Here is a 240,016-nt window from a genome sequence, read left to right on the forward strand (position 1 = left end):
CCTTCTAGTTCTAAAAATTAGATATGCAGAATAAATGTGAATTTGCTCTTTTTTTTTCAGCTTTCTAAATTCCTTACAGAGGAAATCTGTGCAGTGCTTCTATTTAAAATGTCCATTTGTATTCTGGGATTCAAATTAAGTCTTGATGTAAAAATGTGCTAAATTTGAATCTGAAGACTTTAATACATTTGCCACTGATAAAAATGTAAAATGATTGAGGCAATTATCTCATTAATAGATTTGTATTAAGAGGCTAAGAAGGATATTCTTCTTAGCTTCCTTTACTATCAGAAGCAATGACTTATGAATTAATGATGTTCAACATCAGGAAGAGAGGATCTCAGAGCTTCAGGTGGAACCTTCAATTCTGATCCACTTTCACCTACAGATATTCTGCTTGTCTGGTTTCAGTTTGAATTACTTTTTTTTTACTTGGACAGGTTTTAGTCTGCAGCATTTTCCTCTTCAAGTAGTAGCTTTCTGCAAAATTAAGTTTCTCTTGGAAGCGTGCAGCTAAATATTGACAACCAAAAATGTAATTCGAAGTACTACCAGTACAAGTACTTTGTTTTTTTCATTTTTATTTTCAGAAAGCTATGCGGCAAGAAATTGGAATGTTGTATTGCAAAGCTGGATTACATCCAATCATCGCGACAACCGTTGAATTTTGTTAAATCAACTCGAGCATAAAACTCATACCACAGAAATGCATTTGATCTCTTTTAGCAAAACAAGGTATTAGCTTAGGCTCTTCTGTTTTTACGGCAGTTTTATGCAAATCACACATCCAGATCAAATGCTCTTTACCTGGACGCGTTAAATGTAAACAAGTAACGGCAGAAGAAACGAGTGTCGGCGCCCTGTGCTGGCTGCCGGGCGTCTACACCTCCAACAGAGCTCTGATGTCATCGATCCGAGACGTTTTCCTGTCGGTACCGGCTGAGCCGAACGCCTTCTCCACCAAGTCCTGCTTCTTCTTCTGGATCTTCACCATGTTCTCCTCCACCGAGTCCTTCACAATGAACTGCAGGAGCAGACGTGCTAATTAGCTAAATAAAACCATTCGCGCGCAGCGAGAATTAAACAAAGGGGTGAAAAGCACAGTGACGCTGCTGCGCAAACATCCATTCGTTGATGGAGTTCTGACCTTGGTGACGACGACGTTTCTCTCCTGGCCTAAACGGTGGCAGCGATCAATGCACTGCTCTTCGGTAGCCGGGTTCCAGGCCTGAAACGGACAAAGGCGGCAGATTAAAAGAAAAACAATCCTGTTATGGTTGGATTTCTCTGTTTGGATCTGCATGATTCCCTTTTAGTTTACTTAACTTGGTAAATCTCCAGCCATGCTGATAGAAATCACCCTCACTTCATTTATTTATTAGATAAAAAAAAGTCACACTGCAGTCTTATGACCAGTAGTCCTGTCTTACAGCCTTTTGTAACTATCTTTCTTTCTTTCTTTCTTTGTTTCTTTTCTCAGAAAGATTTACTGAAATCAAAATGCACGAGGCGTTTCTAGGTCTGAATCCATGTGTCTGCTGCAGGAAGGTGTGCTCTTACGGGATCCATGAGGAAAACACGAGACGCCGCGGTCAGGTTCAGCCCCACCCCTCCAGCTTTCAGCGACAGAAGCATGATTCTGGGGCTGTCCGTCGCAGAGCTCTGAAACTCCTGGATGATCCGAGTTCTCTTCTTCTGGCTCATCGTGCCGTCCAGACGCACGAAGCTGAAACCGTGCTCTCTGGCGAAGGGGAAAGAGCGAATGAAAAGCCTGCTGCGGTGGTAAACCGAGTGACGGGTGCTCTGCGCTTACCTGAGCGGGGTCTGAAGGACGGTGAGGAAGCGCGTGAACTGAGAGACGACCAGACACTTGAGGCCGACGTCCTCGGACCGCAGCCGGAGCAGGTTTCCCATCAGCGCCTGAACCTGCAGACACAAAAGAGGAAACGCATCGACTTTTCAGAAACTGTCGATATTTGCTTATCTGATGTATCTAAAATGGCGTTTAAAAAAAAAATTCACTCGTCTACATTTACCCAGGAGAGACAATTACAGTATTGCTTTTATAGGTTTATTTTAATCTATCTGATGTTTTCTTACTTATTTCTTATAAATATTTTCAGAGGTGGGTAGAGCAGCCAAAAGTTTTACTCGAGTAAGAGTAGCACTACTTCATCGTATTTTTAACCAAGTAAAAGTAAAAAGCAGCTGTCTAAGAAACTACTCAAGTTAGAGTAAAAATGTATGGACATAATTATGGCCGTGTGGGAATACTGCAGAGAACCAGAATCTCTCCTTCAGCTTCGATGTATTGCTCTTACCTTTGAGCTCGTCCTCCACCTGTCAGACTCCACGCTTTTCTCATCTTCCATCTCCTCTGGAGGAAACTCCACCAGCTCACTGGTCTTGATTTCGCTTCGACAGAGAGGACACCGGGCCTTCTGTCGCAAAATCCCACCAAGCAAGATAAAAAGAAAAAAATGCGAGTTAACATTTGGCATCTAGTGGCGGGTTTACCAGAAGAAATCTTCTCCTCCCCCCCAACGCTTGACGGCGAGTACCTGCTCGCTGTTGATGACTTGTGCGATGCACGGCCGGCAGTAAACGTGGGCGCAGTGAGTGATGACGGGCATTCGGATGGAGTCCAGACACACGGAGCACTCCTCGTCCGAGCCACTGGCCAACACCAGACGCATTTTCTCCATCAGCCGCTGCCGCAGCTCCGCTGGAGTGTCTGCGGAGGCTGAGTGGTGGGGAAAAAAACCCAACAAAATCCTAAATCAGAGTGTTTCCAGAAACCTTTTGACCTCTGAGTGACATCACGGAGAGCCCACCTAAATCTGCAGCGATTTTCCCGATCAGATCAGGGTGGCAGCAGTATTGCCTCAGCCGCATCAAGATGACGAGAACGTCGGCGTAATTCTTCAACACGGACCCTTCGGCTACATATCTGCAAAGTGCAAACACGCATACCAACACATAGCAGGCGATGTAGACTGAACGCTAAAAATCAACTTTAGTACCCAGTTAAATATCATATGAAAAGCTACTCTTTGCTAATTTTCCAGCTGTTTTGAAATCGCATCTCCACGTCCGAGTCATCACCTGCCGATGGTGCGTCTCCCCTCGTTGCGGGCCAGCTCATACTCTTCCCTCTCCTGCGCGCTGAGCTCCACCTGCTCCACGTAAACCGTCTTCGTGGGCAGCGACACCAGGCGGCGCCCGTTTACCTCGCTGTTCTTGGTCCGCCTCAGGGTGATGCACTTCACCAGGGTCTGGAGGTTCCTACGAAGACATAATCAACACCTTCATATGCCTGAGTCGAGACGGCACAATGAGACATCCCTGGTAAAGCTTTAGAGCTAGGATAATTTTAGGGGAAATAAATGGTAGTCAAGGTTCCTACACATTTTAGAATCACCAAATTTTAGAGGTAGTCAATTTGTGACCGCGAGATTTAAATAGAAAACCTGCAGAATATTCAGAAGGATGGACAGATGAAAGGAAAAACAGGCCAACTGATTGGTGGACATAAATATCACTTATATTTGTATCTTAAAAAAAAATAATTGCAAAATTCTGGTATTTATCATGCAGGTAGTGAGATACAAAAAAAGCCTGATAATACAAATGTTTTTCCATACCATATGGAAAACTTAAACCAAATCTCCTTTCGAAGACACAAAGCAACGCTGCGTAACAAGAATCAGCAAACTGCTGCATCACAACCAAAAAAGGACATAAAAACATTTCCACTGAATCCATCTGATTAAACTGCTCCCTCTAGTGTATTTTTGGCAGAAGTACGTCGGTGCGCTTTGACGTGGGCCACTCACTGCAGGCCGGCTCGGTCTCCTTGTATGACCGGCCTCTGGATCACCCGGTTCCACCACTCTCTCACATCGAAGGGCTTCATCCGCAGGAAGGCAAGCAGCATCCACAAGTCCTTCACGCTGTTCTGGATGGGAGTGCCTGGAAAGAAAAAACAAAAAATAAAAACCAACAAACATGTTCTGTTACAAAAACCTTTAATCGTAGCAAAATTATTGAGCATTTCTTTCTTATTTCCAGACTGCATCCAGGTGTCACCGTACCTGAAAGAATCCAGCGTCTCTGAGCTTTCAGTTCGAGCACGGCCTTGCTCATCTGTGCGTTTGGGTTTCTGATGACGTGCCCTTCGTCCAGAACCACCCTGAGCCAGTTGATCCCATGTAAAGGACTCGTATTCTGAAAGGAAACAAGTAATATTTGCTATCGACCAATCAAAACCTACACTTGAACCTTACTTCTGAGACTTAAAACACTTTAATAATAGTTTTCTTCCTTTCTTCGTGCATTTTATGGTTTTTGACGGTTCGCATCGACCCGTCACAACTCACCCCAAAGTCGGACGAGAGGACGTTGTAGGTGGTGATCACCACGTCCTGAGAGGACAGAAAGGTCTTGCTCCTGTTGCGCTCAGAACCGTAGTACAGGTAGACGTTGGGCTTCACATCGGACCGGAGGTGCTGCTCGAACTGGTCCTGCACAGAGAAATAAAACACGGAGATGATTGAACTGGATTTTTCTTTAAGGGTGTCAGCGCAAAAAGGGGTTGAATACAAATGCACAGCACAGTTTTCAGATTATGATTCTTTTACTTCAACCTGATCACTATGTACTAATCTGCAAGGGTCTGTTGCGTGAAATGTCATTAAAATGCACTGCAGCTTGTTAATGACGCGTAAAAAAAATCTAAAAAAAAGAAAAAAGAAAAAGAAAAGTACAAAGTTGTGTTTACTTACCAGCCAGTTGCTGAGCACAGAGAGAGGACAGACGATGAGAGTGGCCTTCGCTGATAAGCCATCTGTGCTTTCAGAGGTAGACACCTCCACCCCTGCGTGTACAAAATGGCCGACATCGATAACAATTTTCACGTTTTCTTTCGACTGAATCCAAGCACGGAGTTGAGAGGAGGAAGAAACAACCACCACGGGTTGAACTCACTCTGTTTAAGTTTGCTTTTCTCTGCTGCCTTCTTCTTCTTCTTTGGCGTGGTTTCCGACGTCGCGCAACTCAAGGCAGCAGCAAAGCCCAGGTCTTCAAGTAACGCCGGACCCTCTGTGCAAACGGTAATAATGTTTTAGATAGAAGGAATGCCACATTCATCGACTTGTAGATTTCCTCATCAACCGCCCTCGTCGCTTCAAGCAAATTTAAGGGAGTCTGAACCTTTGCTGGGTTTGCGTTTAGTGGGTTTGTGCTTCTCTTTGCTGGTGCCTGCATGAAGGACGGGCAAGAAAGAAAAAAATAAACCCATTAAAAGGAAGGAAAACAAATAGAAAAGTTGAATACAGATAGTTAGACGGAAAATGAGCAGATTGTAAATTGGTTCTTACTTTTCTGAGGCTCATCTTCCTCCAGCACCACGTCTGCTGCGTCGATCAAATCCTCCTTTGGACTGAACCACATTTTTAAAAACCGAGTCTGAGTTAGCAGAAGCTGAGAAATTACGCGCTGGTGAGTTCGAACGAAAAAGCTGAAACTACAAAGTGAAACGGAAATGAACAAAACAAATGGAAAAGCATGCTTACGTGGCGGAGCAGTGGGAACTTTCTCCTGCTGAATTAACTGCACTGCTGCTCCCTGAAATAAAAACATTCTATTTTTTATTTATCTCTAGGTGTAAAAGAGATGACCAGTCGCCTTCCAGTACCTTGCAGTTTAAAGCCTTCCAGAGTCTTATTCTTAGCTTTGGTAGGTGAAAATGGCCCGTCCTGCATACACAAAGGCAAACCTGCTATAATCATTGACTCTACCTGAATAAAGTGAGGTGGCGATACAACGTGGCAGCTTACACATCTCTCCACAGGCAAGGGCTTCCCTTTGTGGAAGTTGGTAAGGATCAGAGCGATGGTTGTCAGAGTTTTACCCTGAAACAGAACAAAATAATCACCTAGAACGATAAATAAATCATGCACATGTGCATTAGGCCTCGTCGCTCACCAGCCCCATGTCATCAGCCAGTATTCCCCCCCGAACTCTCTCTGGTATCTCTTTGGCGGAGAAACACGTGAGGCTGTTGTAGTACAGGTCGCCTCGCTTCTCCCAGAACGGCGGCAGCACGTCTTTATTTTCCCGAGCGCACATCCAGGACAGCGCTTGCTTCTGGTGAGGCAGCAGCGGCGTGGCCACAGACTGCAGACACATACAGCCAGCCATGTGTCCACAGACGAACTCACAGTACCTCTTCTCTCTCTCTCTTATTTTTTTTTTTCCAACTACTCCTGTGCAGCAGTGTTGCACTCAGCCCCATTTACTCGAATCCCCTTCAGATCAAAAGTTGCCATACCTGATAAATCACATCCCCCTGTGCGAAGTCAGAACAAGTTAACTGCATCCGTTACAGTTTTCTGAACAGTCACTGATCTTTAAAAAGCCCGACCTGCCAAACCCGATTTGGGCCGTTTCAGGTTGTTTTTTAATATCCGACACCGTCACTTGTTATAAGGACACGATTAACCTCCAATACGACGATCGTATGTTATTGAAAAGCACTAAACAATACCGGAGAATCAATGCAAAATTGTTTTAGTTGCACATATTACAAACAAACTAAACTTGCAGAACAGGTTAATCTGCATTTAAGCCTCTTAAAAATAAACAGCACAGCTGTCTTTTAAGGTTACAAAACTACAGGTCAACAAAAGAACTTAAAATATCAATAAAGTGTCCTGAGATTTAGGTTTCACATGCAAGTATCAGCCAGTTACCAAAAACTAAAGAAATCTGGGCCGGTCGATCGGTGCAAGATACCTTTGCAACATTTTGTAGATGTTAAAGTGATGTAAATCATGCAGAGAGGAAAAAAATTTAAAACTTCTAAAAAAAAAATAAAAAAAAAAAAATCAAGGAATACAACATTCATAAAGTTAAGCAGATTTTGCTGAATACGACAATAATCCTCCATGTTATGCAATAGTGCAGGGCAGCTTTAAACAACACAACTCACCTCAGCTGCTTCTTTCTCCCCATCTTTGCTCTCCATCAAATCCTCAAATAAGTTATCGAAGGCATTCTTTAACTGGAAGACAAAAAGAAATACGAAATGCTACTAAAGGGCAAGATCAGATCTTTCCTGATCTTGCCCTTTAAGCTTCTGTCAAGCGTATAACTCTAATTTCATCACCTCCTCTGCAGTCAGTGGGATGGTCACGCCTTTCTTGAAGGAAAACGAGGAACCCGAGCTGCCAAAAGATCTCCCCTTTACGCCTGAAATTGTAAGCGGTCGGGTCAACGACGCTCACCAGAAGTCAGCGTACAGAAGACGAGATCCGAGAGGAGAGCGCGTACCTCCGTCCGCGTCCAGTCTGAACCCTCGAATCGCCATGTGCTTCACCACGGCATCCCTGTTCTCCTCGCTCCCCAAGAACGACAGTGTGACCGGCATGGAGAAGGTGTTGTTGGTCCCTGAGTAAACCACCCTGACAACGACATGCACATTCAGCTTAAACTGACTGACCATCTTTGACTAAAGTCATTCTGCCAATCACAACTCACCCCTCTACTTTAGCCAAGCTGTTGTCCATAACATGCGCCATGGCTGCAGCCAGCTCCTTCCTGATGTGTCCCACCTGTCTGCCCAACACGTTAGTGACCATCACCGCGTTCTTGTCGTACGGATTGTGAGGCTCCCGTACTAAGCCCACCATCTCCCCTCGGTTCACCTGTCCACAGAGCAAAGCGTTAATTCATTTGTTTAAGAAAATCATTTACTTTCTCTTCACTAGAGAAAGAAAAAATCTGGAGATTTGATCCAGATTGTTTTTTAACGCAAAGGTTCATCATATTTTTAATGGGAAATATGTATGGTGAGGTAAACAGCCTGTTCTTTAACTTTCTTCTTCTTCCTTTCTTATCCAACTGCATATTCCTGAGAACATATGAAAAGGTTATTTCAAATCAAATTTTGATTTAACAAACAACTTCTTGGAAATTTTGACAACACTCCAACTAAATAATGTGGTCTAGTACCTATTGAGATGCCCCTGTAAAAACAGACACAGGAAGCAGTCATACTTAGAAAACTCCTTCAATCTGCAGAGTTCCACAAGGGTCAGGTATGGGCCCAATATTATTTTAATTTTACATTCTTCCACTAGAATTATTCTGCCCTTTTCTTAAATCTCTTATCACATCTATGCAAAAGATATCATTTAATCATTACAACAGAGGTGTAATGATTAAAGAACCGATGCTCACCACACCAGTGTAATATCTGAGCCCGACCACGGTGCCCCTCAGCTGGCCAAACAACACGCTGCCATCTGCATCCGGCTCCTGGGAGGCAGCAGCCCTGATGGCCTGGGACAGAGTCTCTGCAGCGGACTCAGAGCCGTCTGAGAAGAGGTCCACATCGGTGAATCTGTCTCTTCCAAACTTCCACCAGCTGGAAAACATGCCTGCTGCACATAAAAGAGAACAAAACGCATTAAAAATGTGTCTGAATGAGGACAGAGCGGATAAAGTCACAACTTTCACTCAGCCTAGTAATTCAGTCAGCCACTCTGTCCCAACAATGTCTCTTCAACAACTTCGTCACATCTCAGCTAGCTTCTACGCTGAGTAACATTAGCAAGACAATATTAAACGAACAACACTTCATTTAAGCGCTGCATTAATGTTGCAGTTTTAACAGCAATTTCAGCGAGTTTTATTCATACTTTCAGTTCCCTCGCCGAGTTTTCAAAAATCAGGAGATCAGCGCTGTTGATGTTTGAGTTGTAATTCACTTGCAGTATAAACTGGATGTTATAAAGAAGTACTTCCGGTGTAGACTTTCAAAATAAACACTCTGTAGTCGAGTTGATTTTTCAGCTGATCCAAACTGCGGCTGGCGGAGATAGATTTCTATTTGCTTCGACATTGGATTTATCACATGTTTTGTTATCGATCAGGCAGAGACTTTGAATATTTCAGAAGGAAGTCCAAGTCTATGGCAGCATTGATTACAGTAAATAAATAGTACGTTGTTTAATATAGACAGCATGTGTGAGTAGAAATAAATTTGATTTTTGTATTGTCTTAACAAATCAGTAGACGTATTTACATAAAAATTAACAATTTAGTTTAAGAAAATAAAAAAATACACTTTATATTTAAAGCACTTCTACATTGCTGTCAAACTAAACATTTAAAACATATTTATATTTTGATGATGTGATATTTATGCTAAATTGAGGGAAGTCATGTTATCGTCAGAATCCTTTTAATTGTGAAAATATTTTCCACATATTTTTTCTTCCCGTGGTTGTTCCCGCGAACAAAATTTTGAGTGCTACGGAAGCCGCGAGGTAATGAGTTGCCAGTGTGCGCCTGCGCCGTTTCGCTTCCTCTCAGCCCGGTTCCTCCCCAGACTGAGCAACAGAAAAGGGGGAAAAAACTCAGCTGGGAGCTCCCGGCGAAACACACACAACTCGGGAGCAGTGTGTCAGAAGACGGTATTACTTTTTGTTTTTGCTTTGCTCATGTTGGAATATTTTATTTCAGCATTTTAGCTTCATAATTGAACTTTATTTAAACTAAAACTAGGGTGGGACTGGACGGAGATACGAGTGTTTAGCCTCATTGAATTGAATGCCTACTTCTCAGGCCGACTGGTGCGGGTATGTAAAATCTATCCCCTTCTTGTCATTTGTTGTTTCTGCAACACTGCAGAGAGAGTATTTTTGTTTTCTAATATGAAGGTATTTATTCCATACATATAAAACAAAACGAAACAAAGCTTAGTAGAGCATCCAGGGCTGTCAATGTGAGTCTGACGTCAGTAATTGCACACAACCCAGCCTCGTTTTAATTAAAACAACCCAAAAAGTTTCTCTTCATTTTACAATGCGAAGATAATTTTCTTAAGACAAATTTGTGTTATGTGACTTTCCAAGTGTAGTACCATGTAACGTGTAAATATGTTATACAGTGTAATGTTACCATTGGGGAGTACCACGTTACTCTTTCTACAGTGACAGTGCTGCTCTTGGACTGTACTAGAGGCAAAAGAAGAGTAACAATGCTACACTTGGACAATCTAATAATTGAACAATGTAATCACTCAATAAGATCAGAAATATCAAACCTGAAGTAAATAGAATTGAAGTTTACTATTATTTTAAGAATAACAGGCATACGTTGTTCATCTCTCTATTGAAATAATAGTAAACTATTCATGTGTGATTTCATGTCATTCATACTTCTGATCTTAACAAAAAGAAACTGGAGCTAGGTGGGACCTGCTGCCAACATAGTAATGCATCATGCCTAAATCTGTATCTGTGATTTTTCCTTTTAGACTTTTAGCCCTAACCAGTGATCTGCTCAACAAACCAAAATAGCGTACACACCTTGACTGTGTGTCCCGAAGTCACGTTTCTACCTGCTTCACACTCCCTGATTGTCAGATTTATGATTTTTCAGCCCTCAAAATATTGACAGAGGGATGAGGCAGCTGTTTGAATAACAGGATAAGGTATGCAGCTGCACTCTGAGTTTATGCTTCACTTGTAACCAGAGCAGTGCGGTGAAAAGCATTGACAAAGTTCACGTGAACCCTACACCGCACCGTATGCTTTATTATCTGGCCATGAGGATGAGGTGGTTTTGTGCTCGTTAATTAGCGAGGGTGGAAGTGAGCAGTGTGTCAGCTCCAGGACTCCTTTCAGGAAGTCCTCCTCTGAATATCCTTTTATAGAAGTCGAACACAAAAGGCTTGTTGTCCACTTCCTGTAAACAGCTTGGCGGCTGTGTTTGCAGCTCTCTGGTTGGTCGGCCCGGATCCTGTGACTCTCTGGGGCTCGGGGGAGTTCCAGGATGAGGAAGTGGGCTTCCCTTGACGGCTGCCAGGCACGGGGAATAGAAAGTACTCTAGATGCACAGAGAGGGTGGAAAATAGGGAACAGAAATTATGAAAGGGCAGAGGGATGTAACTGATTGTGAGGCACACGCACGAAAAGAGCTTCTGTAAACTGAGAACAGACGGGGAATGGAGCCAGAGGTTTTACTGGCTGTCGAGAATTGAGAGTAAAGATGAAACAATCAAAAGCCTTGGATGTGCAAATGCCAGAGTTTAAAAAAAAATGTTAACATGAATGGAGCTGAAATTTTGACTCGATTTGCAAAAAGCACACCAACCATGTTTGCTTTTTGTATGAATGTCTTTTATCAACTTCTATTTTAAACACTAAGTTGATAACATCACCAAGTTAGTTCTCCAAATGTTATTTTTTATAAAATTGTAAATACTATGACTTCTGGTTTGTTTGAAGTCTTACAATAGTTATATTACAAGATGTGACACTGTCACGTGTGTCCCATTTTTTAATGTCCGACCGTTCATTCGTCCGTCTGTCATCTTCCACTGACTCAGTCGGTTCTGGTACACTGACTGCATCACCGTAAACGCAGTACCAATTGACCTCCCTACCTCCTGCTCCATTTTTCCCATCTTTAACATTTATTAATGTGTATTTACTCAACATGCAGAGTCAAAGATTTTAGATATTTTATATTTAAATACCCCAAAACATTAGCTATCGCAAACCCTTGAATCAAACTCTCGCCCACGCTCTTGTTAGAAGATAGATGTGAATAGTTTTTGAAATGTTAAATGTATTTCTTACACGGCTGATCATTACATCTATTGTTTCTAGTTTTCCACTACTAGGCTAGCAGACATAATACCAGAAATAATTTCATCAAATTTCCCACAATCTCTCAGTTTTTCTCAAAGATCAGGAAGTCTCTCAGATCAGCCTCTTGTTTTTTTAAAAAGGTCACACTTGATAGTTGAATTGGTGACATATGCTTTTAAAACAGACAAGCAAAGTCTGATTAACACTTGCAAAATGATCAAATATTGCAAGGAAACTAACCAATGAGATTACAGGATGAAACCAAAGCAAAAACAAGGAAAGATTGTAAAACAAAAAAGGCTCCAGAAATGTATTGAAAATAGACAGTAGATATAAACAATAAGCATGAAAATCAATTGCAAGGATGAAAGCGAAATACAAAGAGAATAATCATAAAGATAAGCTAATATTATGAACAAAGCAGTTTGATAGCAAGAGTTGAAATGCTGCAACCAGTTTAGAGGAAATAGAGAAAAGTGTGAGCACTTTGTAAGAGTATCATGGGCTGAAAGTAGAAATATGTCTCCTTTGTTGATAAAAGCAAATCATATTAAGAAAAAGAACGTTAAACCTAAATTTTCTGACATGATGCAGGTATTAAAACAGTCGTAGAACCTCACGCTGCTTGAGTCTGCACCTGTCCGTCCTTATAAAAGTCTCGTTACTTAACTCTCCGACCCTACCTGGAAGCTATATAAAAATCTTCAGCTGCTCATTATGGAGCCTCACTTGACTTGAGGAATGTGTGTTTCGAGCTGTTTCTGTGATGGACAGACATGCATGAGGCTACAGTGTGTGGTGTGTGTGTGTTTTGGTAAGGCAAAGTGTGAACACACCCTCCTCCAAAAAAATCGCCGCAGCCCTGCAGCTATGGAATTCCGACTCAGGAATAACATGTCCCAACCTGGCCGCCTGCACCCAACAATCAGCGCCCCACGCACTCGTACGGCCACTGGAGGCTCACGTTAGGTCTTTCAACTGGGTATAATTTTATCTTGCCTGGACAAGAAGGTGCTTGCCCCCGTGTAAGTAAGCCGAGGAATGAAGCAGCCTGCAAAGACCTGCCCTGATTGGGGTGAAAAAGAGAGGAAGAGTGGAAGCGAGAGAGCAAAGTAAGTATACGAGTGTTGAAGAAAGAAGTGCGCACATTCAACTGGGACACAACGCTTCATTCATTGTTTGCTATATCCTCTGTAGGACACAGAGGAGGCTGCAAACAGGTGAGTGCTTGACGGCTTAGACCATAAACGGAGCAAACTGAGTGAGTCGTTTTGTGCAAGAGGTCTGTGGTGGGTTTAGATGATCTACAATGGAAAAGGTATTTATAGGCAGCTGATTTAGTCTTGCTGCTCAGGATAAAGACCAGGACACGAGTTCAGCCAACTGGTTCTGAAATGTCTCAGAGAACAAATCAATGTATTCCTGAACAGAAATTATTTCTGAAGTTTTTTTTCAGCTTGTGAATTATTTCCCCAAGTTGTTCCACGTGCAACTGATCGATTGTGCATGCTGTTTATCGTTGTAAAGAATTGAGTCTAGATTCAGACAGAGTGGTAGAGTTTGGTTTCGTATAAAACATCTGAAGTGGGTGAGGTGTGCAAAGAACCTGCAGAAGGAGGTTTTGTGTGTGGAGTAGAGGTCATACCCACCCGAGCAACGTTTGTCACTTTTGTTCCTTTGCGAGCTCTGTCATTGGCGGTCAGACGCATGAAGTAAGGAAACCTTTGTTTGCTTCCTGTTTCCTGTCTGTGATGTCACCCGGAGTGCAGCTTGTAGCTCACACTTGATCGAACCGCTTGCTCTGCAAGACTGGATGAGGTGCTTTTGAGGTTGTTTTTTTTTTTTTTTTAAGCGTGTGCGTCTGAGTGGATGAGGTTGCCTGCAATCTCAGTTTTTACCATATTAGGGTAGCAGAGGGAAGTCAATCATGGCTCCCAAAGGACTTTTACACTCATACTGTGTGCATTAGTTTTATCAGTACTGGCAAATGTAAAATTGCTTGGAAAATCTGTATGAAAATTTTAATTAGATTTAACTCTGTCAGCTAAAGTGCATTGTGGTGTTTCAACCGAATCACCACTCAGTCATCTGAACAAAAGCAAAAGATATATGAACTAAACATTGACCAAAAGTTTCTTGTATTGATGAAATTATTATTCATCACCAATGGTGAACGTTTTAGTTTGCAGATGGGATAAAAAAAACTCCTCCCCAAATTTGCCTTTCAGTTTTTAGAAAGATACTTGGAAAAAAATCTGCACTGCAGAAGCTTTTAAGGGGCCATATTAGGTAAAAATCCTTTTGTTTTTTTTTTGAAGGTTTACATCATGTTATAATGTTATTTCCTCATCAAAACATACCTGGAGTGTTGCTTTGCTTCCTTCGTGCATGTGGTCTTGGTTGCCATGGGAGATTAAATGCGCCTGGGTTCACCAAGCGCCCTCTTCGAGACACTGCTCCTCTTCGGAGCTGCAATTTCCAAGTTTCCGAGCTTTCGCCTCACAGAGCAGCCCTACCCTGCGACTCCCCCACTCAGCTCCTTCAGACTAGCCAGCAACAATTGGCAAACACCTGGTGGAAGTGCACATCTGCTGAGCACATCATACGAGCTACTTTTCAATGAAACGCTGGTAAAAACGTTGTTAAAGGGTTAATAGAGGAGCAACGTTGATGACTTCCTGAAGGCGAAGGCCAATTTCAAGGCGTTAAATCGCTTCTTTTAAATCATATTTGATTTCACATTAACTGAAGGCCACATAGTTACTTGATTGCGCTATAAAATTGTTCTATGTGGCTGGAAAACGCATAATACTGTCCCTTTAATATTTTTGCAGGCCTGTTCCCCAGTACGCAGCCACACATTTTCTGTTCCCACTTAAGCCTTGCAGAGTCTACCTGTCTGCAGCCGTCAATTAGTGGTGTGTGAAGTAAGCTCTCAACAGGTTGCTATGTAAGGACTCTGGAAACACAGAGACACACAACTTTGTTCAAACTCACTCAGACGCAGTTAAGATTGGCTAATTGACGTACATGTATTTTGGAAACCAGAGTGCCTGAAAACCAATCCACCCACATAGAGAACATCTTAAAGCAGAAACTACTGAGCCAGTCTTCAGGAAAATCAAACGGGAATGAAAAAAGCCCCGGCCCCTTCCTCACCTGACTAAAGCGATACCGATAGCTTGTGGGTTTCTATTAAACATGACACTTTGGAGGAAGGTGTGAGTGCAGCTTTTTTAGCAGCAGCAGCCGGTTGGTTGCGGTTGCTGTCCATAAATGAAAGCTGTGAATGACCAGATCAAGAAACTTCAACACATAATAGATAGAAAGTTCAAGAACATTAGTGGATTTTTTGAAAAATGTTCTAATCTTAGTGCTGCAATCACCCTCCCACTCCTGTTGCTGCACAGTCAGATGACTGAATAAAGGGTTCGCCACTTTTCAAAGACAAATTGACCTGTTTGAAAATGTTTCTAAAGGATAGTTATAGTGTGATGACTAAAGGACTGCTGCTTGTCTGGAGTGATATAAAAACTAAATGTCACAACTACAGCTGACTTTTCGCTGGTGCTTATATTATATTTTCGAAAAAGTAAATCAATGCTATTGATTTGTTAATCTAACTGTATTGATTAATATATGTCAGCATTTGGATTAATTGTTTTCTTTTTTTCAAATAAGAGTAATAAAACCATGCTGTACATTTAGCTTTAAACTGAATAAAGCTGTGGTCATTTTACTAAATGTTATATTGTGAGAACCTCATATTGGGGGCTTGTAGCTACAGAGGTAAACTTTTATTTTACATGAGCGTTCACACCACTTCACTGTCTGACACTCTTCTGCACACACTCCCCTCTCTCTCGCTCGCTCGCTTTCTCGCTCGCTCTCTCTCTCTTGCCTTCTTTCCTTCCTCATTCATTTGCGACTTCGAACGAGACTCGGCACGCTACTTTATTCACTCAGCGTTGCTTCCTGCTCACACTCTGCTCCCTTCATACCAGCTTTCACCTCCATTTACAGCATGGACGGACTGGATAAATCTCTGTGAGTTCTCGCCTTTGATTTCTGTCTGTTTTTACTGGTTTGCAGCTGTCTTTCTGTAGCAGTGGGGGCTGGTGTGCAACAGTTGGCTTTAGCATTGTGAAACATGACCGAAAAACAGGAAGCTGTGAGCTCTGGGGTTTTTTTTCTCTCTTTTTTTGACGCTCAGTGAGCCTTTTGCATGGATCCTACATTTGTTGCTTCTCTTTCTGACGCTGCAGGTTGTACGTAGGTGTAGATGTGTGACAGCGGAGTGTGTGAGGACAAGCCCCCCGCTCCCCCTGTCAGGATGAGTAGCCAAGGAGGAGGAGCCAAGGACCCCCAGTCGGCCAATCACAACTCTCGGCCGCTGCCTTCTGCCCCAGAAGAGAAGAAGGCCAGGAACAAAATCATCTCCATGTTTGATAAAGGTCAGATTATCGCAGCATATCTCCATGCATTAAAGACTTTATGTAACAGTTAGTTAAAAGGTGGAAGAGGGGGTGAAGAATGACCTCTGACCTCATCCCTGCAGGATCTAAGAAGAAGGATAAGGACAAAGACAGGCCTGAAATCTCTTCCCCGTCAGACTTTGAACACACCATCCATGTTGGTTTTGATTCTGTCACTGGTGAATTCACTGTAAGTGTTTTATGGCTCATTACAATAACATGCAAATGTATTCACACCCCTTGGACTGTTTCTCAGTTTACTTTATTACAACCACAAACTTCAACATATTTTTATTAGGAACCTATAGAAACTTTGTCTTTGAAAGGAAGGAAAAAAGACAGTTTTGTGTGACAAAGTTAAAGCGAGGGAAGCTTAATATCGACACAATTTAACAGCACTCTTTTTCTGGGGATGAACAAAAGATTCACCCCATTCTTGTTCATGGGAAAACTCTGGATTTTTCACACAAAAATGACATTTTCCCCTCAATGTGAATGCAGAGTGTCTTTGTTTACACACCTTCAGGCGATAGGAAGTTCATCAAGTAGCACATTTACGGGACATTTTTGAAGTGTTTGTGGAGAGCCATATTGGTGAAGTGGGTTCCTGTTGCTGCCTTTGGCATTACCTTATATTTAGAATAATATATAAACTTAAAGCTCAAGCGCAGCAGTCAAAACTAACAGATTAAACTGAAAGGAGGCCGAGGAAAGATGCGTAGCGAATCTGTCAAAACTTTTCAAAAAATAAAAATCTAAAAAGTGTGGCTTGCTTTTTGATTAACATCTCCTTACTCTGGTATCCTTTCACCAAATCCACTTCTACCAACACCTTCAGCAGACGTCTGGTTAGCACAACCTATTTGTTTGTAAGTTAATGGGGGAAGTTGGTATGGCAAAAATATCATCAAAATTTTAGTACAGTCTCTCCTTGTAAAAGCGCAACTATTACAGTGAAATCTTAACCCAGAATTTAGGTAAAAATACATTTTGAAGTTTAGAATAAGCACACGTGAACCATCCATTGTCCTGAGCTAGCAGCTACAGGATCTTTACTATTTGCAGAGCATAAATGATCATTGATATGAAAGGATACAATTATTTTAAGAAGTAATCCTTTGATCAAAACCATCCACTTAAGTGTGTAACTAAGTCCTCTCCGACCTGCGTTACCATGGTGATTCTGCAGTGTTGTTATGACTTTGTCTATAATTTATTTGTGGATGCAGGAAATAAAAGCTGTAAAATAGGAACCGTTTGGTTTCTTGTTCTGTGATATATTTTGGATTTCATTGTGACATTATTGGCATTAAGTCTGATTTAAATGCTCATGTTCTCCTTTAGTATCAACTCAGTTGTGGTTCTGGTTCTGTCTCATGCTTAACCTCACTCTTCTGTCTCACTTTGATTATAAAGCTTAATGTTTATTTTTCATAGTATAGTTCCTTTATTTATGTGACTTATGAACTTCTTAATTTATGTGATGAATAATTAGTTTTATTTAGCTCCTCTTCTTCTTATTTTTTTCCCAACAAGATGGTCACACAAAAGCAAGTTAAAGTTAGATTACTTTCGTTTTCAGTGATTTAACCGTTTCCACACCCCCAGTCAACATCTAATCTCTTAAAATCAGCCTTGTGTGTTACAGATATTGTCATTAATTTCCGTGTAAATGTGAACTGCAGCTGCAATTTCGCTTTTGAAATTTTTGAAAATTTGTGGCCAGTCAGTTTTACAGTCAGTTTTTGTAAAAAAAAAAAAAAAAAGATATTTGTATAATTATGTAAAAACTACTACTATTACTGCATTTAAAAAAAAAGAAACATTATGCTCTCCTTTTTTAAAACATTAAGCAAAATGTTCAGAACATTGCTGTGGTATGTTGTGACACAGAGGCCCAATTTCTCTCAGCCACATTTTAAAATGGGAAAGACTGGAGAACATGCCGTTTAACTATGGCAGACATGTGTTTGTTTCATAAATCACAAAGTGGTTTAACTCATCTAAATTTATCCATCTGCAGCTGGATCAGGCAAAACCTTGAGAAAAAAGACAACAAAATTTAAAACAAAAACTACTAAAATTATATATTTTAAACAGAAAAGCAACTATTATTACTGCTACTGTAGCATAATTCAACATATTGATTGTTGTAGTGAACATAAGATTATATACAGCTTTTTTCTTTGAGATGATATTTGTTGTAAATCGATGCTACATAAATAAACTGAACTGAATATTTATGTTATTTTGATTTTGATCAAAAATGAGAAACAGAGGCTCGTCATACTTTAATCTTGGTTTCACTGTGGTGCTCTTAAGTTTTTATCTTAAAAGGTTGTTTTTTTTTTTTTAACATTTGAGCAACTTTAAAGGTTTAAAGTGTATCTCTAAGGGGAGATGGAGTCAAGATTGCAGAGAACTTGATCTCTTCTTGATAACGTCTCAGGGGAAGTCCCTTGAATTTCCTGCTAGAATTGAGACCGGCCTTATTTAGATCTAAACTTTATGATTTAGTCTTAAACTTTAAAAACTTAAAGTTAAATCGGCCTCATAACCCATCACGTTATGTAACTGATCACTTGTGATTCGGAGTCGTGGGCTGTTTTATCGCTGTGTTACGATGTGTTTTTATCTTTAAAGAGGAGGCACAGATCAGTAAACGCTTTGCCTCCATGTTTGCGTGTGCAGGGAATGCCGGAGCAGTGGGCCCGGCTCCTTCAGAACTCCAACATCAGTCCGTCGGAGCAGAAACAGAACCCACAGGCGGTCCTCGACGTTCTCAAGTTCTACGACTCCACCAGCGGAAAACAGAAGTACATGGATGTTCCTACTTCAGGTCAGTTTCCCATCTTTACAGCAAACAACTTGCAGACTAGTTTTGTAGCTGTGCTTTAAACTTTTCTTCCCCCCTCCCCCTTTTCCCTCCTTCAGGTAAAGATTCTCAGTTGGTAAGTAGCATTTTTCATTAATTTAACAAAGTAATTCATTTTCCCTGAGCTTCATTTTGTTTTGTTTGTATTTTGTTACTGTTGCAGCCGGGCAAGAAAGATATGACTACTTCTCCGTTAGCCAGAGACGGCGACGACGACGAGGACGACGATACACCGCCTCCAGTCGTGGCGCCACGGCCAGCGCACACAAAATCCGTGAGCATGATTTGGTTATAGATGATCCTACTTTTATGATTATTAACCTGAAATAACTAGAACTTGGTCCCACAATTCACAGTTCCTTTAAAACGACGTAAATCTACTTTTTCCTGCTTGTTTTTTTAAAGATGTACACAAGGCCGGCCCAAGAAACGGAAAGTCCCAAGGCAGCTGACCAACAGAAAGCGAAGGGAGGCAAGATGACTGATGAAGAAATAATGGAAAAGCTAAGTAAGTTTAACACACACACACACACACACACACACACACACACACACACACACACACACACACACACACACACACACACACACACACACACACACACACACACACACACACACACACTTAAAATTCAGACATATTAAAAAAAAACACCTGCATCTGTTTCTGCCTACTTACTACCTTTTTTGTCTTTGTGACATTTTAGGAAGTATCGTCAGTGTCGGAGACCCTAAAAAGAAATATACTCGCTACGAAAAGATCGGCCAGGGGTGAGTCAGGATTTAAGCTGAAAACACACAAAGAAAATGTCAAAACTTTGAAAGAAGATGTCTATCAAAGAGGAAGTCATACACAGTTTCAGACGGAGAGTTACATAAACTCATCTAACGCATAAATATCATGTTATTTTTGGCTTTTTAGCAATGAATTTGAGCTGCTCTTATTCCAGGATATAAAGACTAGAATTCAATTTATTTAGCATGTTCAGGAGGAACACAAGAACAAATACTCAAGCCTGTTATGAACTTGAGATCGCTAAAACAGTAGAGCCACTTTAATGCAGACGGAGAAGGTCGTTTGTAATCCCCCTACTCAAAATTCACAGCTGCTCACACCAACAATTTGTAGTCAGACGTGACAAAAATTGGACTATTTGGTCACAATAAGAAGAAGTTAGTAGTTTTTCCTTGAATCAACAGCTGGATGGTTTGAAACGTCAACAGAAGTGACAGTTGCAGCAGAATGATAATTAAAAATGCACATCAACACCTGCTGGGAATGGAAAACGCAGGCTAACATTATCTGAGGATTTATGGACAAAACTCAGGACTGTGACAGTAAGTCCTAGAGGTATGTTTGAGCAGTTTAACTTTGTTCAAACATACCTCTAGAGTCACACTAGAAGATGTTGATGGCTACAGAAAATGTGTAGCTTTCCTGCATCCTTATCATCTCAGTTTTACTGAGAGTGTATGTACTTATTTGAGCATGAAATATATTTTCTATTTTACTGAATGAAAGATAGCCCACAATAAATTCAAACCTGTGCACCTATACTTTAATTAATTAATTAATTAATTAATTAATTAATTAATTAATTAATTAAGGTTGGATAGTCTGTCCTCATTGAAAATACAGCTCAAATGATTCATCAAAAGGTCAAAATTGACAGCATTGATATCTATGATGAGTAGATTTAAACCTCTGACTGGATCTGTACGCCAAATGAGACAAAACCAACTGGAGACTTTTGACTTACACTTTGATTTCTTTTTCTTTCAGGGCCTCTGGTACAGTTTACACAGCCATAGATGTTGCTACAGGACAAGAGGTTAGCTTGTCCAATCTTATCTCGGCCCAAACAAAAACTTTCTTGATTTTCTCCTCTGCTTCTGATTCTTTATTTGACTTTTTCAAGGAGCAACTCTGTAAAAAGAAACGTTGGGATCAGCAATTGTCTGATTTGAAACCAGACGCCGAACGCTAATCTACTAACGTTTACTAAACGCTGTGATTTGCAGGTGGCCATCAAGCAGATCAACCTGCAGAAGCAGCCAAAGAAAGAGCTTATCATCAATGAAATCCTGGTCATGAAAGAGCTGAAGAACCCCAACATTGTCAACTTCGTAGACAGGTAACACTTGCTATGAAGTGTGAGTGAACACGGAGCGCTCGGTTTGCAGCACCAAGCTTTGCTTTGACTTTCTGTGCAGTTTCCTGGTCGGGGACGAGCTTTACGTGGTGATGGAGTATCTGGCCGGCGGCTCTCTAACGGACGTTGTGACGGAGACGTGCATGGACGAGGCTCAGATCGCTGCCGTCTGCAGAGAGGTAACGCTCGACGCGCACCGATAAGAGAACCTGCATGAAACTTGTCAAAACAGGGGTAATTTAGATGGCAGAAAACAGGCTCACATGCTTATCTGGGAAGTTTTACTCCTGCACTGCATTTTTCAGATTGTTTTGAGAGACGCTGCTCTGCAAAAGTACTCATAACCACTTTTTTTTTCATGTTACAACCACAAACCTCAATGTGACCTATTGTGATTTTTTTCTTTTTGTGATTTATGGTTTAAAATTTTTTTTAATTTTTTTTATATATATATATACAAACCTAAAAAGTGCGGTGTGCATTTGAATTGAACCCCTCTTACTCCAGTTGACGTATCATTAGCCACAAGACAGATAAGGGAGAAAACAAGCATGTGGAAGAAGGTGCTCTGGACTGATGAGAAAATCAATTTCTTTGCCCTGCCTGCAAAATGCCAGGGATAGCTTACACTAAAACTGCCTGAAGGCAAAAGTTTAGATAGATTTATTCATGTTTGAGTGGACCAGTCAAAGTCCACAGTTAAGATTCTGTGGCAAGAATCTTAACTGTGGATATCATCCATTCCATATGAGTGAGTTTTGCCATTTTTCACTAGTAGATGTGCAGAATTGTTAAAAAAGTACCCAAAACTTCCAGTTCTCAATATGCACCACCTTGTGTTGGCCTATCTATTGCATAAAATCCTCCCAAAAAACACTGAACGTTCTAGTTGTAACATCACAAAATATGGGGAAATTCAAGTGGTGTTGATACTTTTGCAAGGCGCTGCGTTTGTAAGCGCTGTACGTTTGGCAACTCGCTTCATTTCCTCACTCTTTCTCTGCTCAGGTCCTTCAGGCTTTGGAGTTTCTTCACGCCAACCAGGTCATCCACAGAGACATCAAGAGCGACAACGTACTTCTCGGGATGGACGGATCAGTCAAACTCAGTAAGGAAGGATCTGTTCATCCGCAGTCGCAGACTGAAAAGCTCATTTATGTCGAGTACAATCAGACATCCCCGTCATAAATCCGTGGACCTCAACTCACTTTTTTGTGTTTCTGCAGCCGACTTCGGCTTTTGCGCTCAGATCACCCCGGAGCAGAGCAAGCGCAGCACCATGGTGGGAACGCCGTACTGGATGGCTCCAGAGGTGGTGACCAGGAAGGCTTACGGACCCAAAGTGGACATTTGGTCTCTGGGGATCATGGCCATAGAAATGGTGGAGGGGGAGCCTCCATATCTCAATGAGAATCCTCTCAGGGTGGGTGCAGACCACAAGGACAAATAATCAGTCGGTTCTTCAAGATTAAACTTTCTATTTACCTGTCAGTGTGTGTAAGCATTTAAAAAGCTCCACAGCATGTTCCTGCCACTACAATCAATTATGTGTAAATGCAGAGTCAAAATATTTGCATTCTTTACAAGATGCTGATACTCGAGGAGATATCTCTGAAATGAATGATTGGATATAATTCACAGTTAATGAACCCAAATCATCAATGCTTTTAGGATTTTTTCTTTAGTTTTTCTTCTTATCACAGAGACTTTTCCACATCTGCTAAATCTAAGAACTTTTCTCTTGCGCCCCCATGTGGCTGACAGTTGAGTGCGTGAGTTTAATGGCTCAACATAAAAAAAAAAGACGTAAAGCTTCCAGCATGGACTTAGTCATTTCTGTTAACATCTGGAGCATAAATGTCAATTATAAATAGAAAGTATTTTTAGAAGTTTTAGTTGGATAATCTGGTATAAATGTAAAAATGCACTGTTAAAAAAAATATAATGTTATATTTTCTAAGCGCTCCTTTGCTCTTTTCTCCAGGCGTTGTATCTAATCGCCACCAATGGGACTCCTGAGCTGCAGAACCCAGAGAAGTTGACTCCCATCTTCAGGTCCTTCCTGTCCAGCTCTCTGGAGATGGACGTGGAAAAACGAGGGTCCGGCAAAGAGTTGCTGCAGGTAAAACAAAAGTTCTTTATTTTAGTCGTCTTTAATGCTCGCGACAGTTTAATACTATGCATTTCAGGTATGTAGGAGAATCCGTTCTTATGGTTTTTAGCCTCTTTATAAAAAAATAAAGTGTGGTTTTCTCCAACCACAGGAACTCGATGAGGAGCAATAAATCTCATTTGCTTAATTCAAAGACATGACATGAGTCAGGATGTTTGTGGCAGACTGTTAACGTTGTTTATGTTTAACCAGTTCCTGAACTGAATGGCAAATAAAATAGTGTTTAGTGATTTCACATTGGCATATCAGGCTGTTAAAAGTGCGTTCTCCTGCAAATATTGCCTCCTAATTGTTTATTTGTGACATAAAATTGAATATGTACTGTAGATTAATTAGAAATTAGTCCAAGACGACATCTTTAACAAGATTTCAGTCTGAACTGATAAATATAAAAATGACTTTTAGCAGGAGAAACTCACCAAATCTTGAAAACTGAACAGTTTGAGTATATATTATCATTATTTCATATGAGTTAATCGCTTGCATCCATTTCTCTAGCATCCCTTCCTGAAGCAGGCGAAACCTCTGTCCAGTCTAACTCCTCTCATCCTGGCAGCCAAGGAGGCAATGAAGAGCAATCGCTAACCCTCCGCCTTGATTTCAGAGACTTTAAAACAAATACGGACCACCAACTGTCTCCCAGCGGTCCATGTGTGTGGTCATGAGAAGTCTACCGATGTTTTGTTTTTCCAGTCGTCATAAAATGCTGCTCCACTTTCCTCGTGTTTCTGGACTGATGATCTACTAATTTCCCATTTGTGCCTTGCTCCGAAGCCGCGCGAAGCCAAAGGAAGTTCCCTGTTAGTTGCCTTGTGTTTCTTGAAGCATGTCCAAAATACAACATCGGTTCGGCTTGAGAGACATATTAAGAATTTCATCGTACAAATGGAGCGCTACTAAAATCCACTTAATTATGCAGGACAAGTTTGATCCAAGACAGTGTTTATTGGGGAACATTCAGAATTCTGTTATTTGGTCCCTCCAGCTACTTTTGGTGGTGATCCGTGGTTACATGATGAGATCTGAATGAAATTTTAAACATCTGCTGTGCTGGGGCCCAGAATGGGACAGTGTTCTCTTTGTGCAGTGGAAAAAACCACGTCAGTGTCCTTCCTGTAACCCTAAATGTCAGTACAACTGAGTAATTCCATTACTTTATGCGGACACAATCTATGCAATCTCATCTGAATGCAGGTTATTTTTTAAAAACAGTTTTTTAATTATTATTATTCTGCAAAGCCTTAAAGCCAAATGTGTTTCTTAGTATGATTGTTCTTCTGCATGTTTATCTTCTTTGCTGTTCATCACCTGATATTTGTACAACACAATTATCATCTGTAGTATATTAAATGTTACACTGGAGGAGTTTTTTTATATATATATTGTCTGTATATTATGTAATGTCTTGTATTTTTAACAACTGATAATATATATTGTTCTAGCTAACAGCATGGGACAGTTTTAAATTGATATTCAGGAAATCTGTGTTCTGGTTCAGTTCAATTCAGAAGTACGCTACTGACCCCAAAGAGAAATTAAATGTTGTTGTAACTCGTATTAATTCAAGATTCTTTAAAGATTTATTGTAGATGGTGAGAAGGACTTCATGTAGCAGTCTGTATAACAGTGAATTTGGAGGAGCCTCTGACTGAAGACACTCTGTTTATCGACGTTATTCGCCTATACCGTACTTTAAATTTTCAATTTATCAGAGAACCAATTGGAAAATCAATAATCCAACTATGTTTCACATCTATGACCAAAAGGTAGAATTTTGTGATTCATGAATTAAGCAACGTTTGGCCATAAATAAAATCCCAAGAGTTGTTAAATTATTAATAAACTTGGAACTGAAGGGATTTGTGTCTCATTAATTAATTAATCTCAGAACTGGACCTTATGCAAAAAGACAGATGAAGTCATGATATGTTGAAATAGAGGCAGAGTGAGAATATGATTCAATTTAAAGAGTAATGTACGCGCTGTAAATAGCAGACACAGTAGATCTAGACAGGAATGTTTAGGGAGTAAATGTCTGGAATCTGATTTTCAGTCATTACAGATTTAAGAGGACATCTGCTACATAAAATGTAATCTGCATATAAATGCATTCCACCATATGCAGATGACACAAGCATTTATCTTCCAAAAGAGGTTGAGTTGTACCCGTATTGTCTCCTGTCAGTAAGACTGAAGCATGAACGGAGTCGAGCTTGTTAAGCTTGAATGAAGACACAGCAGACATGTTAATCTTTGGAACCAGTTATATTAGAATCATGTGTTACTGAAACTTGAAGAAAAAGAAAGGAAATAATGTTTTTCACTAACTTTCATACACATCAATAATGAATAAACCTACAATGTGAAGGTATTGTGTCTCTAGGATATTTTTGATTACTCTGTAAGGACTGAGGTCTGATCTTAATGCATCAGACCAACATATTTGTGGTTAAGGGTAGGAATAGGAAGGCATTTACTTGTAATTGCTAAGTGCAGGGTCAGAAACAAATGAACTGATTTACTAACAATGTCCTGATACTGTTAGGAAACCAAACATGAATGTGTTTTCTTAGTGATGTTGGAAGAATCTCACTCACCTTTATCAATTGAATTTTCACAATGGCCTCTACTGCTAATCTGACCAGCCCTTCATGATCAAAATGGTTCAAAAGGCAGCAGCTCACCTTTTAACAGAAACATGCAAGAGAGAGCTGGCTTTACATCACTAACTTCCTGATGCAATTTAGAGGAAAGCAGCATTTTTATTTTTAATTTAATTAAGTGTATTCCTTAGCAAAGCTTATGGTCCCTAAAGAGTGATTTTATATATAAATGCTTCTTATTTTAATCGTGCTCCCTTCATTTCAACACAAGAGGGCAGCATCTGTCTGCTGTCTGTTGCAGAAACTGATGCTTCTCATTCGGTTCCAGCTGTGCTGCTCTGCATTCATCCATGTAGTAATTTGAATATCTGCTGCACTTCCCTGAACATCAGGCTTTATTAAAGCACATTATTTTATCCTACTGCATACATCCACAATGAAGATGGCTCTGATTTTGCTGCCTATGCTGGCAATCCAGTTTCAAGGTGAGCAAGGAAATTGGGGGAAGATGCATTTAATGATGTTCTGCATTTAAGGTTTTCATTGAATAAAATTTTATTTAACATAATTGGCAGCAAATCCCTCTGTGACTCAGACTCCAGCAGTGAAGTCAGCTGCGTTGGGGGAGACGGTCTCTCTGGGCTGCTCAGCCAGTGCAGGAGTTGATGATGATCTGAGTTGGTACCAGCAGAAACCTGGACAGCCTCCCAAACTGTTATTTTATAAAATCACCAGGCGTCAATCTGATACTCCCAGTCATTTCAGCAGCAGTGGATCAGAGCCTCAGTTCACTCTGACAATCAGTGGAGTTCAGGCTGAAGATGCTGGAGATTATTACTGTATGGGTGAATACCCAGGCCTGTGCACACAGTGTTGCAAAGTTGTAAAAAAAATTCCCTCAGATCCGACATCTGGGCGGAAGGAGACTGACGTGATGCTCCACTGCTTGCAGAAACAGTCTCACACACACATACAAACACACACACAGAGCTTTGACTTAAAGGAATGGGAAATAAACCTCTTTCATGAACTAAAAATTCACATTTACCTGTAATTCCCTTTTGCATCTAAAATTTCACTAAAAAAACAACCCCAAAACAAGAAAAGAGAAAAAAACACAATATATTTTTATTTGATTTTACCCACCAAAAAATACTAAAAGATGGTCAAGAGTCAAGACGAGAGAGTGTAGATTTTGTTCTGTATGTGGTTTTTATGCAGACAGTTGTATTAATAAACAAGCAACAACTTTATCCAGATATGGTGGTAAAGATAAAGCTTCAGGTCTTATTTAACATGACTCACAGCAACAAGTTAATGTTCTGTTCATTTTATTTAATGCATCAATTATTTTCTTCATCCCGCAAAAAAATAACATATTGATATTCATTAGAAGTAGAAATATGAAAAAAGACATTGCTTCACATCCATTTTTACTAGAAATATGCATCTTGTAATCATTATTAAGAATGTATAAATAATTTTAAATAGATACAAAAGTTAACTGATATGATCAAAAAAGTGCATTTTGGCATTTTAACAACAATGAAAGAGGATCAATATAGGAAGTTTATAAATAAATTTAGCACATTTTACAGAAAACTAAAAACAACATGATGGGATTGTGAAGAGTTTTTAACCTTCAACCAACTTTGGCTTTTAGCCAAAGAAACAATAAAAATCTGCAACAGATACAGTATCCAGTTGGATACATTATTTTTAATATAAGTGGTTAAAAAATGCAAAAACTCAGTTAAATTACTTTTAAAAGTACTTATGCCTCAGTTCTGGTCACAAGATCTTTGACTTTGTCTGGTCCTGAGAGCAGAGAGATGATTTCCATAGAGTGGAGGCTTTGCATGGTCAGCTGATCCTCCAGTGAACTGAGAAGGTTTATAGTCCTGTGAGTTAAACACTGCAGGACTCAGATCTGTCAGTCAAACTGATTACATATTGCATAAAGTGTCAGGATAAATTAATATCATCAACATGTCTGATGTCATTTTCCCTGAACTATAACAGGAACAATCACTGTGGGACTTTATTTATTTAATGCAACATATTTCACTCAGTGAGAAACATCTGATACTAAAACTAAAGTTGGAACACCATTTTTTTAAAGCAGTTAATATTTAAATAAAAGATGTTGATGAAATCTTTAATATTCAATAAAATTTTCATCTTGAATAATTTATGTCAGAAATTGTCTGTTCTCACCTGAACAATCCAGAGCCGACATGATTAGCTGCAGAGATCTATACATTTTGTAATAAATATATATTTCAATTATTTCATAAAGAGTATAAAGAAACTGTCTGCTTTTATTTCCCATGTTGATAAATGACCTTAATGACCATTATTTAAAGTGCCACTCTTGATAAAATCAACTTTCTTCTTCTTTGTCATGACAGTAATGAAACTCTCTCCATTATAATGTATCAGAGCAAGCTTTATTAAAACACACAGCAAATTAATCCCACTCACATCCAGCTGCTGAGCTTCACACATTAGTCTAAGTTGTTGAACATTTCTCAGCAGTTTAGTTTAACACAGTCACACAAGCTTTAGTTTGTCTTCATCCAGACTCCTGTTGCTGAGAGCAGCAGGTGTTTCTCCTGCTCCTCCCCCACTAAGAGCTCCTGCTCTGGGCCTCAGTCAGCCTCTCTGGCCCTCACACTGGCTCCTCCGGATGCTCTGGACCTGGCTGCGGCCCTGATGGACCACCCTGCAGGAGTACAGCTCTCCTTTCATCCACTTCTCCTGGCTCAGGCTTAAGGTGCCGCTGCTGCCGTAGCGTCCGCTCTTCTCCTCCTCCGAGCTGCTCAGGACCCCCTCTGTCGCCGCCGTGCCGTCCACCTCCCAGCTCACCTGGGCTCCCTGAGGAGAGTAGCCGCTCAGCAGGCAGAGCAGCGTGGCCGAGCCCCCAGAGAGCTGCTCAGAGGAGGGGGGCAGCAGAGAGACCGAGGGTGGGACTGCGGGGCCGGCTGGAGGGGAGAGGAGCAGATCAACGTCTGCTGGTCAGGACACACACAGATCATAGTGGATATAATATAATAACACTGAGGAGACGGATGGTTTAGAGGCTGGATTCATTCATCCATGTTTACTTCACTTTCAGCTTTTTATTCAAATCTTCCAGATAAAAACACATCAGAGCTGAAATGTTCTGACCTCAGGAATAAAAAGAGCAACATGACGTAAAATATTAATGTAAATAAAAAAACATTTTACTGTAAATATGTTGGTTCTGTAAAGATTTGATTCATGAAAACAAAATGTCTGAACACAGTTAAAGATTTTCCATCTGCTTGTTTCACTTCCTCTTTACTGCATCAAACTAACAGACTGGAAACTTTTAAAGCACAAAATAAAGTTTATATTTTTATGTTATTTATTCCTTTTTTTCAAGCATTGGCAACAGATTTTAATGCATTCACATTTTTTATATTAAGGATATATTTGTGATTTCAGATTTAGGGGCCATCACTAAAGTCTAAAAACAATATCACTTATTTAATTAAAAAATACAGAACTGATGTAATGTTTCTTTTTAAATAATCCCATAATGTGGTAAACAGAATAAAATACATGAAAATGCATTATATATGAACTGATGACCTAATGGTAACCTCTTACGTATTTTGACAAATGTCACAACAAATGAAAAAAAACACATACAAATCTCACCAAAATAATAACGTTTGATCACATAAAGAGTAAAACTTAAGTTTGATTAATAAAAATTAAATGGTGATACTCACAGTGAATGATGAGTTTGGTTCCTCAACCAAAAGTCCACCACAGTGATACAAACTCATTGAGAGGCCGTACAAAAACCTCCTGCACTTTCAACAAACGATTTTCCACTAAAGAAATAAAATTTCTGCTGCTGCAAAGTCATAAAAACACTTTCTGTAGAAGCTCAGATTCAATTATATAAAACAAAACAAACTAAGCTATTTGATAGATTTATGGAAAATATCTAACATCTAAAGTATCTAATAGTATTGAGATTTCGGTAAAACTTACAAAGATCAATATATCTACCTCCAAGATTGAAGAGAAACATATATTCCATTGGTATAAAATTTGAAGTATTATTTTTAATTTGATCTTCTTCTATTTTAATACAGTCATCAGAGTTTTAAGTCCAGTATCTATTAGTGTTGGTTCAGTGTCTCTGTTTGTCTGGTCCTGAGAGCAGAGAGATGATTTCCATAGAGTGGAGGCTTTGCATGGTCAGCTGATCCTCCAGTGAACTGAGAAGGTTTATAGTCCTGTGAGTTCAACACTGCAGGACTCAGATCTGTCAGTCAAGCCAGCAGAAGCAACAAGCACCATGACCCTCATCACCATCCTCATCTGGACGCTGACCTGCTGCTGCTGCTTTACAGGTCACACCTGTTTCATTAGTTTTCTCCCACAAAAACTTTTAAATAATTTGAACATGTTTATTATTGTATTTTAAATTGCAAATTTTTCCTTAATTGCTGGAAGTTTGTTTTGTATTTTTTAATTGTTAATAATTTTTCTTTACAGGATCCAACAGTCAAGTAACTTTGACTCAGCCTGCCTTAGTGACATCTTCTCCTGGGTTTACAGTCACTGTGACCTGTGACACAAACCCAAGAGTATACAAATGGCCGAATGATGATTTTGAAATATTCTGGTTTCAACAAAAACCTGGAAACAGTCCAAAGTTGGTCATAAAACGGGGGAGAAATGCTACAAGTGAGTTTTCCTCTCGATTCTCTGGCAGAGGAGATGGAGCAAAAGCTGAGATGACCATCAGTGGGGTTCAGGCTGAAGATGCAGCAGTTTATTACTGTAAAAGTCTCCATGTAGTAAATAGTGCCTTTGTGTTCACACAGTGATTAGTAGCCGTACAAAAACCTCCCTCAGTCAAACTGCAGACACTCTGAGCTGTTAGAGCAGAAACTGAACAGACTCTGATCCAGACCACTGAACACAGAGACGACTGGAAACTCAAGTCTAACTCAAGGAGATTAAAATGTAAGAAAACAATATGATAACATAAAAACAGAAAGTAAAGAAAACAGTTTGACCCAGACAAGTAATTTTGACTGGCACAGTAAATAAATCTGGAAATATTTTTACATTTAAAGAAAACTTCCTTTGTTCACTGATACAGATCAACACATTTTCTACCTCCAGTCATTCCAGTAGAGACTTGCTCCCTCTGTTTTATGTCTTGATCCTGTAAATATATCACTATTTCTATTTATCTTCAGAGTGGCTGTAAGACTCTTGATGGTTTAAAACCTTTTTCTTTTGACGTCTGCACAAATAAACATGTGAGTTATTGTTTTGGGTTGTTATCCTTTCACCGATTTTCCTCTAAAATCCAAAAAACCAATCAGCAAATATTAAAGTCAGTTTATATTTTACTTCCTCTTTAATTTTATCTTTCTATTTTGTGCTCTGGAATGCAAAAGTTATAAATTAAAAATAAGTGACAATCCCGTCATCTTTTTATTAACAATTCACGTTTTTAATCATTTTATTAAAACATTAAGGTCACTTTCTAAAACTAACTTTTGTAAATCAAGTCGTTGCAAATGTCTGGATTATGATAAGCAAGAAAATATCCAGGAAAGTAGAAACACAAAGTTAGACATGTTTATTCTAATCAAATATCATTTCTACACTAGAATGGCCGATCAATTACAAGAGTATCATCCAAAAATATAAACCTTAAAACTTAAGCTGTAATGTGGTGGAACCTGGTGACTTTTGAAGAAAATAATGAGAATCTATTTAATTTAGTGGTTATTGAAGAACATCAATGAAGTGAAATTGATCAGCTGTTCAATAAACAAAATTTATAATATTCTTCAGAATGTGTGTTCAGGTTTGTTTGTTTTTTTACATTTATTATCAACATTAATTACAAATATGATTTAAAAGAAGAATATAAAATGGTTCTGCATCCTATAGTGTAAAATTAAATTATAAATAATAAACACATTTTTAAAAAACAAATCCAAATAGATTAAAGTCACTTTGATAACCTTAACATAGCAAGAAAGAAACATAATGAGGATCATTGTAACATGAATACAGGTTACAATTCAAAGATTTAAACCTTATATTGGTGATAAACCTGGTTGAAAACATCAGTTGCTTTTTGAAGTAAAATGATGAGAATCTATTGAGTGATTATTGAAGAACATCAATGAAGTGAATTTGATGAACTGTTAAAAAAAACAAATAGTGAACAAAATAATTTTCTTATACATTCAATGTCAACATTAAATAAAAGTGTAATTTAAAAGTAAATATATAAAAGTATATATATATATATATATATATATATATATATATAAATATATAAAGTATATATATATATATATATATATATATATATATATATATATATATATATATATATATATATATATCAGAATGGTTCTGCATATTGATTCTAAATAGTAAAAATTTAAAATATAAATAATAAACACAAAACAACATTTTTTAATCACAGATCCAAATAGATCAAAGTCACTTTGATAACCTTAACATACCAAGAAGAAACATAATGAGGATCAATGTAACATGAATACAGGTAACATTACAAAGATTTAAACCTTATATTGCTCTATGTATGGATCTATTTTATGTCAAACATTTGGTGTTTTTGTGTGTTTTAGTTTATAACAACACATCACATTTAGGGGAAAAAGAAACATTATAAAAGTGACAACATGAACAACCAATAAATCCATTATTTGATCTTCAGTTAAACTAAAAACTGAATATTGTCAGTAGATGAAGTGTTGGCTGAATCATCTCTATGTTTCCTGTTTCATCTCAGCAGGTGTGGATTTGCATGATCTGGATGCATCGCTGCTCCTCAAGCTTTAAGTTCTTCTGCTGCAGAAAGTCCAAAGTGTGTTTGAGCTCCGACACTGAAACCTGCATCAGGATGACGTCTCCAGTAGCTCTGATGGTTGTGTTGGGTTTTCTCACTCAGGGTCAGACTGACTTTTAAATGTAGCTATCAAGTTTTGTTTGAACTCGTACTTATTATTGTTTTCCTTTAACGTTGCTCATTTCTCTTTTCAGCATCATCTGCCAATAATTTTCTGACTCAGTCTGAACCATCAAAGTCAGTCAGTGTTGGAGCGACTGTGACCATCAGCGCCACAGGAAGTTCAAATATTGGTTCTGATCTCAGTTGGTACCTGCAGAAACCTGGACAGCCTCCTAAACTTCTGATATACAGAGTTTCAAATTTGTTCTCAGGAACTCCATCTAGATTCAGCGCCAGTAGATCTGGTTCTGATTACACTTTAACCATCAGTGGTTTTCAGGCTGAAGATGCTGGAGATTATTACTGTATGGGTGTCCATAGTGCTGATGCGTTAACACAGTGATTTATAGTCGTACAAAAACCTCCTTCAGTCTGACTGAAGGCTGCAGGTGCAGAGAAATGATGAGAACTGGTTCAGTGAACACATCACAGAAGTTACCAAGTAAAACCACCAAATATCTGAGGCTGAAATCACCAACTATAGATTAATTAATAAACACAGATGTTGAAAGTAGTTTGATAAATATGGATTATTAATAAGTTTTCTGATGTTTTGCCTCACAAAAACTAAAGAGTCTTCAGTTTTTATCTAAAGGCTTTTTCATGTGCAGGTTTCTAAAATGTTTAATAAACTTTAAAGAAATGAAGATGAGACGACGTTTGATCAAGAACATGAACGTTGAAACACAACAATAAACACAAAGACAGTGATTGACATGAATCTGCACTTTTATTGAAACAATCCATTTACTCCAAGTTACATGAGAGAACATAAGGAAGACGAATGAAGCATGAAAAGTAATGTTTGTGAATAAAACATGACACCATGATGGTTCCAGCCATGAAGCTGCAGCTCTACTCTGAGCAACGGTCAGGCTCCAGGGTTTGAGTGACAGGACTCTGTCCACTCTGATTGGCCTCACAGCTCACTGAGCCCGCCTTCCTCCACTGGTCTGCAGGGAGGCTCAGGGTGCTGCTCCAGCTGTAGCGGCCGTCCACCCCCAGCACCTCCAGGCTGCTGGACACCCCTGAGGACCTGCTGCTGCCCCCCACCTTCCAGCCCAGCCTCCAGGTGGAGGGGAAGCCCCCGCTGGCCAGACACACCAGTGTGACACTGCTCTGCTGCTGCTGCTCTTTGGAGGGGGGGAGGACGGTCAGGGTGGGCTGAAACACACCCACTGGAGGAGAGAGGGGGAGAAAAGACGCAGCCATGAGAACCAAGGCTGCTGAAGACGCCTTAGAGCTTCACTCTTCATCACTACTCATCACATCTTCATCACACCAGACTCTGAATAACCAATCGCTGAGATGATTTGCTCATGGTTAAACTGAGAGACCAAACATTCAAGTGGAAACAGTTCAAACGTCGACATCTGTTTCTTTCGCTTCCTTTAAACTACATGGAAAACAAATGAACCATGAACATAAAGCTGCTCTGAGTTTACTCTCTAAATATTAGTGCAGTTTGACACCAATTCAGGTTAAAGTTTGAAAATGAAGAAATTATCACAAACATGTTTAATTAACAGGTACAAATGACCCAGAAAAGACAAAAAACAAACAAACAGTGAAAATAAGTAAAATTTTGGTTTTGAGGTTAGAAAAATTAAACCTTAAGTTATCCAAAGCATTGATAAAATAACTTTGAACTGTACATTTTATTGTTTCTGTTGATAAGTTTTACTGGTTGTTTGTTTTAAAATTTTCACAGTTGTGGAGCGACACAAACTTCTGTGAAGCTCAGTCATAAACTTCAACATTTACAGTTTTAAATCAAATAAAATGAACAAACTTTGCTGGAAAATGAATGAGTAAAGTTAAAAAACTGAAATTCTTTTCATCTTCCAACACAGAAAAACTTTCTGGTACTTACAGTCAACGATGAGTTTGGTTCCTCCACCAAAAGTGTACCACAGTGATACAAACTCATTGAGAGGCCGTACAAAAACCTCCTGCACTGTCAGGAGACATTTAGCTGCTGAAATTATGTTTTTAAAGTGATTAAAAATCCCAGTTTAAACTGTATTTAATCTGCAAATCATTCAACATTAATTCAGCTTTAAATTGCTTCATAATTTAGGAGAATATTTTTGGTTTATCACCAATGAAAAGTAAAATTTACTTTCTCTCCTATACTGCATCGCAACATTGTTTAACTTTGCAGCTTCTTTTATGTTTACATGGTTATAACTGTTTTTCAGTATAATTTATTTAATAAAAACCTTTAAAAAACATCAACTTACATTGATATATATTATATATTTACCTGTAAATTTTAGAGAAAAGAGAATTTTAATTTTAATCCAAGAAGTGAAAATCCTTCATGTTGTTTCTTTTTATTTTCTTCTCTTCCAACAAGATGATGAGAGTTTAAATCCAGTATCTATTAATGTTGGTTCAGTGTCTCTGTTTGTCTGGTGCTGAGAGCAGAGAGATGATTTCCATAGAGTGGAGGCTTTGCATGGTCAGCTGATCCTCCAGTGAACTGAGAAGGTTTATAGTCCTGTGAGTTCAACACTGCAGGACTCAGATCTGTCAGTCAAGCCAGCAGAAGCAACAAGCACCATGACCCTCATCACCATCCTCATCTGGACGCTGACCTGCTGCTGCTGCTTTACAGGTCACACCTTTTTCTCTATATTTTTTCCCCAAAAAGACTTTTAAATAATTTGAACATTATTATTATTTTATTTTAAATTACAAATTTTCCCTTAAGTGCTGGAAGTTTGTTTTGTATTTTTTAATTGTTAATAATTTTTTTTTACAGGATCCAATAGTGAAATAACTGTGACTCAGCCTGCCTTAGTGACATATTCTCCTGGATCTACAGTCACTGTGACCTGTGACACAAACCCAAGTGTATACAAATGGTCAGATGGTGACTTTAGAACGTACTGGTATCAACAAAAACCTGGAAACAGTCCAAAGTTGGTGATAAACCTGGGGAAAAATCCTACAAGTGAGTTTTCCTCTCGATTCTCTGGCAGAGGAGATGGAGCAAAAGCTGAGATGACCATCAGTGGAGTTGAGGCTCAAGATGCAGCAGTTTATTACTGTAAAAGTATCCATGTAGTAAATAGTGCCTTTGTGTTCACACAGTGATTAGTAGCCGTACAAAAACCTCCCTCAGTCAAACTGCAGACACTCTGAGCTGTTAGAGCAGAAACTAAACAGACTCTGATCCAGACCACTGAACACAGAGACGACTGGAAACTCAAGTCTAACTCAAGGAGATTAAAATGTAAGAAAACAATATGATAACATAAAAACAGAAAGTAAAGAAAACATTTTGACCCAGACAAGTAATTTTGACTGGCACACTAAATAAATCTGGAAATATTTTTACATTTAAAGAAAACTTCCTTTGTTCACTGATACAGATCAACACATTTTCTACCTCCAGTCATTCCAGTAGAGACTTGCTCCCTCTGTTTTATGTCTTGATCCAGTAAATATGTCTCTATTTATCTTCAGAGCAGCTGTAAGACTCTTGATGGTTTAAAACCTTTTTCTTTTGACGTCTGCACAAATAAACATGTGAGTTATTGTTTTGGGTTGTTATCCTTTCACCGATTTTCCTCTAAAATCCAAAAAACCAATCAGCAAATATTAAGGTCCGTTTATATTTTACTTCCTCTTTAATTTTATCTTTCTATTTTGTGCTCTGGAATGCAAAAGTTGTAAATTAAAAATAAGTGACAATCCCGTCTTCTTTTTATTAACAATTCACGTTTTTAATCATTTTATTAAAACATTAAGGTCACTTTCTAAAGTGTCTCTAACTTTTGTAAATCAAGTCGTTGCAAAATGTCTGGATTATGATAAGCAAGAAAATATCCAGGAAAGTAGAAACACAAAGTTAGACATGTTTATTCTAATCAAATATCATTTCTACACTAGAATGGCCGATCAATTACAAGAGTATCATCCAAAAATATAAACCTTAAAACTTAAGCTGTAATGTGGTTGAACCTGGTGACTTTTGAAGAAAATAATGAGAATCTATTTAATTTAGTGGTTATTGAAGAACATCAATGAAGTGAAATTGATCAGCTGTTCAATAAACAAAATTTATAATATTCTTCAGAATGTGTGTTCAGGTTTGTTTGTTTTTTTACATTTATTATCAACATTAATTACAAATATGATTTAAAAGAAGAATATAAAATGGTTCTGCATCCTATAGTGTAAAATTAAATTATAAATAATAAACACATTTTTAAAAAACAAATCCAAATAGATTAAAGTCACTTTGATAACCTTAACATAGCAAGAAAGAAACATAATGAGGATCATTGTAACATGAATACAGGTTACAATTCAAAGATTTAAACCTTATATTGCTCTATGTATGAATCTATTTTATGTCAAACATTTGGTGTTTTTGTGTGTTTTAGTTTATAACAACACATCACATTTAGGGGAAAAAGAAACATTATAAACGTGACAACATGAAGAATCAATAAATCCATTATTTGATCTTCAGTTAAACTAAAAACTGAATATTGTCAGTAGATGAAGTGTTGGCTGAATCATCTCTGTGTTTCCTGTTTCATCTCAGCAGGTGTGGATTTGCATGATCTGGATGCATCGCTGCTCCTCAAGCTTTAAGTTCTTCTGCTGCAGAAAGTCCAAAGTGTGTTTGAGCTCCGACACTGAAACCTGCATCAGGATGACGTCTCCACTAGCTCTGATGGTTGTGTTGGGTTTTCTCACTCAGGGTCAGACTGACTTTTAAATGTAGCTATCAAGTTTTGTTTGAACTCGTACTTATTATTGTTTTCCTTTAACGTTGCTCATTTCTCTTTTCAGCATCATCTGCCAATAATTTTCTGACTCAGTCTGAACCATCAAAGTCAGTCAGTGTTGGAGCGACTGTGACCATCAGCGCCACAGGAAGTTCAAATATTGGTCCTGATCTCAGTTGGTACCTGCAGAAACCTGGACAGCCTCCTAAACTTCTGATATACAGAGTTTCAAATTTGTTCTCCGGAACTCCATCTAGATTCAGCGGCAGTAGATCTGGTTCTAATTACACTTTAACCATCAGTGGTTTTCAGGCTGAAGATGCTGGAGATTATTACTGTATGGGTGTCCATAGTGCTGATGCGTTAACACAGTGATTTATAGTCGTACAAAAACCTCCTTCAGTCTGACTGAAGGCTGCAGGTGCAGAGAAATTATGAGAACTGGTTCAGTGAACACATCACAGAAGTTACCAAGTAAAACCACCAAATATCTGAGGCTGAAATCACCAACTATAGATTAATTAATAAACACAGATGTTGAAATTAGTTTGATAAATATGAATTATTATGTTTTCTGATGTTTTGCCTCACAAAAACTAAAGAGTCTTTAGTTTTTATCTAAAGGCTTTTACATGTGCAGGTTCCTAAAATGTTTAATAAACTTTAAAGAAATGAAGATGAGACGACGTTTGATCAAGAACATGAACGTTGAAACACAACAATAAACACAAAGACAATGATTGACATAAATCTGCACTTTTATTGAAACAATCCATTTACTCCAAGTTACATGAGAGAACATAAGGAAGACGAATGAAGCATGAAAAGTAATGTTTGTGAATAAAACATGACACCATGATGGTTCCAGCCATGAAGCTGCAGCTCTACTCTGAGCAGCGGTCAGGCTCCAGGGTTTGAGTGACAGGACTCTGTCCACTCTGATTGGCCTCACAGCTCACTGAGCCCGCCTTCCTCCACTGGTCGGCAGGGAGGCTCAGGGTGCTGCTCCAGCTGTAGCGGCCGTCCCCCCCCAGCACCTCCAGGCTGCTGGACACCCCTGAGGACCTGCTGCTGCCCCCCACCTTCCAGCCCAGCCTCCAGGTGGAGGGGAAGCCCCCGCTGGCCAGACACACCAGTGTGACACTGCTCTGCTGCTGCTGCTCTTTGGAGGGGGGGAGGACGGTCAGGGTGGGCTGAAACACACCCACTGGAGGAGAGAGGGGGAGAAAAGATGCAGCCATGAGAACCAAGGCTGCTGAAGACGCCTTAGAGCTTCACTCTTCATCACTACTCATCACATCTTCATCACACCAGACTGAATAACCAATCGCTGAGATGATTTTCTCATGGTTAAACTGAGAGACCAAACATTCAAGTGGAAACAGTTCAAACGTCGACATCTGTTTCTTTCGCTTCCTTTAAACTACATGGAAAACAAATGAACCATGAACACAAAGCTGCTCTGAGTTTACTCTCTAAATATTAGTGCAGTTTGACACCAATTCAGGTTAAAGTTTGAAAATGAAGAAATTATCACAAACATGGTTAATTAACAGGTACAAATGACCCAGAAGAAATAGAAGAAAAATGTTAGTTATGATGGCAGAAAAATTAAAACTTAAGTTATCCAAAGCATTGATAAAATAACTTTGAACTGTACATTTTATTGTTTCTCTTGATAAGTTTTACTGGTTGTTTGTTTTAGACTTTTCACAGTTGTGGAGCGACACAAACTTCTGAGAAGCTCAGTCATTAACATCCACGTTTACATTTTTAAATCAAATAAAATTAACAAACTTTGCTGGAAAATGAATGAGTAAAGTTAAAAAAAAATTATTCTGCTATTTTTCTGACAAAGAAAAACTTTCTGGTACTTACAGTCAACGATGAGTTTGGTTCCTCCACCAAAAGTCCACCACAGTGATACAAACTCATTGAGAGGCCGTACAAAAACCTCCTGCACTGACAGGAGACATCTAGCTGCTGAAATTATGTTTTTAACGTGATTAAAAATCCCAGTTTAAAATGGATTTAATCTGCAAATCATCCAACATTAATTCAGCTCTAAATTGTTTCATAATTTAGGAGAAGATTTTTTGTTAATCACCAATGAGAGTCAAAAGTTTCTTCCCATCCTGTGCAACAACAATTCAGCTTCTATTATATTTAATTGCTAAAACCATTTTTCAATGCAAAAGCCATTTTTAAAAATATCAACTTACATTGATATATTATATATTTACCTATGAGTTTTAGAAGAATATTGCAATTATCCTTGTATATCCAAGAGAAATTAAATTTAATCCAAGAAGTGAAAATCCTTCATGTTGTTTATTTTTATTTTCTTCTCTTCCAATAAGATGATGAGAGTTTAAATCCAGTATCTATTAATGTTGGTTCAGTGTCTCTGTTTGTCTGGTGCTGAGAGCAGAGAGATGATTTCCATAGAGTGGAGGCTTTGCATGGTCAGCTGATCCTCCAGTGAACTGAGAAGGTTTATAGTCCTGTGAGTTCAACACTGCAGGACTCAGATCTGTCAGTCAAGCCAGCAGAAGCAACAAGCACCATGACCCTCATCACCATCCTCATCTGGACGCTGACCTGCTGCTGCTGCTTTACAGGTTCATTCACTCAGCAACATTTCTAACATGATGTTCTGCCTTTTCTCTCCTTTCTTTCTGCTGACAAATGAAGGATTTGTTTTTGTCTGCAGGATGCAGAGCTCAGATCACTGTGACTCAACCTGCAGTGGAGACGGTTCCACCAGGATCCACTGTCACTATCAGGTGTACAACAAATCAGGATGTTTACACAACGGACTTTTTTGAATGTATGTCCTGGTATCAGCAGAAACCAGGACAGCCTCCAAAGCTCCTCATATATTGGGTGGATACTCTTGAATCAGGAACTCCAACTCGGTTTAGTGGCAGTGGAAGCGGCTCTGACTTCACTTTGACCATCAGTGGAGTTGAGGCTGAAGATGCAGCAGTTTATTACTGTCAGAGTGTCCATGAAGTAAATAGTGCCTTTGTGTTCACACAGTGATTAGTAGCCGTACAAAAACCTCCCTCATTCAAACTGCAGACACACAGAAACTGACTGCAGCTGCTGAGGAGGAACAGACTCTGATACAGACCACTGCACCTCATTTAATAACCACATGGTTTTAAACTTAATAATTAACACATGTTGCTGCCATGTTGCAGAAGTTAATTAGCTTTATGTTAACTTTGGCCATATTTATGAGTACCTTGTGTTCATTTATATTCTGTAAGCTCTCCATTTTTCAAATGAATTAATCTCAAATAGAAAAAGAGAAAGGCACCAATGGAAGTAAGTCAAACAATGTAACATAATAAAATTACAAAATCAACACAATAACTGAAATAAATATGTTAAATCCCTTCAAATGTCTGAATTAACCTGACCACTCAAATGAAACACAAGATAACATCTTAACATTTCATTAATAAAATCTGCTCAAAAATAACTAAATAACTTCTTTATTTTTATACTTTAGATGAAACAGTTTAATTTTCTTTAAAAACTCAGAACTAAACACGATGTTTAAAACAAATAAAAAAAATAAACAACTGTTACTTCAATAAATAATGTTTTTATTGAATCTCGGAGTATTATGTTAATTAGTATGTTTTCAGTTTTTTGGTATTTCATGGAGACTTAAAGACCTTCAAGCAAAAATCCACCAAGTATTCATGAATGAAAGCAAACTAAAACATTTATTTGAAACTTTATTGTTCAAATGAGCAAACAAACGTTCCTATCCATACAATAGTTAATAATAATCAGATGAAAATATGCAGCAGGATGGCCTATAAAAATATCAGACAATGATGATTTAATGTAGTGATTAAGGGTGATTTTTAGATTTTCACTTGAGGTTGTCAAATAAGAAAATGGTGATAATTATAAAAAATTGTCTAAACATAAAACATCATCTCCCTGATGAAATCAGAACATCATCATCAATAAATGACCACAACCCTGTTTTAAAGTGAGAAATGCAAATTACCTAATAATAAAAAGACTGTAATAATAATTAAGATTTCAAGTAAAATTTAGGTTTGATTTTAAACTAGAATATCTAAAATGTACTGAGTTTAGCAATACATTTTATTGTTAGAAAATATAAAAAATTAACATGTTCTGAGATCTGAACCGTTTATATTCCTGAAGCAAACATCATTTTTCAGCTTAGATATGTTGTTGCAATAATGTAACACAAATTCTGGTGTAACCGTCTCCACTGTCACTATCAGATGTACAACAAATCAGGATGTTTTCAATGGAGATTTTATGCACATGGTATCAGCAAAAACCAGGACAACCTCCAAAGCTTCTCATATAGGAGGTGGATAGTCTTCATTCAGGAACTCCAGCTCGGTTTAGTGGCAGTGGAAGCGGCTCTGACTTCACTTTGACCATCAGTGGAGTTGAGGCTGAAGATGCAGCAGTTTATTACTGTCAGAGTCTCTATGTAGTAAATGGTGCCTTTGTGTTCACACAGGGATTAGTAGCTGTACAAAAACCTCCCTCATTCAAACTGCAGACACTCTGAGCTGTAAGAGCAGAAACTGACTGCAGCTGCTGAGGAGGAACAGACTCTGATACAAACCTCCGCACCTCATTATTTTAGAGCTTTGATCATTTATCAAGCATCAATTAGAACAACACAGGAACAATTTTAACCACTGCAGTGTTTCTCTAAGGCTCTCTCAATTCTTTAGGTCAGCAAACATATAAGGCATTAATTTGTCTCTTTGTCATCCATTCATTATCGTACACGCTTCTCCCTACTGTTGTTGCAGGGCGCGCTGGTTCCTTTCTCTAGCAGACAACGGGCGAGAGACGGGGTACACCCTGGACAGGTCGCCAGTACATCGCAGGGGAACCCAGAGACAGACAGAACAAACAACGATGCACAGACACACTCACATCTAGGGAGAATTTAGGTGTGACATGACAGTATTTTTCTTTTTCTTTTATTTTTTCTTTTTTGGACTGTGGGAGAGAACCATCCACAGGGAGAACATGCAAACTCCATGCATTCCATACCCCGGGCTGGGAACTGAGCCCAGGCCCTTCCTGCTGCAACCCAACAGTGCAACCAGCTGAGCACTGTGCAGCCCTCTTTTGTTATTATTGTTCACTTATTCCTCAAGAGGGCGCTATTGGTTAAACAGTGGAGTCAATGGTATCATGTTCAGGGAAATTATAAAAGTGCAAAAAAGAAGAAGAAAAAAAAGAGAGGAAACCATTTCCATTTTTCATATGAACGTGAACAAACCGGAAGCGTCACCTGTCAGTGAACTGACTTCACCTCTTTTATTAACTCTGGAAAAACTAATGCCCAAGCTGATGGGCTGGGTTTAAATTAAACCAGGCGGAGTTTTCCGCATTTCAGGGGAAGGATTTTTTTTTATTTTATTAGTTGCAGGAAAGGAAGTTTCCACGGATTGACAGCACCATCAAAGTGTCCACTCCCTCTCAGTAGCAAGTGTTTTCTCTGTGCTGTAGTTATCTTCCTGTCATCCTCACATCGGCAGGTCACGTCTATCGATGGTCGGTGACCAGAGAGATTCAAAATGTGTGATTGGAGAGGAAGCCGGCTTAAAACAATATTTCAGCTGATGTGTCAACTTCTGTGGGTAAGATGTTCTCTTTTCAGTCTTTCTTGCTTAAAGGTATTACCTACTACCCCTGCCTTTATACTTTCAGCTATCATTTCACTGATTTCCTTTTCTCCAGCTATTTGTCCCTATAGTGAAACTAAACACGAAATAATAGAGACTCACTTCTTTGGTTCTTACTATTTATACTCGCTTAATGCACTCACAGCTTTCTCGCTTGACTCTTTTGTCATGTGACGCATCATGTGAGCGCAACGTGGGGTGAACTGTTTATACACGGTTTCAGTTCATGTGGGAAGGATACATTCACATTGAGTCTGCCCTGTTTTCAACATCAACAAAAAAGCAATGATGTTACATCCACAAACCTACACGCTTTTTATTGGGATTTTATGTGATAGTGACACAAAGAAGTGCAGTGTAAGAAAACTGTTATGAAGGAGATGTGATATTTTACTTTCCTCATTGTCTCACATGAAATCAGACTAAAAACCAGTGGTCTGCAAACTTTTTGCCACTTGGGCAAAATTGCCAGGTTGAAAACATTTCATTTTACTAAATTAAACATCTTAACATTCCTAAGACAAGGACCTAAGTGATTTTTGCTATAAGTGTTATTTATTTATTTTTTTCCCCCAAGTCATCTTTTGGCAAAAATAGAGGTGGTGATTTTTCTTTCTTTTTGCTAAAATATTTCTTTATTAAATGAAAATAATAAAGTTAACCCTAATGGACAAATACAACCAGGCAAAAACATTGTTATATTTCAGAGAGTCTAGTTAAGTGTCTGGTTTCATTTGTACATGTTAAAAAAATTCTGCAAATAAAAATCTGGGGGAAAAAGCAGTTTGTATTTGTATTCAGTCCTCCTGAGATAATTCTGGAGCCACCCTTCCTGTCAGTTGCAGTAGCACATCTTTCCCTGTGAACCTTCACAGGGAAAGCGCGAGCTGAGACTGATGTCTCAGCTCGCGCTGAGTCACGCTGGCTCGAGGCATTCTATTAAACTCGTATTTCAATATCCAAAACTCAGATTTGGGGAATGCCCCACCAGTCCTCTCAACTGATCTGAGCTTTTTGCATTTTGATCACCTGTTTAGATTTGCTTTTGAATCATTAAAACTGAAACACTGACCTACATGTTGATGTGTTACGATGGCACTTGACAAAATGTAACATTTACTGGTTTACTGATCTTTTATGGCTTTGTATTTTTCTGTTTTTATGATGCAAAGCACTTTGAACTGCCTTGTTGCTGAAATGTGCTACACAAATAAACTTGACTGATTTGATTGCTTCTCTTAATGTTCTCCTTGCCCGTCTTGTCACTTTATGTTGTTTGGTTTGCTGTTGTACCAGGCTCTCTCTCTGCTTTGTGCGATGAGTAACTCATTAGATGCTCAAAGTTTAATGTTTCGTCTTAAAACCTAACTCTGCCGTAGCCCGTGTTCATGATGGCTTTTGTTCACTCGTGTTGCTGTGAAAAATCTGGGAAGCCTTCAAAGGACAGATGTATTTATATTAAGACCGCCATGATATGCGTGTTTGAAGGTGGACGCAAATGCAGAGAGGCAGAGGCGGCGAATAGATTTTATATCTTAATGAGAAAAATGATGAAAAACTTACAAAAACAACACAGGGAGCCAGAGCAGAACAAAAATCCAAGGAAAAAGCAAACAGGGAGGAGATGGGTAAAATAAGAGGGTATAACAGGATGGACCAGCAAAGAGTGAGAGGAGAAGAGGTGTTTAAGTTCTGGGAGAGTGAATGTGCAACAATGGACCTGGACTGATTGGCTAAATGACTGCAGGTGTGAGGAGAGAGACAGAGAAAGTGACACAGCGGGCGAGGGAGAGGGGACTGGGAAATAAATGTAACACTAAAGAATGAGTAGCTTTAGGGAACATAGTTAAACTAAAGCACAAAAAATAAACAATCTAAAATCACAAAAGACTGACAAAGTAAAACAGAAACAAGGCTGGTCTAATCAAAGGAAAAGTCTAAGGAAGACTGAATGATAAACCTCAAAACAACTCAGGATCCTAACGTAGATAAATAACAATTTGGTTAAATTACTGATTCCAATCATTTCTGCTTGAAGTCGTCAGAGTAATGGGGGCTGGATAAAATCTCACACCTCACTTTATCAGATTTTTTGTTTTGGTAAGAGATTTTGAAGACATTTCTTTTCTTCTATTTGATAACAAAGCACCACTCTGTCTACCTAATGTATCTTAATCAGATTCATAATAAGTTCATGGTCATAATGTGATAAAAATATTAAAAGGTTAACAATTAACAATTTAATATTATGTTTGTGAATGTTGGAGAAAGCTTATTTTTACTGGATAAGGTAATCCAAAGTGCTTTACAGGAAATGAAAGAGAAAACTTGAAATTACAAAACTTTAAGCATTAGAAAGCATAGGATCAAAAGAAGCAAATGTTGAAATGCAAATTTTAGTGACTGCCTTGTTTCCCAACAAAAGAGATTTTATGGGACTATATAGACGTCAACATTTCACTCAATCTACAGCATGAAAACTGGTCGTGTATGGAAACAACTGGAAGAGCTTATAGCTTGTAAAGATATCCCCCAAAACATTTAATTATGATACAACATTCTTCTTTTTTTTTCCTTTGCAAGGTTGTGGGGATGGTTATGGCCATGAGCGGCGTCTCCCTCCTGATGAAGTACAGACACTACAGCTTGTTTTTTTCTCAGACCTACATCCTCCTCCCGGTAGTCTTCACGATCTGCAGCGCAGCGTTCTTGCTCTTCACCGGCTTCCTCGGTACGTGGCTGAGCCTCAGAGACTCCCGCTGTCTGCAAGGACTGGTGAGGTTTATCCCCGCCACCGTGGGTAAATGCATGTCTGCGTCGTACTGAGACATTTTCTTCTCCAGTTTGTTTATCTGCTGGTTGTGATATTTTGCGTGGGAAGCACGGCCTCTGCGCTGGCCTACGTCCAGTCCAGAAAGGTACTCCACCTGCACAAATGTTCGTCCTTTTTGACGCGTCTTGACCTGAAGGTGCTAGCTCAATTGTTCTCTTGTTTAGTTGGATTCCGACACAGCGTCTCTCAGCGAGGTGTTTCAGAAATACACAGGCAGCAGTCAGGACAGAAACTCTCGGATTGTTGATATAACTCAAGAGGAGGTGAGGCTCTTAAGTTGTCAGAAAAAAAGAAGTAAAATCCATTATGCTTCCCTAACGTTGGATTAGGATTTTAAATGATTTTCTGTTCAGAAATATAATAGCACCATTCCAGCCATCAGCAAAGGGAGCCATCATAATCACAACCTTTATTGAAAAGTTTCTACTAACTTAATGAACTGATTTACATCAGCTCCACTGTTGCGGGGTCAGAAACTACACTGACTGGCTGGACAGCTCTTGGCTCAATAAAACCGGTGGAGATGCGGTTCCTCGCAGCTGCTGCAACACCACGTTCCTCTTATGTAAAGGCAGTCTGCACCAGCCATGGCAGCTTTACCATCAGGTAGATAAAACTGCATCAATCATGCAGGCCATAAAAGCCACTTTCTCACTTGTATTTATATAACTTTCGTACTGAATGTGTCTTTTTTCTTTTTCCCAGGGTTGTCAGGTGAAGCTGGAGATGGCTTTTCAGTTCATCCTAAGGTTTATCATGTGGACGTCCCTCCTGGGGTTTCTGACTGAGGTGTGTGCAAAGCATTTAATAACAGTCTTTAAGCTTTTATCTGTGTATGTAATTTGACATATATACGTACTGACAATCTGTAAATGAGTCTCTTACATCACCGTGGATGAGTTGTGGCACGCTGTCCTTTGCAGGATGATTTTAATTCAGTCATGACAGAAGGATTCTTAAGCATGAACAGCTTGTTTATGCTCATATCACAGGCTCTCAATCATATTTGTGTCCAGAGTTTGAGTAAACTGCTCAAAAACCGTCAGTTTTTGTTGCTTTTTTTTTTTTTTTTTAAGTTATTCAGAAGTGGACTCGCTGATGTTTCAGCAGTTTCAGATTTAAGAAGGTCAAAGACTTTGTTTCTCACCTATTCTCAGATGTCTTCTATTGAGGCTTGATGTAATATTTTGAGAGGTTTCTGCCTACTTCATGTTGTCAGACAGATTATAAGAAAGAGGCTTGTTCGTTTTTACATGTCAGGTAGTATAATGAGGCCTGGGGTGTAGCTTGATCCAAAAATTCATGATTTAACAAGTAAAGCAATTATATTTTTACATATAGGGCAATTTTGGTTCAAATAGTTTTTTTCTTCCCTAATTAAAGGAATCCATCCATCCATCTTCTTACACCCTTGTCCCTTGGTGGGGTGCTGGTGCCCATCTCCAGCTAACATTCTGGGCGAGAGGCGGGGTCACCCTGGACAGGTCACCAGTCTGTTGCAGGGCAACACAGAAACACACAGGACAAACAACCATGCACACACACACTCACACCTAGGGGCAATTTAGACAGACCAATTAACCTGACAGTCATGTTTTTGGACTGTGGGAGGAAACCAAAGTACCTGGAGAAAACCCACGCATGCACAGGGAGAACATGCAAACTCCATGCAGAAAGACCGGGGCCGGGAATCGAACCCAGAACCTTCTTGCTGCAAGGCAACAGCTCTACCAACTGTGCCACTGTGCAGCCCAATTAAAGGAATCATCGTCCGAAATTTTCTTTTTGTTCAATCTGTCTATCTTTGATTTCAAAATGGGTGAAGCTCAAACATTCACATGTGCAAGAGAAAAGAAATCTGTAAGGGAGAAAAGACTTTGACCGTGATGTTTTTTTTTTTATCATCTAACTGCATCTCAAGTGACAAAAGAGTTTCCACAAGATGATGTCAGTTTATTACCTGTATAGTGTCTGAAGGTGAAAGAACAGTTGTATCTTTGGTAATAAACTCAAGTATGTAATGGCGTCATCTACCTAGCCTCTGATATTTACATCACCTTCTGATACATCTTAGTGTGTGCAAGGATAACATTTGCACTCATCATGAACTTTTAGGGTTTATATGATGCTTTTTTTTCAATGTGGAATTATTATACAACTGCAAACTTTGATGATTAAAAACACGCCAAACAAAAAGTAGGAGACATGCAGGATCACAAAAAGAACACCCGAAGAATTTCATTTTCTCTTTCGGGAACAACCCTGAGGCATAGTGCAATTTACCCCTTATTATTTCGTTATAGTTTTTATTTTCTGTAATGATTTATATTTGGGCAGATAACTAAACCTTGCTTTCCCTTTTTCTATTATGCAGGTGGTTTTGCTTTACATGACGGCACAGATGATAACAATGGAAGAACGTTTTAAATATCAAGCACTGAGTAACACCTAGACAAATATGAAATAAATTTTCAATTCAATTCAAAAATGCATCCTTCTCTAAAGGAAAATTAAACTGCCAAACAGTAGTGGTCTCACCACTGTTTCAGGAATTAAATATTATTGCAATCAAAATCACATGGATCATTTTACATCAAAAAGATTAATTATCTTGCTGTGGATCCATTGTTTGGGTCTGGGTAAATGTATGTGTTTTTTTTAAATGACCTAATGCTGATATTTGACTTGTGAATGATGAATAAATATAACCGAACAAACCTAATTAGCTTTTTGTTGCACTGTGTCCACTTTGTGCTCTTGTTGTTTATAGATGTCTATTTTTGCATAATGCACACTGTCATCCACCCACCATTGAAGTGCTATAGGATGCATTTTATTCACTTATTTATTTAAAGTTGTACCGTTTTTAAAACTGAAAATGAAGTTGTACTTCATACCCAGCACTCTTTATAGCGTTTTACAAAAGAAAACAGGGTTTGTTAATTGTTTCATTTTTCCAAGCATTATAACTGTTTCCAGTAGATGTAAATATATTCGCAATGTTTTTTTTGTTTTGTTTTTGTAATTTGTAATGAACACATAAAAAAAATCAAATTTTCTGGTGGGGATTTTAAATTAGTTTAGATTTGATTTGAGATTCTGGAGGCCGGCCAAGTTAGGACCATGCCGAGTGTGTCCTGCAGAGGCGTCGCGTCGTCACGTCCTCCTTCCTCTCATTCTTCTCGACGTGAGGCCGACTTGAAGGGAACGTTCTCGAGAAGGAATAGAAATAGGAGCGGGGAGTACAAACTGCAAGTACCCCATACAGCTGGTAAGAATTTGCAATGTTCATTTTAATTTTTATGGAAACGCGTTACTGGTCTATTCCTAGGTTTGGGGTTTCGCAAAGGTTATAAAACGCGAGTGAGCGCCATGCTGGTTTTTGGGCCCAGGGAGCCGACGGCTAGCGGTGTTAGCATCCGAGGCCTGTTAGCAGGCCGCTGGGGTTTCGGCGCCGCGACAGACGAACGTTAACAACACGCTCTCTAAAATGGGGATACGGTGCTTCGAGTTAACCTAGCAAATCTCTGTCAGATAGACACGTTTCCTCTAATATTTGCAGTGTTTGTGGTCATTATTGCAATTGAAATTACAAATTCTAATTATTTTAGTTTCAGTGTAATCTCACTGCAAAGCCTTTTATCTTTCTGAGCGGGAACGAACGCATGCAGCTTACTAGCATGCTAGTCAGTAATTCATTGTAATGCTACTCAGGCCTCTGCGCATTACTGAGTCGAAGAAAACGGCATTGGCTAGGAACATAAAAACGGCAAATTCATTAGTTTGTTGGCGCTTTTGTAAAGTTGCAGAGAATAAAAAACACATCTTGCTACTGGCCAGTTTGGAAACTGTTGGTCTTAAAGGATGTTGCTTTACACCATGGCAACGGCATAGTTATTAAGACAACCAATTCAATTTTGCATTAAAGTCGGACCAGAACTGGTTTTGGAAATCTAGCATAAATGTTTGTTTTGGAATAATGCGATTAATTGGCATAGTAATGTTATCAAAGCCCAGTGCTCCAATAAATCTGCGTGTTTTTCCTCCAGAATTTTGGTTTTTAAACTTCCATCTAACATATTTTCCAATTGTAAGACCATTATATCGCCTACAGTCTAATCTTATGGTAGATATTGGCGTTATCCACCGTAAGATATGCCATATGATATACCTTGTGTAGCCTAGGTTGGTTTGTATCAAATAGGTTTATTTTTGGTGATTAGCAGGTATTTGGTGGGGGGAAATTTTCAGAATATGTGGTTGATTTTGTTTAGTGTGTTTTTTAAATTTATTTCTTAAAATTGTACTTAAATATAGTTTTGTGTAAGCAAAACTTGCAACCTCAAGTTCAGTTATGTTTAAAAAAAGCGAATTACACATATATGTTTAGGTATGTTTACATTGTTGGCCTATTCTGTAAACCACTACCTGTAGCACGAAATAAACATCTGTCACTGTATCACAACAAACTTTGCGTTTCCATAAATGTTATCTTAAACACCTAGGTACTTAATTATCTATCTCTCACTTATTGCGTCACGTCAGAACTTTAAAGGTGGTCAAGTAAGAAATAACTAATAAAAAGCTACTTTTTCAAGAAAGCCTTATTGTGATGGAAGTAATTGCATCCCTTTTCTAGTAGTTGGAAAGACATGATACCTGGGGTCTGTATTGGTGTTGATATTTACTTTTTCACCAATTTATTGCAATCCATATTGTTAGATATTATCACATATTGAATCTTTTCTAATATTGTGTAAGCCTAATTCCCGGATCATAATTTGTTTATAGATTGCATCTTACTTGATTTACTAATGGATGATTATTGTCTCTGTTTGAATTTCTACCCGTTTTTCTACCCAGCAGCCTTCATTTAACCAAACCTACGAATACCTGCACACACACCTTTTAGTCGCTGTGTATTTAACCATTTTGTTGTAGCTTGATAATTAATGGACATTAATCATAAATTATTAATCATTGGTTTTTATGAAACAAAACCTCTGATTAAGACCGCACTATATTAGGAAATTATGATGAAGTAAATGACCAGTAACTGTTGAAATGTTCAGAGTGCTGAAAACTCTCATAGTGTTACACCTTTCACATGTTCATCTAAATCCATGTCCAGTTAAGTTTTTGAAGGCGTGTTTAATTCTGAACATTGAGAAAGCCTTCAGTGGATTGTTTGGACTCACTTTTCTTTGCCTTTTCTGTGTTTTTTACGGCTTCGATTTAAATATTATTTCATAGTGGTTTTGGAGTGTAATAGTTGGCCTTTAATTAGAAAAACCCAACTACACAGCACCACAGTGACTGCAATGATGTTATAGTAAAAATGAAGGAGGGCGTTCTACTTCAATGAAGTGTTTTTTTGTTGTTTTTTTTTAAGCAAAGATTAATACATGAATCCTTGGTCAGAGTTTCCCCAAGTGTATTATAAGCCTGGCGGGCCACCAGGCTTTACTTGTGCCCCCTGCAGGCTTAGCATTGCTTATTTATTTAAGTCTTTTTTAAAAATGTTTAAATTTTTTGAGACTTTATAGTTGGTGTTGAGGCGTTAATCTTTCAATACCACGGGATTATCAAGTGATATTTTCAAATTTCCTGTCAACTTTAAAAAAAAATTTAACTCGAAAACACACCGGCCCACCTGAGGAATGACTGCCCTAGCACCCATCCACCAGGCTTAGCAAGTTTTCTGGGGGAACCTTGCTTGGTTGTGTCATTACTTTGGCCCATCATAAAATGGTTATATGAATGAGACTCGTTCAGTCCTTGACTTAACAATCATCCTACAGAGTTTGTGATCTTTTCAGTTAATTTTTTTAGCTTCCTTTCACTCTTCATCTTATTTCATTACCATCCTTTTACCAAACAAGCCACATCTTCACAATCCACATCATGTTCAAACATTGATAGGAATTGCTCCACAATTAAGATTTTGGTTATTTCCAGTTGAGTCTAATTGAAATGAACTATTGCATTTACTAGTCGTTGTAGAACAACTTCTCAAAACCACCATTTTATTTTCAATCAATAACCGATGAGCAGGTTTCTAGTTATCAGAATATTTTCCGTGTTGTGTGCTGTCCTTTCTAGTGTAGCCCAACATGTTTTGTGGCTGACTTTTGTCTTGTTTTCGCTCAGCCTCAGGAGCAGTGAAGTGTCTTCATGGCAGTTCGTCGAGGACACAATAAGTACTTTAAAGTGAGTATTAATCCCCTGCTCCCATTGCAAGCAGTGTAGTAGTCCTTAACCTGTTTGCGAAATATATATATTAAAAAAAAAGTCAAGTGCAAATTGCAGTCGCTGATTTCTAACCCAGCAGAGACTTTTTGCAATTTTGCGTCTACTTATTTCGTGAAAGTGGGTCTATTTTATGGTAAATGTGAAGCGCGCGCACACACACACACACACACACACACACACACACACACACACACACACACACACACACACACACACACACACACACACACACACACACAGCTCCTCCCTCCTTCACTGGTTTGATACAGGACTTTCTTTCATGCTGTGCGTCTCGCTCACTGGAATACACAATCACAGTCCCTTAGTGGTTTGAATGGTCCTCAGTCAGGTTGACTCAGATTAGTTTCCATTTCAGACTTGATTTTAATTCAGCTGGCAGCAGCTGACTTGAAATCCAATTTGAAAACATCATTTTAGAAAAAAGCAGTAGGAACTTTTTGATCTGTTGCCATTCCCTTTCAGTCCTGCTGTTTGCTTTTTATAGATCCCAGATAAACTTTCCAAACTATATTTGACCGATTTAGTAAAGAAAGAAAAATGGGAACAGTGTTGTGCTGTCATTGTGACTAGAGGAACAGCTATTCTGGTAACACGAAGTAATCTCGAGTTGGACCGCTTCCTTCCTGTGACTTTACAGAAAACTGAACATTTTCCACCTTGTACAGCACAAATTTTATTTTATTTATTTAATTCTTGTCTGCTTTGGTAAGTGTCTACAGAGAGACCCACTTAATCTAGTTCAGTGCCTGAGTAATTCAATGTAAAGATGCTTTATTAAAATTGATTTCAATCAATCAATCAAATGTGACTTGTATAGCACATTTCCCATTTCAATGCGTCTTTGTTCTTTTTGTATTATCCAAACAAAACACTGTTTATTTCCTGCCTCTTATTGGGATGTCAATATAAAGACTGGATAAAAGTAATAAAGTTTGGTTAAATTCACTCAGAAAAACAGTAAGAAGTTGATTTCTTTTTTTCTTTTTTTTTTTGTACTGATTGTCAGATTTTTATGTTGAATACAATTAAAAATATTGAAACAAGTTACATTAAATCAATAATTTAATTGCTTATAGTACAGCAACATATACTCCCATGCGTCTGGCCTTTTGCGATTTTTCATTTTGTGCACAAAGTGACTTGGATGATGATGATAGGTTTTATATATGTTGTTCCCTAATACAAAATCATACAATCATCAGGAGCAACAAGGCAGATAAAAAATTGTAAGGGTGCCATGCATGTATCTTTAAGACAAAGGTTTTACTGACATTTACACAAGCATAGATTGTTATTATCGTAAGTGTCGCATAAATGATCAAAAGCATTCAACTCTTTGCTATTTGTCTATTTCAGATTGATATCATTTAAAAATATTCTCTTAAGGAAATTTCTATTTGAAGTGAATACATTTTCAAACCAACTTATATCAATTTCTTGTGTTAAATTGTGTGTGTGATTGATCTGTTCTTTTGTCTTAAAACCTGCATATTGTCACAATACAGAAAAAAATATATACACGTATAATGTATTTCTCAATTCCCCGTTCTGTCTACCCCCGTGTGCTTATCATGGTTTGTTTTTGGTGCCAACTGGCTGACTTGCAGGACGTGTATGAGATGTCGAACGGTTATGAAGATCACATGGGAGGGGATGAGGCGAAGGATGCAAAGACTAACCTGATAGTGAACTACCTGCCTCAGAGCATGACTCAAGATGAGCTGCGAAGCCTCTTCAACAGCATTGGAGAGGTCGAGTCGGCCAAGCTGGTGCGAGACAAAATGGCAGGTAGGCAGAACTGTGAAGAAGAAACACACATGTAACAAACAAGCCAGGGATAAACCATAGAGTATGTAGACTTGACAACAAAAACAAAAACTTTTTATTTGTCAAAGGAAGCCCACAAGACATCATGTGACTCCTAAAGGCCTAATCTCGACCTCGTAAACCTGACAAACCAATCAATGACGTTACATGGGTTACACTCACTTCTTATAGTCAATGGTTTAGACTTTATTTGACCAAAAGTCCTAATTAGCTATGTCAGATTTCTATTTTGAGTGTTTAGGACCTTTTCTTTGTAGATGACCTTATCTTTGTGAGGTTTAGTTCCCGACCTCTTTCCTGGGTTCTCTTTCCTTGCTTGTTCTCTGTTCTTTTAAACTGTTTCAGATTTACTCCCTGCTTAATTTGCTTGTAGTTTTTGACCCACCGTAAGAGTTTTGCTATTGGAAGGAATCCAATTCTCTCTTAACGTTTGACGGTCTGTTTGCTTTGCACACCATGCAATGTTTAAGATTTGTTTTGGTTTTTGATATTTGTTTGCAGATTATTTTGAACTATACAACGTTTTTTTGTTTTATTTTATTGTTTTCCTTTTTTTTTCTCTAGGCCACAGTTTAGGGTACGGATTTGTTAACTATCTTAACCCTAGTGATGCAGAAAGAGCTATCAGTACTCTGAATGGACTAAGGCTACAGTCCAAAACTATCAAGGTAACGTGCAATAAGGTGTTCTACAATTCTCAAAGCAAGGATGTTATTTTCATTTCACTCTCCTGTGGTTCCTGTGCTGTCCGCTAACTAGCTAGTACATGTCAGCCTGACGAAGGGATTGTGACGTCACAACTCACTCGCTTCCCTTTCTGACATGTCTGATTTTGACTGGCCTTTTTATGTATATTTTTTTAACGTTTTAACATATTTATTTTTTGTAGTTATTTAAAAGTTGGATTTCTTTGATTATGGTGCTGTAATTTTTGGTCTGAGCGACAATATGGGAAATCAGAGGCAGAAAAAACTTATTTTTATCAAGTTACTTTAATTTCTTTTTTCGGATATAATATGTTTGTTTTTTTTACGTATCTCTAGTGAAGTTAATATTTTAAAACACTTTAGATAATCGCCAAAGTGTTTTGGTCAAATTTTGCCTCTTTTGGTAAATTTCTTTTAAATTTCGTTCATATCCCACCCAAAATTTAGGCTGATTTAGTATTTATTCCTTCTGCCAGGTTTCATATGCACGGCCCAGCTCTGACACAATAAAGGATGCAAACTTGTATATCAGCGGTCTGCCCAAGGCCATGACTCAGAAGGATGTGGAAGAAATGTTTTCCCGCTTCGGGCGTATCATAAATTCCAGAGTACTTGTTGATCAGGCTTCAGGTACGACAGGTGAATGACTTCCTTGCTTCTCAAAAATTTGGAAACATTTATTCTTTTCCACAAGCCCAAGCCTCCACAGCGCGGGCCTTTTCACGCCGAAGTGTGCTTCTGATGCTGTAACGATTTGCTCCGTTGTTCCCAGGTGTGTCCCGCGGCGTGGCTTTTATCCGGTTTGATAAGCGAGCCGAGGCCGAAGAAGCCGTCAAGAGCCTGAACGGCCAGAAACCGCCTGGCGCCGCCGAGCCGATCACGGTGAAGTTTGCGGCCAACCCGAACCAGGTGAAGAACACACAGCTCATCTCTCAGCTCTACCACAATCAGTCGCGGCGCTTCGGGGGGCCGCTCCACCACCAGGCACAGCGGTTTAGGTGAGAAACATTGGAAATATTTAAATAAAATTCATACTGATGTGGTAAAGATTGCCTAGTCTAGTGCTGGAATAAAGTTCTGCAGCCATATGTTATTACATTACAACTTAACATTTGAGTGTTTCATTGTGACTTTATGTGATCAAATAAAATCACACATTTTGCTGTTTAAGATCTGAAAAGTGTGGCATGCATTTTAACGTTGAGATTACCTCACCTGCAGCTACAGATTAAATTTTAGTGTCTGATGGAGCCTCTTAAGACTGAATGTTGTAATCCAGTCTTGGCTCTATTTTACACTTTTTTTAAAAAGTATTTTCCCTTCCACTCTGACCCCACATCATGATGATGCCACTACCATGTTTTATGGGTGGGCAAGCAGCATTCAGAGTTGCACATACTGTTTTTATAGGATGGCAAAAATCTCAGTTTTTTTCTTATCAGAAAAGTTTTAATATTTCTTCCAATGTACAATTGTCTTACTTTCCATTGATCCAATAAACAAAATCCAGTTAATTAATCAATTGTCAAGTTACAAAGTGTAAGCCATTCTCAGAGTATTCCTAAGTGTATGCAAATCCTTGCGGTTGCCAGGTTTTCTCCTATGGGCGTTGACCACATGGGGGGCATGGGAGGCGTGAACGTTCCCGGGAACAACTCCTCCGGCTGGTGCATCTTCATCTACAACCTGGGCCAGGACGCAGACGAGAGCATCCTGTGGCAGATGTTCGGCCCTTTCGGCGCAGTCACAAATGTCAAGGTGATCCGTGACTTCAACACCAACAAGTGCAAGGGCTTCGGCTTCGTTACCATGACAAACTACGAGGAGGCGGCCATGGCCATCACCAGCCTGAACGGGTACCGGCTCGGAGATAAGATACTGCAAGTGTCCTTTAAGACTAGCAAGGGCCACAAGTAGAGTGATTTGGACAATGGGTGTAGAGGGGTGCAGTAAACGTGCTGTGTCAGGATTTTTTTTTTTCTTCTCTCTCTCTCTCTCTCTCTCTCTCTCTCTCTCTCTCTCTCTCTCTCCGTAGAAAGGTAAATTTAAATGCCAAAAGCTGGCATATTTTTGGTTTAATCATATTCAGAGTAAACTGAGAATTTCGGTCTTCTGCACCTTTGTACTTGTCTAAAAACAGTGTCTATTTTTTTTTCTTGTCTCTGTTGTTTTTCCAGTATCATTCTACTCTTTTTGGAGGGTATTATTATTATTGTCACTCACTTTCAGTTTATTTTGAGTGCGTAAAGACGTAATCCCACAGATAGACTTTTGAAATTGTTCTCTGAAGCTAAAATACTGTTATGTTATATGTGTTGCATGATTCTCATTTAGGAAAGCATGAGGACGACAGAGGGCTCATTACTGGGCAAAGATGATTTAAACAGGAAACCTGCGAGTTGTTTAAGGCAAAGACAATTCAGTGGTTAATATAGAGCTAAAAAAAACAATCTGATCTGTTCACGTAGAAACGGATGCCTTAAATTGTCATAAATCGAAAACCGATCTGTTTGGCGTAAAAGAGCAAAGCACTTTTAACCAGTTATTTGAAGTTGCTCTGGTTACCGACCTTTTTGATGCTAACGTAAAATATTAGTTCAGCCTCTGACCAACATTTTAACTAAGAGGAGCTTAGAAGCAAACATCCTTTTTGCTTTGGTACCCCTAAAAGTGTATTTTATTCTTTGTTGTATTACATGAGTCTTGTTTAAAAAAATAAATAAATAAATAAAAATACAATAAATAAGACTAAAAACGGACCAAAGCCAGAGATCTAACAAATCAAGATTTTTCTAGTGTGATTTAGTAAATTAATATTTTGGATAAATCTTTTTCGAAGCGGTACTGACGTCTCTGATGCTTGCTGACATCAACCCCCTGTTCAGTTCTCCTGTTTTCTTTTTGTTTGTTTCCTTTTCAGTTATTTTCTTTTGTTTTAGTTACTTTTCTTTGTAGAGAGCTACATTTTTGTTTCACTATAACTTACAAAGGAGAGCTCATCTTAAATTTGTAGGAAAAATTAATGGCCTTTGTTAATTTAGGTTTGCTTTTGTTTGTTTCTTTGATTTTTGATTGTTTCATTATAACTATTAAACCATTAAATTTTCTTTCGTTTTGCTGAACATTTTGTTTGGTTTGTTTCTTTTATTTATTTGAACATTTATTTTGAGTTTTGTTGTTGTTTTCCTTTTTCTTTTTTTCCAGAGCAGCGATTCTTCAGTGGGGGAAAAAAAAAAAAACGTCCCAACGTTTTCTGATCATTTTGAACGACATGGCAACAAGATCACATTAAAATATTCAAAATTAAGTGGACCAAAACCAATTCAGACAATTTTGGGGAAATGTTCAGACTACATAGACATTTCAAGAGGAAAGTGAGTTTCTGGTACATAAGAAATAATAATAATAAAAAAATTAAGCCTCTGTCAGGCAGGATTAGAAAATCTAGTCTATATTAGATGCAAGAATCATCTCCAAGAATCTTAGAGTGATGCACATTGAATATTTTCTAGGCTGATTCATTGTGGTTAGGTAAAGTGACAAGTTTTATTTCATGAAAATATTTTAATGATATGTGAAAATCTGCTCATATGTGAGCAGATGTTGCTTTTATCGAGTGAGGTTTGAATTGTGTTTAATGTTTCTGCTTACGTCAAATGATTTAGGAACGCTCTTGGCGTAAAAAAGTTCAGCATGACTTTGTTTTATTGAAGTTTAACAGAAACTGGCCCAAGAGACGTTTGGTTTATATTTAAAGCCACTTTTTAAATCCAACACTTAATTGAATTCAAATAGTAAGTTTCCACCCTATTTTAGGTAATTTGATTTATAAAATTCATATAAATTCTTAAAAATAAGACATTTTGCTTCCTAATATTCATATTTATGTCACCGTCCTTACCTCTGTGCAATATTTTAAGGCTTGCTTAAAGCAGGCGATAGTCTTGAACTTCTTTTTTTACAGGTTCTGTTTTTTACTGACATGTTAGTGCTTTTGTTCTTTTCTTTCTGCAGTCTTGTTTGATATGTATGAAATGTTGAGGTTTGTTTCAGAGGCAGTTGAAACATTCTGCAGTCTGCCTTAATTTATATGATAAAATAGTGTAAAATACAGGAAGTGGCATTTATTTATTTGAGTGTACGCCATTATACTTGATACATATTCTAGTGTTTTTAATGGGTTATTGACTTGTTCTTTTTGTTATGAACATGTTTAACACTATGTTCAAGTTCATTAATGTCTGCTAACTTTGATTAACTTCATTAAATGTGGGAAAATTACAGAATTACTAAAATTAAATGTCTTCAGAAGCCTACTGTGAATTTTGTTTAGTGGTTGTTGAACATCTGTAGCATTTTGTCATAGGTTAAAAATGCCATGTTTAAATGTTTTTTTTAATTTAACAATCTGTTTACCTAAGTTATTGAAGCTATTCAAGAACATTTTTTAAAAATCTAAACCAATCTTTATTATTATTTATTTTGGTAAAATAAGAGAAATCAAAAGGGAAAAGTCTGAATAGTAAAGTTTAATAACAGCAAGCATTGTGTGTTTTGTATCTGATCTGTAAAATGTCCTGAAAATAGCATATGCACAATAACTACAGTGCATTACTGAAGGGTAATACTACCTGGAGGATAACACAGAGAACCTCTAGAAAAATTAAATGTGAGAAAAACAAAATCTTCTCTTGGAGTATTGCAGAATTTTATTACAAAACAAACACAGATCTCAAAGTACACGTATAAAAACAGAAATGATTCTGTACATTCAACATTCAAATCAACTTTTCTGCATTGATTTTGATAGTTTTTTTGTTGTTTTTTTTAAACATACAATGTCTTAACTTCCTGTTTAGTTTTCTAAACGGTTTCTATTAACATTCAAGTCTTCCCATTTATTAGCTTCATATTAAGGCAGCTTAAAACCTTACAATCAAACTCGGAGTCAACTTTATAAGGACTGTTTGTATCTGCTTGTCACCACAGGTCGATCGGTATTCACTCGTATCACATCTGGTTTATTCGTACTTCAGGTTCACATTATATGCTCCCCTCATCCAGTGTATACAGTAAAGGAAGTTTTCTTAACTCATCATGGCACTGGCAAAATATACGTTAATTAAGCCACTCCGCCTTGACCCCTCGGTTTGCTATGAAGATATACTGTATTCCCTCCCAGAACTAAGCTCCCTGTGCTTCAAGTATGTCCTCTGGAGATGAATGAATCTCATGAATCCCTTTCAGTTCCCTCAGTAACACGGAGGGCTCAGACTTGGCAGAGATTGTAGCAGGGCACGGGCCTCTCCAGCACGTTGTCCCCATCCACCTCGAACACGTAGTCGCAGCGGTGTGCGATCAGAGGCGCATCGGACATGGCCACGCTCTGATTGCCAAACGAGATCACGGTGTCTCTCTGGAGGGAAGAAGACAGCGGTATAATAGTTAGTGAGGTCGACTTTTCTTTTTAGTCAAGATCTACAGAGGAGTTCAGGCTGGTCATAATAATGAACAGAAACAAATCTTACCCTTTCCTTACTGACAGAAGAACCAGCAGAAGAATTGGCTGCAGCAGCTGCTGCTTTGTCAAAGTCCTTTTTGCACAAGTGCGCCATAATCCCAGCTGCTAACGCGTCACCCAGAACGTTGATCATCGTCCGAAACCGATCGCTGCAACGCCAAGCGAGAAAAACCTTCACTCGCTGCCCAAGATGCCACCACCTGCTTCTTTTTTTTTCTTAAATGTTAGGTCAGACTTACAGAACCCAGTCGATAGCCACGATCAGGGAGATGTCCGCAGGCGGTAACCCCACAGAGGTCAGGACTATCACCATGGTAACTAAGCCTGCTTGAGGTATGCCAGCTGCCCCGATGCTAGCTGCTGTTGCTGTAATACTGATGCAGTGGACAACAAAAAAGACAGATGGAAGATGTTAGTTGGTTCTAAACAGAACACCTGGCAGGACTGTATCCTCAGTGTCCATCCTCACCTAATGGTTACCAGCTGGCCAAAGTCCAAGTCGTACTCATTGACCTGAGCGATAAATATGGCTGCCACGGCCTCGTACAAGGCCGTCCCGTCCATGTTGATGGTGGCTCCCACCGGCAGGACGAAGCGGGCGATCTGCCGGTCCACCCCGCAGTTCTCCAGGAGACACTTCATTGTGATCGGCAGCGTGGCTGAACTACAGAGAAATACGGCCAGTCGCGAATTAGGTGAGTTTTGTCAAACTGAACTTCTTCAATTTTAAGAATGAATCAACGACTCTCGCACCTGGACGAAGTCGCCAGAGCAATGACGAGGGCTTGCAACAGGCCTCGGATGTACGCAAAGGGGTTTTTGCGGGTGAAGAAGTAGTAGAAGAGAGGCAGCAGGATGAGGCCGTGCACGAACAGACCAGCCAGGACGGTGATGAAGTACATGCCCAGTTTCTCTCCCAGGTGGGCTGGGTCGTGCATGTCCAGGATCTTTCCTGCGACCAGGAACACGATGCCAAAGGGGAAGTACCTGCAAAGGGAAGAGAGGAAACCTTGTTTTCATTTTATTGATCAACCTAAACACAAGAAAGAATCTACCGATTACAAAGCAATTAAATGTTGATTAAATGCCAAGTCCCCTCTGGTATTGTAGAGAACATCCCCTCCTTTTGATGGTGCATCTTTTTATCATCTAAATTTTTATGTTTTCTCAGACAGTGCCCTTACCAATACATAATGGCGCAGAGCAAAAGTATGATACAGCGCTCTTGTTTTTTTTGCTTTCTTCTATTGTTTTGAAGACCACAAACTACATAATTGTACTTGTGTAATTATGTAAAAAAAAATAAAAACTTGCGCTTGTTCATGCTCAATATTTCTTTATTAGTCTTCTATTTTTTTTAAAGTCCCTAAAAATCTTACTGGGAATATAGGTCACAAAGTAGCATTTTGAAAAGTCATTAGCTTCTCCACACCTTTATTTCTTCATTATTGTCATAAACTGACTGTAACAGTTCACTAGGGGTAAAATTAAGCTTTATCTCCCCCTGCTGGACATATAGTAAATTGTATTCTGCCATGGCTTCACGTTAGAGTTTAAAAATGGAGCTGAAAAAATGTAGTGAAAAATTAAATGCAACACACAACTAACCAATGAATTGTGTCTAACACTATTTCACTGATGCAGATTCAAATGCATATTTTTTTGTGACCGTGATTAAAACGGCTCATTTGTCAAATGGACTCCACATTTGGACATTTTTGTCTTATTAGGCTACTTCATGCTGACACATCTTCACTTTTTTTTTTCCAGACATACACCCTCTTTGTATTTCCTCAGATTATATTTCCCTGATTTTAAAATGGGGTTGATGCTCTGAAACAATGATGTGACAAAAACAGAAACACATTTTGCAAGAACCCTTTTCAAATCACCGATAGTTCAGCACAACAACCTTTCTGAGGGAAATACCAAAATGTCAGCGAAGACGAGAGTCCCTGGGACGTTGCCTGGAAATAATTTAGGATGATTTTGCAATGTGAACAAAATATATAAATCCATCAGTACCATTTTAATCCCAGCACACCAAAGTATTTAGCCTTTTTGCTACTTAAATACCACAGCATCGTCTGCAAAAAGTATCATCAAGAAAGGTTTTCCTCCAAAAGCAGATACTTAAAGCAGTGGATTACCAAGTTTGCCTTGAAACAATCTGACCAAGCCGACCTCAACCTCACGGAACACTTCTGGGATTAACTGCGACACAGACTGAACCGAACCTTTTCATCCAGCAGAGGTGGCTGACCTCGCTAATGCTCCTGCGGCCGCTGCCAGATCTCAGAAGAGCAGAGGCTGTAATAGCAGATTAATGCTCGTGGCTTTGGAATTAGATGCTCGTAATCACACATGGCTGTGGTGCACAGGTGGATGTGATGTTCTGCATTGAGGGTTGGGGGTAGGGAGGGGGGGATCTCTGCTGGCCACAATGCCAACCACATCCAGTTAGGTGAATTGAAACCAATCTTGTTTCTAGAAGTTCGTCTTCGCCATTGTCGCATTTCTAGCAGGATTACGTGTGAAGCCATGAGGACTGCTCAGACATCTCTGCTCACCATTCAGCCATTTCTTTGATAAGATTTATTTCTCAACCTAATCTGGCTCCGCCATGTGATCGGCGGGATGTTTTTAGATGCATTAGATTGCCAGTAATGGCTCTTTTTTAAGAGAATGCATGCGAGTGAAAGTACAAACTCACCACATGGCCGCATTAATGATCTTCATCACGCACTCGTTTATGCACTGGCACACGTTGACCAGCGGCAATCCACGTTCGCCCATCTTCCCCAGCAGCAGACCTGAGATCAGACACAACGAAGATTCATTTGTTTCAGTCAGCAGATGTTTCTACTGTTTCACGAGTGTATAAACACATTTTCAGGTTTTCTTTTATGCTGAAAGGCAGAATTTTTTATTAGTCTCTTCAAATTCAGAAGTTTGTATAAATCAAGACTGAGATGCTCTTAAACAGTTTGAGATATCCCAGATGATGATGTCATGCTCAGTAAGCTACTTAAAGGTAAAATCGCACGATTTAACTTTGATGTGGCCACACGTGTGAATCTTAAGGCGGCACCTCAAACACACTGTGACATCGTGGGAAAATAAAAGGAAGAGCGTTGTGGATCTCCAAAAAGTCAGGACCATTTCCAAAAGCCCCAAAAAAACCACATTTATCTGTTCAATTAAGTCCCATTAAAGACACAATGAGAATGTTCAAAAGAGGAACTCAACAGTTCCTCAAACTGTTGAGGAAGATTCACTCTCTGTACCACATATGGTACATATGGTGTAAAGATGCTGACTGAAGATGGTGAAATAGTCATTATCCTCAGGGAAGCCAGTCTTTCACTCACACTGGATAAAAGTTCACTCAGCAGAGAAGAAGCCATTATGCCAAAAGCAACACAACAGGGTACAGAGGAGGCAGCATCATGTGTAGGTGATTTACTGCAGCAGGAAATTTCATAAGTTGCATCGCAAGGACAGAACGTCATGCTAGAGTACTGAAACAGCATCAGGAAAATACACTTTGTGTGCAAAGTGGATCCTTCAAATGGACAATGTCTCCAATCAAATCAAGAATAGAGTCAATGACAGCAGCTGCCTGGCTAAAACTCCAGAAACGAAGCCTGTGGAGATCACTTAAAAGGCAATTCGACAACTAATAAAACCTCTGTAAAACTCTTTTCTTGTTCTTCTGTTTACTAAATAGTGGGACAGTGAGGAAGTAACAGAGAAGATATCAAACGGTTACAAAGAAATGCTACAAAACAACATATTTCGAGTAAGATTACATTTATAAGTTACGCCATTGTTTCTGATCTCTTTTTTCCTCCTTTATTTTGGTTTTAGTTTGGAGGTGAATCTCTTACCCATGGTAGCTGAGAAGATGACAATCCCCAACACGTTCATGCCTTTGCTCGTACTGGGAACGATTTTATACTTGATGTCGGGCGCGGGAGTGATCTCCAGGAAAACAGGGTGGCCGAGTCGGGGGTTGTGATAATCAGGCATGACGTAGACAAAGTTGGCCTGAGACTCTTTCTCGTTGGAGCTCTGCACACTTGGCACCAGGTCCGTCCGGTACTGAAACAAAAATAAAATTTAAGATTTAAACTGGTCGCCATCATCTGGCATTAGTTTTTAAGGTGTTCTGTGTTTTTTTTTGCCTCTCACCTGCTGAAATGTAGCTTCAATTAGATTTGATGGGATCATGTTCCTGGAGAAGACAACAAACATAAAACCACAGGTTAAAACACTGCAGAAATATTTTTTAGTACACTTGCAAAATAAGATTAAAAAAATAAAAATTCCTGGCAAAACATATGAGTCTGTTGCATTTTCTTTTCTGTGTGTGTGAGATTAAGATTATGAATCTTACATTAGAAATGCACGTTAATGGCTTAAACGATTGTTTTGTTTTTTTCAGGTTTTGTAATTATAAAAGCCATCTGCATATTCTGTTTGCAGATGTAAACATTCATATGAAAAACACATTTCTTCATTAAACTACAATGTACCATAAATATTAAAAGAAAGTAAAAAAGACACAGACTTGGCAGAAGTGGCATCCTGCTCCTCAAAGTCAAGTTTTTGTGGATTAATATTTTGCTTCAATTACAGCAAGTTTTTGACTGGGCCAGTCTAGCACATAAATATGCTATGCTAGGCTAGGCTAGGCTAGGCTATGCATTTGCTTTTCCAAACCGCTCCATTAACAGTGTGTTTAGATTATTGTCTTGCCGGAAGGTGAAAAGGTTAGTTAGGTTATGAACTATGTGTTCAACGTGTTTCACCATTCATAGTTTTACATTTAAAAAGTTTTATTTTGATCCTATTAGCATATTTTCCCTACAAATCTTGTGGCTACCTGCAATCCTGATTCTTTGTATTTATACTTAGATTAATTTAGTCACATGTGAACTCTTGTTTTTTTTCCTGACGACAGCAGAACAAAGGATCCACTTAAATTACCCCAAACAGCAGTAAGAGGTTTACAGGTCGAGGCAGCAGCCTGTCTTGGGACTGCATTTATTTATACAGCAGGCGTCAGAGGGCCCTGCAGCTACGTCATCAGACACGTAACATGGCTGAAAAGTACAAACCGCACATCTCTGCAGTATAATTAGTTTTAAGACGAGGGTATTAGTCGCGCCGGGCCTGGAGAGCCGGGCCGTAAGCCGGAGCACGCTGTGACTTCTTTCTCCCGTAGTGAAGCTGCACAAAGAGCTTCTGGGAAGCTTCAGGCTTAGCAGATCACAAATAATTGCCGTATTTTTAGACCCAACTGCAGCGTAGAAGTGATGCTGCAGTTATTCTTCAGGAATTATGTCTCACTCCTTTAATGACACTGTGCTAAAACGGTCACTTAACCAAGATATTTTACTGGATTTTCATTTAATTTCAATTCAAATGTGCCACCATGCTGTTTAGTCGTAGGCTACCATCTTTGAAGGAGGCGCTCGCAGTTGCTTTAGGGGAAATCCCATTCTCTGCTTTCCTTTAACATTTCGGTTCTGTAAACTGTAATGGAAGGTGAGTTTGAGTCATGTTCTGGTTTCTCCCTGTGCATGCATGGCTTCTCTCTGGGTACTCCAGCTTCCTATGACAACTCAAAAACTTGAATGCTAGCTTAACCTGTGTGCAGGTTATTTTTCTTGTGTGTTTCTGTTCATTAACATTTTCACATTTTCTTGCATTATGGCCAAAAGAATCACTGTACCTACTGCATTTACAGAAGTGCAGTTAAAAAAAATGCATGGTTTGAATCTTCTGAATTTTGAATTGTCAAGTCTGGTCACAGATTATCAATTGTATTTAGGCTTGGACTTTGACTAGGTCACTCTAACACACAAAGATATTCTGGTTTAAAATCTTCCAATGCAGCTCTGGCTGAGTGTTTTGAACTCCTCACCTGTCTGGATGCTTTTGCATCCTTCTACAGTTTTCTTTTTACTTTTTACAGTGATTGTATATCATCTATCTTCCCGTGAAAACTGACCATCTTGTCCCTGCTCAGGAAACAAGGTTCAAGCCACGCTTCAAGACGTTAAAGTGTTATTTTTCGGAGTAGTTAGTTGTCTTCATGCCTTATTTTTCCAACTTTAAATCGGTATTCATGAGAATGCTTTTTAAACCAAGGTTTTGTTTTTGAACTTCATTCACAAGGATCGTATTTTTCAAGTTCATACAGTAATAAAATAATAGCCTTCCCATCGACAGATTTTCTCTGCTTCTCTGATTAATGCTCTCTGAAAAATGTTAGCAGTAAAAGGTTAGTAGTTGTTGGCGTATTTTTAATTTTTTCATGGGTGGGATGACTAATTTGTGTGTTTTTGTAGCTTAATTTTGATTTAAACAAATCCACGCTGTGTCGCTCTGTCATCGTGATGCTGTTTATTCACTAATGTTTTCTAAGAAACATCAGAGACACAAAACAGTTGGATTTTTTGTAAAAAAAGAAAAGAGAAATGGAATGGAATGGAAGTGGAAACCATTCCACTTCATACTGGAGCAGTACGCTGTGCTCCATTGCATTATCCCAGTTCAATATATCGCTATTTTAATGTGATTAAACACTTAAGTAATTGAGTAACGAGTCATTTTGCAAAGCATTAGGATCACTGCCTACTTGAACAAAGTTGTAAAACTTTTCTAACTACTAATTTGCGCTCGTATCCTGCTCACAAAGCAACGTCGGTTCATTTCTGAGCAGTTTTTTTTCTTTTGAACGTGTGAGCGCTGACCTGATGAGGTCAAGCAGAGCGTCGGCGGAGGTCATGACGGGGCCCGTGCTTCCATGGTGACTGTCTTTCTCTTGCCCCGTCCCCGGGTGAATGATCAGCACCAGGACGATCCCCACAATCACGGCGATGAAGGTTGTCCACAGGTAGTACGTTATCGTCAGGACACCCAGGCGGCCGCTGGCCTTCGTGTCCATGGCCGACAGGCCAGACATGAGACTGGATGGGAGATTAGAAGCCATAAGATCAAACTTGTCACGTTCTTTTAGCTTTAACTACTTTCTAGTTGTCAACTTTTTTTTTTTTTTAGCTATTTGGGCTGAAGATTTTCTCTCATGCTGTCCGTTTGAAGCTCAACCGTTAAATCAGTTGTGTTCGGTTCATAATTGACAGATTTAACTTTGTGAACATTTTTAAGCTAAAATCAAGATTGCTATCTGTTATTACCAACAATGAAAGACTGCAGGTGTAATTTCGGCAGCCAAAATACCACAATAATAATAACTTTTCAGACAATATTGACCAACAACTTTATCTCACGTAGGTTTGGTCCAACGCATTTAACAGGTTCTTACCTGGAAGTGATGAGAGGCAGAATTAACATCTTCAACATCCTCATCAATAATTCTCCAGGGAAAGAGAAATAGATCTTTGCCTGCAAACAAGTCAGACAGAGTTAGGTAAATAAAGCTCATAATAATTGCATTTTGGAGATTTTTTTTTTATTTTTATGTATTCGGTCCAACCTGGCTGTCTTCTATAGAAGAAGATATATGATCATTAGAAATTAAAACTGAACTGCAGAGTGATTGTGAAACCTCTTTGCAAAATAGATGATTCGGACAATTGTAGACATATGGATAGTGGTAATTGTGTTTTTATGATGCGACGCACCTTGAACTACCTTGTAGCTCAAATGTGCCGTGTAAAAAAACTTGATTGATTCATCAATAGCTCCCAAGCGCTTCAGCTAGCGAGCTAACCCAAAATCAGTTGAACAGATGTTCAATAACTAAGCATCATCAACAGCAAATACAAGTTTTTATCTGTCTGTGTAATATTTATAATCTGAACATTTTTACCATAATCTTATTTGTTTTAATGTCTGAAGAGGATTTCTACACTCTACTATCCTCTACAAATTGATCTAAGTGAATAGTCACTCAATAAAGACCTATTGCAAGGGCGATTTGGCTTTGCATTGATTCTTATGTAATTATTTGTTCAGTCAGTAAGCTTCCTTCAGCCTGAAGGATTTCCTTGCAGAACCATTCTGGTGTTGCGTCAATAAGTCAGTTCCTGTCCAAAAGCATTAAGCTCCTAAGAATACCTCACCTTACCGTGACCAGCAGTTCAGAACAAGAAATACTGCACAAACCGAGCAATGAATATCTGCTTAGTTTGTGCAGATAAAATTAATTTCCAGTTGTATATCAGGTAAATAACTTAACAACAAAAATAATTACATTAAAGAACAACTAAGTCAGCATCAATGGGAAAATGAAACCATCTCTTTAAAACTGATATTAAGCAGAAAAAAACAGATTTAATACTCACCCATTATTTGAAATAATAGTGATGAAACTAAACCAAATTATTTGAGAAGTTTAAGATCAGAAATTCTTCTGGATCACTGATTGTGAGTTAATGACAGACATATATTTATATAATTTTATGTTTTATAGTAATTATAGACATTTAAACTGTCTCTGTGTGTTTTGAGATCTGACCTGACCTTCTTGTTGCCTGTTGCGCTCACTTGCATAACTGACTTTCACTAATGCCTCAGCACAGTTTTACAGGCGCTTGTGCTCTTCTTTCACACATTTCACAATCTAACAGAGTACTTTTATTTAAAATCTGATACTTCTTTGCTTCTTGGTGCTGATTTCACCTTTTCTCTTCCCCGTTCGTACCTGCGTGGAGAGGTTGAACGTCCTCAGGGCAAATCCAAGAACGCAGCCGGTGATGACGGCGAACACGGACAGAGTCAGCAGCCCGTTCCTTTTACAGTAGTCCTTCACGTACTCCCTGACTTTCACAGACACCACGCGTTTAAACATCTTCTTCCACGTCTCCATCCCTGCTTCAGGGTCGGTCCTCAGCCCAGCCGTGGGCCCCCCGCCCCGCTTAGAGTCCACTGACGGCCGAAGGCTCTCCGAGGGCCTCACGGTGTCTGAGTGTGTCCCAACAGGAAAGTGAGTCAGGGGACAGAATGTGAACCTGACCTGATGCGGGTCCCGCTAAGCACTGAGGAGCTCATCCAGTCTGAGGGAGGAAGTGTCGACAGACTGATTCCCGGTAAAGCATCGGCTAAAAGGATTATCCCTATCTCTCTCTAATAGAGGCTCCTTCACAGCCACAGAGGCTTACTGGAGAGGTTAAAGGAAAGACAACAGCACCAATTAGTGCCCCCATTCATAGCCCATTGCAGATTACTGGTACCCACCTCCAAGCCTTCCCATTCATGAAACCAGAGCCCAACTCTATGATGCCTTTGATATCTTCAAGAAAACCCAACGTTTCACTTACATTAGCGTGACTTACTAATATTTTTAAGCTTCAGAAATTACATTTATATCAATAATACACGTCGATATTTAATGAATGATTACATATATCTGGAATTGACCTACAGAAAATGAAGAAATGCGTGTTTTTCTACATCTCTGTTATTATAAAGTAGGATCGAGAGTGACGTCCAAATGCCGCAACCGCAGCTTGTCTTTGTTCTCCCAGTTGTTGGTCTATTTCTGTGACCTGTTTGCATGACTTCTTAACTCTGCAGTCAATCGACGTCTACTGACGTCTCTGGCTGCGCGCTGATCCAAGCAGGGATGCCAACATCAGCCTGTCCTGCCAAACAATGGCCGTCCACGTCAACTGTGAACAATCCAATAAAAGCTAATCTGTGCTTTGGAGGAACATGACATGGTACAAACCAGAAAGATGTCCTTTAAATACATCAGTACTTTGTTGGAAAACGTACCAGATCTACTGCCGCTGAATCTAGATGGAGTTCCTGAGAACAAACTTGAAACTCTGTATATCAGAAGTTTAGGAGGCTGTCCAGGTTTCTGCAGGTACCAACTGAGATCAGGACCAATATTTGAACTTCCTGTGGCGCTGATGGTCACAGTCGCTCCAACACTGACTGACTTTGATGGTTCAGACTGAGTCAGAAAATTATTGGCAGATGATGCTGAAAAGAGAAATGAGCAATGTTAAAGGAAAACAATAATAAGTACGAGTTCAAACAAAACTTGATAGCTACATTTAAAAGTCAGTCTGACCCTGAGTGAGAAAACCCAACACAACCATCAGAGCTAGTGGAGACGTCATCCTGATGCAGGTTTCAGTGTCGGAGCTCAAACACACTTTGGACTTTCTGCAGCAGAAGAACTTAAAGCTTGAGGAGCAACGATGCATCCAGATCATGCAAATCCACACCTGCTGAGATGAAACAGGAAACACAGAGATGATTCAGCCAACACTTCATCTACTGACAATATTGAGTTTTTATTTCAACTGAAGATCAAATAATGGATTTATTGATTCTTCATGTTGTCACGTTTATAATGTTTCTTTTTCCCCTAAATGTGATGTGTTGTTATAAACTAAAACACATAAAATCAGCAAATACTTGATGTAAAATAGATCCATACATAGAGCAATATAAGGTTTAAATCTTTGAATTGTAACCTGTATTCATGTTACAATGATCCTCATTATGTTTCTTTCTGGTATGTTAAGATTATCAAAGTGACTTTGATCTATTTGGATTTGTTTTTTAAAAATGTGTTTATTATTTATAATTTAATTTTACACTATAGGATGCAGAACCATTTTATATTCTTCTTTAAATCATATTTGTAATTAATGTTGATAATAAATGTAAAAAAACAAACAAACCTGAACACACATTCTGAAGAATATTATAAATGTTGTTTATTGAACAGCTGATCAATTTCACTTCATTGATGTTCTTCAATAACCACTAAATTAAATAGATTCTCATTATTTTCTTCAAAAGTCACCAGGTTCAACCACATTACAGCTTAAGTTTTAAAGTTAATATTTTTGGATGATACTCTTGTAATAGATCGGCCATTCTAGTGTAGAAATGATATTTAATTAGAATAAACATGTCTAACTTTGTGTTTCTACATTCCTGGATATTTTCTTGCTTATCATAATCCAGACATTTTGCAACGACTTGATTTACAAAAGTTAGAGACACTTTAGAAAGTGACCTTAATGTATTAATAAAATGATTAAAAACGTGAATTGTTAATAAAAAGAAGACGGGATTGTCACTTATTTTTAATTTACAACTTTTGCATTCCAGAGCACAAAATAGAAAGATAAAATTAAAGAAGTAAAATAAAAACTGACTTTAACATTTGATGATTGGTTTTGAGGAACTTAGAGGAAAATAGGTGAAAGGATAACAACCCAAAACAATAACTCACGTTTATTTGTGAGGACGTCACGAGAAAAAGGTTTTAAACCATCAGAGTCTTACAGCTGCTCTGAAGATAAATAGAAATAGTGATATATTTACTGGACCAAGACATAAAACAGAGGGAGCAAGTCTCTGGAATGACTGGAGGTAGAAAATGTGTTGATCTGTATCAGTGAAAAAAGGAAGTTTTCTTTAAATCTAAAAATATTTCCAGATTTATTTACTTATGTACTTCTACAGGTGCAGGAAAGATCAAAATCAAGTTAAGACCACTTTCCTCTTTTGAAGCGACTTCAACGGCCCCCTGTAGAAGACCAAGCTACAGTGTGTCTCTTGATGTGAGAAAGAATGGCATTGATCATTTTCCAACATGGGAAGCCCAACAGAGACTCAAACACTGCTCTGGAAATCACTTTTCACACATCTACTGTAAAGTGTTTAACGTACATCTTTGCCTGAACAAGGAGAGAAACTCTTTTCGTGCCTACCACGATGTGAAATAAATGGCTGTAAAAAGTTGTTGGTGGAAAAGAAACTAAGAGAAAAAATTGCTAGTGTGTTCCATACTTTCTGAATATAGGCAACATTTGTTTTTGCATCTAAAAATCACATTGTTGTGAGCCAAAAGTTCTAAGAAAAGCCTGGCGTATCAAATGTGCTACAAAAAATGTAGCAAAGTAAATGAGATGGCAAAAATAGTTTTTTTTTAATTTTGCTTCAAGGCGTCATGAAGATCCTAGTTCTAAAAAAATAGAATTATCTGACTATTTTTTGATGGGTCGGGCTTTATAGGGTTAATATTTGGTTGTTAGAGGTGAAAGGATGAAAACCCAAAACTCATATTTTTATTTGTTCAGACGTCATGGGATAAAACAGAAGAAATGCTTTTTAAAACATTTCTCATTTTATAAAATGAGAAAAGTACAGCTGCTCTGAAGATAAATAGAGATAATGATACATTTACTGGATGAAGAGATAAAACAGAGGGAGCAAATCTGGTCACTGGAATGACTGGAGGTAGAAAATGTGTTGATCTGTATCAGTGAAGAAAGTAAGTTTTCTTTAAATGTAAAAATATTTCCAGATTTATTTACTGTGCCAGCAAAAAAATGTTTGTCAGTCAATATATTTTCTTTTACTTTCAGTAATTATGTCTTTATATCTTCTTACATTTTAATCTGTTTAGATATGTTAGAGTTTCTCTGCGTTCAGTGGTCTGGATCAGAGTCTGTTCAGTTTCTGCTCTAACAGCTCAGAGTGTCTGCAGTTTGATTGAGGGAGGTTTTTGTACGGCTACTAATCATTGTGTGAACACATTGGCACTATTTACTTCATGGAGACTTTTACAGTAATAAACTGCTGCATCTTCAGTCTCAACTCCTCTGATGGTCAAAGAGAAGTCTGTGTCTTTTCCACTGCCACTAAACCGAGCTGGAGTTCCTGACTGGCGTAAGCTGACAGAGTGTATCAGGAGCTTTGGAGGCTGTCCTGGTTTCTGCTGATACCAGAACATACATTGACCATTACTACATGATGCTACACTTGGGTTTGTCTGACAGTTCAGTCTGACAGTGGATCCTGGTGGAACCGTCTCCACTGCAGGTTGAGTCACAGTGATCTGAGCTTTGCATCCTGCAGACAAAAACAAATCCTTCATTTGTCAGCAGAAAGAAAGGAGAGAAAAGGCAGAACATCATGTTAGAAATGTTGCTGAGTGAATGAACCTGTAAAGCAGCAGCAGCAGGTCAGCGTCCAGATGAGGATGGTGATGAGGGTCATGGTGCTTGTTGCTTCTGCTGGCTTGACTGACAGATCTGAGTCCTGCAGTGTTGAACTCACAGGACTATAAACCTTCTCAGTTCACTGGAGGATCAGCTGACCATGCAAAGCCTCCACTCTATGGAAATCATCTCTCTGCTCTCAGCACCAGACAAACAGAGACACTGAACCAACACTAATAGATACTGGATTTAAACTCTCATCATCTTGTTGGAAGAGAAGAGAATAAAACAGAAACAACATGAAGGATTTTCACTTCTTGGATTAAAATTTAATTTCTCTTGGATATACAAGGATAATTGTAATATTCTACTAAAATTTATAGGTAAATATATAATATATCAATGTAATTTGATGCTTTTTAAAGGTTTTTATGAATTAAATTATACTGAAAAACTGTTTTAACCATGTAAACTTAATAGAAGCTGCAATGTTAAACAATGTTGCGATGCAGTAGAGGAGAGAAAGTAACTTTTACTTTTCATTGGTAATAAAATAAAAATATTCTCCTAAATTATGAAGCAATTTAAATCTGAATTAATGTTAAATGATTTGCAGATTAAATACAGTTTAAACTGGGATTTTTAATCACTTTAAAAACATAATTTCAGCAGCTAAATGTCTCCTGACAGTGCAGGAGGTTTTTGTACGGCCTCTCAATGAGTTTGTATCACTGTGGTACACTTTTGGTGGAGGAACCAAACTCATCGTTCACTGTAAGTATCACCATTTAATTTGATATAAATCAAAATTAATTTCTACTCTTTATGTGATCAAACGTATTTTTGTTAGCATTTTATATGTTGTTTGTTTTTTGTTTGACTTTGTTACCATTAAGTAAAATATTTTATATGTAATAAATTGTAATGTATTTTATTCTGTTTACCACATTATGTGATTATTTTAAAAGAAACATTACATTAGTTCTGTATTTTTTAATTAAATAGTGATATATTCTTTTCAGACTTTAGCCAAGGTTGCTAATTCTGAAACCACAAATATATATTTAAATTAAAAAAAATTATTGCATTAAAATTTGTTGCCAGTGCTTGTAAAAAACAAATAAATAAAATGTAAAAATATAAACTTTATTTTGAGCTTTAAAAGTTTCCAGTCTGATAGTTTGATGCAGTACAGAGGAAGTGAAACAAACAGATGGAAAATCTTTAACTGTGTTCAGACATTTTGTTTTCATGAACCACATCTTTACAGAACCAACATATTTACAGTAAAATGTTGTTTTATTCACATTAATATTTCATGTCATGTTGCTCCTTTTATTCCTGAGGTCAGAACATTTCAGCTCTGATGTGTTTTTATCTGGAAGATTTGAATAAAAAGCTGAAAGTGAAGTAAACATGGATGAATGAATCCAGCCTCTAAACCATCCGTCTCCTCAGTGTTATTATATTATATCCACTATGATCTGTGTGTGTCCTGACCAGCAGACGTTGATCTGCTCCTCGTGTCTCTGCTCTCCCCTCCAGCCGGCCCCGCGGTCCCACCCTCGGTCTCTCTGCTGCCCCCCTCCTCTGAGCAGCTCTCTGGGGGCTCGGCCACGCTGCTCTGCCTGCTGAGCGGCTACTCTCCTCAGGGAGCCCAGGTGAGCTGGGAGGTGGACGGCACGGCGGTGACAGAGGGGGTCCTGAGCAGCTCGGAGGAGGAGAAGAGCGGACGCTACGGCAGCAGCAGCACCTTAAGCCTGAGCCAGGAGAAGTGGATGAAAGGAGAGCTGTACTCCTGCAGGGTGGTCCATCAGGGCCGCAGCCAGGTCCAGAGCATCCGGAGGAGCCAGTGTGAGGGCCAGAGAGGCTGACTGAGGCCCAGAACAGGAGCTCTTAGTGGGGGAGCAGCAGGAGAAACACCTGCTGCTCTCAGCAACAGGAGTCTGGATGAAGACAAACTAAAGCTTGTGTGATGCAAAACTAAACTGCTGAGAAATGTTCAACAACTTAGACTAATGTGTGAAGCTCAGCAGCTGGATGTGAGTGGGATTCATTTGCTGTGTGTTTTAATAAAGCTTGCTCTGATACATTATAATGGAGAGAGTTTCATTACTGTCATGACAAAGAAGAAGAAAGTTGATTTCATCAAGAGTGGCACTTTAAATAATGGTCATTAAGGTCATTTATCAACATGGGAAATAAAAGCAGACAGTTTCTTTATACTCTTTATGAAATATTTAAAAAATATATATTTATTACAAAATGTATAGATCTCTGCAGCTACGAAAATCATGTCGGCTCTGGATTGTTCAGGTGAGAACAGACAATTTCTGACATAAACTATTCAAGATGAAAGTTTTATTGAATATTAAAAATGTCATCAACATCTGTTGTTTAAATAAGAATTGCTGTCAAATAATGGTGTTTGACTTTAATTTTAGTATCAGATGTTTCTCACTGAGTGAAATATGTTTCATTAAATGAATAAAGTCACACAGTGATTGTTCCTGTTATTATTCAGGGAAAATTACATCAGACATGTTGATGATATTAATTTATCCTGACACTTTATGCAATATGTAATCAGTTTGATTACTGATGTTTAATAAATGTTTTGTTCACCTCAAACTCTATGCTATACTAAATAGTGTTTTCATAGCAATCAAATATATTAAATTTTCTGAGACTTCACTCTCATGAGATGTAAAATAATTTCTGATGAACATAAGACATGTTAATGTGACATATTTTACTCTGAGTTTATTTAAAACTCACTTTAATGTTGATCTTTATTTTCAGTAAATAAATACTTTGTTAGTTTCTTCCATTAGCACTACAGAGTGAACTTCACTGGACCGTAGATCCATGTTCCCGTCTGCAGCAGAAACTCACAGCTGCTGCACAATCTGTGGTCTGACTGAAGGAGGTTTTTGTACGACTTTAAATCACTGTGTGAACACCGTGGCACCATTTACTGCATGTACTCCCATACAGTAATAATCTCCAACATCATCAGCCTGAACTCCACTGATTGTCAGAGTGAACTGAGGCTCTGATCCACTGCTGCTGAAATGACTGGGAGTATCAGTTTGACGGCTGGTGATTTTATAAAATAACAGTTTGGGAGGCTGTCCAGGTTTCTGCTGGTACCAACTCAGATCATCATCAACTCCTGCACTGGCTGAGCAGCTCAGAGAGACCGTCTCCCCCAACGCAGCTGACTTCACTGCTGGAGTCTGAGTCACAGAGGGATTACCATCTGATCCTGCAGGATGGAAACAGTAGGAAACATGTGACTGTCTTTCATCTGAGAACAAGTGAAAACAGAAGCTGGTCGTTCCTCACCTTGCAGCTGGAGCAGCAGCGTGATCAACAGTGGACTCAGAAACATCATGGCTGAGGAAAATCTGACCGTCAGACTGCAGAGGAGCTTCTCTGAGTTTCACTTTAAACTGATCCAGGAGCAGCGAAGCGCAACAATCATTCAAAGCAGCAAACAGTCAAACAGACACCTGCTGTGAGAGGAGATGAAAGGTGAGTCAGATGCAAAATAGGAGGATTCAATATTTATTTATTATTTCAGCACATTTTGTAGTTTTACAAATTATTTTATCTCATTGCATAAACAAAATAAATTATGTCCATCCTCAACTAAAGGAAAAAAGTTTTGGATCACTGTTCATTTGAAAAGGTTTGCAGTTTTATTCAAGTTTGATGATTTAATTGAGATTTAGGTGTGACACAGTTTGCTTTTGAGCGAAAGTCACTGGATAAATGTAGTTCAGTTCACTAAGAAATAAAAAGAAATGCAACAGCCTTGCTTATTAAAAGATTAAAATATGTTCCTAACATGTAAAAAGGTGTTTTGGTAATATTGTCGCAGTAAGGAAACATTCAAGGGTCCACTAAAGGCCCCTGAACCTCCCTTTGGACACCCTCTCTTACCTTGTCAGTGATAGTTTATTTTTCATGAAACATTTAAATCAATGTTGATGCTTTCTTTTACCAGAACACATTTACAAGAAAACAGTCGTTTTCCTGGTGAAACCTGAGAGGAAACCAATAAACTGTGCAGATAAATTCAAACTCATTTACATTTTAAACTTGGTGCTGGAAACATAATGAGAATATTGATGTTTCATTTGATTTGACTTCCAAATTAAAATCATGCTGGTAATAGAAAACTAAAAAGAGATATATTGTGTTTTCTGACACAAATGAACACAGACACATATGCATTCATAATGGACTCTTTTTGTGATTGTAAGAAACCTTTCATATCAAACACAAAATATTAATTGTAGTTAACAAGACACAGCGTGATGGACCATGAGTCTGACTAAAACTAAATGGATGACAGACAAATTCTGGGGTTTGTGTCTGCTTAAGCTCAAATAAGCAACTTCACGTTCAAAAACAAGCCCAAAAGCGCAACCAGCGATTCATTAAATTTGCAAGCGACTTTAGGAAGAAAAAAGAACAAAACAAAAAAACTAAAGCCGCTTATAATAATCGGCTTGGCAACCGAAACACTGTCACATAGAAACGGTGGTCGCTCCCAAGAGGAAATGATATTACTAAGGAAAATAGTAACGCAAAGTGATTTCAACAAGTAATTGTAGTCCGACTATTGGATTTGAAAAAGCAATCCGCTGGATTAAAATTTAATGAAAAAAGTGGTCATACGTGAGTCATCCTCACTGGCTGCAGCTAGCATGTCATGTCATGAATGCTAAGGCTAGTTAACCTAGCCACCAATGACGGTAGATACAACTACCGTAATGCAAGTTGTTTCTGCACTTAGCAGCAAATACATTAGATTGATTTACAACACTAAGCTCAATTGTTTGCTGAAAGAACATGGAAGATGTCGAGGAATATTTTAGCAAAGAGCATCCATCCTAATTTTTTTTATCAGTTTGAACCTATGAGATCATAAAGGCGTTATTGTGTTCCTCTGGTAACTAAGAACATCGATTAGAAGTCATTTATCGATAGTACAATAATTATTCTTAACCAAAATAATAACATTTAAATGTAGTATTCTAAGTAATACTACAGGTATTGCTCGATGCACAAATTGTTGATATTGTTCAGTGATATTTTTATTGTCATGCCACAGGACACCAGGGGGCTCCACCAAGGGGCTCCCCAACGTGCCCCAGGCCTGGCTCCAGAGTGGGACCTCATGTACAACCACTGTTCCAGTGGTTGTATTCATCATAAGGGATCTTTGGGCTGCACTTGGTCTGGTTCCTACCTTAGGACCCGTCTGCATCGGATGGCCGTACCAGAGGCATGAAGCCCCGACAGCATAACTCCTAGGATCAGTGGGACGCTCAAACCAACAACCACAATGGACCTTACCACAGGGTCCGCCTTTCATTGGCTAATGCCCATTTTACGTCACAGCGCAGCTATCACGTGCCTTACCGTCTCACAAACTCATGCTAATGTACATTGTGGACTACCAGACCGACAGAAAGTTTTTGCGTCTGGACTCGAAAAAAAAAAAAGATTTTCCGTCAGTGGGGTATCTGCACAAGCGATGTCAGGTATCCTGATCGTGTTTGTGGAACTAAAATTCACAGATTTCCAAAATCTGAAACGGAAAGCCTTGCTTGGATCAAAGCTTGTGCACGACCACTTTTGCAGCTCGACCGTCATAGTATCAATAAGAACCAATTGTCTGCTGGCGTAAGTATTTTTGCTTTGCTTTCTTTGTGTTTGGCGAATGAAAAAAATAAAGTCAATAATAAACACATCCATTATGAAAACCTTTTAGCCAAGTACAGCATAATGGCAGTACCGATACAACAACTGAAGCCTGTCTGTTACACAGCCTTACGTTAGCTGAACAGATCAATATGCAATGTGTACCGTATCTGACATACATTAAAGATTTTATTTAACCTGAAAAGGCTTTTTACTAAACTGTAATCGTGTTATCCACGCTAGCACGGAGTACCGTGTATAAGTCCTAGGCACATTTGAACCCTCAAAACCATGAATGCCCGACTTACCCAGCCTTGCAAGAACAATAGCCATCAGTGATCTTGTCCACGGCTATATTTATGCTGAGGGTGTGAGAATCTGTTGTTTTTCTCATCGACCGGTAGCATTTAGCTGTGACGCGCACAATGTTGGAGGCATCGCATGGCTCAAACACCTTGATATGAACTTGTTGGTTCCCCTGTCCATTGTCGTGGCTGATATTTTGTGAAAATCCGGCAGAAATGCTAAACTAATCGACTCAGAAATAATCTGAAGAGAACGAAAAATTCCATGGTTAGACATTGGAGCTAAGCTGTTAATGAGAGACATGAAGTCACGTGGGACTTTCGAGGGGCGTTTCTGGGCGGAGCTTGGTAAGGTCCATTAGACCTGATTTTGATATCTTCCCTCTTTTGTTTCTTTTTTTGACTTCTTCTTGAACCCCAGAGTGTTACATATTTTTTTCCAAATTGAAAATTTTGATTTTTTTCTTTTTACCATCTGTGGTTTCAGTATCTTTATTGTCCAAATCCTTCAGGACGATTTTTCCTGCGGTCTCGGTCTCTTCGGGTTCCGGATCCGTGGAACAACCTGGTAAAGATTCTCCTAAGAGGTCCTTCTCTGAAGAAACCTCTTGTCTTGAATCTTTAACCATGTCGACTTTGCTCTTTGAATCTTCCTCCTTCTCTTTGAAAATGGTGGTGTGGTTTTTATCCTCTTTCTGAGCTCTCAGAGTATCTTGCAGCAGTAGATCCTCTCTTGCTTTTTCCAACTCCTCTTTTACCCAACTTATTTCCTGCTGGTATTTTTCGGCTTGTCGTTTTAGCGCAGTGACATTGGTTTCATACCGACTGTTTAGCTCTAGGTACAAACCTTTAACTTTCTCGAACTCAGCCTGGGCACAACTTTCCTTCTGCAGGATTTTGATTTCTTTCATAGTGTTTTCTTGGAGGACATTCGTTGCTCTCAGGTTGTTGAGAATCGCCATGTCCTCCTCTGAGGAAATGATCAGACATTTTCTCCAAAATATAATCGCTAAAATCGTCGATTGGTAAAGTACCTGAACGGTCGATTCGAAAGAGCTTTGCGCACGTCTGAACTAGTCAGTCATATTGCAAGCAATGAAAAATATGCAGAATTGTGTTACATACAATTCTGCCACTAAATATTAATGTGTGTTAATAAAGGAATTTTTTTTATTTGATTGCAAGAAACATTTCATATCAAACAGAAAATATCAATTGTAGTTAATGGTAAAGAGTTACTGCAGAGCTTCAGGCCTTGCTGAGGTTTCATCTCTGTGTTCAGTGGTCTGGATCAGAGTCTGTTCAGTTTCTGCTCTAACAGCTCAGAGTGTCTGCAGTTTGACTGAGGGAGGTTTTTGTACGGCTACTAATCACTGTGTGAACATGTTGCCACTATTTACTTCATGGCGACTCTTACAGTAATAAACTGCTGCATCTTCAGTTTCAACTCCTCTGATGGTCAAAGTGAAGTCAGAGCCGCTTCCACTGCCACTAAACCGAGCTGGAGTTCCTGATTGAAGCTTTTTTACATAATAAATTAGATTCGTTGGAGGCTGTCCTGGTTTCTGCTGATACCAGAACATACCCTCGTCACCATCAAGCCATCTATAAACAGCAGGATTTGTTGTACACCTGATAGTGACAGTGGATCCTGGTGGAACCGTCTCCACTGCCGGTTGAGTCACAGTGATCTGAGCTCTGCATCCTGCAGACAAAAACAAATCCTTCATTTGTCAGCAGAAAGAAAGGAGAGAAAAGGCAGAACATCATGTTAGAAATGTTGCTGAGTGAATGAACCTGTAAAGCAGCAGCAGGTCAGCGTCCAGATGAGGATGGTGATGAGGGTCATGGTGCTTGTTGCTTCTGCTGGCTTGACTGACAGATCTGAGTCCTGCAGTGTTGAACTCACAGGACTATAAACCTTCTCAGTTCACTGGAGGATCAGCTGACCATGCAAAGCCTCCACTCTATGGAAATCATCTCTCTGCTCTCAGGACTCTTGTGACAGATTTTTATGCAATATATAGTACTTTATTAAATAACACAAACCACAAAGAAATATGTTAAAATCAACGTTGGTTTTAATTGATTTTTCACCTCTGGTCCCGTTACCATCACTCTACTATTTTGTACAGCTCTTAACAGCTCTGTGAACACTATACCATTGTTGCCGAGTTCATTTCATCTCTATTATTGATGATGAAGCTCTCAGAGTGCTGCTGATCAGTCTCTGGCGCATTGAGTACATTTAAAGCTAGCATGTAGCTTTAAACTCTTAAAGTTTCATCTTCAGATAACCTCTATACAAGATAAGACTCTATCAGAAGGCAGAACTCAGTCAAGCAGTGATGCATTAAATTCATGCAAACTGGTTTTTCAGCACCTGTCCATATGAAACTGAGACAGTCATAGTTAGTAAAGAAAATATTTCAACTCCCTGAGGACCGAGCCAGTTCATCTGGAAACACGCAACTCTGCTTCTTATGCAATTCCCTTACAACAGAGCAAGTTTCCAAAACCTGAGCTGCGATGCTCTCTGCTGGCAGTCTACCTGAAACACTGTTTTATTGATATTCGTTTATCAATAAACGAATATTTCTTTAATTCAGAAATCAGAATTTCTGAATTAAAGTCCTGTAAAACTGTTTAAATTTAGCACATTTGAGCTAATTGATCTTTCTTGAAAAGCCAATAAAGTATCCAAAAAAAGTTTATTTTGTTTAAAAAAACATTTTAAATGTAATATATGGAAGAAAGCAATTGTTTTCATGTTTTTAAAAGAAAAAGTGATTTATCTTTAGGATAAATTTGATATAAATGACTCGATTAGAGCTAAAAAGAAAAAAAGATGTTACGGGTCTCATTGAATCGGACAACTGGTTTCTGTCAGCAATCAAGAAACTGAGTATGAAGAGTTAAAAGAGATGATGAGGGGCGTCCAGGGAATATTTGATTTGAAATTGATCAAATATTAAAATTACTCAGGTGATTTTTCTGTCCAAGGAAATTTTAACTTGGAACAATAATGGCTTTAAAATGCTGTGTTGTCATCATAACTTGTAAATAATCCTACAATTTATAAAAACTAAAAAATAGCATTTACCTAAAATGTTTCTTCTGTTTTTAATTCTTTGAAACACTTAAATGTTTCAAATCATCAAACAAATTATGATATCCGACAAAGATAACGCCAGTAAATACAAAATTCTGGTTTTAAATGAATTGTAAGTTTTTTTGTTTGTTTGTTTGTTTGTTTGTTTGTTTTTTAGAAAGGAAAACAGAAAAGCTAATTCAAACTCACCTAGGCCTATGTAAAAAAAAAAAAAAAAAAAGTAAGTCTACCTAAAGCAAATGTGTTGTTCCGCTCTTAGCAGCAACTACCATCAAACATGTCTTGAAAGTTGCCAATAAGTTAAGGAATTTTTTTCCCACTCCTGGCAGTGATCTTGCTGGTTCCCTTAGTTCACTGGTACCTGCTGCAAAACCCAAGTGTAGCTGAGATAAAGGTCAAACCGGTGGCAGGATGTCCTCCTTTAGTTTTTACGCTAGTGAGCAAAATTCGCGGTTTAATAGTTGCACAACAATTGAAGTTCTACTTTGTCTCGTTTTGGTTTGTCCAAAACGTGTACACCCAGTCCTCCCTGGACACCCTGGACTGGCTATCTGCCCAGGGTGTACTCTGCTTCCCCCTCACCACTGACTCAGAGAGGCCGACTGCACAAGAGATGGACGGCTGCACTTCCAAAGGTGAGTTTATTTTTTATAAATTGTGATACACTGCCACCTGCTGACGGATCACCATCAACACTTTGTTTGTATTGGCAATTTCCAAATTATGTCAGAAAAACGTATGAACCCTAAACCCACCTCTCAATCCCAATGTATTTTCTTAATAAGAGTCTGAATGTTTTAATGCAGGCAAATCACAACGTCTCTGTAAAACCTTTTCAAAGTGTAGCAAAAAGTACATTTTGACCCTTGTTTGCATACAGATCCAAGTGCTAGCTAGCATGCAATTAGCTAGCTAACCACAAACCCAATAAGTTTGGTTTAGAGATAGGGTTGCCACCTTTCAGAAATAAAAATAAGGGATGTTCCCCACGGCGCGTTGTCCTACTCATGGGGGGGGCGTCTGCTGCAGTGACAAACATTATTTTATGGCGGTGTTTTTTGTTTTTAAAAAGTGATCCATAGAGCAATTGTTCATGCATAGAGGTCGGTTAGAGTACCCCAAAACTGTACTCCAATCAGAGTAGCATAACTTAAACACGTTTAATTAAGCAAGTGTAAAAAGTATTTGGTAAACTACTCAAGTACTGAGTAACTGATTATAACACCTGATTGAATATTCAAAATGTGTCCTCAGACAGCCAAAAGTATAAAAGTTATCTCAACATTCTGGTATTTTAGTAAGTGTTTTTTGAAACAAAAAAAAAAAACTAGCAATATTTCATCATTTGATATATTAAATGAGCCAAAGAGCCACATCTGTCTCCAGAGATCCAGGTTGAAGATTCCTGGCAGATGGGAAGTGTGATCCTATACACCAGCTAAAAGTGCAGCATTAGAATATTTAATTCATTGTTAAAGTAAAATTGTGAAGGTTAAAAAAAATCCATCACTGAGTATTAACATAAGACATTTATTGAGTATAATTTCTTAGGTGCCCCGTTGACCCCCATCTATAACCGCCCCTGGGCTGCATGTCTGTGTCTGGTGGATTAATAATACATTAAATGACCACTGAACACTGAATTCATAAAATATATCAGCATTTCAAAATTAAGCATACAGAAAGCATTAACAAACCTTTTAAAGTAGGAAATATCAATGCCTATTTGTACAATTTGTTCTTTAAATGAGCATTAGTATTATTTTGACTGATATTATTAATAAGCAAATAATCAAATCAATATGGCCGACTAAAAGCACAATAAAAAACTTAATCAATAATAAAATGTTCTACCATATCAGCCTCAGGAGATGATTGAGGGATGAAGAGCTGCTGATTTCTGGTTCTTTAGGCTCTAACGCGTCTACATTTCCTCTCCTGATCCATCCTGTCACGCTGCCACGATGGACACATTTTTTAAAATTGTCTTTATTCATCCTCACAAACATTATTCCCACTGACGTATGTATCTTTACGAGAGATTTTGCTTCTAAGGACGGTGGAGAATCGGATCAAGGACGTTTTACAAAGACCCGGGTTGATAGCACCTTAGTGTCCGTTTCTAGGCAACCGTGCCAACAGTGTCGGTCCGTAACGTTCTGGGGTCCTTTAGCTCCCGCCACCAATGTTTTATTTTGGTCATTATTGTTGCACTTAATGTTGATATGTGTGTGATAGGCGTGTGTATCGGACATTTATAGAAATACGGAATGAATCGCGTCCCCTATCGGTTCATTACGGGACGCAACATTTAACAGCCAAATACGGGACGATTCCGTATTTTACGGGACGGGTGGCAACCCTATTTAGAGACGAAGAGCCAATAAAACTGAAAGACGTAATAAAATGAGATTAAATAGTTTCATTGTTCAACAAGTGAGTGTGTCAGGGTTTGGTAAAAAAAAAAAAAGACAAATGTTTCCAAATACCATGGCTTCCAGCTTATGCACTGAATCATAACTGATTTATTATTCCAGAGAAATGTTTGGCTTTTTAATCATGTCTGAATGCATTAGAAACTGTCATTCAGTTGTCAGTCTAAAAGAAAAAGAAGAATCTTTAACAGTGTTGTCACACTATACAGTGGTTATGGCCCAGCTTTGGGGAAATAACCTAAAACTGTATTAGACAAGAAGAAAACCTCTTGTCAGCCATTTTTGAAAATGTCAAATCCATTTAATACAAGACTTAGTCTGTGAAAAATTGAGCAAATCACCATTTCACCATTGAAAAAAAAAATCACATCCCAGATGAGCTCCTGTGCTAACAAAAAATAGTTAAAAACACAAACATCTTTTAAAGAAGAGAATAAAAGATGGATGTAACTCTAGCAATGGGACAAAGTAAATAAATAAAAAATCCAGAAATTATACAAATACACAAAATAAATGTTATTTTCCTGCATGAAAAAAAAACACTATTTAATTTTCTGCTCCTCAGTTCAGAACAGTTCGTTATTTACATTACATACACTGATAAGGTTAGAGACATAAAAAAACACAGCTTCTCATATAAACATTGAAATGTTTGCCACCCCCTGAGAGAATGGTGCCCTGGGCAGAGAGTCCAGGGCACCATTATTAATAAATGTTGAGTTTTGTTAAATTTATTCATGTTTTTGCCCTAACCCTAACCCTGTGTCTTAGACAATGAGTTTATCTCTAATCTATCTTAGACGGCTTGCTTTATTAAATAATTCATCACCTCTGCGTGATGGGGCCGACGGCATCCCGCAGGGTTAATTATCTACCTTCGGAGAAAAAAACCGTTGGATTTCATCAACTGATACGCTGAACGTTACTGGGAGCTGCGTTCTGATTGGTCAGCGGGGCGATTTCAAACTCCGCCTCCTCTGCGTCCTCGCAACACTCTGGGGAGCCAGCGGGCGGTTGGCATTTTTCTGCCACTTTCCGAGCAAGTTAACAAACGAAGGTCAGTAAAAACACTTTCTTTTCTTGCTTTAGAAAGTGTCAAGTGTCGGTCCTGGTGACATTTGTTTCGTTTGCTGCGTTGTGCACAGGCTCGAGGAAAGGCAAAAATGGCTCAGCTGAAGGATCGCTTTGTGTCGCTGCTCCACGAGAAAAACTTTGTCACGGACCAGTTGGCGGTGCTGGAACGAAAAACTGGGGTGAAGAGGGAACATATCACTTTGGGTACGTTTTCCTACTGAAGAAAACTGACGCCTGAGCTTTACCGACGCCTTTATGAGCAAATGTTGAGCTTTCATCGAACGTCGACCAGAACCAAGAACATGTAAATGAGTTTGCTTTTCGAACAGCACTGCCCAGTAAAGGCCACTGTTATCTAATTCAGCTGATAATTCGCCTCTCCAGCTGCAACAGGCGGCCGACACTAGTGACTAACTTGCTTTATTGCCCCCCCCCCCTTTTTATTCCAAAGTTCAATCTTTCAATCATATAATTATGCTTCTAAAACCTTTCAATATAAATATTGCATTTAAACTACTGGTAATGTCCCTAATGCACTACCAGCTGGCCGCAGGGGTATTTTTATCCGTCCTAAAATACCAACTGCAGGGCAGAAATGGAAGGGGATATCCTGGGATGACATTCAGGTACAAGCTCCTCCACCCATTAGCTTTCTGGGAGTTGCGTTTTGACAGAGCTCCATTGAATCAATATGCACAGCAGAAGTCAATATATTATGCCGACACCATAGTCGAGTTCTTTGTCTGCAGCTGCAGGAAACGTGTCAACCAGCGTGACCTACATTCAGAGCCACCATTTTTATTCAAATATTATCAAATAAGGTGGGAGTTCACAAAAAAAAAAGTGCACAGGTATGAATTCAGATAGCCAGATTTGAAGTCCTAGCTAATCTGAATTGTAGAGGTTGCATGTGAGGTGAAATTGCATTATTTCCTACAGGTCTAAAGCATGTTGGCAAATTTAGTTTTGTAATTGTACAAGCTGGAGCAACACCCCTTTTAGGATAGTAAAGTTTTCAAGAGGCTGCACATAAAATTGCTTCCTAATTACCTCGTCTGTTGGCAATGATCTGTTTTTGAAAGCTAGATTGGGCACATAAAAGTATTTTTGCCATCTTAAGATCTGTATCGGTGCGCTCACCACATGGCATGTGTGCGCATGTAGCCACAAAGAAACAGGAAGTGAGAATCAGACCGCACTCCAACTGAATCACTTTGTTGGTTATCGGAGCTGCTTTTTGTTGCCTAATAACAAAGAACCAAGTCATATGCTGTTCAAAACCAGCTATTTGTTGCATTTTTGTGTTGAATATGTCTAGACCAAGCTTTACAGTTAAAATAAAGAGTTTCTAAACATCCATTTGTGCCACATTTAAAGTACTTCTGTGTTATCAGAACTAAAATGTTTAATAATGTTTTGAGCTACAGGAATCTGTCACTTTTAAGTTGTGAACATCCTTTTTTAGGATTGACAGAGTTTAAATGGACCTGGATTAGATCTGATGAGATCAGGCTGCCAGCTGCATTTTTTATCACTTCATTTTCACACTTTGCTCTCAGGCAACAAATGCTATTTCCATTAAGTAAATGTCTGTAAAGGCTTGGAGATTATCAATTACTGCTGCCAGATGAGAGATGATAAACTGTTGCTCTTATATAAAGCAAACCATTATGATAAACATGGCATTAATATTTAAACGCCGCATTTAGGGCAAGATTTCACTGCATATTTAAAATGACGTTGGATGATTGTTGCTAGAGTTCAGGAAACTGTTATAGTACAATTGTTTTGTGATCATATAACACAATTTTAAGAGGATTTTTTTTGTCAGTTTAGTTGCTAAATGGCAGATTTATATTGTGACTGAACAACGGTAAAATACCTTTTAGGAAGTCTTCTGTGACATGCATGCTAAGCTAGACCCACAGTGCTACGCTCCATCAGGCTTGATGGATTTTTTTTTATTTCACATTCCTTACCTTTTCATCTATTTCAGATTATATTCAGTCCTTCATGGCCTTTTTACTCTATCTTGGTGGATCTAGTATTCCAGCATTCCAGGAATTTGTTACTGATAAAGATATAAATTCACATGAGTTTCTTCCACAGCTCTCACCTAACTGGTTTATAAAACAATCATCATTGTACTCTCGGCTTGTCACTAACCTTTGTTTAGAAAAGGATAAAATACAGCTGAGTGGCACTGTGTTTTGTCCTGCTAGCAGAAATGCCTCATTGGCTTCCCTGTTGAGCTGTGAGATCTTTCACTCGATACACTGGGAATACTTTGGACTTATGACATGGACACTGATAAGGACGGATGTCTTCTTAGCTTCTGTCCTGCTATAGTATTTTCCCCTTTATCATGTCCAATCAGAAGAAAAATATATTAGAAAGCAGTGAAGCATTGCTTCTTCACTTTAGTAATTAGAGGTGTGAAGGTGAATGTACGGAGAGTCTTCTCTACTGAGTCTGCAGCCAAATGTTTGACTGTTGGTACCCTTTGTTTTCCAACTTCATGTTTTTATAGCTTGTTTCAAACAGTCATTTTGGGGTTGGGCCTTTTTTGTTGTTGTTCTGCTGAGCTCCAAATTTCTCCTTCGTTTAAGATCTTGATCTAAATTTAAGGTTTAATGAAAGATGTACCAATTTATGTGCCCAATATCTGATCTACAAGTTTTTGTAAAGCTTTGACCACTCGACAAATTTGAGCCACATCCAAATTCTGAGATCCATAATCGAGACTGTTCAGAATATGCCTTGATACCGTAATTTCCGGACTATTGCACACACCTGAATGAAAGCAAATCGACACACCGTAAACCACACCCACTAACCTTGGAAGGAAAAATACAGCAGTCCAGTTCACCATTTTAAACATCAGTGTCTATCTTCTAGAGCAAGAGTGTTTCTCAAAGTCCCACTAATAACTTAATTGTTTTGTTCAGATACACATAAAGAACTGCAGGACCCTGTAGTTTTTCAACATACTTGCTTAACTCAATAATTTCTGCAAGGCTGCCATTACTGCCAAGTCCAGGACTTTCCATTCCAGGCAAAGTTAGAAAAGTCAGAGCAATAAAATGGAGCTGCCTTGCTTGACTGCAGACGCATTCCTTCCCGGTTATCTGCTAAAAACGGCTCGGAGTAAAACTCAGTCCTTTGCCCAATTTGATGAAATGCCTCAAAGCTGGCACAAATTACTTTTTGTTAGACTTTGCATTTCTAAAACAGTGAGTGAACCAAAAGTACAAAAAGGCAAAAGAGAAGCATGCTAAAAAAAATTATACCAGCCCCCTGACGTCTCTGCGAGAAAAATGTTTATATGACGAATGGAGATGGCATTTGCTGTGAATCGATGCCGTATGAATAAATTGAGGTAAAGTCCAACTGAATTGACTCATTCCACATGGCTGTGCAAATGTTTCAGCTTTTTCTCATTAACATCAACAAAAATAATAAATAAAAACTCCAGCTGCTTTTGTTTCACTGAACAAATCTGTTTGGTTCCTGCAGACTTTGTTTGGTTAGCTGACTTTCCAGCCTTCGTTTTGGGTTTCATCTTTTATCACAAAGAGATGTTCATCCTGGCATTTGTGTAGGTATTTGTTTATGAACTGCAACAAACAAATGAGATGTAAAGAGCAGCCAATCGGATCGGATCAATTCATAACTAGGAGGCTGTGTCTCATGTTTATGGCTCGAGCCATAAACATGAGATTTGTGGTGTTTTTTTTTTTTTGTTTCTTTTTTTTTAATAGACCAGGCAGTTTTAGTTCTAGATTTATTTAGAAGTATCAAAATAAAAGCATCGTTTTAAATCATAACAATCGCAAACATAAGATGAGGCGCCATTGGAGAAACCAGCCAGTTATGGTAGAGAAGTGTCTCGGAGGTTTTAATATGTAATTGTACTTTTAATGACAGTTTTAGCTCGACGTTTATATTTTGACACAAGGTTTTATGTTTGAATATGTCACTGTGGTATGAGCCCATAGTCAGATGTTTAATTTTGCATGCTGCATTATAGAGACATGAAACTATAAAGCAGTCCAGAAGCACACAGCATTTTCTGCTAAAATGATTAGAATTTGAATTGCTGATTAAAAATAATAAACGTGACTTTTAAAAGCCCACTGCCTTGAAATTTTCGTCAAACACGGATTGCTTACATTTTGTATGCAGAGTCGGACATTGGCGAGTTTTGAAAAGAGCGATAGACTTTTTTTGTTTTGTGTTTTGGCCTTAGTTCGGTCCTGGTTTCTGTTGGTCTCCTGTCTCGTGATGATACTTTTCACAGTCTTTGTATTATAACTGGATATCCTCTCCCCCCTCATGCCCCGCCCTATGCTCTCATCTTTCTCTTTAGCAGTTGCTTTCGGTTTCATCGTGCTCTACCTCCTGTTTGGATACGGAGCCTCGCTGCTCTGCAACCTGATTGGATTCATCTACCCAGCATATTTCTCGTACGTATACCGTCCGCTTCATGTTCGTGTCAGAGCGGCGCACGACTAGCTTTTACAGATTCTTCTCTTTATAAATAAAGCCCGTCCAAATGTTGTCCTTGTCTTAATGTTTGGTTGTAAAACAGACCTTTCCTGTTTGGCTCACATTGCATCTGTGCACAGTGTTTATATCTGAAAGAACTGTAAGAAATGCATGACTTGTTGACTTTTTAATTCCATTTTCATGAATTCATGTTTTGTATGCCAATAATGTATTCAGCCTGTTTGTCGAGTTTCGCTGCAGTCGACGCCCACATCTGAGACACATGATAGTACTCAAAATCCCAAAGGTCAAAGTGTTAGAAGCAACCAAATGACTAGAAATGTAAGGATACATTCAACTTACAACAAAACTATAGCACTTCCTGACAATAGACCAGCTGGATTTACAGCTGAAAGTGTAACTTTATATTTTCATTTGCAACACTTCACTAAGCTTTTCACCATATAAATCTAGTGGGTTTGTATAAAAAGTACCACATACCGGGTTAGAAGCATCTCCCTATTTTCCTCCTGTTTCCTCAGCATCAAGGCCATTGAGAGCACCAACAAGGACGACGACACCCAGTGGCTCACCTACTGGGTTGTTTATGGCGTTTTCAGCATTGTCGAGGCCTTCTCCGACATCTTCCTCTCCTGGTTCCCATTTTACTATGCTGGGAAAGTAAGTCGATGCATGTCGAGTCTCTCACATAAAACGCACACGTGGATTTGTGAGCTGCGCTCTGAGGTCACAACCTTTGTTCTGTTAGAAAGTGTGAAGCATTAGCCATTTTTGAGCCCTTATTGTTGGGGGCGGGGGGTCTAATTTCTGGAATCAATAAACAGAGAGATGCTATATTCTGAACAGACGATAAAGAATGCAATTTAATAAACCTTAAGGGTAAGCAAACCCTTGGACACATGTTCCAGCAGCATTTTTTTTTTATGTGAGAAATTCAGGGTTATATTCCGTTTTTACAGTACAGAGTAACGCTTTACTTTTAGCTCTTGAGCTCATTGAAAGGATTATTTTGCAGAACTCCTTTTAATTTTCACAGATTAAAGGTAATTCTTTCTTGTTCTGGAATTTCTAAGACTGCTAATCCCATGTCGCCATGGAAACTAACTTTGAAAACATCATTTGGAGGTGTGTGGGATTGTATAATTAAAATATTCTGATTTATATGGTCGTGTTCTAATTTATCAATTCCTTGAAATAAGTAAATAATTGATTCTTATCTACCTTCATCTCTGAGAGAACAGCTTCAGGACTTTCTACAAAGTTCAAAACTTTAGTAGAAACGTTCACTAACTTCCTGAATATACAAGTCTGAAAGTCTTCTGTTGAGGTTGGTGGAGAAGACACCAAGTACAAAGTTTGCAAACACTGCCCTCTTGTGGATAGTTTGTATAAAATCACTTTTAGGAACTAAATCTGTTGTGGGGGAGGATACAAAAAGCAGACGGAGGGAAGGCTACGGTTTATCTGAGATCTGTTCTGCCGTCTCCACAGTGTACGTTCCTGATCTGGTGTATGTCTCCGGTGACGTGGAACGGCTCCGACATGTTGTACACGCGGGTGATCCGGACTTACTTCCTGAAACACCAGAACGTCATGGACAACATAGTCAGTGATCTAGGTTCCAAGGCCAAGGACCTCAAGGACACCGTGACAAAGGAGGGTGAGTTACTAATGGAGTTACCACGTCTCGATAAATTATAATGCCATCAACGATGATTTTCTTTAATAGTTGTTATATAGAGCTTTACACAGTGGGTTTGTCTGTTAAGATTGTTATAAACAGAACCCATATTTCAGTTTCTCAGAAAATTATATTAAGACCAATAAAAAGACATTTGACCCCTTTCCAGCGAACATTCATTGATGGCAGAGTAAACCACAGGAAGAAGCTTCCTGTTCAGAGTACTCTATCCAAGCCTATTAATAGAAACTTGAGTGGAAGGAAAACGATTTAAAGCAGAAACGATAACCACAGTTTAAGACGGAAGAAAAGCCTGTTTGAGAGTTTTTGGGAGATTGATGAAGTCTGAAGGAGGAAAAGGGGACATGACCGTTTCTCAGTGGTCCAACGTCCTCTTTTCCAGTTAAAGAGCATTTTACATTTCATTTGGAAATCAAACTACCAGTTTCTGGAGGAACAGTGGAGAGGCTCAAAATCCAAGTTGCTCGAGGTCCATTGTAAAGTTTCCACAGTCGGTGACGATTCGAGGAGCCGTGGTGGTCCACTGTGTCTTTATCAAGTCCAACAGCAACGCAGCCATCTTGTGGAAACTTTTTAGAGCTTCATGCCTCGCCCTGCTGACCACTTTTATGATGCGGATTTCATTTTTCTGCAGAACTTGGCACCTGGTCCATCAGCCATAAAGACCCATACCTGGTTTAATGACCATGGTGTCACTGCTTGATTGGCCAGCAAACTTGCCTTGCCTGACCCGAACCCCAAAGAGAATCTATGGCGTGTCGAGAGGAAAATGGAGAGACCAGAGACAGAAATGTGGACGACCTGAAAGTTGCTGTTACACCGAGTTGGGCTTCCTTAACATCACAGAGGCAGATCACCTCCATGCCACGCTGCATTAATGCAGTAGATTATTCAAAAGGGAACAGACCTAACATTATATATATACTAAACAGCAGGGGAATCATATAGGGGGTAAACGTTGGGACAATTCCAAGGCCCCCCCAACAAAATACTTTTATCCATCCATCCATCCATCCATTTTCTTTCCAACCTTGTCCCTATAGTGGGGTCGGGAGGGTTGCTCGTAAAATACTTTTATTTATACATAGAAATGGGTTTCCTGTCGGTAACAAATTATTCCTATTGTGTTTTCTTTTTTAATATTGTTTTTAGTTGTAAACATTAAATGTTACCCCTCCCAGACCAAAAAACACACATCCATTCAAGTTTGCACTGAACTCTACCCTGGATCTGCATGACATGGCTCGATCCTGCGTAGCACGCTTGACGGTGTTCAGCAGCAGTTAGTAGAAGATGAGAACGATTGTGGTAAATATGCTGCCTAGAAAAATAATAGTCAGGTTTTCAAAAAAGGGAGAGAGGGAAAAAAACCATGCCAATTTGTAACCCAGTTTTTCTCCGAGAGGTGGGTAGACTGAGATTATCAACCATGAAGCATAGTTAGCTTAGCTACAGACTAGTGTTTGTCTCCATTTCACCAGCATTTAATACATGAAGGAAAAAAATAACATCCATATATTTCACTTGTTGTAACTTTTACCACACTTAACAACAGATGAGTCAGTCAGCAGCAGCTCTAACCACCATACCAGCATAAACCCTCTTCTTTCCCCTGTGAAGAATTTGAACACTGTTCAGTGACAAGCTAGTTAGCATCATTCCAGGGAATCTGTAGGGATTTCTTTGTCTCTTTGCTCTATTTACAATTCCACAACAAAAACAACATATTTATTACTGACAGAAATTCAAACAATATTTATAAAATGATAATAAAAAAACAGCCTCCTGTCCGAACTGGAGCCAGTCCGGACAGTCTTACCTTAGCTTGCACTTAAATTGCAGATATTGGCTGCCACGGTTAAGTGAAATTAAATCTGCAGTATGTAACTTTTAATATTTATTTTATTTTATTTTTTTACATATTTGTTAAAACTGTTAACTCTCAATATGTTGTGACTGAATTGTACGAGACTTAATCTGTGAGAAATTTTATTTCCTCTGCCTTTTCCCAGGGCTATCTAGAAACAACCAATCAGAGGCAGGAGGTGGGTTTTAGCGCTGTCAATCACAATCTCATGTGGCTGCTCTCCCCTTGCTCTGTGCTATGCTGCAGCTAGCATATCCTGTTTTGAATGCTCAGTTTAGTTAGCATAGCTACCAATGACAGCAGGTAAACAGTTTTCCTGCTAAATGTGCTAATCTGCCATTAGCACATTTAGCAGTGAGTGAATGAAGTTGATTGACAGCACTATGACCCTCCTCCTGGTTCTGATTGGTTGTTTTTGATACGAATGGTGCATTTCTGCAGATGGCAACAGTAGCCCTGGACGGAAGTGGAGGAAATCAATCTTTTAACAGATTATCTTTTTCATAGCACACTGTCATGAAGTGGTGACAACTTTAACAAATATGGGGGGAAAAAACATATTTTTATTGAAGTTTTATGAACAAAATACAAGAAATAGCTTTTCTTTTTTTAGAAGTCTCGATTGCTTTATATATATTTTGCACTTTGCCTGTGAGTGTTGCAGTTGGGGAGAGACCTTTTAGTAAGCCAAACCTAATTTAAAAAATAAGCAACCTATTTGCACACAGCATGCTGACTGCATGTAAAATTCACTAGCAGTAAATACTGTTCTAGCATCACTATTGGACCAAAGAGGTTTTGGAATTGTGACGCTTTTGATGGGTCAGACACTCAAATTGTACCAGCGGCTGCACGGGGGGCTGGATGGGGACCAATTTAACTTTTTTTGTCATGGGGCCCAAAACGCCTGGCGGTGCCCCTGTAGCACAGTACCTTGACCTACTTTCCAGTAGGCTGACATTTTATATTTTTATATATATACATTTCTTTTATATTGGTCTTGTGTAAAGTTCTGATTTTCTGAAACTGAATTTCTTTGTTTTTTTACATATAAGATGTAATCCATAATAATGAAAAAGAAGAAAAATAAACTCTTGGGGGTGGGGGAAGAACCAGTGACTTTTTTTTTATTATTATTGAATAAGGAAATGTTAATGAAATGTTGACTTATTTACATGTATGTTTTTATGTGTATACTTTACGCTGTAACATGTGACACAGTGGACTGTAATCTCTTGCAATTTTTTCTTTTTGTTCTAGCTGTCCAAGCTTTCAGCCATGACAAGGATAAGTGAGAAGCACAGCAGAAAACCTGAGTGTGTGTGAGTGTGTGTGAACATCAACCTTTTTCCGTGGTCCTCTTGTGAAGATGGCTGACTAACTGCCCTGCTCTTCATGGAGTCCGTGCCTTTCCTCCTGTGAAAACAAATAAAATATTGCGCATCAACATCAGTTTACTGCTATCGGTACGTTGAAGACGGTCAATGAAGCTGTGACCTTTTTTTTTGTGATCTGTTATGAAGACGTTTATTGAAGAATAATTTGTTTTATTTGCGGGTAGCTGTGATTATAATCATTTTTTGGGCAGAAGACTAATAAATTACATTACATTCAAGCTCGGAATTAAAGTAGATCTACATTCGTGTTGAGGTTTGATTAGGAAATAAACCCAGAGGTAAATCGACACCGTCTCAGGAACTTTTGAAGATCTTCTCTGCTTGTTGGTGTAAAGGCTCATTGCCCTAAAATATATTTATAGACCGCCTTCTGTTGCGTTGATAATCATGTTATCTGTCTCCTTTCTCTCCTTCATGTGCCAGACTGATCTCGGTCTGAGATATTGGGAACATTTCCAAGCTCTGACATTAACTGGAAACCTTGTTTTTTAAAATGTCTTAATTTATTTTCTCTCGATGATTTAAAGAAATAAAACTGGAACACCGATGAGCTGAAACTCTGTCTGCGTGTGGTTTTACTTTCGCACTCTGTCTGTACCACACTGTGTGTAATTTGGACCTAATAAAATCCCATTTCACAAAGTTCATGCTCTGCTGCTTTCCTGTAATCGTTTTTCTTTTTTTAAAGCAGTGGTGGGTGTTGGGTATTCCACTCTTTCCCCACCCCTGTCGGTGTTTTTCCCTCATGTTGCTGTGGGAAATCTAGTATCCTATCATTCAGTCCACCTAACTGCCCATGCAATCATTTCTGCTTTGCCCTGCGTTCATGGTTGAGGGGCCTCAAAAGAAAGACCGTTTGTGTTTGTGCGCTGGGTGTAACATGTTGAGAAACGGTGGACGGTCGGTCGGTCGGCACCAGAGGGAATGCGGGGCACCCATCTGGAAGTTGTTTCTGTGAGGATGTCTTTGTGTTTGGTGTGTTTGCTTTCAGTCTCGTAATTGATTTAGTGGAGGGGGAAAAAAATACCCAGAAACGAATACTTACTTGGTAATCTGTATGACGCTATCTGGGAAAACAAGGAATTTGAAATATTTCCCAGTTTTTTGCAGAAACATTGAGATTGTGAATAACGTTTTGTACTTCCAGAAATCAAGCACCTCAATCTGTTTATGCACTCGTTCATCCGTTTCCATATCCAGCTGTCAGTCTGGCCATCCATTTGTCTATCCATCGATGCATCGGGTTCCCCTTCTCGCCGACAGAGGGAGACAAACTCAATGCGGAGTAGGTGCAGAGCTGGTGAGTCATACATGGAGGCTGTTCCGTCCACCCGGCAGACCAGAGAACCGGGCCTGGGAGGAAAGGTCCGTGGCCTTGTTTCAGCACCAGAGAGACTATAGGAAACATTTAAATCTGTCTGATGGCAGGAGGGAGATTCCGGACACGCCAGGGCAAATTGGATTCTGGATGCGTTTGAGCGTCGTCACTGAGCCGACAGCTCACTTCCTGGTACATCGTGTTTGGATCTGTCATCACATCATTAATTCTTTCCACTGCGTGTTTTCTCGCCTTATTAATATGTATAATGTGCTGCATTCATGAAGTCCTTGAGCCTTCCGAGGAGATGAATAGGTGTCGCTATCCATGGTGCTGATCTGCTTTCACGGCAGTTTTGTGGATATATTTAATCTATATATATATATTTTCTTTTCATTCAGTTCTAATCACATTTTCATACAATAAACACTTCCTTTCACCGTTTTGATCTAAAAGGTTTCTACTCGATTTCTAAAATTTCTTACACCAGAGAAACTTTCTTGAGTGCTAATGGTCCTTTTTCAAGACGCAACATTGAGTTTGAATAAGATGGATTTGATTAAAATGCACACCAGTGGTCCAGCAGAACCTAACTTCCACAGTATTTACAGCGTTGTCCAGGAACAGTTGGACCAGCATCACCAACCAGATCAGTCACTGTTTTAGATTACATTTACAAGGTGAACAACAGAATGATATGGATCGATGCTGTAGTGTAATATTGCACTCTGAAAAGATCATATATAAATCTAATCCATTTCCAATTGATTGAAGATAACGGGGTGTTTCTATAGCGTCAGACCTACTACTTGTACAATATCAGTAGTTATGAATAAATTTGAAATACACCAAAATACTTAAAGCAGTCTACAAGAAATCTTTAAAATGGGTGTTTCGAGTAGAGAATGACTCAAGTGAACATAATTGTTGCGTTGTGTTCACAGATGGTTGTGTTTTGGCTTCATGTAGTCCGGTCAGGACCAGAACATGCCGACATCATAACTAAAAGACGCGAAGCAGTTCTCAGGGACTGAATAGTATTTAAATGACTTGCAGGAAAGATCCGTGTTTAAATTTACACAGTAAATGTTTTGAGTTTTTAAAGAAAAGTACAGATGTAAGTCAAACAACGAAATATACTTTTCAATTGAAAGATAATTATGATTAAATTTCCTTTTATTTTTGAAAAAGTGTATTTGGCCATTTTTTTTTTTTTTTTTTTTTTTTACTTTTTTTTTTTCCAATACATTTTGGTGATGATCTCCGAGCTTTGGACATTTTCCTTTATCTTTAACTCTCTACAGATTCTCAAAGTCGAACCTCTCCATCATCTTCATATTACATCCAGTCAGGTGAAATATATTAGTAGAAAATATCTTAAAAACACTTTAAATCTAAATCTGCAACGAATATGAATGAATCCTCTGCTTGACTGCCTTTTTTTTTTTGCCTACAGACAAGGGAGCGGGGATAGCACCTCCCTCGTCCTATCTGCTGGAGAAAGAGAGAGGGGGGCAGAGAGACTGAGATTGCTTGTGCGTGCTCCTCCGTGTGTGCGTGAGTGTGTGTGAGAGAAGAGAGTGCGAGTGTGTCGGCGGTGCTGGGAATCGGACGACATGAGCTCTACATGAGTCGTGTAAAAAAACGCTTTAAGACGCTCTCGGCGTTTGAGTTTGACCCCTCCGAACCGAGGACGAGCCTGAAGCTGAGCCGTGCGCATTAAAGATTCATCACGACCAGGTATGCGAGCCGCTCGCTCTTCGCCGCCTTTTTTTTTTGTTGTTGTTGTTTTTTACTCGCAGATATTAGATGTTTAGTATTTGGTGGCTGTTGTAGCCGCGGTGTTTTTCTGCTCGCTGTTTGGTTTGTGCGCACCAGGACTCCCGCGGCTCTCCTCCGATGTATTCACGCCGTCGCCGTCGTTTTTTTTTTTTTTTTTTTTTGTCTCCTCCACATTGACGTCCTACCACGAGTCGGAAATCTCGATCGTGTTCATTCTATAGCCGCCGCTGCCCATATGCCCGCACAGCCATATTGGAGGGGAGAGGAGTGCGAGGGATGGCGGGGGGTGGGAGGTGGGGAGGGGGGGGGGGTTAGGAACGACACACTAGTCAGGTTTATTTCATGGCTTTGAGAAGTAAAGTGAGGCAGAGGAGGGTGGGGTGGGGGGTGGGGGGCTTCTGCGACTTCCAAATGATGCACCGCTGCGAGATGGCGATCCTCTGGTATTTATGAATGAACCGAGCAGAGTAGGGTGGTCTGTAATGGCGTTGCGCACCAATCTGCGGACTGACGGCAAGCCCTCTTCTGCCACCCTTTCCTGTCTACAGCCCCGGCGAAAGATGCACGACGACTTGCACGACTATACACTAAATATGACGCTGACGTGACGCATAAAGTCGTCCTTTTTTGTGTGCGCGCGCGCGTGTGTGTGTGTGTGTGTGTGTGTGTGTGTGTGTGTGTGTGTGTGTGTGTGTGTGTGTGTGTGTGTGTGTGTGTGTGTGTGTGTGTGTGGCAAAATGTCACGGTTAATCCTCCATCTGGATCTGGGCTTTTTAAAGTGTCTCCTCCTCCTCCGATAGTCGATGCGCTGTTTGTTTTCGGTGCCGTGACTGAAGAGGAGAGCCGTCGGGACATGTAGAATGAAATTATGAATCATTTAGGGTCTCTCTCTCTCTCTCTCTCTCTCTCTCTCTCTCTCTCTCTCTCTCTCTCTCTCTCTCTCACTCACTTTATGTGTGCGCATATATGTGACTCAACTTCCTGTAAGCGACGCCAGTCGTGTAGATCCATACATGAAGAGGAGACTTATGGCAGTAAATCCCGGGAGTGAAGCTTTGCAGAGTGTGGTGGAGAGCACAGTGCGGAGATGCAGACTCTGTTTAACGTGTCGGAGGATAAGTGATGGGACAGTGTTTTAGGTCTGCGCGCGCGCGCGCGCGTGTGTGTGTGTGTGTGTGTGTGTGTGTGTGTGTGTGTGTGTGTGTGTGTGTGTGTGTGTGTGTGTGTGTGTGTGTGTGGAATAGTCACGGCACAGTTGCATAACAACATACACCTCTACTGCTAAGGCTGCATGAAGAAATGACTCAATACATGGTAACAGGCCAGACGATGCTGCTGCAGATGGGATTGGTTGTGGGCTGATTTTAGGTGATGATGTTATTTGGATCTTTTCTACAGTTGTATGACGCTGATATAAGGTGGTACATACTGTCACATCAGTGCTTTATGCTTTGAACTTTTTTATTATTATTATTTTTAATTTATTTTTTTGCTAGGGTAGGTCATAATCAAGAACTTGTTTTTTATACATTTTATTTCAGGGATGTCCAAAGTGTGGCCCGTTGAACAATTGTGTGTGGCCTCCGGCTGGGAGTTGGTGCAGATTTGGCCCTCCTGTGGACACGCTTGTAATTTTTTTAACATGAGAATTACAATGAGAAATGGAATCCTATATATACTATAGATCGTGCTTCCAGAGAAGCACAATATATTTTTATTTTTACTGTAATTTCATCGTAAGTAGGGCAATAAACACCAGCGACGTCTTACTAAAATAATAATAATAAAAACATTAATTCATTAATTCTTCTATTGACGTTTCTCTCCTTTTTTTTTGCTGGGAATAGATTCAAAATTTTCTAGACCAAATAAGCCGAAACAAATTACCTCCAAATATGGAAACTGTCCACCTTTTGTTGAGAAATGCCTCTTTGTTTCATTAAAAAAATATACTGATTCTGGGCCAGGATGCAAAAACGTTTGGACACGACGATTTTATTAGGATTCAATGTGACAAACCAGCTCAAAGCAGTGCAAAATTATTAAACAGCAGGAAAATGATACACGGCTTTTAAAACAACTGTGCAAATGAAAATCTGCATCTGCACCCCTTGAATCTGATACCCAAAATGAAATCTAACAGAAGTCACCCATTGTGTTCAGTGTGACATCAGCTGTTTTGTAACGTACTCTCTGGTCTGCGGAGAGATTATTTGAGAACAAACTGCATCAAAGAATGCAGCAGACAGGACAGGGATGAGATGGTGGAGCATCACTGAGTCAACCATTAGTTGAGGACACTGCAAATCTGTAAATAAGAAATCTGTGTGTAAGGGGAGAAGGAGCTTGGGACCAAAGGTTATAGTTTTTAGCCTAGTTGCTATGTGGAGGCAGTGGTGGCAGCATCATGCTGTGGGGATGCATCTTTTTGGTCAGAGTCGATGTGAAGTGGGATGGAGGTAAACACAGAACAATCCTGGAAGAAAACCTGTTAGAAGGTGAAAATAACCTGAAAATATTTGAAATCTGGTGGATAACTAAAGACATAACAAAATAATAAAATATAATAAAAGATGCCTCTACAAAAGCACTTACTAAGAAGAGCTTTAAACTTTTTGTGAAGTGCAAAAAAAAAAAGTTAAAACTTCGCATTGTTTCCCTTTGTTTGACAGCTAAAATGAACTGTTTGTATTTACTGGTCGCCTGCGAGCTAAATTAAATATATTAAAGTTTGTGTACTGTGATTCTGCCAGATAAAAGCTGAAACATGACACATGAGAGTCCAGTTCCTGGGTTTCTGATGCAAAAAATCCTTTCCTTTCTAAGGTAAAAGAAAAATATCCACAACTTGCCTTAGAAGTATGTTTATGTTCATCCAAAATCCAGGAACTGGTCTCTCGCATGTCATGCTTTATCAGTGGACTGGTACAAACCGCTGTTCAAACTGTCTCAAACTGTAAATCTGACCATTTAAAATGCTACAGCCATCGTTGCTTTATACTTTAAACTTCAAATTGTTTATGATAATACTACAAATAATAGTAATTTAAAACATATGTCCATGTTTTTAGTGGTCCAGGGGTACCAGATGAAATGAAGTTCTACCATGACCATCCATGTATCCTGCAAAAAATACTGTAGAAATATCAATAGGTTTTCCTTCCACATGATTTTGTGGAGGATTTTCTTGCATGAGAAATTACAAACCCTCAAATTTGTAATTTGACTCCCATCCACACCATTGTCTAATTTTCTGATCCAGCACTTTCCACTTGTGAAATATAAGTATTTTAAACATCTTAATAAAAAATGAAAAAATAGTTGTACTAACTGGCTTGTATTTGGACTGGGAGCTGTGGGATTACCTTTTCCTGACCTTATTCAACCTTACAGAGATCAACTGGCTTTCTGTTATCCACTGATCTTTGTTTAGCAGATCAATAGGATCAATCCAGACCTTCAAACCTGCTCTTCATCCGGCACTCCAGGGGTGTTTCCCAAGCACCCACCAGCAGCGTTGCTGGTGCCAGAGCCTCAAGAGTACGCAGTCTTGGACTTGCATAGGAAAACGATGCAAAACAACTATTTTAAAAAAGCCCAAGTGAATAAATCAAGCATATTTTGCCGTCGCTGTTAAACAGACCTCTGTGTGCGTCCCAGACGATGGGCTGAGGGATTAACAGGGTCATATTGAGAGAGCAGAAGGAGCAGCCCGGGGATCCCGAGGTATCACTAATACTCCAAACTAATACACACTCTGACACCAACTACTGCCGCACCGAACCAGCATGACTGAGGTTACAGCATTCCAGGTATCAATCTGTCAAACGTTTCCTAGTAAAGTTTAATACAGAAGGCCCAAAGGAGCCGTATGCCTCCAGTTTTATTTAGAGAAGAGCAAGTCAGAGCAGAAATCTGACAGATAAGGTGAAAATTGCATGTATTTTCAGTTTTCAGCTAAAGATTGACATAAACAGCCATCCAGCGCACATTTAAGAGAGGGAAACCTGACACCTTATGTGATGCTGTAGCAAATTACTGGTCAGATCTTCGGTAATCAGTCACTTTACTGACTGTTTCCGTGTCAGAAAGTTTTGGATCCAGATGGCCCATAACCCAAAGACTGTTGGTAACTTAATTCCTGGGAATTGGGTCAACTCCAAGCAGTGCAGCGTAGGTTAAGCTCAGTAATTAGCTCCTAAGCCAACAGCGCTTCAGTGTCTTATATCGTGAGGCGGATATGCTCCACAAAAATGTCAGACTTTACAGTGGATTGACACAGACTAAAGCCAGGGTCTTGCTCATAATTTTCATCTGGCTTCACATCAATTGAGTCATTTCGGTAATGCAATGCGGTGCTTGTTATGTAATGCGGTGAGTAACTCTGTGTTTAGTGTAGAACGGAACAGAAATATCGTTTTACTGTCCCACATTTTCGGGAACTTTCTCTGCAACGGCAGCGAAGAAAGTAGGTTCACACGAGAGTACAGAGGAAGGTATTGTATGCTTTTCAACGCACGTCAACATAAATACTGTTGTGGAAAAAATAGTGCACTCCAGTGAAAAGGAAGGTGCATTTGAGTTCATTAAAAAACATACAAAGACAGGCTATTTACAACAAGTGACCATGAAAACAGCAGAACAGCAGAGATGTGCAGATGGCAGCAAAAATCAGCTTTCCTGTACGTTTTCTGGGATGCAGCGATTTAAAAGCTAGATGGCATTTAACACAAGTGTATTTATAACCGTGCTGAATGCGCTTTGACAAGGTTTATATGCGGAAGAACATGTTGGCTGTGCTCTGCTCGTCTAGACAGCGTGTTGGTGGCTGAAAACGGTAAGACTGGTGCGGAAGCCAGATGGCACAGGTGCCATTTTAACCGGAGATGGTAGGAGTGTCACATAAATCTGCACCCTTTGAATGAGTTTTGAGAGGGAATGGCTGCCCCCTGGTGGTGGGCAAAGTGTAAGCACTGTAAGAAAACATGGTTGACGATACCGAGGTTCGCGTCTGATCAGAGCTTCCTGTTTGCAGCCTGTTGTGTTGTGTAATACTACTCCACGCCATTAGGTGGAGCGGCTGACAAGAAAGAATGAGAAACGGTAGGAAGAGTAAGAGATGATAGAAAAGTATAACGGCATGGTGCTCGTTCAGATAGTTATACTTGATGTACTACGTTAAATAAATGCACCGAGTTATTCGAGAACATGTTTTGTTTCCATTATACAGGCGAAAACATTAAGAAAACTTTTCCTAATGGGGAGTAGACTGTGTTCAGTACACAACACCTTCGATGTCTTTCGTCCTTGTCCATTTAAAAATGGAGGTTTTTAAGACACTGCTTGAATTTGTCCTTTCTAGAAGGTTTATTGAAAATATTTTCAGTAAGGTGTTGGTTTAAAACAACAACTAATAGAATTAATGGCTAGAAAAGAACATGAAAAAGCAAATTATCATTACAGCTGTACCAGGCCTCTATGTGACCATGTTATAGAGTCAGTAAAATATGGGAGAAATAATAAAGGACATGTAGATTATCTACTCAAATATAGTGTTTTTTTGGTAGAGGGCCAAAGGAGTGTCTTGTCCGAGGCACGATTCACTGTCTGAAACTTTCTGCTTGTATTACGGCTCAGTTTACATGTATTTAAATGGCCTGAAGCTCTTTCAGTTTTGAGAAACTTTCTACATTGTTCCTCAGAAAGAAAGAAAGACGACAGTCACGGCTATCCAACGTAGCTCCACATAAGAAAAACAACAACAACAAATGTCCTTTTTACATCTGCAGAGTAACTGAAAATGGAGAAAAACGTGTCTATTGTTGTTGCAGGAAACATAAAAAAAAATACATATTTTCACACGTATAAACCTAATTTTAAAGTCAATACAAATGATAAGCGAGCGAGAGCAGTGAGGCGTGACTGCGTCTAAAATCTAAATGTATTTTATGAATCTCCACAGACCGTTCAAACCAAATAAAAAAAAGCCCTGAGTCTTAAAATTACCAAGCTAAAAAATGCTGATTGCAATCGAATGCACCAACACACACGCACGCACACACACACACACGCACGCACACACACACACACGCACACACACACACTTGAAGAATAAAAACCGAGCCAGTCTGAACAGGGAACAGGGAGTTCGCTGCTTCACTGCACAGATGCACACAGATCAAAACTTTTTGCAGCTTTTGGACATTGTGCCGAACAATTTCTTCTCTAGACACACACACACACATGCACACACACAACCAGAAGAGGACCTAACGTTTCAGCTGATAATCTGTTGATCCTGTAAAACACTCATCACCAAATAGCCATGTATCCACAGCATTCCAGTATGAGCGCCCTGATTAAAACCCTTTCACTGACAGAAACCGTGGGACCGCTTTGTGGGTGTCTATTTAATCGCGCTCTTGATCTGTTGAATGGCATTGTGTTTGATGTTGGTTAATGCGCCTCTTTCATGCTGCGGTGGAACTGGCTCTTCTGAGGCAAATTATGTGCATATTTTATTTTATTTATTTATTTTTGCCAAAGGTGACATTTCTTTGCGCTCTCTGTAAAGTAAATCAGAGAAGCCTGAACTGCAGCTGCAGTGAAGAGGGACCCGCTCGCTCTGTGCCAATGTTATCCACTAATGGAGTCTGGCTGCGCTGCCACAGATGCATTTTAAAGCGTACCATTAATTCATTAGGGAACTGCAGTCCTCTCGTTTCAAATAAAACAAGAGGAGAGGAGGCGAAATGCGGCGAGACGGCTCGAGTCGGGGAGGAGCGCCATCAATCTCGGCGGCTCCATGTCAAGGACAAACGGTGAACGAGTGGAAGTACAGTATGTGTGTCACCCGCCAGGACGCACCTGTGTGTGTGTGTGTGTGTGTGTGTGTGTGTGTGTGTGTGTGCGTGTGTGTGTGTGTGTGTGTGTGCAGCTATGGCTGCTGACGGAGGAGAAGAGAGGTGGCTAATTTTAGCTCAGGTGAGAGAGGAGGGTAGGAGAGCGGAGGATGGTTTTGATGAGCTGAAGCTGAAGTCTGTGGCTCAAAATAAAACGGAGAGGCAGGATGACGGACCGCCGGGGCCTGGAGAAGCGCGCCTTCATCGATTAAAACCCCGAGTTCATTGATCCAACAGCATGGAGACCAGGGGGGAGGGAGAGCAAAGGATGGGATAAGCAAGAGGATGCTCAGGTAGCAGGAGAAAGACGAGGATGCAAAAGGAACATGTGAACATTTTTGAGATCCACAGCTGGGCGAGGCGAGGCGAGGCGTTCAAGTGTAAAGTAATTCAGTCGGCTTCATGAGAAAGCAAAGACACTATAATGAAAACAAGAATGGCATTTAAACGTAATAGAATTTAAGCATCATGTAAAATGTAAAGTTGAGTGAAAATACCGACCCAGATTTCTTACATTTTTGTTCATTACATTGTGTTTTTTATAAGTCTGAAAACAAGGATGCTTGTTTTCAGACAAGCATCCTTGTCTGAAAATAGCTATGTAGTTCTACTGAGTAGAACTACATAGCTACTCAGTTGTGTGTTTCCTAAAGCCTCTGTCTAGTTTTATAGTAAAAAAAAATCTCGATTATAGTGGAATTTATACTTTCATATTCACTGTTTTATTGCCACTGTTAAAGCATGAGCAAGTAAGTTTGACTTTTTTTTTGTCTCTGCTGAGTGTAAGGGATGTGACTTTAACCACGGATGAATTCGCTGTAGCTTTTATCACCTAAAGCTAAGGGAAGGTAATTTTATTTATGTAGCACATTTTCAGCAGCAGCAAGGCAATTCAAAGTGTTTTACATGAGTTAGGAGGAAATACAACAAAACAACAAACCAAAGGATCTTTCCTTGAACTGGTTTACCTGTCCATGACAAGAGACAACACACTTAGACACAGTCACACGAGTAATTTACTGTAACCCAGTTAAGCCAACATGCAGGTTTTAGGATGGTGATGAAAAGCCAAGATAGATTTATCAACAAAAGCTGATCTGACTTTAGTCGTGTCCTGATTTTTGACTGAGAGACTACATCAATATTTCTTAATTAATAGTACTCTAAGCCTTATTTTTTTTCCCTTTTAGGAAGTTGTTTGAGTTTGTTAGTACCATTTCATTTTTACTAAATGAAATACCTGAAAATACAACATTAGAAAATCTAGCAAAATTATAACAATGCACACGTTCTTCAAGAGTGCTTCAAAGACGAAGATGATCCTAATTTATTACATTCTTTTGAATTTCCTGTCTCTTCATTTTATGAAAAATGGGAATCAGTTTGTCTGGTGTGCAGGATGCCAAATACGACTGCTGCGTCACACACTTCCTCAAAAGTCATTGATCTTAATTCAACCGTAAATAATAAATCTGGTTTTTTTTATATAAATGTAGGAAGATTTGAAACTGTTTTGAGACAACTATTGTCATTATTTTATATTATATTTAAGTTTATAAAATATTCAGTGAGACCGATCAACTTTGATCTCTCCCAGCAAAGTCAGGCACCAGACTTTGAGACATAATATAATTTAATGTAGCTGATAACCTCTTCAGTCATATTCATTTCTCATTGCTCAGACTCGTCGTATGTGTGTGTGTGTGTGTGTGTGTGTGTGTGTGTGCGTGTGTGTGTGTGTGTGTTCCTGTTTGACATAAAGCAGAGCAGACCCAGCAGCTCGCAGCGCGATACATTAGTCTGACTGAAGGCCTCGTCGAATCCAAGAGTTTGAGGGAACACGCAGACGATCATCGTTCCTGGCAGCGTTGCCTGTTTACTCAGATTTGCGTCAGAGCGATGTTGCAGACAAGTAAGCGGCATCGGGCAGCACACACTCCCATTAGCACGGCCGTAAAGACAATCTGCCAAGATTTACAGGAAAAACGCTTTGATCAAGCAGAAGCCCAGGAAGGTTAAGGATTAGTCAGAACTGATTCTGGCAGGAGATTCAATCAAAACAAGTTTTTATCACCAACTTAGGAAAACAAGACTTCTTATTCGTGACCAGAGAACAGAGAACACAAATATGTGGAGGCCACAGTCTCTCCTGTGAATTAATCTGTGCTTAAGTTTTCATTGTAGTTGCCGCGCCACCTGTATCCAGAGAAAGAGAGAGAGAGAGAGAGAGAGAGAGAGAGAGAGAGAGAGAGAGAGAGAGAGAGAGAGAGAGAGAGAGAGAGAGAGAAGGAGTCTGTTTAAAGCTCAAGAGGCGCCCGCAGATTCTCCATTTATTTTGAACTCCTTTTACTGATATCATTTAGAATCCAGCAATCCAATTACAGATGCCCTGCACATCAATTGTTGGTTCCTGCGGTGCAAGCATGACAGAAATCCACTTATTTCATATTATATTGATGCCAATTTGCAGTTTTATTACAGCAGAAGGTAGCAGAGCCGCATAATCACATCCGAGGGAGTTTCTTATTGCGAGACCTAAAGGCGAGTGTTGAACTGCCGAAGATGAACGATGGCACATTCAGGCGGAGGAGGCGCACAACAAATACAAGGACTCACGAAGATCGCCACAGACTGCGTGTGAGGAGGTGGTTCGTGTGGAGCAGGTTAAACTTGCGGCTGGTGTCATTTCACAGCTTTTCTTTTTTTTTTTTAAACCTGAAATCTCTCTTACTGGATGAAGAAGCTTGTTTATTTCTTGACTCACAACATATTTTTGCACAGATAATAATCAGTGGCTAAACAAAGAACTAAAGCGACACTAACAGTATGTCACCAGCAGGTAAACAGCGTCACTTCATCATCGGTTGGTAGATTGCTTCACTAGTTAGTTATTTGTTTGCTTTTCTTGTTTTTTGGTTAGTTATTTGCTCATTTGCTAGTCTATATACTTGGTTACTTATTTGCTTTAGCTGATAACTTTTCGGATAGTTGCTTATTTCTTTGTTTTAAACTGCTGCTGGCTTTTCTCTTTAGCTGACTGCTTGCTTTGTTTGTTGCTACTTGTTTTAACCAATCTGATTGGTTGGTTAGTTATTTCTTCTGTAGGATGCTTGTTTGATTGGCTGCTTTTTTCTTTGGCAGATTGGTTGACTTGGTTGGTTGTTTGGTTTACTGGTTGGTTAGTTGGTGTGACTTTGGTTGAGGTTCCAGAATTACGCCTTTCAGGACGAGTATTTTCCTTTATTATTCTTTACTGATGCACATTTACGTGTCTGTCTGTGCTCCACAAGTAACTCCATCAATTTTTGAGTTAGGTAGGCACACAAACAAAAGTACACAAAATCTGCACTTAAGAAAAATGACAGAACTGTGAATGTTGGACAAGATTCTCCGAAGGATATCGAAGAAGTTACTTTGAACTTTGAGCAAAATGTAGAAAACTGAAAATTATTATTGTAAATCTCCCTGTGTAATTATAGGGAATTAAGAAATTCCCTATACGCATTTTTTTTTGTTTTTTGGAAAGCCTATTCCAGGAATATTTAAGTCCACTATTTGCTGATTACATATTTTGTTCCAGACAGGAAATGGGGAAAAAAAAAAAATCTATCGGGTGTTTGAGTTCCGGTTCATAGATATTTGTAAGTACTACAGTTGTATGATTGAAGTTAAAAATATTCTAAAAACTGCTAACAACATTGATAAGTTTGTCATAAGTAAATAAAAATCAAGTGAGATTCTCTTCCATCCGCTTCATTACGTTGTCCTTCTCCTCCCTTTGCCGTTTCAGGTGCAGCACTGTCTTAAGCCTGCAGAGGCAGAATGCCGGAGCAGAGCAACGACTACCGTGTGGTGGTGTTCGGCGCGGGGGGCGTGGGGAAGAGCTCTCTGGTCCTGCGCTTCGTTAAGGGCACGTTCAGGGACACCTACATCCCCACGGTGGAGGACACCTACCGGCAAGTGATCAGCTGCGATAAAAGCGTGTGCACCCTGCAGATCACAGACACCACGGGCAGCCACCAGTTCCCAGCCATGCAGCGCCTCTCCATCTCCAAGGGCCACGCCTTCATCCTGGTCTACTCCATCACAAGCAAACAGTCTCTGGAGGAGCTGAAACCCATTTATCAACAGGTGTGTGTCTGTTTATGAAAGGCCTTCTTCTCTGAGTATATACACAACAACAAGGAATGACTCTAAATCTGAAGTTAATATTGATAGAGATGCGTTTTGGTTAATAATGTGTGAATGACGCTCTGTGACTTACCGGTAACTAGCTTTCCAAGAATATTCAGTCTACAAGACAAGGCAATCGTGGAAGAAAGTTTGTCAGAGAGCAACAATTGAGGTGTTTAGATGGACTCATAATCGTGTTTTAGAATGGTCCAGTTCAAGTCCACAAGTTCTCTGTTCATTGTGACCCATTTTGAGCCGTGACACAAAGCAGAATGAATAAAGTTTGCATCCTGTAAATGTGCATATTTCAAAACACTGGCAGATGTAACTATAAATACAAAATACTCGTTTAAAATTTTATGTTAAAAAAAGCAAATTGAAAGCAAATATGTACCGCTGTTTCATGAAACCCCAACAAAATGGCAGCCAGCGCCTGGAAATTCAAAACAGGAACCTTCCATGCTCACTTTTCTTCTCTTCTGCAGATTTTGGCCATAAAAGGCAATGTGGAGGCCATCCCCATCATGCTGGTGGGCAACAAGAGCGACGAAACCCATCGTGAAGTGGAGACCAAGGACGGGGAGGACCAGGCCAACCGCTGGAAGTGCGCCTTCATGGAGACGTCGGCCAAGACCAACCACAACGTCACGGAGCTCTTCCAGGAGCTGCTCAACCTGGACAAGAAGAGGAACATGAGCCTGAACATCGACGGCAAGCGCTCCGGGAAACAGTCCCGCGCAGAGAGACTGAAGGGCAAATGCAGCGTGATGTAGATCGAGGAAGAGGAGAGGAGACAGAAGGAGAGGGAAGGGGACAGAGGGGAGGATATGCTGATCGGGAGAGATAAATGAGAAGGACAGGACAAAGGAGAGACTCTCTGTCTATCCAATCAAAGCAAAAATGTTGCGATGGCAATGGGAATCTTATTATCCACATCCTCCATTTGTTTGAGTTGGGATTTCAGAACCACGGCAGCGCACCGGAAAGAAGCAGCTCTTTAGAAGTGTTTGTCTGAGTGGGTGGAGGTGAGACAGCGGCGCAGCGTCCAGGAACCGTGGAGAAGACGAGCGAGGAAACGGAACCGTGGAGGCTGCGGAGGTTTGCGTGCATCCAAACATCGGAGCCGTCTTTGAAGCAGAATAAAGGTCCCCGATCCATCCAATAATATTGCTCATCATATCATGAGTTCAAATCATTTATCTTTTCATCTGGCCTCTTTGTGTGCGCTTCTCCCAACATCTTTAGAAATAACCGGTTTTTACTTTCCTTGGGATCAGTCATCTCCTGAAATTGGGTCCATTATGCTAATAACTGCGGGAATCACACATCTGAGACTGCCAGCATGAGCAGCACTCAGCCGGACATCCAACCCAGGCAGGTCCCGGAGCCACAGCACTGGGCTCCGGTGTATATAACCACGGGGGTGTGTAAATATCGTCCATCTAGCCTAAACATCTTTAGCCTCAACTAATCACTCAGTCACAGAAGAGGAGCAACTCAAGTCTGACAGTGTTAACGATTCACTTCATCGTTCCTCCTCAGAGATGGAGAGGGGGGTGTGTAGGGGGGGGGATTATGATTCATTTCTCTTCTGGTCTTGTAAAAAAACAACAACAACTTAGCAACAAAACCTCTGAAAATCATCACCGTAAACGAGGAGGTATCTAGCTTGTACACTGATACACGCAACAATCCTTTTAAAACGTTCATAAAGTGTAGAATAACCGAAGAGGAGGAAGGCGAGCCGGAGGACGAAGAAGGAGAAACGAGGCTGCCTTGTTTTACCAGGACGAATAATCGATGCTGAGATGGAGAGACGAAGGGAAGAGGTCAAGGATATCAGCTCGCTTTGACACTTTTCACGTGAAAGTTTCTCTTTATGCCTTTTTTTTCCTAGTCTGTTTGCTTTGTAATGATCTTTAAGAATCATGCTAAATGGGAAGGAAATCCTTGCATTTAAAGCACACTGAAGGAGGGAGAAAAACAGGAGGTTATGAGAAAACACGGTCCACTTGGAGAACTGCTAGTCCTGCTTCTATTTTTGCTGGTTTGATTATAAATACACAGCAGACAAATCTGAACCTCTGGTAAAGATACAGTAAAAGTAACTGAGGTGTGGAGACTAAGATGTTGTGTCTGTGAAACCATTCCTGACTTGATTTGACTAAATGTTGTGAATCCTTATCCTGCTAAAAAATGCCACATTTTTATTTAAAACAAAAAATCAAAGAGTTTCATAGTGTGTCTATTCTTAGAGGCTTTGCGGGGACGAGGAACAAGCCCCCAGGATCACAACTCCTCTGTCATATCCGTCTTCTGTTTCAGGATTGATGAGACACTTTTGTTCATTTTCTCACCTGATCAATGAACCAAACAGTCCAAACACAGTTTATCAGCCTCCATGTGTTCATGACGATGCGGAGGATCTGTGACCTTAAAGTGCCGCAGATTCAGTTTGTTTTAGAAGATTTTACAGATTCCTCAGTCTGTAGATTTAGACATATTGCTGTTTTCCAGCATCATTTGCTAAAATCGCCTCTTACCTTTGAAAGAAACTGGCCTCTGAGACAGGAAGTCGTGGATTACTAGCTAAACACTCTTGGACACGCTGAGCATTTTGGGGTAAAAACACTTAATTTCCTCAGCATGGAATTTTCTTCCTACTCAATAAATTCATTTAAACTAAATATTTTTCAGTATAAGACAATCCTACTACAATAAAACATAATCTTGACAAAGAAATGACAAGAAAACTGATCTCTTGTCATGTCCTATTTTTACTCCGCTGTACGGGCTGTAGCCCAGGGTAGCATTAGTGGGGGGGAGGGGGGGTTGACACACAAAAGTAGTTCTTCCCAAGTGGAAAATTTACATTTTTTAACACCTGCACTGTATTGTAGGTTTGGAACGGCAGAAGTATTTTTCCTTGTAAAGAGTTACCAAAAAAAAAAAAAGTAAAGAGAACATTTAAAAAAATAAAAATAAAAAATGAATCAGATTAGCTACTGGAATAAAAGATGAATTTATTCTAAGGCTCTTTACATATCTTTACCAGAGATTTGTCTGCCATTTGTGTATCACCATCCATTTATCCTCAAACAGGAAGCAGGAGACGGGATAAACACACACGCATGTGGGAATCATGCATGCAGCCGTCAGTAGAGAGAAAACATGCGTATGGCTCCGACAGTCACTGTTTACTAACTACATGGAGACAAATAGGGCTCATTCTGCTTAAATGCCCTCGCATTGCACTTTATATCACACACAGATATATTTAGTTTCCCATGTTGTTCCTCCTAATAGCTCGACTGTAAGTCCAAAGTGCATAAGACAGAAATACACACACACACACACACACACACACCCTTTGCATGCAGGCGCTCTTAATGTTGTACACAGGACAGCCAAAAAGCACAATACTTTTTACCAACATATCTTTATGTGCATTTTTTTAAATTATTTATTATTTATTTTGTTGAAAGTATCTTTTGTCCTCTCTGTGTAATGTCATCAATGGTTGCTCTCAGTCCCATTGTCTTGTTTTTCCGGTACATTAGCACAACGAAGTCGTGGTTCTGCTGAGCAACAGGGTATCGGCCGGCTGTGTTTGCAGAGCGTAATCTGAGCTGGGTGAGCCACATCATTTGTTCACTTTCTCTCCATTTTCTCAGGTTAGGCTCTTGGCAACAATTAGAGTGGAGGATAATCTGCTTGTGTACTTTTTAAACCCAAAGACAAAGATGGCAACCCATTTTAACTGTGTTCCCTCCTCTTTGGAGAGAAGCAAAACAACAACAACAAAAAACTAAAAGCTAAAAAAAAAAAAAAGCACAGCAACTGTTCCTCATCCACCGCTTGTGTTTGTGCGCAGCGTTATCAAAGATCGGGCATTTCAGGGGGAGCGTTTTACTTGAAGACCTGCTTAAGTGGAATGACCCAAAACATGCTCCGGACACGTAGCTATAATAAATACGCATGAAAAGCACTTCAAGTAAGACGCCACCCGTGTAAAGAAACGTTTTAACACTGTCTTTCTGGAAGGAGACTCTTTGTAAGCAGGAAGTCATTGTAGTTGCAATGTACTGTAATTTTCCATCCAATAATATTGCTCATCATATCATCTGGCTATTGATGCATCAGCTCTACAGATTTATCAGTTAGATCCAAATGTGAATATGTAACTAAAGATTTCACTTCATGGCTATTACTACTTATTATTATTAATATTATTTTTTATTTTATTTGTTTTCTGAATGTATTTGTTGTTATTGCTGTGTTGTACTTTGCACTAACGTGAGGTCCTCTGAAACTCCACAATTACCTTGTAAACGTACCCTTTACATGTTAGAGGCCAGGGATGCTTTATTGATTTTTTTTAAAAACACATATATTTAAATATATATCTAAAAAAAAATACACTTGATTTTAATTATGTATTCAATATCTTAATTTTGACTTGTAAAAAATTTTTTTGATGCCAGATAGATGGGGTGCAGCCGACAGGGCATGTGGTTATCTGAATATATAAAACCAGAATAAACAAAAAGACCTGCAGTGATTTTTCAGGCCCACCTCCGACGGCTGATCTAATCTAACAGCGGCACACGCTGCATAAAAAAACAAAACAAACAAAAAAACAGCTCGACACGCCTGGTTGCTTTACGCAAATGCCAGATTGCGTGCGCATGTTTGTGCAATCTGCTGTTCTGCTGACGTTAACAGGAGACTGGCATTGCACTCGTCCCTGCATGGAATATGATACAGCGGGGAAGGAGAGGGGAACAATGAGGCAGCATGTGAGAGCTGGATGGACCGCAAAGCAGGGGAGCAAAGGGAGGCAGCCGGGCTATAAATAGAAGCGGCGTGCAAATCTGAAATTCAACTGTGCTCACCGTGGGTTTGCTTGAACTCCCGCGTGTGGAGAAGCAAACAAAAGTGGCGTTCGTGCGGAGCATCCGTGGACGGAATCAGCCCCCGGTCCAATTAGGGCTTCCCTCATCTCATTTATCTGTTCATATGTCTGTGTGTAGCAGTGAAAAGCATCCGTGAATGTGCACTAGTCTCATTTTTCTTTTGCATTTGCACACTTTAGCCTGCATGAGTTGTTCAAGTGCACACCTGTGATCGCTGTTCTAACTGATGACGTGTTAGGCTTAGCTTACCGCCTGCTGTTTCTGCATGGGACTTCCGGTGCAACACAAGTTCACCCACACGGACACACAGGAAGTTTGGTCCTGGTTCAAAACGTCGTCTCCCATCAGTAGGAATAATCTTTGGAAATAAATGCAAGCAAACCAGTTTTGTATCATCGTTATACTTTATGCCACTGTTCTGGCTTTCAAAAGGCTTAAATTTGACTTATTGGACCTGAGCATTTAAATTAGATTGTTAAAGGCTTGGAATTTTTTATTTTTATTTTTTTTTTACCTTAGATATGGTAATATCTAAAAATATCTTACACAATAGGAATGAATAAAAGGTTTGAGATGTTTTTCAAATGCGTCAAATCTGTCAATGTAAAAATAAAGGAAGATCACTAAACAGTCAAGGAGTCTAGAGAGAGATTTCCTCTTTACATCCTAACAGTTAGCTAAATATTTTTAAAGACAACAAACTCTGTTTTATGGACCACAGGGTAGTTCTGTTTGAAAGCAAGGCTGAAGTTTGTTCATGTAAGATGAGGTTCGAGAAATAAAATAAAAATCCAACTACAGGAAAGCACAGTGGAGGTTCCATCATGCGACAGGATATTTGAAAAGCGATTGAATTAACTCAAATCTATTTGTTGTAGTTTCACAATGTAAACAAAGACATACAACAGTAAAAAAAGGAGGCGCATTTAGATTAGATCTTCAGTAGATTTGTGTGAAAAACTATAAATTCCAAAAACCCACGGCAAATCGATCAATAAAATTGTATGAAGTTACTGTAGCAGTGTGGTGGTTTTGACTTTGATATTGTGGGACCAAGAATGCTGCAATGTTCAGAGTCCTCCTTCTGCACTCTTTCTGAAATTATCTTTTAACTTTTGACCAGAATTAAAAAAAAACAGGTGCAAAGAAGCAAACACACAAACTTTCGCACTACTGGAAACATTTTCTTTTTCACTTTATTTTTATTTTTTGCATTATTTCCTCGCTTTGCCCAACATGCCCTGTTCATAAAAATCTGCCTGAAACAGGAACTCGTCTCGCGCTCGTTCCACTCGTTTTGTGTGTTTGTGATAAAAAAATGACCCTGCTCAAATCGGATTGTAGATAGCTGTAAATAACGTAACAACAATATAATATTTCTAAGACGGGAGAGGAGAGTGATGTGATTTTTTTTTATTTGAATGGGAAAGCGGAGCCACCTGACTTTTCTTTTTGCTGTCCAATCAGGGATTTAACTCTTTACCTTTAAAAAGAAAACAAATCTACAAACACATAAAATGTTCAATGGGGATGAAGAGATTACACACAGCAGCTAATAGTAATAGATTTCATGATTTTAAAGAGTAAACACTGAGCAATCTTGTGAAGTTTATTTCATGGTTTTGATTAAATAAAATTTAGTACAATATTCTTATGCTTTTCTTTACTAACAATTTGAGCATTGTCATTAGTGGCAAACAGATACTCATGCAAGAATAGTTAGTAAATCACGTCACAGGGTCATTTCTGCTCCTGAGAGGTTCAAAAACGTTCACATGTGGTCTCCTAAAGCAGCGCGGAAATGTTTGACTGCGGTAAAAAAAAAAAAAAAAAACGTTTCGTTGGATCCCCTCTCTTCCAAGAATAGCCAGTTTCTAGCCCTGTTCAGCCGGTTTTTCAGACTACAAACCACAGAGATTTAAAAAAAAAAAGAAGAAGTACGTCCACCGACCCCTGCTGACCTCTCCGTGACCTTATCGGATCGGGTCGGCTGCTTGCGGGCTGCTTTGGGTGAGGCACACCGACGTTGCGGTTCAGGTGGTTTGTTAGCATCCTGTCGCTCTTCGTTCCTGCATGGTCCCTATTGGTGTTCCAGCCAGCATGAGAACAAAGACACAAACTGTGAAAAACATCTTTGTAATTTTAGCAACAACAAAAAAAAAGAATCTTTTATCAGCAATTTTGGGTTTAATTTAGGCAAACTGTTCATTTCTTTTTAGCACTTTTTGCTTTTGTAATGATTTTTTTTACTTTCCTGTTTTTGAAACTTTTTTTCATTCAGCCAGTTTTAATGTATAGATATTTATTCTAGCAATAGTCTTCCTATTAAGATATACTGTGCTGATGCATCCTCTGAATAATGGAAACTAGCATATATAAATAATTATATAAATAAATATAAATATATATATAGATATATATATATATATATATATACAGATGACAATAATCAAATCTGCAAAATGATTTTCATAATAAAATTTGAACTGAGCAGTGTATACTGTTGTTATTTTATTGTTATTTTAAACCTCGATCTGTTTTATTGGATCTTTTTTTTTTTCGGGGGGAGACAGACCAACACATTGATCCGTCAGTGGGGGAAAAAAATGACACTACGACACCAACCTACTAAGTCAAGGTGAACAAATCCCCAAAGAAGCTGCCAAGGGGCCTGTGGTAACTCTGGAGGAGCTGCAGAGATCTGCTGCTCAGGTCAGAGACTGCAACCTGTGTATTCTGGCAGCATTCTAGCAATATGGAAAAGTTCCAAAACAAGTCAGTTGTTGAGGAACGTCATGCGAAGCTGAACTTCCAGTTTGCTACTAGAAGGAAACACAGTAAACATATGGAAGAAGTTGCCGTGTCCAGATGAGATCAAAACTGTCCCACAAAACTTTGTGTCCTGTAAAGACCCAGTTATCTGACAGCTCAGGAGACAACCTGCACTGCTCAACCTACTTCGCCGGTACTCTGTTTTACTCTTTGCAAAGTTTTCCTGTGACGCGCCACATTTTCATCTTTTTGAAATTGATTTTCATTGCACTTTTGATTTCTTAATTTATTCAGGCGTTTTTAATTTACTTATTTATTTGAATTTGCATGTTAACATTTTGACTAGCAAAAAGCTCTCATTTAAGCAGAACTATAATGTTTTTTTATTTATTATGCAAAACTGCCACACACTTGAGAACGATTCTGACACATTTTTGTGAGAACTTCTGTAAAAAAAAAAGGTCAAATCTGTGTGAGCTTCAGTTACTTTGCAAAGAGAAAGAAATAGGCTGACATTCCAGTCTCTAGATTTACACACAGCTGTAGGTGAACCAAACATGGCTCCAGACCCCAGGATGGGTGTAAACGCACACACCACTTTTCAGATTTGTATTATTAAACGTCACGTTCTGTAGTTTTCAAAGCAGAATTGAAAACCTTGTACGCTTCACATTTTAGCACAGCTTGTCTCGTCCTGTGGCGTAAAATCTCAACAATACGCTGCTGTTTGCTCATGGAACATGACGGAGCGTGGAAAACCAGAAGGCGTGTGAATCATTTCACAGGTCGTCGCACGAAGACGTCTCAGATAACCTCCGTTAACTGCCTGACGCACTGTCAGAAAGTCACACAGAGGTGCCGGCCCCTCGGTCTCCCTGTTCCTCATCTACTCACACTTCTTAGCTCTCTGACATCTGCCAGGGGGATGCTGTCCCCAGCACGGTCGCCATGGTGACGGTGTGACGTTGACGTGGACGTGGCCTCCGCCTGGAGTGACTCCGGTGGAGACAGAGATGCCTTTTGACAGCTAGAGGTTTTCAAGCCTTCTGCTGCTGCTGGGGTGTCCAACAAAGACTTTACACCTTCAGGCTAAAACCACAACCCCCCCCACTTACTCCCGATCCCCACCTCCCATTTCCGGTTGGACCCTAATTAGCTAACCATCGTCTCCACACGTGCTGCTGTGGTTCATAGACCTAATATATGAGTAGACGCATCATGGACCGCTCACGCCTATTGTTGCTGACGAGATTTAGGGCGGCCATCTTGGAGCGGTCCACCACTCCACTCAGCATTATGTGTTCAGCAGGCACAATGACGTATCAGTGCATTTAATTGATCATAACACACTTTTTTGTTACTGGAAACCATATTCAAACATCTATCAAAGCTACATTTATAAACAATTGTATTTTTTAAGTATGTTTTTAATACGTAGTTCAGCATATTTAAATATGCTTAGTGGCTATAACAATAGAATAGGAATGGAATATTCTGATATTGATATGCAGTATGATGAGCATATTTCAAAGCACACAGCCGTTCATAATTTATTTAATAAATTATTTAGTAATATCAGTGCATATTTATATAACTATACAAACACAAATAAATAATGATTAATACTGAATAATATATAGTATGTATGTATGTATGTATGTATGTATGTATGTATGTATAATAAAATTTTAACTGAGCAGTGTATACTGTTGTTATTTTATTATTTTAAACCTTGATATATATATATATATATATATATATAATTTTTTTTTTTTTCCAGCCGACGAGTTCTAGCTTCAGAGATTCAGCAGCTGAGATTGACTCCAAAATCCAATGTGAGATTCATCCGTGCTGCAGTGAATCTGTCTCTCTTTATAGATATCTCCCTCTTCTTCCTCACATCGTGTCTTTAGGAAACCTTCAAACCAAAAACGGAAGATTTGGGATGTATCTTACTTTTGACAGAGTGAAAGAATTACATATAAATAATAGTCTTTACCATGTGTACACTTTGCTGGTGAATGTTATAACACATACTATAAGTTTTATAATATATGTTACATTGTTTCATTTCTAGGCTGCACAGTGGCGCAGTTGGTAGAGCTGTTGCCTTGCAGCCAGAAGGCTCTGGGTTCGATTCCCGGCCCCGGTCTTTCTGCATGGAGTTTGCATGTTCTCCCTGTGCATGCGTGGGTTTTCTCCAGGTACTCCGGTTTCCTCCCACAGTCCAAAAACATGACTGTCAGGTTAATTGATCTGTCTAAATTAACCCCTAGGTGTGAGTGTGTGTGTGCATGGTTGTTTGTCCTGTGTGTCTCTGTGTTGCCCAGCGACAGACTGGCGACCTGTCCAGGGTGACCCCGCCTCTCGCCCGGAACGTTAGCTGGAGATGGGCACCAGCACCCCTCACGACCCCACTGTGGGACAAGGGTGTAAGAAAATGGATGGATGTTTCATTTCTAATGTAGGCTCTTGTGTCAGATAATCTAAGTCAATTTTAGAGAATAATAAAAATTTTTTAGATTTACGGAATCTGTTAGCCTTCATAGTGGGGCTGAACCCAGTATTACACCAAGCGCTATAGCTAATAGCTGGTATCTCGCCGGTGGATATATTTACAGTAAATTAAAATTCTAATCACAAAATATACACAGGAATATGTCCATCTTACTTGTGAAATGCTGTTTGTGGAGCCCTCACATCAATAGTCCATCGATCCGAACAACAATATCCCTCAATACTAAGGCATCTTCTGCTGTTTTGATTAAGCAAAGTAGGAGGGACGACCGCTCCAAGATGGCCGCCGTATTTCTTGCGCCGGAGCAGCCAATGCGGGGTCTACTCTTATATTATGTCAATGCTGTGGTTGCACACGCACTAAGACACATGTTTATCCAATTAGGTCAATGCTGCGCCTGCAAAAAATAAAATAAAAAAATATGGGGGTGGATGCTACTTCTGTCATGATGACTCATGGGCTTCCACTGCTCACTTCTTTCTAACCAACCATGGGTGTCGCTCAGAACAACAAGGGTGGGGTCAGTGGGAGTAAAATGGAAACCAAAAGAGACTACGCATGTTAGCTTAAACTAGTGGCAAAAGGCTGTTTCTGTCTGCCTTTCAGAACAAGCAAAGGAACAAGAAGTCTGTGTTTGAAAGCAGGATCCAACCCGCATCCCTGCTCGGCTCAGAGAAAGGTTTGTATTCAGCCAACGCTAGCGGTAGATGGAGCCGCGTCTTCATCTGTGAGGAGGAGTGGAGCTGTGTGTGCGTGTGCGCGCGCAGAGCCAATGAGCAAGAAGCCCTCTCCTCTTCCACCTCCTCCCCCACTGAGTCGTGGAAGCTAGAGAAGTTGGTAAATGGCGCCATCGCGTGGTGTAAAATGGCGCTGCACTGTAGAGAAATACAGTTGTTTTTACAGTACAAGTAAACCAGGTCCAGATGGAGTGGGCGTGGCTAAGAGTCCCACTGTCACCGTTTTAGATTCTGATGCTTAATGTGAAAATTAAAGGCAAAGACAAGAGTGTTCCTGCACAGAGAAGACGGCCGGTTTAATGGGTTTAATGGCGTGGTTACATACATAATATGTCACTGAGCACAATTCAGTAAGAGAAACTGTGAGTGAAGCTTTTATTTTTTTTTTTGTGTGTAGAAATATTGTTTACAGAGTATAAGACCAGGTTCCTGCGCCTGGAAGTGTACGGAATTTGGTTTCAGTGTTGTGCTTGATCCGTTCTCCCATCTCTCCTTCCATTTTTCCGTTCTTTCTTTTCTTTCATTCTATCTTTCTTCCTCGCGTTTCTCATCTAAATCGTATAAACTTCTGAACCAACGAGTTCATAATAATACACAGAAAGAAGAGTTAGGAAACACGTGTCGGTCCCCCAAAATAAGATGGCATTTTTTTTTAATGGCTGCTGGGGGATTGGAAATAGTATAAGTAGCATTTGTGGAGAAAAATAACAATAACCACTGTTAAATTTGGTACATATTCTTTCATATTTCCCTGCGTGTTTATTGATAAGAATATAATTGGGAAATTACAAAATAAGCCCCACTGCTAGAAGGATTATGGTTGTCGCTCCGTTTGATGATGTTTTACCAACACCTGGGTTAAAGCTGCTTATCGGAGGGGGAGGGAAAGAGAGAGAGAGAGACAGAGAGAGAGAGAGAGAGAGGGGGGGGTGATGGTGGGAGGGGGGAGGTAGAGGAGTGGACAGACACTGTAGCGGTGGGGGAGGCGTTTGGCTCGGTGGAGACGAGGAGCGAGCGAGCGGATCTGGCCCTTTAAATCACCAATCCAGCGCATTCGGAGGTGAGTTTGGTGATATTCGGCTATTTTCCTCCCTTCCTGTCTTATAATAACACTGTGCGCTTTCTGCGAACCCCCCCGGATTCTTGTCACCGAGGTTCGGCTGCAGCAGCAGGAGAGGGGGGCTCCATCGGTGTCACGAATCCGGATCCCCCCCCTTCACACACACACACACACACACACACACACACACACACACACACACACACACACACACGCACGCACAGACACACACACACCTCCCCAACCCCTTTTTTTTTTTTTTTTTGTAGCCGGCAGAGAGGGTGGGGAGGACCGGGGACAGGGTCAGTGGAAGATTTCTTACAGCCTGGGGGGCTTTGGACCCTCTGAGGAAGCGCAAGCAGCAGACGCTGGATCTTATTTGTCGAAGTAGGCCCGCGTATTTTGCATTATAGCGGAACATATTTTTTTGGCGTGCGCTCCGGTCTTGTGTGGTCGCTGGACGGGTTTCTAGCGGTCTGCTGGAGCATGTCACCACCCCACTGCCACGGCTGGCGATCGTGGGGGGAGGGGGGTGGGGTGCGTGGAGGGTGTAGAGGGGGTGGACGTGTGGGGGGCGGGGGGGGTCTTCTTGCAAAGCTCCAAGCGATCTTGTCTGGTCTTCACATGAGGAGGAGACGGGGGTGGAGGAGAGGGGAGATAATCTTTCGCTTTGATGTGTGCACAAGGTCTGGGTGCCTGTGCGTACAGGCGTGTGCATGCTTGGTGTGCGTATGCGTGTGTATGTGTGTGTGTCTTTAGTGCGTGGATAGCCACGGGAGAGAGGACACGCTGTTCTATCCATCAAAATACCCGCATTGTGTTTTCACACGGCGGAGCAGCGAGCGGGGCCTGTAGAGCAGAGGACATGCAGGCCCGATCAGCGCCAGGCAGCTGCTGGGGATCAATAAGGGGCTGATGCGGGGGGCTGATGCGGGGGTTCTGCGCGTCCTGAGAGCCGCCGTGGGCTCCGCTGGCTGCCTGGCTGGCTGCTGATAGCGGGGCCTGTCCAGATCTGGCGGGGCTGTGTTTTACTGCTCGGGTATTTCGTTGGGATGCTGTGTTGATGTTCGTGTATTCCTCTAATGTTTTGGAGCGGAGATGGATGTGACTTAAGTGGGAGTGAAGAGGGGGTGGGGGGGATTTATTTAAGCTCCCAGAAAGTTTTAAAAATCAACAGGCTGCACATATTATAACAGCAAACCTTTGGGTTTTTTTTGTCTACCTTAATGCTGGTAAGCTTCCATTGAGACAGAGACTTATTGTCATTAGAGAAAACAAAACATTAGCAAGAGGTACACACTATATATGCACCAAAGGAACACTAAATCTGATCAAAGTGTGTGCAGAGAGACAGCAGTTGCCCTTTTTGAGTAATGTAGGAAGCCATGCAGTGCAAGTGAAGCTGTTATTGATTTGTACATGAAAATAGCTTCTTTATTAGGTGCACCTATTCCGTTTCTTGACACCACAACTATCGTTTTTTAGTTCTCACTCGGCAGCATCGATACATACAGTGGTGAAGATAACTTGCTGAAGTTTAAACTGAGCACAGATGAGTTGCTGTGAACATTTTTCAAAAAACAACCACGTTTTAACTGGGTAATCGCAGAAGGTTGTCACTCGGTTGGGCTACAGCAGCAGACGACCACACCGATTACCTCATACATGTTACGGGAAACTGAAGCTGCCTTTTGTCAAGGCTCAAACATTCCTCAAATATCCCTTTAAGCCTGGTCTTCTCAAAATATCAAGCTGAGGACGACAAAAGTACAACTTCGCTAAAGTAATGTGGAAGATACCATTGTCCTGATGTGGCAAGAAATACAGAAAAAGCTGTTTATTATCATCAGCCAACAGTAAATCAGATGTAAACAAAAGCGAGCAAAAGCTACTTTATCTTAATTTATTTAATGTAGTTTGGCTGATTTGGGAATCTCTTTCCAACCAAAAAACAAGAATTATTCCTAAAATTTATAGGCAACCCCCAACCCTCCCCCCACCCAAAAAACCCCCAACTGCTTTCATATTTAAAGAACAAGAGGAAATATCTTTTTTTACTATTACTAAGTGTTTATTTCTTTCTGTCTCTTACACTTGCACACTCAGCCGCTCACACAGGAGCCCTAATTACAGACACGGTTCTCTGATCTGCTCCACGGTTGTGGTAATTAAAGCAGGACTCTCCTCCTGAGAGCTCGGGCGACAGACAGAGCTGCACGCCGAGGCGCTGGGCGGCGCAGGGCTGAGCTCCCTGGTAGCGCCGTAGGTGAGGCGCGAGGTGTGGTCGTGATCACAAGTGACTGACAATGAGGCGTTCTCGTTGAGCTCGAAGCTGGGCTAACAAAAGATGCCAGAAAGTTTGTGAAAGCGTCTTGGGAACGATGTGCACAAAAGAGCAAACGGTTCACCTGGTTTTCACTTTTACTCCTTCAACGTTCTCACATTTTGTCACGTTGCAATAACAACTGTCAGTTTACTGTATTCATGTATAAATGTGATAGACCAACACAAAAGTAGTGGCTAGTTTGGATCTGAAAAGTGTGGCGGATGTTTCTTGTCAGTCTTTTTAAAAACCAGGTTTCACAGCAATAATTATGGCTAATATGTTGTTTTGGGGTGTTTCTTACAAAATAACTCAGATTGTCAGATTGGAGGAAGAGCATCCATGAAAACAAGTCAGAGACAGAAATCCTCAAAATGATTTAGATCTGTAGTTTGACTGAACCATTGCCAGCACATGATGGTGATGTTGATTGTTGTTTTGCTGGATATTTGCAATCGCTGTCCTGCTGGATGGCGTACTGACTGTGCTCCACCCGTCTTTTCGTCGGCAGTTTGTTCAGCCAGTGAATCTGTTCATCTTTATCATGTTGCCTCTTTTTTATAGTTGGTTGTCTGTAGCTACAGACGTGATTTGCAGAGGATTCCATCATTTTCTCCACACCTCATTGTGATTTGCTGCAACTTAGAGTGAAATGTGATGCCAGTAAGTCGCATTTGTCATTAAAGTAAAGTACCGTTCAGTTCAACACACTGTAGCATTTTGCATGTGGGGAAAAGAAAAACTCCTGTCTCATCTTGCCAAAGCACTTCTTTCACGTGTTTGCTTTGTCATCTTATTGCAAACTGCAAAGCAACTTTCAGCAATGGAGGCATTGCTGCCCTAATGATTGCCTTTATATAAAGATTAGTCATCTTGTCCTAAACTGTGGATCTCTGCAGCTCCTCCAGAGGCACCATTTTATTTGGAGGGAGTTTCATAACCTGAACTTGTCTTCAACTTTTTATATCAATATTAAATCACACCCCGTTGACAGTTTAGGACCATTTACTGCTTGGTTGATTTGTGAAAGCAACATGTTGCACTTTTATTTGATGGTGTCAGAGTAAGAGATTTGTACTAAAAATAATTTTAAAATAAACGTGCATCAATTTTCTTTACCTTGATAATTGCTCAATACTCTACTAAAGTACTCTTGTGTAACATAAGGTTAAAAAAAAAAGAAAATAAATTTAAATTTATGGTTGTAACATGGCAAAATGTGGAAAACGTTCAGAAGTGGGAGTACTTTTACATGCCGAATATGGAATAATTATTGATTATTGGTGATTAGAGTTGTCGGACTGTAAAAAAAGCATCAAACGTTTGTATAACTTGCTTTTTCTTCTGCACAGAGAGAAGCCAATGTAAACTCAGCTGCCTCCCAGCTCTGTTCTCATTACACGCCTACTGTTGTCCTGCCGCACCTGCTTTCCCTCAGCTCGTCCCCTCCGTCCTCTCGCATTAGTGTTCAGAGAGAGCCCTGTCTGCACACCGCCGGTCAGGTAAGGCTCCGTTTGTAGAGGCTAATGTGTCATGATCCATGTTCTCGGGAGTACGGAGTCAGCAAAACAACTTGGAGTTGATTTGTTGTTGTTGTTGTTGTTGTTGTTGTGTGATCCTAGAGGCAGGAAAAGCATTCCTGTCTCAGACATTACGAACATAAATGTGGACCTGTTTCCCTTTGAACCCCCGGGGTCCCTCCGCGTTTATTTTGCATGTTCTGTGTTGCGTATCCACAGGTTTCTCTGTCGACATTTGTGTGGCAATGCCACGTTGAAACCTCTATGTGGTGCTGTGGCTCCACAACTAATGTTGTTCAACATTTACAATAGAAAGGCAAATCGATAAAAATCTGTCAAGGGTATGAAAGCAGGGCTCCTGGAAAATTATAGATTCACAGAACAACTTTAAGAGCCATTTGCTTTGAGACAAATAAGGTAGGGCATGACGACAGCTTCCTTTTGAAGGCCTCTCTTTCTTCTTCTTCTTCTCCCTGCAGTTTTCTCCTGTGTTGGTGTCTTCTGATGGATGAATATGTCCACTACTAATAATATCGCCCAGGCCAGGAAACTGGTGGAGCAGCTGAGGATCGAGGCAGGAATTGAACGCATTAAGGTGATAATATTGGTCATCTACTTTGTGTGTGGATCATATATTTCCTCTCTCGTATTCCTATTTTTTTTGTTTGTTTGTTTTATGCGGCACCACTTTAATTGAGGTTCAATGTTAAAGCTTAGTTGTGTTTTTTCACGCTATACTTTTTTTTGTTAATAAAGTATAGATTTCCATGAAATGCTAAGCTTGAGTAAAATCTGCGAATAAGACGAGGGGAAAAAAACTCTCTTTCTTTCTTTTCATTTTTATGCCACCCAGCTGTTCCTCCATTTATAAAATCCATTCATTAAACTAAATAATGACAAAACTGTCAAAATGATAAAGTTTATTTTTGGTTCAAACGATTTATCTGACACCCTAACCAGCAGTCTACATAACTGTTGACCTTTGTTATTACCTTTTTAAAAGTTGGGAGATTACTGATTAAGAACGTTATCCTGAAAAGTAATGATTTAGTAAGTTCTGCCTTCATTACTTCACAGTTAGATTACAGAAGCTACTAGCATTCTAAATGCTGCTGTCGTACATCACTCTAATCCCAGTGACTTTTCACTGGTTTAAATTCAAAATTCCTAAATGGGCACAACCCCTTATATATATTTCTGAATTTCAAAATTACTTTAAAAGTTTTTTCCTTCATTTTTTCAAGATTTAGTCAGAGACTAAAAGGAGAAAAAGTGCTGTAGTTGCCAACCCACCTCTATGGAGGCAGATCCCACTTCATACTAAATATTCTCCTTTCTCTCCTCTGTTTAGGTCTCAGATTAAATCTTTCCCAAATTATTGGTTTTGCTTCTTGTGATCTGATTTTTATGTTGCTTGTTTTGTTGTTGTTTTTTTTGGTGATTGCTTTTCTTACTGGTTGAAGCTTGATTTTATTTTTCAAGTGTTTCTCTTTTAATTCCTAAAGATAATTGTAGTTAAATATGTAATTATGTGGTGTCATCAGAGGAATGCACTTCTTTTTAGAAAGTTAAATATTATCTTGATAAATACATGATTTAAACAAAATAACAAACCAGATAGAAACAAAATATCACGACAGGCTCTAGAGGTGATAAAACGAGTCTTGAAGCTTTAATTTTGTTCATCATTTGTATTTCTTCTTTCCCTCACTCTAGTCGTTTTTCTGTCCTCTCCCTCTGTTTTTTTCTGAACCCCTCTTCCTGTCCGTCCCCCCAGGTGTCTAAAGCGGCGGCGGACCTGATGAGTTACTGTGAGCAGCACGCTCGAAGCGACCCCCTGCTGGTTGGCGTGCCCACCTCTGAAAACCCTTTCAAGGACAAAAAGCCTTGCATCATCCTATAGCTTCACACGTGCTTTTTTTTGCCCTCACACACGCACGCACACACACACACACGCATACGCACACACACACACACACGCATACGCACACACACACACACAAGGCTCACACATAAAAGTTGACTTTTGCAATCAAAATAGGTCCCCACCCATCCTCAGACGCCAAGAAACCCCAGCTGGCGTTTGGGGGTTACACACACAGTCGCTCCAAATTTAGCCACTCAGAAACAGTGCCACAATCCAGAACCACCACTAGGGGGCAGGTATCTTGTCCTCAGAGCTTCTGAGATGAGTTAAGCATAGAGTATGGTCCAAGGTGCTTCGGTATTATTCCCATATGCTGGTGAATTAACAACCGCTTAACTTGAAAAGGGATTTCTGACATTTAGCAATTGGTAGGAAGCCCGTTTCTTTTCCGAGGCGTTGGATAAATGATGGGCAGCTGCTGCACAGGCAGGCAGTGGGAAGAAGCATGTGGGCAACACAAATAAGTGGTGGGCGCAAGGCCAACTGTGCCAAACACGACCCAGTGTCGCATCAAAAAGCTCAATAAACGCTTAATTTTCTGCGGGAACTTTAAGATAAAAAAAAAGAAAAGAAGACAATCCGAGAGCGTTGTCTTTAGCTAGAGTCTTTGCTTTGGTCAGACCACAGCATGTTCCCTCTCGAATCCGTATCAACAGACCTCTTCTCCTCCTGCGGCCTCTCTGCGGCTGCCTCCAGCCTTTTTTTGGCCAAGCCTCCAGCTGTGCCAACCTGTACAAAAAAAAAAAAACCCTGTCTCTAAATGCTGATCCGCTGTCGCTGGTTCCGCTGCGGCTCGAGACAGCTGCTGCCGTTGGTTCAGAGTCGATGTCTTAGCCGACCTCAGATCTGGACCAACTAGAGGAACTCAGCGAACAGCTCAACAAAGAACTCAAGCTATTAACCGTGAACGTTTACTGCTTTTTTTGTTTTGTTTTTTTTCTTAAGAGATACTTGTTTGTGAACTCAATGTATGTTTAGGTATTTTGTTGAAGCATTGCTTAACATTTAAGACAATACTGTACTATTTTTTGTTGTTGTTGTTGTTTTACCTTAACGGAAAGGAGGCGTTACCAATGGCCGACCTGGTTTGGATCAGGGGTCTCACCTCATAAGGTCGTAGAGTCTCTACTGTACATCAAACCTTCGTGTGCTTTACTTTAAGTGGGAGCGAGGCCACAGACTGTCCACTTTGGAGAATCCATCTTCTACAACGGAGAAAGTTTAAACTTCAACATTTTCTGTGTGTTCAGCTCATATTTGTTGTTACATGTAAAGATACATGTAGGGAGTATTTTAGAAAGATGGAGATGTACGTTGATTGAATAATCTGATGCCTGCAGTGACTTCAAATCCGGTCTAAACAGTAGGATAAATTCATTTAACGTGAGTTCACCACAATCCAGAGACCAGCTCTTGGATTCCCCCTTTCTGTGTCCTCTGCTCCTCCACCACGCTCCTCCAATCTAACAAAACCAAACTTGATTGTAAAACCTGAAAACGAAGAGGGAAGAGAATGGCATTAAGAGAAACAAACTAAGTGTAAAAACTTTCTTTCAGACGTGCAGAAGTGATAAGTTGAAGAGTTGCTGTCTTGGCTTTTTTACTTTTTATGTTACCTTCTTTCTATGGAGTCCATGAAAGCCGATCAGTTGAGTATTATTACCCTGTACAGTGTTTGTAAGATACAGAATTTAAACACAGAACTACCCCCGTCTGTGGATGTTGGAATTTTTAACACTGCTTCCCTCTCGTCCGTCAGCGATCATGTCTGTCTTCTCATTTTTCCTTCAGTTTTTGAAGGCTTGCGTTAGCGGAGGTTGGTTTTAGCTATAGCTAAAAACGCAGCAGTCAGGATTTTAACAAAAAAAAAAATGTTGCGAGGTTAAAGATGGAGTCTGTAAGAGGGATTAATCAACATCAGACCTCATTGCAGTGGCCAAAAAAACCAACCTCCTGAGCCTTCCTTTAATATCAACGCTGCCATTTTTGTTTTGTCTTAAGTGGCGCATTTTTGGGGCAACAAGCAACACAAATGTCGTACATCTATAATTTCAGAGGAGTGATACTAAACCGGACTTGAAGCAAATTTAAGCAAAGCTTTTCAAAAACAGTGGTTTGATTTGCACGGCATTATGATTTTAGTCGAGAGTAGGACGCAGTTACAGAGCATGATTGACTTAATTGTTGCTCCTCTTTTGTGGTTCCCATGTGACCCAGTTGTGACGCTGACTTTTGAAGGTTATGAGAGGTTCTTCTGGTCCATGCTTCCTCATGGTCTTGTATTTTTTTACATCAGTGTTGCACAGATCAGCATTTAAAACAGACCATGCTGAAAGGAGCCAGATTGTGTCGGATTATGTTTGTGTATTTGTGTGTTTTTGAACGCTAAAATCACCAGTTAGCCTAATTTTACATCTTTTTGTAAAAGACCTTGCTTATTCTGCCTTTGGATTTTATTCAGAACAAAGAGAGCAGGCAGTTTCAAAAGGATAAGACTGCAGGTTGGGGGTGTGTGGCATATAGCATGCATATGTGTGTGGGGGAAAGGATGTGGTCTGGTGGTGTCTAATTTAGCGGAGACGGAGTTGGGAAAAGACTTGTACTTGTTTGCATTTGTAGGAAAATTTCAAAGAATATTAGAGCACAGTGCCTCTTGTCCTGTCGTAAAACATGGCAGTGTTACAACCCTGTGGTCCTGCAGTTCTAGGTCAGGGTTAGTCTGGCCAGCGGAAAGGTCATGTAGCTTTAGCTAGCACATGTGATATTTTGGTGCTTCCGCTTTGTTACATTTTCAAGGATTTCATCTAGAAACACTTTGACTCTTCAGTATCCTAATTTATTACAGGTTCCAATAGGGTTGCAATGTTTTTGCTATCCAATCAGAAGCAAAATACACTGAGAATAGTCTTGTAAAATATACACAATTTGACATATCATAATCCTATTCTCTGTAAAACAGCGAGAAATCATTTTTTTAAAATGTTCTCATTGTTTTCAACAATATGTTTGCTACTTTAAACTGATTCAAGCAGTCTTTTGTCCTCTTTCTGCTGCAGTGATTCACAACTACATGGCCAATCGAAACCATCAACAGCGTGAAAAGGCAAAAATTTTGCTTTACACTTCGCACCTGGCATGCTTAACAAAGATAAGAGTGCTTAAGTGCTGTTGAATCTGTTTTATTGCCATCTGGTGATCTGAAAATAGCATTGCAGGTAGCAGTCAATAAACGGAAATGAAGTAAGGTACAACCCAATTTTGTCCTTTATTCTGGATGTCCCAGTAAATTTGGCAATGCTAGCTGCCCCGCAAATAATTACATTATTTGTAGTAGTTAGCATAGCAATTGTTGTCAAATCCCCCTTGTTTTCCAGATTAACTCCCAGACAAATCAAACAGAATTAGGATGTTTGACATCCACTTATTTTTTAAGGTGTGCTTACTTTAGCTGGAGAGAGGAGGAAAAAAATGCCGCAAGTTAAAATTGTTGTGAAATTCACATACCTAGCATATTCCACCGGTCAAATTAGCTTGTCTTCAACTAATTTGAAACATCATCAGTCAATGAAGTCCAAAAGGACATATCAACAAAGAATAAACCAATAATTTCAGAATATTTTTTATAAAATATAAGTTTGAGGCTAATGTTGACAGTTTGTCTCTTAGCTTAAAAAGTGGAAACTGCTGTAACAAAACGCACCATTCAGTATTTCTGTTGCTCATTATTTAAATAAAGTGTTTTACTTGGCTTCAACTTTTCTGTTCAAGAAAATGTATAAGCTTTAGAAAGCTTGTGGGCTGCTTTTTCTATTGCAAGTTTACCGTTTTTGATTTGTTTTTGGTCTGAAAGCTATCTTCAACCTATGCGTTATTAAAAGATTTTTTGAAACCTTTTAATATGACAAGCAGAAAGGACATAGCTGTAGTAAAATAAACATAGTGTACTCTATTTGGACAGAAAATGAATCTGATTATAAAAATGTCCAATTATTAATTAAAAATCATTTTTAATTCAGCAGTGTTAATGCTTAGAAGAACGATTACACTGTAATGCTAAACAAATTGTGATATTTTACTATACATATATGCCTAATAATAACAGATGTGTGATTGTTTTTTTGTTTGTTTTTTTAAATACATGGATGTGGGGAAGGAGGATAAAACTTGGGTCTATTAAAGAATAAAATGAGCATGCATATCATACCACTACGCACACTGTTGCCCTAAAAATGTCTGACAAATTTTATTTTTTTACATTCTTATTATATTTTTTCTCAATCATTCCATCTCTTCCTGGGCTACAATCAAAGACGGCCGGCCTGAATTGCTGATTTTGCCGACAGTTTGTCTGATTGATTAGTTGTTAGTTTGCCTTATAGTGGCGTATATTGTGTTAATGCTGGTTGTGGAGTTATCAGATCAACAGAACGAACAGTCCTAAAGCGGAGCATGTGGCTCACGTTGCCAATTCAAAAAGTGAGCTCAACAAAAAATTCATTTTCGGCCCCAGTGAGGCGAGTCTGAGGCTCTTCGCTGGTGGACTGTCATATCAAGCATCACTCAGTTGGCTTGGAGTCCCATCTGAGACTCATCTTTGTGTTCTGATCTCCTGTGTATGCATACAGTATATGTATCCTTTTTGCCTTGATTGATTCTGGAAAAAAAAAAAATCTATTTTTTGTAACTGTTCTCTGATGTGCCATAACTCATGTTTTCTTGCACACTGTTAATATTTTGTGGATATTGCTGTTAAAAAAAAACTATTGAGAAGTAGATAACATTAATAAAAAGATGATATAACACAACCTGTCACTGGACTCCATTGTGTTGACAGCTGCTGAAAGTTCCCATTTCACCTATTGAATCCAGCCCATCATGTTTTGTTTTCTTGTTTTATTCTGTCAGCAAAGCTTTTTTTTGTTTGTTTTGTTTTTATTTCCTGCAGACTGCGTTGATTTATAAAGCACATGCACACACATGCTCACTAGTTTAATAAGTACATGGTGTGCAGAGCAGAGATGGAATCACAATGTACCAAGCATAAATAGCAAGTCTCTCAGCTAGACCTTTGCATCGTGTTCTTAGTCCTCCTTTAATCTCTAGAAGCCCTCGCTCCACAGTCACAGCTTTACTCAAAATTTCAAACAATTCTTCTCCTGTGGGCCACGAGATTTGGGCTGTGGGGTGAATCATAGCCTGTTAAAAGTCCGCCGCCGCCCGTTATGCCTCTGAGCAGCAGAGTGTAAACAAACGTGTGGTCCATGTGCCTGGGTGTTCCCCTTCTGGCCGAGTGGTGGACAGACATGTGACAGCACAGAAAGAAGCAGAGTAAAGCAGAGGGCACACAATGGAGATACAGTTTACCACGCAAATGTGCGCGCAGCCTTGAATTGCAAGAAGTTAAAAGTATGTAACAAAACAAGGACAATCAGAGAAACGAAGGTTTGACAGGGAGGCTTTTATCTTCTCCAAACTTCCTGTAGGGACAGTCAGTCTGCATCAGCTGGCTTTGCCTGTTTCTTTCAGCGTAGTTTCAGGCTCCACCCTGGTGTTATTCCGGTTGACTTACGTTCACTACAAAAGTAATAGTCAACAAAGACTTTGACCTAGCAGCGCATGCATTTTTCCATGACTTCGGTGCCACCGTAAACAGCTGTTGTGTAACTCGGCAGCTTTCATGATGCACGCTTGACTTTTCTTAAGCATTTTTAGTAGGAGTCTTCTCACCCTACGATGGACTGGCAACTTGTCCATCGTGTGGCCCACCTATCGCCCAATGACTGCTGGATGGATGGATGGACGGATGGATGGAAGGAAATCTTCAACGAATCCAATAATTTATTGACTTATTGCACAAAAGAATAGACCAAGAACAAAGGGTACAAACAATAAATTAAACTTTTCATACTGTTATAAAATAGGCAACATTTGTAAAGGCACATTACATTATGGTCCTGATCAGATCATTCTGTATCCCCCTGAGGTTTGAATTCAGAACAAAGAAAAAAATCATCATCAGGTCCTGAGACCTTTTATTGTTTGTTTGCTTGTTATTGTTTTTTTTCTTTTTTTGCTGTTTCTTTGTTCTGCAAAGCCAGCCAGATCCTTCTAACAGAGCAGTTTCAGTTTCCATAGCGATCACTCCTCCACAGGTTCAGCTGCTCTCTGCAAAAACGCACCGACAGCACACCCAGGCGTTTCTAAAGAAAGACATTGTGCGTGCATACCATGTTTTCACGCACACCCTTTCTACGCAGAGACTCTCCCAACTCTGAACACTTAGGAATGTTGGCTATACAGTAGTTTCACTATTACAACATTTCAGTCCAGATAGCAAACATAAAAATCTTCCAGGTATGAACTGGGTGTGGACAAGACACAGTCTGCTGCAACCCTCAGTGATTAATTTAAAAAAAACGGTCCTTGAACATTGTGAGAGCTAAAACCGAAGCCCAAAATAGGTGCATAAGATTGTTTTCCTGATGGAGAAGAAACTATCAGTCAATCTAGTTTTCTTTCTTCACGTCTTGCAGAAATGTCCAACTGTTTTACAGCAACTTCCTGAATGTTTTCGGCTCGTCCTGCCTTCAGTCTGGGTCCTAGGATTGAGTCCACTCAAGACTATAGCAGCTTGACCATCGAGTTCCTTCATTTCTTTTGCATTTCTACCCAAAAACTCCAGAGTGTCTAGGAATATTCCCTTCAGCGTTCCTGCAGAACCAGCTCAGGAACCCACTGGTCTAGGCGTCGACTCTCTTGGCAGTAAGTCCCAACTTCCTGTAGCCTGCAGTGGTCTACCTGAAGATTCTGCAAGGAAAATAAAAGAAAATAAATGATTAGCACGATCATGTATTAAGGAGAATTCGATATGAAGATGGCAAGACATATTTACAGTGGAGCGAAAAGCATCAGGCTTTCAGTTCATAAATAGTTTCTGTTTAGGGAATGGACTGCCATGAGATTCTCAAGGTACAGCTGAACTATACCTTGAGAATTACCACAAGGTTCTATGCAAATCAAATGTGTAGGAACTTTCTTTTCGGTGCATAGCAACAAGTGGGGGAGGGGTAGTGCTGCTCCTTTCTGGATTTTAACATATAGAATGCACCTTGATACCCATAACCAGGAAGTCGCTCGTCGTAGCAAACCCACCGTGACCAGCATGCAGTGGAGGTCTCCGCTCTCCTCCTGGTTTCGGTTGGCGTCCACTCCGCCCAGAAGCTGCCACAACCTCTGAACCCCAGAGACCCGCAGGATGTTGATGCCGCTGTCGCAGCAGAAGGACTGCAGCAGCGTGAAGTGGATCTGCAGCGCCACGTCCTCCTCATCGTCGGCCGCCAGAACGCACAGGACCACGCTGTCCGGATCTCTGGGGGAACCGAGGGAAACATTAGAGAGGGAGGAAGAACAACAAACACCTTGTAAGCCGCACGTTTGCAGCTGTCAGACTGGGGCAATGTTGGTGTCTGGAAAGCGAGCAGAGCAAATACAGCCGAGAAACACGATAATGCCCCGACTTAAGCCATAATTAATGGTTTCTACTCACGCATTAAGGAGCTTTGCTGATTCATAGATGCCAACAGTGAGGCAGTGCTGTTTCTGGGCAGTTACAAGCAACTCCTCCAGTGCCAGGCTTGCAGACTGCATCCTGAGGATTGGGACAGAACAATTACTCATTAGAACACAGAAAGAGACAAAAAGAACTTCAAAAATTGTCCCGTAAAAATGCTGAGAGGCTATGATAGAAGTAAAACAAATGCATTAGCCATGCAATTAATGCAGCAAGGATCTATGCATTAAAAGAAATAGCATTTTTACTTTACTGTAAAGTATTTGTGCAGCATGCATGCATAAAATAAACCCAATCACTCCTTATTGTGGAGTATTAACATTGTCCATTGCGGTACTGAGGTGCTTTTGGTTTCATTTCTATAGAATCTGCAGCCCTGGCGAACAGCATAAGAAATATCTACAGAGTCAAAGGACGTAAGACATTCCTGTCCAGAACAGGACGTCCCTGCAAACATAACGTACAGATCGTTTCCAAACATTGCAAATAAAATCTGACCTGTTCTCTACGGAGGCGAAACTTTCCTCGGGAATCATGTTTGCAAATCAGAAAATAACCCCAGCTTGGTGAAAGTGTTAATAGTCCAAGTAGTTTGAGAGAGTAAGATCTCTGCGGGAGGGCTCGCAACGCAGCGTTTGTGGTGGTTGGCAAGGTTGCACAACGCGTCTTATACTCTGGATCAGAGGAGGGCGGCACCGAAACTCTTCGGCTTCTCCCATTGGCAGAAGCCGAAGCGACGTCTCACGGAGACGCCTGGGTTTTATTTTTTGTTGTTAAACCTGCGGGTGGTTGTAAAGAACTTTGAAGGAGAAAAGAAAAAAGACTGCTGTGTTATTCTGACGTTGTCTCGAGTCGACGTTACGCACGAGAAAACATGTGATCACGAAGACGTCTGTAAAAAGAATAGAAGTAAACAATCGAGAGCAATTGTGCAACATAAAGCCCCCTCACATTTTCCATAACAAAGATGTTCCGAAACATTTCATGTGAAATTATGACTGACACCTACTGGCTGAGAAAAGTAAGCAACTCTCTGCCGATTTCTAATCACAGTAACCATAGTGAACATGCGTGTATTTTTCACAAAATAAAATTAAATGCAAGTTAAAAATTAAAATTAAATTACTGCAAAAATGTGTACTTAGAACAAAGTCTAAATAGGAGGGGGTTAGGGTTGGGTGTGCGTGGATTATTTATTCTGTGACAGCATGTAGAGCAAAGCTTCTGGATGACGCGCTCCAGTGGAATGTGTTTTATTGGACTTTGTAATTGTGCGTAAAGAAATTGACACTGGTTCAGCTCATGTCCTTTACAGTTTATTTATATGGCAGCAACATAAAATGACACCTCAAGGTGCTTTGCTAGACAAATACATCTAATCCAGTCTAGGTCCAGAAATAAGGAACCATAGGATTCAGTAGATATGAGTTTTCAAAGCCAGTCCACACCACATTGTATTGACTTTTCAGCAATCCCTCCTCACCCCAAGCACAGCTGTCAATCAGAAACCTCCTGATAGGTAACAGCATTACGCAATCCACACTTTTCCACAGTACAGTAACATGTGTAACTGTGTAGCTCAAACAATCTTAGGCTCGTCACTTTGTGACACAACTCGGCGGGGATCGATGGATCTGTAGAGCTCCGGTCCATTGCTTCCATCCTGATCATCTGTGATCTGGTTTTCAAAGTAACTGTCTGCATAGTTGAGCATTTGCTCCAAGACCATAAACAGCAGTATGTCGGTGTTCTGATCCAGTTCCAGCTCCTCGCTGTAGTTCTTCACCGGCAGCACATAGGACAAAGGGATGCCCAAGGAATCACTCAACTGGCGGGCCTGAAACGACATTTATAGATCTCCTTCATATTACAAGATGTTTTCCTGAAATAAGGTAATATCGGCTTAAAATGTCACCTTCTTCTGGACGTAAACACTGCGATAGACATTTTTCAAGTCCTTTGCCACTAGTGGACAGGCTTCATCCACTTTGGTCATCAGCAAAATCTGAGGGATTCCTGGCAGGAAACAAGATTAAGAGAGCATTGTGACGATCGCTAGGGTATACTTTTTATGCTTTTGTAGATTGACTACAAGAAATCAGAGCTTCATCCTGGAAATGCTGGAGGAAATTTGTGTAAGCAAACGCATCCCGTTAGTGACACCTAATGCATGATATGGTGCCGTACAAAATAATTAATCCTCCTTGAACTTTTCCCCATTTTCTCAAGATAGAATGAAGAAGATCAACACAAATTATTATGTAGTGGAAGGTCAGGACTGAACGGTTTTTAATTTTGTTGCAAATAACAATCTGAAACTCACAATCCTGGAAGAAAAGTAAAGACTTGAGACATTGGCTGAGGGTCATTTTCCATCTTGAGCCTGGACATATGCCCAGAGTTAAAGTAGGATGGGTTAGATCCAGCATGTTGATGTTTTAAAATGGCCCAGTCACAGTCCTGACCTATATCCAACTGATTGAAAGTGACTTTCCATTCAATCCAAGTGAGTCTGAGTTAATTTGCATTTTGCACTTCATGGATATGCAATAGTTTGTGTTGGTCCAACACATAAAATCCTGATAAAATACTTGGGGTTCTAACGTGACAAAGTGGAGGTACGACAACATTTTTAAAGCACCATGTAACTATAGCAACATAAGGTGAATACTTTGAAACGCTCTTCAGCATAACATTTTCCCACTAACCAAGTTGGTTGGCCCTCTTCCGAATGACAGTGAGCTTGTCCAGCATTTTCTGGCTGAGAAGTGACACCTTGCAGGTGTCGATGACGTACGCCACGCAGTGGATCGTGTCGTTCAGAGTTACGTGTTTCTGATAGCCTGGAGAATCTTCTAGGATTGACGAACAGCTGCTAAACTGAAGAGAGCAAACAAATGATTTGCTATGATTCATTACTCCACATCTAAATGGATGACATAACGTGACGCTAAAGTATGCGCGTGCTTGAAGAACCTGGTAGCGGTCCTTCATGTGCCCCTTGAAGATGCTGACTATGTCGTCAACGTTCAAGCCGGAGTCAGCGTTTTCCTCCAGCCCCATTGTGTCACAGAGGATCAGAGGAAGAGTCCCACCACGTCTTCCTGCCTTAATGGTGTAGGCGCGATACTGCAGGAGATATAAGAAATATATAAATTGGTGGTCAGTTAAAAATAAGTCAAATCTAATCATATCACCACCATCAGCTGTAAGTTACAGGAAGTGTAACAGATCTGTGTTTCCCAGTGAATCCTGCACATTTCTTCCTTTGAATCTGATCAGAAAATCTAGCAGTGAATGTTTTGCTGGTACCTGAGTGGTCACGCTCGCCCCTGCTGTGCCAGTGATGGCTTGGCATGTCATGTTGCCCCGAAATGCGGAGTTGATGGAGTTAAAAAAGCTCGACTTGCCGGCCCCAACAGGGCCCACCAGCAGCACGCGGGCTTGATTGACGGCTTTGATTTCAGGCAGATAGTTCTGGATACTTGTCATCAGTTGTTGCTTTCTTCTGCAAAAGAAGCAACATAAAAAAAAAATTTAAAAAAGAGAACCAAATAGTCAAGATCATGATCACTATAGATTTAAAATAGCAAAAACACTCTGCACGTTTCTCAGTCAGTTATTATATTTACCACATCAAGGTCTGTTTTCTAACAAATTCACGAAATAAAAAGAAGCACCAATATTTACAAATCAGTCTTTTCTTTTCCAGAAGTGCTTAAAAACGCTCTACCTAAAAATGCTGTTGCAAAAATTATGGTGAGAAAACTTCTCGGCACAATTCAGCATGGATTTGAAAATGTAACTTTTACATATTTTACAAATTTTCTTTTAAGAGTTTCTACATAAAGACATGTTGTCTTTGGTTACGTACTCAGACGACCACTGGATGTTTCTCCAAGGCTTCTCCAGGAGATCTCCTAGACCTGGTGTAATAAAAAAATATACATATTTAAACCGGTGTTTATTCTTTAGACTAGATTACATGCACATGTGTAATCTAGTCTAATTGTCGATCTCAGATGAGTCAGTCATCGGAGATCCATTGTATTTTCATTAAAGAAAGTTCTTTCACAAACCTTCAACCCGATACACCTCTAACTCTGTCAGTGCCAAGTCATTCCCATGCAACTCTGCTTCCTGGAAGTTGAAGCAGTCGCCTGGATTGGATTGCACTGCAGGCTTGTCCTCGTGCAAGAAAACCAAGGCACCAAAGTTTGGACCGGGGCCTCCATCTGTGAAGGCATGCTTCCCACTGATACTCCCCACTCTGAGTGGCTTGTTTCTCTCAGCACTGATGCTGTAAAGGAAAGCCTCCCTGTCACTGACGGCCTGTCCACTCTGGGCGTAGTCCTTGGACGTGTAAGCCCCAAAGACAAACCCTGCAGCGTTGAAGGCCACAATGACTGTGGGCCCCTGCCGGTCACAGCGGCCATGGAAGGCGGCTGCAGTGAAGCCGTGGATGCTGGCCTTGTACAAGAGGTGGAGTCGGGCGTGGCTGAAGAGAGACAGCAGATCATTCTCCTGACGTTTGGACAGACTGGATGTGACTGCAGACATGATGGAGGACAGGCTGGACAAAGAGTGAGAGAAGAGCGAGCTGCGGTCAAGTGTTACTCAAAGAGATTTACAACTTTGCATGTAAAGAAGTTGACAGATAAACAACAAATATAGTTTCTTACAGAAGCGTCTGTCTGTCTGTCTGTCTGTCTGTCTGTCTGTCTGTCTGTCTGTCTGTCTGTCTGTCTGTCTGTCTGCCTGCCTGCCTGTCTGCCTGCCTGCCTGCCTGCCTGCCTGCCTGCCTGCCTGCCTGCCTGCCTGCCTGCCTGCCTGCCTGCCTGCCTGCCTCTCTCTCTATCTCTCTATCTCTCCATCTATCTATCTATCTATCTATCTATCTATCTATCTATCTATCTATCTATCTATCTATCTATCTATCTATCTATCTATCTATCTATCTATCTATCTATCTATCTATCTATCTATCTATCTATCTATCTATCTATCTATCTATCTATCTATCTATCTATCTATCTATCTATCTGCACTCGTAAAACCTGTTTGTGAGCTTCTACGTTAAGTTTATGTCGTTAAACACAAACTAAAGTAAATAAAATCAACTTCACTTCTGAAAGAAAAGAAGCTCTTTTGATTCAAGTAGTGAACTGGTTTTACTTTCAGTATTACTTTAAAAATAGTTAAGAGCTATCAAAGATAAAATAAACATTTCCCTCCTGCCTTATGCTCTTTAACATGGACAAAACATTTCCTCATTTGCAAATACGCATGATGAGTTAAAAAGAAACCACATCATTTGAAAGAGTATAAAACTTAGATGAATGCTGGATGAATTGCCTCCACACATGGCTGGAAATATTAAGCTATTTGTTGATCAACATGGTGGTTTACATTACACACACAAACTTTATCTAAATACAGTTTTTCTTAAAGGAAACTTTAGAAAACTTACCTGTAGGAAAGATTTAATGGTAAACCACAGTGAGCTGCTGTGCGTTCCTCTGTCAAGATTTTTACTTTCACTTTTTATATGAGACAATGTGCTTTATATATGAGACTGTGAGGCTGTAAAATACACCAACACTAAAGTCGATTATGAAACACAAGAGATTTTATGAGAGCTTTCCAAGTAAACCTCAGTATTTGTAGTTTTTCTCAGTTGCTTTGGTGCATTTCTCAAATCACTTTTGACATTTACAAAACAGCAAATGTATTTCTCAAAACAATTCATACAAACTGCAAAACAGCCTGGATTACAAAATCCAGTTTCTTTATTGAAATCCTTAGTTAATCTCTCAAAAGAAAAATATGTGTCATTGTTAGTGAATCAGAATGACGAGTCCTTCTTTCACTCCACATGGATAAGAATCAAATTGCTTAGTTATGTTGTCAATACTACAGTGTTGCTCTGGAGGGACATTCTGTTGTAAACTATTATTTTTGCATGTTTTATACTTATACAATGAAGTTATGTTTAAATGTTGTGGCGGTCGAGACAATTCAACAGAGACCTGTGTCACACACTTTGATCAACATGACAAAAGCATTTGAAAACGTAGGAAAAAGCAGAGAAACATTTGCAACCTGTTAAAAGAAATAAGAAAAAGCTTTTATGACGTGCACAAGTGACACAAGGATTTGAAGATTGAACAAGTTTGAATTTGCACCAAAGCGACTGAGAAAAACAGAAACACCTGCTGATCCTCATCGCTCAAACGTTTGCATTTACATGATTCTCAAGACACATTTTGATTGAGCATATTTTTTGTTTTATTCTTGCATTCCTACTAATGTTACAACCAAAATCCTTGCTGACATTGTTTTTTGTCGTCTACTTACAATCAGAGTTGTTTTTTATAATTCATAAGATAATTTTACACATCCCCACGGTGCTTTGCTCTTTTTATTCATGAATATCATGAAAAAAGAAAAACATAAATTAAGTGTTTTACATATGCAGGACATACAAGAACATGGCTAAGAAGAAACTCAAATATTTGTTTTTGAGATCTTGTTCGTACAAAGTTTGTAAGGACTTTGTGTTTAATTACAATATCATTTGATAAAACACATTCAGAGATACAGATGCATAATTCATAAATTATTACAATCTTAGGATGATTTCTTTTCATTGCATCTACATTTGTAGAAAAAACAAACAAACAAAAAAAAAACCTGACAGATCATTTAGAGAAACTTGATAAAAAATGTGATGCTTCTATGCATTTGGTGGCAGCATTTTGTTTTATAGGCAAAAATGACCTGTCTTTGTGATTCTTCATGCTTTGGTATTTAGAAACTCATAATGTCACATGCATATTTGTGCAAAAATAAAGGCAAAATAGCCACATAAAGTACAGTAAACCACATCTCACAATAACGTCCATGGATTTACAGACTAGGGTGTAAGGATTTTCAGAAGAGAAGAACTTAAACATAAAAGGTCAAATGAAATCCAGCACAAATCTTATGGGTAGGAGTGAATATCCACACACACAAACACGCAATAACTGCGTTATACTGGACTTATGTTGTTGAGGTTTGTACTAAAGTTGGATATTTTTAACTAAACATTGGGCCGAACATAGACTAAAAGGAGGTGCGTAATTCTTAACAGGCAGTCTTTCGACATCTACCGTGACATGATCAAACTTCGCCAGAAGGATTGAAATACGGATTGAAATACGAAATGGTAAGATTGTAATAAATGTTGTACAATTATGTTAGTGTCAGTTTATAATAATCTTAGTTGATGCTGCAGAATATGTTTGTTGAATTTTAGCCTTTTATCTGCTAGTTAGACTTCACAGGCTAGCTAGTGCTAGCCCAGGCTAATGCTAAGCATAGGTTAGTGCTAGCCCAGGCTAATGCTAGCTATGCTCAACATTCGAATTGGTCGTGACGTCAATGTTATCAGTGTTACATTTGTAATACAATTTAACTTTCGTCACACATCTTATCAGACTTTTGGGATTTTGTTGTTGCTTTCGTCCAATATATTGCGATGCAGAATTGAATTAAAATTAGAAAATTAATTTAATCCAGGACAACACTGGATATTTTCTTTGTGAACTTTCCATATTCTGTTCCTCCCACCATTTACAAGCATTAAGTTAACTTGCTAATTCATTGTCCTCCAAATCACCCAAAACCCATAAAACATCCATTTTGGCCAATATTTGACCTAAGATTGTTAAAATAACCAAAATAACCTAAAATAAGATGGGTTGTTTTTACACAGCTGGTTTTAGATTACAAGTCTCAGGGAAATAAAAGTGTCTTCTCCTGATGAAGCTGGTATGTTGCAAGTGTATGTTTGCAAATTCAAGAAATGCTAATGCAATAGTATGCTGGTGCCTATACATTTTGAATAATTTTGTCTGAAAGGAATTGTTCAGTAATTGAGAGCATGTAACCATGTCACAACTACTTCACAAGAAAACAGTGAAACAGTGAACACTGTTTTAATTTTCCTGAGCAGTTGTTTCAAATTATATGGTTTATGTAAAGTTTGACAACAAAATAATAATATGTATGTATGCAGACATGTGTGAAGGGCTAACCAGAGACCTGCCTAATAAATAAAAGTATTATGAATAGCATTTTCCATTTGATCACAATCATTCCTTCAGTTCTATTTCCAGAATTACTTTCACCACATCTGCTCTTATTTACAGCCTACGAAGCTCCTACTATCACCATTACACACGTGTGATTCGGCACTGTGCAAAATATACGTTCTAAAACATAATGCATGACAATTTCCTATTTACACTTGCAATTTATCAGTTGTATAATTTTTGGTGATTGTAGGAATTTTTACTGAAATACAATTGTTGGACAATTCTTGATTTTACAATTGTGGCAGCGCTGTTTAATCAGTAAAATCATCTAACCCCTTGGATTAAGGTATTGATACTGGCTGGTGTGTGACCCCGGGGGTCAGAAAGGTGTTTATCGGAGTCTGGTTCCTTCTGAATGCGATCTCAGTAAAAAGGCAGCAGTGACAAAACACTTTTAAAAGCGGCTACAACACAGCACAGCCCATCTGACGTCTGCTTACAGCGCTCACAACAAACACCTGGACACAAGCTATACATCTGAACTCCTTGAAGATTAAATGTTCGCTTTCAACGTACAATGCAAATTGTTAAGTCCCTTTTGAATGTATCTGAATTGGGTGGATTCATTTCTTTTTGGTGGATTCGGATGCTGCAAACTGTAAAGCAGGTTTCCATATTGTAATCTACAGCAACAGCTTTCATGAGACCGTCTGTGTGCGCAGAGCAACATGCATCCTTTGCAGTAAGTTTAGTCTCCTCTCCTGTTTTGAGCAGGGTCATTGGTCAAAATAAGCTTTTTTTCTCAGTTTTCAGCTGCAACAAGAAGCCCATAAAGTGGATATTTACCACTTACATGCAAAGAAGAGGGTGGGGTATATTCCCATAACATCTGTTTCTATTTCTACCAATCCCCCCGCCCCCAGTCCTCACGTTTTTAATTGAAATTTCAATCCATCAGCTGTCTCGTATTCTGCATCTCAGAATTCGATCTTGCAGGCAGGAAAAGTTTCTTCCTGCATGGCGACCGTGCTGTTTGATCCCAGCACACTGATGTTCAGCTCCCGCTGCCTGTCCAGGGTTTGCTGGTACCACTCCTGCATCGACACCGACTCAAAGGTAGGGATCACCGTCACCTAGGCACAAAGAGACGGAGAACGTCTCCCTAGTGGCTTCTCTGACTAAGAGAAAGCCGTGTTAATTTTTAAAGTTGTTTTTACCTGCATGATTTCTGGCCAGGATCCCTTGCCGTCCAGCAGAGCATCCAGAGTTTGTCTCATCAGTTCCTCTCGCTCCGGACTGTTTCCGCTGATGATGTAGCAGGAGGAGCGGATGCACCTGAAGAAGTCCACAGTGACTGTGGGAGAGGAGGCTCCAGATGGAATATAAGTTAAGTCCACATAAATACTGACTTCACCAGCAGAGGGAGCCTTAGAACCTGACAGGAGGGAGAAGAGAAAACAGAAGTTCAGAATATTTTTACAGAAGAAGGTCAGAATATTTTTCCAATCCGTTATCTTGGTCACGTTGTGGTATAAAAGAGGCGTCCTGTTCAGAATGACATACTAGGAGCTGGTGATGATTTTGCTGGTGCCGAGCGAGTGCTGGAGGAAAGCGTTCGAGCGCTGGAGAGATTCCCTTTGGTGGCTCCACTTTGGCTCCCTGTTTTGATTTTCCCTGAGCCTGGTTTTTGGGGGGCATCGATAATCTGGCAACAAAAAGGTTATCGGTGAAATTATCTCCCTAAGAGAAACCAACTTTGATTATGGGTATTCCTGATGTTTCCAGGAAATCATGTCAAAGTGATGTACATTTTAAAAGTTTAACACCCTGCTGATGAAGACAGAAAGCTTGGTCAAAGATCATACGGAGTGTTTTGCAAAAATATTCAAACCCATTGAAGATTTTGTCACATCCAAGCCACAAATCCTCAGCAATCTTACTGTAATTTTATCTAAAAGATCAACATGAAATAGTGCATAATACAGAAATCAAGGGAAAACGATACATGATTTAAATTTGGCACAGATTTTTCAGCTCCTTTACTGTGATTCTTCTAAATAAAATACAATGCAAGCAGGTCAGAAAATAAAGTCCACTTGGGTGTAATTTAATCTCAGTTTAAGAATGACAAGAAGTGGCTTTTATTGAAAGAAAGGCACTATGTGTGAAGGAAAACCAGCGCTGTATGAAGGATTGCGACCTGCGATGGGGATCCTTTCTGCAGGGACAGGGAAGCTGGTCAGAGTTGATGAAGGTAAATACAGGTGAGTCTAAGAAGAAAACCCTTTAGAACCTGTGCAATAATTGACATTGGAATTGGGGCTCACCTTCCAGAAGCATAAGAATCAGTCAAATGTCAGAATGACCCTGTCAAAGTTCATTTCTAAATCCAATTGGGAATCTGTTGCAAGACTTGGAACTTGATGCCAAAAATTAAAATTTCTAGGAGTGCTAATCTGGTGGATGTAAATGGTTCTATGAAGTCTCGACTAAGACAGGCTGATTACATATGAACACCATGCTTTTCTCAGTTATACCATTCATTGTTTGCCCTCTACATTTTGTTCTTCTATCATAAATAATCTCAATGAAATACACTAATATTTGTGGTAGTAATGTGACAAAAAATTATTAGAAGGTATGAATATTTTTATGAGACACTCTGAAATATCTAAAACCAGGAGACTCGTGTAGATACTCAACTTTGTCCAATAAATTTTCTACTTTGCTAACACACTCACCCCTGGAAACTTCTTTCCCCGGGTTGTCGTGTTTTTTGCTCTCTTCCCGTGAGCTTCAGAGTCAGACTGAGGAACTGGCATGGAGGTGTCAGGATGGGGAGGCAGCGGTGGACTGTCTCTGAGAGGGGCTGGCAGGGGGTCCGAGGGCAAAGTCTGACTCATGTCGTGGTTACAGGGGGAGTTGGACGGGTCACTACATGAATCATCAGAGTCCGAATCCAAAACTCCATCTGCTGTGGTGGACGGGCAGTCCTCTGTGCAGACGGGGGCATTTGACTCACTGGGTGACCTGTCCTTTGGGTTGTTATTGTTGTTGCCGTGGTGATTTGGGCCACTGACTTCTCTGGAGGCCTCACTGGTGCCTGAGCTTGAGTCGGGGGGTTTGAAATGCTTGAACTCACAAGGAGAAACCAAACAAAGGTCCACGTCATGAGCCGATGCCTCAAAATGGAGAGTGTTCGGTGCAGCGGGTCGCCCCATCTCTGAACCCTGACCCGAAGATCTGGGAGGCTTATTCATTGGCAAAGACATTCCCACATAATACCCTCCATTAGAGTGGGAGAGATAAACGCCATCATCTCCTTCTCTCTGGCTTCCAGCGCTTGGTCCCTGCTCGAAGGACATTGACAAAGATTCATCTACTTCTGTTGACTGAGGCGAGCTCACCTCTGCAGGTAATGAGTGTGTGGTGGTGGTGGTTGTGGCTACAGACGGTGAGGGATCCGAAGAACCCTCTTTACATGTGCCCAAAGAAAGAAAACTTAGATGCTTCTCTTTGCGGTTTTCAGTAGCACTTTTGGTCTTGCAAACCTCCTCCTCGCTTTGGCCAGATGACCCAATTGCCTCATGAGCATCAGCTGAATGGAGGGCCTGAAGTCGGCTCAGCGTGGCTCTGTTGCACCACACGTCGTCTGGGGACAGGCAGTAGGGAGTGTGGCCCGCACTGTTAGGACGTGAGTCAGGGGACACTGGCTCAACTGTCTCCTCTTCAGGACTGTTGGGGGCCTGGTTTTCCGGAGAGGAGCGCGAGGGAGGGGAGTGCTTCAAAGCCCCATCCAGCAGTGTGTACTCAGTTGGGGTTGTGTCCTGCTGGACTGTGTGATCATTTTTGTAAGATTTGTTCAGAGGAGATGGGAATCCTGCAACCTTTGCAGGTTTAATAGGTTTGACAGACTCATCTGCATGGTTTCGGTGGCTGTCTGCTTCTGCTTTGCCACTCCTCCCAGGGATATTTTGCACTAAACTGTCACCACCCTCTACTTTTGTTATTTCCAAACCACCTGCTGCTTCCTGTATAAACCTTTCACCAGCCTTATTGCATGCACCTTCACAAAAGGCTGCAGTTTCCAATTGGGCTACTTCCAGTTCGCTTTCCTCCTTGAGCTTGAGAAAATCAGCCGTCATATCCTCCGGGGTGGACATCTTGGAGCCGCACTGCTTCTCCTCAGCTTCAGTCTCCTTCTTGTGATCTCGATCATCAGTACCAGAGCAATCTGGCTCTGGGATTTTTGACAAAGACCCTCGTTTTTGTTCTGTTACGTTATTATTTGCATGAACTTTCTTGTCATTGTTTGCTTCATTTGCTGATGACTTTTGATTTTTTTTCTCTCCTGCTTTGTCATTTCTTGCGTCCTTTTTTGGTTTCGTTTTATTGTCCTTCTTGGTTTTTGAAGGGGCTCCTTCTCTTTTTATCTGCTCAGTCCTTTTAACACTGTTCTCCTCTTTGTTGCCAGTCTTCTCCTCTTTCTTTCCATCTTTCCCTAACCCTTTCTTTAAAGTATTCTTCTCTGATAGTGATGGTTTACGTTTTATCCCCGCCTCCTTGGTTTTAGCTTTATCAGTATCTTTAGTTCCACTTAACGTCTTTATCTTTTCTTTCACTAATGAATCCTTTCCTTCTTCCTTCTTCTTGGCTGTTCCCTCTTTCCCTATTGACCGGCCACTGTCCAGGCTCTCTGTCCTCTTGGCCTTCCTGTCCTCCCCCTGTCTTTCGAGGTCTCCGGTTGTTACTGTTGGCTTCTGAAGGAAGTCCAATCCTTTGAGCTTTTCCAGCCCCTGGAGCAGTTTTGCCTGTGGTGTTGCGCCGGGGAAGAGCACTCTGACCACCTTCTCTTGAGGACACGCTGGATGCCACACGAGCAGGGCAGAGACCGAGACCAGCGCAGTGAGAGGGAGACTCTGTGACTGTGACGAAACTCCGTCAGGCCAGTTCTGTATGAACGTCTCATATTCCTGGCTGCTCTTGCCTGGTGTGAGGATGTACAAATCCAGCTGTCCCACTCCCATCTTTTGAAACAAGGTGAGCGGCTTCATGGGGACTCCTTGTGGTCGAAACAGCGGTTGTGGCCTGATGTCTAACTTCTTCAAGAGCTGTAAAGTCATGGCGGCCTGCTGTGTACTCTTCAGCACATTGTCTGCAACTTAAAGGAAAAGATTGACAACTATTTTACTTTCTGTTGTTAAGAAAGACTCTGTAGTTTGCTCATTTACAGAACTCACGAGAATGTTGTTCCGCCTGCAGCCTGCTGGGGGCGTTGAAGAAAACAACTCCTAGCTCTGGAGAGATGAGCCTCTTTGACAAGTCATCTGTGCAAACAGAAATGAAAACATTCAAATATGGATGATGCAACGCAGCATGTACAGTTCAAGTTATAAGGTTACATACAATTATTATTGGCATAAATGTTTTATTCATTTCCTTAGCACAAAAAGTGCTAAGGAACATTTTATGTAACATTAGTGGTACATATGTGAGCTCGCATATATACTTATGAAATTGTGTGAATTATAAAAATTGCACAACACATTCAAACTTGTGCACTTAATTCTTGTTTTCAAGATAAAAGCAAATCTCTGTGCATCAGTTTCTTGCAATGTACTTTAACCCTGAAAATGAGAAGGCTCTCGTACCTTTGACATCATGGCTCAGCTCCTTCTCAGCCACCTTCCTTTCTAGGAAGGAGACGGCACCGGGGAGGTTCTCTGTGCCCACGTGGGTCAACAGAACCGCATCGACTCTGTCCAGGTGGCGGACCAGCTTCCAGAAACAGGCCTGAGAGTCCGAGCCTCCGTCCACCAGCATGGTGAACCCGTTAACCGCGAAGAAAGCGCAGTCGCCGTGCCCGGCGGGGAACACGTAGCAGCAAGGGCGGGACAGCTTGAGGAACCCCACGGTGGTGGGAGGTGGTAGCAGGTCGAAGGCGGATGCGGGGCAGATGGTGCCAGAGATGAGCGATGTGAATTCCCCCAGAGACTCCATGGCGGGCAGCACCTCCACGGGGTTGATTCGCAGCGCCAGGGGACCCTGCAGGGGTTGGTTTTCCAGGAGGATCTTTCTCCAGTGTCCGATGTTGGGACAACTGAGGGTCAAATTGATCTTGGTAGGGCAGGAAGTGGAGCTCTCTTGATCTGGGAACTGAAGAAAGACTGCTCTTTAGTGTAAATGCAAGGTTTCTTTTTGAAAAAAAAAAAGTAAAATCAAATAAATCACAACAAGAGCTGCCCAAATTTGATCAGTTTCTTGCAATGAAATGCTTTTCTTTAGTTCACACCAATCTACAATCAGCATCTTGAGGAGCTTAAATCATGAACTTTGTATTAGAAAAAACTATTAGAAATACACAAATCTGCACCCATGCTTTAAATCAAAAAATAGTGTAAGTTTATAGAGTTTTGTTCCTTAAAAGATGATATATTTAGCCAATAAAGAAAACAATTATTTAACAAATATAAACAAAGAATAAAAAACTATTCACCTCATGCAAAGAATGTCAGGAAAATTAACAAGATACAAATATTTGGTTTATTTTTCCCTTTGCTATGTTTAATTTCTGATCCTCCTTTTCAAAGAAAAAAAAGCAGTTTGGCAGGTAAACTATTGTAAATTACATCTTAAGTCCCCTAAGTGAAAAATTTAGGAATAATCCGGAGGAAACGTGACGCTGCACCTGCTCTGTTATTAATCGTCTGAGGTGGTCAGGAGAAAAGTGTCCTCTGTGAAACAGCAGCTCTCCGCTTTCCTCCACGCTCAGACCAGCCAAGATCAGCAGCTTATGAGCAGACTCTCTGGACAGCAGGGCGAACACCTGAAACGGAGAGGGGAACAAATCTGGTGATTTTGCCAAGTCACTCAGAAATAAAGCCAGAAGACATTGTCGAAAGAGTGCATGTTAAGGAGATCAATATGTCTTTAGCAGAAAGATGTTTATCATATACTCGTACATACTGTATGTAAAGTTGATTGAGCTTTTCTGCAACAAACACTCCAGGTCAGTTTAGTGTGAAACAAAGGTTAAATATCTAGACGATTTGTTTCCGTTCTAAAGACCTTGGGAACCGAATCCACATGCTCGTTTCAAAACGCATCAGGCAGAAATGGATCCACATGTCATTCACTGGTTATCCTTCATAACGTAAAGAGTCCTGCTCCGTTTCAGACCCTGAGCTTTCAATCGAAATAGGACTTTTTTTTTTTTACCTCTGAATGAGCCAGTTCCTGAGATGGACTGATCAGCACTTGTGTGTCCAACACTTTGGTACAGTGGCGAAGACACTTTTGCCCTGGAGAGGCAGAGAGAGAGCAAGAGCAAACAAAAAAGGACACAGAGAGAGAAACACGAGAGTCAGAGCGCTGGGAAACACGCTGATAGATCTGAGCAGGGAGCCGGAAAAAAGAAAAAAAAAGTCAAAGAGAAAGTGAAGTGTGATAATCAGACGGGCGAAGGAAGAGGACGAGAACAGCTGAGTCAGATGTCTGTCTGAGGACGGCGTGCCAGCAGTGGAAATCCAGTCTGAAGGGAACTGGCTCAGACTCTGAAGTCTGAGTTTGGCACGAAAATCCTGGCTTTATTGGGAACATGTCCCCGTTTTGATCTTGTGCGACCGTAATGTTTTATGGCACTGTCTGGATAAACAGACATGTGCAGGAGATTTGAAGTCATCAGTGTTTTGTTTCTAAGCAGTCGGGTCTTGTGTGATCATTTAACGTGTTCTTGATCAGTAAATGTTCTTTCTTTTGATTCTTTAAAAGTCTTCACTCATCTCCAGTCCAGAAGACGTCTGTTTCCACATCAGAGGAAAGTCATTCTTGTTTTCACTGCACTGTTCTGTACATTTTTAATGGGTCATAAATCATTGCTGTAAATCAGGAGACAAGCCAAAGTTTCATTTACATAAAGTAAAAACAACTTTACAATTTGCAAAAGAAAAAAAAAATCCTCACAAATAAAATTTGTAAACCTTAAAATTTGGCGCAGAGCAGATGATCTAAGTAAGGAAGATGCCATTTTTGGACTTTTCCTGTTTCTGTTGGACATCCTTTCCACATGTCCTCTAAATCTGCTGAAAATAGTTTTGTTTGGGTCAGCTACTTCTCTTTTTTAAAAGTTAGCCTCCATACTTTCTTTGCAGAATACACTGCAGACCAGGCAGTGTGTGTTTCTTTACTAGCTTCTCTATGGAAAATAACGTCATACCTGTGAATCTCTGGTTTATTTTGCATTTTTTTCCATAAATTTACTAATAAAAGGAAACAGTTTATATCTTGTAACAACATGCCTAAGCATACATTTTAACTTGGTCTTTGCAGTTCTCTTGCACATAAGCATGACTCCGGCTCATCTCCGGAGTGTAAACAAAGCTAAAGAAGCATTTCCACCAGCCTTTATTCCAGAGCAACAAAGCTGCTGGATTCAGCTACATATTTACAGTAAACGCATGAGAGCCTTATTGATCCTCTCATCCAACGTTTGGCAAGATAGCCAATAAACGCATTTCCAACAATGCAATCCTTGCACTTTCCGTTTGATGCATTTTTCCCGAAGACGAGCGCAACTCTGGAAAAACAAAAGTCTATTCACGACTCCGTCTGCTGCAAGCAATCAGCTGTTCACGACTGCTCTTAAACCCAAACACAGACAGCAACGCGAGTTTGCACAACCAGTTGCAGGTTCCTGTTGTTTTCCATCCTGAGGTTACACCCACGTCTAACAATCGGTAAAGCTGCTTCTCACTTTCCTTCCTTCCTTCCTTCCTGAAGTGGCTGAGCTGGTGCCCGACCAACACTTTGAGTGCATTTGGAGAATCTGGGCATGAAGGACCTGATTTGGTTTTCAAGAGAAAAGCTTCTTACCTGCACCTTTAAACGATGCCGTGTGATGGGAGAGGAACTCTTGCAGAAAGAGATCCAGGTTGCAGGATTTTAGGTCCACGTCCCATGATCGAATACCTGAAGGCATACAAAAAAATAACTTGACACACACTAAAAATTTTTTTTTTTAAAGTCTCTAATTTCCAGTAAAATACCAGCAGCTGTAGTTGCTACAATTTTACTGTATAAATGCAATAAAATCCATATTTATATCATAAATTAGAGATGCTTTTTGTTTGTTTGTTTTTTACAGTGCTGATGGTACATCCTTTTAAGGACCAAAACGCCACAAAAGATAATGGGATTATTGTGGGAAAGATTCATTTTAAAATTTATTTTAATAAAATATTTAAAAAAATATCAATTTACATCTCTACTCTAATGAAGAGTAACTTGGCAGATTCCAAAACTCTCACCGATTGTGCTTCTCATAAAAAAAAATTGTTTAAAGGATTATACATTTTTGAATAAATTTAAAATGCAATGCATTTTGTGAAAATAATTGCCAAGTTAAAAAAAAATCTAATTGCATTAAATATATAATTTACTGTTGAGTCTTTTCAACGGTAAATTATCTTTTCAACTGCGCTCATGAAAAGTTGATAGCTTAGAGAAACCTGCTTTCATCAAGCACTGATGAAATGTTAATTGGCCCAGTTAAAGTCCAAAGTGACTCGGTTATAATTTATTTCCAGCTTCTAGCACGTTTTTCATCCTGGTGCGTCTGTAGACGAGCAACAGAGCATTAAACGGGATGCAGCGCTGTAATCTGAAATCACAGATGATGCTGAGCGTAAATACACAAACGGTTAATGAAACGTCGATCACGAGAGGCTGGATGTCCCTGCCACATTTCCCCTAAAGCTTGTTCTTACATAACGACAAAATGAGACGAACCCATCGCTCCTGACTGCTTTTAATTAAATCGCACCCGGAGGGGGAGAGGAGGATGCTGATGGTGGCGGATCGCCAAATGACGCATCCTCGGTCCTCAAGGGTGGATAAAATTACAGAATCCCTGCAAAGAGGTCCCGCTATCATCCCTAGTGAAGATTCACGGAACTAGATTTTGTGTATTTCTTGTATATAAAAAAAAAAACCGTAGAAGAAAGGGGAGGGAGAGAAAAAAAACGCATTGAGCTTCGGTGACATAAATATCTGCACCCACCTCGCTCGATCTCCTTCCGGATGTGGTCCGTCTGTCTGTGGCGGGCCGTCCGTCCGATGACAGCCAGCAGGGAGTATTTGTGGGGGCAGAAGTCCAGGGTTGCGGTCTTCGGCTCCTCCTGGACCTCCCTCTCCAACACCCGGGCGGACGCCATGTTGGGTGTGATGTCATTGAGGAAAGCAGACAGCAGAGCGCCTGTTATGACAGGGAGCTGACGGCTGCTGTTCTGGAATGCTGCTGTGGATGCTTAATAAATCAGTTTTGTTTTTTGGGGGGGTTTTCACGTTTGGACCTCCGAAATTTTAGCACTGCGTTATTTATAATCTATAGCAATGAGCGTCCAGCACATTAACTGATACATTTTTATTGTATTGATAAGACAAGAGACGAGTGATTGTCCATCCATCCATCTTCTTACACCCTTGTCCCTCAGTGGGGTCGGGAGGGTTGCTGGTCCCCATCTCCAGCTAACGTTCCGGGCGAGAGGCAGGGTACACCCCGGGCAGGTCGCCAGTCTGTCGTAGGGCAGCACAGAGACACACAACCATGCACACACACACTCAGACCTCGGGGCAATTTAGACAGACCAATTAACCTGACAGTCATGTTTTTGGACTGTGTGAGGAAACCGGAGTTCCCGGAGAAGACCCACACATGCACAGGGAGAACATGCAAACTCCATGCAGAAAGACCGGGGCTGGGAATCGAACCCAGAACCTTCTTGCTGCAAGGCAACAGCTCTACCAACTGTGCCACTGTGCAGCCTAGGAGTGATTGTGCCCCTGTTTATAACACAGCAAGTCCATAACATTATACCATTTATTGTGTCATATGTGCAAAATAAAGCAGTCTCCTTGATTTTTGAAAGTTTATTGTTCTTGACTCTTACAAATATATTTATAAATTGATTGTAAGCTTTATGTTCCACAATGATGGACAAAATTAGGAGAAAATAGCGTCAGAATTTTTATTTTTTATTTGTTTACACATTCAAACATATTTAACTGTTTTTCTACATGAAAATCAAACATGCACATGAAAAGAAACAGCGCTATCGTATCTTAAATTCATCACTTCACCAGTACACGTCACAATTGTGGCCCTTTCATACCCTAACTTTACAGATTTACTGTTTCTGCACAATTTGTCCTAATTTACTCATAGTCTATTTATGTGAACATTTAATTTTAATTATAGTGAATATACGCACCAACTGATGTGATCAAGGGTCATAATCTCCAGAACCAACCCAAGGAATAAGTGGATTTAATGGATTAGGCCTTCACAGGGGCCCCAAAGAGCACTTAACTTTTTATAAATAACATAGATATCAAAATGTCACATTTGTTTAATAGTGCATTAAACATTAATTGGTGGATTGGTATTAAACCATAAGAGCTATTGGAGACCCAGACAATTTATTCTCTGCTGTTCAAATTCCAGTAAAGTCTTCTGGCTCAAAATATAAGGAAAGAGGGTAAAAGTTAAAGATATTAATTATCTGTAGATTTTTAATAATTTGTAACTGCCATAGATATTTTCACAATGCGCTGAATACTAGCTACAAAGAAAAGCAAACCTTTGCGTAATAGTCGCAGTACATCAGTACAACACGGCTGAAAGAGAAGGTGGAAGGAACAAAAATGGCTACGTATGAAAAAGAAAATGGCAAAAGGGAAAATCGACCTGAAGTCATCAGTCGCCTGTGCGTTCCTGTCTCTCCTTTACAAGCATTTGAGGACGTAGAAGTTACAGGCAGTCCCCCGTGGACAGCTGCACAGGGTGCCGATGCGTGCGCCTTTACGCACGGCGCATGGCTCCCCTGCATCACACTGCACAGAAAAAACAAATGAGTTAATTGCAGATGTGGACAGGAGTGACACGCTGAGTTTTGTGTTTGAAACTAAAAGCATGGAATCAAATTAGAGATGGGTTGTAGTTTTCCAAAAACTGAAGAAGACAAAAAGTGATTAACAGTACAGTCACAACTCATTTTACATTCACTATATGCCAAACTATGTAAACTCTGGCTTGTGCGACACTTCAAAAAGAAAGCGGGGAAATGAAACAAAGTGAAATAAAATTAAATCTGTTGTTTAGGTTGTTGTTTGTGATCCGTTGGCTTACCGAGGGTAGCCAGCCAAGCTTCTTCTCCAGGGGCATTTCTTTGTTTCTCAGCTTTTCCAGAACTTCTTGCAAAGCATCAATCTGAAAGGGAAAACAAATTAAAAAATTTAAAAAAACTAAGGAAGCTCTAGCTATTTAAAATGTCGATGAATGCTAGAAATCTCTTACCAGGTCTTTCTCCTGCTGGGTTTTCAGGGTGAAGTCGACGGAGCGTGTCTCCAGCGAGGACTCCTCGGCTCGGGATGCCCGCAGGTAGGCGCAGCAGGTGGCCGTCAGGAGGAAGAGGAGGGTCCGGACGCTGACCATGGTGTGAAATATAAGCCAGAAGAGTGTTTCTCAGAGGAGAGTGTGGAGAGATATATTTGCGAAGAATGTCCCACCAACACGGCCTTATATATGCTTCACAGGGAATGGTGACATCAGCCAGCCTCTGAAATATTAATCTAAACTTTGTCTTGTGTGACACTGATCTGCAACTTTTTATCTTTGGAAAGGATTTAACCAGCTGAAATGGATTTGCCCTTGAAATTCACAAATTCAAATTGTGTGAATTTTTTTGAATCTTGTGGATTTCTCAGCAAGTATGCTTTTAATTTCAGCTGGATATTGTCAGATTAAACGAAAGTCAATTAAAAGAAATACTCTCTCCAAAGATCTCAATATTACTTTAAGATGTTAGTGGCTTTAAGCCAACTATCTGACTCACTCATGAGTCACGTTGATGTGCCAAAGACTTGAGGCTCTTGTGAATGTGTCAACTCATCCATTACAGCGTCACAAAGAACAATTGTTTGACTAATTATGAAAGTGTCAACTCTAAATTAAGTTGTTGAACAGTTTGGATCTATCAGAGATGAATTGTTCATGAGCACAGACCATTCTTCATCTATAATTCAACACTGTTCCTGCCTGTCCATCTTCTGATGTTTTCACTTTTCAATGCAGCCTAAGTCAGACCTCAAATTAACCTGCTCTGACACCAATCTGTAATCAAGATTTCATTTCCTCCTTCACGGATGACCGTCACCCCAACACCCCACGCGCCTTCAAAGGAAATGGACGTGGGCAAATGTGAGGTAGACAGACCTGTGTTTGCTCATTCAAACCATGTCAAAGACCTTTTACTCTCATTACACTTGACAGGCCACCAAACGGAACAAAACTTCCTTCACTGGCTCATGAAAAAGATTAATCAGAGCGCAAATCCTTTAATGTTCTTGTCTGTCTATCTATCTTGGAGGAGAAAGTTGTTGTAGGTGGCCACTCACACCACTAGGGGGCAGCAGCATATCCTGTAAGTCGGAAGCAAGCGACACAACCGGAAGTTTATATTCCAGCAGCTTTGTGAGCTAATCCTTTTCGGCATTCTTTGGTTTTTCTCTTTGCGTGGTATTACAACCAAAAGCAACAATGTCCGAAAGAAAAGTCTTGAATGTAAGTAATCAAAAGAGAACATTTTCATTTAACGTCAAGGGCATATTTACAACTTGGAAGAATCATAGAGGGTTAGCGTTAGCAGCGATGCTAAATGCTGTGTTTGAAACTTTGACGCTTTTTAAGATATCTGTTTTGTTATCATTAATATGTATACGTTGAGGTTTTAAATCACATAGCTGTTAGTTATTGTGTGCACTCAACGGTAAACTTTGCTCCAATATTCTACTTTTCTCAGAAATACTACCCTCCGGACTTCGATCCTGCCAAAATCCCAAAACTTAAACTCCCGAAAGATCGTCAGTATGTGGTCAGATTGATGGCTCCGTTCAATATGAGGTATGTCTGTTTATTCTAATAGCTAAATTAGGGGGTGGGGGAAATAAGCTGATTTGCTCTGTTTGCCCCCTCTAAAACGTGGCAGCATCATTTCAGATATGCTAAGGATGACCGTGCAGATGACATTTCCCTATTATTTCTATGTTGTATTAAAAGAGGAGAATTGTTGATTTAAAGGGGAGTAGCGCTTGAATTACTCTTTATTTGTTAACCAGAGAAGCTGAAAGGAAACACAAGTCATCACCTTCATTTTGTACCAAGATGTCACAAAGAGACTCGTTGCTTTGAAGAAACGTTCAGGGCTCCCAGGAAAAACCAGAAAGTACCTGGTTTTTAAGCGAGTTTGGTGTCGAGAATTGCAGCAAGGAAGCAACTTACCTCTCCTAAGAACCATAAAGGATAAACTGATATTCTGTAGTAAGTAGGAGAGAACCCAAAAACCTTGGTACTTACTGGGGGAAATGAAAAGAGCTTCATCTGATAAGCCCTCTTCACAGTGTTGAATATTAACTGTAGCTACTTTCTGTTTTGCAGCCATAATATAGCTATAGACCTCAAATTATAGACCTCAAATTAGTTTTTCATAGCTATGTCAGTTGCTTTGTGGTCATCTGTCTATTGAATAAGATAAGGCCCTTATTACCAGATTCAATAAATTATTAGCTGCTATAAATAACTTGATCTTCAGTGAGAAACGTTTTCTAAAAGCTAATATCTCTTCTGATACGCAGGTGTAAGACATGTGGCGAGTACATCTACAAGGGAAAGAAATTCAACGCTCGTAAAGAGACCGTTCAGAACGAACTATACATGGGACTGCCGATCTTCCGATTCTACATCAAATGCACTCGGTGTCTTGCTGAGATCACATTTAAGGTGAGGTGTAGATGTCAGATCATTGTCACTAACTACTGCTAGCTTTTTTTTTTTTTGTTTAATTTAAAGTCTTGCAATATGAATCAAACAATTAACTTAATATGATATTACAGACTGACCCAGAGAATACGGACTACGCCATGGAGCATGGCGCAACACGTAACTTCCAGGCCGAGAAACTCATTGAGGAAGAGGAGAAGAGGATCCAGCAGGAGAGGGAAGACGAGGAATTAAACAACCCCATGAAGGTCTTTTGTTTTGTCCACCGTGTTTGTTGCTTTTGCTAGAGTTAACACAAAGAATGAAGAAGTGATTGTGGCTTGATCCGTCGCCAGGTGTTAGAAAATCGCACAAAGGATTCCAAGATGGAGATGGAAGTTCTGGAGAACCTCCAGGAACTGAAGGAGCTGAACCAGAGGCAGGCTCTGGTGGACTTCGAGGGAATGATCGATCGATATAGAGAGCTGGAAAAAAGAGAGAGGGAGCGAGAAAAAGAGGAGGACGAGCGCGAAACGAAGTGAGTGAGGGAGGACCGAACAGAGTAAAACACGGCATCAAACCTGCACACGAAACCAGCCTGTAAAGTTAAAATGTTTTTTGTTTTGTTTTTTTCAGAGAGATGTTGGAGCGTGTGCTTGTGAAAAGACTGAGAGACTCTGACTCCGATTCAGACAGAGAGGAGCAGAGCAGCAGCAGCCAGTCAAAGGAGTCCTGTGCAGACAAACCAACAGATATTCTCACCACTGACAAAACTGATGTGCAGGTTTGTGGAAACCCTGCTGCAGAAAATTGTTTGAAAGAAATCTAATTATTTGGGTTCTTTTTTTTTCTTCTTCTTCTTTTTAGTTAATGCTTAATATTTCAGTATCACAATTTGAATGTAATTATTTCCTTGTGGGTGATTGTTTTGCACACATATATAATAATCATAGTTCTTTAGTATCTGATTTTTATTCTTCCGTAAAGTCAGTCAAATATAGCCTATTATCACTAACTTTGACAGTTTTCTGCTTTTTTCAAATATTAATAGCCCTTAAACAAAAATCAGGTTGCAAGAAGAAATTAAGTGTTGGTGACATGCTGTGTTTTCACAGGGAGCTTCATCTGGTGGAGTAAAGAGGGCCAAGGTGGAGAGCTGGGAGAAGAGCGTTGGTACCCTGCAAGGTCGGGGGGCGTTGAGCTCCCTGGTGGTGCGAAAGAAACCAATGGCGACGGATAAAAGACCCGCTCCAGAGGAAGCAACTGTTTCTCCTGTATCAAAAACGGGTAAATGCACCCAAATTACAACCAGCTGATGACGGATTGCCTGCTTTAGTCAAACGTGTCTGTTGAAATTTTTTGTTTGTTTTGCAGATTCAAAGATGTCAACGGGTGACTCAACGGATGCTCCTAAATCCAGCGTCTCCCAAAACGGCTCGTCATCTCTCAGCCTGCTGGGGGCATATTCAGATAGCGACAGCAATGACAGCGAGTGACAGCAGATGTAGAGAGGAAGACGTGTGAAAGTTCAACTCAGAAACTAAATCAGTTATATTGTCATCCACCCTCGTAAAAATCATTAAAAATATATATCATTTTATGATTTGTTTTTGAGTTAAAATAAATGTATGGTGATTGTGTAATATTTGTGTAATATTTTTTTCCATTAAAATATTTTATTCAAACTTAAAAAGACTGATTTGACTGCAGTGGTCATAGAAAGTAAGACATAGTGATGAATTAAACTGTGCTTGTGTCACGTTTTATTGCAAAAACATGATCCATCATCTATACCTGCTCTGTCATTAGGCAACACAGGAATTAAAAAAGCAAACACTGTATTTCATAAAAATGCAGCCATTTTTTTTAAAACACACTTGTTCCGGTGTTTCTAGAAACTTGATGAACTCCTGGTCTCATTCTGTTATTAAAATTAAATCCAGTGTAATTATATGTAAATGGAACATACATTTATTTTTCAGCAAGGCATAAAAGATTAAAACATTACTTGAGATGAACATTTCGTTTGCACTTGTCCAACGTGGAGGTGAAGGAATATTATAAAAACATCCAGAAAAGCCACCTGGAGTGTGTTCTATATTGGCTTTTTCTATAATTACACTAAAATAAACAAAATGACGTTCAGAAGATAAGAGGATTGAGGCCACAACAAAAAAAAAATTTAAAGGGGCCGAACATAAAACTTAAACACCAACGTCTAAAATCGTAGGGGTTTTTTTTCTCAAATATGGCACCACAATGGACTGTTGAAAGATTTCTGGTATAATCTACTCCAGATCCTACAGACCTATTTAAAACTAAAGAGATACATTTCTTAAACATAGCTCCTTTATACGTGAGAAAATGGTTGCTCAGAAATAAATCTGTTTCTTTAAATTTACGGCACTAAAAATATCCCAACATCCCACCTCCGTGCCCTCGACGGCAGACAGCCGTGCCAGTCAATGTTGTCCCGGGGTCAGTCCAGCCTGCTCCACGCTCTGGAAAGCTCCAGCTAACACCAGCCGACTATAAACCAGTCGGCTATAAATCGGTTTTTCTTCCAGAATGTCTTATTTTTTAGGAGAGACAACATTGATGAAAACTCCCTGATGATAACCGGAGCGGGAGGAACCGTCGGTCCAAAGAAAGAGAGTGAGTTTTTTTTTTTATTATTATTTTAGCTTAAGCTAACTTAGCTTCTCCGTGTTTACTGAGGGATGCTCTTGAGCTGCGTCGCTCATTTATTTAGCAATTAATATTTCAGAGGTAAAAAACATTTTTTTTTCTGCTTTTTATCTTGACGATAATATCCGGGGAGGAAATTGTTGGCTCGAAACCTAGACGCTTTCTAGCTCGGTAGCTGAGTTAGCTGGCTGATGTTATTCAAGTAATTGAAGGCAGCTATTTGATTAAGCTTGACCGGAAAGCAATGAAGACTAAAAGGTTATATTTTATTATTGACCTATTGAGTTTTTATTTTTATTTAATTTTTTATTAAAAGTGTAGTTACTACTGTATTAACTACTATCATGGTTCTGCGTCTTGCTATAGTTATCAATATATTGCACCAAGTTGCACCACACACACTTATGTGATGTGATTTATCCACCTGCAGATAATAAAATAAATACTCTTTTAAAAACAACCTGCATATTTACTATCACGTCTTCATATCTTGGTTATAGCAGCAGCAGTTCAGGCTTTATTGCTCCAGACTTTTCTCTTTTTCTGCTCCACTCCTAAAGATGTTTAAGGAAGACCGTCGACTTCAGCTCCAGATATGAACGCCTCATCTCCAAAACATCCAGAAAGCGTCACTGTTAGATCCACAAATGCTTCTCTGTTTGGGGTAGCAGTGTTAAAGATTAATTTGTTCATTTGTTTTGCTGTCCTTGATGAAGAAAATCATCCCAACAGCATAATGCTGCCAGCGCCGTGTGTCAGATTGAGATTTTGTTTTAACCTGACCCTGCTTTACTGGGTTTCAGTGATGCATGCAATGTAAATTACTGAACTATCACATTGTCGACTTTCTCATAAAACCACAGTGGTCTGTTATTCAACCCTTGGATGTTTAAACCAGCTTCAGGAGAAAGAGAGAACTTTACCAGCAACGAGCCACTGTCCAAATATTTCAGAGTTATGACTGTATCATTGCACTGTTTTCCTCAGATCCATGGCAAAGTGGCTCAAGGACTACCTAAACCTTGGCAGCAGGCGTGATCCTCCTCAGCCACCGAGGCCAGATTACACTGAGAGTGAGATATTGAGGGCCTACAGAGCTCAGAAGGAGCTGGACTTTGAGGACCCCTACCAACACTTGGAGAAGGAGCATCAGAATGGGGGCTTTGGCTCTTGCAGCACAACTGTGAGCCTCCCCTCCTTCCCTGCGTTTGGCTCTGTGGTGTCTGACGGTGTGGAGGTACGAAACCGCAGCCTTGACGCTCGGCTCAGTCTAATCCTTTCTGAACACATCACATCTTAAATTGTTGCTTTCGGTCATGCATCCTGAGGTTTTATTTATTTGCGTTCACCGTTTTTTTTGTTGTTTTGTTTTTTTTCTCTGTCAGCAATCTGTTTGGTTATTTAGTCTCTTTGAATTATTTTCATTCACATTCAGGTGAAAGTTGTGTCTCCAAAACACAGACTAATTAAAGTGGACTCTCAGGAGTTTGGCCGCTGTAAAATTCCTCTCAGTCCAGTCACTGTTCACGAAGAACCTGTAAGCATTATATTTTTAATGTTTGATGTATATATATATATATATATATATATATATATTTTGTACATTTTCTCCCTTCACCTCTTTCTCACAGACCTTTATTTCGATTTGCACTCATTTCCACGTCTCCTCTCATTGCCTTTCTTAACTCAACATAAACTCCCTTTATGTTTTCACATGCTATTTTTTTTTTTTTTTGGACCGGCTCCCCGCAAAGGTGATTCCTTCCGCCCCGGCAGCATCAGATGGTGAAACGGATTACTCTGATCCCTTTGATGCCCGTCCAAACCCGAGAGGCCGACCGAACTGGGAGCTCAAATCTGCACCGACAGACTGCTGCAGCTACATGGAGCCATTCGAAGCCCAGCGGATCATTGCAGGTTTAGTAATGAGACTCGCATGGGCTGAAATAATGCAAAAAAGGCAAACGATAGCATGCTGTGCTCTTGCCATATTAGACCTTTTCGAAGGATTTCGATCCTAACGTAAGATTTTCCAAAAACCTACTGAACGTTTGTAAAAAAAAGCTAGTTTTAGGTTTTGTACCGTCAGGGATTCAAGCTGACTGACGATTTTTGCTACGTGACGAACTTCAAGGGGCTTTTCATTGTATCTGTCTGTTTACTGTTTAGATCTGCAACACACGCCAATGACAAACAGGAGCCCGAGCGGAGACGGTGGCCAGTTATACGATAACCCTTATGAGGAAAAGAGCCGCCATCAGCATCGAGCTGCTCCACCAGCTCAGCAGCAGCAGAAAAGCGACACTGGAGCGGCCCTGATGGACAGCAGGGAGAGCCGGCTGCCTCAGGACGACGAGCGGCCGGCTGATGAGTACGACCAGCCATGGGAGTGGAAGAAAGACAACATCTCTAAAGCTCTAGCAGGTAAACCCGGGCGATCCAAGGACGGGAAATCTATTCAGTAAGGAGGTTAACACGCTTTGCTTTCTGCGCGGCTGCAGTTCAGTTCGAAGGAGCAGAAAGGGAGCGCTCCCGAGCTCAGCCGGAGCACACGAGGTATGCCAAGACGGGCTCCGCGTCGTCCGCGTGCGACGCCACGACTCTGCGGCTTGTTGGCGACACGCCTCCTCTGCTGGGTGAGAGGGTGGATCCGTCTCTGCCTCTGGAGAAGCAAGTGTAAGAGGAAATCTGCATCTGTGCTAATGACGGTGACGGTGTTTGATGTGAATTTCTGTTTTCACATAGCAGATCTAAATGACTGTATACTACGAAGGAGGATTAAGGCCACAAAGGAAGGAAAATAATAGTGTAATAATGTGTAAAGAGAGATGTCAGACTTTTATCAGCCATGTAAAAACAATCCAACTTATGCAGTGTCTTAAAGGTCTGCCTTTAGATATGTCTTTACTAACAAAACAAAAAAGAAGTTACACGTGGTGTGTTTTTTTTCCTTGTGGTTGCCTGCAGGTGGTATCACGGCGCTCTGAGCCGCTCAGAGGCAGAGTCTCTGTTGACTCTGTGTAAAGAGAGTTCCTACCTGGTTCGGAAAAGCCAGACCTGCCAGAACGACTACTCTTTATCACTCAGGTAGACATTCGGCCCTAATTTCTAGCCCGGTTCACAGTTTATGTCTCGCATTTGTCCAGTTTCAGTCGTTCTCTACTCGTACTTTTAATGAAAGCACAGAAACACACATTATCATAATGTTTTATAACCACTGCGACCTTGTTTTGTTGTTGGAAGATGCCGACGGGGGAATTCCTTCATCGTACGATTAAGGTTGCTGCTTGTAAGATCATGTTTGATTTAAACCTTCAGGCAGTTTTTACTCTTCTGTAATTTTTTGCTTCACCTGTTCTTCTACTAACGGAGCATTATGTAAAAAGTTTCAAAAGTCTGTAAATATCACGTCCATCTAATTTTTTTTTTAAACAAATGGACCGCCACATAATAAAACTGTAACCAAAACGGCTGTTTTCTATTTAAACTGCAGATATTGCCAAGCAGAAATGTAAAGCAGAGTCACAAATAAAACTGCATGTGCAAACTTGGATAGAGAACACCCCCAAAAAAGAAAATACTTGATGGAGAGCCAACACAAACTCTACCCTCGACTCAAAACTAAATTACAAAATGCTTGGGTGGTGGTAAAGGTTTTATCAAACCAATTTTATTAACTAAAATTTTCATCAACATTTCCTCACCAATGATGGAGCCGTGCCAGTCTCAGAGAAATGCTTTGAGGAGACAACTTTTGAGTTTTTGATTGTCGAGAAGTTTTCTGGTGCCTTTCATACCTAGCCTCATCAGAGGCAGCCTGGGGCTCCCTGTTAGCAACATAAACAGAAGCTGCTAACAAGTTGTCACACCTGTGGCTAACATGTCATCCCTTTACACAAAGCAGCTCTGGTTCTGGAAGACTGCTGTTTTTGTACAAAGAAGAAATCCGTTTCATTTTTACAGGCGCGTTTTTTTTTTTTTTTTTTTTGTGATCAGAGTTGTGAGCCTTGGAATGGGCTCTTTTTTTTTGTTTTGTTTTGCACAATTTTAGTGTGAGATGAGAAGTTTCTAACAAATGAGAACCTGCTGCCTATTTTATGTTTCCTTTCCCATCCACATTTCTCTCTGAAGGTCTTCATATAGACTCTCAGTCAGTCAACATGAGGGCAGCTGTTGTGAAATAATTCACCCTCAGCCTTGGAGCTGCTCCTAATCTTTTCTAAGTACCGTGAGAAGGTATAGTTATTTGGCAGGGTTATATTTACATGAAAGGTTATGGATAAATGTATAGGTTGCATTACTTGTAGTCAACTTTTATTTTTATTTATGTCATTTCAATCATTTCCAAATATGTTCACTTTTTAGATTGGACAATAAAACTTCAAATTGGACATTTAGGGCGTTGAACTCTAATGACCTTCAGGTCTTAAAAATCAAAGTGTGAAGAGGAAAGCTGTCTACATTGTGCACCGCATAGTAGTTTGTGAGTGTGTGTGCAGACCCAAGGGTTAACCTTAAATGTCAGCTTCTCATTAGCTGTAAGCAGAAAACCATCACAATTAACAGAAACGAAGGCTTGAAAACAAAAGTCTGAGTGGAATTAATCACCTGTGTTGTTTCGTCTTCCTGTCAGGAGTTGTAAAGGCTTCATGCACATGAAGTTCACCCAGTTCGCAGACGGCCGCTACGTTCTCGGTGAAAACAGTCCTCCTTTCTGCACCATCCCCGAGGTCATCCACTACTACACCACACACAAACTGCCCATCAGGGGAGCCGAGCACATGTCCCTGCTGTACCCCGTCATTGTGCAGACCCTCTGACGCTGACGCACACAATGCCGTTCCGCCTGGTGCTACTGAAAGCAAAGTCTACTCAATATTTACAGATTACGTCTTCACATTTTTCCACTGCGACCCTCCAAACGCTGCCCTGAAGAAGTTGCTTGGTGCCATGTTTTCAGTGTGTTGGCATAAAATATTTGTTTTAATATCAAGAAGGGCGTTTTAAAGTGTTTTAAGATGGCGGAATTGATTTGACATTCTTCGATCTGTGTATTGCCTTCATGCAGTCAAAGGATATACTTTAGTTTGTACCAATAAACCATACATTTTTTTTGTTTTTCTCCCGTTACTCTCATGTGGTTTTCACTAGATAGCCAGGTTATTAAAACCACAGTCAACAAACAACACTATTATTGCCCTTGAAGTATCTGTTACTAAATGACCCACACACACTACACCAGTATCAGTCAGCCTGGCCTTCCTTTGCTTCCTTGGACTCTGGTTTTCAGAGGCTTGTGAATGTCCTGCAGTGTTGCAGCCATGCACCCTGCAGTGTTCTTGTTTCATCATGTTGCTGTGTCACGTTACCTTGACAACAAACTCCTGCAATACTAGCTTAGAGAGTATTTACTACAGTGTTATACAGAAAGATGGCTTTGTGGTCCTGATTATCAAAGAAACTTTGGTAGGTTATTTACTGTGCTATTTTATACGACTCTAAATGTAAGCTCAAAATAAAGGTGTTCTGTTTTCCACTTTGTGCTGTTTTTTTGTTTTGTGTTTTTTTTTCCAATAGCAAATATACGTTATTTAACTTTCAAAAACCTGACACGTGTTGTAATGACTGCAAATTAAATGTTAATTGAGGGAAATCATAAGTCAAGGTTTGTTCAAGGTAATGTGCAGTGTTGGCTTTCCACCACAGGCCATTACTACTGATCACCTGTCCACTGAAGTGGACGGCATGCACCAGTGGCAATATTTTGACAGGTATTGATATCAGTACTCTTGACTATAGATTTACAATATGCAACATTTCCAGCAAATATTTTGACTCTAAATAAACTGGCATATTTTAGTTCTTAACTTGATGTCCATTGTTACCATTAAGAAGTAAAGTTTTTATACGTTACTGGTCAATGGTAGCAATAGTGACAGCGGAGATGAGGATGATGAAGACCCTTTGATCACTGAGATAAAATCAAGGTGTTGGAAGGACTTGAAATAACTGGAATCTACGGATTACAAACCTGTATGCATTCCAAAAAAGAAAATAAATTATTTCCTTAACGGATCAGAAAGTGAAGACATTTCCAGTAATTATGGAATCATGTCGTACCTCAGATACCTGAGGTCAAGAATGCATTGATCATCAGAGCCAGGTCTTCATCTTGACATCATACTTACGTGTTTTTTTCACTTCTTGGAGAAGGTAAATGAATCACTTGCATTTCAAGGCATCTGTAGCTTGTGTGCTAATAAATGAGGGTTCCATCCAGACACGCTCAACAGAACCAGTGCCATCCCATCACCGTTGAAACGCAGACCGGTGTCTAAGGCAGCGGTGTCCAAAGTTGGCCCTGGAGGGCCGGCATCCTGCATGTTCTAGTTTTCTGCTTGGTGGTAGCAACTTCCTCCTCAGCATTCTCCTACAGCCAAAAATATCAACATGCAATGATCCAGCCTGCAGACTAAACTACATATATCTGCATCCAATGTGTTGTTTGCAACCTGGGTGCTTTGAGCATTTTCATGCGCATTCCTTGAATTCGCACACCAACGTGCTAATTTCACTGTGAATGAGGCACTGAAAAGAATCACGACACAATCGAAGAAGACAGACGGTCATCGACCAAGCTTCGAAAATGGTTCCGATACCACTGTAGTATTCCTGAACGGGAAGATGTTCTTCGGACTGCTTTTCTTGAGTCAGATTAGCTAGCTCTAGAATTCCATCCGGAACCTGTGTGTCATACTCAGAGCAGAGGGGTTTGTTACCATAGCAACAGAGTGCTGACCAGGGCAGCCAGTGTTCGTAGTAATGGAGACCTTAGCTTGGCACGATTACGCCGCCTAGAGGCAAGCTGGCAGAAGAGAGAAGGAGGTAAGCTCCGCATGACTCCTGACATTTGACCAGACTAAACTGACAACCACTTTAGACTTTCCAAATAAAATCTAGAGTAGATAGTTCCCACAAGCCCGAACCGGAAGTAAGTTACTCCAGAAATGCGCCAACTTGGTAGGCAAACGGTAAAGAGCGCTACATAGCAGGAGCATTGACAAAACGTAATTTTTTAAAGGCTTTTTCTGCGCTTCAGGAGAACTAATTCAGTGTCTAGCAAAAGCACGTCTTATGAAAATAGTCAACTAGTCATTTGTGTTTACCGACGAAGCTTTAATCGGGAATGATGATGTGTGGTTGTATTTTAAGAACGTGAAGTTGATCCGTGTCCCGAAAGACTCTCTCTATTGCGCAGATTGTAAGTTTAATTGCCAGAAACGGCAAATGGGAGAGAAAGCATAAAAATAACGTGATAAAGCTATAATAAATTAAATCAAATCAAATCAAATAAACTTGTACAGTTTAAAATCATGTGACATAAATGAGCAGTAACTGAATGTAAGTTAGGCTTTTTTGTTCAAACACAGTTGTTGCAGCCAGAAAAAAATATCTGCACATCTACAATTTATGTTTATGTTTAATACTTTCTACCACAGTTGCAGCCCAGCCTTATTCATCACCAGAAACCTAATCTAAACTCAACCCTTGTTTGGAGGAAATAAAGGTCTGGCTGGAGCACAGCCTTCTCCAACTCATCAGCTCCAAAACTGAAGCCATCCTTGTGGGCTCTCCTTATCAGATCCAATCATAATCCATAACCAGCATCTTCTTTTCTGGTTCCAATATTCCTCTTTCATCTGTAGTCACAAATCTTAGTGTAAAACTGGATCCACAGCTCACTTTTGAATCTCATGTCAACTACCTCTGCGAGACTCCCTTCTTTCACCATTTCCAAAACCCATCCCATTTTCTCCCCCTCAGGAGCCAAAAAAACTGGTCCACACCTTTGTCTCCTCCAGACTGGACACACACTTCTCATTGGGTTTATTAGAAAGACTCTGCAGAGGCTCCAGTACATCCAGCACTTTGCAGCTAGGATGCTGATGAGTGTGTACAGAGATGACCTCAAACCTCCACTGCCACTGGCTTCCCGTTTCCACCACAATTGACTACAGCATTTCCCTCCTCACACACCGATTAATCTACAGCAATGCCCCCACCTATCTCAAAGCACTGCTTAACCCTCAAAGCACAGCTTGCTTGCACCACTCCACCGTCTGAAACCTTCTCCACATACCTGAAACCAAACTGAGGCCCTCTGCGCTACCACTCCACATCTATGGAATGCCCTTCCTGACACTCTGAGGGTGCCAGAGTCCACTGACTATTTTAAGACATTTCTTTTTAGCCACATTTTTGGTTCACTTAGACGTTTATTTTTTAAACCTCTTTCATTTATTTATGTTTTTATTTTTGTCCATTGTAATTCCTTGTTTTGTTTTTAGACTGTTGTAACCCTTTGAGATGTCAAGGCGTAAAAGGCTTTATTAATAAAACATATTACTTTTTATAATTATTAATATATCACTATCCATATGGATAATAAAGCAATCAGAGTAAACCCGTGCTGTGTTAGATGGCATGTATTTCCTCTGGATATTTGCCAGCCAGTGTTTGATGTTTGATGCTTAGCAGCAAAATTTGCTCATCTTTGCAGAATGTAGTGAAAACTTCTCTTTACTGCTTTATTGCTTCTGTTTTTACACACGTGACAATATTCAACCACCATGGTTGTAAATTGTTTACACTATCGACTATATTTAGCATTGTAGCTAATGTTAGCCTTTACACTGCTGCTTGCATTGTACTGGTGCACAACATGCTAATGATAGCCCGTGCTAGTGACAGTACTTTAACTAACGTTTGCTTTATAGCTCATTCTTGGCATTTTCATTTGACAAAGAGAGAGACTAACTATGTTATTTTAAGCTGTTTACCCAAAGCTGAAGCCCGTTGGACCTGACTATTAATTAAGACGCATGATTTGAGTCAGAGTGACGCACACTTTGACAGGCCCCCTTCAAATTTCTTCAGAAATCTTCTGGTTTTATTTTTGTCCTTACTCACCCAACTTTTTGTCAGACTCTTTCTTTCCATTACCATCTTACCCATGCAATCTTGCGTTGAGGCTGGTGACTATCTCCATCTGTCTTTGAGCATGAGGCTGGGAAAACTCTGGACAGGGTGACTCACACCTGAAGGCAATTTTAGAGGAGCCAATTAATGAGGCAGACATGTGGTCAGAGTACCAGGAAAAAACTCAAGCAAACACAGAGGAAACATGCGAACTCCATGAAGAAAGACCCCCAGATCTTCTTGCTGCGGGGCAACAGCGCTAACTGCATGAATTGACAATGTTCAAAATCTTTGAATATTGTTTCTAAACTACCTCTGCTTTTAGCATGGACCTGTCTGAGAACAAATTACATTAAGTTTAACCGTAGTAACTACTGTGCGTGGTATCAGAAGGCAAAAGGTTGCACTGGATTTTATTTGGGCTTGCCAAATCAAATGGATCTGAACATAAGTTAATAATGCATATTTTTTTTAGATTTAGTTTTGTAAAAGGTTTTGAAAACCATGTATCAGCTTCCTTCCACTTAGTGACTAGGCTCTCACTGCTTCATGTTGTCTTATCCTGTAAAATGCCAATTAAATGCATTGAATTGTGTGTTTAGAATATTAGGAACGTATGTGTCTTGACAATTTTTCCAAAGTGTGTGTGTCATCAGCCAACACTGCTGTCATGGGAACTGAAATTCAGCCACCATCTCGTCGTACGTCCGACCATTTCAAATATCTGGACCGGTAAGAATAATTAACATCAAAAGCTGATAATGTTCAGTTTCTCTCTTGTTTTTTAATGAGCCTCCTCTGGTTTTTCAGTCAAACTGCTCAGTGGCTCGAAAAAAAACCACCTCCGAAGTCAGAAGCCACCATCCCACCCCGTAGGGTTTCTATTATCGCCCCATTTTTTGGGTATGAAATTAGAATTTCTTTGTGATAATACAGCATTGTTTTTGTTTTTTCCTGCTTCTAGTAGAGTTGGCCCCTACTTGGGCAGACTTGACCAGAACTCGAACTTACTTCTCTCAAATCCGGTAAATATAGCAGTTTGAAGAATGAAGCTGACTTCTTCTGATTTCTGTTTTTTTACCATGTAAATGCACTCCAATGTACTATCTATGTCTTAACCTTTCCTATCTCTCATTTTGAAAAATATGCGGTTGCTAAACATCTTTCATAACCTATTATGCATATCAAACAGTTACTATAAACAAATAAAGGAAAGTAAATCTGTATGCAGTCAGCCTACCTTTCATTTTGCCTCGTACATTTTTATATTACTATGACTAGATTAAAGTGTTTCTTTCTTTCCTTTCTTTTAGGCTTACTCCCACATCGAAGATCAGTCCATGGGCTCTCCATGCCTTCCCATCTGAACGAGTATGTGAACTTGCTCAACCTCGGCCCTTTGCAACGGGGTGGCAGGCTGAACTCCCTCTACCATCACCTGTGAGTAGCAACGTGTACATGTCTAAACACTGCTGTACTCGTGACAAGACCAGAGGTAGCCTATTGTGCCTCTTTTCTACTTATCACTCGCTAAGAAAGGTCTGAACATCAAGCCTAAAGAGCATCTGTACACTAAATTTTACACTTGTGGACACACGTGATTCTGATTTCTTCTGTTTGGTTTCCTCCTGAACCAACAGATCTAAAAGTTTTGTTTCTGAATCCTCATTACCAATGATTAAGTGTCCTTAGTTTTTTTTTTTGTCAATATGGGAAAAGTCCTTAAGAGTCCGTGGTTCCTATACAAGATGGAAAAGTATAGAAATGAAGAGTTTTCATGCACCCTCCTGCTGAAATAAATCCTGGATATAAACCTAGATCTCACTGAAGTAGCTATTTACATATACACTGGTCTGAAAATGCTTTGGGATCTCTTGTGCGCTTAACTGCATAGTTTCATATAGTTGAGAGATGAGTCTTTTACCTCTATAAGCCAATGTCATACAGGCAGAAGATGATGGAAAGAGTGACAAACAATTGTTTGATCAGTTCAGATACTTGCATTCATTAATAAATATGATGCTGTAAAACAACAGGAAGAGTTTAACGATACATACCATCTTCAGGATCTGAGTTTTAGTCATCTGGTATTGCAGTGGGCTTCATGCTCAAGCCCACTGAAATACCAGTGGGCTTGAGTATCCCACTGGTATTGCAGTGGGGTAGTCAGTACCAGTGGGATACTCACTGGTATAGAGTGAGTATCCCAAAAAGGATACTCACTCTATACCAATAGGTTTGGGGTCTTATCCTGCTAGAAGACAAACCTCCACTTGAGTCTCGCACTTTTCAAAAACTCTAACAGAATGACCTTCGTAGCAACCACTAATAACAGCTATAAGTGTCATATTTTTGGCCATTTTAAATGTAATATAACCAATTATATAATCCCTAACTAATGATGTAGCAAAAATTTTGAATGAACAACATGTAGTAAATAAAGGATCGCATTATCTAAAATTATGACTTCACATTGCTGCGTTATTTAAAACCGTTTCAAGTGAATAGTACAACAGATAATTCTCTAAATGGGTCTGACAAACATATTTACAGAGAGAGTACTTAAGTTTGAATGACTGTATGTAATACTCATTGAAACACCCGTAACTGCAAAAAAGTATTTTTCTTCCAAGAAATGGACCATTTATTTAGCATTACATTATCCACCTCAGTTATTGTGTTTTAAATCTGCGCCAATGATGCCCAATAACGATATTATTTGACTAATGTTCATGATTTTGGCTATTGTAGTTATCAACATAATAACATTTAAATTGTCTCAAATACAAATGTTATTCATAGGTACTACGGTAGTGGCTGTAATTACGTTACTTCACCCTGTTTTGTACTACACCCTGTATTTAGCTCCATCCATCCTCCCACCGACTCTGACAAGCTTTACTGTCCCTCCTTAAGAGAATCGGGGGCAGAGTCAGGCGATAACATTTTACGATCCTACCAGATCTACTCTCTCTGTGTTGTGTTTTCTGTAGGTGAGTAGAGCGTCACTGACAGCAGTGGCCTCCCCCCGAACTTGCAAGCTCGCCCAGCCAAAGAAGCGGAATGCTGAAAATGACCCTAGCCACATATCTGAACCTCGACTTATGACCCATTTGATCTCAGCCCATCTAAGTCATCTAAGTATGCTAGCGGGTGAGTGTAAGTTACTTTCCTACAATGTTTTTTGATCAAGATGTTGCCTTTGCTCTGTCTGTTGCCTGATTGCATTTGTCTTTATAGTTCCAAAGGCAGAGCATCCGTTGCATAAGAGAAAACGCTCAGCACGCCGGCCAGTTTCCCCAGCAGCCAAAAGTTTCTTTCCCTCCAAGAGAATCCTTGAACTGTCCTTCCCCAAAATACGGAAAGATGTGTATGACGGATATGACCCTTTTGTTGTTAGCCATGCAGCTCTCTGTGGTAGCCCCTCTCCTCGGACATTACAGCTCGCTGTACCTGTGCCTCGAAAATGCACTCCAAAGGCATCTACCGCACGTAGTCCCTAGAGAGGTGTTCGTTGTTCTTAGTTTCATCACCAAACGCCTCGCTGAGATCATTTCATCCCAAACAGCAGTAAATGTGGCAGCTCTGCCTATTGCCTCAGTAATTAATCTTTGTGTTTTTTGTGGGTTGAATCCGAGCTCATCGAGTCTGTTAACAGTTTTACAGTGTGTTGTCTTAAAGTCAGTCATCACCGTATGTGAAGATGTTTAGTTACAGCTAAAATATTTTAAATCTATAGGTTAAGTACTTTATATTAAGTTTGTTACAAACAAGGTTTTTTTTGACACAGCACAATAACTGCCATCACATCTGTTACAAACAACGTCATTATTGCTATGGAAAAAAAAGAGAAAGATTTACTGTGCTTTTTGTATATATATCGACACCCTTTGATCTTGTACATCTTGATTTTTTTTTTATAAAGTCTGTTTGGGTGTTTTTCAAAGGTTAATATTGGGACCATGTCTTTTTTTTTCCATTTAAATAAATAAATAGCTAGGATAGCTGCAACTATGGTTCACGGATGATGCAGTTATTTACCCATTGCGTCATCATGCTATTTTAATCCATGTTTTACCTTTTTCAAAATACTTTAGTGCAGTTAAAATTGGTACTCCCCCCCAAAAAATAAAAAAAAACTTAGCTTAATTAATATGCAAATAATTTGATTTTGTTGCATTTTAAATATATCAGATTTTCAAACAACTTTTAAAAACAGATGAGAATAAACTGAGTAATAGGAAAAAAATGTCAAATTACGATTTCATTTATCAGGTGAAAAAGATATGCAAGCCGGACTGGCCTCATGTGGAAAACTGATGACCTCAATAACTGGTTGCGTAGTACAGAAGTATACCTCTATACTACAAATACTCTATACTATAATTATATACTGATCAATAGATCAGACTCTCTATATACAGAGCCTGTTAGTCTTTGATGAAGTGGTCCTGGGTTCAATTCCCAACTCTGGGACCTTTGCTGCATGTCTTCTTCCCTCCTTTTCTCCTGTCTGATCTCCTGCAAATGAAAGTACAAGAAGAACCATTTGAAGGGAAATCTATTTAATCCCACGTTACTTACCGGTCTGCATGTAGGTGTATGAATGTGTGCACATTTGCGACTGAGCAAATGTGACTCTAGTGTAAAGCTCCTTTGAGAGGTCAGTGTAGTTATAAAAACACCATGTAAACTGAGTCCATCTAACATTTTCTGTCAGGTGTAACTTTGAGGTTGGGTCCCATCATTGACTCTTTTTCATTGCTGAATAATAAACATTGAACCTTACTGAGGTAACTGAGACCTGAGTTACATGAACCTCACTGAAGTATTCCTAGTTTTCTGCAAACTCTCATCTGAAGGAGCTGACACACCTACATGTGTTCCTGATGTTGATTTTATGAGCCAGGAGTGTCACCAAGTGGGCTGTTAAGGATGTGACATGCTGCTTCATCACTGGAATCTCATTAGAGCAGAAAATAAAGCATGCAGTTAGGGAAAATACTTTAAACCACGACTCAGATACATCCTGAAACTCGGCTGGGGCCCATTCTTCATTTATAATTCCCTTATGATCAACTTGGGGTAACAATGGAGACCGCTTTAGAGAAAAGTGTGGATTTTTATTGCCTTATTGGGGGAGCTGATAATGCAGAAGAACAAATTCTTTATTAATATCAGAAAAGTTTTGACGATCTCTGATTTTTGCCCTTCCCAAATGCAGAAAATATGCGCTCTTCATCAATTAGATCAGAGTTTATTGAACCTATTTTAAGGACCTGAACAAGAAAGCCAATCGGGAGTCACCGAGGACGTCACGAACAACCATCTGAGAACCCCCCCGCCCCCCCTCCTACTTCCACGCCTCGCTCTTTTCTGGGGGCATTGACACGCAACGGGGCGGTGCAGATGTGCTGTCAGGAACCGCACATGTTGCACAATCACTGCCGAACAGACCGCTGACATGCCGGATAAAGCTTTCTCTGGTAAGTGAGCCTTTGATATCCAATTTCTACCTGCTTTATTTCGCTTTGTGGGACGCATGACAGAAAGCAGAGAGTGGGTCATGTGTTTGTGCGAATCGATTTAAATGAAGTATTTGACAACTTCACGCGCTTCAGACAGCGCGTGAAGTTGTCAAATACATTAATAGCGGCAAACTGTAAATAGAAATTTGACCTCAAATACTGAGAGTGGATGTTGTCAGATGTTAATTGAAGGAATGTTTAACTCGATATTTAACTGGATATCAAGTAAACTGCAAAACAATTGGGAGAAGAATATTTGTTGTTTTCATGAATAATCTTGCAGGGCAGGGGTATTACTGTTATAGTGTTGCGTCGACGTTAAAGGGTGGCATTTTTTTATTGCTCCCTCTTTTAACACCACTCAACTGAATGCTGGTTAAAAAAAAAAAAAAAAACAATTCCTATTTTCCAGTGACATTATACATCCGGAATTACACATATTCCAAAACATGAATCTGAAATATTTATATTTAGAGATGTTTAGAAATGTCCCCACGATAAGGGGGAGGGCGGCACGACCCCGACCCAGAGGGGGAAACAAAACAGGAAATATGGGACACAAAAGAGAAAGAGATAGTCTGGATTACGGGATTATATAGGTTACTCCATGTCAGGGTTGCCCAGGTGAAAAAAAAGTATACTTTAGTATACTTCAAACATACTTAAATTGTTGAAAGTACACTTTAAGTAGGCCCTATACTAAGTATTAATGTAGTATATCTGAAGTATACTAAAAATACACCTGAACCAATTTCGAAATTAGTACTTTAAACACACTTAAACATAATTGTACCAAAATACACTTTTAATATACTAAATAAAAGTATACTTTAAGTGAACAAAATATGAATATGTATGAATTTTTAAGTGCCTTAATAATCTTTTACTATTTATTAAAATTGCATACAATAAAAAAAGGATAATCATGATGTAATTTTTAAGAAAGTACCCAATCAATTTTCAGATGTGATGTAAAACCTTATAATCAACGGCATTAGCTGCAGTTCACACTCCAGACCAGATGGTGGCGGTATTGCACATTTTCATTTATTTAAAAAACGCCACAAAGAGAAGAAAAAACTTGAACTCAGGGAAGATAACAGACGCTGTTCAAATTCGCCATTTTTACTCGCATAATATTGCCTTAAAACCAGAGAGAGTGTTGACAATAGTTACTACTTTTGGTAAATTCAAGCTGGTGACGTCCTAGTCCGAGTTAGACGACCACACAACGGGACAACAACCAATTTAAATGAAATGTGTGTCACAAAAGGAGCCCGGTGGGACGAAGGCTGCTAAGTGATGCTGGCTGGTGGTAAGTTTGCTTATTAATTATTTTCATTTAATTAGAAACAGTGCATTAAAGATATATAACTTACGTTGGTTTCATAAATAATTATTTTATCAATTTTATTGTGACTTGTATGATTATTACAATAGGAATCATTCAGCTTCATGGCTGTTTGTTGCGACTTATACTCTTAATTCATAAACTAACCTGGTTTTAATTAAGCTCCATAAGACAGAGAGACTTTGATATTGTGAGGTTGTTGTTCTAACTTGTTCATCAATGATTTTATCTTCAACATGTTTGCAGTCTAGCTAAGCAAATGAAGGTGAAAGAGGAAGTCAGAGAAATCAGGTGTTAGGAAACCTAAATACATTCTGTCTCAGAAGAAGCTCTGACTCCACCAGATCAACAACCAGCTCTGAAGATGAACCTTCACATTGTCTTCATGATGTAAGTTTGGTTTTTCAATGAGGAGCTAGCTACATTTTCAACAACAAAAACTGGTGTGTTACCAGTGCTTAATAAACATGATTTGATTTAAAGATAACTGGAAAGAATTTTTCTCCTTGTTAAGCTAACATTTATCTTTCTTTTTTTTATTTGTTGCCGACTTTCAGGGCCCTGTGATGGACTGGTGACCTGTCCAGGGTGAACCCTGCCTCTCATCTGATGGCGGCTAGAGATGGGCACCACCAGCCCCCCTCACCACCCTGCAAGGATCAGTGTGTTCAGATCATGGATGGAAAGATTTTAAGGTAGTTTGTCTCCTTAAGTCCACACTTAAAACAGCTTCATAGTTAATGCCAACATCAACTGATTCTGACATTGCTGACTTTTTTTTCTACTTCTAACATAAACAGGCAAAGAAGACACCCAGAAATGTTTTTACACCCCAGGCATCCGGTCCCAATCATCATCAGTTCTTATGATGTCACATACATGGCGAGTCCACAACGTCTTAAAATTGTAAGTATTATTTTTTTATTTGCCATTTTTCTGTTCTCTTTAAATACAAATGCTTTCTATGTTTAATTTCTCCATTGTTCTTTTTTGTAGGTTTCTGTAAGGTGCAGTGAACGGGAATGTTCTGTCGTTGATCCTCACTGTCATGTTTTATTGTCACACTTAAATTTTCATGTTCATGTGTTCACTTTTGATGTGTAAACTGATAATTTATGTAAAGTTCATAAAGTTGTGAATAAAATTGGATAATTTTAAAATGTTGGTAATAAAACAAAATATTTGAATTACCTTGGGCATCTTGTGTAATTAATCTTTCCATGTGATTGTAGCCTAAAACAATGTAAGTACTGTAGTGTAGTTATGCATGTCATGTACAAAATAGGAAAGTAGGAATAAAGATGAATTATGAGTAATTAAAATGGTAGTTTATGATCAATAGCAGGAAATCAAAAATAAAAATTAAGTGTAATTTAAATACATTACTAATATATTAATATTTAAAATATTTGAAGTATATTGAATAAATATTTTTAATATAATTCTGACAGAATTATTACAGTCAAAATATAATTATATCAAAATATAATAATAAAGCTCTGAAATATATTTAGAAAGTATACTTTAAGTACACTAAGCACAACTTGAAGTTGTTCCAAAAAAGTACGTTTAGTAAGTTGTAAATTTATACTATTTAAATACTACTAAAGTATACTAAGCACAAAAAAGTTGTTCCAAAATAGTAGTTTAAGTAGATCAATCAAAGTATGTTAAAATTTAGTATACTAAAGTATACTTTTTTTTTCTTGGGTGACTCATGGTTGCTAAAAACTTTACAAGACTGACTGATTTTAGTGGTGTAGTAGGTGTAAAATATTGAATGAATGAAAAGTTGTGCCTTTATGACTGGCTTCATTTTCACTCAACTTTGACACGGGAATTTATAAGTGGATCGGCGCTATTGTCTCAAAGTGTATTTTCAGTAAAAGTTCATGTAAAATGATGTTATGAACTTTATTATTTGGGTATAAATGGTCTGGGCCACTAGCGGAAAAAGTCAGCGTCGGGCCGGGGGGCAGGGCGTTTATCACGTGAGGGGCAAGGAAGCACATTGGCTAAACCGTGAGTCAAATAGTCACTGGGACTGACTGCTATATATTCCACTGAGGGACAGTAACTTTAACATTATATAAACCTTTATGAACAGGCGAGGGTGCACCTTCTCCGCCTATAATCAGACATTAAAGCGACTTGAAACCATTCCTCCCTCCCTGGCACCTCCAGACCCGGGCCCCCATGGGCACCTACCCCCCCTATAGCTCCGTGCCTGTATATATATATATCCCCTCTCTCTCATCCTCTGAGCTCGGTCCTCTACCAGATGCCTGGGAGCTTGAGGGTTCTGCGCAGTATCTTGGCTTACCTATTCTTACTTAGATTAGATTTGTATGTTTTACTCAAGTCTCACTAAATTGTTTATTCAACTCAAGTAATGTGAGTAATGTACATGTTTGGCCTGAGAAAAGTACAAGACTACGTTATTTTGAATAAACTGGATTTGACTATTTTTGTTACTGGAATGAATGCTTAGGCTCAGCGGTGCACAGGAAAGTGTGGGAAGCTTATAGAACGTTTGTGGACTTGAACATTGGAAGAAGCAGAGCTTCTTTAAAGGCGAGTTATTCGTCTTCAGTATGTTTTCATGTGTCATGTATGCCTTTACTATTCGCATACATATGGTTACAGGTTGATTTTTCTTTAAAAAGATGAAGCACAAAAGTCTTTGCAGGCTAATATGCTAATGTTAGCATGTTGCTCATGGGTCCAACATTAGCTAAAACTGCCAAGCCTTTTACTTGAGAGCCTTTAATGTTTTTGTCCATTGTTGTGGAAAAAAACTATTACCAAGCACTGTTCAGATAAAATCACTCAATCAGGTTTATTTATGAATTGTGTACAACACAGAGAAGGACAATCAATCATGAAGCAATTCTGGATGGAAAGCTCTGCCAGGCAGAGACAACATGAGTCTTATATAAAATGACATTTCTACAATTTTTATAGTGAGAAGTGAAAAATTATCCCATACATTTTAAGACATTACATATTCATTCAGTCACTGAAACATTATTCTGTATGATGAAACAAAATCATATACGCAGGATACGAAAAACCCACCGGCATTCATCCATTCATCCCTTTATCGTTTCACCTGTTTGGTAGGAAAAGTTACCCTGCAACCTCTCCTTGCCAGGGAGACAGCCATCTATATGTTTTGTCATCTTTCACAAAACTTTAAAAGGATAAATTTGAAATAATGTATTTGGAAGTAAAGTACCAGCGGGATACCAAGCCGTTTTCTAAGTAATATTTTCAATTGTTTAAATAAAAAATTATTTGAATCCCAAATTCTTCTCTGCAAAATAAGAGCATGCATTTCAATCCTTAGACATCCCTAACACAATAATTATGAATAATTTTATTCTATGTTGCTTATGTTAATGAAAATGTAGGTTTTACACTAATTTTAAATCCTAAGTGTAAATTTAAATCCTAAATGTAATTTAGGTGACATTAAGTCATCCTCCTATGAAAATCTAATTAAAATTTAATATAATCTCATTCTCTTTGATTTTAATATAACCCACGTTATAATAAACAAGTAAAATTTTAATGTTGCCCCATCTGATTCTAATGCTGACACTTCAAATTAAAACAAAACAGTTTCAAAGTGATCTTCCTTCTCTTTGATTCTAAATAAACCCAAGTTATAAACAACCAGGCAACATCTGATGTTATCGTCTTTGGTCAAAGTTAAACATGTAAAAAACCAAGTAATTTCTGAAGTTGATTTTCTCTTTTAAATGCATATTTAAGGATAACAGGACAGTGTAAATCTTCGCTCTCCACTTCGGTCACTCGACAGTGGACCAGCAATAGTTCTTTGAGTGGAGAGCCTTCAGAAACATCTAAACTAGCTGTTACTCTGGACATTGTCCTCTTTGGTGTCAAAACTTGGTAGAGTGAAGTTTTGCTGCTCACTCTGTTGCTGTGTCAGATTTAAAGTCATGATCTAGATGGACGTTACAGACAGGTCGTCCTTCACAGTGGTTGATGTGGATTCAGGTTGTTCCTTCCTTTTCGCCCCTCTCCCCCACTCGGTCTCGGCGTTGCTGCAGCCAAATCCTCCCCCGTCTCTCTCCTCTGGCTTCCTGTCAGTCCAACTGGTTTTGGCATTGGATCTTTGGGTTGTCCAGATCGTCCCTCAGGAAATGTCCGTGTTGTGCACAGATGAAACAAGCATCAACAGTTCAGAGACTTCTTCTCTCACAGCTCCAAAGCATGTTTAGCTTTTCTTCCTCTTCGCTGATACTGGACATACCAGCGGAGGTTGTTAAAGCTCAGTGTCACAGTTTTCTGCCCAAATGCCCAACAGGAGACTGACAGTTGTCCCCTGGAGGTGATTCCGATAAAGGTCTTTAGGATTCTCTAAAGGTTTGGTTCCCTCAATTTAGAAAACCAAAACTCAAGGAATTACCTGGTTTATTGACCTTCCTTGCGGCTCGTGTTTAGTCAGGGTGCTGGATTTGGAGTGGAACCCTCCATGCACGGTTAGTAGCTTCCGAGTCTTAACGTCCGTGGTCTTTACCTCCTCCTTTGTCCAGCTAGTTATTCCTGCAGGGTCTCTGATTACTGGTAAGGCGTAGCTGTTTATCACACGGATCTTGTTCTTGCCATTGAGCTGGTTTCTCATTGTTAGGTATATTGTCACACATCTGATTCCTGCACACCAGGCAATTTCCTATCGGATTTAAACATCTTGGTTTAATAGAAGAAGATTACCCTAAATCTACCAGGACTTAAGGATATGCCCTTCAGATGTTTGAGTAAACAAAATATATCAGCTTTTAAAGTGCTTTGCGTTTTCATTATTCTCATGTTTAATCAGCTTATTATCACATTTACTCACTCTAACCAGAACTGGCCAGTCTTTCAACTCTTTGACTTTATTATTTTGTGTTGACAAGTCTTCAAATTGCAGATCTATCAAGAGTCCATTGTAGTACACACAAGAAACATCTGAGCCACCATTAAATTTAGAGGTATTCTAACTAGTACTTGTCCCGCATTACGTAGAAACACACACTCTGCATGTTCATACATGATAAGTGATAAACTCTGATAAGTTTGTCAGGTTGTGAAATCAGTTTGTTTCTATTTTAATAAATGGCATGATGTCATTACAGGCGGTATAGTTTTAAGTCACAGTGTTCAGGAGGAACATTGTGACATTGTGGATAACTACAGATTCAAATACATGTCTGCAAGATAACTTGTGCAATTAATAAAACAAAATCCACAACCTTTTCCCTTTCATCCTAACTAAAGGATGACTGTTCTCAGCCGTGTGAGCAGATGAGTGTTTATGCCAAATTGCTGCCAACACGATGGGACAAACCGAGTGAGATGGCATGTGGGTGTTCATGGAGCGAAGTTTAGTCACGGCTTGGATCTTCCTGCTGGGAGCCGGACTCACTCTGGGTAACAATCTCTTTTTTTCTTGTCCAAAACATTCTGTGAGCATGTGACTTTCTGTTCATATTTGCCCTATTAGGGATCTGGGATTGTTTTCTTTTTCACAGATCAAGAAAAGAAAAACAATTGCAATGTTCAACAAAGTCTTTCACTGCTTCAACAATGTAGAGTGCTGTTCTCTTTACCAAGCTTGTAATAACTTGTTATATCTTTATCTCCATGATTTAGTATATAGAAAACTTAAAAATGTGCTTTAAACTTGCTGATCCGATCCGTTGTGTGGAAAAGTCAATCAACACGAGTCTTAAATTTGTTAGCAAAAGAGTTAGCAGAAACACACAGACCTGCTTTGCTTCAATTTAAAGCCAATGAAAAGAAATGTGTATTTAACACAAATTTAAATTGATCAACTGTTTGATTGATTTTCAAAGGTAGGAAGAGTCAGAGCCTAGCAGTCATTATAGAAAAAGTGTAAGCTGCTACATCCTGTACAGCCTGCGGGTGCGTTAGGAGTTGAAATAAACGCAGAAATCTGTCTTGAACTGGAATGTAGGCCTTGTTTCTACACCGTTTGTCTAATCTGTTTGTCACATTTAAAAGCATTTTCAAAAATAAACTCAAGGGTCATTGAAGATGGGTGACAGTCTAAAGGCGCTGTCATGGCATTGAAGCTGTGCTACGTGTGTATTCATGTGAATTTTGCCGGCGTCGCCTATAGTTGTATGCAAGGGATTGGCTGTCAAATCAAAGTAAGCGTCCTGCACCGTCTTGACAGACCTTCTGGTAAAACCTTGAGGTAAAACAGCAGAAAATTATTCATCTCTGCACAACCTCCTTCACTTTTTTAAACACCACGGTTAAAAACGTATATATAAAAAAACAAAAACTTTTTTTTAATTGAGAAATTAACTGCAGCTTTGATTTTTTTTCTTAATTTTTTTTCTATCCCCCTCCCTGTGACAGGATAGGTTCATCTGAATCATTACACTGTTTGTAAGGTTTTTTAAATCATTTTTCTCTGACTGTAGAAACTGCATTCTACAGTTAGCAGAGTAACTATTTTCTGTATGAACAACATCCACCGTACTATTATGTCAGGTTCTCTTGTCTTTCCAATTTAGAGGAGCAGATAATAGAAAGGGGTGTCTGCATCAAATCTTGTAACTTAGGGATATAAGAAATCATGGATTACTAATTAGAAGTTTGTAGAAACTGATCAATTTACAGCTTACATTTGTTTTATGGCTACTTAGAGGTTCTGGGAAATACAGCAGTGGTAAATTAAACTATATTGATAGTAATTATTCTTCATTAATGTGGTATTTTTTACCTCAACAGAATAAATCTTTTCAAATTATAGGTTATGCTGCTTTTTTCTCTAAATTTTCAAGACAACAATATGCTGCTGAAAGAAAAAAATGTCCATTTTAGTTATGAGCTAGTTGTATTTTTATTTTACATTTTTTGAACATCACAAATCTTCTTTTTGTGATGGCTTTACTCTGTGATGTTGTTGACTCTTGCGGTTTAATCCTGCAGCCTTCTCTGTTGCAACAACCAAGACCGTCCCTCAGTCGCTGCGGCTCCTCAGCTGTGTGTTCATACCTCGAAGTAACGTCACCTGCCGCTGGACGCCTGGAGACAATCAGGCAACGTACTATACCCTTAAAGCTGAAAAATTCCCAAGGTGAGACTGAGTGCTGATCTCCAGAAAGACTTTGCATGTTAGAGTAATCGGTTAACTCTGTTTGGCACGACGTTGTCATTAGGCTACAAACACAACTTGGGCCTGTTGCATCTTCACAATTTATCTCTATAAATGATGCAAAATATTTTTATAAAGAAAAAAAAACACACAAGGGCACTGCTTTAATTATCTTGCGATTTTAAAAAAAGCAAAAAAAAATTATTTTGATTTTGTTTGTTTTGGCCATTTTAAGATATACAAATGCTAGTTACAGACATGTTTTTGTCTGTAACGGAAACTATAGAGGCCTTAGCGTTGTGGGTTCTGGTTGTTTAAATACAATTATGGGATCTGCAATTTTTTCCTAAGAAACAAATCTAACACTTATTTAAATATAAAATGGATTGAAATGTCATTGACCTGCATGTGTTTTACATTGATTTAACAGTAAATGTTTGTATCTAGTGAACTACTCCCAAGTTAGAAGTTATTGGCTCTGGCAATTACAATTTCTTCAAAAATCATTCATAAAAAGCGAGTTATATCCAGTCCTGAATATTCCTCTCATCAGTTTGCATTTTGGGGTGGATAACACCTGCAATGTGTGGGCCGTCAATCATTTCATAAAAATGATTTGAAAGACTGATTAGTCCTAAGTAGCAGAAATATTCAACAAAAAACAAACAGCTTTGAGTTTTTATACTGAGGAACATGTTTTGCTGAGATAGGAAGGATGCATATTGACAGACTCTGATATTGTCTTTGATGTAAATCTGATAGTCTGTATTCGATAAGGAAAGTCTTGTCACGCACTGAGCCGGGTGTTAGTGTGGGTTTCAGCTAAATATAGACATTTCTATTAATTACTATAAAAAGTTGTCAATCTGTACCATCAACACTTATGTGAAATCAGGTGATAAGCAGTATTAAGAGAATAAAATTATCAACTTCTGGCTCGTTATATTCTCTTATGCTCCCGGATTCAATGATTCCAAGCGTGGAAACAAAAGCCACACAGAGATGACAGCGTCACAATAATCAACATTTATTCAAGACAGATGCATACTATCACCAGAAAAGTGATAGTAATGCTAAATTTGAAAAAAAAAAAGTGAAATATTACCAACTTGAACTGGCAATTTGCGGTGGTTTGCAACTCTGAGGCCAAAGCACGCCGAAGGAGGGGTCAGAGGACTGAGGTCACATGCCGAGAGGTGGAGAATCCAGGACCACCAGGGAACCAGACAAACGGGAGATCTGCTGAGCTGCAGCTTGACATCTTAACTTGCCCATGGAGAACTGTGCAGAGTCCATAGTGTAAAAACACCCGGAACAGGCCAAGCATCTGTAGAGCACAGGGGATACAATGTCCCCTTGTTGAACTGAGGTCAGCTCTTGATAACAGCAGTGTTCATAGGGGCGAAAACTCAGCAAAAGTCACAGAACAAAGGAGGGTCTCCACCCAACGTACTCCATCCCTCATCAGGATGTCTTTGATCCTTGAAGTGCGACCTCCTGCCGAATTCAGCCGTAGCATGCTTCATCAAATAACAGTCAGAGAGCACATCCATCCCTGGGTCCTGTAATGCATCAGCGTGACCTAATAACAGGAAATAGCAGGTAATCTTCACCGACCTAAGTTAAAATATAGGAGATGTCCATCCATCCATTTCCTTACACCCTTGTCCCTTAGGGAGGTCGGGAGGTGCTGGTGTCTATCTCCAGCTAATGTTCCAGGCGAGAGGCGGGATACACCCTGGACAGGTCGCCAGTCTGTCGCAGTATAGGAGATGTCATCACTTCCAATTGACAGTCCAGCATCAGAGGCACAGTTTATAGTTGTAGCACTGTGGGCAGCTATGTCTTGGCTTAAAGCAACAGCAGACACCTGAAGCCAGATGCCAAGCGACACTATCATCTTACACCTTCCAGCATGGTTCACAGCCTCAGAAATGAGAGAAACATGACAACAAAGAATAAGAAGTAGAAAAAAACAGAAGAAAGCTAGTCATACATTGTAGAAATCTTAATGAAATTTAGCAAAGGTATAGCAGAATTCAGCAGAAGAAGCAGAAGTTTGTGTTTCTGCTTCTTATTCTTTGTTCTCACCTGAATTATTTGAAAAAGTCAAAAGTGAAACAGAGCTTAATAAATATGATAATTTGCACAGAAAGTGGAAATTAGTAAAAAAGCAGAAATATTTAAAAAAGTTGAACAGTCAAACATAGCAAAAGCAGAAATTAGTAAAAAAAAAAACCTGAATATTTTAAAAAGTGAAACATAGCAAAACATAGCATAAAGGAGCAAAAGAAGCATATTTGCAGAATGATTGATGGAGAAATGCAAGAAACATGAGAACAAAGAATAAGAAGTGTCTGTCCATCCGTCCATTATATACAGAAAGGTAGACAAACAATATTTGTATAAAACCTTAAATATTTGAAAAACATATCAAAAGATATATAGCATAGCTCAACAGAAATATTTGACAAAGTGCAACAGCAACATACAACAAAAGATATAGTATAGATTAGCAAAAGCTAAAATAAGTGTAAACCCTGAAATATTTGAAAAAGCTCATAAGGAAAACTATGCAAAAAGCATAAATTAAAAAAGTAGAAATTAGTACAAACCTGAAAGAGTTGAAAAGAAATTATAGCAAAAAGCAAAAATGGTACAAAAATCAGAATATTTTGATATATGAATTGGTAAAATTGATTAAAGTTTGCAAACAACCTTTGTAGACAGTAAAACCAATAAAGCAGAAGGCATACACGGAAAGGAAGATAAGCAGAATGCTAACACACAAACAGAAACCGAGCACAGCAAAGAAATACATTGAAGGAATAGAATGTGTGACATGTCTGTACTCCAGAAGAGTTTGACAGAAAACAGTAAAACCTGTAATAACAACAGCTGTAAAGTCTTATTTTTAAGAGTTAAAAGAGTTGAAAAAGTAAAACATTGCAAAAAGCATAAATTAGCAGAAGCAGAAATGAGTTCAAAATCAAATATTTAAAGTGAAACATAGCAAAACAAATAGCATAAAGGAGCAAAAGAAGCAGAACATTTTGATATTTGAATTGTTAAAATTGATTAGTTTGCAGAAGACCTTTGCAGACAGTAAAACCAGTAGAAACAGAAGGCATATACAGAAAGGTAGACAAGCAGAATGCAAACACACAGATACAAACAGAACACAAGAGAAAAACACATTGAAAGAAAGGAGAAGGTGTGACATGGCTGTACTCCAGTAGACTTTGACAGAAAACAGTAACAGTGTAGCAATGATAGTAATAGTTCCATAAAGTAGACACACGTGGCTACGATTTAATGCATAAATTATTTCTCTACAGGGAAATATGTATGAACAGCATCATTTTGTTTGTCAAAAAGCATTAAAAGTTCATGAACGGCAGTTACTAGAGTGTACACTCTAGCAACTGACTACAGTTACAGAATTCCATGTATTTCAACAGGGCAAAAATTTGCACAAAAGTGCAAAAGTTAAGTTTACCAAAAGTCATAGAAATCTCCACAAGAAGCAGAATGATTTGATATATGAATTAGCACAATTAGTGAAAGATAGCAAAAGTAGTTAATAGGGGTTGCACCGATTAGTCGACTAGTCGATTCTTTTCTCTGCAATGATTTTTTTCTGGGCCAGTCGACTAGTCGCAATCAGATGACAAAACAGAGTTTTCCAAGGAAATGGAAGAAGGTGGACTAGGTGAGTTCGGAAAACTCAAATTGTGTAAAAATGTAAATAATTTAACAAAGACAAACTGTAAATTACAGCATAGGCTCCCGCAATAGGGGATTTGCACGGCGCGGTGGTTAGCGTGGCACCCCGCATATAGAGACTTTAGCCCGCAGTAGTCAGGAGTCCGACTCCGGTCCTCCATTCGCTGGGCCCAGGCCTCTCTCCCCCCGCTTCGCTCTCTCTACCCCCTTACAGTCAGATTGCTGTCAAATAAACTAGTGCCGAGAAAAAAAAAAAAAAAACTACCGAAGTAATGCGCGACTACGCGTCATGATGTCAGGCTTTTTTATCCCCCCAACTGATCAGCGTCACCGGTCCGTATTGAAGTTTTTAATCTGGCAGCTTTACGCTCTTATAAAAATATGGTTTGACTACATCTGGAAACTAAGTCCAAGCTTCATCCGGAGGGTCTGATAGAGGCGATCACGGCCGCAGTCGTCCATCCATCCATCCATCCATCCATCCATCCATCCATCCATCCATCCATCCATCCATCCATCCATCCATCCATCCATCCATCCATCCATCCATCCATCCATCCATCCATCCATCCATCCATCTTTGCAACGAGCCGTCTGTCCATCCATCCATCCATCCACGCTCTAATTCACGCGTGCACACAAACGCACGCACGCACATCTATTCAAATGAAAGCTTAAATGTGGCAATATTGGTTTACCGCAATCAACAGCTATTGCGGGGACGGATGGCAACTTGAAGAAATCACCACATTTCTAAAATATTTGAAAAAGTACAATAGTAACACATAGCAAAACAAATAGTATAGATTACCAAAAGCAGAAATCTGTATAAAACATGAAATAGTTGAAAAGTGGAAGATAGGAAAATAGCATTAGAATAAATTAGTACAAAACCAGAAATTGTTGAAAAGAATACATAACAAAAAGCACAAAATAGCACAGGAAGGTGATAATTTTGATATATGAATTGATAAAATTGATTAAAGTTTGCAGAAAACCTTTGTAGTAAGTTACTGTCTTTGTAGCAGACAAAGCTACACCTTTGCTAATGAAATTTAGCAAAAGTATAGCAGAATTCAGCAGAATTAGCAGAAGTTTGTGTGCAACCTAAATTATTTGAAAAAGTCAAAAAGTGAAACAGAGCTTGAGAAGTAGCATAATTAGCACAAGAAGCAGGATATTAGCACAAAACCAGAAATAGTTGAAACAGCTGAACAGTGAAACATATTAGAAAGTATACATTTGCAGAAGCAGAAATTAGTACAAAACCAGAAATAAGTGAAACATAGCAAAACAAATAGCATAAAGGAGCAAAAGAAGCAGAAATGATTGATATATGAATTGCTAAACTTGATTAATGTTTGCAGAAGATCTTTGAAAACAGCAACACCAGTAAAAGCAGAAGGCACATACAGAAAGGTAGACAAGCAGAATGCTGAGACACAGATAGAAACAGAGCACAAGAGAAAAATGCATTGAAGGAATTGGAGAAAGTATGACATGACTATACTCCAGAAGAATTTGACAGAAAACAGTAAGACTTGTAGCAATGATAGTAATAGTTCTTTAAAGTAAACTTATGTGGCTACAATTTAATGCACAAAATTATTTCTCTACAGTGAAATATGCATGAACAGCATCATTTTGTTTGTCAAAAAGCATAAAAAGGTTTTTTTTAAAAAGGCAGTTACTAGAGTGTACACTCTAGCAACTGACTACAGTTACAGAATTCCACCATGTATTTCAATGGCGCAAAAAATTTGCACAAAAAGGCAATTATTTCAAAAAGTACAATAGTGAATTTTAGGAAAAGACATAGCACAAATCTCCAGAAGAAGCAGAACATTTTGATATATGAATTAGCACAATTAGTTGAAGTTAGTAGAAGTAGTTAACGACTGAAAAATCTGAGCAGGATCTCAATAAGTGAGAATGCGGTAATGCATTCTCACTGATTAAAAAATCAACAGTGATGCAGGAAATCTACCTACTATTTTAAATGTAAATAAACATGGCATAGATGTTTAAAAGCTGTTCAACTTTAGGGGGCGTTTACACGACAACGATCCAACAAAAACGGCACTTTTGTTCCGTTTTTGTTGGATCGTTTGCACGATAACGTTCTGATTACGATCTGTGGCCCCGTTTACACGACAACGATTTCGGGGAAAAATGGAAGAGTTTTGTTGCGTTTGTAGTGCGCATTTACACGAAACCACCGAATGTTTTCTCTAACAACGGCACAGATTGAAAACGGGTTCCAGAGTGCGATATTAACTAACTAACCGACTGAGTTGAGTAAAGCTGTTGGATGCAGGTGATGTTAGCTAAAAGATGACTAGCTAATATCAATACAGCACGTTAAGCTTGTTAACAAGTAGCCTGTAGGCTGCTGGTGTTGTTGTCTATGTTCAGCTACGTAGATTAATTTTGCCCCCCAAATTAAGTCGATGCCCCTCCTGTTAAACTCGTCTGGAGCCGGGGCTGGTCCTGGTCCGTAGTTCTCTAGATAAGAGCGCTGAACAAGCAGCCTGTATTTTGCCACCTGGGCGGTGCGGAGCGGTGAAGAGACGCTGAGGGAACCGTATCTGATGGGGAAACAGTAACACCAGCATTGTGAGTAGTTTCTTCTTCTTCTGAGGATTGTAGGAAGCAGCTATGTTTTGCCTCATACTATGCATGAGCTGGGGATTCTCTGGAAGAAAAGATCTGTTTTCTATGTTTACACGACAACGGAAAACGTTACGTTTCAGAAATATCGCACTCTGGAACCCGTTTTCAATCTGTGCCGTTGTTAGAGAAAACATTCGGTGGTTTCGTGTAAATGCGCACTACAAACGCAACAAAACTCTTCCGTTTTCCCCCGAAATCGTTGTCGTGTAAACGGGGCCTTAGCAATTTTAATTTAATAGAAGCTTCTACACGACAGACACCGTATTTTGGTCAAGCAGGAAGGCAATATAAGAGCTCTTTACCTAAATAAATAAAAAATTCACTGTTGTCGAATGAAAAAGTCAAATTATTGATCAACCAATTTACAATTAACCATATCTATAAATTGACCAATTTAATTAGAGTCTATTTTCCCTTTCCCCCCTGTTGATATAATAAAATTATCATTTTGAAAACAATTTTGAATTTATGTTACTGTTCAAATAATTCACTGAAAAACCAAAACTTAGTAAGATGTTCCACCATTTCTCCAATCATCCATCTAATGTTAAAAATAGACTGAGATGTTTCAAATTTCAAAGTTCTATCAGTAGGATCTTATCTTTATAAACCCCCCTGTTTTTTCATATTTCCAAAGGAAAAACAATTTATAGGTGGAGAACCAAATTTGAAGAATTGTCCCCATAATGCTAAAATTTCAACATGTCCAATTAGGTACCCATGTATGATATAAAACAACAGTTAATTCAGTTAGCAAGTTAGTTAGTTAGTTAGTTAGTTAGTATCTTAGAGGAAAAAAGAAAACCGAATAAAAAAGAAAAAACCATAGCGGCTAAGACAGTCTCGCAATCACTACATTTATCTGCTGTAAGCCAAGGCTGAAGTGTCGTTGCTCCTGATGAGTCATTAATTTAACTGTGCAAGCTGATGAGTCTGTTTTAACCAGATTGTGATACCAAAATATGTAGCATTAACACCTTAATAATTGCGTGTAAAGCAGTAGTAAAAGCAAATCTATGAAAAAAGATTTACTGTGTGTTTGTTTCTTGGCATGGCTCGTTGTCACACTGCATTTTGCAATCAGCGTTTCCTCTCAAGCTGATATTGATCTTGACCACATTGTTTGAATGTTCTTTTTTTTCTTTTCCTGTTTTCTTTGAAAGTAATTTTAACAGCTCTTACATATATGAACCAATGAAAGTTGCAGTTTATTGTTGTATTTAGTGTTGTAGCTGCCTGCTCTTACCTGTTTGCCTGTTTTTCAAATATATTTTGCTATAAAAATATGAGAACCAAAGCAGCCTCCTCAAAAACATCAGTGTGCAACAATGAAAAATAACCAATGTGTATTTTAATCTCAGCATAAATACGGCTGCTGTTTGCATCAGGGAGACCGAGAAACAGAGAAGACAGATGAGGGAGAAAGCTGTTGAGAGGTTTAAAGCTGAATTATGTTTGAACAGAATATGTTGAGCTTTGGAAATCTCTCAGAAAGAGCATTTGTCAGCAAATCAGTCAAGATTAAAGTTTCATACTAAAATATATTTGTGGTTCAAAGCCTACATCTCCCTGTCACACCAGGGAGGACTGGGCACATTACAAATTGTTTTATTTTTATTTTGCGGTTTGTCTTCGTCTATGACACAAAGTCACAATAAAACACATTAACATTTAAGGGGTGTGCATGCTTTTCTTTTTTAAGTTCAAAAAGCTCGACATTCAGCTGTACCACAACCGGGTTGAGCTGCACCGCAGGAATCAACAGATCTGGACTGAGGTTCATGTTTTGCATCAGCGTCATATCGCACGGCATAAGTAGAAATGTTTCATCTAAAATTCGGTGCCAGTCTGCAAGAATAGAAGGTGAGGCTGTGGTGGTCTTTCTTCCCCCACTTGTAACACCACCATTCATCCCTGGGTCGTCTGCTGACCTTGCCTCTTCTTATTTGTCTTAGGAAAATTGGCTCCAGTGAGTTTGGACAGCGTCCAACAAGTTGACGGTTCCCCTCACTGCCTGAGTGTGTCCTGGACAAGTAATGTGACACATTTCCCCCTGTCTCCTTCAGAAATTGAAGCTGGACAGCTGGATTCTCAAATAAAGTTTATAGCAGAGGGAGAGGTGAGCTGTACCGAATTTGAAATCAAGAACATTTGTTCATATAGCAACATCAGGGTGTAAATGTTAAACAGATTTTCAGTTCTGTCAGGAGGAAGACATCTCACCAAAGTCATACTCTTTTAAAGTTGATTCTAACTTGACCTAAAGGAGTAAAATATGTCTTATTTAGAGGCAAACAGTGAGCGGAAAATGTGAAGTGTTTTAATATAAAAAATTTTTATTGGGAAGACCAAACCGCATAGAATTGGTAAAAAAAAAAAAAAAAAAAAGAGCCCAGATAATGTCTTGTTTAACATAAGTTCATTTGTGCCGTTCTGTTTCTCTCGTCCACACAGGTAAATGCTCAGGTCAGGAATGTGAGTGTAACTGGATACACTTTCCAGGTGTGCCTCTTCAAGCCATACACCTTGTATACGCTTGAGATTCGAAACCGTTACCTGGGCGAGGCCAGCCCCTGGAGCGAGTGGAGCAACCCATTTCAGGGAAGGACAGCAGAGGCTGGTCAGATGAAACATTATTTTAATAGTAAAACTACTATAAGCTTATAGCAATGATAATTATCACAGCAGGATTGGAAGCTAGAAAAGAATGTATCTCCGTTTTATTCAAGACACAAAATACTCTGTTGTTTGAAAATTTCACTGTGAGGATCTGAGTTTTTCTGTTTATTTTAGGTTTCTGTGTCTAGTGAGTCTCTGTGTTGTCCTGTCCCAGGTGTGTCTCGTTTCAGTGATTATCCCCTGTGTATTTAAGTCCATCTGTTGTCTCTGTCTCTTGTCGGATCCTTGTCGTCGTTGTGTCATATATCAGTCTGTTTGCCAGCTCTCCAGTAGAACTGTATAGTCCTTTTCGGTTTAGCTCCGTGGTCAGTCCTTTGTTTCTGTTTCTGCCGGTTTAAGCTTTGCGTATGTTCTCTGGCGTACCACCTGAACTGGACTGTTTGAGCTACTTCCTATTAAACCAATCATCATCATCACCTCTCAATCTGGGTCCTGCCTCCGTTCAGTCTCACCACCTCCACCTCAACTCATGAAACTGCTGCTCTTCGTTTATCGCCACATTAAGTTTTAATTTAGGCAAATCAAACAGCATCTTTCCACAAACACCACATACCAGCTGTCAAGCATGCTGATGCTTGTCAGTTCAAAATACCTCTTGAGTGACTCCGCTCTGCCGATGTTCAGACGATCTAGGCCAACTTGTCAAATTTTCCTGTCAATCAATCAATCAAATTTTATTTGTATAGCACATTTCAGCAGCAAGGCATTTCAAAGTGCTTTACATAATTCAAATAAAAACAGCAAGTGACTTTGCTGTTATCGTAGCCGGCGAAGTGCGTAGCGCAGTGAAGTGGAGATGCCTGCAGTAAATCCACAGTGATAGAGAAACCATTGCGTTCTTTAAAGGCCTGCCTGCATTCATATATTCTTCTAACTGGCAACTATCATCACATAGCTGCACCGCTAACACATTATTTAAGCACCCAACTGTGGAGTCGTTCCGCAGACTCTGGCCAGCTTCCTTTCCTTTCCTGTGATTAGCTTTCCTCATGGTTGCAGATGGTAATGTTAAATCTTTGGTTCATGCTCGTCAGTATGAATTAACATTTATTGCACCAGTCAAAAAATGTGTCCGTTCAGAGCCTTGACAACAGGCTCGGAGATAAATTATTATATGTCAACATGTCTGACATATAAAGCCTTGTTAGATGACAGCAGTGCACTTATTTCCAGTTGGATTTTGGTTTGGACTTTAACTAGGCCATTTTAATACATTATGATTTAACTTGACCTTTTCATTGTAGCCCTGGCTGTAAGCTTAGGTGGGTGTCCTACTGGAAGATTTACCTCTGCATCAGTCTGGAGATGTTTGCAGTGTTTATCTGTTTTTCTTTCAGGTTTTCCCTTGCGTTTCGCTCCATTCAGCTTCAATTGATTCTCCTCCCTAAACTAAACCTACACCCCAGTTTTCCCATTACAGTCCAGATATGTAGCTCATAATTTCATAGCTCACATACTTTTTCCTCTGCCAGGAAGTATTCCCTTAAGAGGATGTTAGATTTTCCGTTAATGATCTATGTACAAAGAGAAACACAGTCATATAGGGAAGATGTGAGGGAGAGATTGATTTTAAAAATGTCTTTCCAGGCATGTCAGGACTTGTTATCGTTTGACTTCTTTTCTCACAGTTGAGAGTGAGCAAGGTGAGTCAGAAGAGAGGTGTCGTCAAATTAAAAGACCGTGTTTTCATTGGTTTTGAGACTTGTTTAAATCAAGTAAAACAAAGAACTGGTCTGTGTGAAATAAGCGACGTTGTGCTCTTGCCTCGAATGAAAGTATCAACATAATTTCATGTGGTTCCTTGTAATTACTTTGGTAATTTCCATGCTTCTCGTCTTTAGCCCCGTCTGCAGCACCAACTCTCTGGAGGGAGGTGGGACTTATCGGCAGGAACGGATGGAGGCTCGTTTCTCTGCTTTGGAAGGTGCGTGTTTGTTTGTTTGTTTGTTTGTGTGTGTGTGTGTGTGTGTGTGTGTGTGTTTGTGTGTGTTTGTTTGTGTGTGTGTGTGTGTGTGTGTGTGTGTGTGTGTGTGTGTGTGTGTGTGTGTGTGTGCATGTGTGCGCGTGTGTGTGTGTCACCTCTCAGCGTTTGACTCATGATTTCTAATGCCAGTTTGTCCCCTGCACATCCGTTTGAGCTTTAGAGTTTCACAGTTTAATAATCTTTGGATGTGATTAGTTTTCTTAATCGCCGTCTTTCGCAGCTGATTTGTTTTTGTATCTCCCTGAAATTACTTTTGTGTTTCTTTATTGGATTTTTCAGAGCTGAGATTATTATGAAAAGTCTTCCACAGTTTCCTTTTTGTTGGCTTGCACTGCATGATCATAATGTCTGTCATGTCAGAGCAGCTTAATTCGAAGTTTCCTTTGCCTTTTTCCTTATTTGTGTGGTATTTAGCCACTGCCTCGCTTCATGGCCAACGGCAGAGTTGCCTTCTACAATGTGACTTGTCGGGCAGAGGATGGTCTGACTCTTAGCGATTACGGGAGCTGTGGAAAACTGCAGCATGAAAACACATCCTGCAGCTTGCCTCTTCCTGCCGGACGTTGCTCATGTAGCCTGACGGCGTCCACCTCTGCAGGGTCATCGCCCAAAGCCCTGGTCTGGATCTCAGGCTCCTATGAAAAAGGTAAAGCTACAGCCAGACACGTCATCCTGCAATAGCAAAACGCCTTGAACTTTTCTGCGTTTGGTTGCCTTAAAGCCACAAGCTTCAATTTATTTTACTGGGATGAGAACAAACTAAAAGAGCTTTAATCAGAGACGCTACCAGGAGGCGTATGGTAACTTTGATTCAGGTGGATACGTTTCTTCAGTTAAGACAAAATCTTTCTGAAGAAACTAGATGTAGACCAATTTAAGAAGAAAACCTGTTAGAGGCTTTGTAAGACTTGAGACTGGAAACAAATGCATTTTCATTACAGAAAAGTTTCTTACTCAATTATATTCTCAACAGTGGAGGTTGGTGTTGTTTCAAGACAAAACGTGAAAAAGTTCAACAATTAGAAATTCTTTCTGCATCATTCATGGCGCTGGCATTGAGGTTTTTGGTTTCCTAACTCCGTTGCCTCAGGCCAGATGGAAGACAAAGTAGAGGCTCCCTGAGCCATTGTGCACACTTGTCATGAACATCGAGATGACTTATGAAAAATGACAGTACAACAATAATATGCACCGATCCGCAAGGTGAGCTGAGTCAGACGTCAACGACTGACAGCGTGAATCATTGCTGTGCTGTTATTGTCGCCATCGCCTTTGTTTTCTCTGTGCCTCCAGAGCCGCTGGCTCCGGCCGAGCTCACGGCCACGCCGCTGGGTGACGACAGCGTGGAGGTTCGCTGGAGGCCTCCGCCAGATCTGTCGGTGAGCGGCTTCGTGGTGGAGTGGGTTGCAGTCAGAGAGGAAACCAGCAGAGTTCTGTACTGGGAAAAGCTGAATAGTTCCTCTACCGAGCTGATCATCACAGGTAGCCCAGCTGGATCTCCTCTTCTGCAGTGGGAAACCGTCATGGCTAGATGTTTGTATCATTACAGGCATTTTTTAAATTTATCTTTTTAGAGGGAGTGAAGACAATGGAACGTTACGCCGTCTCCGTCAAGGCTCTGTATGGCGAACAAGGAGCAGGAGGAAATTTAACGCTCCATGTTTATACGCAGGAAGGAAGTATGTGACCGACACAGCATGTAAAGAGATAAAATAAAAAAGTCTTATACAGGAAAAATTGGGATGCCACTTAAGATTTAGCCTTTCCCTCTTTAGCTGAAGGAACTGAAAGGAGACACTTCTTGTAAGTGTTGGTGTTTGACGTTGAACATTTTCCCGACTCCTCACTCTCAGTTTTATGAAAGTGAAAGTGAGGAGCTTCCAATGTGATAGTTTTGAGTTATTGTCATGTTGGAGGCTCAAATTCTGCTTTAGCTGTCAAACATATGATCTTACACGTTTTCCTTTAATGCACAGAACAACTCGTGGTTCTGTAATGGTGAGCGGGTCATGGCTTATTAAGAAAGTAAAAGTGAGGTTTTGGCTTCCTGTGGAAAACCCGTGCTTAGTTACTGGGCAACTATTAGTCAAAAGCGGCACCAAAATAAGAGAAGTAAATATTTTCACCTCACTTGTTTGTTTTTTTATAAAATTACTAGTGAAATCATTTAAAATCTTAACATTAATCTGTACAATTTTGAACAAGAATGATCAACTGCAGTCCAAGCTTGCAGTGAACAAGACATGTCTCCACCCAGTACTTGGACAGCACCGTTCAAAATTGTATAAAAATTAGCTGTAGGAAACTCCTTCATTGCACTACTGAACTTTCCTTGTCTTTTTTTATATGTTTCTCTGCTTAAACAGCTGCTTCTTATACATTAACCCTGTTTCAAAACCTGTTTCTGGTCTGAATACAATGAAAAGAACGGTTGAAATCTTACATTATAAGCCTGGTGGGCCACCAGGCTTTCCTGGCAATCCCATCAGGCTAAGCATTGTTTGTTTATTTATTTTAAGTTTTTTTTTTTTTAATGTTTGCCTTTTTTAAGACTTTATGGTTGTTGTTAGTGATATACAAGACTTAACAATAACTAATTACCAGGTGATCTTTTCAAATTTCCTGTAAACGTGAAACTTTATGAAGTCAAAAACACAGTAGGCCATTGGATGACTGCTCTAGCGCCCCCTACCACCAGGCTTAGCAAGTTTTCTGGTGGGAAACCCTGAATTCATCAGTAAAAGAAACTTAGTAGTTGAGTTCATTTTTACTCATTGTCTCCTTCACTCTTCCTACTGCCTGATTGACAGTAACAGAGCTACATTTTGCAAAACTTACATTTCAAATGTATCCAGAACCAGTCGGGTGCTTTTAAAGAAAACAATTTCTGTTTTTTTTTTCTTTTTACAGTAATCTGTAACGTTTCTTCTCCTGTTCTGCATCCGCAGCACCCTCAGCTGGTCCTGATGTGCGGGTGGAGCACATTTCTGAAAGCTCAGTGGAGCTCAGCTGGAGTCCCGTACCTGTGGAGCAGCTTCATGGCTTCGTTAGGAGCTACGCCCTCGTTTGCACCACCAGAAACCAGCTGGCAAGGAGTAAGCAAAGAGTCACACACAGAGCATCCATTCCCTCGGATATACAGACTGCTGCTGAATTTTCCTTTGGTCTAGTAACAACGCTGACATATTTGTTGTGCTTTTTAATTTACTTTTTATTTCGTAATGCTATCTCAACAGTGACTGTGAAATAAACCACAAAGGAATTTTATGTGATAGACCAACACAAAGTTTCTACATCCTTCTGTTTCTGGATCTGGAAAGAGAAGCAAAATGATACCTGGTTATGATTTTTAGTCAGTCAGTCAGTCAGTCAGTCAGTCTGTCTGTCTGTCTGTCTGTCTGTCTGTTTTATTTAGTTTGTTAGTTTATCTATTTAGTTGGTTCACTTATTTATTTAGTTAGTTGTCAGTTCTTTTATTTGGTTTATGTATGCATGTATTTTGTTTTGCTTTTGTTTAGTCATTTATTTATTTAGATCCTATGCAGTTTATCTCCTTTGCACATCTAGTGTGTCTATCTAAACCAGAACTGCAACTAATGATTAGTTTAGTAATCAATTATTCTGGTGATTAATCAATTAATTGGATAATTTCTTTTTAGCTATTTAAGCTTTTTTTTAAAACATTAAAAATCCATTATATAACATTGAGATTAAATCACTCTATCGACAGTACTGGACTCTTTATTAATCAAGTCACAGGATTTTATTCTGGTGTTTCAGAGTGATAGGAGCTGAATACATGTGCAAGCCACACCTTTCAGATAATGGTATTTATCGGTCGAGTCAAGTTTATTTATATATTGCATTTCAGCAACAAGGCATGATACCTGTTTTACTGTTTTCTTGGTCTATCTCATAAAATCAAAGTGAAAATCATGTTTGTGGAGTACGGATGCTTTAATGTTGAAATCTTTCAAACTATTTTCACTGTTTTCTCAGGTGTAACTGTGCCAGGCGACCTCCACCGCTACACTCTGGAGAATATGTCGCCTGGTATATACGACATATTCATTCGCGCCAGCACCGGCGCCGGTACTGGTCCAGCTGGGAACCCGGCTAACGTTCACATTGGTAAAGCCCAACATGCGCTCAATATTGGCAAATATCGTAATACCGATGACTTTAACTCGACTTTATGTGTGTGAAGGCTCTGAGGAAATATCGATAGTGATCTGCATCATCGTTCCACTGCTGCTGATGTCACTGGTGCCGATTCTGATACTCCTTCTGGCTCAGAGGAGAGTGTAAGGCATAATGTTGTGTTTTGGTTCTTGTAGTAAAGCAGAAGCCTTTCTTTATGACGTGTTTGTTTTATTTTAATAATTCTCCCTCTGCTTTTTTAGGATAAAGAAGAAGCTCTTCCATAGAGTGCCAGATCCTTCTATCAGCACCGTGTCCCAGTGGAACCCTACAGCCAGCTTCGAGGTAACGGGGCTCAGAAAATGTTCAGGTCGTTTTAATTTAAGGAAATGATAGAACTTTATAAGACATATATTTTGTATTTTATTACTACCCAGTTTGATTAATTTCAATCAAACTGTTCAGTTCAGTTTGTTTAAATTCAGTTTATCATTTGTTTTAATTGAATTTATTAACATTCGGTCCTGCCTGCTGTGATTCCATTAAAACTTCATTTCCAGTATATTTCAGGTGAGTTTAGTTCAGTAACTTGATTTGAAGGGACATATTGAGTGACATGACGTATGTTATCTTCTTTATATATTTTCAGCCTACAGACGTTTTTATCTCTGTGGGTTTGGAGGCTCCACGTCTGCAGCTAGATGATTGTATCTGTCACACAGCAGATTCTTAAAATAACTTGTTTGTTTTAACCTCAGCGCAAGAAGCTGATTATGGAACAAGAGAAGCCAGAAGTCAGCTTCCCTAAAGTCATCAGGAGGCGAGATCCAGAGCAGGCCCACAGCTACATACCCATCTGCAAAACTCAGCTCTGTCTCGACCCGCAGCTCTCCTCTTTCCCAGCCCGAGCATCAGATAGAGGATATATCACAAACGTGACCAAGACCCAGTCTGCCAATGATCTTTCCATCAGGCCCTGCAGCTACTCCACTGTCCTCTGCAACCAGTTCAACCAGAACCTGTCGTCCTCTCCTCAGGCCAGTCAGGAAGCCGATATGTGCTGTAATGATAATAACCAGCCAGCAGATGGAGTCAGTGAGTCATTAGTCATTTTTCTGGAGCGCCTTAAAAGCCTTCAGTCTTCTTCACCGGACTTCAGCTGTACTCTTCCTTCCTGCGTCTCACTTGCTCACCAGACTGACTCACCGAGGTTAAACTCGACGCTGTCGGCTTATAGGAAACTTCCGTCTGACAGCTTTGCATCAACATTTCCCTCTCTTGCCTTTATGGATTTATCCTCATCCCCTGTGGAGTTTGGCCCTTACATCTCCACTGATCGCTACATTAAGATTTAAGATTATTTTCTAGCAGGAAGTGTCCAAAAGATAATTACAATGGGGTATCATTTTTGAATAATATCTCAGTTTTTATTTATTCGTTAATTTAAACAAATTATTTATACCCTTGTATCAATGGAGACGTCTTCAGTGCTTTTTGCTTACCTGCTCTGGTATTTTTGCTCATTTATGTTTCGCAATGAACTCAATGTTTTTGAGGCTGTTTGCACCATTAGTGAATCAGTCACATGAGAGCAACCTGATAAGTTTTGGTCAAAACGTGTTAGCAAATACTGACTGTAATTCCTGACTTATAATAATGATTCTGTCAAATAAAGTTGTGGAAGTCAACTTCAGATAAAACAAAAATAGTTACTGTCTAAATGTGTCTAGACCTCACAGTGAGATATATATGTATATATATATATATTCTCTTATTGATGGTTGTAATATGTCTTTGTTTTAAAAGACTTGGTGGAAAGCTCGTTAAGTTTACGTCAGCCCAAGTTTCGCTAAACATTCCAGTCATTTCTCTAAATTTATGATCACAGAGCTGTGAAAATGTCGAGTCGCTGCTTTTTTCGGTGTTTGAGCCGTTTTGAAGTTTTTTAAATGTGAATATTTGACTCTTTATTCCAAGTGGGGCGACAGTGGGAGTTCATCCTGTAACCGGTCTGAGGAAGACCCTTCACCCGCCTCGCCTCCGTCAGACTGATCCTAAGCACCACCAGTGTGTGAATGTGTGTGTGAATGTAGCTTGAGGCGCTTTGGGTTTGATTAAGCGCTCTGCAAGTACAGGACATTTACCGTTTTACTTTATGTTGGGAATGAAACGTATGTCTTAAACTGTAAATAGCAAACTGTTGTGCCTTTAACTTTCACTCGAATGTTTAAAACTGCAAGCAGCTGAAAACCAATCCAGATCCTTTGTTGATTGGTGGGATTTTGTGTTAACAGGTTTGAAACTAAAATCTTAATTTAATAATCTTAATAATTTTGATGTAACTGTATTCCAGCACGGCAAGAAGTTGTATTTATGTTTCTTGTTTTCTGATCAAACTTGTTCCGTTTCCTCTTAACATTGCTGCATTTTGGAGAGTGACAAAAACCTTTGTCTAGTTTGTAGATCTGCAAAAGACAAACTGTTGAAGTAAGATTCAGCTTCAAAGAAATGAGGCATGTTTATTGCATGTTTTAAATTTGTGACCTTATTAAAACATCTGCCTTGTCCATAAAGCTTTTCTGCCTTGAAAAATGTTGACACTGCTTATTTGACGCCCGTTTTTTACGTAAAGTTTAAAATATTTAACAGTAATTAAAATGAACTTAAGTGCGAAAAGAAAACATTACAAAGAGGAACGTATTTTAGTTACTGTGATGTAGAAAAAGTTGAAATGTGTGTTTCTTGTCCTCTACATTTTGAAGAACTGGTTAAAAGTGTGACCATGTACATTTGAAACCAGATTACAACCTTTTCCTGTTTTTAGTTGAGTTAGAATTACCAACATTATTTCTATGTTACATTTAAGTGATATATATGTATATTTTTTTAGATTTTCTTTTAACCTTTTTGCATTAAACATTTCTTGTACAGATGTTTTACAAACAGGAGGGGTGCGGGTTGGAGTCCCCCCATTGATTGTTTATTCGATGTTGCATGACTCTTTGTTTTTGTGTTTAATGATGTAAAAGCACTTTGAAATGCCTTGATGCTGAAATGTGCTATACAAATAAAATTTATTTTGATTTGAGCTTGGCTGGTTTATTTAGATGGTGCTTTAATATTTCCACATGACGTTCTGTCCTGCATTTCATGAAGTGCACATTCTGCCACGATATTCAAACTTCACAGTTGGAATATTGTTATATATTGAGTATTGTTGAAGCTCCCACCGTTTTTATCCATATGTAACAAAGTTCACTGAGGCCAAACAGTTACGGACTGATGAAGCTTTTCTTCCAAACGTGCAGAAAAAGAGTCAAAGTTTCAACCCTGCCACCTGCTGGCCAGCTAAAGCTATTGCACCCTCCCAATAGAAGCCCTGACACTTTAACTCACCTCAATGAGAAAAGTGCAGAAGAGACTGTGGTCGCTCATATTCACTGATATTTAATTCATTTATGCTAATTACTGATTTAAATAATCCAGACTTTGCTTGTTCTATCTTTTATCCGTACATGGAGAATGCAGTTTTGAGTAGTTATTGTGTGAACAACAGTAAAGTTCCCTTGTTTTATCTTGGTTGCTGCACTAGAACATAAACTGACTTGTGCACACATTTACTTAAACTCTTAAAAAATTAAAAAATAAACACTCCCGATTGAACAAGTGAAATCAGGACAAAAGCTTCGGTATCATTGCTCATCACTTCAAACACGTTTTAGTTTCATCAGCTCTCGATCCAGCAGCTGCTTTTGGAGTAATATCTTCTTCCATGGTGGTTCAGAACTAATTTACTGACATGATTCTTCTTTAGCTGAGGTTTATCTACACATTTTGGATCACGAGGTTTATCTACACATTTTGGATCACAAACACACAGAACCAGATAATGGATTTTTCCACGATGCCACATGGAGGCAGAGTGTTTGAGGTTTTACCTTAAAATCCCTCCACAACAAGGTCTTCGTTTATCTCAGATGTTGTTGGTCCCTCTGACAGAAAGTCCAGAATGTCTTTGTTCAAAAGCACAGTGATGTTAGCGTATGTAAACTTCGACATTTAAAGAAAGCAATGTAAATCACCTAGAACTTTCTTTCATTATTCTGAATCAAACAAATGGAAATATTTTGTGGCTGACTAACCGTTTAGCCGGATTAAGTTGCTATCCTGAATCCACACCATGCGATTCTTGTGAGGTCAGGGTTGCGACACTTTGGAAAGTATTTACATTGTTGCTGATTGTGTTTAGTTTCCACCAGGCAGTCAGAGTTGCATTGATGGGATTGTGGTTTTATCTGCTTCATTGGATTTGAGAGACGTTCACTGGAAGTAATTGCGTCAGGTTTATTCTAAATCCTATAATTCAGAGCCACTTTACGCTCCTGTCAGGTGACTCAACTTCGGACTCTCCTAATCATTTTGGGACAACGTGTGCACTTTTTTCCATCCAGGATGGTTTGGTTGGATTTCTTTCCCTTTCTTTTCTTTTTCTTCCTTTTTCTTCTACACAGTAGGAAACTACAATCGCAACAAGCCTGCACAACTGAAAGGCCTTTGGTTTGTTTGGCTTCTCCACCCTCCAAACTTGCCTAAGAAGCTCCTATGGGAGCAGCCTTTGTTTGCGTGTTAGTTCAGCATTTACTCAATCACATAACGAAGCTCCAACATACTTCACTCAAGCTCCAGACTCAGACTTTTATATTTAATCATGAAAAAAACCTGAAATCAATTTAAATTGTACTCCAACACCAGAAACCGTGAAGCGGGGTTGGCGGGGTTGTCTGACCCAAAACTTTGCTGCTTCATAAAACGCTGTGCAAAAAACAAACAAATTACATATTAACACAGAGATAACTTTGCAGATTTGCTCTAATCAGCCACCAGGTGTTAGATTTCTCATCAAACTAACTGGAAGCAAACAAAGGTTTGCCTCTGCTGCCCTCAAGCGAGTCAAAGTAGGAAGAAATACACAGGAAAAGTCTCAGTCTCCATTTTTTATCGACTCTCCTCCTGGCAGGATAGAGATTTTTCTCACTAACCCGTCTGCATGCAGACTCACGTTGTACCCATTCATCTTTGTAAAATCTCTTCAGCTTAAGTCAGATGGGACAAGAAGAGTCTGCAAACATCAGCTCTGTAAGATACCCAAAGGTTGGAATCGTGTTTTTTAACCTGACGCTGCTTTAAACTTCTCCATTTCTTTCTCCCTGACCTCTGTTCCTTAGTTTTCATAATCCTGACTGGTCAATAATGTTCCCTAAAATTTAATTGGCAGGTTAGAAAGGAAAAATTATTTCACATCCTCAGATTTTCCTCAAGCCTCTCTAGGCTGACATCCCAGCGCAGTGCCGGTTTATGGGTGATATGCTTGATGTACTCAGGGAGTATCGTGTGTTTGGGCCAAGCATTCAAACTATGTAACACTTTTCTCCATCACTAGCAAAAGGAAAAGCTCTGGAATAGACTCCCATCACATCTGGCTAACACCATAACTTGTAGACAGCAACCAGCTGTCCACAAATTAAGCAACTAAAGTCGGCGTTGCGGTATTGTGAAAGTTTGTGTTTTTAAAATAAGGTCTGATGCTTTTTACGATCAAGGTCTTTGTGCCATAAGTTTCCATATAAATGTAAAATGTATATTTCTGTTATATTTCAGATACCCAAGAAGAAGCGTTTGACAAAAGAGCAACGAATTTAAATCATACTGATGGCTGGATCTGGAAGCAGTTGCATGGCTGCATAAAACTTTAACAGGAAACATGGAACGAGCATCACACACACACGACGCAAAAGTTACTTGCAAGTTTCAGAAAACTGGAAATGTTGCAGATCAACCACGAAGTGGTCCAAGACGTGCAGCGATTACAGAGTCCCACCAAAATAAAAACAGTTGTCCAATATAAAATGTTTTTCTACGTATGCAAACTTATGGCCCACCCTGCCAAACTTATGGCATGTTGTGCCCATGTTTTAGCCAGATACGTTCGCCTCACATAGCTTTCACATCGAGTCAAAAGCAAGAGCCGCAAAAGAAAATGAGTAAAGATTTTAATATGGCATCAAAGCACATTGATGAGTTTATGGGGAAGTGGTTTTCAAGTACGTTGAAGCTTTGGTGTTGCTGAGTTTTGTTGAATTGTTTCCACTTTCAAAAGCAAACTGAAACCCTTTCTCTTCTCCCAGCCTGCGGTTGGTTCTGGTGTAAAACGGACGGATGTTTACTGGAACACGACGTTACTGGAAACGTGACCTGCTGTAAATTACCAGCCGAAACATTTGTGCAGGTCAAATTCCTGATGATTAAATAAGAAAGCTCATTGCATTAAAATGATTTTTTTTAAAATAAGACCCAAGTAGGAAAACTAGTCTTCAGAGAAAGTCTAAGTGGAGTTCTCTGAACTTTATTTGATATTTAACTGGAGCAGATTTGAGCTATTCAGTAAAAATAGATTCAGATATCTAGATGAGTTCGGCATGAAATAAATATTGTTTAAAAATCATCTCAAACTCTTTAAATGTCATGAAGAATTGTGATATTTACACTCCGTGACAACTTGAACTTTTTGAAATGCTTGGAGATGTTAAATCCAGTTCTGATGCTGGTAAAACTGAGTTCTGCTCATAAGAAAGGGGGCGCTACACAGCAAAACAAAGTCAGTCCTCCTTCAAGGTGACATTGGTATCTGACTCTGAGGTTAATTCAAAGGGTATTTGAGTTTTTCGAAGGACTCTGGACAGGATTTGACTATTCCTAGACGCTCAGAGCACAACGTCATTATTATTCTACATAAAAGTTCTTATTTACAGAATCAGATTTTTTTAATGACAGAAAATCTTATTCTATTTGTGAAAAGCATAGCTTTCTCTGCATTTAACCTGAAGCTGTGAAAATTAATTAGACCTAGGAGGATACTTGTGTAGTAGCTACTAGCTACATTTTCTTGTGTAACATTTAGAGAAAAAAAACGTTTAGAAGTATTTTTACAAAGCTGTACTTTTTACTTTTACTTGTGTAATCTTATTATAAAGTATTGCTATTCTTACTTGAGTACGATTGATATACAGTGAGTAACTTCACTGAATGAAGAATAAACTCATTTTAAGAAAAAATTCACCAGACAGACACACACCTGTAGTTTTATATAGAAATAAACACATTTGGAAAATGTTTATGTTGCTTGATTTCGTTATTTATATAATACCAACATTTCCACATAGCTTTATTCTTTAGTCTATCTGATTATTTAGATTAAATAATCAATGTTCTGAACCCTTTAACAGAGTTTTTACCGGTGTTTCACTGAGGATATATCCTGCATAATGAGCTCAGCAGGTGCGCAGTTCCATGCTAACTGCTGCTAGCTAGTCTGAACGGTTGCCATGGAGATTAATGAATTTCTCAAACATGCGTGAAAGAATCCAAGCAACACTCCAGATATGTTTTTGATGAGGGAACAACATTATAGCCTGATGTACAGCTCAAAATAGTCGATTTTACATGACACTGACCCCTTTAAGAATGTTGTAGCAAGGAGAAAAAATGGACTAGAACACGCTAAAAGTTTTCATCTTTAGCCACAAAAAGAATTTTGATGAACTAAAGCGACCTCTTTGAACCTTCCCGCGCTGGGAGCCGCGCCCCTCCGTGGGGGCAGTCCACGCTGCGCACCTGAAGCAGAACCTCCTACAATCAGTCAGTCATCAGGGAAGCAGGCTGCCAGACGGGTGGGAGGTCAGGTACGCAGCAGCGGAGCAGGAAGAACAACCAGGTCGTTTTTTTTCCTTCCCTGTTGTTTTATTTCCACGCGCGCACTCCCGCAACCAGGTGCTCCTCTCAGCCCACCTGCGTTTTCAGCGACGCGGTTTAGTTTATCAAAAGCGGCGCAGCGCTGGAGGAAACATGCCAGAAGAGAGGAAAAGGCGGCTCTTCATCGTGGTGGATGTTCTGTGCGTGTTTGTCGGTGAGTAGCGGCATTTTGTTTCCTCGCTTTATCTTTTTTTTTTTTTTTTTTTTTGCGACAGTGGCTGGGATTGGGATAGGTTTCACTCCGCGCCCCTGTGTGCGCGCAGTCAGCTGTAAAACTGGGGAAAAGGAGAAAAGTTGCGCTTCCTTTTGGGGATTGTGTGACGCACAGGATTGCTCAAGAGCCTCTTTTGATTTACTGCAGGTGATAACTGTTGCTCCACAAGATTAAAGGGCAGAAAGTGAAATTGATTCTGTGAAAAAGGTTGCTCATCAGGTGGCACAGATGTGGATTTAAAAGCCAAGCAGAATATTTCTCAACACTGAGTGATCTTGATGCTTACTGGCGTCTTTCACTGAAGTAATCAGCAAATGTGTTTATTTTTTATCTCATTTATTATCCTCCTCTTGTCTTGCGAAACTATCGCCTGTAAATGTATCCAGGTGGGTGTGTGGAGTTGGCGCAATACTCTCTGCGCTTTTTTAAAAAAGCTTTTATTTAAAAAAAAAAAAAAAAAAAAAAAGTGCAATCCATTACATTTTCCATAAATAAATTTACACTGATGGGACAAAAAAAAAAGCCCAGCCTGGTGGTAAAGTATAGGTTTTAGAAGTTTGCAAAACGGTTTTGTCAAAGCACGTCATGTGGACAAAAAGGCTAATTAATCTGGGTCAATGACACCATAAGAGGTGCAACAGTCAGCCGCCCTTTGGCCTCCATTTCATACTTGCACATTGTCATCATATTCATGTCAATAATTAATTTCATGAGTTTAAGCCACCTCTTTTCTTTTTTGCTGTATTTCCATATTTTTATGAGTTGTGGAGATGCACTGAACTAAAAAAGCTGAAATTTTATGTGTAATTTTAATTTAGTTACTTTAGTGCCCGTTTCTATTGTTTGTTCTGATTATGATTGTGTTTGTTCAGTCTTGTATAATATGACACATAAAACCAAAATATCTCTAAGCGCCTAAATGGAAAATGACTTTAATTGGTTTCAAAAGTAGTTTAAACAAAAATAACTTCTGTCAGCTAAAGTTTTGCCACCATTTTACCGTAACCGTTAATTTCACAAGCCTTTCTGTCCTGAACTGGGTCCAAACATTCAAAATTGCAGGAGACGCCATAAGAGACGGAGAATTCACAATAATATGTTAACTATTTTAGTCCTTTTTTTTTATTTTATTTTTTAAGTTTGTACTTTTGGCACAATGCCTTTCAATTGTGACCTGGATTGTAAATATTCCTGCGTTCTCTGTGTTGATCATCAGGGTCCTAACATTTCCAGATCCTGATTATGGTTATTTTAGTTTGAAAGTCCAAAAGAACCAAAAATGACCAACTTGAAGCTCATCGTTGTTGTTTCGCAGCGTCGGAGGTTACACTACTGTAACGGCTCAACATGATTTTGAACTCGATATCTGGTCCAGGAATGCCAGTATTCTATCAGAAACAGACGTTGGTTCAGATCAGGCGCATAAAACCGATTGGTTATAAACCGTATTTTGAGTTTTGGCTGCATGGCCCTTTTCAAAAATGTTAATTGTGATGTTCTAAACCGCTGCTCACACGTTTTCCAGAAGAAAATGAACTAATCTGAAAGCAAAATTTGGTTTAAAGATCAGAAATATAAGTTGATGTACACAGTTGCAGGGTTTCTCCTAGGATATTATAAGCCTGGCGGGCCTCCAGGCTTTACATGTGCCCCCACCAGGCTTGGCAATGCTTAATTTTTTATTTTTTTTAATGTTTGCATTTTTTAAGACTTTATAGTTGGTGTTCAGGTATTAATCTTCTAATCTTTCAATAACACATAATTATCTGGTGATATTTTAAAATTTTCCACAAACTTTAAACATTTGTAACTGAAAAACACGGCAGACCGCTGGATGAATGACTGCTGAGCACCTCAACCACCAGGCTGAGCAAGTTTTCTGGGGGAAACCTTGCGGTTGCCTTATGTGATGTGACCTGATGCAGGATAAATGTTTGTCTTGATTAAATAACAATTCCTGATAAATGGACGACAAATTTTTACGTACAAGTCCGGTTCGTGGCTTTAAAACAGTCAGGAAGAACAAAAATATCTGTCGCTGATTCTTCCTGATGGTTAAGATCCTGTTTTGGAAACCACAGATTATGTGTGTTATTGTATAACCGTGTGCGTCCATCTATCCGACATGGAAAAGTCTTTGTCAAAACAACATTTTTTCATAACTTTAAAGGCCCCATTCAGGAGGTGTGTGTGTGAAGGGGGGGGATACAGCTTGTCAAACCGCGTCCTCGCAGAGACCCAAAGGCGGCCACTCATGCATGCTGCTTAGGGTGGGCTCTGCTTGTGTGCAGGAGCGAGTCGTGCACGGGCAACAAAGCGACGCGCCGCAACTTGCTCTGCTGCCTGGCTCTCACACAAAGCCATTAGCGGCTTATCTTCCAGCTGTTTGCGTCACGCTGCACGCGTTTCCGACACCGCGATCCCACCGAGCGTCGGTGATGACCCCCCGATGTCGGATTCTTGCTTCGCTTGATTTTCCGCAGCTGCTTGTCGGGGAGGGCGTCGGGTCAAGAAAAGCAGAGAGTTCCTGCTGGAGGATTAGAGGATTTATGTGTGGCCTTTGCATGTTTTCCTCCACTTGTGGATACTTCTGCTGAGTGACATGCAGGAATGATAATGACTGCAGACCCTGCTGTAAATGCTCTTCTGTTTGCAGGAGGAAGTCTTGATTAAAAACGGCTTTTCACTGATTACTCAATAAAGACGGTCTGAGTCATCCTAATCTGAGTGACCAGGCGTAATGTAATGACCACTGCCAGATTGGGTGAACAACACTGATTATGACAAGGCAATTCATTCATACACAGGGTGATATGAAGTCCTTCACAGATGAAGGTGGAGCTGAATGAAGCAACACATTTAGTAAAAGCATAAAAACACTGAGAGTTCATCACAATAAAGAAACAAAATGATCAAATATGAGCAAATAAACATACGTGACAGAAATGACCCTTTTTATAGAATTACTGCAGTAAACTGAAACATTTAAAGGAGCCAGCAGTTTTTGTGCATCTCAGGTTTTCAGGCAGATGTGAAACGCTTCCTCCTCTTCTGCCTGGTCCTTACTTGACCAGGAGCTCTGAGTAAATCAGACGTGTTCATGCCTCGGACCACCAACAACACTGAGATCAATCTTTTGACAAACAGGGAGCCGGTGCTGTCAGGTTTATTGCTAGACCTGATTTGGTTGTTTGAAATTCAGTTCTTGGTTCTTGAATGCGAAGTCTTGAGTCCTATAGTCAAACTGAGTCCTGATTTAGAAAAGTTTGCGACCAAAACTAATAACTTCTGCCTCTTCTGCATTAACACTCCGACTCAGAGACATTATTAGAGATGAGGCTGGATAAGATATCGTAAAGTCACAATATCAATATCACAAATAACAGATTGGATGGCGATAAGCGCTCTGCACGGAGGCTCTCTATGCTAATTGTATATTTGGTGAGCCTTTGGTGTCACTTTTAATGCAAAGTTGTACTAAAAGTTGCATTAAAAGTGTAAACTTTGCATTGTTTGGATAATAATGACCATTTTAATACAAAGTTCCATTAAAACTTTCAATAAAATGGTCGACTTTGCGTTAATTTACCGAATGACACTTCACAACAACAGTAATCCATGAGGACTCCTTCGTGTTTATACGGATAATTAAGATTTGTTTGAGTTCTTCTGGAACCAAACTGAGTTGAAGAGAACTCTGACTGAAACAGCAGAACACCTTCAGGGGTCTCATGGGGTACCAAGGCGTTTTGAGACAAGCAGTCGTAATGATCTGCCTGATTGGCGTAGCACCTTGTTGTGAAATCGGAGGTGAGTCATTGTTTTGATGAGGAAGACTCATGAAAGTGAGTTTTCCCATCTGACAAGTTCACACAGCTTCCTAAATGTCCTGGATTTTTCTGTTCTTCCTTTTACTTGTAACCATTTATGATTAAATCTTTGTCACTGGCTGATGAACGCTGACAGCAGAAATGTCGCAAACATTCCTACGCCTTTCTGTTTCATGTTGAATCTAGTTAAAAAAAAAGGAAAGGATATTCTCTCCTCATCTCGCTCCATGTGTTAATTTCTCTGACACTTTAAATCTTCTTACAAAACACTGATGATAAAATTGCCAAATTTCTCTCCTGACGAACTCTTCCTAAATTCCTGAGTTTTTATTTTTTTTCTCCACATTTCTTGATACAAAGTGTTGGACTTCTGTATATGTTTCACACCAAGTTTATTTGTTTTTCGGCTGTTTGGCTGATGTGATATTTTTCTTCCATCACATCTTATGTAGCTTTATGAAAAAGTAAATATGACGCCACTTTTTAACTACACCAGTAAGAAATACAAGCAGAAGGCCTTAAAACTCCTGTAACAGTTTAGTTATCCTTGTAACATGACTCTTCAGCTTGTCGTTTTGTTTGTAAGAAAAACGGGTTAGACTAGATACTGAAAGCACAATTATTGTTGTTTTACACTCTAATCGTGTGGGTCATTTTTAGCTTTAGGCATTTAAATATCTTGAGTGTTTGTGTGAGTCATTATTTTTTCAGTTAAATCGATACAAAGCATATAAAAAGGATATATGTGCCTGAGTTTTTTAAGAGTTTGTTGTTTTGGTTGTAAAATAATTGCCATAGTTTAACTTGTGTAGATGTTGATTTCCAGGTTATTGCTAAAGATTCAAGTCAAAGATTTATCTGTTTACAGTAGAGTTTATGCAGAAGTTATGTTTTTGGACAAATTATAAACGCATAAAAACACAAAAAAAACTTAAAAACTGAACAATGCAAAACAATTCTTTTGTTTGACTGAGTTTGTTGGTAACAATTTTACCTCGACAGAACAATAATCTCTAAAGCCATTTTAAAACCTGATTATTCGGTGCATCATGTTCTGAGCAAATTTCCCAAGGTTTGACTTTTTTTTATTTTTTTATGTGAAAGTCCATCTTTTGGAGGCAAGAAGCTGACAAACATGTTTCAGTGTTTTTATTCCTTCCTCTTCCATTCTGCACACAAACCTCAACCCTGTGGCTCTTGACTATCGCCGCTGCATGCAGAACCATCACAAGCCATACACACAACAAGATGTACAAGTGTACATAACACGGCTGCTGACTCGTTCACACACTCGTTTCAACATCCTAACCTCACTCTGAGCAGACACGGAGCAGTGTTTTTAAAATATGAATATAATTTTGTTTTCTTTCTTCTCTTAGGATTGCTCTCATGCAGTAACATGAGAGCAATCCTCATGCTCAAAACATTACTTGAGATGGTCCATTGTATAAAATAATAAAAAACCACTGAAGTTTATTGTAAAAGTGAAATACTTTTGCACCAATAAAGTAAAATACATGCATGTTTGTGTGTACTTATATCTGTGTGGACAGAATAAGTACACTAAAATGTTCATTCAGAACATTTTAGGGTTTTTGTCTGCTCCTAATGAATGGCACTAAAGCAGTGGTCCCCAAACTGCGGGCCGGATCCGGCCCGAATCCACATTTGGTCCGGCCCCCTGAACAATACCAGAGAGCATTTAGATTTTTTTTTTATATACCGTATTTTCCGGATTATAAGCCGCTTATATGTGAATTTTTCTTCAACCACCAGGGGGCTCTTTAGCAAGAAGTAAATCGTTGGAAGTCAAAATTGGAAATAAAAGAAGAAAGCGCCCATTAAAACGGAATTGGGTTTTAATCTGCTTATTGCAGATTTTTATCAAAAATGGTCAAAACCTTTCTTACTTGTACTAAACGGCTGCCTCACTCTTAATTGATGATGGTCTATGCGAGTAATTTATCGTCATAAATAAGCGCATAAACATATTTTGCAGCGATTTGTGTGCTGCTCTTCATTGTGATATAGATCTTCAGTGTTTAGTTTTGTAGATGTGTAGTCACACCAGTGACTTTCACCACATGTCGTAACCAAAAAAAATCAAACCTAACGGCTGCTCTGCAAGCTCAAACTTTCTGTTTCAAGTCCAACCTTACAAGGGATTCTGGTCGTGTTTTCCTTCCTGACTGGGAATTTGTCAAATCTGACAGATAATAAAATCAGATGAATTCGATCCCGTTAACACGTACCTCTGTAAACCACACGCGTCACAAATCGTTTGTTCACATAGACCTGGGATAATCTTAGATTTTCTGTTGGATTCAGACCTACTTTTGTCAAATCACACTTTTACTTTCTCTTGTATGTTGCAATTCAAAGTTAGTATCTGCAGTTTAGACTCAAGAGAACCAGAAACAAGTACTGATTGCTTCATACGGGCCTAATGAACAGAAACAGAACCTCCCTAAAATCTGACAGATAAACACTGTTTTTCTTTTTCAGCAAGTAAGCAATTAAAATCATCCAACTGGACGATGAAAATCTCAAATGAGGAACTGAAAATGCTAATTTCATGTACGTGTGTTCTGAAGCACGACAAAAACGACCAAAAACCACCTGTAGAGTTTAATAGGAATATTTGGCATTGACAGTTTGTTGAAAACATAATTTGTGCTCCTTTCAAAGTCACTGACAGATGTTTTGATTAATGGAGACTCTGTGTCGGTTTCCGCCACATCACAGTCAATCGGAGACAGTTGACTCCAGATCCCTGACATTCCTGTGTGACGGCGCCGCTCACAGGCTTTCCTGTGCCGATGTATTTATTATGTAGCGGTTTCATAATAGGGGAGTCGTTTCAGTTTCTTTTGTTGCAGAAAAGGTCATGAACATCCGTGCATCCGTGCAAATTACAAAGCGGCAGTTGCCTTTTGGACGGCTTATTTCTTTTTTTATTTGTTCATGTTTGTGCCTTTTGAAAGGAAAAGTACAATTCTGTCAGCATCTGGTTTCTTTTAGTATAATTGTATGTTGATTCTCATAAAAACCAGTAAAAAAAAAAAGTGCAGAGAAATAAATAAGTACACAGAAGGTGCAAAATGGAGTACACTAAACTGACCCAGATCCCATGTTTAGTGGTTAAACATTGATTAAACTTTTTGAAGTTTAGCTAATTTTTACTGTTTTTCACGATTTCAACAGCTGTGTCAGTTGAAAGTGTATCTAGCAACTTGCTGGATGCAAATCTTGTGATGATTTTTGGAAATTTTCTGTGAAATCTTTTTCATGAAGCTCAGTCGTTGCGCCAGTCAAAAGTCTTGAGAGACTGAATCTGAAACATGCAGGAGACGGGAGGCAGAAACTCCTGGTTTAACCACGAGGTTTGATTTGAAGGCTGATGGTTCAACTCTGACAAACTGTGTCTTAAAGTGAGACGGGACATAATCCTGGAGGAGTTCTTGTTGTCTAGTAAAGTTGACTCCACGTCAAGCTGGATAGCTACACTTTTTTTTTTTGGTGACCAAAGCATAGAAAAAGTCAGATTTTTTTATTTTTAGATTGTTGATGTAGCAGCAGTTTGGGTTCCCCAGTAGAAAAGATAAATCTTGAGAATGTGGTGGAGACGATGGGTGAACTGAGAGAATATCCTGACTCGCTAACAAAATTAACATTTCAGTAGGTTATCTTTGCTGTAGTTGTGTGAAAAATTGAATATTTTAAACACTGAAACCTGAACTGTATGATTTTAAATTGCTTCTTGAAGCTGAAGACGACGCATAAAGTAATTTAGCCTCGTCGAAGTTATTTTACAATTACAAATTCTGGAAAATAAACTAATTGGTAAAAACTTTATATTTGTGGAAAAGCCATTATTTACCCCAAAATATTGCTAAAACTCTCCCATTCTTTTGAATAAGATTGGCAAACTTATATTTTGTTAGACACGATACTTTGACGTTCATTGAAATCATATTTGAAAATAACTTTTAGCTACAAATCTCGTTTTCAGAGAAAATACTGCTCTGAAAACAAAACCCGTCTGTTTTTTTTTTTGTTTTTTTTTTAACATTTCAACTGCCTTTTGTTACATTTCCAAATGTTTATAATGATGATTTACTGAACCAACAAATTGTTTTAAACGACAGCAGTAGCGACCTAAAGACCCATTAGTGTTTTATCAGAATCATAAAATAAAAATATTTGTCCATCACAGGTTGGGAGAGTTTTATATCTTTAAAGTTTTCACGTCTTCTAGCCTAAATCGAGCCGTACGGTAATTATTATAAGCGGAATAAATCCTCTCGGAACATGAACAGTAGAGAAATGTGACGCATATGGTAAATGTACAGCGAGGCGTAAAAACAAACAAGCACCAAGCGCGTCGAGTCGTGGCCTTTTGGACGCCGCTGCTGCGTTAACTCCCAGCTTTATTGACGTAGTTAAACCTCAAGATTATTGTTGAGTTCCTTCCAAGCATTGCATCAGATTTTAATACATTTGTCGTATCAGTAAAGCTCGGGTCAGCAGCAGTCGGGTTATCTTAACACAAAGGCTGGAAATGAGGGGGGGAAACGGTGCGGCTTACGCTGGCTACACTTGATAAAGCTCGCTTTGTGGCCTTCTCCAGTCTCGTAAAAATCCGTTATTTGCCTTCCTTTGTGTTGTTTCTTTTTATTTTTTTTCCAGGAAAAACACCCGTCCCAACAGGAAGCAATGCTCTTTTTCTGCAACAACGCTCGTCTCGATCGGAGCGGTTGTCCAGAGAGTTCTTGGACAAACGACGAGCGTCGCAGACGGATGAGGTTTTGACCGAGCGGCGCTGACGGAAAGCAGCCGATGTGGACACAGTGTTGCTATAGCGCCGCTCTTCCTGAGCTCATTTCATGGGAATGCAGTTCAGGAGAAACATAACGCAACACAAACCGAAAAAAATGTCACTCGTAAACAGAAAGATCTGTACAAGTTAAATATTTGTTTTCCTAAACGTCTCCCAGGAGGATCGCAGACTTCAAACATTCTTTACCTTTCCCCATTTTTGGTTCTGCTTTTTGACAAATATCTGTTATTCAGCTCCTAAGGAGTGATGGCCACTCATCTTGAGCAGAATAACAGGAACACTTCCCCCTTCCTGCAGGGTCATAGGTCAAGGGGAAGTTATACTTGCGTCTGATCCCAAATTCCATCATGTTTATTTTCTCAGGGTAGATTCAGGATCCTTTTTTTTTTTAACCAGACAGGACTGTAAAAGTGTGAAACAATACTCCCTCCCCACCCCCCCGTTTTTTTTTTCCTTTCTTTCTTTTTTTTTTTTTTTTAAATCTGTCCAGTTGACATTTCATATCTGTGGACAAAAAGTCAGCAAAAACCACGAGTGTGTTCCTCCTCCTGGGTGGAAACATTGTGAGACGAACCCATTGTTTGTTCGGAGTGCTGACGGCTCACACAGGAACTAAAAACTGACAGCAGCGTGGAAAATGTCACATCGGGATGAGACGAGCTGGTACAAGCCTAAAACTTTTTCTACAGCTGTGTGCAATACGTGGAGTTAAAAAAAAAAAAAAACATTTTTATTTAAGACAGTTGCGGGAGAAACGCTCCAAGACAAAGAATTAGACCAAAAATCATTTATCAGGCTGCAGAAATGGAGAAAGAATTCACTTTAGGCTGTTGGAAAATGCGGAACATTTCCTGCATGAAGTGAAAAATGCTTAATTTTTATCAAGGCTCTCTGGTATGTTTTGGTCAGGACATCAGCATGACACACAGCCCGCTGTGCTTCACTGTGGCTTGACTTTAGCATTTGGTTTGTTGAACTCTTGGTCACTTTGAGGTGCGAATTTATTTCGAGATCTTTTCCTGAAGTGGACTGATCGGATCCAGTTGATCCACTTTGAACTAAACCAACAGTAAATGCATGTGTGGGTTTTTGTCAAAAATATCAGTAATAAACTCTCTGACACACTCTGAGGTTTCGGGCGTCGGCGCGGTCCAGAGCTCGTCCCCGTAGGAAGGCGACCCGCCTCACAAACCAAGCCAGGCGCTCTGGAATAACAGAGGAGACAGAAACTGTCCAAAGCAGATAACAGGAACTCTAATCTGGCCTCGGCTCGCAGTCGATGTCCACTTCCTCATTCACTGTGTGGCTAAATGCACTGTTGATCCCCGTGTGTGTTTTTTCCTTTAAACAACTGTGGCTTAAATTTGTCCGGTCGCGCAGCATGTGGCCTCCTGCGACTCGTGTTGAACAATCGGCGTCTTATCTTGGTGTTATCCCTCCTCCCTGCTGAACAAACACTGGTCGGACTCCAGTTCAAAGCCAGGCTGAGAGCGGTGCTTGACCTGCTGGAGAAATGTTCCTCGGAGATGAGAGGAGCAGAGGGAGGGGCGGGACTTCCTGTCATGGAATAAATTCTCCTAGATGAGGAACCCGCTCTTCATCAAAGACCAGAACAGACGTCAGGGTTCGTCTTTAGGTGTCCTGGTGAGGACATGAGTCACAGTCTGTGATTCACTAATTATCTAACTGGTCTGATTCAACGTAGGATGACTAGAAACAACTTGTGGTTGTAAAATGTTTTGCAACACTGCTTGAACATTTCATGCTTCCCTCTGACTGTTCACCTTGGCTTTGGAAATTCATTTCAAGTGGATCAAAAATATAATTTTCCTGAACCATCGGTTTCCTTTTATGAAAGCTTTCCTCAGTTGACTGGTTCTATTGGATAGAAGAAAACGATTTAAGATTTTATAAGATCACTTAATGTAACAAAAAAAAAACTTTTTTTTTTTTTGTTAAAATGTGATTTATTCTGCTGGCTAGGGAGAATCCTGTCTATTTACACATTTTTCCTCAGATTCTGAGGGGATTTGGATCTGGACTTGGACTGAGCCGCTCGTAAGCAGCAATGCGCTTTGATACAAACTGCAGTTGCATCAGATGAAGGATAAATACATTAATGCTATGCAGGAATTTTGTCCATGGCACTTTAAAATGAGATGCCAAATGTCCTGTGCAGCGGTCGTATTGCAAGCTTCCAACTGGACAGTGAACCTCTGCCTCGTCTCTTATTTTTGCAGCCTCTCACTGGATTTCTTCCAGGATTTTTCTCTTTTACGGTTCATTCATGTCCCCCCACAGCATGATGCTGCCACTGCGATCAGATCCAATCACCATCGATCTAAATGATAAAATTTGTGCCCCGTACTTGATTTGTAGAAATCTACATTTTATGTTTGCTAACATAAACTTTTCAAATTTACATTTGCAAAGAAAATAAAAACGAGTGTCACATAAAACCCCTCGGAAACACATTAAAGTCTTTAATACAACAGATGGAGAAATGATCAAAGGTGCGTGAATGCTATTGCAAAACACTGCAGTTGTGCTTTCGGTGCAGAATAGTGAAGTTTATTTGTCCTTGCAGCGTTGCGTCAGCAGGTATTCACATAAAAACAACAAACACAGACAAATGTGTGGAACAGTTTGCTTTGAGGCCATTTTAAAGCCATTGCGTAGTTTCCTCTGGAGGAAACGATATAAACGCTCGTACCTCTCAGGCCTGAGCTCAAGGTCTCTACGTCAGATTACTGCTGTGACTTTACGTGCGAGCTGTTTGCATCTACGCTTGTGTTTTTGGTGGATTGTCGTCTTTCTGCTGGATGAACCGAAGGTGCGCTCGCCGAGGAAGCGGAGGACGTGCTGTCGTTGTAGGGAACACTTGTGGTGCGTGTCAGTGAATACGCAGCTACTGGCCTAAAACACAAACTCCATCCAATCCCCCCCACCCCCTTGTTTCTGCCTTCAGCAGAAAGTTCTTGAAAACAGGAAAGCTATTTAAAGGCTGTCAGTCCGATAAAACTGTTGTCCTCCTCTGATTTAAGAGACGGCTTTATGTCATCTTTTGTTTTCTGTGAGGGGAAGTTTTGAGCCCAGCGTTTCCTGACCGTCCTCAACAAAAGCTTTTTCTCATTACGACCTTATAAATGCACGCCTCTCTTTTTCGAGTCGCAAACTTCAACCGTTTTTTTTGTGGTTTTTTTTCTGTCAGGAGTGTGTGTCAGCACGTCTTCAGAGGCATGTTGAATGTGTGTTTTCCCCCTCCACTGCTCGGCTTCCCAGGCCCTTTAAAGTGTGAACGCCGCCCCCGCTGTCAGAGGTCGCCTCTGCAGCGTCCGGCCAGTTTCCACGGTCACTGGTGTCATTTTTTATTTTTTTAAAGAGAAAATGCAACCTGCAGGGATAAAAGCTGTTGCCTCTGACAAATTCATGCTTTTGGGAGAGTGGTGTCTTCTGTCTGAAGCTGAAATATTGTGTTTAAAATGCAACAAAACCTGCGATTCTGTCGTGTCCACCTGTTGCTGCTCACAAGTTGACCGGCTAAAACAAAGCTACTCCATTCTCTTTCTTGCTTACAAAAAAGTTTAACAAAGCGTTTTGGAAAATTGAGCATGCACGACATAGAAACACTTTGCTTTGCACCGTTAAAGATTACATTTGCTTTAGACGTTTTCCTCATATTTTTATGTTTCAGAAAAAAAAAAGATGAGGACCTCGATCGTGAATTTACAAAATCACAGCTTTAGTGTTTACTTCACTAGCAACACCCGGGTCTGATTACTGCCTGACTTGTAGGGTCAGACAATTGACTGAACGAGGCTGAAAGGGATAAAAACGAAACCCGTCGCGTCCCAATTTAAGACGGGAGAAACATTCATCACTATATCATGATGGAAACTTCTGTTACTTCTGATATAAAACTTACTGGATTTTCTAAAAAGAACACCATACATGCACTCAGACACAGCAGAGGCGGTATGATGGGCTTCGGAAGACATCCTGGGTTATGGGGCAGGATAATTATCTAAAATGCACCATCAAGTCCACTTCTGAATAACTAAAAAACAGAAAAATTGGAAGTCTTGAAGTGGCCTAGTCAAAGCTCAGATTAGAAATAAAAAATTTTAAAGTGTGGTTTTATACTAAGCTACTTTAAGAGCGACAAAGATTGGGGAACAGTTCCTCCACAGCGACGTAAAGAGAACTAATTGCCAGTAATTGTGAATCCTTGGGCACCAAAACAGTTTCAGGGTGAAATTATTTTTGACTTTTTGCAAAATAAAGTCTGTGGAAATCCCTAAAATGTCTGCTCTCACACTCATATTTCATCACCAATAGCTTATTAAAGCAATGCGCAATCTGGACACGGCCATGTTTTCAGAAGGGTCACATTTACTGCTGATGCTGCAGAATCACCAAATTGTTAGTCGGCACATTTCTGAAGCGACTCGAATGTTGCTGCTGAATGCTGACTCAGCTCATTGTTGTGATCAAAATGTAACGATGGGCTCAGTTTCTCGTTGGATTCTTTAAATAAAAGCAGGATGCATACATGACGCCATCGCTGCAGCAGACTGTAAATGTGTTGCCAAACATTCACGCAGCGCTGCTTGTGTGCATCGGGGATGTTTTTGTAAAGAAAACATTGATGATGTCCATTTTATATTTGAATGAAATTTAATGTAGAAAGTGATGACAGTTTTTGCTCTGCGTCATGTTTTCTCCCAGCTGCTGAATTTATCACAAAAAAATAAGTCATAATTTATATAAAGCTTGAACAAAATACCGGATTAATTTTGAATAATAATAAAGGAAAGCTTTCTTTTCTTTTTTGAAGTCAAACTCTCTAAAGAAGGCAGAACTTAGTTTGATTTTTTTTTTTTTTAACATCGTTGGACATTTTAATCATACCTAAGAAGAGACTGTCTGTATTTTTAGATATTAAAGTTCTTTCAATGTAGGATCACCACTGACATTCAGGCATTTCTTCTCCTACCTAAACATTTAAAAAAAGAAAAAACAGAAACTGCCCTTATCACTAAATAAATGTTCCTGCGTCTCCAGCGGCTCTGCCCTCAGCCATCCTCACGCTGAGGTTCAAACCGTACCAGAGAGAAATCCACTGCAACGACGAGAGCATCAAATATCCCTACAGGAAGGACACCATCTCCCATGGAACCATGGCCGCCGTCACCATCACCTGCTCTATGGTCATTGTAAGTCCCGTCGTCGAGCTCACGGTTGCGACTTGGCGTGAAGGTTGTCGGTTTTTTTTTAACATTTTCCAAATGGTTTTCCTTGCTGCAGATCACCACTGGAGAGGCCTACCTGGTGCACACGAAACGCCTGCGCTCAAACTCCACGTTCAACCAGTACCTGTCCGCGCTCTACAAGGTGGTCGGCACCTACCTGTTTGGCGCGGCGGTCAGCCAGTCTCTGACCGATCTGGCGAAGTTCACCATCGGCCGCCCCCGTCCGAACTTCCTGTCCGTGTGCGCCCCGAAGTCCTGCAACGGATACGTGCTGGGCACCAACTGCACAGGCAACCTGCGCAATGTGACGGAGTCCAGGTGAGAGGAAATGGATCCGTCACTCGCTCAGTGTCCTCAGAGTTGGTTTACACATAGGAATGCAACTAAAACTCAAGAGTCGATTCATATAAAGTTGCATGAAATCCACTTCTGTCCAGATTGGATGTAAAATCGGCGTCACGATGCTAAAGTTGCACAAAGAGTGAATGATTTATTCCTCCTTGAAGGAATAAATACGAGTTCCTTAAATTATTCCTCAACCAAAACTGCCTTTTATTTTCTATTTCTCCCCCAACCCTCAGTATTATTAAAAAGTATAGTGAATAAAAAATCATTATAATCTCCCAATGGAGTGAATTAGTTGGATATTCATTTTCATTTTTTCTCTCTCTCCCCTCAGGCTGTCGTTTTACTCCGGTCACTCAGCCTTCGGGATGTACTGCATGCTCTTCCTGTCGGTGAGTGACCCCGTGTGACCTTTTGTCCAGATGTGAACAGGCTGTTTAGTGGAAAGCCCAGAAATGAGCCACAACAGGAGGAGACAGTCGAGACATGGACATCTCCGGTCTGAAAACACCATTGTTGTCATTTTTCATATTTCACCGTAGGAGGAAAGCAAACAGATCTAATAATAACTCTTAGGAGGGAGATGGATTTCCAAATAAAAACCTCCAGCAGTGTCATCTGGTCAGAGTTAAGTGTGTGTGTGTTTGTGTGTGTGTGTGCAGCTCTACGTCCAGGCCAGGATGCAGGGGAAGTGGACGAGGCTGGTCCGGCCCACCATCCAGTTCTTCCTGGTGGCGTTTTCTCTCTACGTTGGATACACGCGCGTCTCCGACTACAAGCACCACTGGAGTGACGTGCTGGTGGGGCTGCTGCAGGGCGCGCTCATCGCTGTGCTCACGGTGAGTCGGCCAACGCTAGGATCTTACAGATGGTGTGAAGCACAGCGAGAGAAAACCAGGTCACTTTTTCAGTTTCAGATCATGCATTTAAAGCTGCAGTTTAAAAAGGATTTATATGTTTTTTAAAACTGTCACTACGTCGTAACAGTTTGGCATCAGATAGAAAATATGTGGAAAAAATCTTAGCTCTTCTTTCAGCACTAACTTGAAACAACCAATCAGAGTAGACTGAAAACTCCAAGACGCTCCTGATTGGTTGTTTCTGACCGGGAGCATTTCTTCAGACGTCTCAGGGAGGAAGTGGAGGAGCTCGATCTTTTCACAAATTATCTGTTTCATATTCTACTGTCGGGACACTGTAAGAGTATGTTTGTTTTTTTGGTTTTGTTTTTTTTTTTTAAATACACTTTATTTTAATAAAAAAAATGTTAATACTGCAGCTTCAACTTCAATCTGTGATCTTAAATGTGAACTTCAGATTCAGTTTTATATCCTAGCTCTCTGAACGTTTCCATTTTTTCTCCCTGATTTGTCGGATGTGTTGCTTCATCGTCACGATTCTGTTTGTTCCTTAATGCACCATGTACCTGAGTGAAGTTGGTTCTTCAAATCAAACAAAATTGGTGTCAAATGTTTGTGCAGCAAAATGTTTTGTTCAAAGACATTAATGAAAGCTTAAAGGTCAAAACATCAACCAGACCCCCCTCAACTTTTTTGACCTTTAAACTTTCATTAATGTCTTCAAAGTCGGGTTGATTGTCACCAATTTGATCTGATTTGCAGAAGGTGAGGAGAGGGCCCGGTTTACCTTTCATGACATCTGGAAACATTTCTAAATATCTTTAAAATTATAGCGGCACAAACGAACATTTTCGCTGCACAAATGTAGCAGCAGATTGGGACGAAGTTCATTAATTAACAAACCTTTAAGGCCTCCACATCACAGCTGCACTGGATTGTATTTATGTAGCAGATTAAAGAGAACTGAATACATATGCTTGTCTCCCTTATGGTTCGCTTGTAAAAGTTTAAATGTGAAACATTTGAAGAGGATTTTACTAACTTCAGTGTTTACATGTACATTATTTTATTACTTTCTGTGTTTTAAACTCGCTCGCTTCTCTCTGCTCTCAGGTTCGATACGTGTCGGATTTCTTCAAGCAGCGGCCGCCGCCGCTCTGCACGCAGGCGGACGAACAGGCGGAGGACCAACTGGAGTTCAAGCCGAACCCTCAGCCTTTGGACTCGCAGCACGGAAACCACTACAGCCACCCCGGACTGGCGTGAGCCGCAGACGAGCGCCGACAGCAGCAGCTGCTCCGTTATCCACAGAACTGTTTTTTAAAAGCCACAAATAACCCACACAGAAAACTTTGACACAGCTGTTTTATAACTATGACAAGTATGATTCCCCCACAAAAAACCTGCTAGAACAGAAACTTTATGACCGGGTGCGTTTTTGTGGGTGGGTGTGTTCGCTGCAGAAAGATGTGCCCGATTGACTGTGTGTGTGTGTGTGTGTGTGTGCGTGTGTGTGTGTGTCTGTGTGCGCGCGCGCGGATTTGTGCACCAGTGTAGAATAATTATATTTTATATCGTCTCTTAATCGCTTTTCAAATTGTGCCAAATTAAAAGTGACAGTTTTAAACAAATGGCAAGAGAACGTTCCTCTTCTTCGGTCCAGTAACAAACCGTCGCCGTGTTGTCGCAGTCCGGATCGGTTTTATATTCGCTGCAGCTGAATGTATCTGCACATTTCTGACGTTTTAATTTTCCTATGCATGTGTTTTTATCCTACTCGGAGGCAGGTGCATGTGTTCAGCCATGTTCTCCTCTTTATAGCAACTGTATGCGATGAATATATCATTTCAAAATTAACACGTTTTCTATGTTACAGTGACAGTTCCTGCTTTAATGGCAGGTTGACTAATGGATGGTTAAGTTTTATCAATTTTAAAGAATCTGTCAACAGAATAACTATCTCCAGGTTTGACTAGTGTATTAAATTGTTTTGATTCTTGTCTCATGCTAAATGGTTCTAAAGCCAAAAGGCAAGGAAAACAAATGGAATAAAGATTTTATACATATCAGGTATTTTCATAACTTTTTCTTTTTTTTTTACAGAAATACTTTTAAAGAAAAACTTTTAAAGTTGGGCCAGTTTTTAAATGGCTTTAAAGTTAAACCACAGATTACAAACTAGAGTTAAGTCCAACTTGAATCGGTAGTCGGCTAAAATACATCTCTGGAAAAAATTAGAGACCGCTTATCAGTTTTTATTCTTCGTAGGTTTATGTTTGAGAACATTGTTTTATTCTATGAACTACTACTAACATGTCTCTGAGATTACAAGCAAAAATTAAGCATTTATTTGCTTAATTTTTATTATTTTATTAAGTCTTAATTTAGGTTTTAAGACTGCTTTAAATATTAAAATGATTTAAATACAGATTGCCTCACCCAATCACCCTTTTATTATTTGCAGTGTCTGAAAGCACTGCAAATAATAAAAGATGCTGTGCTTTCAGACAATAATGCAAAGAAAATAATACTAATGTTTTTACCCAGGAAGAGTTTAGAAATCAATATTTGGAGGAATAACCAGGAGGTTTTCAATCGGGTTCAGTGCAGTGGGCTCTTATTTTTTTCCAGAGCTGCATGTAGCAAAGCCCCCATCAAAAACCATTTTACATTTACAGCATATTTACCGTATTTTCGGACTATAAGCCGCTACTTTTTCCCCACGCTTTGAACCATGCGGCTTATAGTACGATGCAGCTTTTCCGTGGATTTTTCTTCAGCCACCAGGGGGCTCTTTAGCATGAAGTGAATTATTGAAAGTCAAAATTGGAAATCAAAGAAGTGCCCATTTTCATTTAGAACAAGCACATGCTAGCAGCAGGCACGACAAAATTTCTTCAAACTCAAACCCCCTCATGGAAACCACACGAAGAAGTTCATATGATGCAGTTTTTAAGTTGAAGGTTGTCGATCTGGTTTCATTCGACGTGAACGAAACCATGGTTCAGCGTTGGAGATGCAGGACTGCCTCCTTAATGGCAGATTTATTAACTAAACCAAGAGCGACGGCGATATCAGCGGCTTACAGCCCAGTGCGGCTTATATATGTACGTTTCCAGTTTTTTTTTTCTCCTTTTTTAAAAAAAATTTTGTAGATGCCTTTGTAGACCTTATAGTAAGTTGCGCTCTATAGTCTGAAAAACATGGTATTTCCCCTTTTGTTTTACATCATATAATGCCATCATCCTTACAACCCATATTGGCTGTAATTCCCGCCCTGTGTCCCGCTTCAACCAGGAAGAAGAAAAATTGCATAACAATGAATCGCACTGAGAAAATGCTTTAGTTGCTGTTCTCCGTCCAGAACCTGCTCAGACCGGGTTCATGTCTGAACCTGCTGCGAACAGTTCAGATTCCTGACAGAGAGCGGACCGGGCCGGTCGAGTCACATCACACGTAGCGGAACAAAAGGCTGTGAATGATGCTTTTTTTTCTTCTTCTTCTTTTAATAAGTGTAATCCTCATCTGTTAGATGAGGATTATTATTACGGAAGCATGTCAGACATGCTCTATTTATGCCACTGTCTAAATTTTAACTAGTTTAAATGGTTTTCACTGATCGTCAGCAGCAAACGGAGAAGATGGGTGAGGCACTCTGTATTTAAATCATTTTTATAATATTTAAAGCAGTCTTAAAGTCTAAATTAAGACTTGATCATGAGGAAAAAAACTAAGGAAATGTTTGTTTCTTAAACTTCACACATTGGTCCAATACTGAAAGGATAAAAGTTTTTATCACAATTATCAATTGTTTTGGTTTTTCATTCCACAGTTCACTACGTTTTCTTTCACGTAAACATAGTTCTTACCCAACAAGCTGTTTTTTTTTTTCCTTTTGTTTGCTAACAAAATAAACGTATCAAATATTTTTCAACTCGTTTACGCTGCTTTTATTTTATTGTTGGAGAATTTATTGACAATATACAAGCAGGTATTGTAGATTTTAAAATAGAGCTGAGCTTAGTTGGTCCAGGTTGAAAATAAGTGTGAAACTTGCAGGCTAAATGTACTGCAGACAATAAAAAAAAAAGTGCCAGGATAGAAAACTAATTTTTTTATTTTTTTTTCAAAATACTTGGGTGTGGATAAAAATATTTTCATGTCTTTTTTTATGTCTATGTGGATCACAAGTCTTAAATCAAATATAAATCTTCATTAAAACCAATGTTTTGTATATGTTTAACAAGCTAAGAGCCTAAATATTAAATTATCTAAAACAATTTCTGGCTGTCGGATTCTAAATTAAGAGACTGAATTTGAATATTGTGAATATAACAGACGTATAGGAGACGCAACCAATTTACTGTCAAAACTCACCAGAGCCCAAAAGTCCTCTAGAATGAAAAACAAAAACCTGTTAAATTGTTTTAAATATTGTCTTCATTCAGTAACATCTTCCACACCAAAGATGACTGAGGGAAAACTATTTTACGTGAGTTTTATTTTTTTAAATTTGAAAGTAAAAAGAACCATTAAGGCTGCACAGTGGGACAGTTGGTAGAGCTGTTGCCTTGCAGCAAGAAGGTTCTGGGTTCGATTCCCGGCTCCGGTCTTTCTGCATGGAGTTTGCATGTTCTCTCTTTGCATGCGTGGGTTTTCTCCGGGTACTCCGGTTTCCTCCCACAGTCCAAAAACATGACCGTCAGGTTAATTGGCCTCTCCAAATTGCCCCTAGGTGTGAGTGTGTGTGTGCATGGTTGTTTGTTCTGTGTATCTCTGTGTTGCCCTGCGACAGACTGGCGACCTGTCCAGGGTGACCCCGCCTCTCGCCCAGAACGTTAGCTGGAGATGGGCACCAGCAACCCTCCCGACCCCACTGAGGGACAAGGGTGAAAGAAAATGGATGGATGGAAGAACCATTAAAATGTAACTCCAGAACTAAACGTCCCTAATTTCATATAATTTAAAGGGTCATTCATGCAGCTCAGAATTTTTTTAAATTTTTTATCTGAAGCAACAAAACGTAAATGGATCTGTGGATTTCCAACTCCTGTTTAAGCCTCCTTTATCGTGGTGATTAATTTATGATTGGACACAGATGTGTTTTACACTTAGCGGGGCGCAAACGGCACAAACCAGAACTGTTCTTGTGGATGAGACGGTCTGTATTTGGACCCTAATTGAGCACACCTTCGCTCCGTTGCCTGGAGATTTTAAAATTTTTGCAGATTTGCAGCGATGCATTGAGACCTCTATGTAACTTTGGCCAATTTTTTTTTTCTTTTTAGAAAAACCCATCGCCAATATAGGTTGAATTTGAATTCGCACAGGAAAACAATTGTTGTAATAATCAGTTTACACATCTTCAGACTGTTCAGCAGATTCTCAGGAAGGAAGGAAACATGGAAAGAAGAGACAAAAGGAAGGAGTATTTACACAAAACATAAGATTTGAGAAACAAAAAAAGGAAAAAAAAAATAAGAGCAAAGGAAAGAAGAAAGGAAACGAGGAGGGTTACAAAAGCAGAACGAACAAAGAAATTTAATTCATAAAGCAAAGTTAAATGCAACTCATATCGTCAGTCGTAGTCGGTAACGCTGGGGCAGAAATGATCTCCGGTAGCAGTCAGTCTCGCAACAAATGTGAAGTGGCCTCTGACTGAAGATTGACCCGACATGCTAACAGCTGCTAGCAGAGATGATCCACAGCATCACATCCAGGATGACCCCATCAGGTGTTGGCGAGCTCTGCTAACCCGCCTCATTTGCTTTTGCCACTCCTTAAAGTTCCGTCCGGCTGCATGGCGAGAGTCTCTGGACGCAGTGGAGTCTGGGAAATGATCCTTCCCGCTTGTGGTTGAAAGAAAAAACGATTAAGGGAGTAATGACGCAAAGAATCAGAATTACTCTGGGAAAACACTTCCTTTTGATAAAACGAAATTCGACATGACGGCTTAGAAATCGACGCCGTACCTTTACAGTAAAGAGCTTTTCCGCTTCTTCCTTTCCCTCCAGACAATTAAAGACAAACGTAAACACTCTTAATCACATCTTTTATTTGTAAGGCACCAGAGAAGCTTCCTTACTGCTAAAAGGTTGATTCATTCTTAAGTACAAGCTGCTTGCTTACATCATTTTTTTCTGTCCCGAGTATTTTTAAAATGTGTTTCTTGACACATTTAAACAAGGTTTTTTTGTTTGTTTGTTTGCACAGAAAAAGAAAGAAACATGTAGAAAACTAGAATTAATGTTACAAGACAATGAGAAGAAGGAAATTAAACCCAAAAAAAAAAAAAAACATGTTATACAACATTGTGCCTCTATGCATGTAATGCGCACGCACACATACGACACCAAGGTCTTTTTATGATATACACACACACATTAAAAAGCAGCTTTGAAACATACAAAAATGCTTTAAAAAATATGTATATTGATATATCCGTATGTATACAAATTGGCCCTTCACAGCAAAACAAACGCACAAACTATTCACATGTCTGAGTTTTGCCAAAAGGGGGTTTTAGGAGAGCGAGCTCATAAATGTGTCAAAGTTAAATCTCACCAAGAGACTCTTTTTTTTTTTTTTTTAGTTTTATCTTTTAGCTTCTCCAGCAGCCAGAAGAAAAGCAGAACAGGACTGATACGAATCTTAAGTGCTTCAAATTAAGATAAAGAGGGTAAAGTTTTTAATGCTGATCTCAGGTGTTCATGTAATTCGAGTAAAAGGAGTGAAAGCAAGCAGGAAACGTAGATCAGGGGGAGGAACAAATAAAAAGAAAAACTTTTCTTTCTCTGGAATAGAGAGCAATGCTGCCCTCTGCTGTCTAACGTGAACATTTAAATCCAACCATGGTGCTATTTGAAGAAATTCAAAACTGTCACACTCCTAATAATTAGAAAGGAATTACATTTATTAAAAAAAAAAAAAAGCACTAAATCAACCTGATCCAATGAAAATATATTTGACATTTTTGATGAATCATGAATTAAATAATGAATCTAGATGCATTTTTCTGGTTGTATTTCACCAGCCACACCCCAAAGTGAATCTTGCCACACCTGTAGGATAAAGAAACGCTTCAAGAGATTCTGTTGAATAACAGAGGTGGGCTGAAAGATCGCAAACAGCAACACTTTATGCCCCAATCCGTAGAAAACTCATCGACATCCAGTCAGGAAAGGGTTACAAAATTATGCCTAAGATTTTAGAGCGACGTAAAAGACTCGGATATCGCAACGGTTGATAGAAAAAAAAAGAAAACAATGTGCTTTCATAGGAACAGGTTGGTTTAAACAGCTTTATCCCGCCTTAATAAACGCAATTAGCATAAAACAAACATCTACTCAGCTCGTCTTTCGCTGATATTAAACCTGCTTTGATAACTTGAAGCATTTCAATGAGACGAAGAAAAAAGAAGCAAAAACACAGTTTTACACCAGCGAATGAAATCCGATCCAACGTGCCCGCAGGCGGCGCGGTTGGTTCTCTGAGCACAGAAACTCAACACAGAATTGATGCGACATGCATACAACTCACTCAAAGTCTAGTAAGGAAGGACTCCGAGTCCAAAAGGAGTAAAAAAAATGAGAGTATTCTGGTGTCTGAGCTTCACGTCTGCCTTTGGCGGCGAGAGAGAAAAGAAACCAATTTATCACCTTTTCTTTACCTGCAACTTTCCAGTCAGTGAATTTGATGTAGTTGGATAAGGAGCCATTCCTGCTGTGCACTGGAGGAGGATTATGTTTTTGATAGAAAGCTGAAATTCACCTAGCGGGTCACGATTTACTGGAAGCTTCGTCTCGTGATGGATTTATCGGGAGCGAACAAGCCAGAAAAACTGATTTCAGAGGAATAAACTAGAAACCTGGCGATAAAAAAAAACAACACACTTTTCAGTCTGGTCCTAAAAATACGATGTTAACCTTTTCTCTCCAGAGGACCAGCTCAGTAAAATAAAAGCGGCGGTCTGTCTAATGTGATCAAAGTTAGGATCAGATTTTGCTCATCTGGGATAAGCAACCGACTCCAGAGTCAGACGTTTGTCTTTCAAAGTCGTATCAAACCGACGGGAGTTTTATTTGGAATAAACTGACTTTAGTTTCACCGACATGGAGGAGAACAAAAGGTCCAAATGAACTCGGAGGATTTTAAATCTGCTTTCTGTCGCTGCCAGACTAGCGGGAAGGAAGTGAAGAAACTCTGGCGTTATCGTTTCTCACTCAGCCCTCTCTCCGAAAAAGGAACAAACATTTATATTTGATAGGCCTAATAACAACTGATTACACACAAAGAAACTATTGAAAGTCTGAGGTCTGGACTGAGTCTATTAGCGCTAAATGAAACAGACGTTACCTCTCGGGTTTTAAGCGTTTCAGGATCCAAACGGTTCGGCTCCGTCCTCCCTGTGGTTTCTCCTCTACAAGACCTGCATCAACCCCCGTTTACAGTCTGTTTCTCCGTTTCGTTTTAAACACTTACACCCCTTCCCCACCCCCCACGCACCGCCTCCCCTCGGCCCGGTGACCTCGGCGTGCCTTCGCTAGTCGGACTTGTCTCCGTCCTCTCCTCTGGGCGCCCTCTCCGCGGCGTCCCTGGCCTTGTCCTCCTTGGCCGCCTGCGGCTGGCTGTGGGAGTAGTTGGCCAGGATGGAGGAGAGGGAGAGCAGGCCTGAGCTGGAGGAGACGGCAGGCAGGGAGGGCGGGGTGAGGCCCAGGGGCAGCGGGGCCACGGGCAGGGTCAGGCCCTGCAGCTGGGACAGGTGCTGCACCTGCAGCTGTTGCTGCAAAACGCAAAGGAGAAACGATTAGCAGAGCCCAAGGTTCGCCGTTAAATGTTTGCAAGGCAACGTTTGGGGTTTCAATCATCAGTCAGCGTTTGGAAAAGGACGGACATACAGCGCCCTCTGCAGTCGAAACAAACCAAACAAACCCAGCTTTTATTGTTGCCTTATCTTATTTTACTGAATTCAAACTTTCAATTCATTCGCAACAGGATTTCGGCAAAAAAATGTTTTAATAAATAAATAAATAATAATAATAAAAGTCAAAAGTCTGAGAAAAAAAAGTTGTTTTTTCAGCAGCCTAATCCTTGTCCATAGCTTACAGTCATTTATTTAATTGATGAAGTAAAACACAAAAACATCTGACACCCCAAAAACACCTCAAGAAATTTACTAAAACTGCAACCAACACATTTTTACTTTATTTTTTTTAAGCAGCAACATGCTGCGACAAATATAAAAAGAACAGCTAAACATTACCTGTTGACAAAATGGATGCCAACAACTGAGCCACCAGTGATTTTGGAAAATATAAATTTTAAAGCGGAATCGATGTTTTCTGCTTCAGGTGTAAATTGTCCTGCAATAATTTTAGTTTCATGCATTTAAGGATTCTTACACGCCTTTACCCTCCAAGTTAACGGAGGGTAAAGGTGTGTAGCGTAGTTAGCTAACTACACTAATATATGTAACGTAGTTAGCTACATATTTAGCAGGTAAAACTTTATGTAATCCTACTGGCTTATATTCATCATACTTTTAAAAGACAAAAAGACTTTTTTACATATATCACAGTAGACTTGGCTTGGTGTAAAAATCAAAACGGTAACAAAGTTTTCTGTTGTGATCTGAAATGATCACATTCCCTACAATAATAATTTAGCTTCAGGCCCTTGAAGAAGCGGTTCTTCCTGCGCTCGCTTACAGAGCAAGATAAAGAAATAAACGGCGTAAATAAGAACATCTGGAGAGTCGCTCGGGGGATCGACTGACGGCAGATCGCCTCCGTCGGTCACATTGAACAACGAGGTTAAACGAGGCACGAACAGTCATGAGGTTTGCTCACCCGTATGATGGAGTTCATCTCAGGAGGCGTGACCTGCTTGGCCCTCTCTATCGCACCCATGACTTGCTGTTGGTGCTGAAATGGTGAGATTTGATCGTCGTGTTAATGAATGCAGGTGATTTAAAAACGCCTTAATGCGGACTACAAGAGAAGGTAAAAAAAATTCTGCTTTTGCTGCCATTTATGTTTTTCTGTTGATTCCAGAATTAAAACATTTTAAACGGAACAATAAAAACAACTTGCAAAAATATTAAAACCTTTTTTTCTGTCTCCTTTTGCTAAGCTACAATGTGGTGGTGGCAGTATTATGGTGCTTTCATTCAGAAGACGCCAGATGAGATGAAATGTAATTTTCAGATCTGACCAACATCGTCCCTCTGAAACCCGGTCTCTCTAACTCAGCCAGGACTTTGGCTCTGTAAACAAAAACCCTTATCCGCTGCAGGACGGAGTCTAATTCAGACAAGATGGCGTCCTCACCTCCTGGGACAGGTAAGGCAGCACCTGAGCGCAGATCCCGTTCAGTCTTTTCACTATTTCAGCCTGCAAGGGACACAAATTTAGCCAGGAACCTCCTGACCTCCAAGCCTGAATTTTGACATTAGGAGGATTTCTAATGAAACACACTGACTCACCTGTTTGTGCATTTCAATGTTGAGCCCGTAGGACATTTCATAATACTGCAACACAGCGTGACAAAGACAAGAATGAGAAGCGACGAAACAAAAAAGTGAAAAATAAAGCCTCACAGTTAGCCACAGATCAGTAATTGTGTGAAATGTAACTAATAAGAGCCGATTTTGTTGCTAAGATTGACTTTAACTTAGCGACGCTCACCATGATGTAGTGGCGCTGCATCTCCGACTTCTCAGAGGCCAGCTTGTCGCACTCCAACTTCAAACTGGATGGGAAAATCAGAGACGGTTTAAACAATGGAGATCAGCTCCAGGCGATGAACACAAAGCCCTGCAAATCTGCTGTAGTCAGCATTTTAATGAACATTTGTTAAGATGTCCGAAAACTAAAACTATTAAATGATTTTTTTTAAATTGAGTAAATGTGAAAAATAGAAACGATAATAAAATAAGTATAAAAAAAATACTAGTTATTATTTTGATTTCATTTTAAAAAATGCTGCGTAGACAATTTTTTTTTTATATGACTTTCAATTAATCTAAATATTCAAACATCCAGGCAGAAGAAACATGTTGGTAAAAATTAAAACCTTTGAACTTAAATCTGCCAGGAATATATAGAATTTTGTGCATAATTGGTGAATAAAAATATATATTAAGGCTTGATGAGATACTTAAATGAAAAGCAGCTAACAATTAATCTATCGCTTCACCTTGAACCAGGTGAAGCTACGCCACTTGGAGATTTGGGTAGAATATATTTACAGAAAAAGGCTTTTTTGTTTATATTTTTGTGCATTTTTGGCTTAATTACTGCTCTGAGCGTGTTGTTCTTTCAGTCAATGGCCTGTTTTTGAGTCTGCGTGACTCAAATCAATTGGTCGACTGCTAAATTAGTTGATGATCATTTTAATAATGGATTTAATAATTTCACCCCTGTATTTTAGGGAGCTAAAACACGTCTGTACCTGTGATACTGTGCTTGGAGGAACTGGAACTCGTCCTTGATTCGGTCACAGGAGTCGGAGGTGGTGAACTTCAGAGGTTGGCCGGACTGGGATGACGCCTTGAGGAAAACGGAAGAAGAAACAGGCATCAGGTTTAGAAATGTAGAGGAAATAAACCCCTCGCATCCGAAAAGGCTGCTCCAATTCACAGCCTTTCGATTTCCAATTTGACAAGCGAGGCCGGCGCGGAGAAGAGATAGACACGTCGCCTGCAGATAAGCGGGTTGTGTGTGTGTGTGTGTGTTAATCAAAGTGTGGTTGAGTTTGTTTAGAAACAGCAGCTTGACCTCTGAGATTAACCATGTGAGGTTAAACGAGGTTCAGCCTAAACTCCGGCTTCATTTTGAATTGAAGTGCGTTAGATTTATAGTGCACAACTAAAGCACATTGACACGAAACATCTGTCGGCCCAGAAACACCCCGCGCCCTTTTGAGGAGCGCAGAGCGCGTCGACAAAAGGAAGCGTGTTTACATAAGGCCGAGCGCAGCAGAGCGGACCATATGCGCCAAGCATTTAGGAGCTGCATTAGAAGTCTGGTTATAAACCGACAACATTTAAACCATCCCGCAAAGCTGTAATCCAGGGTTTATCTGGGTCCCTAAACCTCATTACTCTCTAAACAAGTGGCACAAGGGCAAGAGGTTTCCAGCCGGATTATGGGATTGAAACGGGAGGAAGGAAACATTCGGTTAAACGGAGGTCAACGCTCTCCATCCAACATGTGTAGCGCCAACATCAATCAGAGCAGAAGCAGCGGGATTAGGGTTGGTTCTTAAAACAAAGTCAAAAATTAATAGTAATAACATTTGAGGTTGATACAGCAACCAGTTTTTGTTCGTTTTTTTTTTTTTTTTTTTCAGATTTCATTAGATTGGAGACAAAGGATGACCACACGGTTCAAGCAGAGGTGAGTTTATTACCCGATTTGGTCCGTCTGAAGAAAAACTAAACATTTTCATAACGACTCGTTGCAATCTGCTGGGTTTTCTTAGATAATAACTTCAATAACTGGAATAAGTAGAATGCATGTATGTTTGAATTGAAATTACTCTTCTTGTAAAATAAATAAACAGAATTTAAGCGAATAGGGCGGCTGCCAGTATCAAGGTAAACTAAAGTTTTCAAAAATTAGTATCGCTTCTATATTTTCCATCAAAACGTCCCTTCAATTAACCACGGTGCAATGTCATTGGTTGACAAATGAATCAACAGAAATAGGTAATAACTGGACAAATGTATGAATTGTGGACAGACAGACAAACCGGGTTGAGTGGATGATGGACGGCCAAATGGTCACATCATACAGACAAATGGATGAACGGACATGAATGGGAAAAAAATGGACGGATGGACGATGAACCAATGGACAGAAAAACGGACAAGACTGACGGACAAACGTAAAGACGGGTGGAAAGATGGACAAAAAAAGTAGATGGACAACAAATACGCTTCCTCAAAAACCACTAAATTTAGTCTAAATGTTTACATTAGTCCAATAAATACATAGATATAAAATTCTGTCATTTTAGCAATGGTAGGATTAGTTTTTGATTTTTCAAACCAGATTTCACTATGAATAAATGTGAAAAAAGCTGGCCTCTAGACATATTTGTTTAATAATAAATTCAAAACAAGTCAATAAAAAAGTCAGAAACTACAGATGGAAGTTAGCAGCTGTGACTTTTGTTTTTGGTTTACAAAAGGTTATTGGGACAGAACATAAAAGTCTTACTGCAAGACTTAATGACCACATTTGATCAACGATCAATGTTCTCTAATCCAAACCCTCAATATCTGCTTCTGATCGGTCAAATGCTGAAAAATGTGACGTTTTTCCCTCCAGTGAAAAGATATTCAGTTTATAAATCTTAAAGGCTGATTGTGTCAGACACTAATAATATCAACGTATGCTTTAATGTGGAAGTGATAACTACTTTTTAATCCCTTCATTCCCTTCTGGATTCAAAACTAGCACTACTATGAAATAACCTGGATATCTGCTCTTGTTTTAGTCCTTAAAAAAGCAAAATTGGTAAAAATAGTCAGACCTCAAAGAAACAAACTGGTATAACTCAGGGAAATCGAAAAAGGGAGCAACAGTTACATCCTGAAATTCACCCAAAGATATGCAAAACTAGCTTTAAATACCTCTGATTATAATAAACACATAGTTGTGTGATACACATAGCTCTTACCTTGCTTGTTGTTTTGCATGTGTTTATTAACAGAGAGCCAGTCAGTGTTAAAGCTAGTTTAGATGTAAACTGCAGCTCATGTTTTTTTGTTTTTTTTGCCGTCCATATTTTTTTTTAATTTGTTTACACATCTGACTCAGAACAAGAACAGGAAATATGCATTTATGTCAAACAAAAAGAACAATTAAGGCATGTCTGTCTAATGCTAATAATATTTAGCGTCACAGAAGGGAAATGTTATAAAGCATGTGTACTTAAATGTTACAAAAAATATGTAGTTCAGCTATTTCTTCTGCATTTGTGTTATTTTAATAGCGTATCTCCATTATTACAGGCTTGAACTGAACAGCACATAGACCTCTATCACCTGTGCTAGCTGTTTCTAGGAAGGCTAGCTAATGGCAAACACTTAGCAGCTTAAAATAAAAAGCCAAATACACCTTTCAGCTATAAACTACGATGTTTTATATTTTAAACCTGCTTTAACTAGTCGCTCCAGACGCCCTGAAGAGACGGGCAGAGGTCTGGCTTTGTGGCAGCCAGCTGACAGCTACCTGCAGCGCTCATGTTATCAGTTGTCGGCTGCTAGCTAACGTTAGCTCGGCTTTACTCCGTTCCCACCCATTACAAGTTCACCCGGGCTAACTTTACTCACCGAGTGCCTGGATTGAGGAAACATCATGTCAGCGGAGCGTTTCGCAGCGTTTCCCTGGTCTCACCGAAACTACAAGGCCAGCTGGCTAAGCTAGCTCGTCTCCAGATATTATTAAATTAGCGGAGAGGCTGTTGGCACATCGTACTCTGTCATCCTTTAAAATAACATCAGCTAACGTCAAAGCGGCGGGAGAAAAGGTGCGTCTTCTGCTCTTTAGCAGGTTGCTAACGCGGTCTGAGGAAAAGAAAAGGCTGTTTCAAGGCAACATCAGGTATTAATGCTACGCCTCCCCGGGGAAAACCCTGGATGTTGACACACGAAACCCCCCCCCCGACCGCTTTGAAGGCAGGAACAGCATCACCCGGAACACAAACTGAGCAGCGGTGGAGCGGGCGCCCCGTGTGACCACGCGCTGAATTAAACATAGGAGGGCGCGAGCTGCACCTACCAGGGCCGCAGACCGAACCGGTCCATCACCGGGGCTCACCCAGACTCCCATAAAAAATAAATAGATAAATAAATTATTTATGTATACTGCTGTTGTATGCTAATCTAAAAAAAATAAATAAAATAAAAATAAAATATTAAATCTGTTCTTATTTTAGATTTATTTGCAAGTAAATCTGAAATAAATTGATGGCAGTGACAAAAGCTCTTTATCCCTTTCATGCCTAGTGGTCACTGCTATCTAAAAGCCATTCTCTTGTGTTTCTTCTGGATTTTTATGCCATAAATGCACAAAGACCACTGAAGTGGACACTAGTGCACCAATTGGGCTTCCACTGCAAGAGCAAGACGTTTTTGTTAAATCCAATATGGCTGACAAGCGAAAAAGCATGCCGACCAACCCAGTCCCTCCTTCTACTGTGGAGGACTCTTGCACGTAAAAAAAAAAAATATATATATATATATATATATATATATATACAGGTCCTTCTAAAAAATAGCATATTGTGATAAAGTTCATTATTTTCCATAATGTAATGATAAAAATTAAACTGTGATATATTTTATATTCATTGCATACCAACTGAAATATTTCAGGTCTTTTATTGTTTTAATACTGATGATTTTGGCAAACAGCTCATGAAAACCCAAAATCCCTGTCTCAAAAAATTAGCATATCATGAAAAGGTTCTCTGAAGGAGCAGTTAACCTGATCATCTGAATCAACAAAGTAACTCTAAACACCTGCAAAAGATTCCTGAGGCTTTTAAAAACTCCCAGCCTGGTTCATTACTCAAAACCGCAATCATGGGTAAGACTGCTGACCTGACTGCTGTCCAGAAGGTCTTCATTGACGCCCTCAAGCAAGAGGGTGAGACACAGAAAGAAATTTCTGAACGAATAGGCTGTTTGCAGAGTGCTGTATCAAGGCACCTCAGTGGGAAGAAAAAAGTGTGGCAGAAAACGTTGCACAGCAAGAAGAGGTGACCGGACCCTGAGGAAGATTGTGGAGAAGGGCCGATTCCAGACCTTGGAGGACCTGCGGAAGCAGTGGACTGAGTCAGGAGTAGAAACATCCAGAGCCACCGTGCACAGGTGTGTGCAGGAAATAGGCTACAGGTGCCGCGTTCACCAGGTCAAAGGTCAAGCCACTTTTGAACCAGAAACAACGGCAGAAGCGCCTGATCTGGGCTACAGAGAAGCAGCACTGGACAAGTGCTCAGTGGTCCAAAGAACTTTTTTCGGATGAAAGCAAATTCAGAAATCAAGGTGCCAGAGTCTGGAGGAAGACTGGGGAGAAGGAAATGCCAAAATGCCAGAAGTCCAGTGTTAAGTACCCACAGTCAGTGATGGTCTGGGGAGCCATGTCAGCTGCTGGTGTTGGTCCACTGTGTTTTATCAAGGGCAGGTCAATGCAGCAGCTATCAGGAGATTTTGGAGCACTTCATGCTTCCATCTGCTGAAAAGCTTTATGGAGATGAAGATTGAATTTTTCAACACAACCTAGCACCTGCTCACAGTGCCAAAACCACTGGAATTACTGACCATGATATTACTGTGCTCAATTGGCCTGCCAACTCTCCTGACCTGAAACTATGGAGAATCTGTGGGATATTGTGAAGAGAAAGTTGAGAGACGCAAGACCCAAAACTCTGGATGAGCTTAAGGCCATCGAAGCATCCTGGGCCTCCATAACACCTCAGCAGAGCCACAGGCTGATTGCCTCCATGCCGCATTGAAGGCTGCAAAAGGATTCCTGACCAAGTATTGAGTGCATAAGTGAACATAATTATTTGAAGGTTGACTTTGTTGGTATGAAAAACATTTTTCTTTTACTGGTCGGATGAAATATGCTAATTTTTTGAGACAGGGATTTGGGGTTTTCATGAGCTCTATGCCAAAATCATCAGTATTAAAACAATAAAAGACCTGAAATATCTCAGTTGGTATGCAATGAATATAAAATGTGAGTTTAATTTTTATCATTACATTATGGAAAACAATGACCTCTATTACAATATGCTAATTTTTTGAGAAGGACCTGTATATTGTGATATTGTCAAGCAATCCCTAAAGAACGATGCTACTGATGTACTCAAATAACTTGTAATTTGTTATTCCAAATGTGCCAACAGAATTTTTTTCTTTGAATTTGTTAGACAAAAAATTCTAGAATTTCTTTTTCCTTTTTTTTTTTTTTTTAGACTTTAAGAAAATCAGAAACACTTTGCCAAAAATTCCTGACATAAAGGATCATAATTCATGCATGAAAGTGGCAGGTCCACTCAGAAAAAAAGATATCTACACAAAGAGGGGATTTTTTAATGTTCATATTTTAAAAAATCATTGTGCACGAGTAACAATATTGCAGTATAATTCCTGTCACTCCTTTTACACTATCTGTGTTTTCTAATGTGTCACTCATGGATGAAAGGAGGGAAAATGTGTGCTGGGTAATGAAGGGTTGACCAAGCATCATGTGAAAACTCACAAGGTTAGAATAACTACTGGTTCCACCACAAATGGAAGTTTTTCCGCTTAACTTCAGCCCTGAGATGAGATGGTTTTTGTTGCACAGTATGTTGCAGTAATAAATGTTTCTACTGTGAACGTTTATAAACCTCTTAATCCTTGGATTTGTAAGGTTTGAGCCAATTTTCCTTCTTTTACTTTCTTTTTATTGAACTGTTTACTATAGTCCTTTCTCTGTGAGAACCACTTGTTTGAACAGCTTAATGACATTAAACATGAATTTAATAAATTGAATTCAGAAATTAGATACAAAAATAGTTGTAACCAATTTTACCAGCTTTTATCCGTCTCTTCAGTCCTCACATTTTCATTTTAGTCCAAGATTTTTATTATATTCAGGGTTTCCCCCGGAACGTGGTGCTTGGGGAGCAAGAGGAGTCTTTCAGCTGGCCGCCATGTTTTTGAGTAAATCTTTTTTTTTAAGTTGACAGGAAATTTGAACATATTGATAGTTATGCATTTTTGGAAGATTAGCACCTAAACACCAACTATGAAGTCTTAAAAAATGCAATAATTTAAAAAAAACCTAAGATAAATTAACAATGCTAAGCCTGGTGGTGG

General features: G+C 39.6%; 18 protein-coding genes, 1 long non-coding RNA gene, 1 pseudogene and 1 gene segment (V, D, J or C); 12 read left to right on the forward strand and 9 right to left on the reverse strand.

Annotated features, from left to right (window-relative positions):
- Positions 1–561: 561 nt before the first annotated feature.
- Positions 562–8,819, reverse strand: hltf (helicase-like transcription factor). Of its 8 annotated transcripts, none has more exons than XM_017302655.2 (25): positions 8,703–8,818; positions 8,242–8,444; positions 7,540–7,706; positions 7,333–7,463; positions 7,169–7,251; positions 6,992–7,063; positions 5,986–6,177; positions 5,838–5,912; positions 5,696–5,756; positions 5,574–5,625; positions 5,379–5,440; positions 5,212–5,259; positions 4,987–5,100; positions 4,785–4,876; positions 4,380–4,523; positions 4,095–4,227; positions 3,837–3,972; positions 3,106–3,285; positions 2,835–2,950; positions 2,562–2,743; positions 2,322–2,441; positions 1,814–1,926; positions 1,561–1,741; positions 1,148–1,228; positions 562–1,024 (listed from the first exon to the last, which is right to left on the reverse strand). In XM_017302655.2, exons 2-25 carry the CDS (start codon positions 8,437–8,439, stop codon positions 881–883), a joined length of 2,877 nt encoding a protein of 958 aa, XP_017158144.1. In that variant the 5' UTR covers positions 8,440–8,444; positions 8,703–8,818; the 3' UTR covers positions 562–880. The 8 variants fall into 8 exon arrangements, with proteins under 8 accessions (XP_017158144.1, XP_081459183.1, XP_081459182.1 ...); XM_081603057.1 differs by having other exon boundaries at positions 4,987–5,109; XM_081603056.1 differs by having other exon boundaries at positions 5,696–5,912.
- A 548-nt stretch (positions 8,820–9,367) lies between these two features.
- LOC103458433 (serine/threonine-protein kinase PAK 2-like) lies at positions 9,368–25,198 on the forward strand. 5 transcript variants are annotated; one of them, XM_008399242.3, is made up of 16 exons: positions 9,368–9,479; positions 9,571–9,644; positions 15,929–16,117; positions 16,222–16,328; positions 18,830–18,977; positions 19,073–19,089; positions 19,177–19,287; positions 19,419–19,521; positions 19,721–19,784; positions 20,797–20,845; positions 21,036–21,148; positions 21,228–21,345; positions 22,175–22,274; positions 22,393–22,589; positions 23,151–23,288; positions 23,838–25,198. In XM_008399242.3, the coding sequence occupies exons 3-16, from the start codon at positions 15,946–15,948 to the stop codon at positions 23,922–23,924; spliced, it is 1,524 nt and encodes a 507-aa protein (XP_008397464.1). In that variant the 5' UTR covers positions 9,368–9,479; positions 9,571–9,644; positions 15,929–15,945; the 3' UTR covers positions 23,925–25,198. The 5 variants fall into 5 exon arrangements, with proteins under 5 accessions (XP_008397464.1, XP_017157846.1, XP_017157845.1 ...); XM_017302357.2 differs by lacking the exon at positions 9,571–9,644 and having other exon boundaries at positions 9,376–9,479; XM_017302356.2 differs by lacking the exon at positions 9,368–9,479 and having other exon boundaries at positions 9,487–9,644.
- A 3,086-nt stretch (positions 25,199–28,284) lies between these two features.
- LOC103458438 (Ig kappa-b4 chain C region pseudogene) lies at positions 28,285–34,208 on the reverse strand (annotated as a pseudogene).
- tspan37 (tetraspanin 37) lies at positions 30,495–49,016 on the forward strand. Of its 3 annotated transcripts, none has more exons than XM_081603527.1 (8): positions 30,495–30,673; positions 42,574–43,413; positions 46,042–46,233; positions 46,302–46,376; positions 46,456–46,554; positions 46,745–46,897; positions 46,997–47,080; positions 47,675–49,016. In XM_081603527.1, the coding sequence occupies exons 2-8, from the start codon at positions 43,351–43,353 to the stop codon at positions 47,846–47,848; spliced, it is 840 nt and encodes a 279-aa protein (XP_081459653.1). In that variant the 5' UTR covers positions 30,495–30,673; positions 42,574–43,350; the 3' UTR covers positions 47,849–49,016. The 3 variants fall into 3 exon arrangements, with proteins under 3 accessions (XP_081459653.1, XP_081459655.1, XP_081459654.1); XM_081603529.1 differs by having other exon boundaries at positions 30,503–30,673; positions 48,666–49,016; XM_081603528.1 differs by lacking the exon at positions 30,495–30,673 and having other exon boundaries at positions 42,129–43,413.
- On the reverse strand, positions 38,485–39,752 carry LOC108165830 (immunoglobulin lambda constant 6-like; the record flags this gene model as incomplete). The annotated part of the segment is given in 2 exon segments: positions 38,485–38,951; positions 39,623–39,752. Coding segments are annotated over 2 exon segments (453 nt in total), but the record flags the coding sequence as incomplete, so codon positions are not given.
- Positions 49,017–49,402: 386 nt separating the features above from the next.
- elavl1a (ELAV like RNA binding protein 1a) lies at positions 49,403–59,414 on the forward strand. Of its 4 annotated transcripts, none has more exons than XM_008399246.3 (7): positions 49,403–49,562; positions 52,442–52,501; positions 54,160–54,352; positions 54,956–55,059; positions 55,575–55,737; positions 55,871–56,096; positions 56,691–59,414. In XM_008399246.3, exons 2-7 carry the CDS (start codon positions 52,466–52,468, stop codon positions 57,013–57,015), a joined length of 1,047 nt encoding a protein of 348 aa, XP_008397468.1. In that variant the 5' UTR covers positions 49,403–49,562; positions 52,442–52,465; the 3' UTR covers positions 57,016–59,414. The 4 variants fall into 4 exon arrangements, with proteins under 4 accessions (XP_008397468.1, XP_008397469.1, XP_008397471.1 ...); XM_008399247.3 differs by having other exon boundaries at positions 55,575–55,728; XM_008399249.3 differs by having other exon boundaries at positions 54,172–54,352.
- A 370-nt stretch (positions 59,415–59,784) lies between these two features.
- slc1a8b (solute carrier family 1 member 8b) lies at positions 59,785–70,772 on the reverse strand. 2 transcript variants are annotated; one of them, XM_008399245.3, is made up of 11 exons: positions 69,297–70,349; positions 67,956–68,035; positions 67,384–67,599; positions 64,814–64,856; positions 64,510–64,723; positions 63,333–63,432; positions 61,373–61,606; positions 61,089–61,283; positions 60,859–60,993; positions 60,627–60,768; positions 59,785–60,514 (listed from the first exon to the last, which is right to left on the reverse strand). In XM_008399245.3, the coding sequence occupies exons 1-11, from the start codon at positions 69,459–69,461 to the stop codon at positions 60,368–60,370; spliced, it is 1,671 nt and encodes a 556-aa protein (XP_008397467.2). In that variant the 5' UTR covers positions 69,462–70,349; the 3' UTR covers positions 59,785–60,367. The 2 variants fall into 2 exon arrangements, with proteins under 2 accessions (XP_008397467.2, XP_081459652.1); XM_081603526.1 differs by lacking the exon at positions 59,785–60,514 and adding an exon at positions 70,674–70,772 and having other exon boundaries at positions 60,759–60,993; positions 69,297–70,582.
- Positions 70,773–73,673: 2,901 nt separating this feature from the next.
- On the forward strand, positions 73,674–75,664 carry LOC103458437 (uncharacterized). The gene is made up of 2 exons (XR_014085924.1): positions 73,674–74,340; positions 75,112–75,664. It is a non-coding gene; the product is annotated as an uncharacterized LOC103458437 (long non-coding RNA).
- A 10,374-nt stretch (positions 75,665–86,038) lies between these two features.
- On the forward strand, positions 86,039–96,330 carry LOC103458439 (receptor expression-enhancing protein 5). Of its 2 annotated transcripts, none has more exons than XM_008399253.2 (6): positions 86,039–86,193; positions 86,282–86,414; positions 90,580–90,676; positions 91,241–91,379; positions 92,211–92,379; positions 95,549–96,330. In XM_008399253.2, exons 2-6 carry the CDS (start codon positions 86,300–86,302, stop codon positions 95,581–95,583), a joined length of 555 nt encoding a protein of 184 aa, XP_008397475.1. In that variant the 5' UTR covers positions 86,039–86,193; positions 86,282–86,299; the 3' UTR covers positions 95,584–96,330. The 2 variants fall into 2 exon arrangements, with proteins under 2 accessions (XP_008397475.1, XP_008397476.1); XM_008399254.2 differs by having other exon boundaries at positions 90,583–90,676.
- A 664-nt stretch (positions 96,331–96,994) lies between these two features.
- On the forward strand, positions 96,995–117,267 carry diras1b (DIRAS family, GTP-binding RAS-like 1b). Its single transcript, XM_008399256.3, has 5 exons — positions 96,995–97,195; positions 98,308–98,355; positions 98,460–98,743; positions 109,478–109,818; positions 110,346–117,267. Exons 4-5 carry the CDS (start codon positions 109,510–109,512, stop codon positions 110,631–110,633), a joined length of 597 nt encoding a protein of 198 aa, XP_008397478.1. The 5' UTR covers positions 96,995–97,195; positions 98,308–98,355; positions 98,460–98,743; positions 109,478–109,509; the 3' UTR covers positions 110,634–117,267.
- A 4,484-nt stretch (positions 117,268–121,751) lies between these two features.
- On the forward strand, positions 121,752–132,438 carry gng7 (guanine nucleotide binding protein (G protein), gamma 7). 7 transcript variants are annotated; one of them, XM_081603370.1, is made up of 4 exons: positions 121,752–121,863; positions 125,539–125,688; positions 126,186–126,301; positions 127,484–132,438. In XM_081603370.1, the coding sequence occupies exons 3-4, from the start codon at positions 126,215–126,217 to the stop codon at positions 127,607–127,609; spliced, it is 213 nt and encodes a 70-aa protein (XP_081459496.1). In that variant the 5' UTR covers positions 121,752–121,863; positions 125,539–125,688; positions 126,186–126,214; the 3' UTR covers positions 127,610–132,438. The 7 variants fall into 7 exon arrangements, with proteins under 7 accessions (XP_081459496.1, XP_081459497.1, XP_081459495.1 ...); XM_081603371.1 differs by lacking the exon at positions 121,752–121,863 and adding an exon at positions 122,123–122,165; XM_081603369.1 differs by lacking the exon at positions 121,752–121,863 and adding an exon at positions 122,131–122,250.
- A 1,015-nt stretch (positions 132,439–133,453) lies between these two features.
- Positions 133,454–135,856, reverse strand: LOC103458442 (growth arrest and DNA damage-inducible protein GADD45 beta-like). Its single transcript, XM_008399262.3, has 4 exons — positions 135,702–135,856; positions 135,180–135,281; positions 134,786–135,002; positions 133,454–134,440 (listed from the first exon to the last, which is right to left on the reverse strand). Exons 1-4 carry the CDS (start codon positions 135,737–135,739, stop codon positions 134,336–134,338), a joined length of 462 nt encoding a protein of 153 aa, XP_008397484.1. The 5' UTR covers positions 135,740–135,856; the 3' UTR covers positions 133,454–134,335.
- Positions 135,857–136,503: 647 nt separating this feature from the next.
- On the reverse strand, positions 136,504–141,377 carry LOC103458443 (interferon-induced protein 44-like). Its single transcript, XM_008399263.3, has 8 exons — positions 140,674–141,377; positions 139,283–139,776; positions 139,078–139,129; positions 138,516–138,711; positions 138,180–138,332; positions 137,912–138,083; positions 137,119–137,219; positions 136,504–137,040 (listed from the first exon to the last, which is right to left on the reverse strand). Exons 2-8 carry the CDS (start codon positions 139,761–139,763, stop codon positions 136,783–136,785), a joined length of 1,413 nt encoding a protein of 470 aa, XP_008397485.1. The 5' UTR covers positions 139,764–139,776; positions 140,674–141,377; the 3' UTR covers positions 136,504–136,782.
- A 90-nt stretch (positions 141,378–141,467) lies between these two features.
- Positions 141,468–153,586, reverse strand: LOC103458444 (microtubule-associated protein 1S-like). The gene is made up of 10 exons (XM_008399265.3): positions 153,342–153,586; positions 152,156–152,251; positions 150,503–150,585; positions 149,973–150,110; positions 148,936–149,440; positions 148,525–148,611; positions 146,026–148,445; positions 144,848–144,989; positions 144,502–144,719; positions 141,468–144,417 (listed from the first exon to the last, which is right to left on the reverse strand). The coding sequence occupies exons 1-10, from the start codon at positions 153,493–153,495 to the stop codon at positions 144,262–144,264; spliced, it is 3,999 nt and encodes a 1,332-aa protein (XP_008397487.1). The 5' UTR covers positions 153,496–153,586; the 3' UTR covers positions 141,468–144,261.
- Positions 153,587–154,302: 716 nt separating this feature from the next.
- LOC103458445 (cocaine- and amphetamine-regulated transcript protein-like) lies at positions 154,303–156,026 on the reverse strand. Its single transcript, XM_008399266.3, has 3 exons — positions 155,637–156,026; positions 155,469–155,549; positions 154,303–155,173 (listed from the first exon to the last, which is right to left on the reverse strand). Exons 1-3 carry the CDS (start codon positions 155,772–155,774, stop codon positions 155,066–155,068), a joined length of 327 nt encoding a protein of 108 aa, XP_008397488.1. The 5' UTR covers positions 155,775–156,026; the 3' UTR covers positions 154,303–155,065.
- Positions 156,027–156,742: 716 nt separating this feature from the next.
- On the forward strand, positions 156,743–159,789 carry yju2 (YJU2 splicing factor homolog). The gene is made up of 8 exons (XM_008399267.3): positions 156,743–156,902; positions 157,141–157,241; positions 157,973–158,117; positions 158,231–158,365; positions 158,453–158,634; positions 158,733–158,880; positions 159,212–159,383; positions 159,471–159,789. The coding sequence occupies exons 1-8, from the start codon at positions 156,879–156,881 to the stop codon at positions 159,590–159,592; spliced, it is 1,029 nt and encodes a 342-aa protein (XP_008397489.1). The 5' UTR covers positions 156,743–156,878; the 3' UTR covers positions 159,593–159,789.
- A 735-nt stretch (positions 159,790–160,524) lies between these two features.
- On the forward strand, positions 160,525–166,320 carry shda (Src homology 2 domain containing transforming protein D, a). Of its 2 annotated transcripts, XM_017302629.2 has the most exons (8): positions 160,525–160,751; positions 161,772–162,021; positions 162,220–162,321; positions 162,539–162,701; positions 162,954–163,208; positions 163,286–163,460; positions 163,752–163,871; positions 165,418–166,320. In XM_017302629.2, exons 2-8 carry the CDS (start codon positions 161,776–161,778, stop codon positions 165,602–165,604), a joined length of 1,248 nt encoding a protein of 415 aa, XP_017158118.1. In that variant the 5' UTR covers positions 160,525–160,751; positions 161,772–161,775; the 3' UTR covers positions 165,605–166,320. The 2 variants fall into 2 exon arrangements, with proteins under 2 accessions (XP_017158118.1, XP_008397491.1); XM_008399269.3 differs by lacking the exon at positions 162,220–162,321 and having other exon boundaries at positions 160,526–160,751.
- Positions 166,321–166,428: 108 nt separating this feature from the next.
- spmap2 (sperm microtubule associated protein 2) lies at positions 166,429–173,367 on the forward strand. 5 transcript variants are annotated; one of them, XM_081603364.1, is made up of 7 exons: positions 166,429–167,669; positions 170,366–170,495; positions 170,574–170,635; positions 170,728–170,788; positions 171,077–171,203; positions 172,757–172,922; positions 173,004–173,367. In XM_081603364.1, exons 2-7 carry the CDS (start codon positions 170,380–170,382, stop codon positions 173,264–173,266), a joined length of 795 nt encoding a protein of 264 aa, XP_081459490.1. In that variant the 5' UTR covers positions 166,429–167,669; positions 170,366–170,379; the 3' UTR covers positions 173,267–173,367. The 5 variants fall into 5 exon arrangements, with proteins under 5 accessions (XP_081459490.1, XP_081459492.1, XP_081459491.1 ...); XM_081603366.1 differs by having other exon boundaries at positions 172,757–172,916; XM_081603365.1 differs by having other exon boundaries at positions 170,731–170,788.
- Positions 173,368–175,105: 1,738 nt separating this feature from the next.
- On the forward strand, positions 175,106–202,073 carry LOC103458450 (interleukin-6 receptor subunit beta). The gene is made up of 15 exons (XM_081603363.1): positions 175,106–175,249; positions 181,932–182,084; positions 183,618–183,765; positions 191,885–192,045; positions 192,138–192,301; positions 192,637–192,802; positions 194,703–194,785; positions 195,260–195,491; positions 196,139–196,327; positions 196,420–196,524; positions 197,794–197,940; positions 198,845–198,976; positions 199,053–199,149; positions 199,249–199,330; positions 199,744–202,073. The coding sequence occupies exons 2-15, from the start codon at positions 182,015–182,017 to the stop codon at positions 200,338–200,340; spliced, it is 2,373 nt and encodes a 790-aa protein (XP_081459489.1). The 5' UTR covers positions 175,106–175,249; positions 181,932–182,014; the 3' UTR covers positions 200,341–202,073.
- A 4,322-nt stretch (positions 202,074–206,395) lies between these two features.
- On the forward strand, positions 206,396–226,064 carry plpp2a (phospholipid phosphatase 2a). Its single transcript, XM_008399275.3, has 6 exons — positions 206,396–206,948; positions 220,743–220,894; positions 220,986–221,248; positions 221,610–221,667; positions 221,938–222,114; positions 223,249–226,064. The coding sequence occupies exons 1-6, from the start codon at positions 206,888–206,890 to the stop codon at positions 223,399–223,401; spliced, it is 864 nt and encodes a 287-aa protein (XP_008397497.1). The 5' UTR covers positions 206,396–206,887; the 3' UTR covers positions 223,402–226,064.
- Positions 226,065–228,170: 2,106 nt separating this feature from the next.
- LOC103461138 (TLE family member 5-like) lies at positions 228,171–236,906 on the reverse strand. The gene is made up of 7 exons (XM_008403462.3): positions 236,477–236,906; positions 233,587–233,684; positions 232,821–232,884; positions 232,619–232,663; positions 232,464–232,526; positions 231,984–232,058; positions 228,171–230,917 (listed from the first exon to the last, which is right to left on the reverse strand). Exons 1-7 carry the CDS (start codon positions 236,501–236,503, stop codon positions 230,678–230,680), a joined length of 612 nt encoding a protein of 203 aa, XP_008401684.1. The 5' UTR covers positions 236,504–236,906; the 3' UTR covers positions 228,171–230,677.
- Between the last annotated feature and the right edge of the window lie 3,110 nt (positions 236,907–240,016).

This window comes from Poecilia reticulata, chromosome 22 (genome assembly GCF_904066995.2).
Source record: "Poecilia reticulata chromosome 22, P_reticulata-male-v2, whole genome shotgun sequence".
NCBI lineage: Eukaryota > Metazoa > Chordata > Actinopteri > Cyprinodontiformes > Poeciliidae > Poecilia > Poecilia reticulata.

Coding starts and splice junctions, on each gene's coding strand:
- elavl1a (XM_008399246.3), top strand. CDS start 52,466: ATGGCAGTTCGTCGAGGACACAATAAGTACTTTAAA. Junction 55,738..55,870: donor TCAGGCTTCAGGTACGACAG/GTGAATGACTTC, acceptor CGTTGTTCCCAG/GTGTGTCCCGCGGCGTGGCT. Junction 56,097..56,690: donor CACCAGGCACAGCGGTTTAG/GTGAGAAACATT, acceptor TGCGGTTGCCAG/GTTTTCTCCTATGGGCGTTG.
- shda (XM_017302629.2), top strand. CDS start 161,776: ATGGCAAAGTGGCTCAAGGACTACCTAAACCTTGGCAGCAGGCGTGAT. Junction 162,022..162,219: donor TGGTGTCTGACGGTGTGGAG/GTACGAAACCGC, acceptor ATTCACATTCAG/GTGAAAGTTGTGTCTCCAAA. Junction 163,461..163,751: donor CTGCCTCTGGAGAAGCAAGT/GTAAGAGGAAAT, acceptor GGTTGCCTGCAG/GTGGTATCACGGCGCTCTGA.
- slc1a8b (XM_008399245.3), bottom strand. CDS start 69,461: ATGGAGACGTGGAAGAAGATGTTTAAACGCGTGGTGTCTGTGAAAGTC. Junction 64,724..64,813: donor TTGAAGCTACATTTCAGCAG/GTGAGAGGCAAA, acceptor TTTTTGTTTCAG/TACCGGACGGACCTGGTGCC. Junction 61,607..63,332: donor ATCATTAATGCGGCCATGTG/GTGAGTTTGTAC, acceptor TTCCCTTTGCAG/GTACTTCCCCTTTGGCATCG.
- LOC103458450 (XM_081603363.1), top strand. CDS start 182,015: ATGTGGGTGTTCATGGAGCGAAGTTTAGTCACGGCTTGGATCTTCCTG. Junction 192,803..194,702: donor GGGAAGGACAGCAGAGGCTG/GTCAGATGAAAC, acceptor TCTCGTCTTTAG/CCCCGTCTGCAGCACCAACT. Junction 194,786..195,259: donor TCGTTTCTCTGCTTTGGAAG/GTGCGTGTTTGT, acceptor TGTGGTATTTAG/CCACTGCCTCGCTTCATGGC.
- LOC103458445 (XM_008399266.3), bottom strand. CDS start 155,774: ATGGTCAGCGTCCGGACCCTCCTCTTCCTCCTGACGGCCACCTGCTGC. Junction 155,550..155,636: donor CCCAGCAGGAGAAAGACCTG/GTAAGAGATTTC, acceptor TTTCCCTTTCAG/ATTGATGCTTTGCAAGAAGT. Junction 155,174..155,468: donor AGCTTGGCTGGCTACCCTCG/GTAAGCCAACGG, acceptor TTTTCTGTGCAG/TGTGATGCAGGGGAGCCATG.
- LOC103458444 (XM_008399265.3), bottom strand. CDS start 153,495: ATGGCGTCCGCCCGGGTGTTGGAGAGGGAGGTCCAGGAGGAGCCGAAG. Junction 148,446..148,524: donor GCAGGCGGAACAACATTCTC/GTGAGTTCTGTA, acceptor TTTTCCTTTAAG/TTGCAGACAATGTGCTGAAG. Junction 144,990..146,025: donor GGGGAAAGAAGTTTCCAGGG/GTGAGTGTGTTA, acceptor TTTTGTTGCCAG/ATTATCGATGCCCCCCAAAA.
- spmap2 (XM_081603364.1), top strand. CDS start 170,380: ATGTGTCTTGACAATTTTTCCAAAGTGTGTGTGTCATCAGCCAACACT. Junction 170,636..170,727: donor AGAAGCCACCATCCCACCCC/GTAGGGTTTCTA, acceptor TCCTGCTTCTAG/TAGAGTTGGCCCCTACTTGG. Junction 171,204..172,756: donor AACTCCCTCTACCATCACCT/GTGAGTAGCAAC, acceptor TGTTTTCTGTAG/GTGAGTAGAGCGTCACTGAC.
- plpp2a (XM_008399275.3), top strand. CDS start 206,888: ATGCCAGAAGAGAGGAAAAGGCGGCTCTTCATCGTGGTGGATGTTCTG. Junction 206,949..220,742: donor TGTTCTGTGCGTGTTTGTCG/GTGAGTAGCGGC, acceptor CTGCGTCTCCAG/CGGCTCTGCCCTCAGCCATC. Junction 221,249..221,609: donor CGCAATGTGACGGAGTCCAG/GTGAGAGGAAAT, acceptor CTCTCCCCTCAG/GCTGTCGTTTTACTCCGGTC.
- LOC103458443 (XM_008399263.3), bottom strand. CDS start 139,763: ATGTCTGCAGTCACATCCAGTCTGTCCAAACGTCAGGAGAATGATCTG. Junction 138,084..138,179: donor ACATGAAGGACCGCTACCAG/GTTCTTCAAGCA, acceptor TGCTCTCTTCAG/TTTAGCAGCTGTTCGTCAAT. Junction 137,220..137,911: donor GAAGAGGGCCAACCAACTTG/GTTAGTGGGAAA, acceptor GTTTCCTGCCAG/GAATCCCTCAGATTTTGCTG.
- gng7 (XM_081603370.1), top strand. CDS start 126,215: ATGAATATGTCCACTACTAATAATATCGCCCAGGCCAGGAAACTGGTG. Junction 126,302..127,483: donor CAGGAATTGAACGCATTAAG/GTGATAATATTG, acceptor CCGTCCCCCCAG/GTGTCTAAAGCGGCGGCGGA.
- LOC103458433 (XM_008399242.3), top strand. CDS start 15,946: ATGTGTGACAGCGGAGTGTGTGAGGACAAGCCCCCCGCTCCCCCTGTC. Junction 22,275..22,392: donor GGACGGATCAGTCAAACTCA/GTAAGGAAGGAT, acceptor GTGTTTCTGCAG/CCGACTTCGGCTTTTGCGCT. Junction 22,590..23,150: donor TCAATGAGAATCCTCTCAGG/GTGGGTGCAGAC, acceptor TCTTTTCTCCAG/GCGTTGTATCTAATCGCCAC.
- yju2 (XM_008399267.3), top strand. CDS start 156,879: ATGTCCGAAAGAAAAGTCTTGAAT. Junction 156,903..157,140: donor CCGAAAGAAAAGTCTTGAAT/GTAAGTAATCAA, acceptor TACTTTTCTCAG/AAATACTACCCTCCGGACTT. Junction 158,635..158,732: donor GAGGACGAGCGCGAAACGAA/GTGAGTGAGGGA, acceptor TGTTTTTTTCAG/AGAGATGTTGGAGCGTGTGC.
- LOC103458439 (XM_008399253.2), top strand. CDS start 86,300: ATGGCTCAGCTGAAGGATCGCTTTGTGTCGCTGCTCCACGAGAAAAAC. Junction 86,415..90,579: donor GAGGGAACATATCACTTTGG/GTACGTTTTCCT, acceptor CTTTCTCTTTAG/CAGTTGCTTTCGGTTTCATC. Junction 91,380..92,210: donor CATTTTACTATGCTGGGAAA/GTAAGTCGATGC, acceptor CCGTCTCCACAG/TGTACGTTCCTGATCTGGTG.
- diras1b (XM_008399256.3), top strand. CDS start 109,510: ATGCCGGAGCAGAGCAACGACTACCGTGTGGTGGTGTTCGGCGCGGGG. Junction 109,819..110,345: donor TGAAACCCATTTATCAACAG/GTGTGTGTCTGT, acceptor TCTCTTCTGCAG/ATTTTGGCCATAAAAGGCAA.
- LOC103461138 (XM_008403462.3), bottom strand. CDS start 236,503: ATGATGTTTCCTCAATCCAGGCACTCG. Junction 233,685..236,476: donor TTCCTCAATCCAGGCACTCG/GTGAGTAAAGTT, acceptor GTTTTCCTCAAG/GCGTCATCCCAGTCCGGCCA. Junction 230,918..231,983: donor AGATGAACTCCATCATACGG/GTGAGCAAACCT, acceptor TGCGTTTTGCAG/CAACAGCTGCAGGTGCAGCA.
- tspan37 (XM_081603527.1), top strand. CDS start 43,351: ATGTGTGATTGGAGAGGAAGCCGGCTTAAAACAATATTTCAGCTGATG. Junction 43,414..46,041: donor TGATGTGTCAACTTCTGTGG/GTAAGATGTTCT, acceptor TTCCTTTGCAAG/GTTGTGGGGATGGTTATGGC. Junction 46,555..46,744: donor TTGATATAACTCAAGAGGAG/GTGAGGCTCTTA, acceptor GATTTACATCAG/CTCCACTGTTGCGGGGTCAG.
- hltf (XM_081603052.1), bottom strand. CDS start 8,439: ATGTTTTCCAGCTGGTGGAAGTTTGGAAGAGACAGATTCACCGATGTG. Junction 7,252..7,332: donor CAGACTGGACGCGGACGGAG/GTACGCGCTCTC, acceptor TTACAATTTCAG/GCGTAAAGGGGAGATCTTTT. Junction 1,927..2,321: donor GGTGGAGGACGAGCTCAAAG/GTAAGAGCAATA, acceptor TTGTGTCTGCAG/GTTCAGGCGCTGATGGGAAA.
- LOC103458442 (XM_008399262.3), bottom strand. CDS start 135,739: ATGATTCCCGAGGAAAGTTTCGCCTCCGTAGAGAACAG. Junction 135,282..135,701: donor TTCGCCTCCGTAGAGAACAG/GTCAGATTTTAT, acceptor CCCAATCCTCAG/GATGCAGTCTGCAAGCCTGG. Junction 134,441..134,785: donor TCCACTGCATGCTGGTCACG/GTGGGTTTGCTA, acceptor TTTTCCTTGCAG/AATCTTCAGGTAGACCACTG.